General features: G+C 45.4%; 3 protein-coding genes, 1 long non-coding RNA gene and 1 pseudogene across 12 annotated transcripts in view; 3 read left to right on the forward strand and 2 right to left on the reverse strand.

Annotated features, from left to right (window-relative positions):
• Window positions 1–28,984: 28,984 nt before the first annotated feature.
• On the reverse strand, window positions 28,985–31,686 carry LOC106824506 (large ribosomal subunit protein eL42-like; annotated as a pseudogene).
• A 40,193-nt stretch (window positions 31,687–71,879) lies between these two features.
• On the forward strand, window positions 71,880–110,387 carry MOCS1 (molybdenum cofactor synthesis 1). 3 transcript variants are annotated; one of them, XM_044776628.2, is made up of 11 exons: window positions 71,880–72,121; window positions 86,031–86,157; window positions 87,579–87,746; window positions 99,607–99,771; window positions 101,897–101,958; window positions 102,307–102,418; window positions 102,837–102,949; window positions 103,443–103,553; window positions 106,169–106,289; window positions 106,807–106,869; window positions 108,828–110,387. In XM_044776628.2, exons 1-10 carry the CDS (start codon window positions 71,990–71,992, stop codon window positions 106,860–106,862), a joined length of 1,167 nt encoding a protein of 388 aa, XP_044632563.2. In that variant the 5' UTR covers window positions 71,880–71,989; the 3' UTR covers window positions 106,863–106,869; window positions 108,828–110,387. The 3 variants fall into 3 exon arrangements, with proteins under 3 accessions (XP_044632563.2, XP_014686404.3, XP_044632562.2); XM_014830918.3 differs by having other exon boundaries at window positions 71,900–72,121; window positions 106,807–106,854; XM_044776627.2 differs by lacking the exon at window positions 106,807–106,869 and having other exon boundaries at window positions 71,900–72,121.
• Window positions 110,388–110,972: 585 nt separating this feature from the next.
• Window positions 110,973–215,802, reverse strand: DAAM2 (dishevelled associated activator of morphogenesis 2). Of its 6 annotated transcripts, XM_070514979.1 has the most exons (27): window positions 215,664–215,756; window positions 195,973–196,044; window positions 154,554–154,779; window positions 149,208–149,297; window positions 146,166–146,240; window positions 145,631–145,725; window positions 142,621–142,954; window positions 141,512–141,622; window positions 140,066–140,169; window positions 139,522–139,588; window positions 138,272–138,389; window positions 137,161–137,299; window positions 134,437–134,495; window positions 134,110–134,294; window positions 133,251–133,550; window positions 128,930–129,037; window positions 126,619–126,645; window positions 125,460–125,566; window positions 124,129–124,213; window positions 122,452–122,558; window positions 122,242–122,330; window positions 118,418–118,586; window positions 118,122–118,229; window positions 117,134–117,194; window positions 115,809–115,940; window positions 114,340–114,510; window positions 110,973–114,009 (listed from the first exon to the last, which is right to left on the reverse strand). In XM_070514979.1, the coding sequence occupies exons 3-27, from the start codon at window positions 154,719–154,721 to the stop codon at window positions 113,788–113,790; spliced, it is 3,231 nt and encodes a 1,076-aa protein (XP_070371080.1). In that variant the 5' UTR covers window positions 154,722–154,779; window positions 195,973–196,044; window positions 215,664–215,756; the 3' UTR covers window positions 110,973–113,787. The 6 variants fall into 6 exon arrangements, with proteins under 6 accessions (XP_070371080.1, XP_070371078.1, XP_044632559.2 ...); XM_070514977.1 differs by lacking the exon at window positions 195,973–196,044 and having other exon boundaries at window positions 215,664–215,802; XM_044776624.2 differs by lacking the exons at window positions 195,973–196,044; window positions 215,664–215,756 and adding an exon at window positions 214,967–215,132.
• Window positions 215,803–216,228: 426 nt separating this feature from the next.
• Window positions 216,229–217,734, forward strand: LOC139045840 (uncharacterized). The gene is made up of 2 exons (XR_011504988.1): window positions 216,229–216,581; window positions 217,580–217,734. It is a non-coding gene; the product is annotated as an uncharacterized lncRNA (long non-coding RNA).
• Window positions 217,735–276,417: 58,683 nt separating this feature from the next.
• KIF6 (kinesin family member 6) overlaps window positions 276,418–288,358 on the forward strand; it is a 377,323-nt gene continuing 365,382 nt past the window's right edge. Inside the window, exons 1-3 of one of the 2 annotated variants that reach the window (XM_070514982.1) lie at window positions 276,418–276,606; window positions 280,655–280,764; window positions 285,428–285,502. In XM_070514982.1, coding sequence (XP_070371083.1) covers window positions 276,541–276,606; window positions 280,655–280,764; window positions 285,428–285,502 — 251 coding nt within the window. In that variant the 5' untranslated portion in view covers window positions 276,418–276,540. The remainder of the gene's footprint in view (window positions 276,607–280,654; window positions 280,765–285,427; window positions 285,503–288,358) is intronic. The other variant, XM_070514983.1, reaches the window with a different exon arrangement.

A 288,358-nucleotide genomic window follows, 5' to 3' on the forward strand; every position in this document is an offset into this window, starting at 1 on the left:
AACTTAAAATATATATATATATATACAACTATGTACTTGGGGGGATTTGGGGAGAAAAAGCAGGAAAAATGTCAACAATTGTTAGCTCAGGTGCCAATCTTTAAAAAAAATTAAAAAGAGGAGGAATGTTCAAAAGTAATGAGTTAAGAAGTTAGAAAATTAACAAGAGAATAAACCCAAAAGACCATGACTTAAATAAGAACAGAAATCAATAACAGAAAACAAATCTTCAATAAGAGAAGCCAACAAAAGTGAGATTATTGAAATGAGTAACACTAGACACCTCTGATATGACTGAGAGGAAGCAAGATACACATAATATACATAAAATAGGGACATAGCTGAAGATGAAGTAGAGATTGAAGAGATAATAAGAAAATACCGTCAACTATATGCTAACAATTTTGAAAACTTAGACAAAATGAGTAAATTCCTAGAAACAGATAACTGACCCAAGAAGAAATAAAAGGCTCCAATAGTCCTCAAATGGCTGAAAATCTTTTTACAAAGAAAAGACCAGGCCTAGATGGTTTGTAGATGAATTCTATCAAATTTTCAAGGATCAGTTCATTCTATTTCACATTAAAGGCAATAGAGAAAGAGGTAGCAGTCCCCAAATCGTTTTAAGAGGCCAACCTTTACACCAAACCTAGTGAAAACATGAAAAAAGAATATCATAAGCACATTATCCTTATAAACATAGATGCAAACATATTAAATAAAATATTGGTATATTGAATCCAACAGAGTATAAAAAAGATACTGTAGTCAACCTGGGTATATACAAAGATGGTTCAATATTAGAAAACTCAGAAATATAATCTGCCACATCAACAGATTAACAGAAAAAACAAATATTGTTGAAACAATTCTCCACAGATCTCTTATGTTTCTCTACAGCTCATGAGCAGAAGCTCTCATAACCTTTGTTCCAGACTATCTTTTTCAAAGATCATTGTATAGAAAATAGGCTTGAAAGATATACTATCTCCTTCTAAAGCAGATGGCAGGGTTTTTTGACTGGATAGTATAATAAAGATAATGTCCCTTTTCAGAGCAATTGTTGGACAGATTTACTTGTAGCCCATTTTCAAAGGTTCAGGTTTTCTCAGCAGTGATGCAAATCTACTGCATGTTCAGCATCCACTTGGGCTGCCCTGTGTTTCTCCCATGGGGCTTGAGGAGCAAGGGAAACGGACGTGAACATGATGATGTGGCTGCCTCCTGCACTGTGAGTAATAGTCCTTTATCTCTTACTCAGGAGTCTGTCTTCTGCCAGAATCTATGAGACTATGTTAAGCTAACCTACTAGCATGCAAGGAGGGTAAAATCTCAGACCCTTCACCATTCATGGGAATTATCATCTGAAAATGTCATAAAAAAAGCATGTGATAATATTTTATGACCACTTATAATAAAAATTCTTAAGGAAACATTAAAAGCATTCATTTTAAAATTAGAAATAAGAAATTTCACTATAACTAATTTATTCAATGTTGTATTTATGGTCCTCGCCAGTGTAATAAGACAAGAAAAATACAGGCATAAGGATAGGAAAGGAAGAAATAAAACCTGCCATTGTCTGTAGAAGATGACTTGTCTGTAGATTCCTTTAAGTTTATTAGAAATCATGGGTGTTAAGAAGTCTAAGAATAATATATTCAAATTTGATTGCATTCCTGTATAATGGCAGTAAACAATTGGAAACTGCAGTTGAAGAGAAGACATATTTACAACACTGTCAGAGAATCTTTTTGTTTTAAGAATAAACCCAACAAAAAATATGTAAGACCTCTATACGGAAAACAAATCTTAAGACATTTTTAAGATCTAAACAAATGGGGAATTATAGCATATTTATTGACAGTTTAATGCTGAGGTTTTTATAGAAGTCAATAAGATGATTGTAAATTTTGTATGCACTAGTAAATCGCCAAAAATATTCTCCAAAGAAAAAGAGAGAGAGGGAGTCTTTTTATATCAGATGTAATTACTAAATGTGATTCTATATAAATTTACACTGGATGGTATTGACAGAATAGACACTGACAAATGCAACAGAATAGGGACCCCCAGAAACAGACTGTGACAGTGGGACATCATGTCATGGGGTGAAGGAAGGATTTTTCAACAAATATAGATAGAAAATTTTAACCATATGGAGTAAAATTAAATTGGATCCTACGTCTCACAGCTCACACATACATGTACACACCCCCAATAACTACATATGAGTTAAATAATTCACTCATATTTTCTACTAAGTATTTTAAAGTTTTATTTCTTGAAACTTGGAGTTGGGAAAAATTTCTTAAGACACAAAAAGGCTTAACCATGAAAGAAAATTGATGAACTTGACTATGTCAAAATAAAGAACTCTTCTCCTCCATAAAGAAAGTGAAAAGACAAGTTACAATTAGTTTCTGCAATGCATACAAAATACAATACATAATTATGAAAGATTAGTATTCAGAACATAGAAGTCCTATAAGTAAATAAAATAAGCAGCAAAAGGGCAAAAGACATAAATGGGCATTTCACAGAAGTTGAAACACATAACCAATAAAATATGAAGAGATGTTATCATTAGTGATCATAAAAGTACAAATCTAGAACACAATGATATACCATTTAACATTCATTTGATTGGCAACAATTCTTAAAGTCTGCAACTGAATATTCAAACTCTTTTTCAAACGTACCTGGTTCTTCTCTCTTCTATAAAAATGTACGTACTGGCCTCTGGTTGGGTGAAGCCATAGGTCTAGCTTTGGCCAATGACTTGTGAGTGCAAGTGATGTTACCTTCATGCCAGAGCACTGAAATGCTGATGCCATATCCTTCAGGGCTCCCTCCCTCCCCTCTGACACAGCTATTGTCAACATTCAAGGTGGTGACTATTTTGTCAGCCTAAGTCCTTGAGTGACTGTAGTAAGCAGAGCCTTCCCTGTTGACTGCAAAGGACATGTAGTATGAGTGAGAAATCAACCTTTGTAGTTTCAAGCTGTTGAGATTTTGAGGGATATTTATCACTGCAGCATGTTATAGCCTGTTCTGACTGACACATATGCAATAGGAGGCATGTAAAAGACTGTTTCATAGCACGCTATTCACAACGGCTTTATAAAGCAACCAAATGCCTGTCCCCTAAAGGAGAATGAATAAATTGTGGGATATTTACTAAGTGGGAGGTTATTCAGTAGCAAGAGTAAAATAACTACAGTGATATATAACAATACATATGAGCTTTAGCAATGTAAATAAAGTGAAAATAAATACAAGAGGTTATTTATATATAATCATATCAAGACGCATTTTAATAAAATAACACTAAAATGCAAACGATCTCTTTAAAAATACATATTGGTGTAATAGGGGCCGGCGTGGTGGTGAAGTTCACGTGCTCTGCTTTGGTGGCCCAGAGTTCAGAGGTTTGGATCATGGACCCAGACCTACACATCACTCATCGAGCCATGCTGTGGCAGCATCCCACATACAAAATAGAGGAAGATTGGCACAGATGTTATCTTAGGGACAAGATTCCTCACCAAAAAAAAGAGACATATATCTAAAAAGGAAAGCAGAAAAGTGACAAGCACAGGATTCAGGATGGTGGTTACCTGAGGCAGGAAGAGCAGGGCAATGGGATGGATGAAACTGCATTATTAGGTGTAGGTCATTGTCAAGATCTTAATGGGGTTGGGGTGTGTGGAGAATATAAGTATTCTATTATTAAAAATAGCTAAATGGCAGGTTATTCATGGATTGATAAAGTATGCTTTATAAACCAAGATTATCACTAATCCATAATCCAATTCTACACACATGAGATTTTACACAGTGATGATGGAAATGGTCCTATTGTCATTAGGAATGGAAATGTCATTGTCATTTGTGAAAAAGGGCTATATATGTGGAAAGATTCTCACTCATCCAGGGACTGAGTTAAAATATGGATGTGCGCCATCCACCAGCATTAAGCCCTGAAAGTAGGGTGACCTAGGGCCCAAGGATACTTTTTTTTTCTTTTTGGTAAGATGTTAATCAGCCTGAGACATTCTGCCTGAATCAAGAGCAATGAAGAAATGTAGTGGTTATTGGCCTGGTGATCATCCTTTGCTCCTGTTTCTTTGTCGTGCCTTGTTCCTGGGGCTGAGGACAAGATGATACGTGAGAGCTCTGGAAGGCAGAGAAATCGTAGTTCACTGGGACATGTAGGCAAATAAATTGGAGCTTATGAAAGTTAAAGTCTCTAATCCAGACTGTTGATAGGAGAAGAGGCGACATCCAAGCCAAGACTTAAGGTACCAGTAGGGTCTATCCAGATAAAGGGTTGGGATTGTGGGCACTGGGGGTGGAAGATAAAGGAGGAAGAAAGTGTATCAGGCAGAAAGTGGTGAGTGTAAACGTTCAAGTGAGGGAGGTTTTGAGCAACTGTAAAGTTCTCTCTGGCTGCACTTAAAGGAGCAACAGGGAGGATAAGAAGAGGAAATGCGAGAATAAACAAATCATGCAGGGCCTTGTAGGGGTTTGGACTTCAGCCTGAGGGCAATTAGTCACACTGGAGTGTGTGAATGAGGGGAGTGAGAGCAGGTTGCATTTTGGAGCAGTGGCTCTGTGTGGCTGTGTGCAGAATGCATTACAGGGCTCACTGCAGCGAGACCATTTAGAGGGTGTCCCAGGGTTCCCACAGGAAACATGGCACACTCATAGGGTTTGATTGGAGAAAGCTTAATGAAGGGCTATTTTCAGGTGAGCAGGCAGGTTAAGGCAACCCAGAAACGAGGGTGCAGCACTCGGGGACTAGCAACAGTGAGAGCCTTTCCCACAAGCCCACAGAGTCCAGGGGAGGGAGCTGGAACCAAGAGGGCAGGGCCACCTAACAGAAGCTATGGCTGTAGAGAAATGAAATCACTGCCAAAACCATGCCCAGCAGGCAAGGAGAGGAGACCCCAACCCCTACGCCCTCAGCCCATGTTCCGCCTTAGCCTAACCTAAGCAGAAGACATGGGAACGTGGGTGATGCAGTCTGTGGAGGTCAGCCTCCTGGGGCACAGAGGAGGATCTACAGGGGCAAGTGAAGAAGAGTTTACAGCGAGGCACCAGTGGTGATCCCAGCACTATAGTATGGCCCAGGAAATAGAAATGGGAAGACTTAAAAGAGATTTAATAAGTCCGTCCAACTAGTAGACTTGTGATCAATGGAGGAATGGGCATAGAGGCACTACAGGCATGGACCATAGAAGAAGGGACCTCTTTTCCCACTCCACATGGGAGCATGAGGACACAAGAATGTCTACTGCCCTTTAGTTATGCCCCTGCTCCCCCCCAAGGAGGAGAATGGCTAATGCAATAGATCAGAACCTGGCACTCCCAGGGCCACGCTTCACTAGTGGGCAGGGTCTCTGTGTCAATGCTCTTACGTGGCCTAGTTATCCCTCACTCTTTTTCACATCCAGCAGCTTCCTAAGACAGGCTGGCTGGCCTCATCCATGGGTGGAATTTGTCAGCTGAGCCAGCGTCCCTCCTATGACAAGGTCATATATTCTACCTAGTGACTCTGGGCATGTGTGTCTGCTCTATAGGCCCAATTTATCCTCGGGGAATAAGGTGTGGACTTTCAGGGTTGGAGGGAGGGGTGGTCTTAGGAAATCTGATTGGCGTTTATTTCCAAGGTGCATTCTCCAATCCCCCACTACCCACAATAAAGTTTATAGGTTCATCTCTACTGAGCTGTCCCTGGTGTTTACCTTCCAGTTGGTTCTGAGAATTTAGAAAATGAATGGCACTCAAAGCCCACAGAGTTTGCTGTGGGTTGTCCACACGAGCTGTTGTGACACCAGTCACATGGGCGTCTGACTGAACCTGCCAGAAGTTCACCATTCAACCAGCAAATATCCACTTCTGTCCTGCCCAGCAGAGAGGATGTTTAGATAGTAGTCAGTCAGAAAGTTGTCTTTTTGCCCAAAAGGAGAGCCACAGTACAGATACATCATCACTGGTGGCTCTTACTCATTTCACAAAGTATATTGAAGGGAAGTAAATTGTGTTCCACATCACAGGGGTTTGTGGTAGCAAATTATGGATAAGTAGAACTATGAAAACATAGCTGATGAAACTGAGCCATTCTATACTTTATACGTGTGTAAATAATCACTTATATGTGCAAAGTTCACCTTGTGCCTGTCCTGCACTGCAACAGAGAGGATGTAACACAGACCTGTATGGAGTTATGGCACAGCATGGGCCCAGAGGAGGATCAGCAAATAACACAGAGCAGGGTAGGAAGGACAGGACCCGGACGGGGTTCATCAATTTCCTAGTACGAACGATCGGCCATTCTAGGTTAATACCATCCATCTGTAGCTTGAAATGTTTGTAAACTAAGCTTAATATAATAGCCTACCAGCCACTTTAGGTTTATTCACGCCTACGTGTTCCAAAAATGACTGAGTGACTATGCATATCATAAAATATTTGCAATTTGTAAAACCATCCTCTTGTCTTTATAGAATGTCTAAAGCTCAAGGACCCCTTTGAGTATTATAGACAATTAAAAGTGTTTGGTTCAGATATCTGAGCACCAAAACCGTCTCTAACTAAAGATAATGCTTATTTCTAGCCAAGAACATCACATTTAAATTTGCAGAAGTGGCTGAGCTATAAATATGGGGGATTAGTTACAAGAAGCAGGCAATCCCAATGTCTTTGTCTCAGCATCTATTTGTGGAGAAACCCAAATGAAGATTCAAGGGCAAGTAGTCTATTTTGTATGTGATCCCGGGAAACGCTGGTTGGGGAGTGGGGAAGTGAGACAAGTAAAGCCTATAAAGGTTATGTTAGTTGCCATCAAGGGCCCTGAAGCTTAATCCCATTGAGGAATTCTAGAACCCTTTAGGAAACATGCCTCAGAGTTATCCCACCCAAGAGACAAGGGCACTAACACCAACTCCCATGAGTCATTAGTTGAGGGCTATGTGTGTGTAGTACTGTGTTTGAGGATAGAACAAGAGGAAGTCCTCAGGCAGAGAGGTGGGTACTGGGAGATGGAAGTCGGGCCAACATGCACTGAAATAGAAGGGGCTTGAAAGAGTCTGGGCAGAGCACCAACAGCATCTGCTACATGCAATTAGATGCCTTTGTCTTCTACCATTATTTAGAGGGCCCAGCTGGAATAAGTGTCCTGGATGACAAAGGAGCGCGCTTGTGATTATATTGGACCAGTAAGAAGTACAGCCTGCTGAGTATGTTGAGATGACGAATCCACCAAGAACATCAGTCCACCCAAGGACTATGACACTGAACCTTGGAGATTACTGCAGGATGTTACGAGCACTTTGCTTATGTCCAAAATTGTGAGAACCATGAAGAATCTTCATGAAGAAGAAACAGGTGGCTTGAGCCCCAGACACTCTGGCCTGTGGTGCAGTCTCCTGTGGCCATGTCTCAACAGTTCAGATCTGGGTCTCTTTTCACAGGGGATTTCATGTGGTTGGAGGGATTTTTCCACTCTCAGCCTATTGCCTTAACAGCATCTCTAACTTTTCTCAAGTAAATCTCAATCTATCATAATTGCAAAGAACGACCTCTTCACCCTCTCCCAAATTCCCAAACCCAGTTTAGAGGAGCTGTTCCTTAAGGCTGGTCCCACTTGCCTAAACCATATGTGAGCACGCAAGAATTATCATCTAAAGCATTGCTTTTCAAAGTGTGCCTCTGTGGACCCCTGCACCAAGCACTGGAGGAATTTGTCAAAAAGGTAGCTTTCTGGACTCCATCCTATACCCACTGAATCTGAGTCTCTGAGCCTGAAGGCAGGATATCTGCACCTTTAAGAAGCAACCTAGGTGATTCTAACACTTGACCTATACCTGTGGTTCTTAACTTTTGCTGTTAACATCACCTGGGGAGCATCTAACCATCGTCTCCCACTCCCCACCCACTTCCCGAACTCTCAAGGCTCAGGCCACACCCAAGACCAATTAAATCGGAGTCTAGGAGTGAGATCTGGGCATCAAGATGATTTAAAACTCCCCAGGTGATTCCAGTGTGCAGCCAACTTTGAAAACCAGAGGCCTGACCTATAGCTAATTTAGATGAAACTGTTAACAGGCTGCCTGAGAAGTTGGAGGCTCTCATCTTTAGTCTTAACAGACCCTCTTGGTCTTAGAAGTCTTATCTAAGACTCTCAATTTACAGATGAGGAAACTAAGTCCTAAAAGGTAGAAATTCAGCAGGCAAGCAGCTGATTGAATTTAGATTTCCTTCTCTTCATTCAATATGATAAAAATTCTTGACTATTTCAGTATCAATACCAGTCAGTGTTTCATTAAATCATTGTCTGACAAGGAATCAGACTTGTGTGACCCAAATGTACTAGGCATCGCTGTTGCCTGGCTTAAAGAGTTTTTTGTATAATATTATTCTGTATGTCTTTTTTCTTTAATTTCAAAGAACATTTCAATGTTTCAATGTCCTGACCAGCCTCCTTAAAAAGAATAAAATCAAGATTTGGGGGGGGCAAAAATGTAAATCTATATAATCCCCAAATGGGAAATAAGTACTCCAAACCACATATTGAAAACCACAGGCTTTTAGGGGCCAGCCTGGTGGTGTCGTGATTAAGTTCGCATGCTCTTCAGCACCCAGGTTTCGCTGGTTCAGATCCCAGGCACAGACCTACACACTGCTCATCAAGCCATACTGTGGCAGTGTCCCACATACAAAATAGAGGAAGACTGGCACAGAGTTAGCTCAGCAGCAATCTTCCTCAAGCAAAAAGAGGAAGATTGGGGGCAGATGTTAGCTCAGGGCCAATCTTCCTCAACAACAACAACAAAAAAACCCACAGGCTTTTAATAATGAGTAAAAGACTCACAAACAAAATTTTGCATATACACACATAGTACAGGACTAATGTACTTCTGACTTTTATCTTAACATTTGCAAGTATATGAAAATGTTACCAACTGTAATACACACATTTTGAAACTTGTGAGTATATATATTACCATAGCTTTGTACGTTTCCCTCAAACGGAAATGAATCAATAAACTGGAGTTACTTTTTTATTTTATTTTTTGAGAAGTTTGTGTGCAGTGGAATGCTATAGAGCAAGTCTCAACTGTTGCTTCCAGAATATTTTGCTTTATGGAAAACTGCTAAAGTGAAATAAGTTCAGTTAGTTCCCTTCAGTGCACCCACCTTATCTTCAAATGAACAGTCCCACTCCCAGGGAAAGATGAGACCAACTCCTCCCTACAGCCATCACAGACTGGGTTCTCTAGGTGCGCAATATGGCCGCGTGAGAAACCCAACACGATCAGTTTCATCTAACCAAATGTACCAAGGAACCATAAATGGGTTTTGTTATTGGTAATAGGGCTTTCAATTTCAGATTTAAAAAAATTAATATGAAGGGAAAAAAATAAAACCACCTTTTAAAAGGAAATTTATAGGTTTCCTATAGGGGTGTTTGCTAAATTATAAAAATGATTCAATGGCACTGAAATCAGAGTATGCTTAGTCTGATTTTTCCTGGAGCCAAGAATCATTTGCTTCATGTGTTGCACCTTCTCATTTTTTCTTTATGCTTCAAAACTCCCAGTGAAAAAATATTAAATATTCAAGGAAATAGTCTGTGTTCCTTCCATACCTTACGTTTGGCCCAGCGCAAAGGAAACTGTCACTTGGGACGTTGCTGGAAGTAATCCCGAAGCAGGCAGTGCAAGGCACTTTTGAAAGGGTTCAGTTCTGCCTGAAGTGACTCCTTTCTGCAAACGTCTCCTGTTTCTGGCTCCCTCACTCTTCCATGTGGTGAGAGAACTGATCTGTCAGACAGAGGCCGACAACCTGGAGCAGCCCATTTCGGAGACTCTGGGTAGGGGGCTGGAGTCCAGCACTAAGGCCTCTATGTACTCCTGGTGAGATTCAAAAGTTGCTCCAATTCTTTGCCACTTGATTCTAGAGTCTCACATTGTGGTATAATAAATACATATTTGATCTTTGTCTCAGGTTCCTGGCACAGAACTCCTAAAACCTTTGCAATGTACTGTCTTTTGTATGCTGACGAGATGACTCATGAGTTAGAGGGAAGTGTCACTAGATGGCTTCGGGATGGGGCTGGTTGTCATAAAAACCAACCATATTATTAGAAGCTTAAAAATTTCAGCCCCACCCCTCAACCTCCGATGAGGAGAGAGGGACTGGAGATTGAGCTCAATCACCAATGGCCAACAATTTAGTCAATCATGCCTGAGAATGAGCCCTTCATTAAAACCTCTAAATGATGAGGTTCAAGGAACTCTCCGGATGGTGACCACGTTGAGGTGCTGGAAGGGTGGCACACCTAGAGAAAGCATGGAAGCTCTGGGCTGCCCCTGCCCCCATATCTTGCTGTATGTCTCTCTTCCACTTGGTTGTTAATGTCAGAACTAAATTGAATTGAATTGTTGGACACCCAGCTGGGGTCAGAGAATTGGTGTGAAAAATGAAACACCTATGTTTATTCTCCTCATCTTCCTCCTCTTTTGATCTCCTAGGTGATGGGGGCTATGTTAATAAAGATCCAGTTGGGTAAATAGAAACCAGTCCGGGTATTTCCAAAGGACGGATTTAACTCAAGGTCGGTCTCATCTGCTCTACTTCTGGTGATTTAATCCAGTCTGACCCCATCTCTGTCTGTGAGGGATGGGAACAACACCTCCTGGGGCATGCATATGGGACATGAATCCTGGGTTTTCCATCCTAGAGATGCCTGAGTTCCTGGGTTACAGCAGGAAGAGAGAGAAAACCTTCCTCCCCAACTCCAGAGTGGTTCTCCTTGGCCCAGAGCCTCACTCTGTATCACAGTCGCTCCTGAAGAGCAGATCTGGCCTCTCTCGCTCTGTTGGCTTGCCAGGATTCAGACCCCTCACTATGTTTGTTTACACTCGCTTCCTAGACTTTCCTCCCCAACCAAAACTGCCCCCTCAAATTATAAAGCAAAAACCTCTTATCCTGTGCCTATTCACATAGACAGGTACATTTGGGAAAGAGAGAATGGAGGCATTGCTTGTACAATGAGCAAGGCCCAGCTATACCAACAACAAAAAATTACTTGGATAATTGAGAAAAGTATCAGTATAGGTATGTGTAAAAGTGAAAATAAATCTCAAAGCCCCTTTCTCCATCACAGATTTGTGTGTATATTCCTTCGCTTCTTATTCGCTTGCCCCTCTGTTCCCAAAACAGTAGAGTTGATAGGCGGCCATGTTTACTGATGCCCGAGACCAAGCCCCTCAACCCCAGAACGTGTAATGAAGAGGTTGAGTGTTGCTTCAAGTTCCGGTACAATGCAGGCCACCAGGAGTTTAGGAAGGTCCCATGATTTAGAGAACTCTTGGCCTGTTGGTTATCAACTGTTTTGTAAAAAAAATACTCTAAAATTGAGCAGATTAAAAGAATAGACATGATCTCACATAGTTTATAAGAGATTGGAATTCGGGAGTGGCTTAGTTTGGTTGCTCTGGCTCTGGAGGTTGCAGCCAAGATGTTGACTGACTGGAGCACCAGGCTTCCGGGGCTAGAAGATCGGCTCCCAGCCTCACTCACACGTGTTTTGGCAGGCCTTGGCTCCTCCCGGGCTGTTGGAACATGGACTTCTTCACAGGGCTCCCTGAGCATTCAAAATGACATGATAACTGGCTTCTTCAGAGCCAAGAGGGAGATCCAAGGGACCCAAGAGGGAGAGAGAACCCAAAAGAGAAACTGCAGTGTCTTTTATAATCAAATTTTAGAAGTGGCATGCTATCACTTTTGCTGCCTGCTACTAGTCACACAGACCAATCCTGATACCAAGTGCGAGGGGACTACACAAAAGTGTGGATACCACGAGATGGGGTCATTGCAGGTCCTACTGGAAGCTGGCTACCATGTCCTCTCAGACCTCCTACCTAGCTTTTTCAAAGAGTCAGTAGGGGAAAGAGGAGGGCCCTATTCCAGCCAGCAATCAAGCAGTGATTGCTTTTCAATTCAGTTCCTGTTCCTTGTGCTTCTCTAAGGAACATTGTGAACTGGAGGGATGACTGACGCTCTGGATTCTCGTGAAAATATCATCTAATGCTATTAAACTCCTCCCCCTCTATTTCTAATACTGGGTAATCATGGCAGAGCAAGTGAGTACAGTCAACAGAATTTGGGAGCCAAGCACTGTATTAGAGGGTTGAGGTCTCTGGTTTATAGCTGGTTCAGGATCTTAAAATGAATGATTTTGGATCTCTTCTTGGCCAGCATTAGAAATGTCTTTCCTAGACTCAGCAGAGACCCACTCTGGGACGTTAGAATGTGAAAGTGGCTGTACGTATGAGTCTCTGCTGGCTAACCTCACTCCAAAGGGAGAGGGCAGGGCTCTCACCTGGGCCAGAGCAAATGCAGTTCCCAACAAGGCCTTTAATCTTTGGGTAGAATGGCTTTTGCTATCACAGCTCCTCCTCCTTCATCTCAAGACTCATTCTCAAAGGCTGTTCAGGAAGTTGTTTTCTTCTCTAGGGGAACCGATGCTGCAGGAAAATTAGTAGAGGAAAAGGATTTGGGTGCTGCCTTTGGGGTAGTAAGATCAGCCAAGGCCTGGCGGGTCCAAAGGCTAAAGTAAGACAAGACTTTAGAAAGTGTGGGACAGAGGTCCTGACATATTTCATTGGTTTTTGAGGTATGAGCTTGGGACAGGTTCTGTAGTTGTTCAAGCTGGGCTTCTGCAAGGCTTAGGAAAGAAGCAAGGGGTAAAGGGCATTGAGTTCATTGGGCTTCTACTATGTTAAAAAACAGTTGTATCAGGGTAAGCAAGATTGTACTGTAGTAACACACAATCTCCAAATTTTGGTGACACCAAGATTTATTTTTCTCCCATACTTCATGCCCGTAATGGATTGGCTTGGATGCTCTGCTCATTCTAGTCACTCAGGGACTCAGGGTGGTGAAGCATCCACCATTTTGAACTTGGCAGGTCACAATGCCAGAAGGAAAGAAGATTCTGAAGAGTCTCACACAGGTATTAAGGGCTCAGGCACAAACAGACAGACATCATTTCCAGTCATTTCTACTCATGATTCATCAGCTGAATTAGTCATAAGACCCCACCCTATCACAAGGGACCAGGAAACATAGTCCTTTTCTGTGCCTGGAGTAGGGAAGATGGGTACGTATTTGTGAACAGCATTACTGACAACCACATTGGCATCCCAGTGAAGCTGAAATCTAGGTTTTTCTCTCCTCTTTTGCTCTCTTGTCTACCTTAATTCCCCCAGGTAGCACTTCATCTGTGTTAGTGTCCACAGCTGGCAACAGCAATGTGGGTTTAGAGACTATAATAAGCACTGTGTTCTGGAAACATCTTGTTTAGGAAATGCTGCTGTTTTAACTAAATGGTGTGAATCTAGGATTGGTGCTATGACATTCATATGTCCTCTTACCCTTTGGAACTCTGGAAAAGTAGAACAGATGAGATGAAATTGGAATTATTTCAACAATCCATTCTTGTGGAAGACATCCTAGAATGCTGCTGTTATAGAAGGGCCCACTCTACCCTGGCTGCCTGGCGCTGGGTATTTAAGTGTGAAGTCAAGGCCACAGCAGGAAACAGGATGCAACTCCCATAGTCCAAAGGAAGAGGCCTTCATTAAAGGACCGTCAGAGGTATGGACAGAATTAAGGGAATCAACAGGGTTGCTGAGGTACTCAAGTTTCGCAATGGCAGAACCTGGTAATACTCTTAAATAATAAGAAAAGAAAGGAAAAATTGTTATCTTAGCCCCGTGAGAGCTAGAACTATTCCAATCTCTCTCTTCCCATCTGCCAGTCTCTTATCAATGGCTCTCATTGGCTGAACCTGATGAGAAGCCAACTCTAATGATGCAGTTCCCAGGGACCAGCCTCCCAGAGCAAAGAGAAGGGCAGGAAATGACCTGAGAAAGGTGAGGTGTCAGAGGAGGGAGCATGCAGAGAAGTAAACAGAATCAACACAGTGAGGCTGCCTCTAGCTGGGATTGGGCAAAAGGAGGAAATTACAATGAGACTTCTGGCCTCTAATTTCTCTGGGATTTTAATTTCTCCAAGGGAAGAGAGCTTTAGTTTTCTCTATGGCAACAAAGAAAGAGTTTGTTACTGGAACCTAAATATCTCTAAGAGAATTTCATAAAGGGAGAGGGTTCATCTGGTTTCAATCTGGGCATTTTTTATATCGTGGGCATTGTATGTGTGCTGCTCAAGTGTTGACTGCTTCACTGAACCAGACTTTCCTGTAAGATGAGAAATTATTTGGGTTGAGAAATAAAAGAGGGAGTCAGTGTTTGAGTCTATGGCCTTGGGCCAAATGTCTTATTCTGTTTCAGAATTTTCTAGAGTTAACATCAGAACTGCCCATTTCTCTGGTCCCAGGAATTTATAAAGATTAGTGGTAAATGTTAGGGGGCAGCCTCAAGGGTTTCTCATGATGACCCCACTGAAGGGGTTGTCTCATTCCTGGTTGACCATAGATTTGAGCAAGAACCATAACCTTGAGCTCATTGGGCCAACAGAACACAAAGTAGATAAATGTAGAGAAGGAAACTCTTCCACCAACCAACACCCTGACCCCCTTCCTGACTCCTCCTCACCACCCAGGGAGGACCTGCTATCTAGCCAGATTGCTGACATGTTGATTGGGTCTCATTTACTAGTTGGGGCAGAGCTGGGCCACCTAGAGTGTTCCTGACTCAGTGCACTGATTGTGTTGGAATGAGAGCACTCTGGGAAGCTTCATGGTCTTTACCGTGTGGGTGACTTCACCAAATTCCTTCCTCGTTGCAGTTTGAAGCTCTGCTCTCTTTTCCTAAGCATGTTGGTTACCGATCTATGGCTTTTGAGTTTAGGGGATAGGGGGCAAGCCCTGCTTAAGCCTCAGATCCAAGGCTTAAACCCAAGGCTTAAACCCAAGGCTTGTGCATAATTCAGAGCTCTGCGTAGCGGGCTACACGCCATTGACCTAGCTAGTAATAAAGACACATTGAGTTTAATTCTGCTGTCATTTTTGGAAATGTGTCCTTTGGGTTCTTGGGGGGCTGGGAGTGGGCATTCATTGTTGCTTGACCCAACACCCTTTCTCCCTCCCAAATATCATTTTCCTTTGGTAAGAACACTTTTGAAAAACTCTCCTCCCCTACTCCAATCATGCAGTTTGGGTGAGAGGTTGTCAATCATAGGCTATGGGTGGGCACACGACCCAAGACAGATGGATCAGGGCATCTGATCCCTTGACCACAGTAATGACTGACCCTGCTTTGATCGTATGTCCATCTTTTGCAAGTGTCATTCCTTCTTGTTGTTGAACTGCATCTTGGTTAAGAAGAACTTTTTCCTGTCTAGTAGTGAAGTTGGCAAGAGGTGAGCATAAAGCAGTTAGGGTCCATGTCCTCCACCAGCCCAGCAGGAGAAAGTCAATCTTCCATAGGAGAGACTGAATTTGACACTTGAAGCAAGAGAGAAAATCAGCAAGAATGTTCCAAAGAAGCATGTAATCCCTGCTTCCAATCCTCCCCAGCTGCACCTGCACCCTTCCTGCAGTCAATAACATTTCCTTTAGGTCTAGGGTAGACTTAATTGGATTTCTGTCACAACAAGAGTCTTGATTGATTTAGTAGAGGATTGGTAGGGGAGAATGTGTGGGCATTTCTGTAGAGACTGGAGGAAAAGTAAGAAGATTGTGCAGCACGAGAATGTCTTACAAGCCATGCTATAGCATTGGAACTTTATCCCTCAGGCCATGGGGAGCTACAGAGTAGCTGCCATCCGAGACCCCGACCTTGCTATTCGAACCAAAGCAACTGATCTGCCTCAAGTGGGCACTTCTTGTTGTAGGTGGTGGATAAAGAGGGGAGATTAAATGTTAAAAAAGATCTTCGAGAGTTCTGGAAGCAGAACCTGAGATAATTGTTCCTAGATGTCTGAGGCAAGGAGAATGGGACAGTGCTAGTCATTGGTGGTGTTGAACCAAGTTGTCCTTCCTCCCTGGTCCTCCATCTCCCCATCTGTGAAATGACATTTCCCATTCAGCCCATGCTCTGGTCTCTGAGAACCGTTTGCAGATTCATGTGCTGAGTGACACCGCCATCTAGTGGGAACCCTTGGAAATCATCTTGTAGAATCACCCCCTGCTGCCTCTGAGCCCCATCAACCTAGGAGGCAGGGACACTCCATCCTCTCTGCCTGGTCCCTCAGTGATTGTCTCTTCTAAATTCGGTCTCGTTGCCCCTTCTCTTCTCATCGCCATGCATATGAACACGATTCCTTTCATGGGAGTAGGGCTCTGCAACCTGCAAGCTATGCTCACTTACCAGCCTCTGTGGCCCTCATTGGAAACAGCAGCCATAAACTTAGGATGGTAACACTATCAGAATATGGCATCTCCCTGGATCCCCTCATCATCTATTTTGAATGCCCTTCAGCCCCCTCACATTTCTACTTAATGATTTTGAGAATTGTCAATGCCAATTGACAACTCCAGTCATCTTGATGACTGTAATATCTGCCATGTTTGTTTAAAAAAAAAGCTATGCTAGTTCACTGGGCTGTTTTGTCGTTTTGCAGTTCATTCCTGAATTTCACAGCCCCACCCCGCCCCCACCCCGCCCCATGCTTGATGAGATACCAAAGCTCATGTGAGACATTAGGGGCACCGGTATCTATGCTGACTGGACCACCATCACCAGATGCCCTCTAATGTCTGAGCTACTGTTGCCATTGTCACGGATACTGGCTATGCCAGAGCTGCTATTCTCTTCACCACCAGCAGTTGTAATCAAGTTGTGATGAAGACATCAGAAGACAAGGATTCTGCTCGACCATCCAAATTTCAGCAGAATATTCCTAATGGAGGAAATTACCCCTACTTCCAATTCTACTTGTTTATCTCTATACCCCAACTTCTACTCACTTCTTTTCAACCCTGGGGCTAGAATAGCAATACCTCTAGAAGCAACCCTGAGCCCAGTTCCACCAAAGCAAGCTGTGATTCTTCCGTTTCCCAAAGCATAAATCCAGAGCCTGGCCAGGTTGGAGGCTGGGGAGGAGAAGAGCACTGGAAGCCGTGCCTCAGCGGTCTGGTCCTCACTGGTCTGGACTCCTGGCATCACTCTTGATGGATTTCTAGAACCAGGAAATTCCTTGAACATCATCCACTTCAGCCTGGACCCCAAGTGAAGGAGGAGGGGAGAGAACAGTTGGCAGAAGGGAGAAAGAGATAAGGACAAAAAGGGTACAGACAAAATTCTGTGAAAAAAAAAAGTCCGCATTTTCAGGTCATTTGGTGGTCTCTTCTTTCACATCAGGTGGAATGGAAATCATTGAAATTGACTGACTTGGTGTCTTCAATTCTGCCCATGGTGAAACTGAGAGAAGGAATGTTTCTGTTTTGCTTTGTTTTGTGTATACTTTTGATCCTGCATTTTGCAAGGTTGCTGTTGTCAGCATAAATCCCAAGGATTATGTTTACTCTCTCCTGCCAGCTCAAGACTCCACCCTGCTCTTCTGAGAAGCTGGGCTCCCACCCACCACCTGGGAAAGAACACGGAGTGGGGAGGGTGGAAAGCCTTTCCAGAGATAGAACTTGAACTGGCCTGAAAGACAGCCAACCGCCCAGGTACACGAAGCAGAAGGCCTGGCTTTTAGCTTTTCTCTTGCATCACTGTGCCTGTGTTGAACACTATTCAATTCCATTCAGCGAGCTCTTGTTGCTTGGCTACTGTGTGCCAGGGCCTGTGTTGGGTGCAAGAAATCTACAACTTAGCAGAGTGTGTCATGGTTATGGGAAAATAACTAGAAGATTAATCTAGATGCCATATGCAAGGCCGTAGGGGCAATGAAGGAGGAAGCTTTTCAGTAGTTGAGGGGAGAGGCAGACTGGGACAGCAGAAATTGGGAGGACAAATTCAAACAGAGGAAGTCCTGCAGAGGCATTTAGAACTACTGTGAGTCTGAAATTTTACGGTGTCAGAAATTGAGAATTGGGGGAACATCTAGTGGAATCCAGTCATTGTGCCAATGAGGTGGTTGAGTTTTGATTCCGCCACCAATTTCTGGGCAACATCAGGCAAGTTTTTCTACCTCCAACTCCAGTGGCCAATTTCCATTTCCTCGAGTTCCCATAAGAAGAAGCAATGAATGGAAGGAATCATTGCTTATAAGAAATGAATTCAGCATAAGAATAATATATTCTTATTGTAGCATTTGGAAAATATAAGGAGCCAGAATAAAAGTGTGCACCTGAGGAGCCTGGAACTTGGGTCTCCTCATTCACCATTGGTTTGAATGGCTGCTATTTGCTAAACTCTATACTGAGCCCAGAAGATAAAGGTGGGTAAAATGGAGGACCTGTTCTAAGAAAATTCATAATTACGCAGTGTACACACAGTTCCTTTTCTGCTGAGTATCCAACTCCAGCATTCCTTTTGTGAGTAGAGCTCCTTTTGTGAGTAGAGCACTCTTCCTACTGCACCCACTTGCTGATCCCTCGACCATGCCCACCACCCATCTCACAGTTGATCCAGCCTCCTGACTTCTCTCCTCCATATCTTCCTTGGAATCCATTCTCACCAACTCCCTCAAATCCCCAATGCCCTTAACCTTTGATCTCTCTGCCCTGCCAGTTTCTAGTTTTGACCCAAACCATGCTTTCTTCCATTCTTTGAATAAATATTCATTAAGTACCTATCTTGGACCAGACACTTTCCTAGATGCTGAGGATACATCAGTGAGGAACAGAATTCCTCCGTTCCTACTGGAGCTTATGTTCTAGTGGTAGTAGACAATTTTCATATAAGGAATCAATGTATAGTAAAAAATAAACCTGTAATATGTCATGTAGTGACAAGGTAATAATAGGGTAATAAGTGCTCAGGGAAAGGCTCTTCGATCTGAATGAAGAATGAGTGAGCCAGGAGAGCATTCCAGGAAGAAGCCCTGAGGTGGGAAATGCAGTTGGTTGTTCTAGGAGCAGCAGGACCAGTGTGGCTGGGTGAGCTAGTTGAGAGGAACAGAGATAAGGAATGGAAGCCATGGGCCAGCTCAGATAGGTCCTTCAAGGTGAGAAAAGTTGTCAATTTATGAGATGGGGAATTATGGGGGAAGGAGTAGGTTGGCAGAGGGTGAAGAGGGATCCAAAGTTGTTCCTCTTACGTGTTTGAGATGTCTGTTAGCTATCCACGTAGAGCTACTAAGTAGGCAGTTTGACAGACAACAAAAATATGAGATCATCAGATTACCAATGATGTTTAAAGCCAAGATGCTGGGTGAGATCATCTCCGGAGTGGGAGTAAATGAAGAAGAGGTCCAAGCACTGAGCCCTGGGGATACCCTGACATTTGGAGGACTAGAAGATGGAAGAACCAACTAAGGAGCTTGAGACCAGCGGGGCAGTCAGAGGGGTAGAAGGAAAACCAGATGAACATAATATCCTAGAAGCGAAAGAGACATACGTCAGAAAGGAGGCCTGTGATTTTCTCCACACCCCCTGACAACAACTAAGATCGCAGGCCACCCACGGAGCCGGGGAGCTAGCTCATCCCAGATGTTCGTGTTTTCCTGCCCCAAGTGGGCTGTAAGCCTCCTGGGTTCTCCTCTCAGTCTTCACTGGGTAGTTTTCTTGTCCAGGTCCCATAGTATTTCTTCCATGTTCTCCATCCTTGATCCCTTTACACCCCACAAACAGCCTCCTTTTCATTAGAAAAGAGGAAGATAACCTACTTTCTTCCACTTCTTTCTCTCTCTGTCAGAGGAGCAGAGTGGTGGTTTCCTTCTCTGGGCCTCCCACATTTGCCACCTTGATTCTCAGTATCTCAGTCCTCCAGTTACTAAAATCCTGGACAGATCACCAACTGTTCACCCTGCCCTCAACCAGCTGCCCAGTCCCAGCCTTGGAAACAGAAATGCTGGCTTACCCCCAAGGTGGACAGGCTCCCATCTCCCTCATTCTAAATTTACCTTCCACCAGCAGCATCCTTATTAAACTCAGATCTGGCAGTCGTAGTGTTCCTCTGGTCAAAAACTTTCAGAGGTGCCTTTGGAAGAAAGTCCACATTTAACACATGGCATTCAAGTAAGGTCCCACTGCAATCTGACTCCCCAGTCCTCTCTCCCAGCCTCATCCCCTGCCGTACACGCATGCCCCATTACATAAGAACATAACCCTCCCCAAACTACCATGTACTTTCTTGACCACACGCCAAGTTAATCCTTATGCCTATATTTTACCATGAAGGTTTCAAGATGCCAGCTCACTTATCATCACCTTTGATGTTTTCTAGGCCACCTCCTCCCCCAAAAGCTCAGACTCACTAGGTCCTGCAAAGGGGTGGGTGTGGTAGCTTTCAAATACAGTGAATTTTCCCCATTACACAATTATATATTCTCATCTCTGAGAATTTAGAAAAGAAAGACAATTGGTACTGAAACAAATTACTCATAGCCACAAAGGATTTTAGCGTGCTTTTCAGCTCACAGCCTTACCTGGTGAGAATCCAAAGCCACCCACACCTGGCCTGGTGTCTGCTTTCCTGCGGTTCTCTCAGGGCTTCTCCCCCAGGCAAATCCCATTCTGGTTCTACAACCTGCCCTGGACTTCTCATATTCCCACAACCAACCACCACAAAACTAAAACCCAGCTCTTTCCTCAAAACACACAGTTCTCAGGAGTTTAAAACTGAAGTAGGGGTTTTAATAGAAGTCTCAGAAGAAGGGAACGGAAAAACTAAGGGTGGGATAAAAGGGAAGGAAATAATTACGAAAACAATAGCTAAGAATATGTCTTTAAATTGAAAGAGCCCATCAAGTAGTAAGCAGAAAAAATCCTAAAAATACACACACCTAGGAATATACTAGTGATGTTTCTGTATCTCAAGGATAAAGACGAAATTTCAAAAGTTTTCAGGAATGAAATATATATATATATGTATATATATTTTTACAAAGGAACAGGAATAAAAAGACATGAGACCTCGTCAGCAATTCTGGATGCTAAAGGACAATGGAGCAATGCCCTGAAAAATGGGAGAGAAAATGGCTGAGTATAGAATTCTAGGGGAAAAATACCAAAATGAATGTGAGGAAAAATAAAGATGTTGTGCAAGTCTAGGTCCCATGAGAAACATGCCAAGATGGGATTATGTGTGCCAGAAATGTATTAGGGCAAACATCTGTAAGAGACAAGGGAGCCCCAGGGGTTGGGTGAGCTGTCAGACCGCGATGCTTATCGGATTCTGGGCAAAGAAGAGAGGGAAGAAAGAAGGGGTGGGTGGAGTGTCTTAGACTGCAGTGCAATTTTAGGAGAGTTTTAAGAGGCTTTCAGGAAGTCCTCAAGCGGAAGCAGAGTCCTGGTCTCCCTGCTCATCACCGGCTGGAGGAACCCTATGAAAAGACTCAGCATGAAATCGCCAATGCATCTCAGAGGCAGCAGCACAGGCTGTGGGTCAATTACACTCTGCAGTGGGAGATCGGAGGGGTGCATGCTCATGGCAGCCTCAGATGTGTTCTGATGTGCAAGGATTCAGAAAGTTTGCCACCCACTAATTCTGTGTTAAAAGTGAAGGATCTACTTTACAAAAAGGAGTCCAAAGAGAAGATGAAGGGAAACAAGAGAAATGGCAGGAGCTGAGTACATCCCAGAACCAGCAAAGAAAACGGAATAATCATGAAAAGAAAGCCCATGTAACCTCAGCACCTGGCACAGATGATAAAGCATTGCGCTCCCTTCTACTAAGGGTTCAATCATACTGCCTGGGATTCTGCCACAAATGAAAGCTAAAGAATTGTTATCTTATAAATAAATTGATTGGCTTTCAGTTTTCAGAATCAATCTGTACAAAGACCACAGAAGAAGTAATTTTAGTTAAAGGACAGAACAAAAATGTTGTAAACCTTGACAAAGTGAAAAGGATAATACAGTAAGTCAGAAGCGGGAAGGGAGGTGGGAAGAAAAGTGAGCTCCTTGATTTTTCCACCTTTCATAACATAGGTATGTCTAAGTGTGAGCAGTCAAGCACACTTTGTTCTTTAAAACGATGTGTAGATAACTACCAGAAGTAATGTCAGAAATGCAAGGTATTCTCCTTGGGAAATAAAGCTGGAGAGGGAGATTTTAATTTGTTTTAGGCTATTCTACCTTGCTTGGGCTATATAGATGGGTTAATTTTTATTATTTTAATATTTTAAGTATTTATAAGGCCCTATAGAGATTTTAAAAAACTATCTTGTTTTAGAAAGTGTAAAACTAGAATCCAGTTACTCAAACATGAAATAAGGACCCATCTATCATTCTTAGAAAAAAAATTTGAAGTCATTCAACCTGAGTACAGACATTTTAGGCTGAGTCAGACAGAGATGGTAAGCAGTCTTTTCGGTATTGCTAGTTGGGTTTAACTTTAACTAGTCTATGTCCTTAGTGCAATTTAAATAGATGCTTATGAATAAGTGTATCTGCCTCTGAATTGTTTGCTCTTGAAAGGCTTGCTTATGATATCCTGTGGGTAATTCCTGGAATATGCACACAGAAGACAGCACAAAGGATCAGAAGGCATATCTTTATCTATCGCAGGTAGCAAATCCTAAAATAAATCACAAGTGAAAGCCAAAGATTATCCCCAGACTGAGGCTCCAAGTCCAATGTTACTCCAGGAAAAAAAAAAAAGTTAGAGGAAGTTTCCAATATTTTAATGGCTTTGTCTGTGGGATAGGGACATGACCAAACCATGGAGTGGATATTGCTATCAGTTATCTAAGGGCATAAAAGATGGAGAGGAATAGAGAAAGGAAAGGCCCTCTTTCTGTTTACTATTGACACCTTTACTTCCAGTCCATGAACATGGTATATCTCTCCAATTTTTTTAGACCATCTTTGATTTCTTTCATCAGTGTTTTGTAGTTTTCAGCATACAAATCCTGTACATGGTTTGTTAGAATAATAGCTAACTATTTCACTTTTGGGGCCAATTTTAAATGGCACTATAATTTTTGTGTTCACATGTTCATTGCTGTTACATAGTAATATGATGCAATTTTGTATGTTTATCTTATATCCTAAGACATTGCTAAACTCACTTATTCTAGTTTTGTTTTAGATTCCTTGGAATTTTCTACATAGACCATGTTGTCATCTGCAAATAGGGACAGTTTTATTTCTTCCTTTTCTGTATGCGTTCTGTTTCCTTTTCTTGCTTTCTTGCAATGACTAGCACTTTCAGCACTTTGTTGAATAGGAGTGGTGAGAGAGGACTTTCTTGCCTTGGTTTTGGTCTCAAGGAGCAAGCGCTCAATTTTTCACCACTAAATATAATCTTAGCTTTGGGTTTTTAGTAGATAATCTTTGTCAAGTTTGGGAAGTTCTTTCAATTCCTACTTTTCTGAGAGATTTTGTCATGTAGTATAAAAATTTTAGCTTCCTTTGTGAAGTCGGAGAAGTTCTTTCAATTCCTATTTTTCTGAGAGATTTTGTCATGTAGTATAAAAATTTTAGCTTCCTTTATATTCCTTCACCTTCCCCATTTATAATAGTCTTAAATATTTCTTCTACATACATTTAGAGCCCAATCAGACATTATTTTACTTCAAATAACTTAGAAAACTCAAGAGAAATGTATTATATTTACCCATATTTTTATTCTTACCGTTGCTCTTTCTTCCTTCCTGATGTTTCAAGATTCCTTCTTTCGTCATTTCTTTTCTGTTTTTAGGACTTCCTTTAGCCATTCTTTTAGGGTAGATCTGTTGATGACAAATTCTTAGTTTTCCTTCATCTAAGAATGTCTTGATTTCTCCTACATTCCTGAAGAATATTTTTACTGAATGTAGAATTGCTTGACAGTTCCCTTCTTTCATATTTGAAAAATATTTTGCCACTTCCTGCTGGCCGCCATGATTTCTGATGAGAAATCACTATCATTCAAATTGTTCTTCCCCCCTAGGTAAGATATCATTTCTCTCTTGCTGCTTTCAAGGGTTTTTTCTTTGTCTTTGGTTTTCAAAAGCTTGACTATACATGGCTTGGTGTGGGTTTCTTTGGATTTATCCTCTTTATAGATTGCTTAGCTTCTTGAATCTTCAGTTTTATGTCTCGTGCCAAATTTGGGAAGTTTTTAGCCATTATTTTTTCAAATATATTTTCAGTCTCGCTCTCCTTCTCTTTAGGACATCAATGACATAAATGTTAGATCTTTTTTCATGGTCCCACAAGTCCCTGAGTCTCTGTTCCTTATTTTCAATATATTTTTGGCCTATTGTTCAGATTGCATAATTTCTAATATTCTATCTTAAAGTTCACTATTTTTTTCTTTGTCGCCTCTATTTTTCTATTGAGCCCATTCCTTTTTTTTATTCTAAAATTTTCATTTGAGTTTTCTTTGCATCTTCTATTTATTTGAGACTTTCTATTTGTTTCAGACATGTTCATAATTCTGCATCAGTTCTTTTTTTTTTTTTTTGGCTTTTTGTATTTTATTGTGGTAATACACATAAAAGATAACATTTACTATCTCAACCCTTTTTAAGTGTACAGTTCAGTAATATTAAGTACATTTATATTGTTGTGCAACCATCACTCCCATTCATCTTCACAATTCTTTTCATCTTACAAAATTGAAACTCCATACCCATTAAATAACAACTCCCCAGCCCTTGACAATCACCATTCTACTTTCTGTCTGTATGATTTTTGACAATTTTAGATATCACATATAAGTGGAATCATACAATATTTGTTTTGTTTTTATTTGTGACTGGCTTATTTCATATAGCATAATGTCCTTAAGGTTCATCCATGTTATAGCATGTCAGAATTGCTTTCCTTTTTAAGGCTGAATAATATTCCATTGTGTGTATATACCACATTTTGCTTACCCATTCATCTCTCAATAGACACTTGAGTTGCTTCCACTTCTTGGCTGTTGTGAATAACGCTGCTATGAACATTTGTATACAAATATCTCTTTGAGACCCTGCTTTCAATTCTTTGGGGTATATACCCAGAAGTGGAATTGCTGGATCATACAGTAATTCTTTATCTTTAATCTTTTGAAGAACCACCATAATGTTTTCCACAGTCACTGTACAACTTTATGTTCCCACCAGTAGCGCGCAAGGATTCTAACTGTTCCACACTCTCACCAACATTTATCATTTTCTGGGGTTTTTGATAGTAGCCATCCTACTGGATGTGATGTGGTATCTCATTGAAGTTTTGATTTGTATTTACTTAATGATTAGTGATGTTGAGAATCTTTTCATTTGCTTATTGGCCATTCATGTATCTTCTTTGGAGAAATGTCTATTCAAGTCCTTTGCCCATTTTTGAATTGGGTCATGGTTTTTTTTTTTATTCTGTTTTATGATACCTAATTTAAACTCACTGTCAAATAATTCTAACATCTCTGTCATATTGGTATCATATCTATTGATTGCCTTTTCATTCAGTTTGAGATTTTCATGTGATTTTGATTGAAACTTGGACATTTTGGGTATTATGTCATGATAATCTGGATCTTATTTAAACTTTCTATTCTAGCTGGCTTCCTCTGACACTGCTCTGGAAGGGGAATGGGGAAGCCACCTTCTTACTGCCAGGTGGGGATAAAAGTCCAAGTTTCTCATTGGTCCTCCATTAATGCCTGAGAAGGAGGGCTCCTTGTTACTGCTGGGCAGGGGTGGGAGTTCTGGCTCCCCTCTAGACCTCCCTGGTTGGGAGGGGGTAGGAGTGCCTCATGAGTGTTCCCCAAGTGTTGTCCACTGACACTGTGGTAGTCAAAGTACCAACTAGGCTTCCTCTAACACCAGCATGGGAGAAGGGGAATTTTGGTGCCTCCTTATAGCCTGGAAATGCTGTCCACACAGCTTCTGCTGGCATGGGTGGAGTGGGGCTACAATTTTTTTCTGTGGTACTTGGCTGAGATATAGTAGTTATTGTCTAAAACTTTTCCTTCTTGCTAGGCTGCCCCTTTTCTGGTCCTGTGGCTAGAGAAGTCATGGTACTGTGGGACTTTTTTTTTGTCTGTACCCATTGGCTGTTTGGTTTTTAGGATCTTAAGCTTCAAATCTGAGATCTATGAGGCAAAAAGAAAACCCAGGAAACACTACCTTGTCCTTCCTTGGGTCCTGTCGTCCCTAGCTGGTCTATCTTCTCTCCGCCTTTCATAGTCTTCTTATGTTTGTTTTCTATTTAATATTCAGGGTTTTCAGTTATACTTTGAGTAAGGAATAGGGAAAAGTATATTTACTCCCTCATCTACTCCATCTATTCCATCAAAAGTCTAAATTACTGATTCATTTGAAAAACAGTTATAAGCATATTCAGATTTTCTGTTTTTTCTTTCCATAAAATTGATTTCAATAAATTGTTTTTCTAGGACATTGTCTACTTTAAGTCATCAAATTTCTTGGCATAAAGTTGTTCACAACATTCTTTCATTTTAAAGTTCTCTGATATATTTATAGTTGAATTTCCTTCTCTATTCATCATTTTGGTCATTTGTTTCTCCCGTTCTTCTTCCCTCCCTTTCCCTCCCTCCCTCTTCCTCCCTCCCTCACTCTCCCCTCCCCTCCCTCTCCCCTCCCCTCCTTCACTCTCCCCTTACCTTCCACTCTCCCTCCCTCACCTCTTCCCCCACTCCCTCCTTCACCTCTTCCTCCCTCCCTCTCCTCCCAACCCTCCAATATGCTTGGCAAAGGTTTGTGATAGCTATCTTTTCAGAAAATCAGATATTAGGTTTGGTGATGCTCTCCTATATTTTTTCTGTTGCATGAATGTATTGGCTATTGCCATGATAGCAGTGCATAACAAACCAAAATTCAGCATTTAGACAAGCATTTATTTCTTACTAAAGTTGTGTGAGTCAACTGCACTTACCTGGGCTAGGCTGAAATCCAGGCTCCAGACTCCAATTTGCAGATTGTGTTCAGGTTTTATCCTCCTTGGACCAGCAGCTGTCTGAGGCATGTTCTCTCATGGTGAATGGCAGGCATGCAAGAAACCAAACTAAATTACACACCAAACGTATTTAAACCCTCTGCTTATATCAAATTTACTAACATTCTATTGGCTATATCAAGTTGATGGTGAAGCCCCTTTTCAATGGGTCAAGGAAGTATATTCTGCCTGATAACCTTGCGGTATCCTCCTGTTGTGTGTCAAGGGTGTGAATGTATAATCCTATTATAAGAGAGTGAAGAACTGAGGCCAATAATCTGATCTACCACAATCAGTTACTGATCTTATCTTTACTATCCTCCGTTTAGTTACTTTGGATTCTATTCTCTTTCTGATTTCTGGAGTTGGATGATTAACTCATAAATTTTCAGACTTCTTTGAGCATATGAGGCTGTAAATTTCTCTAAAGGTACTGTTTTAGCTGCACCCCATTAGTTTTGATATGTAGATTTTCATTATTGTTCAGTTGAAATATTTCCTAATGTCCCTTACAGTATCACCTTTAACCCAAAAACTACTCAAGTTTCCAAATATATTTTTGTATTATCTTTTTGTTAATGCTTTCTAACTTAATTGTACTGTAGTCAGACAATATATTCTATATATTCTGTTAATGTTTGTGGAGATTTGTTTTGTGGCCCAATATGTAGCTAATTTTCATAAATGTTTCATTTATGTTTGAGTAAAATTTGTTTCTTAATTTGGGGTATAGGGTTCAATATATGCTCATTACATCACAATTGTTATGTTATTAACATCTTCTAAACATTCGTGTTTCATTTGCTTGATCTGTCAGAACAAAGATTTGTTAAAAAATTCCCCTTCTATTGTAGACTTGACATTTTTCCTTGTAGTTCTTTCCATTTTTTGCATTGTATATTTTGAGGCTAAATTTTAGGTGTATAATGTCTAGAAACATCATATCTTCTCTGTGAACTGAAGTTTTATCATTATGTAATGACCCCTCCTTAAAGCAAAAGCATTTTTAGAGATAGTCTTTGTCTCTCATTTTGAGATAGCTGTATCAGCTTTGTTTTGGTTTGTATTTGCCTGGTGTTTCCTTTTTCCATTCTTTTATGTGTGACTTTCCTATTCTTTTATGTTTGAAGTATGTTTCTTATGAACAGGCTACAGCTAATTTTTAAAATATAATCTAATTAGACAACTGATCTTTTAAATGATTTTACCCCCCTTATATTAACTGTTATTGAATAGTTTACTTCTGTTCTTACTTTGTGTCACCAAATTTCATCAATTATAAGGCATACATTTTTTTCTGCCCATTTTAACATCTTTGAAATTAGAATACTTCTTATGATTGTTGTAATTAGCAGCTTTTCTCTTTCTTAGTAACATGTAAAATTTAGGAACGTCACCTTAGTTTCCATGAAATATAATATTTACTCTTCTTTCTTAAGTTTCTCTCCCCTCCCATCCCTTTATCTTTATTGACTTAAGGTGTTAATTTTTTTATTTTCTTTTTTTGCCTGTACTTGTTTAGAAGTCACACATTCTATCTGTATCATTTTAGTGATTACTCCTAAAATTGTAACAAGCATACTTGAATTAAATTCTAAAACTAATCAGTGTGTTAGGTTGGATTCGTCCAAAAGGTGCCCTTGAAACCAGAACTTGGGTACAGGCATTTGGGAAGTGACATCAGGAAGCAGAAACGAAGGAATAGGAAAGTGAGATAGGAGAAGAGAAAGGCCAGTATAGGGAACACTCAAGAGCAGATTACTGTTGTATAGGTAACAGGGGCTCAAGCCCTCTGAACAACCAAGTGGAACTTGTCTCAGAATTGTCCCACCAGGTGACGAGGAGTTTGGAGCATTTATCTACTGACCCCCACATTGGTCAAAAGTGACCCCTGGAATTGTTAACTCACTTGCACTTCCAGATTACATCTGCTTAAGTCAGAAAGTTCTGTGGTGCAGGAGAAAGACAGGAGGTGCAGAAGAGAGACATATGTGCTTGAGCAGCAGCTGGCAGTCTGTTGGAAACCGTCTACCACAGCTGTAAGAGAACTTCAGTGGGCAGAGAGGATGTGGGTGGCATATCAGCACTGTCTACTATGATCCCCTGCCCCTTTTTCTTCTTAAATCCTCCCAGTTCAAAATGTTTGCATCTCTTCATAGCCTGAAGTCTCTTAGCTCTGCAGTTGGGCTCAATTCATTCAAACCTCAGTACAACCTTCTTTGTAGTTTTAGCTTTTCTCTGGAAATCAGCTTAGTCTGTCCACTGTAGCCAGCCTGCTTCCAGTCATAGCACCGCTTTCCCTGGGTGTACAGAGAATCCTTGCCCTTCTTGTACTGTGTCACTGTGTGGGTTGCTGTTTGCCACACTTCTGACAGAAAGTCTGGTGAGTTTTAGGAACATTCACCACGTTTGCAGGAGTGCTGTTGGCACAGAAAGCTCTGGTTGTTTTAAGATGTTCTCTTTGTCTTTGTTTTTCTGCACTTCAATGAGTCTAAATGTGTATCTATTTTTACTTATGCCATTCTGGACTGTTGTGATCACAGAGCCAGTCAAAGAAAGTAGGTAAGCAGAGTCTGCCTGGATTCTGCCAAAACCTTGTGGCCCAAAGTCATAGGAAAAAAGTGAAAATACAAAGTTCAGTCAGGCAGTAATGAGATTAGTGAACAAAATCGGCTAAGGTCTTGGAGGTTGTAGAATCCAGATGATAAAATCAGGTAAAAGAAAAAAGAAAGAAGTTACAAAAAGCACTGTAGCGTGGTACAAGTGAAACAGGAGATATTAACCCCACCTGAAGGGTGTGGACTTGGGGTCTCCTCTAATTCTGAGACTCCTAAAACTGGACTCAGTATGTCAATCTGTGATGCAGGAAGAATTACACTGGACATGGGCAGCTCCAGGTCTGGCATCCTTGTACCAAATGTGTTTGTGCAATAAGCGACTCCAACTTGCCTCAGGTGACAATCATATTGTCATTATGAATTATTGGCTCAGTAATCTAAAGTCACAGTAATTCTAAGTGAGTTGTGTCTCTTTGCCCCAGAAACATAAAAATTATGAAATGTATCAAGCCTATGGCATTAATCATTTTGTTACATTCAAAATAATTTCTGCATGTTTGGCATTTAAAATAGTTCACTATGTCAAATTCAATTATAAATTACAAGTATATGACAAATTAGCCTTTGATTCCAAATTAAATGCTTGATTTGAGGAGAATGGTATAAGAGGAAGTGACTTAGTTTATAAACAGTGTCAGAGTGGTTAAGAGAAACTGTGTTAAAGAGTTGCTTAATGTGGAAAGGATTAGCTTATTGGGCCATAAGTTTGTTGAGTTTAGACATTTTAAATTCTTAAAGTAAATTGAATACATTCAATTTATAAACATTTAAAGTATTTAAAGGTAATTAGTCTGTTCAACTCAAGTTTACTTAACATTAATCAAAATCCAATTCCCTTATGTAAACAGTTCAATTTATATTAAAGATTCCCCAAAAATTATTTCTACTTTATATAGTATTCACTGGATTTAAAATAGTATAGTAAAATTTATAAAATTATTTTAGGGGTTTAAGAAAAACTAGGCTTTTAAGTTTATAATTTCAATAAGTAAAATTTTAAAAATCAAACCCAAATAAATGAAAATAAAAATAATCTGTGTGCACAAAAGCTGCCCTTGGACATCAAAAATCTCATGCAGATTCACAACTCAATCTAAGAATTCATGTCCTTTATCAAGGTAATCTCTTGCTCATTCTCTCTCATCTCACCTTCTGAAATTTCTATTGGGTGTCAATTGGACCTTGTCACTCTCATGACACTCATATATTTTTTTCCTTCAAGTTATCTCCTCCAATCCACAATTTTGTCTTCATCTGGATCTAACATGCTGTTGACTCTATCCACTGGAAGGCGTTTCCTCATTTCAATGACTCTATTTCTCATTTCACATCAGACACAAACCTGCTCGCTTCCTCAGAGTCAAACTGCCTCCCTCGTTCTCAAAATTCTTCCAGCTCCCAGTGACTCACTGAAGAGTGTGGCGCTCTGCTGCCTTTACTGAGCACCTGGGCTGGCTGGAGGTCTGGGATTGCCTGGCTTCACATCCCACATGCCAGAGCTGTCTGCACCATGTTGCTCCTCTACTTCTGGACACAGGATCTTGTTTCCTGAGTGGCATCAGAGGATGAATAAACCAGCACTTATGGGTTAGCTCTCCATGGAGTGGAATTTGAGCAATAAGAAACAGGAGGGAGGTGAGCTGATAAATTCTCCTTCTCTTCTCCCTTTCAATCGGGGGTCATGTTTCTTTTTGAAATCTTTCCTATATGCTAAGCAAAATGCCTGCTAAGTGACCAGTTATCTCTTCATGGCTTCTCAAGAAAGAATGACCAGAGCTGTAATGCATCACATCGCATTGCTTTACATCTCTCCTTGCCCTACTTCCCCTTTTCTCCCTTGCCTTCATCTCAATGGGCTTCATTTCCTGAATAAAGGATCAGTATCCTAATCCTTGCCTCAGGCTCTGCCTTCTAGAGAACCTCAGCTAAGAGACTCTTTAAAATTTTTGTTTGGTTCTTTTTGAGAATCTCAATCTTTCCTCCTGTTTGTAAAAATTCTATTCTTTGATGATATTAATGTATCTACCAGCCAGAGACTATAAAATATGTTTAAAATAGTACCTTCATTGTTGGAAATTTAATACTGCCCTTCATATTGTAACTCTCACTCATGGTGGATTATTTCCTTGTTCTGTGATTTTGGATTGTGAGTTCACCTTCAGCAGGTTATATTGAAGTGAACCCTGAGAATCCTTAGCTGAGAGTTTGTCCTTCTAGAGAGGACTTGTATTGACTCTGTCACAGATATTATCAGTTTGGGAATTCTCGACCACAAGAGTGGTATAAATGCCAAACTCTGCCTTCATGGAGGACAAGTGTCTTGGGAGATCTTTTCCCTTTATCTAGATATAAGTGAAGATGGACAAGCTCCCTTGATATCCCTCTTTGCTGATGTTTGATTTTGCTTTTAGTTCTCGTCCTTTTCCTAAAGGTATAGGAGGGCCGGCCCCGTGGCCAAGTGGTTAAGTTCGCGCGCTCCACTGTGGCGGCCCAGGGTTCAGATCCTGGGCGCGGACATGGCACTGCTCTTCAGGCCACGTTGAGGCAGCGTCCCATATGCCATAGCTGGAAGGACCTGCAACTAAGATATACAACCATGTACCAGGGGGGATTTGGGGAGATAAAGCAGAAAAAAAAAATAGATTGGCCACAGTTGTTAGCTCAGGTGCCAATCTTTAAAAAGAAAAAAGAAAAAAAGAAAGGTAAAGGAGCCTTTTGACAGTTCTTTGCTTTACGTGCAAAAGCTCCTTCAAGTTCCCTAGGAACAGCTGCAGTGTGAACTCAAGACTACTGCTCTGGTTTGTAGGTCCCTCTCCATTTTTGCCCCTAGGGTTTGTATTATTTTCTTATAAGCTCAGCTATGCATTTCAAAGACAATTTTTTTTATATTTCATGATTCTTTTATGGTATTTTACAATGGAAGTTTTTTTGGATTATTTAATCTGCTATAGTGCTAGAAATGTAACATGTAGCCTGTCTTTAATAACTAAAATGGATCGAATCATTACTAAGCACCATTGTAAGCACATTAAATGAATTAACTCCTTTATCCTCTCAACAACTCTGTCAGTTAGGCACTATTATTACCCCCACTGTGTTAGTCTGGGTCCGCTGAGAAGCAGATTCCAAGAATAGAATAAATATGAAGGATTTTATGAAGGAAAATGCCTGTGAAAAAGGAAATGGCCGGTGGGGGAGTTGGTAAAGGCTGGGTGAATCATTAGACGATAACTCAGATGTAACCTTGAGTAAAGAAAAAAGGAAGGAAGATCGGGTTAAAGTATCTTACACTGCAGAGCCATCTCACTAAAGTTCAGTAAAGCTGTTGGGGGGTCTTTGAACAAAAGCTGGCTGACGGGAGTCCCATATCTCCCAGGAATGGGCCTGTCTTAGTCTCCCTGCCACATTCAGTCATCGGTGGGAGAAACCCATGAGCGATGGGGCCCTGTCACAAACGCCGTGTTGGATTTGAAAGTGCAGCAGCTGGGGCCTCAGCCAGTGGTGCTCCTGGACTAGAAGGTCTGCCAAGTGCGTCCTCACGGCCAACACATCCATTTTATGGAGGAGGAAACAGACACAAAGAGGCGAGCTAACTTGCTCAAGGACACGCAGCTGGTGCATAGCGGAACCAGGATTCAAACGTAGGGAGTTAAGCTCCAGTACACAACTTCTTAACGACTCTATGCTGCTTTTTTTTTAAATTAAGATTTTATTGGATCTTTGTGTAGAAAGAATATAAAGTTAAACAACTGTGATATAATTCATGTGTATTTTTCAGGTTGAAAGTTCTATTTTTACTCAGATTCTACAAGAGGCTCTCTAAGAAGGACAAACACACGCATACACACACTTAAAAAGACCTTCATGGCTGGCCCCGTGGCCGAGTGGTTCAGTTTGCACGCTCCGCTCCACGGTTTCGCTGGTTCGGATCCTGGGCGCAGACATGGCACTGCTCATCAGGCCATGCTGGGGCGGCGTCCCACATGCCACAACTGGAAGGACCCACAACTAAAAATATACAACTATGTACCAGGGGGATTTGGGGAGAAAAAGGAAAAATAAAATATTTTTTAAAAAAAAGACCTTCAAAGTTGAGGACCTTTAAGGGCAGGGGCCTATGAAATTGACAGCAACCTTCAAAATGTGACTGTGTTACTGGAAATTCAGTGACTGTTGATGCATTGTGTCTCTCTCCTTAATCTGGTCAGTCACAAATTAATATTGCTTCTCATGGGACGTTTATTCTTCCTTCTATTCCTTCCTGTGATAGAGACACCTAGGTGCCTGCTTAGTAACCAATCTTCCTTCATTACTAATTACTAATCCCGAAAAAACCAACAACGATAAGCCATCTGTATATCTCTACCTCCCTTTGTCAGGAAGCCCATCTCATTTCTAACTATAAGTAAAAATTGTTGGGTGAGCCTTTCGGGAAATCTTCATAAAAGAGGCTGACTTGGCTGGCCTGTAACTTCTATCATTCAGGGTCCCAGCAAGAAAACAGACGGCACACTGAAGTTAGAATAACTTGGGTAGGCTTTATACATAAAGGGCCTATAGATAAAGGTGTGGGCCAAATGTGTGGTAATCATGAAGAATAGCATAGGAGTGCAAGATTAGAATCAGCTGAGCTGTTACCGTCCCTATATCTGAACTGGAAAGAAAAGAGTCAGGTAGAGTGGACTGCCTGGAGGACAGTGACCTTCAAGGGGAGAGATGCAGCCAGCCAGATGTGACTTTGCAGGAAGGGAGTCAGGGGAAAAAAGATCCTGAGCTCATTCTCTTCTCACACTCTAATCTCTTGTCATGGATCCGTTTGGCTGAACCCATCAGAAAGCCCAGGGCAAGAAGGCCACTGATGTAGCCCACCCAGGCCAGCCTACCGAGACGAAGGAGAAGGAGAAGGGCAGAGAGTTGATATCAGGATATACTATACAGGATATAGTAAGTACATGCACTTTTGCCTTCCCTTCTGTCTTTTCCCTTCTCCTTTGGTACATGGATGTGATGGCTGGAGCAGCACTGACCATTTTGCAACTTTGAGGCAACCTTGAAGATGAAAGCAAATTTCCAAGGATGATAGACTAAGAAGAGGAACAAGCATTACTGACATACTAGAACAACTACATCAGCCCTGAAATGCCCACCACAGACTTCTTTTAAATGAGAATAATGTGAATCTTTGCCTTAAGTCGTTGTTTTCCAGATTGCTTATATTTGGAGCTAAATGCAATTCTCAATGATATATATCCCCAATCTCTGAATTTGTCTTCATTCTTCCTCCCCTGGACTATTGTCATTTCTTCTTAGCTGACAAATGACACTTTGTTCCTCCTGCTTCTTCAGTCTCTGCCTTGTTACCAGAATCTTCTTTCTCACGTAGTTCTGACATAAGGGGCCCCCAACAGTGGTTCTCTCTCCAAGCAGGAACTTGGTGTCTGAGGGGCAGGGGTGGTAGTGAGATTTGCTTTTCACTGTATTCTGTTTCACATTTTAGATTTTGTACCATGTATACATATTACCTAAAATAACTGAAAATGTAGTTCTCTGAAAAAATTAAAAATATTCCATGTCACTTTCTTCCATAGGATTTTCAAAAGGGCATTTGGAGTCCAGCGTCTCCATGTGGACTTCACCCAGTAACAAAATATCTTATCAATTTGAAGATGAACGTTTTTCACGTTTTAACACCTCTGAAGTTGACAGAATCTTACGGTTGCTGTTCTCCAGGTGGCAGCCAGGACGTAGCTGCTGTTGCCTGCCCTTGCACAAACCTAGATGTTAGTCCTCATTCAGGTTGTCTTTAAATGATTCGTTGACTGTGTGTGTAGAAGAGTTACAGTTGTCCAATATGCCTTTGGTGGACCTTTTGTGGACATCCTTCAGTAAGAACAATAAAGTGCCAGCATCAAAACTTATAGAATGAGCATCAGCACCTTGGAAGCAAATCCCAGAGACAATATTGCAGCAGTCTTAAGAATATTACCAAAGCTCCTGATAGCCCAGCTGACAAAGCGTGAAAAAAACTCTGATCTCAACTCTCCGTTGAAAGTGATTCAGAGGACCTGGGAATGTTTCTATGGGAAACATTTTAATGATACCTCAACCAATTTTTAAAAATTTAAGTCAGATTTATTGAGGTATAATTTACATACAGTAAAACTAACCCTTTTTAGATATACAGTTCTGTGAATTGGTAAAAATATATATAATGTTGTGTATCCACCACCAAAATCAAGAGAGTACATTTTGAGTTTCCTCATGCCTCTTTGTAGTTGATCCCCAACCCATACTCCCGGCCCTCAGGAACCACTGCTCTTTCTTTCTCTGCTGTTTCGGCTTTCCTGTAATGTTGTGTAGCATTTTGATTCTGGTTTATTTCACTTAGCATAATGTTCTTGCATTTATCAGTAGTTCCTTCCTTTTTACTGTTGAGTAGTATTCCATGGTGTGATTATACCATAATGTTTATGCATTCACAATAGAACATCTGGATTGCTTCTAGTTTATGGCAATTACGGATAAAGCTATAAAAGTGCAGGGTTTTGTATGGATATACAGTTCCACTTCTCATGGGGAAACACTCAGGCGTAGGATTGCTGGGTCATATGGTAATTGTATATTTAACTTTATAACACACTGCTGAACTGCTTTTCACAGTGTCTGCAGGGTTTGACATTCCCACGCACCATGAAAACTTGGAGCTACTCTGCAACCTCACCAGCGCTTGGCATGATCAGCTTTTTAAAATTATAGTCATTGTATCCATTATTAGTCATAGCTCACCGTGGTGTCAATGTGCATTTCCTTAATGATGCGCATCTTCTCATGGGCTTATTTCCTATCTATATATCTCCTTTGATGAAATGTCTGTTCAAATCATTTGTAATTTGATTATGTTCTTCTTACGGAGCTATGAATCCTTTATGCATTCTAGGTGTCCTTTATCAGATATGTGTTTTGTAAATATTATCTCAGTCTATGGACTGTCTTTTCATTTTCTTGACAGTGTGTTTCAAAGAGCAGATATTTAATTTTAAGAAGTCCAATTTGTCAATTTTTTTTTCCTTTATGGCTCATGCTTTCTGTGTTCTAGCTAAGAAATCTTTGCCACATCCAAGTTCACAAAGATTTTCTCCTTTTTTCCTGTAGAAGTTTTATGGTTTTAGTTTGTTTTTTTTTGATTCATAGATTGTTATAGTTTTATTCCATAAAAATGGTCATGCGTTCATTTCACCAAAATTACTAATTTGTATTCTAGTAACAGGAGTGAGTAATCTAAAAAGACTCAAGAAATAAAATATGGTTTTCATCAAAAAGATAAACTATAGTAAATGTAAGCTTTTAAAAGTATTTTTCAGGGGCCCGCCCAGTGGTGTAGTGGTTGAGTTCATGCTTTCCGCTTCAGCAGCCTGGGGTTCACAGATTGGGATCCTGGGCACAGACCTAGCCCCGCTTGTTAAGCCATGCTGTGGCAGCGTCCCACATAAAATAGAGGAAGATTGGCAACAGATGTTAGCTCAGGACCAATCATCCTCACAAAGGAAAAAAAAATTTCAAAAAAGTATATTTCTAAAATGTTCAAATTATTCTTTGAAATTAAAAAGCAAAATACAAATTATGACTAATAGAACATTTTAAATCAAATTTGAATTTATTAATTTTTTGAAATTTTTATTAAATGTTATTAAACATTTTTGAAAGAATAACACGATTAGCGATTCTAGTGTTCAATGCCCATCTAGCTGTAATGAGAAGGATCCATGTGTGTTATATCTAAACTTATATATACAAATTTAAGAGTAATATGAGTTGCTCAAACAGTGCAAGATAAACGTTCCTCAGCCGCCGTGGGCATCACGTTGCAGATATTCCATTAATTCATGAGAACCACTAAAACCAAGAGTTAGTAAGTGGGAAAAAAAAAGTCCCAGAAAATGGACCCTTGACCCCTTGTCTGAGGGTGGGACTGAGATAAATTGCAGACCTTCCCTGGGGCACCCATTCTCATGACTGTTTCCACGTGGCTGGTGCCCTCTTTGCACAGCTTTTTTTTTGTTTTTTCACTTTTGTAGTTCAGTTTTATTTTAGTTGTAGCTTTTTACAGCTTAAGTTTTGACTTTCTTGTAATTACCTTTTTTTAGTTTTTTTTTAATTTGAGTTCATAATAGTTTACATCATTGTGGAATTTCAGTTGTACATTATTTCTTTTCTGTCACCACATAAGTGCTCCCTTCCACCCCCTGTGCCCCACCCCCCACACCCCTTCCCCTGGTAACCGCTGAACTGTTTTCTTTGTCCACGTGCTTGTTTATATTCCACAAATGAGTGACACCATCTTGTGTTTGTCTTTCTCAGTCTGGCTTATTTCACTAAGCATGAGTCCTTCCAGGTCTTTCTATGTTGTTGCAAATAGGATGAATTTGTCTTATTTTCTGGCTGAGTAGTATTCCATTGTATATATATATATATATATATATATATATATACCACATCTTCTTTATCCAATCATCAGTCGATGGGCACTTGGATTGCCTCCACGTCTTGGCTATTGTGAATAGTGCTGCAATGAACATATGGGTGCATATGTTACTTTGGATTGTTGATTTCAAGTTTTTTGGGTAGATATCCAGCAGTGGGATAGCTGGGTCATATGGTATTTCTATTTTTAGTTTTTTGAGGAATTTCCATACCGTTTTCCATAGTGGCTGCACCAGTTTGCATTCCCACCAGCAGTGTGTGAGGGTTCCCTTTTCTCCACACCCTCTCCAACATTTGTTATTTTTAGTCTTAGTGATTATAGCCATTTTAACAGGCATAAGGTAGTATCTTAGTGTAGTTTTGATTTGCATTTCCCTGATGATTAGTGATGTTGAACATCTTTTCACACGTTCATTGGCCATCTTGTATATCTTCTTTGGAAAAATATCTGTTCATATCTTCTGCCCATTTTTAAATTGGGCTGTTTTTTTGTTGGTCATTTGTGTGAGTTCTGTATATATTATGGAGATTAACTCCTTGTCAGATATATGATTTGCAAAAAATTTCTCCCAACTGGTGGCTTGTCTTTTGGTTTTGATCCTAGTTTCCTTTGCCTTGTAGAAGCTCTTTAGTCTGATGAACTCCCACTTGTTTGGTTTTTTTTGTTTCCCTTGTCTGAGAAGACACGGTATTTGAAAAGAACCTTTTAGGTTCACTGTCAAAGGGTGTACTACCTATATTATCTTCCAGAAGTGTTATCATCTCAGGAGTTATCTTCAAGTCTTTGATTCATTTTGAATTTATTTTTGTGTATGGTGTGAGATAATGGTCGACTTTCATTCTTTAGCACGTGGCTGTCCAGTTTTCCCAACACTATTTATTGAAGAGACTGTCTTTTCTCCATTGTATGTTGTTGGCACCTTTGTCAAAGATTAGCTGTCCATAGATGTGCAGTTTTATTTCTGGGTTTTCACTTCCGTTCCATTGATCTGTGTATCTGTTTGTGTACCAGTACCATGCTGTTTTGATCACTATGGCTTTGTAGTACATTCTGAAGTCAGGGATTGTGATGCCTTCAGCTTTGTTCTTTTTTTCTCAGGATTGCTTTAGCAATTCGGGGTCTTTGGTTGCCCCATATGAATTTTAGGGTTCTTTACTCTATTTCCATGAAGAATGTCATTGGAATTCTGATTGGGATTGCACTGAGTCTGTAGACTGCTTTGGGTAGCATGGGCATTTTAACTATGTTTAATTCTTCTAATCCCTGTGCATGGAAACTCTTTCCATCTCTTTATGTCATTATCTATTTCTTTCAATAATGTCTTATAGTTTTCTTTGTATAAGTCCTTTGCCTCCTTAGTTAAAATTATTCCTGGGTATTTTATTCTTTTTTTTTGCAATTGTAAATGGAATTGTATTCTTGAGTTCTCTTTCTGTAAGTTCATTATTAGAGTACAGAAATGCAACTGATTTTTGTAAGTTGCTTTTGTACCCTGCAACTTTACTGTAGCTGTTAATTATTTCTAATAGTTTTCTTATGGATTCTTTAGAGTTTTCTATATTTAAGATCATGTTGTCTGCAAACAGTGAGAGTTTCACTTCTTCACTCCCTATTTGGATTCCTTTTATTTCTTTCTCTTGTCTAATTGCTCTGGCCAAAACCTCCAGGACTATGTTGAATAAGAGTGGTGATAGTGGGCATCCTTGTCTTATGCCTGTTCTCAGAAGGATGGCATTCAGTTTTTCCCCACTGAGTATGATGTCAGCTGTGGGTTTGTCATATATGGCCTTTATTAATGTTGAAGTAGTTTCCTTCTATCCTCATTTTATTAAGAGTTTTTGTCATAAATGGCTGTTGGATCTTGTCAAATGCTTTTTCTGCATCTATTGAGATGATCATTTTGTTAATGTGATGTATCATTTGCGGATGTTGAACCATCCTTGTGTCCCTGGTATGAATGCCACTTGATCATGATGTATGATCTTTTTGATGTATTGCTGTATTTGGGTTGCCAATGTTTTGTTGAGGATTTTTGCATCTATGTTCATCAACAGTATTGGCCTGTAGTTTTCCTGTTTTGTATTGTCCTTATCAGGCTTTGATATCAGAGTGATGTTGGCCTCATAGAATGCATTAGGAAGTGTTCTATCTTCCCTGGTTTTTTTGGAATAGCTTGAGAAGGATAGGTATTAGATCCTTTCTGAAAGTTTGGTAGAATTCCCCAGGGAAGCCATCTGGTCCTGGGGTTTTATTCTTTGGGATGATTTTGATTACTCTTTCAATCTCTTTACTTGTGATTGGTCTGTTCAGATTCTCTATTTCTTTTTGATTCAGCTTAAGAGTCTAATAATTTATCCGTTTCCTCTAGATTGTCCATTTTGTTGGCATATTGTTTTTCATAGTATTCTCTTATAATCCGTTGTATTCCTGTGATATCCATTATTATTTCTCCTCTTTCATTTCTAATTTTATTTATCTGAGCCTTCTCTCTTTTTTTCTTTGTAAGTCTGACCAGGGGTTTGTCAATTTTATCTTCTCAAAGAACCAGTTCTTTGATCCTTTCCACTGCCTTTTTTGTTTCAATACCATTAATTTCTGCTCTGATTTTTATTATTTTTGTCCTTCTGCTGACTTTGGGCTTTGCTTATTCTTCTTTTTCTAATTCAATTAGGTGTAGTTTGAGGTTGTTTATTTGGGTTTTTTCTTGTTTGTTAAGGTGAACGTGTATTGCAACAAATTTCCCTCTTAATACAGCTTTTGCTGCATCCCATATGAGTTGATATGGCATGTTTTCATTTTCATTTGTCTCCAGATCTTTTTTTGACTCCTGTTTTAATTTCTTCAGTGATCCATTGGTAATTCAATAGCATGTTGTTTAGTCTCCACATCTTTGTCCTTTTCTCAGTTTTTTTATTGTAATTAATTTCTAGCTTTATAGCATTGTGATCGGAAAAGATGTTTGTTATTATTTCAATCTTCTTAAATTTGTTGAGGCTTGTGTTGTTTCCCATCATATGGTCTATTCTTAAGAATGTTCTGTGTGCACTTGAGAAGAATGTGTATTCTGTTTTTGGATGGAGTGTTCTGTATATGTCTATTAAGTTTGTCTGGTGTAGCTTTTCATTTAATTCCACTGTTTCCTTGTTGATATTCTGTCTGGATGATGTGTCCATTGATGTGAATGGAATGTTGAGGTCCCCTACTATTATTGTGTTATCATTAATGTCATCTTTCAGGTTTGTTAATAGTTGCTTTATGTACTTTGGTGCTCCTGTGTTGGGTACATAGATATTTATTTCTTCTTGATGGGATGTCCCTTTGATCATTATATACTGCCCCTCTTTGTCTTTCTTTATCTGTCTTATCAAGAAGTCTACTTTGTCTGATATAAGTATCGCAACACTTGCTTTCTTTTGTTTACCATTAGCTTGGAGTATTGTCTTCCATCCCTTCACTCTGACCCTGTGTTTGTCATTGGAGCTGAGATGTGTTTCCTGGAGGCAGCATATTGTTGGGTCTTGTTCTTTAATCCATCTCACCACTCTGTGTCTTTTTATTGGAGAATTCAATCCATTTATGTTTAGGGTGATTATTAGTATATGAACGATTAATGCTGCCATTTTATTACTTGTTTCCCAGTTCACCTTCATTTCTTTAGTTTCTCATCCTATGTATTTTGGTCTACCAATCGAGTTGTATAGATTTTTATGTTATGTTTCTCTGTTTTCTCCTTATTTATTATTTGTGTCTCTGTTCTGCTTTTTTGTTTAGTGGTTACCCTGAGGTATATATTCAAGATCTCATGGATAAGATAGTCCCTTTTCTGATGGCCTCTAATTTCCTTAGACTAAACCAATTCAGTCCCTTTTCTCTTCCTCCTAACTTGTTTTTCTCACATCTTATTCCATCTTGTCTTATGAGTTTGTGGTTAAAATGACAAGATTATCTTTGTTTTTGGTGTTTTCCTTCCCTTTGCCTTTAATGCTATACTTGAGTATTTGCTATCCTGCTCTGATTCTGTCTACCTGTTTAACTCCTTACCCTACGCTTTGTAACCCCTTTCTTCCCCCCTTTTTCAGGTATGAGGGCTTTCTTGAGGACTTCTTGTAAGGGGGGTATTGTGGCTACAAACTCCCTTAGCTTGTGTTTGTCTGGGAAACTTTTTATTTCTCCCTCATATCTGAAGGATATTTTCACTGGATAGAGTATTCTTAGCTGAAAGTTTTTGTCCTTCAATGATTTGAATATGTCATTCCAGTCTCTCCTAGCCTGTAAGGTTTCTGCAGAGAAATCTGCTGAAAGTCTGAGGGGGTTCCTTTGTAGGTTATTTTCTTCTGCCTTGCTGCCCTGAGTATTCTTTCTTTGTCATTCAGTTTTGCCAGTTTCACTACTATATGCCTTGCTGTAGGTCTTTTTATGTTGACATGTTTAGAGGATCTGGTAGCCTCTTCTACATGGATTTCCATCTCCTTCTCTAGGTTTGGAAAGTTCTCTGCTATTATTTCTTTGAACACACTTTCTGCTCCATTCTTCTCTTCTCCTTCTTGAATACCTACAATTCTTATGTTGCATTTCCTAGTTGAGTTGGATATTTCTCAGAGACTTTCTTCATTTCTTTGTAGCCTTAGTTCTCTCTCCTCCTCTGTCTGGAGCATTTCAACATGTCTATCTTCAATTATGCTGATACACTCCCCTATGGTGTCTGCTCGAGCATTCAGGGAACTCATAGTTTGTTTTATTTCTTCCATCCTGTCTTTCATCTCTAATATTTCTGATTGATTCTTCTTTATAGTTTCAATCTCTTTTGTGAAGTAGCTCCTGAACTTGTTGAATTGTTTCTCTACATTCTCTTTTACCTCGTTGAGCTTTTTGCTGATAGCTGTTTTGAAGTCTTTGTCATTTAGACTACATACTTCTGTGTCCTCAGGACTGATTTCTGGGTACTTGTCTTTTCTCTCTGGTCTGAAGATCTAATATAGTGTTTGCTATTACTATAGGTGGTGGCTTGGTTCTTATGCATCCTGATTTACTTGGTTGCAGTTACTGCCTATTGCCATTGGGTAAGGGTCAAGAGCCACATATTTCTGAGCCCTCTGTCTTCAGCCAAAACCTCAGGAGCTGGAACCAGGATTGGGCAGGTGGGAGGAGGGGCGCTTTCTCCTCCATGCTCTCAGGGCTTTCTTGATCTGTTCTCCTGGCATGTTAGCTTGATAAGGTCACCACCCCCCGTAAAAGCTTTCACCCCAGTAGAGGGCTTCCCTCTAGGCTGCAAGGGACCTTGGGAGTCCTTGAAGTTCCCACAAATGAACGTCACCTCCCCCATTCCTTCCCTCTAGGAGACCTCTCACAGTCCCAATCTCAATCTTTAGGGTAGGGAGCAAAGGGTTCTCTTACCCTTTCCACCTCCCCTGAGGGGGTCTCCAGCCTCTCTGCCCTCTGTCAGATGGCGGTGTTGGTCTCTTTGATGTTTTTTGTGTTGTGTTTGGATGTCGTCTGTCATAGTATGGATTTTTTTTCATTGTATGTTGGAGGGGAAAGATTTCTGAGAGACCTCACTCCTCCATCATGCTGACGTCACTCCTCAGTTTTGTGTTTTTACAATTAGTTCTATAATCCATTTCAAGTTAACTTTTGTGTATGGTGCAAGGTATGGGTTAACATTCAATAGTTTCGTCGCCATTTGTTGAAAAACTCTCCTTTCTCCATTTAATTGCCTTTCAACCTTTATTGAAAATCTATTGAACATATAAGTGTGAGTCTCTTTTCTGTCCTGTTCTACTGATCTCTTTGTCTATGCTTTTGCTAATTCCACACTATCTTGCTTGCTGTAGCTTTATAGTAGATCTTAAAATCAAGTGCTGTTAAGTCCTCAAACTCTGTTCTTATTTTCAAAATTGTTTTGGTTATTCTTTAGTCACTTTGCTTTTCCTTATAAACTTTAGAACCAGCTTTTCCATTTCTATTAAAAATAAAACCCTAGAATTCTGGGATTTGAGGATTGTGTTGAACTTATAGGTCAATTTAGGGAGAAATGATAATTTAACAATATTGAGTCTTCCAATCCACGGATACTGTATCTCTCTCCATTTATTTAGGTCTTATCTTATTTCTCTCAGCAATGTTTTGTAGTTTTCAGCATAAACCTTGCATATGTTTGATTTATCTAAATATGTCATGGTCTATTTTGGTGCTATTGTGAATGGCATTTCTTTTTAAATTTATAATTGTTCATTGGTAATATAAAGAAATAAAATTGATTTTTGTATATTCACTTTGTATCCCCCAACCAGGATAAACTCAGTAATAGATTTTATTTTAGAATTCTTGGGATTTTCTATGTAGACAATCATTGTCTACAAATAGAGACCATTTTTATTTCTTTCTTTCCAATTTGTTTGACTTTTCTTTTTTCTTATTGCACTGCTAGACCCTCCAGTAGAAGGTTGAATAAGAATAGTTATTTTCCTCCTTGTGTATACACAAGGTTGATACACGATAAATCTGTCCCAATAAGTATAAAAGAGCTCTTTCAAGAAATATACAGTAAAAAATCAAGATAATAGAGTATTTTTAATGGTCATAGTTTAACTGGCAGCTTTTTTTTTTCTTTAGCAGTGGCACCAGAAATAATGGTGTTTTACCCCAGATAGTGTTAGCTACAATGAAACATTGCAATAGTTAGAGTAGCCACCTTGCACATTCACAGATGGTGATGTAAATAGTGACCTCTACAATGTGGGGGTCCTGATATTAAGTTGCATGTGCCCAGGGCTTCAGGGTTTGTGCTGTTATCACTGATATTATTTCACTTAAGTGAAGCATGGGGGTTCAGCTTAAGTCTGAGCCAAGTCTGCTACTTGGGGTCTCATAAGGCTAGAGAGCGTTGAGGAGTCAGAGGCACCTACTAGATATTGATCATGATAAATTTGATCAGGTAACTCTCAATCTGAACAGTCTGAGATTTTACCTTATTTGAAAGCTAACAAGTTAGGCTGGTGCAAATTTTTGATGCTTTCAGAAGATATGGAATGCTGGGTAGAGACAAAGGACTTTATTACTCAAAGCACAGCAGGCAGCATGCACCTCAGGTTTGCGTCAGTTCTCCTTGCCCACCAAGTGCCACGGGGCAATGCAGGGCTGGGCCCTGGTGGATGCTGAGCCCATAACAGATTTGTATCACATCTGAGAAACCCCAAACTTAGGAAACCTCAATCTTTAAGGGGTTGCAAGCAAATCTGTCTACCTTTGCTCCACAGGGAGGCATTATTATCCTGGACATCAAATAAATGTGCCCTCTGCTCTAGAGAAAGACACTATTTCCATCTTCCAAGGATGTTTGTAGGACATCCATGAAAAGATATCCCAGAGTGCTGTCAGTGCGTCTGCCCAGAACATGAGACCCATAGAGAATTGTATCCCAATAGAAAAAGTCTCAACTGTCAACTGGGAAAACAAATTGAGTAGAGAGTAATGTCTGTCACTCAGTTTGTCCCCAGCTATCATAGTCTGCCTATTTGCACAATAAACGTTTCTTCTTTGTCTAGACCCATAGTTTGACTACACTTCCCAACCTCTTTTGCAGTTAAGTATGGCCATATGAAAGAGTTGGCCACTGAAACTAGATGGAAGTGATGTTGCCATCTCCAGGCATGGTCCATAAAATCTCCCCCCACAATTCTCTATGCTCCCTCTTTTCCCACCCTATTTTAACTCTGGGTGAATGCAGAGGAAGGCAAATTCCTAGAAGATGGTGAAGTTACGTATTGGAAGGTGACTGGATCCTTCAATGATTGCATGGAGCAGAAATTCTCTCCTTCCTGCCTCAGTCTGTGTCAAACTGTTATGCAAATTAAAAAATCCAATTTTTAGTGGCTTGATAATGTTTGTGTATTGCTAGTTACTATCATTGATACTCAATTACATCAGCCTTCCCCTTATGCCACCCCCAACTTAAACCTCTCTCCACATTACATCAGGCCTACATGGACACAAGTTTGTTTTTTAATAGCCCTCTATGAGATGTTAAAACATAAGAAAATAGAGAAGTTTTCAACTCTATTTGCTACAAACACAGTGTAATTTTTATAATTTTGGGCAGCGCATGGTGCCACCATCCAGTGGTGCAGGGTTGTACTGGCTGGATGGGGGTGGGGAGCTGGGGGAAGACCATCTAAACTAGCTTTACAGGGCAAAAAGCAGAGCTGAGGGTCTTTCACGTGGCAGAGCAGGCTTTGGTTACTAACATCAAGTGAAGATGGGAGCTGGGGAGATGAACAGGGGAAAAATTGTCTTTTTCATTAGCATCTTTGAGACATCCACTGGGCCTCCCAGAAATATCTGAGAGGTTGGTTTAGCACACAAGGTGATAAGTCCCCATTAGTGGCCAAAGCTGGGTCAAAGGCACTCAAGGAACACAGGTAACACGCTCCTCCCCACCCTTTTAATGCCTCAGGGGTCAAATTTTGCCTGCTTCCTCTTTTGTTTTATTAAGACTTTATTTTTTAGAATAGTTTTAGATTCACAGAAAAATTAAGGGGAAGGTAAAGAGATTTTCCATATACCCCCTGCTCCCACATATACACAGCCTCCCCTATTATCAACATCCCTCACCAGAGTGTACATTTCTTACAAGTGATGAACCTACCTTGACACATCATAGTCACCCAAACTCCATAGTTTACATTATGGTTAACTCTTGGTGTTGTACATTCTATGAATTTGGACAAATGTATAATGACATGTATCCATCTTTATGGTATCATACAAGGAATTTTCACTGCTCTAAAGGTCTTCCATGCTCTGCCTATTCCTCCCTCCCCGCACCCCCAACCCTCTGGCAACCACTGACTTTGTTTTTACTATCTCCATAATTTCTCCTTTTCCAGAATGTCATATAGTTGGAATCATACAGTATGTAGCTTCTTCAGATTGGCTTCATTCACTTAGTAATATGCATTTAAGTTTTCCCCATGTCTATTCATGGCCTGATAGCTCATTTCTTTTTAGTGCTGAATAATATTCCACCATATGAATATACTATAGTTTATTCATTCATTTACCTACTAAAAGACATTGATTGTTTCCAAGTTTTGGCAATTATGAATAAAACTGCTATAAACATTCATGTGCAGTTTTTGTGTGGACCTAAGTTTTCAACTCCTTTGGGTAAATATCAAGGAAAGTGATTGCTGGATCCTACAATAAGAGTATTTTTAGTTTTGTAAGAAACGGCCAAACTGTCTTCCAAACTGGCTGTACCATTTTGCATTCCCACCAGCAATGAATCAGACTTCCTGTTGCTCCACATCCTCGCCAGCTTCTGGTGTCGTCACTGTTTTGGATTTTAGCCACTCTGGTAGATGTGTAGTGGTATCTTACTATTTTTAATTCGCATTTCTCGGATGACATGTGACTTAGAGCTTCTTTCATATGCTCATTTGCCATCTGTGTATCTTCTTTGTGAAGTGTCTAAGGTCTTTTGCTCATTTTTTACTCAGGTTATTTGATTGCTTATTTTGGGGGTTTTAAGGGTTCTTTGTATATTTTGGATAACAGTCCTTTATTAGATGTCTTTTGCAAATATTTTCTCCCAGTCCGTGGCTTGTCTTCTCACTCTCTTGACATTGTTTTTAACAGAGAAGTTTTTAATTTTAATGAAGTCCAGCTTATCAATTCCTTCTTTCACAGATCGTGCCTTTGGTGTTGTGTCTAAGAAGTCATTGCCATACCCAAAATTGAGGTTTTCTCCTATGCTATCTGCTAGAGTTTTATAGTTTTGCATCTTACATTTAGGTCTGTGACTATCTTTTCTCGCCAATAACGATGTATTGGAACGCAGTCACACTCATTCTTTGGCATATGGTCTATGGCCTTCCTGCCACAGCAGCAGAGTTAGTAGTTGCAACAGAGATTGAGCCACCAAACCTAAAATATTTCCTCTCCGGCCCTTTACAGAAAAAGTTGGCTGATCCTTGGTATAAGGCCCATAATTACTCATTGTATACATGTAGAAACTGAGGATTTGTATTTAAATCACTGGATTTATTTCAAAGAGCATGTCAGTGGTCAAGTCAGTCAACTACGACTTTAGATTCCGTTTGTCTCCTTCTGCTTGCTCACGTTATAGAAATTCCATTGTGCACATCTCCTTAGCCCAGAGTGAGTTTGATCTTTTAAAAAAATTAGAACAGTGTATCCTATTCCTAGCATCCTTCCTTTCCATTCTTTTCTGTCCCAAGAACCAAGGTGGCCTGACCCATCCTTTGAAGAAAAAGACAAAATAACAATTTTCATTTCTCCTGGCTGAAGGAAAACTGTGAGGTGGTCTCAGAGTTATAGACTCACTTTTGAAGGCAAAGGGATGGCCAGAGGTCCCCAGTGGCCCTTCTGCCCGAAGAGCCCAGCTGGACTGACATTTGGGGGATATGACACCCAGGCAGATGAAACTCTGGGGACATGTCTCAGATTTCTGAAGCTGGTTTGGGCTTTTAGTTGTTTATTGTGTTGCTGTCAGGTCCACTATAACTTGTCACACATGTATCATGTCTTCATTTAGAAAATAGAACCCAGGAAGCCCCTCGCCCTCACTGTCTCCCTCTGAATGTTAAATACCAATATCTTACCCTCATCCTTTCTTGTTAGCTTTCTCTCTCTAGCTCACTAAACTCACTTGTTGTCTCCTGTGTGCACTCACACTGCCCTGCTCCCTCCAAGCCAACCTTCTCTGAGTTCAACTGAACATTCAGTCCCTGAACCGCTCCATTTTATCCCAATCTATCAGCTGCCTTCCAAATTCCCTTCTTCCTCCATCCATCACTTCAAGCACCCTATTACCCTCAACTGGAACCTTGCCTGGTTGTCCTTATATGTACCTGGCAAACTTCCAGCTTTGGATCAATCCCGTCATTCACTCTCTCCCCTCCACCACCAGCCTACTCTGGACTGCTGTGACAATCATAAAACCATGAGGCATGAAGCTGCTACACATTTCTCTGCTCCACACCCATGAGAACCCCGCCTCAGCACAAGCATACCTTAATCAATCTGTCAACAGTTGCTTCTCATGTATGGCTCAGAAACAAACTGTGGCGGACATTGTTGGTTGATGTCCCAGCATCCACGCCCCCTTTTCCTCCCAAAGGCACTCAGATTTCCCTTTGAGGAAGTGCCGCACCCACATGCTCATTGATGCTGTTTGGGTGAGTTTGACCTCATTCTCATCCCCAGGGGTGGGCCCGGATGGGCTTAAGGTAGGCAGCTCTTGGGGTTCTCTGGCCACGGTGACTGGTTCCTCACAGATAAGCCAGTGGTAGGGGCTTCTGGGAAATAAGCTTCCTCTCCCTTCTCCCTCTGGGTGTTGCAGTGTGGATGTGGTGTCTGTAACTGCTGAAACACAAGGGGCAGGACAGGGATGAGAGAATTGCAGGAGCCAGATGGAATCCTAACCTTCTGGGTCACACTATGCCTGCATCCAGGTCCACCTTTAGACCATCAAGATACATCAGTCACTGAATCTCCTAGTTTTTCAAAACCCAGTTGGTGTTGAGCCTTCCACTGCTTGCATTCTAACTCATGCCCTATTCCCAAACTTTACGCCTGCCCTCCAATCCCCCATTTTACTCCACCTCCAGCAAATGATCTTGCCTCCTGGTTCAAGGAGGAAACAGAGGCCAGCCAGCAGGAACACCATCAACTTGTTTTCCTGGCAACCACGAGTTTTTATGACTCTGAACCTATCTTCCTCCTTCCTTCTAGTCTTTTCCCTCCATCTTCACAGAAACTCAACTTCTCATGTCTCTTTGCCTTCTTTCCATCCTCTAGTTTTTTCCATTCACAGTCCATTCTGGTTGGAGTGCTTCCCAATGTAAAACCACTCATAACCTTTCTCCACTTCACCTCCTCATGTTCCTGTCTCTCTCTTATCTTCCTCTATCAAATTTTTTTGGGGAAAAAAGGTCCTGCCACAAATATGTCGGTTGGGGGCATGCTTAGATGAGGATTAATGGAACATTCAAGGGTTTCCACCCAGTATGCATGTTTGCATAAGAGAGGGATGCAGCACAGAGGCCTAGGTGGGAGACATTGCTTGGGACATCACTGGCATTTGTTATGATGGAAGCCACAGAGGCTGGTGGGACCTCCCAGTGAGTGAGTGTGAGCAGTGAGAATAGAAGAGGGCTAACGTGGAGCTTTGGGGGATGTAGATGCTTAAGAGAGAATTGCAAAAAAAAAGGGCCACTTTGAATGAGTCCGTGACAGAAAGCTCAATGATAAGAGGAAAAGAGAAGAGAGAAGGCTGTTCCACAAGCCAAGAGAGGAGTGTGCTCCAAGGAGGAAAACATCAGTCAACTGCTCCCAAGAGGTCAAGTACGAGAGGACAGAATCACTGGATTTGGCAGTATCTGAAGTTTCAGAGTGGCAGGGACAGAAACCAGTTTTCAGTGGGGTGGGAGAATAACTGAGAGGTAAGAGGAGGAAAGAGCAACTAGAGATGATTTTTGTTCCCTTCCAGCTGTCTTAGTTTAGATTTCTACAAGAGCATACCCTGAACGAGTACTGGGTCCAGGCAGTCTATTTGGGGGGTGAACCCTGGAAGCACACGTGAAGGAGGGTGAGGGAGGCTGGGAAGGGAGCAAGGGCAGTGCAGGGAGCGCTAAGGGCAAGACTGCCATGCACACTGGGGCACTGTGAGAACCAGGCCTCAGAATGGCCCCCCTGGACATGTACCCACTGACTTCCATGCCCTGTTGGTTGAGGGTTGCCTCTGGAGGCATCCTGCCCACCAACACTCACCCCCTTGCACTTGCCAAGCAAGTTCCTGTGGCATCTGAGAAAACCCTCAGGCTCCATGTGGGAAGAACTCACTGTGCTGGAGCTGAAAACCACAGCTCCGTGAATACTGGAGGGCCCAGGGAGTGTGGGGTGGGGCATCAGCCCGGCGTCTGCCATACCAACCGCACCCACAGCCCCTTCACTCCTTCACAAAGTCACATGGCTAAGGGAATCAAAGGAGGCCTTTTGAGATGTAACTCAAGGCAGACATGAGACAGAGACTTCTAGCATAATAGAGTAAATGAGAAATGCAGTGTGCCAGCAGGAGATTCATTCTTGCAGAGGTTGGAGAGGTCAGGTTGAATTGTAGATAAAATCTTTACTCATCCCCGCATTCTCTTCTTGAAATGGGGGCCAGAATTAAGGGCAGGAGTAGGGAGCAGTGCAGATGTTATCACAGGAGTCCATCCTTTGACCCTTTGCTGCAGAAGCTAGGGAGATGCATGGCCAACTCCTTGGTAGGTCATCTTACTACACTTTTCCTCTCTCTGACTGAACTCTATATACTCTATATTAAAATAGAGAGCACAAGGACTTGACCTTTCTTCTCTTGCATGCACCCGTAACACCATTGTTTTTCAACATTGATTGATCGTGCCCCATGTGCTAGGAGCTGGAGAAAAAGTTTGCCCTAAATGTGAGCAATGACCCTTAGACCCAGACAAGATGTGGCTGGCTATGAAACTGTGACAGCACTGTGCTGAAGTGAGCGTGGAAGGAAGATGGACCAGCAGCAATAACCACTCTTCCCTCCCTCCCCTCTCACCCCTTTCCCCAAAGGTCAATAGTGGAAGAAAAACAAGGTGTGACTAGGGAAAGAAGAAAACAGAGGGCTGGAAGAGGCTGGCAGTGCTTAAAGCTGAGCTAAAGCTTGGTAGAGTTGTGAGTCCCATGCACAATCTCCAGTTGCACAGAGATAAGTCTTGCTTCTATTGTATTGGAGAGGCCGCATTGTGAGGGCTCACCATGCCTTCTGAATACACACTCTGGGGGAAGGGGAAACAACCAAAGAATGGCAGAGCCAGGCCACCTAGGGGTAGAGTCTTGGGAAGAGTGATCCCTGTGGTGGTCACAGGAAGGGAGCTGAACAATTGGACGCCCATGATTTTGGGTCTGCCCTGGATGACCTCACCTTTGATGTCTTGATCACCAGCCCCCTCACACATTTCTGGGAGTGAGCCCTTCCTGTGTCTGAAAAGAAGCTCGCATGGATAACAACACACAGGGAAGAAGCATGCATATTTGCAAAGTTTCAAATGCTGGAACATGGGAAAGGGGAGACATCCTTGTGGACTTGTTTTAGAAGTGGAGGGGAAGATTATGCCAGGCCCAAGGTCTGTGGTTACAATTGGAGATGAATATTTTTTTCTTTTTTTAAAAATTATTTTATTTCGGTCACATTGGCTTATAACATTGTGTAAATTTCAGGTGTACATTATTATATTTCAGCTTCTGTATAGACTGAGTGTTCACCACCCAAAGTCTAGTTTCCATCTGTCACCACACATATGTGCCCTTAACCCCTTTCACCCTTCCCTTACCCCCTTCGCCTCTGGTAACCACCAATCTGTTCTCCTTATCTATGTGTTTGTTTATCTTCAACATATAAGTGAAATCACGTGGTATTTGTCTTTCTCTGTCTGACTTATTTTGCTTAGCTTAATATCCTCAAGGTCTATCCATGCTGTCGCAAATGGCATGATTTTGTCTTTTTTTCTGGCCGAGTAGTATTCCACTGTGTATATAAACCACATCTTCTTTATCCATTCATCCATTGATGGGCACTTGGGTTGCCTCCAAGTCTCCCATTCTTATTGTCATGCTCTCACCCCACGACTAAGATGGTAGTGCTCACTGCTCAAGGGCACAAGCCTCTCCTTCCTCACCCCTCCAGTGGAAGCCCCCTTCCTTTCTCCAAGGAGCAGCTCTGCCCCGTTTGCTCAGGTGTTGCCTTTGTAGCTCCTTCTAGGCTCACTCTCTGCTTACACTGTCTGCTCCTTCTAACTTTCCAAGCTCTGTGCTTGCCTTCGTGAAGAAACTCAAACCACAGCTCTATGAAGTTTGCCTTGATTAGCTAGCAAAATGAGACAGGGATGAGGAAAATGTGTGTTTGAAAAAGAGCAAACTGACTGTCACTTCTCCCCACTCATCGACCCCTCAGACTTACAGAACAGCGTTTACCCTCCCTATGGGTTCAATTGAGGCCTCTGTATTATTTTTTTATATTCTCTCTGGTTTGTGCATCTCACATTTTTATAACTACAAGAGTGAAATTGCTGGGCTCTCCCCCTAGAAGCTGACTAGCCCTGCCCAGTTTCCAGCTGCATGTTGTGCAGATGTCATGGGGGCTCTGGTGGTTCGTGACAGGGATATGATGAAGCTCCAAAAGACAGACAGCAGATAGACAGATGGATGTCAGAGGCAGGTTGGAGTGGCTGAAAGGCCACACCTGGAGACACTTAGAGAATATAGATGTCAGCAACTGAGACACACCACAGAGTGGTCAGCAACCAACGCCATAAAGGTAGGTAACAGTCCTGTGTAGTCCAAAGTGCTAGGCACAGCTCTAAGTCCAAGCACTCTAGACTGACTCGTCTGACCTTCACACTCCCCTAAGAAGTCCATACTATTGTCCCCTTCTAATCATGAAGAAACGGAGGCATAGAGAGACTACTAACTTGCTCAAGGTCACACAGCTGGTCCATGATGGGAACAGGATCTGACCCTGGGCATCCCGGCTTCAGAGCCCATGCTCATAACCACTGTACTATTCTGCCTTTCCACCTTGGAAGGGTGTAAGCTTCCTGGCCTGCAAAGCCTTGCCAGGAGTAAGGGCCCCTCAGATCTTCTGGAAGAATAACTTGTTCCCTTCCAAGGCCCAGCCTTATACACACCAGGCCAGCTTAGCCCTTACACACGTGTAACCTGTACATGTGCTGGAGACCTTCTCCACTGGGCCAAGTGTACCTTATCTTTTTGGGGTGATAAAGTGTACAATGTGATTGTTGAGGATGATGCACAGATGGGGCGCCATCCTCAGGCTCTGTGGGTTAGTACAGTCCTGTCCATGTACGACTTTCCTGCACCCAGAACTGTTGAAGCAGGACAAGGGTCAGTTTCCCGGATGCCTCCTGGGCCATCCCAACAAGCCCTTAGACCACCACAGGGCCTATCGCCCACCATGCCTGAGTCCTACCTTGTTCCGGAAAGGATTTGAAACAGACCACGCACAGAGTCAGTTTATTCTCACTGAGAAAGTTGTTTATAATGAATTTTCTATAAAATTATTATTCTTTAATAAATGTTTTTAAAATGGTACTAGTTCTATAATAGCTGTCTATTAAATTACCATTTGAAAGCAATATTTGAATAAATTTAACTCAGGTACAGATTGGTTGAATCATTTTCACTTTTTAATTGATCTTGGCCTTTGTACCAGTCAATGTTCTGTCAAGACCCAGAGGATACACTCAAATTGGGAGGGTTTAATAAAGTGATGTGTATAAAGGTGTGGACTGGGTGTAGGGAAACCCCAAGGGAAATCCTGGAGCTAGTAACTGTGTGTGGGGTGGGGGAGTGCGTGGTAACCACTCCTAGGCCTGATTGAGCAGGAGCGGGGAACAGATAACAGACCTCAGGAAAGAGGGAGAGCCGCATGGGGAAGGACCATCTTGACAGAAGCTGTGACTGCAATTGAAGGACATGGCCATCCCAGGATGGCCCCTCAGGGAAGGAGCCGAGGGACTAGCACCCAGACATGGCTCTTCTGCCCCCTCTGATCTCCTACCAGGTCGCCCCACTGGACAAGCCCAGGAGGAGCCAGAGCACAAGGGTACCCCCTACAGATCAGCCCTCTGAGGCCCAGAGCAAGGTGGAGAAGTTGGAAAGGAAGTCTGGAGGTGCGAACAGAAGATATCCCCACCCCGAAGAGCAAAAACTCTGATTCCTTTCTTAGGGTCAGTGTTTCACAGCATCAGGACTGCCCCAGTCCACCAAACTTCAAGGCAAAAATAAGAATCTCCATGATCTTGACCTGGGGAGGGAACAGAGCTGAAGAACTCCATCCTCCTTTTTGAGGAGGTAGCTAGAACTAGGAGGAGGAAGTGTGTACTCCTCTCTCTGCTGAAAGTTGATTAAGTTTCTCTTGATGACCCTTGGCCCAATTCTATATTACCTTATGTCCATGATCTTTTATTTCTAATTCCCAAAACCAAACTACTTCTGAAAACTGAAAGTTTTCCATACTTCATTTGTCAGCAAAACATGACTGACTGACATGAATTATTTATAACCATTATCTACCCCACTTAGTATGAATATGTCTGTTTTCTTGCAAAAAAAAAATTGATTTCTGAAGGCTTCCTTGGCCCCTGTGTTACGTAATATATTCATACACTTTTATATCTACATACACGGTGTATAAGATACAGTACATGACTTTCCAAAACTCCAAAACATTTCCAAATTCCAAAATATATCTGGTCCCTAGGCTTTCAGATCAGAGATTTTGGACTTGTGTTCTCATTCACTTTAGCTCCATAATATTCTTTAGGAAAGAGAAAGGGAATGTTATGTTTTTCATTTATAATTGATAGATGTTTTTTTACATAGAATTTGACTTTGATATAAAATGTAAAGTTCTTTTAATTCAAACTTAGTTTTTTAAGTAGTTCTCTGCCTCTTTTGACTGTTATGTAAAATTATGAAAGGCAACAGACTCTCATACAGAATTACAGCAGGACAGAGAAGAGAGGTCTAGAGAGAGATTCAAAGAGAATTTACTGAAGGGACTATCTGAGGGGTGGGCTCAGAGTCAAGGGCCCCAACAAAGGACAGCGCTTAAGGGCTCGGATTCTAGACCCGGGGCTTCCTGGGCTCCAATCCCAGCTACCCCACTTACTAGTTATGTGTTCTTGGGATAGTTACTTAACCTCTTTGTGCCTCATATTTGAAAAATATAGCAAAATCCTATTTAAATTTTTCACAACCACCATCCTGTGAAGTAGATGAGACGGGCAAGTTTCCCTCTGACATATGAGGAAACCGGAGAAGTTGAGTAATTTGCCCAAGGTTAGGCAGTGTGCTTGCGAGGACTGGCAGCCAGGTCTCCCCGCTGCCAAGCCGGGCCTCTTTCCAGTTCCTCACCCGCCTTATTGACAGAGGCTTGCCCCTTCTCGACTGCTCTAGGAGGGGAATGTCACATGATGTTCTTGGCCAAGACAAGCTGGGCCCTCTCCTAATCAAACAAGTGAGAAGAGCTTCTGAGGTGTTTCCAGAAATGTCAGCCTTCAATAGTCCTTGTTTCATATCTCCACCCCGATAATTATTCCAACTTGCTTTAAGAAACAGCAATCACTTAATCCACGCAGTGCAACTTGATTATACTTGCAAAAGAATCAGGCCTGAGTAAGTGGATTTGATCGTCTAAGGAAGATTGGAGGCTATTTTCAAGTTCAGAGGAAGAACAAGATGAGTTGCTTCTCTTCTAAACGCATGGGCCTTAACGTGGTGAGCTCCAGCTCTGCAGGTGAGTAAAATAAGGTCACATGTAATAGCATCTCTTGCCTCCCTAGGCCTGGTGAGAAGGAAAGCAGAGTCACAGGGTAGATGTCCAGACTTCTCTCTTGTCCTGCCTTCTGCTCCCCTGTCGGTGCTTTCCATGGATGGAAACCAAAATGAAGCCTGAGGGCAAGGGAGTCTGTGGAATTGACCTCCAAGAGCAGGGCAAAGAGAGGTGTCAAATGGATTGCAGGTAAGGGTGGGGCAAGTGGAGAACAACAACCCAGAATTCCACCAATACAGACATCAAAGGGCATTCCTTTCCTGTAATGCGGACAGACAATCTCTCTAAAGAAATAGTAACTCACAGGACGAACTCACACACTGGATTAATTATTCATTGCTATGTAACAAGTTACCCCAAATGTAGTGGCTTAAAACAACAAACATTATCTTATGCAGTTTCTGAATGTCAGGAATCTGGCAGTGGTCAGCTGGTATTTCTGGCTTGTGTATCCTGTGATATTGCAGTCAAGATATCCACAGGGGCTGCAGTCATTTGAAGTTTTGACTGGGATTGGAAGATGTGGATCCAAGATGACTCACTCCCGTGGCTGCCGGCTGGAGGCCTCAGTTCCTCACTGGCTGTCAGCAGGAGGTTTCAGTTCCTGGATTGTGGGCCTCCGAAGAGCTGCTCACAGCATGGCAACTGGCTTCTGCCAGAGTGAGTGATTCGAGAGAGAGAGCAGGGAGAAAACCATCGTGTGTTTCATTAACTACCCTCGGAAACCTAATACCATCACTTATGCCCTATTCTATTTGTTAGAGTTCCTTAGATCAGCCCACATTCAAGGGGAGGGGAACTAGGCTCTGCCTTTTGAAGCCAGGAGAATTTAAGAATTTATGGGCCTACTTAAAACCACCATATACTCAGAAGGAGATTAGGAGGAGAAATAGTTCAGGGTGATTTCATAATAGGGACAAAGAGCCAGTCTGCAAGAGGTCTAGCAAGGCCTCAGAAAAGGTTCTTAATGACTCCCCACGCCCTCCTCTTATCTCATGCACCAAGGGTCTCAGGACTCCCTCGTGTTTGGGGCCCATCCTTCTTGGCAATCTCTGTTTCTTCTCAGTCTTCCCAACTCATTATTATACCTACCCCATTTCCCTTTATTGCTCTTGGCTACCTATTCTTGGAAAACAGTTAAACTAATTTGAACTAAGGTATTCAAGGGTTATGACGGACCCACAAATCCCTAATGGGGGTAGCCTAATTCTAATAAAGGCTCTCCTGGAGGCTTAATAGACCCAAAGGAATCCATCTGTATCATCTCTTTCATGTGGGAAAAGGATGGTTTCAGTGACACTAGTAAGGTGCTCCTTGCTCTGAAACAATATCATAAAAAAGAAACAGTACTTGCTTATGCATTATGTGTTTTAATTATCCCCAAAAAACTGAAGACAAGTTTATAATTTCTAAGTGATGAGGCATCTAAACCAGTAGAAAGAAAATGACTAAGTGATAGAGTTAGACATGAAGCACAGGCTTGATTCCCAGTGTGGGGCTCCTGCCTTGAACTAGGTCTGCTAGAGAGGACCCCTGAAGCCAGCAGCCCACCACAAGCCCCTTAGCAAAACAGGCAGCGCACTCCAGGAGTCCAGGGAAAGAAGGGAGTTGGCACGAGTTTATTTAATTTTCAATGGTTTGGGGAGGACGTTGTGCACACAGAGCACTTATGAAGCACTGTAAGGATGCCTCTGGGTCTGCAGAAGATGAGGGAGTATATATTAAGGCAGCAAGTCACACTTTTTGTCAGGAACCCTTTCTAGTCTTAAAAAGCATCAAAGACTCCAAACAATGTTTGCTTATCTGTGTTATATCTAATTAATATCTATTTACTATATCAATTTATTTATATATGTCATATTAGACATTAAAACAGACGTTTTAAAAAATACTTAACTCATTTAAAAATTACAACGTCAGAATATTGTTGATAGAGACAGTGTCAAGGCGGTGAGTAGGCAGACTCTGAACTTGCCTCCTCCTATGGACACAACAAATTTACAACCACTCTTGGAACAACTAACCCTGAGAGATAACTGAAAACTGGATAAAAAGAACCCCTGCAACAAGGGACAGTGCTGACTAAGGTGGAAGAGGCACAAATTCTGGACAGAAAAGTACCACCTTCTAGCCGTTGCACTTCACAGTTGGCTGGGACCAATGCTAAGGTGTGAAGGTATGCAGCCTTCCCTGGAGGAGCAGGAGATCTGAGCAGGAGAGCATTACTACAACAAGCAGCTTTTGGACTCAGCACCACTGAGACAAGTGTCATAATATCTACCTTTGCTGGCTATTAACAAAATTTGGGAATACCCCTAGAAAAGCTATCAGACATAAGGGGAAAAAAAGTCTGTTCTTAAAGGGCCCATGCAAAAATTCATCCATTTTGTAAAGCAACCTAAAATCGCCAGAAAGAAAAGTACGCAGTCCTTTGGTGAAAAGAGACTCACTTGATAGTCCCTGGGGTGGTCTCGCCTCTCACTGAGATGAACGCAGAGCCTGAGACATGGGTGGCAGCCATTATTTTGACCTAGTACAGGCATGCTCACACAGGCACTGGAAGACATCATGGCCTGTTAGACCAGAGGTCTGCCCCACCAACTAGAGCACCGAATTAATCCAGCTCAGCCAGGGCAGGCAGCACACCCTAGGGACTGGCCCCACCCAACAGCAAGCCCTTGGGCAATTTGTGGGCCCAGGTAGGACAGGTGTGTGGGGCCTGTGCAGGGAGGCAAGTGTGTCTACTACCTCTTTGGGGCAGAGCATGCACGAGGAGTCAGGGGAGTATGTGGGGCATTGGTGGAGTGTGTGGGGCCTCTGCAGTGGGGTGACTGGGTTTGCTTCAGTGGGTTGTGTTGTATACATGGGGCAGGACTGTGTTGACGGGGTGTGTGGCCCTGTGGGCGGTGGGGCTTGTCAGCTACAGCAGACTCATGCTTCTCAAACAGCTACATAGGGAATCAGCTCCACCTTCCAAAGCCTGAAAAAATTGGGTGCTCCCATGTCTGGGGCTGGCCCCACTCAGCTACCATCCTGAGAGCTGAAAACAGCCTTGCAGGCCAGAGGCCTACAGCAATTGTAAGCCCTTTAGCCTAGCAACCAGCCACCATGGGAGCCTTCTTGCTTAACAGAAAAGCTACAACAGGAGTGTGCTATTAGACCATGCAGCCAACTGTCCTGAGGATCCCCATGCCCAGTAAAGTAACTGAAGCCACATGCAGCTCAGCATTACAACCAGCTGGCCAGGGGGACAGCTTAGCTTCCCTGAGCACCTACAGCAGAAGCAACCCTGCCCCAAGAGAAGGACACACGTACCCCACACAGGGATCACTCCCAGAACATTTGGAACTGGTGGTGAGAGGGAAGCATACTACTGGGCCTCATAAGGGGTCTCTTACACAAAGCCACCTCTCCAAGATCTGGAGACATGGCTGACCTACTGGATACATGGATATGAGCACAGAGAAAGAGGCAAAATGAGGAGACAAATGAATATGTTCCAAGTAAGGGAACAGGACAAAATCCCAGAAAAAGAACTAAACGAAACAGAGATAAACAACCTACCTGACAAAGAGTTCAAACTAAGAGTCATAAGTATGCTCACTGATCTTAGGAGAAGAATGGACGAACTCAGTGAGAACTTCAACAAAGAATTGTAAAATATAAAACACCAATCAGAAATGAAGAATACAATCCTGGAAAGGAAAAAATTCACTAGAGGAACTCAATAGCAGAGAAGATGATACAGTAGAATGGATCAGCGAGCTGGATGAAAAACTAGAGGAAATAACACAAGCTAAACAGATTTTAAAAAGAAGAACTAAAAACAATGAGGACTGTCTAAGGGACTACCGAGACAACATCAAGCACACCAACATCTGTATCATAAGTGTCCCAGAAGGAGAATAGAAAGAAAAAGGGGCAGAGAATCTATTTGAAGAAATAATAGCTGAAAACTTTCATAACCTAAGGAAAGAAACAGACATCCAGGTACAGGAAACACATAGAGCATCAAACAAGATAAACTCAAAGAGGCCCAAACCAAGACACATTATAATTAAAATGTCAAGAATTAAAGATAAAGAGAGAATCCTGGGGGCCGGCCCAGTGGTGTAGTGGTTAAGTTCATGCGTTCCGCTTCCATGGCTGGGGGGCGGTTCACAGGTTCAGATCCTGGGCACAGTCATATACACCGCTCATCAAGCCATGCTATGGTGCCATCCCACATATAAAACAGAGGAAGATTGGCAACGGATGTTAGCTCAGGGTCAATCTTCCTTCCAAAAAAAAAAAAAAGAATCCTGAAAACTTCAAGAAAGGCAACAAGTTTCACACAAAAGAAACTCCATAAGGCTATCAGCTGACTTCTCAGCAGAAAATTTACAGGCTAGAAGAGAGTGGCATGATATACTAAAAGTGCTGAAAGGAAAAAACCTACAGCCAAGAACACTTTACCTGGCAAGGTTATCAGTCAGAATGGATGGAGAGACAGTTTCCCAGAAAAAAATAAAGGAGTTTATGGGGCTGGCCCCGTGGCCGCGTGGTTAAGTTTGCGCGTTCCGCTGCAGGCAGCCCAGTGTTTCGTTGGTTCGAATCCTGGGCGTGGACATGGCACTGCTCATCAAACCACGCTGAGGGAGCATCCCACATGCCACAACTAGAAGGACCCACAACAAAGAATATACAACTATGTACTGGGGGGCTTTGGGGAGAAAAAGGAAAAATAAAATCTTTAAAAAAAAAAACTAAAGGAGTTTATCACCAAGAATCCAGCCTTACAAGAAATCCTAAAGGGACTTACTTAAGAGGAAAAGAGAAGACCACAAATAGGAATAAGAAAGTTATTTTTTAAAAAAGCAATAAAATCACTAGTAAAGGCAAATGTACAGTAAAGGTAGCAGATCAACCACCTATGAAGCTAAGATGAAGCTCACAAGATAAAAGTACTAAAATTATCCATTTCCATGATAAGATGGTAACAGATACCCATGCACAAAAAAAAGTTAGATATGATATCAAAAATATAAAATGTGGAGAGAAATAAGAACTTTTAGCAAGAAATCCAACTAAAGAGACCATCAACTTAATATAGATTGCTATATGTGTAGGTTATTATACATGAACTTCATGGTAATCACAAAACAGAAACCTGCAATACACAAAAAATTAAAAGAAAGGAACCCAAACATAATACTAAGAAAAGCCATCAAAACACAAGGGAAGAGAGCAAGAGAAGACAAAAGGAACAGAGAAGAACTACTAAAACACCCAGAAAAAAAGAGTAACAAAATGGCAATAAGTACACACCTACTAATAGCTACTTTAAATGTCAATGGACTAAATGCTCCAATCAAAAGGCACAGGGTAGATAAGTGCATAAAAAAACAAATCCATATATATGCTGCATACAAGAGATGCACTTCAGACCTAAAGACATTCACAAACTGAAAAGTGAAGGGATGGAAAAAGATACTCCATGCAAAGGGGAATGAAAAGAAAGCTGGGGTAGCAATACATATCTTAGACAAAATAGACTTTAAAACCAAAACTGTAACAAGAGACAAAGAAAGACACTACATAGTGATAATGGGAACAACCAGTAAGAGAACATAACACTTGTAAATATCTATGCACCTAACATAGGAGCACCTAAATATATAAAACAATTGTTAACAGACATAAAAAAGGAGACATGAGAAAGGAGAAATAGACAGTAACACAATAACAGGAGGGGACTTGAACACTCCACTTACACCAATGGATAGATCATCCAAACAGAAGACCAACAAGGAAACATTGGCCTAAAATGACACATTAGACCAGATGGACTTAGTAGATATATACACAACATTCCATCCAAACAAAAAAGAATACACATTCTTTTCAAATGCACGTGGAACAGTCTCCAGGATAGATCACATATTAGGCCACAAAACAAGTCTCATTAAATTTAAAAAGATTGAAATAATACCAAGCATCTTTTCTGATCACAACAGTATGGAACTAGAAATTAACTACAGGAAGAAAACCAGAAAAGCCACAAATATGTGGAGATTAAACAAAACGCTACTGAACAACAATTGGGTCAATGAAGAAATCAAAGGAGAAATCAAAAAATACCTGGAGACAAATGAAAATGAAAATACGACACACTGAAATTTATGGGATAAGGTAAAAGGGGCTCTAAGAGGGAAGTGTATAGCAATATAGGCCTACCTCAACAAACAAAAATCTCCAACAATCTTAACAGTGCACTTAAGGGAACTGGAAGAAGAACAAACAAAGCCCAAAATCACTAAAGGAAGGAAATAACAAAAACCAGAGCATAAATAAATGAAATAGAACCTAAAAGAATATCAATGAAACTAAGAGCTGGTTCTTTGAAAAGATGATTAAAATTGACAAACCTTTAGCTAGACTCACCAAGAAAAAAAGAGAGAAGGCTTAAATAAATAAAATCAGAAATGAAAGAGGAGAAATTACAGGTGACACCTCAGAAATACAAAAGATGGGCTGGCCTAGTGGTGTCGCGGTTAAGTTCATGTGATTCACTTTGGCAGCCTGGGGTTCGCTGGTTTGGATGCCAGGAGTGGACCATCAGGGCATGCTGTGGCAGGCATCCCACATACGAATTAGAGGAAGATGGGCATAGATATTAGCTCAGGGCCAATCTTCCTCAACAAAAAGAGGAGGATTGGCAACAGATGTTAGCTGAGCGCTAATCTTCCTTACAAAAGAAAAAAAGAAGAGGAAAAAGCAAGAAATAGAAAAGATTATAAAAGAATACTGCAAAAAAACATACGTTAAGAATTGGATAATCTAGAAGAAATGGATAAATTCTTAGAATCCTACAACCTTCCAAAACTGAATCAAGAAGAAATACAGAATTTGAATAGACCAAACACCAGTAAGGAGATCAAAACAGTAATCAAAAACTTCCCCCAAATTAAGAGTCCAGGACCAGACAGCTTCCCTGGAGAATTCTACCAAACATTCAAAGAAGACTTAATACTTATCCTTCTCAAATTCCCAAAAACTTGAAGAGAAGGGGAAGCTTCCTAACTCATTCTACGAAGCCAACATTATGCTGATACCAAAACCAGACAAGGACAACACAGAAAAGAAAATCACAGGCCAAACTGCTGATGAACATCGATGCAAAAATCCTCAACAAAATGCTAGCAAATCAACACAACAATACGTTAAAAAGATCATATGACATAATCAAGTGGGATTTATTCCGGGGATGTAGGGATGGTTCAACATCTGCAAATCAATCAATGTGATACACCACATTAGCAAAATGAAGAATAAAAATCACATGATCATCTCAATAGATGCAGAGAAAGCATTTGACAAGATACAGCATCCATTTATGATAAAAACTCTGAATAAAATGGGTATAGAAGGAATGCACCTCAATATAATAAAGGCTGTAAATGACAAACCCACAGGTAATATCATTCTCAATGGAGAAAAACTGAAAGCTATCCCTCTAAAAACAGGAACCAGACAAGGATGCCCAGTTTCACTACACTTATTTAACATAGTATTGGAAGTCCCAGCCAGAGCAATCAGGCAAGAAAAAGAAATAAAAGGGATCCAAATTGGAAAGGAAGATGTGAAACTCTTACTATTTGCAGATGACATGATTTTATATATAGAAAACCCTAAAGAAATCACCAAAAAACTTCTAGAAATAATAAATGAATCTGGTAAAGTTGCAGGATACAAAATCAACATATAAAAATAAGTTGCATTTCTATACACTAAAAACAAAGCAGCAGGAAGAGAAATTAAGAACACAATCCCATTTACAATTTCAACAAAAAGAATAAAATACCTAGGAATAAACTTAACCAAAGAGGTGAAAGATCTGTACACTGAAAACTATAAAACATTGTTGAAAGAAATTGAAGAAGACACAAAAAAATGAAAAGATATTCTGCACTCCTGGATTGGAAGAATTAACATAGTTAAAATGTCTGTACTTCCTAAAGCAATCTATAGATTCAATGCAATCTGTATCAAAGTTCCAACAACATTTTTCACAGAACAAAGAATCCTAAAATTTTTATGGAACAACAAAAGACCCTGAATAGCCAAAGCAATTCTGAGAAAAAAGAACCAAGCTGGAGATATCACACTCCCTGATTCTAAAATATACCTACAAAGCTATGGTAACCAAAGCAGTATAGTATTGGCACAAAAACAGACACACAGATCAATGGAACAGAATCGAGAGCCCAGAAATAAACCCATACATCTATGGACATCTAGTTTTTGACAAGGGAGCCAAGAGCACACAATGGAGAAGAAAAATCTCTTCAATAAACAGTGTTGGGAAAACTGGGTAGCCACATGCAAAAGAACAGAATTAGACCATTATCTCACACCACACACAAAAATTAATTCAAAATGGATTAAAGAGTTGAACAGAAGACCTGAAACCATGAAACTCTAGAAGAAAAGATAGGCAGTACGCTCTTCAACATTGGTCTTAGCAGCGTATTTTCAAGTACCATGTATGACCAGGCAAGGGAAACAATAGGAAAAATAAAGAAATGGGACTACGTCAAATGAAAAAGCTTCTGTACAGCAAAGGAAACCATCAACAAAATGAAAAGATAACAATTGGGAGAAGCTATTTACAAACCATATACCTCATCAGGGATTAATACCAAAAATATGTAAAGAACTTATACATCTCAACAACAAAAAAACTAACAACCCAATTAAAAAATGGGCAAAAGATCTGAACAGACATTTCTCCAAAGATGATACACAGATGTCCAACAGCCACATGAAATGATGTTCAATATCATTAACTATCAGGGAAATGCAAATCAAAAGTACAATGAGATATCACCTCACTCCCATGAGAATGATTATAATTAACAAGACAGGAAGTAACAAGTGTTGGAGAGGATGTGGAGAAAAGGGAACTGTCATACACTGCTGGTGGGAGTGCAAACTGGTGCAGCCACTAAGGAAAACAGTACGGAGATCCCTCAAAAAATTAAGAATAGAACTACCATATGATCCAGCTATCCCACTGCTGGGTATTTATCCAAAGAACATGAAAACACGAATGTATAAAGACATGTACCCTTATGTTCACTTTTTTTTTTTGCAGCATTATTCACTACAGTCAAGGCTTGGAAGCATTGTAGGTGCCCATCAAAGGACAAATGGATAAAGAATATGTGGTATATACTCAAGGGAATACTGCTCAGCCATAAAAAAGGATGAAATCTGGCCATTTGTGACAACGTGGACCTTGGATGGACCTTGAGGATATTATGCTAAGTGAAATAAGTCAGAGGGAGAAAGTCAAATACCATATGACCTCATGGATAAATAGAAGATAATAACAAAAACAAACAAACACATAGAGACAGAGATTGGATTGATGATTACCAGAGTGAAGGGGGGAGGGAGCAGGGTGAAAGGGGTGATTAGGCACTTGTGTGTGGTGATGGATTATAATTAGTCTTTGGGAGGTGAACATGATATAATCTACACAGAAATCGAAATATGATGATGTACACCGGAAATTTATATAATGTTATAAACCAATGTTACCACAATAAAAACAAATAATAGCAAAGTCAATAATAGCTATTACATATTAACATTTGTATTAAAATAACTATAATTTCAAAAACAATTAGGGAGAAAATTGTATTGTGTTGCATTTTTGCCACTCTCTTTAATGTTGGGCTTAGTAGAAGACAGCTGGATTCTCATTTTTACGTTTGCATTCAATCTGTTGTGAAGTCACAACCAGATAGCCAGTGGAAGATTCCTCTGTACAGTCACAGAGCATGCGAGTGGAAAAGACAGATAATCTCTTAGCAGTAGTATGACGACAGTTGACTGTGGAAACCCACACTCTGAGAACCACCGAATTAAAGAGGTATTACAAACTCTCTTCCTCTTCGTTTTGCTGATGACAGAGTCTAAACAAGAGAGTGCTGGAGTCAGTACTTCCTGGCTCTGGAACTATGGCTGACAGGTGCAGACACATAAGGCCACCATGGCTGTTTCAGTATGCAATGAAAGTGACAGGGACGAATAAAGGGAAGAGCTGTCCAAAGGAGTGGAAAAACCTGGTGATACATTAGAGTACAAGGGGAATTTTGTTCCTATGCTAAGACTTATTGTTTACCAATATCTGCTTCCCGTCTGAGGCAGGGCTAAGTTTCTCTTCCCTTTGAAATGAGATATGGCCACATGACTTGCTTGGAGCAGAGTGATGTGTGCATTTCCAGGAAGAAGCTCTAAGAGTCAGTTTGTTCTTCACACTCTCTCTGGGTAATCACCACTGTTCTATGTGAATATTAGCTACCCCATCAGCATAGGGCCAAGAGTGAGGACAAAATTGATGGGAAACAATCCCCAGCTAACTCTTGCTGGACATGTGGCACAAATGACAAAGAAACATTTGTGGTTTTCAGCCATTGAGATGTTGGGGTTGTTTGTTATGACAGAATGATCTAGCGCATCCTGATACGGTCACCTCACTGGAAAGGCAAGTTAGAGATACGGAATGCACCATTTAATGCACATTTATTGGGAGCTTACTGTACATTAAACGTCATGCTAGATGCCATGATTACAGATAATTTAGATTTGGCCCTAGCCCTCAAAGGGCTTATAGTGCAGAAGGCATGTAAATAAATAAACTATGTCACTCTGTTGTAATTGCCACTATTAACAAAGGTGCATCTGGGGCACTATTGGAGGGAGAAATCCTTGAATTCCGCATCTGTCACGGGACCAGCAAGAGACAGACAGCATACTTAGCTGGGACTTTTGAAGGAATGTTTTACTGAAGGGATCATTTTTGAGGTGCGGGCAGGGTTAAAGTAACCAACAGGGATGTTGAAGCATCTGTGACCATCAACGGAGAAACGCCAACCCCGCCCCAGCCTGAAGGGATAAGTGTTAGAAATGGTTTACTGGACCTGGTGAGAGCTGGACTCACGGCAGAAGGGCCACATAACATGAGCTATAGTTGTAGAAGGACAGTCATTGCCAGAATCACAGCGAAACAGGGAGCAGGAAGAATAAATACTCTGACTTCTCTCTCTTCCTGCTATCTGATCGCCTGCCCATGCCTCCTACTGGCCAGATACATCTGGAAACCAGAGACAAGAGTACCTGGGTGATGCCATCAAAGTGGTTGGTAGAGGTCAACCTCCTAGTCCTCAGAACAGGGTGAGGAGAGTCAGGGACGGGGTCTGGAGAAGCAAACGGAGAACATTCTGAACAAGGTCCCAAAACAGAGAAATTATAGGAATTGAAACATTTTCTAAAACTTTTTATTTCATTGCTTGATTAAAATGCCTGAATTTTCAAAGAGAGTCCAGAACTACCAATGGAATAGGGGAGGGGTCCGAATGAGCATAGAAAGCTGGATATTTGAGGTTCCTATTGCGAGAGAGAGAGGGGAAATGGGCGTGTGGCTGGAAATCCCATCTGGGATTTCTTTTTCTTTTTAATTAAGACTTTACTTTTTTAGAGCAGTTTTAGGTTCACAGAAAAATTAAGGGGAAAGTACAGAGATTTCCCATGCACTCTGCCTCCACTCATGCACAGCTGTCTTCACTATCAACATCCTCCACCAGAGTGATACATGTTTTACAACCGAACCTACATTGACACATCAATATCACCCACAGTCCATAGTTTACAATAGGGTTCATTCTGGGTGTTGTACATTCCATAGATTCGGATAAATATATAATAACATGTACCCATCACAATGGTATCATACAGAAAATTTCACTGCCCTAAAAAGCTCTATGCCCCACCTATTCTTCCCTCCCTCCTAAGCCCTGGCAATCACTGATCTTTGTACTGTCTCCATAGTCTTGCCTTTTCCAGAATGTCATGTAGTTGGAATCAACTATAGTACGTTGCCTTTTCAGGTTGGCTTCTTTCACTTAGTAATACGCATTTGAGATTCTGCCATGTCTTTTCATGGCTCAGTTAGCTCATTTCTTTTAAGCACTGAAATAATATTCCATTGTCTAGATGTACCACAGTTTATTAATCCATTTTCCTACTGAAGGACATCTTGGTTGCTTCCAAATTTTGTCTTGGATCTTTTTTGGGGGTTGGGGAATGGAAGACAGGTGGGGAGAGAAGGGGAGGGGGATAAGGATGGAAGTATCTTCCAGCCAGCCAGAGACCAGATCATGAGAGGTAAATTGTAAGGTTGGAAATTGCATCATATTCTTATCTAGCCTCAGACGTCATGCAGCATCTCTTCTGCCATAGTCTATTAGTTACAAGCCAGTTATGAACCCACCTAGATGCAAGCAGAGGAGAATTAATTCCACTTCCTGATGGGGAAAACACGGTTCTAGAACAATGCTGAGCAATACCGTAGCCACTAGCCACACGTGGTTGTTTACTCTTAAGTTAATTCAAATTTCATAAAATTAGAAATTCAGTTGCTCAGTCACACTAGCCACATTTCAAGTGCTCAATAGTCACATGAGGACTTAGAATATTTCCATCATTGCAGAAGGTTCTATTGGACAGCACTGCTCTAGAAGAACATGAGACAGGAGATATTGTTTCAGCCGTCTTTTAAAAATACAATCTTATTTGTGGGACTTATTGGGACTTAGACAAACCAAAGTGTATTTGGGAAGATAGACTAAAATGGCACAGTGACTCACGTGACATTGTATACGAGGGTTGACAATGATTGCTGCTGTTTACCTTGAAGAGGTAAGAACTTGTGTTAAGGCTCTCGAATGAATGGGAGGGCAGATGCAATAGCCCAGGGGCTGAAAATAGGCTCAGTAGGAGGATATCACAGAAGAGTGATTTCTAAGACCAGTATTCTCTTCCTTGGTCATGGCCTCTTTAAGCATGTGATAAAAGCCACCTCTCCCCCACAAAAATGCACATATTATACATCCACTTTCAGGGTCTATGGGTCCCCCCAAATCCATCCATGGACTCTCCAGATCAGAGCCCTACTCTAGGCTGTGAGCTTCTGAAGGTATTTCCTTATTCACAGCCATTAGGAGAGTGTGAGGCCTGGATGACACTTAATCACCACATGTTGAAAGAAAGAGCCACATTTCTGCTCAATACAAGTAAGAATTTTAATAGGCAAAGAGGCATTTATGTGGAACAGTCAATGTCAGGAAATCAAAGTTGCCCGGCACTAGATGTGCCCATGTAGATGCACAATCACATAGGGATTTCAGCTTCCAAGCTAAACTGAATAAGCCGTAAGGTCTTGCTCAGCCCTGGAGTTCCAAGGTTCTATAAAAAGTGACAATGAGGCCCAAGCGCAGGAACGATCACATACAATTTTGATGAAAAGGGTGAAATCTAGAAAGGCTTCATGCGTCTGGGGGCATTTTAGATGGGCTCAAAGAATGGGGCTACGAAGTGAGGATCCAAGATCGTCTTGAGGGGCTCATTGAAAAGATTTAATACCCTACAAGTTAATTCCCTCTAGTGATCCGGTTTCTGGCCAACTGGTAGATACTTCTCTCCCTATCCTACCACCCTCCTCTCTCCATCTGTCTTCTGTCCCTCACTCCACAAGAAGGATCCACATTGAAACACTCATCTGGATCATCCAAATGGTCCCTAAATGCAATGACAAGTTTTGTTAGAAGGAGGCAGAGGGAGATTTAAGACAGAAGAGAAGCAGGCCATGGGATGGAAGGAGAGTCACAGAAGATGCTACACTGATGGCAAGGAATGCAGCTGTGGATGCTGGAAAATGCAAAGGAAACAGATTCTCTGCTAGAGCCTCTGGAGAGAACATGCCTGTCAACATCTTGATTTTAGCTCCTTACAACTCATTTCAGACTTGGGCCTCTAGAACTGTAGGAGAACGAATTTTGTTTTAAGCCACCAAGTTTGTAGCAATTTGTTACAGCAGTCATAAGAAACTAATATAGCTGGGGACGGAGATGCCTAAGAACCAACACACAGACTCAGAATCTCTGCTTCCTCCACATTCTAAGGACTTGCTACTGGATCAAGCTCTTTACGTCCAATGACTGCTTCCTTGAGTTTGAGTCCTCTCCTAGAAGCTCTTCAGGCCTCATGCCTGCAAAAAAAAAATGCTTTTTGTTCTCTTCATCCCCATACCCTGTTCCCCTGACAAATCTAGACAACAAATTTAGCAGTGGACAAAGCTTGAACAGTCCTCAGAAGGTCCTCAGGCCCTTTGCAAATAGATGTCCATCAGGCCTGTCTCACCAGTTTCAGGCATACCCAGACACACCCTCACCCCCTGCAGTGTATTGTCTGAACTTTGAATAACATGATAGGAAACTCACCTTGCGTCTAAGGCTGAAATCATCCCAGCTTTTCTGACAGTCTTGCTGCATTTGTACAAATCAGCTATGTCAGTGATCATTTCCTCTCCTTTAGTCTGTCAATTCTTCAAGACGAGGACCTGTATCCCTGTTTCCTAACAGACGCTTGGCAGCTAGTATTTTCCGGTCAATGTTTCATTCTTGCAATCCCATGGCAATAGTTTTGGATACAACAGATAGGCCGGTTTGAGCATAATGATTCTTAGTACATAGGTTCATTACTGGGTGTGCATTAGCATCTACAATCTTTGAAGGCTAGAGCTTTTTGTTTTTGAGAGAGGAACAGACCCCACTCCCCCATTCCTGATATGTACTTAACCTTGACTTTAGGAATCAGATTGTCCTGAGTTTAAACCCCAGTTTTGCCACCTATCAACTGTGTGTCTTTGGGAAAATTACCTAACCTTTCTAAGCTTCAGTTTCCTCAGTTGCAAAACTAACATTTTATTAATTTCAACATTATCGTATTAAATGACACCTAGCATGGTACTTGGTGTGTAGGAAGCATTCCAGAAATGATATCCACTCATTCTATGACTTCTTCTCATATACTCCTTTTTTAAACAGAGAGGCCAAGATTGTTAATGTCCTTTTGGGGCACAGTTGGAGAATGGTATCTTGAAAGAGGGAGCTGACCATCCTACAAGCAGGGCCTAGACTACCATGAACGACATGAAATGAGTCCTAAACACGCAGAGTCGGATCTTGTTTTTATGTAAAATGTTGACATTTTGTTCATCATGGGATATTTTTTGCATTGATTCTTTTAAAAATACTGCTTTAAAATATTATTTATCTGGATAACCTACTTTTTTGGCACCCCCTTAAATTTTGCACCCAAGGCAATGTGCCATTCACCTGCCTACAGTACTTGGTGCCAGTCACACCACGACCTGAGTCTGGCATCAGAGCAGCCAGACAAGTCTGGAAGAAAAGACCTGGGCTCTCCTGGCGAGTTTTGGTTTCTGCTTTCCAAGCCCTACGGTTACCGGTCCAGGAAAGGAGCGGAGAGCGTGGACTACAGCCCCCAGAAGGCCGCGCGGCGCCCTCGCCGATTGGCTGCGTGGGTCCCGCCCCGGCCCCGCCCCTGCCGCGGTGACCCAGCGCAGCGAGTCCCGGCTAGCGCGTTTCAAGCCGGCTACCCCGTGGAGTCTCGCCGGGCAGGCAGGCTTCATGGCGGCGGTGGCGGCCCGGCCCGTGTCCCGGATGCTGCGGAGAGTCCTGAGGTCCAGTGTCCGGAGCTGCAGCTCGGGGGCTCCGGTGACACTGCCTCGCCCCGGAGAGCCCTCCCAGCCAGCCACAGAGGTGAGCCTGCCCGCGTCCCCACCTTCCCCAGGAGGGGGTGGCCTTGTAAACTGCCCCTTATTCCGGAAGCGCCCGGGCCCATCCGGTGCCTCTGGGACGGAGCTCTGGGTGCTTAATTGGGGGTGGCTAGAGGAGTGGAATGATGTGCTCTAGACAGACTGCCCTGTCTCACCAGATACCCCAACGCGGGGGTGGGGGGGAGCGCTCCTTGGGGTCTCACTTAAAAACCTTCCTGCCCGCCCAGCCGTGACACCCCTTTCCAAGTCTGAGTGACCACCAGAGATGGGGGAGCAGGTGGGTAGGACTTTGGGGTCCAATAAAATACTAGTACCCCTCCCAGCCCTGCCTCCCACCCAGCCTCTTCCTTAAACATTTTGCTCCCCCATCCCCCGAGGGGAGGTTGTCTGTGTGTGATCAGGTGTTCTTGTGACGCCCTGCTTCATACAGTGACACCCGCCTAAAAATGTCACCTTAGTGCCACCAATAGTTGTCACTTCTGTAGTCACAGGGCTCTGTGACTTGTCCGTTGATTTTGTGTTTCCTCTTTATTTCCCTTAGGAGCGTTTAGCCTCATTTTAGAGCAGAACAGAGCAGGACCTGGACTTTTCCAGGTTAGGGATTCCACTATCTCTTTAGGGTTGGGGTAGCCCCTCAGTCCTTGACAACACCCCTCAGAGTGATTCCTATCATAACAAGTTTTAAGTTCTTTTGCCCATGTAGTCAGGGAATAATTTTGGGAGAAGCATCTCTCTTAATTTGGCGAAACCTCTTTTTTTTCTTTTTCTTTCTTTTTTTTTTGTGAGGAAGATTGGCCCTGAGATAACATCTGTTGCCAATCTTCCTCTTTTTGCTTGAGGAAGATTGTTGCTGAGCTAACATCTGTGCCCATCTTCCTCTGTTTTATGTGGGATACTACCACAGCATGGCTTGACAAGTGGTTCTAGGTCTGCGCCCGGGATCCAAACCTGCAAACCCCCGTCCACCAAAGCTGAGTGCACTAGGCCACCACTGGGCAAGCCTCCAAAACCTCTTTTCTAGACCAATCTGCTCATTCTTTTCCCATCTCTTACCACAGGCTTCATGTCCTGGGATTCATCAGATCATGCTCCCTCCCCCACGTACCTCACCGTTGCTCAACGAGGGGGTGGGCCTCAGCCTAACTTGCTTGTCCCAAATCTGACCCCCTCTGGGATCCTCAGCTAAGCAGACCCCACTGCTAGAAAGTGGAGTAGTTTTCCAGTATCCTTGAACTCTGAACTTCGTAGAGGGAAGAATAGGAAAGCAAAGACTGCTGAGATCTTGAAAGCCTTCAGGAAGAGGGAAGTTTCTTCTCCCTCCCGCCCTAGTTTATTTTGTACCTTTCAAGTGTGGACCTGTGCTAAGTGCTTTAGTCCTGACAGGAAACCGTGTGCAGTCAGAGGAGTCTGTATTTCAGGGCGGGCGAGGGGTGGGGGGGGGTGGGGGTGGGGGGCGGCTCGTCGTAGTTAACCTCCCTGGAGTCCCAGAGCTGTAAAGAAAGGGAGCAGAAACTCTAGCACCTTCCCTCCTGCTGCTTCCCTGTGGGGAGATCAAGGGGAGGGGCCACCGCTCTCTCTCCTTTCTGCGGTGCGGGGAGGGACAATTAGCAGCTGAGAACATGGACTCTGCAGCAGAAGGCCTGAATTTGAATGCACCCTGCCACTTCTTCGCTGTGTGAACTTCAAGTCCCTTCACCTCTCCGTGCCGCAGTCTTCTCATCTGTGAAATGGGAATAATAGTGTCTACTTCATAGGGGGGTTACAGGGATCAAGAGTTAACGTATGTTAATGTGTGTGCTTAGAACAAAGCCTGGCACACGTAAGTGCTGTGTTGTGTATACGTTTGTTGTAATTTGCATTATCCTTGCCACCATTGGCACATGCTGTGTCCCATTAGTCCCTTCTCACCTGGACGCTCAGGTTAGTCATTCTGTCATCTCTCTGGTCACAGACCTCCCATCCTGGATGTTCCCCACTAGGGTTATCCTCAGCAGACAGGTTGCTCCTTGAGTGTTGGGTGCTCCCCACCTTCTAGGTATTTCTCCCACGGTCCTTAACATGGTGCTCTGCAGGCAATGGAGTCAGCAGATATTTTTGACTGTTGAACCCCAGCTAGTGAGGGGGCATGTGGAATGGTAGAGCGCTGGCCTGGGAGCCCCAAGTTTCCACCCTTGCTCTGCCTCCGGTTTCACCTGGCTCCTGGGGCTGTTGCTTCCCCTCTCTTCATGTCATCGAAACCAGAGGGTGGACCAGCCCTTCTTTACGCTGTGGAGGAGGGCACAGCATGTCTTTAAGAGAATCTCAGAGGTGAAACAAGTGTGGACATATGTACGTTCAGCCTTCCACGGAGCTTGCAGTTGGCAGGAGCAGGGGTGGGGGCATGTGGAACCTCTGTCCCCCCTTCCCTTCCTGCAGGGTACCTATCCCCACACACCCCACAGGGCCCTGGGCGTCTGTTTTGGGATGGGAGGTGCTTGGAGAGACAGGGAAAAGCCACTGGGTGTTATCTGTGTATTAGGGTGTGGGTGTGAGAGAGACGTGAAGTGTGGAATGGGAGCTGGCTGTGAGGACCGCGGAAAAGGAGGCCTTGGGCTTCCCTGAAGGACAGGTCGAGCAGCTTCTAGAGGTGGAAAGGGGAGGCAGTGGTGTGTGGCTAAGTGGGGAGGTGGATAGGGGAGACCCAGCCACCTGCCTTGGGGCTGGGGGCGGCCTGGGCAGTCTTCTCTGCAGGGCTTACTCCAGTCCAGAAGCACAGCCTTCCTTCTTCCTCTCGGGCTCCATGCTTTGTCCGGGCAACAGGGGGGTTGGCCTCAGGTCCTGGGCGTGCTGCCTTGGGGAGAGGCAGGGGACAGGGTGACTCTGTAAGGCAAAGGCACCCAGCTGTTCAGGGGGCCTAGAAAGAACAAATGTTGGAGGGAGGGTCATGCAGGAAGGAACCTGGGGGTAGGAGGTGGTGGGAGGGGACAGCAGGGCCCAGCCTGGGGCAGTGACACACGGAGGGAATGAAGACCTTTCAGGAGGTTAGCTTGACTCCAGTCCTGCCAGCGCCTCAAAATCTGCTTCAGTGACGTGGCTGTCTGGGCCAGGAGCCAGAGGTGTGGAGACCTCACCCTTAAGGTGGGCGTGGAGGGAGAGGGGACAACTAGACCTGGGCTGGAGCTTCGCTAGGTCCTCTCACTTGATAGAGATTAATTTTGAGGCACCCTGGTGTACAGCTTCCCAAATAGCAGGTAAACCAGGACCACTGATACTTGACTTTGAAATGTGCTCTTTTTCTCCTAAATAATCCTGCCACTCTGTCTACACTCTAGAGTTATTTGGGGGCTGGCCCTTAGCATTCAAATCAAATGCCCAGGCTTAGAGACTAACTCAAGAAGGTTCTTTGAGGGCAGCATCCTTCCCTTAACTATCTCCTTTGTACCACCCCCCTCCACCCCAATGTGCGTGGGGTAGGTAGATAAGATGTAACCAGTTGGATATGGTAGGTTGCCTCGTGCCTGGTTACTAGCATTAGTATCTGTGGTCCTGGGGGAGCCCAGACCCCATTTGTCCTGCTTTGGATAATGTGACAGCAGGTCTGAAACCCCAGCCTTGGGCCATCTGCCATTACGTAGGGTTGGAAGGCCTTGCAGAAGTGGGGAAGCTGACAAGAGTGGGAAAACTAGTCCCAGCACACACAGCTGGTGCTCCTCCATGAAGATTTGTGTAATGAATGGATAGATGGAAGTAGGAAATATATTCAAACGGCAGCGGTCACTATTGAATATCTCCTAGGCACCAGGAACTCCTCCAGTTGATTTAGGTGGGATTATTATCCACATTTTATGGATGAGGAAACTAAGGTTTAAAGAATTTAAGCAACTAACCCTACAGCTAGTTAGTAACACAGCCAGGCTTGTAATTCAAGTTTACCTACTCCCAAAGCCGGTGCTCAGAACCTCAACAAGTCTCCCTGGATTAACATAGCTCCTGATCCTGGTATGGCTGGGTCAGTGGTTCTCAGCCTGGGCTGCGAGTAAAGAGCTGAGGCACTTAGAAAAAGCCAAAAACAAGGGCAGGGCCCCATCCCAGAGCAGTTGAGTCAGAATCTTCAGGGTGGGGCTCTGGCATCAGTGCCTCTTAGAAGCTCTCCGGATGATTGAAATGTGCAGCCGGAGTTGAGAACCCATGTAGCAGGCTAAGCCATTTTGACAGTAGAGACCAGCCTGGAGATGAACGATGACCCCAGAATAACTGGGCTTGGCACACACTGCTTTTCCCTTTGGACTAGGGACCAACCTATTTGTTTACTGACATGGTGGTTCTACACTTGCTAGGACATCCTGTGCAGACTCGGGTACTGAGTCAGGCAGGAGGGCTTCCCACAGAGGGGGAACAGCCTGGCCCAGGCCCGGGCCCTGGGAATGTGAGCAGCTAAGGTGTCCTACCATTTCTGACATGTCCCATCCCGGGATGAAGGGCATCGCTGTCTACCCTGCCTGGTAATTCCCTCTGGGTGCCGGGCTCCTTTGGCATGTGCTGTATTTGTTTCCTTCAAGGGGTTTAAAGGGAAGAGGAAAAAATTGATGAAAGAAAGCAGGACATGCAGTGTCAGAGGAGAGAAGAGGTAGGGCTGAGGCTTGTTAATATCAAGTTGAGGAGTCTGCAGGCCTGCCAGGGTGAGAGAGTGGGAGTGTGTGTGGGTGCAGGAGGCTGCGTCAGGTGCTGGTGGGCAGTACAGAGTCTAGATGAAGCTGGATAAGATCACGCCGTGTTTTAAAAGTATAATCTGGCCCGCCTCTCCCCGCCCCCTGCCTCATTCCACTCTGGATTGCCCCATTCCACTGCCTGCTCTCCGGTTTCTGCTGAGTCATACTCCTTGCTCCTCTCAGTTGCTCCCAATTCCTAGATTTATTTTGGCTCCTTTCTCTCCCATCTCCCCAAGTATGTTATGATTAGGGTGAGGGGGGCATCTTGGCAAGTGGGGAGGTGGGATCTAGGGTGACTAACAAATTACCGAATTGTGAATAGCTGTTGATGGAGAAGAGCAACTCTGCTGTAAATCCGGATTCCCGGGTATCGGATCTCCTGGACTCTGGTGGTCGATGGGCCTCTTGACTCTGGAGTGTCCCCTGCCCCACCCCCAAAGTACCAGTGGAAAGGCAGTAGGCGAGCAGGGAGGGAGGAAGTGACTGTTATGATTATAGTCTGCCATAATCAGTCTAGAGAAGTGACTGCTGCTTACTTCTCCTGGGACTGTGAGCAGGGTTTCTCGGAGGACGTGGGAAACTGATCTTGAGGTCGGCAGTGAGGTCACTTTTATGGATCCAGGAGAATCATAGAAGCAGCCTGCATGTGCAGTCATATCCCTTCTGTCTCCTGAGTCCTTCAGTGGCCCTTGATGCTGGCTGTACATTAGAATCACCTGGAGAGATTAAAAATGTGCCCAGACAACTGAATTTGGTTGGTCTCCAATGGAATTTTTGTCTTAAGCTTCTCAAATGGCTCTAAGGCACTGCTAGGGCTGAGGAGCTCACTGAAGCAAATGTTTCTTCCTCCTGGGTGCAGGTGGACAGTTACCCTGGACCTCAGGAGGGCTTGAGGCCTTCTGCTTTTTTAGGTTACAAGATGATGATAATCCTGGATGTTTACCTACCAGCTTCTTGACTGCCCCCATCCCTTACCCACAGCACAAGAACCTTGTCCATAACTGTGCTGGAGGAGTTAGGCAACTTTCCCAGTATGTCAGGTCACACCTGGGCCAGAAACCTGGAGTTCTTTCCTCAAATCCAGAGCCCTGTCTGTAGACATGATTTTTTTTCTCTTTTTTTTTTTGTGAGGAAGATCGGTCCTGAGCTAACATCTCTTGCCAATCTTCCTCTTTTTGCTTGAGGAAGATTGTTGCTAAGCTAACATCTGTGCCAATCTTCCTCTATTTTGTATGTGGGATGCCTGCCACAGCATGGCCTGATGAGCAGTGTGTAGGACTGAACCCGTGAATCCCAGGCCTCTGAAGCTGAGCATGCGAACTTAACCACTATGCCACCGGGCCAGCCCCCATGATCGTGATTTCTTTGTTCTAAAGATTCTAGAGAAATGACTTCTCCTCACCCTCTGTGCTATCCTGTGTACCTTGTTGGGCTCACCCTGTGCAAATAGAGGAAAGAATTTAGAATTTAGAATCAGAAGACCTGAATTTGAATCCTGGTTCTGCCAAGGGTGTTCTTGGATCCCATCCGAGCCTTAGTTATAATAAGCCCTTACGGGTTAGGTGTGGGAATTAAACAGAGAACATTCTTTGGAAACTTTAAGATGCTTTGCAAGTGTTACTTCTATGGAGCAATCATCCCGTCAGCATCTGTCATGATCCAGGGTTGTGCTTTCAAGGGGGAGAGAGGTCAGACTTGGAAAGGGTGGGGCTGGCTGCCTCCTGTCTCTCCCCAGGATGAGTGGGGGCCTTGCAGGGAGCCTCCAGCAATCTCCTCTGCCTTTGGCCCCAGACAGTGGGTGCATAATGCTTCCTTCTGGCAATGGGTAGGGTGAAGGATGAAGACTGGAGTAATCTCTGCATGGGATTAGTGGGGTGGTCCTCCTGGCCCCTCCATTCTGCCTTCCTGGGGCTGGTGGTCTCATTCCTTCTGCAGGTCTCCCTAGTTGTGCTGTCCTTGCCCACAGGCCTTCTGCATGAGGTGGGACCTCCCCATGGATATACCTCCCCAGCCAGTTGTAGCCCTCAGCTGTTCCTGATGGCTTGGCCTGTTGGACCCTCCCAGGCAGTGGGGAGGCTCCAAGGAGCCCAGCCAACAGAGAAGTAGTTATGCGGGAGGCAGCTTGTTGACACCAAGGCCCCACAGTTAGTAATTTTGCTTTGAGCTTGTTCTATCTCCCATTGCAAAGGTAAGGAATGGGAGGCCTGGGTTGGAGAAGTGACTCACCATGCCCCAGCCAGTGCAGCTGCGGTGGCCCAGGCCCCCATCCGTCTCAGTTACCTGCTGCCTCTGATATCCAACCTGAAGTGAGTTCGCTCACCTGTTGTGCAGCAAGCCAATCTCTGACACTGGACGTAGTGGAAGAAAGTAGCACTTAATTATTGTTGCACAGCACTGAGCAAGCAGAAAGGGCAGCTAATGCTGAAATCCCAAACTCCCTGAAAGGCTAAAAGTAAGTGTTTTTACTTGGGGTTTTAGGTAGCGGAGGGGGAGCATATGGCCTTGCTGGTCAGAGCTTTTCTACCAGCTTGTGTTTGTCCTTGAGACTTCTTGCAGAGAGGAGGAGGCGGAGATAACAAATGCAGATGGATGTCCTTGGCCATTTGTCTCCATGGAGGATAGTGGATTCTGGAGCCAGGAAGCCAGGGAGTAAGCAGGGAAAGAGTGCTTTGGTTTTAACCCAACATATGCTGGGTTTAATGTAGGGAAACTGATATCAGGGATAGTATCAATTCCCTCCTATCCTATGTTCATCCCTCAAGCTTGAGGGATTTGGGGTGGTGACTGATCTAGCTACTTCCTGCTGAATTGGGGCGTAGGTTGTTTCATCTCATTGAATTGGTTTTTTAATAAGGGAGTGATGCATGAAGCTCCCAAAGTTAGGCCTGTATTGTGAGTAACCAGGTATTTAATAAGAAGCTTTTCTAGAGAAACGAAGAGAAAAACAAGGTTAACATTTGGAGCAAATTATAAACCAGTTCCTAAGCCCAGGGAGCAGCCAATCAAGATTCCTAGAAGTCAAGGTAGAAGCATCTTTTGTAGTTTGAAATGTCTCTGATGGTGCCATTGGGCACTCAGGTAGCTTCTTGAGAGGCTTACACAGCAGCAGACATGAACCTTTCTTAAGTTTATATTAAGTCCTCCAGCTTCACTTTGCAAGGATTCAGGGAAAAAAAAGGCAGATTTAGTTTTCAATGATTGTGAATGTAAATGATGGAAAAGAACTGCAAATGTTAGTTTGGAGGTTTCTAGCCAGAAAACTTTCAGGAGAGTAGAAGAATTCAGGATCCAGTCCAGTTAACAGATATAAAACAAAACTTCAGACAATTAACAGAACTAGAATCCAATGTCCATGAATGTGTACTATAGTTTTTATTGAAACATATTTTTTCTTTCTCTAAATTACCTTCAATTTTATTAAACGTAGCCAAATTAAGACTAACTAGTTTACAAAATAAGTCATTTTAATAAATTTGGCATAATTATTTACGTAAGTACAGCAAGAGTAGTAATCGATTATATAGGCTCTTTTAAATCTTCTTTGCTGGAACTCTCTATGGGGAATCTCAGGTTGAACTTCAGAGGCCTCTCAAGGTCAAGAAAGCCAAGCTAAGGACTTGTCATCAGATTCTGCCTACAGTACCTGCAGATTTGAGTGACTTCCTCTCTTTGTGAGCTTCCCCAAAATATTGAGCTTCCTTACACCTGCCAAAGGGAGTGACATTCTTTACTCAACCTTACCAGGTTACTGGGAACCATAAGGAAGGTACCAGGCCCATATTTTCAAGTCGCTTTATTCCAGGAAGTCAACCTTCGTTCCTCAAAAGCTGTCTGATCATATCTGAGCCTGTATGTTTTTCTCAAATATGATGTTCCAGTCAAAGCCTTGGTGTTATAACCAGTGTTGCCCATTGTGTCCTGTTATAAGAAGAAAAGATTCTTATGGGACTTATGCAAATAACCACATTACCATGAGAATAAGAATACTCATCAGGAGTTTTTAGATTTTGGAGGGCTTAGATAGGCAGGAAAAAAAATGCTTCAATTTTGTTTACAAATTGCTGTAAATCATAGTTCCTTGAGAGAATAAAGAAAAAGGTTTTCTTAAATCTGGAAAGAAACAAAACATCAAAAGTCAGCAATATCTTAAGTAAAAATCCATAAAAAATTATAATTAGGGGCCAGCCCCATGGCCCAGTGGTTAAGTTTGTGTGCTCTGCTTTGGCGGCCCAGGGTTTCGCCGGTTCGAATCCTGGGCATGGACGTGGCACCGCTCATCAAGCCACGCTGAGGCAGCATTCCCCATGCCACAACTAGAAGGATCCATGTCAAAAATGCACAACTGTGTACCCCGGGGCTTTGGGGAGAAAAAGGAAAAATAAAATCTTAAAAAAAAGAATACAGCCTTCATTGAGAGCTGCCTTTTAAAAATTATAATCATCCTTATCAGTTTATTCAGTCCTGTGTAATTAGTTCTTGATCTTAATTTTCTGTCAGCAGTTTTATGAAGTCATTAGTTTTTCTGTTAGAGTTCTAAAATTTTTTATCCAGCTCAGTTTTATAATCTGAAAGTTTATCAGAAACCTGTACTCTAGAGTAGGGAACAGAGTCCTTTCCATGAATTTCTCTGAAGCTGAAACATATTTGCAAAAACATCAGAGTAAAACAACTATTTGTAAATAACAAAACATTCAAAAATGGTAATTGACAAACACACTTGACTGTTCTTGTGACATATAATACTTTGAGATAATAACCAGACTCATGGCTGACAATCAGAACAGATTAGAATTTTAGATAATTTTTTAAATACTTATATCAATAACACTCATTAACATAATACCATTTAAGAAAGTTTGATGGTCTTTTTTTTGAGCAAGATTAGCCCTGAGCTAACATATGCTGCCAATCCTCCTCTTTTTGCTGAGGAAGACTGGCCCTGAGCTAACATCCGTGCCTATCTTCCTCCACTTTATATGTGGGATGCCTGCCACAGCATGGCGTCCCAAACAGTGCCTTGTCCGCACCCGGGATCCGAACAGGCAAACCCTGGGCCACTGAAGTGGAACGTGTGCACTTAACGGCTGCACCACCGGGCCAGCCCTGAGAAAGTTGATTATTACTTATTTGACAATGCTTCTCATATTTAGCATACCAAATAAGCCTAATTAGTTTAATATTTTTTTCTTAGAAGAAGAGAGCAAATCTCTCTGAGAAGTCTCAGTGGCCCTCTGAAAATCCCCAGGGAAACTTCCAGGTCAAAATAAAGCTTTTATTCAGGACTTGAATATTTGTGTGTCGGGGAGCTCGTGAAAAATATTTAAAGGCAAAGAAAATAATTTTTTAACCTCTTTATTAAGAACAGACTAAAAGTTTAAGAAGAGTATCTTTTTAAGAGAGAGGCGGCTAGATTTTACTTTTGCATCAGTTTACTCTTGATATTGAAACTTATTTACTTAATAAATTTATTTCAGTCTCAGCCAATTTGACCAGACATAAAACTCTTCAGGGCTTTTCTTTCAGAAACCTTTGGTTACCTATCTTTTACACTCAAAATTTGTCCCAGTACTTTAGGACAAATTATCTTTCTTAACTCAAGAAACAAAAATATTTCCATTCTTTATACCTTTTTTTACTGAAAACATACATTTTACTTTTTTTGTACACAGACCTTTTAGAAATGTGTGTTTTCTCATAGAAAGTTCCTCAGAATACATAAAACATGTTTATCAATAAACCTAAGCACTTTTCAGTTTCTTTGACATAAGAAACCAAAGGCAGACAAATCTATGCTTAGTAGTTAACCTTTAATATTTTATCTTATGTGGAAGTGACCTAGATACCCAATAAACTGTTATTATTTAACTTAGTAAAGCTATAAAGTTTGTTTCCAAAAAGATTTTGGAAGCTGTTTTTTTAAGTATGCAGACTATAAAACATAATTATTGTACTTAAAAACTCTTACCCAGTTTTAACAATTATGTTTAAATTATTCTTAAAGACTTCATTGACATTAAAGCAGTTAACTGTCATTTTAAATTGTTTTAAATACATACACCATAATACATAGAATTATTTTTAAAAAGTTTTTCCAAAAACTTTTATCCTTTTACATTTATTTAGTTTACCTGTCTTTAGCAATTATATTTAGATCATCTACAAAAATCTCATGAAACATCAAACAAAATTAGCTATTATACTGAGTTATTAGTTTTGCTGATAAATTTTGTAACAGAGATAGCATGAGCTCCTTTGACCAGTAAACCCAGGCTGTATGTCTCCATCATATCCAGTGCTGATAACTCTGAGGACATGTCTATTTTAAAACCAGCAAACTTAAACAGGATCTCATGTACCAAAGATCAATTTATATCATGTTAAATAACTGTCTTTGAGAAGTTTTGACATATTAATCAAAGACTGCATTTTATTATGAGAGATTTTGAATCCTCTCTTTTCTGAAACAGAGGTTTCCCAGAACGGCCATTGCAATTTTAAGGTATCTCAAAAGTTTACTTATTTTTATTTGCTTAATTTTAGATCAGGAATTTTGGAGGAGGTGAAGTGAAGCTCAGCAAGAGAGGAGAGAGAAGCAGCAGATTTGGCTTCAGCTGCTGGCATGTTTAATTATTATTACTATTTTTTTAAGAGGCAGTAAAGTATTCCTGATTTTATTTAGAAGGCTCAAAAGATTAAAGTAGGCTTCCCGTTGTTGTAGCTGGCTTTTTCCAATTGTATGTGTAAATACACCAGTTTAGGTAAACTGAAACTGCCCCATTTAAGTATATCAATTTTTACAAAACTTTTATCTTAATTTTTCTACTCTTATACCCCTAATTATAACTTATATTAGAATTCTATTAACAAGTGTTGGTGTTACAATACTGTGTAGGGGAAGCATTCCCAGTTAGACATAACGTCTATTCCAAAAAAATCATCCAGGGAAAGTTGACATAACCTCTTCATATAATATTAGCTTAAACACTTTAATTTTTATAGTCTTGTTAACCTGAGCAGCCTAACTGTTGCCCCAAACAATTGTTGGTCAGGTTTTTTTTTTTTGTGATTTCTGCTTTCTGACCTTTTAAAATTTTTCAAACTGGGGTGAATAGAACAGGTTTGTCTGATGTCCTTTAATGTTGGGGGGCTAATAAGGGGGTCCCTTTAGCCCATCCAACCTTAGGCAGTGTTTTATTAAAACCTTTGTTTTATTTTCTTTATATTTGTTCTATTTATCCCATTTTTCTTTCTAATAACTAGCTAAAGATTTTCATCCTGTTGAGATGAGTCCCGTGACTATTCCTTTTCTAATTTCTCTTTGTTAACTTAATGTTTTCATTAGCATCTGTAAGACCATGAGAAGAAGCTGAGACCCCCAAGTTTAAGTTCTTAAGACTAGTTATTGTATTTTCCTTTTAATTTAGTTTTTTTATAGATACCAATAAAACAGCTGTTTATCATGAGAGCTCTCTAAAAAGTTTCCCAACTTAAGGATCTGTTGTTTGGCCCTTTTTTCCTCCCGAGACTAAAGAATATTGTGGCCACGTGGTGTTACAAAAGAAAATCATCCCCATTTAGACATTGGCTTATAACTGTAGGTCAACCAGTCAGTCAAAGTTTGTTCCAAGGGACTCTCAGGTGGAATAGATGTGGCACCTCCCATGTTAATACTTTTAAAAGGAAAGACAGACAAACAGCAACAAATACCAAACAAGTACACTTTCCCCAAAACCCTCAGGCACAAATGGAAGCCAAAACGAAGACCAAAACCAAAACCAAAACCCAAAGTGCTTCCAGTCCCAGCTTAGTCCGTGTCCTACCCTCAGGAGGCGCCCAACAAATGAACATCCGCTATGCAGATCTTCCCAAATGGGCGAGGACAAGGGACCTTGGGGTGCACACTGGGGGACTTACCAAAATCTGGCCAGGGCGTTGTGACTTCAAAACACGTGGAGCCCAGAGGACTGCTACGTACCCATTATTTTCAGCTGGTCCTGTTGGAAAAGGTTAACACAAAGACAAAACCAAAAACTGCCAGCTACTTACAAGAGACATCTTCCTAAGTCCTGAGCCTAGTTTCCTCCACCACCAAAGCAAAAGTGCTGTGGGCCAATGACGTCTGGTTAGCAGCCAGTCACTTGGGGCTGTCCCTGAGACAAGGGGCTCGGGGCTGCAGGACAGCTTCCAAGAGAGGCCTTTAGCCAGAGGCCAGTATGCCACAGGCGAGACGTCCACTTGGGACATTGTCCCATCTGGATGGCCAAATTGATATGGAAACTGAAGTGAGTTCACTCACTCGTTGTGCAGCAAGCCAATCTCTGACACTGGGTGTAGTGGAAGAAAGTAGGAATTTTATTTTTGCACAGCGCTGAGCAAGGAGAAAGGGCAGCTAACGCTGAAATCCCAAACTCCCTGAAAAGCTTAAAGGAAGGGTTTTTATTTGGGGTTTTAGGTAGGGGAGAGGGAGCATATGGCCTTGCTGGTCAGAGCTTTTCCACCAGCCTGTTTGGCCTTGAGACTACTTGCAGAGAGGAGGAGGAGGAGACAACGAATCCAGGTGGTTATCCTTGGCCATTTGTCTCCATGGTGGATAGTGGATTCTGGAGCCAGGGAGTAAGCAGGGAAAGAGTGCTTTGGTTTTAACCCCACATACGCTGGGTTTAATGTGGGGGAACCGATATCAGGGCCGGTATCACTTCCCTCCTCCTTTCTGGACATGATTGCCAATTGGCATGGTTGCCAGATGCAGAGTGGCATGTTCACTCACAGTGGCCTGTATAAGAGATATTGGAGATGTTTGTCCCTGGACAGGCTCCCTTGGGGGGAGGGAGAACAGTAGGATGGTGACAGGGGAAGAGGTGGGGCTGGAGCGGGGTGTTACTGCCCTTTCCTCTGCCTTGCTGCCTAGCAGGCAGCTATGTCCCTACAGAGGTCCTGAGCCCTGGGGCTGAGTGTTGGGGGTTTTGAGGGCAGGTCCTTCCCTCCAGGCCTGTTTCCCAGTCTGTAAATGAGAGGGAGAATCCCAGCTCCCCCTGGACGTGGAGCCTACATGGATGGAAAGGTTGGAAGTGCTGTACTGATGTCAGAGATGGGGGAGGGGCATTTGACAGGAGGAGGACTGTGTCCCCAGGTGGACTCTCCTTGCTCCTCTCCCTCAGCCTGGGAGCAGAGGCCCACGTTTCCTCCCTGTCCCTGGCCCTGCAGGAGCTGTCCAGGCGGAGGCAGTTCCTGAGGGAGCATGTGGCCCCCTTCTCCGCCTTCCTCACCGACAGCTTCGGCCGGCGACACAGCTACCTGCGGATCTCCCTCACCGAGAAGTGCAACCTGCGATGTGAGTTGGCTTCCTGGGCCCTGTCTGGGCTCCTGTCCCTGTCCCTCTGCTGAAGCGGCATCTGAAATCTCCCCACACCCAGGCATTCTTCGTAACCCTCCCAATTCCTCTTTCTCGAAAGTCTCCACCCGCCCTTCTTCCTTGCTTGCCAGACGGGGTTCAGGGGCAAGACAGGGTAAAGGTTGAGCTTTCTGATCCTGAAAGCTGGGTTCCACTTGGAATTGGATTTAAAAACAGAACTGCTGTTGGATTTGGGATTAAGATTAGCCCTGGATTCCTCACTCTTCAGGGCTCTCTTTCCCTCCTGTTTCCCTGCAGTTCCCACAGTTCAGGACGTGGCCCGGGTGGGCGTGGGGTGCTGGACACTCTCAACATGTGAGGTACACAGCAGTGCCGTGGCCAGCACCCCAGACTCATGACAGAAGTTGTCTGGGGCCAGGCTGACAGAATGCTCGTTTCGTAATCCCATGTGGAGGGCTGTGGGGCGTATCCACTGCTGGGGGACTTCCAAAATTTATTTGCTCCTACCCCCTCCTTCCTTCCTCCCTTCCTTCCTTCTGCTGTAGCTCACAATAAGAAATATATTTACTTTGAGGCCCACTAAATACATGTGTTTGTGTATAGTAAATGTTTAACAAACAATACTTACTACCTGCAGTACTATGATGTTCTGATATTTTGACCTACTCTGGTCTGTCTTAAAAGACCAATTCTGGACCATTCACTAATTTGACTAAGTGGCCCTCTAACAGATCTTGGCCTACTCCTTTGTGACATTGTACCACAGGAAGTGATGGTAGGGGCTGGTGCCCCCTCCGCTGCCAGGGCTCGTCTCATTTACCCCGTTCTGCCACCTCACCCAGAGCAAGTAGTCCCTCAGTTTTTGCTAACCTGAAATAGACAGGCTGGATATGAGAACACTTGTAGCTACAGAGGAGGGCAGCTTTACCAGGCCAAAGAGTACTTCCCAGCCTCGTTCGCCTCATGACACACACGCAGAGGGGTAATTGTTGGCCAAAACCAGGTGAAATAAAGGAGGATCAGCGATGCCAGAAGGAATGGGCCCGTTTAGCCAGCCCTCGCTCTGAGGGAGTCAGCGACCTAGCATGCCCCTACCTCAAGCCGGGCTCTGCTTTCAGCCTAGTTCGTCATCTTTAACCCATGCCCTCAGCTTCCCCACAGAGGCATATTAAGGCCAGATGGGGAGAGGCTGTTAACATTTTGTAGATGAGAAAGGTGAGGCCCAGGGAGAATCTGGCTCAGGGTTTGTTCCCCCTCAGATTTGGTGAGGTCTCTCTCCACTGTCCAAATGGGGTTCAGGAGAAACTTCTAGCCTGGGGGGGAGTGTTGGGGACTGGAAACATCACAGGCCTGACTGCTGTAGTCATTTCCTGCCTTCACATCCTCTCCCTTCCGGTCAGGTCAGTACTGCATGCCCGAGGAAGGTGTCCCACTGACCCCCAAGGCTAAGCTGCTGACCACAGAGGAGATTCTGACCCTTGCACGGCTCTTTGTGAAGGAAGGCGTAGACAAGATCCGGCTCACGGGTGGAGAGCCACTCATCCGGCCGGACGTGGTGGACATTGTGGGTGAGTTTGACGGAAGTTGTCACCACTTCTCCCAGCTCCTGCCTCATCCCGCTGGACTCCAGTATTAACATCACAGCTAACATTCATCTAGAGCCTTATGCTCACTCAGTCCTACCACCTCCTGAGACAGGTGCCATTATTATTCCTGTTTTGTTAAGAAATGAGGCACAGAGAAGTTCAATAACTTGCCCAAGGTCACAAAGCCAGTAAGTGCCAGAGCCCAGTGGCTTGGCATCACATTTAGACCAAAGTCCTCACCAGGGCCTGGAGGTCCACGTGGTCTGGCTCCTCCTGACCTCCTCAACCTCCCGCCTGTCCCCCTACCTCCCATCCTCCCTCTCTCCCTCCCCACTCTCCAATCACACTGCCTACCGGGCCCTTCACTGGGAGCACGGGGCCCACTGCCTGCCTCGTTCAGGTCTCTGCTCCATGTCTTCTCCTTGGGGAGGCCTCCTTGACCACTCCATTTAAGGTACGTCCCCACATACACACTCCAGCCACTCTCTGTCCCAGGATTTGGCAGCCTACAGCCCACAGGCCTAGTCTGGGCCATCACCTGTTTTTGTGTGGCCTGCAAGCTAAGCATAGGTTTATATTTCTAAACAGTTGGAAAAAAATGGGAAGAATAACATTTTGTGACACATGAAAATTAAATGAAATCCTAAATTCGCTGTCCATTAATAAAGTTTTATTGGCACATAGCCACACCCACTCATTTACATATTGCCCTTGGCTGCTTTTGCGGGGTTGAATAGTTGCAACAAAGACCATATGGTCACCAGCAAAACCAAAAATATTTACCGTCTGGGCTTTTGCAGAAAAAGTATGGCGACTCCTACTCTATTCCCTTTTCCTACCATGTTTTTCTTCATAGCCTGTGTCTCATCCTGACGTCATGTTGTTTGGTCGTGTTGATTTTTGCTTTGTATTGTCTGTCTCCTCCATTAACTAGTGTGAAAGCTCACAGGGAGCCGGCCAGGTTTTGTTCACAGCTGTGTTCCCAGCACCTGAGAACATGCCTAACACATAGTTGTTGCTCACTGATATTTGTGGGATGAATGAAGAGTGGTCCAAAGTACCATCTCTGAAGTACGACACCTGCCTGTAAGTCTCAGCTGGGCCACTTACTAGTAGCATACTTTTGGGCAACTTTTAAATCCATCCCAAGCCTCCAGGCAAACAGAGTACTTACTTTATAGGGTTGACCTGGCGAGGTGATGAGAAGGGAATACCCAGCACGTGGCAAGTACTCCATGAGAGGCGGTCCCTCAAGCCTCTTGCCGTGTACTGATTCTAAGCCCCAAGGTCAGGCAGAGAGAGACCTTTGCTTGTGTAATTATAAATGATGAAATCAGAGGAAAATAAGACTCCATGTTCTGGATTGCTTAGCCCCAGCCCCATCCCTGCTGCTCTGGGTGGGATCTCCCAACCCTTAGCTCTTGGCCTCATTTGCTGGTTCAGTGAACGTTCTCTGGAGTGCCACGTTATGTGCCTGCATTGTGCTGGGGACATGAAGGTGACTGAGCTGCAAGCCCTGCGGTCAAGCACCCACAGCCTATTGGCAGAAGCAGCCACTGGAGCTAGCCATCTAAGGAGCCAGGTGCTGTGGGAGCTGTAAGGAGGGGCTCAGGGACCCCTGACAGGCCTCTCCTCCCTCCTTCCCCGTGGCCAGCTCTCTCTAGCCCCGACTAGTCACTTCACCTGGGATCCTGCCATCATTCCTGGGCTGGACAGGCTGGCCCAGGGGAGCTGACAGGCAGGCTAGATTCCAGGAAGGGGCTGAACCTGCTGAACTCAGCTGGCTGCCAGGCCCAGCCCCCTTGTTCAGGCCACTTCCTCTGCCCCCTGGCACGTGTTCCACCTTAAGTCTCTATGCTCCTTGCCAGAGCCTGTGGGAAAGCAGAAGGGGTGGGGATCACTGCCGGTCAGAGAGGGATGACTGGGCACAGACCTGAGGACACAGAGCTCTCCACTGAAGCCGCCAACATGCGTAACGGGAAGAATGTGAGCCAGGAGTGTTGGCAGCCCTGTTCCTGCTCTGCCACTGCCTGGCCTTGTGAACTTGTGCAGGTGCCTTCCCCACCCTGGGCCTCAGTTTCCTCATCTGTACGTCAGCCACTTCAGGGGCCTTTCGTGCTGTGATGGTCCATGTTGATTGGTCCTGGCTGATAGCATGGGGTGGGCAAAGGTTGGTCAGTACACAGATGCTAGCTAAGACAAGGCCCTGGCTGCAGTAACCTGCTTCAGAGGATTTACCTCCTGCCTCCAAGGATGTGGGTAAAAGACTGCCCTCTCCCTCTCCCCCCGTCCCAAGTGCTCCCAAACAAATGGCGTCTGCACTGCCTTGCATTCCTGTGGTGCTGTGCTTGCTAATGCTGATGTCTCAGGCTAGCTCCGTTGATTTCCCCGGAGGTACTTCTTAGAGCAAAACCACCCTGAAGGGCAGGGCAGGGGGTGCTAGTGGGGAAGAGCGGAAGGAACAGCAGTCAGAGCTGGGATGCTCACAAACACTTGTCCCCACCCTCCCAGGGAGAGTTTCGAGAGACCCCACCCACGGGCAGAGTGAAAGGGTTGCAGGTTTCTCTGAGCCTGCTGTCCTGATCTCTTTGGCCCCTGCCTGAAGCCTGTCAGCCTTGGGCCTGGTGCTGCAGACCCCCGTGGGAGGGATTCAGCCATCAGCTCTCTGTCTGCACTCACCTGTGATCCCCTCTGCCAACCCCTGGGCTCTCCAGCACTCCTCCAACCCAGCCTGTGTGCACAAGTTCCTCTGCCCCTCCTTTTCAGCTGAGATGAGGTTAGGGCAGCGCTGTCGGAGAGAACTTCCCCAGATGGTGGAAGTGTTCTCTATCTGTGTTGTCTGATACAGTAGCCATGTGTAGCCTTGAGCATTTCTTGACATGCGGCTAGTGTGACCCAGGAACTGAATTTGTAACTTTATTACATTTTAATTAATTTAAATAGCCACACACGGCTAGCAGCTGCCATGTTAGGTAGTGAAAGTTTGAGATTTTTCCATAAGAAATATGAATAAAAGGGAACTAAACTCACAAGCCATAGGATAGCGTCGGAGGAGTTTGCAGAGCGCTTGTTTTGGATCCTGACTTCAAGAGTGACCTGCCGCCGTCAGGCAGGCTCCCTGAGCGTCAGAATCACGCAGTCCTGTGGCCTTTTCCTTTGTTGTTGTCCCCGTTCCTCTCTTCCTTCCCTTATGTTGAAGAAATAGGGAGCATCTAGATCTCACAGCTTAAAGCCCACGAGAGGCTTGATGCAATGGGGAGCCATTGAGTATTTTTGAAAAGGGCTGAAGTTTTCTGTTTTATTTTTGGTGGACTCTAGTTACCTAGAATTAGATTAAGTCGTAATCCTCGGTTCATGAGATTGTCTCATCATTGGTCTATGCATGGCCTGTTTTACTTTATTCATACCAATTTATTTATATGTTTTAATAATATGATTTCCTAAGGCAACCCTCTACCTCATCGATTTTGTTTTTGGAAGAATAAAAACACGGGCAATAACTTTTAACCACCTCTGTGGACTTCCCTCCCTGTGTGGACTTCCCTCTCTGTGTACCTCCACCTCTGAGGGAAACCCTCCTAAATTTTGCATTTATCACTCCCTTGCTTTTTAAAGCTGAGAGAGCATGTTTGTGCACTTTATAAGAGTCGTGCTGTGTGTATTCGTTCAGGGCTCACTCATTTGATGCAAGTGAAATTCATACATGTCATCTTGAGTCATAATTCATTCCTTTTCTCTGCAATCTACTGTGCCATTATATGAATATACCACACTTTCTTCTATTAGTGAGCATTTGGGATGTTTTTAGTGTTGTGATAATCAGAAAGAGTGCTGCTTTAAACATGTGTATCCTCGTTCACGTATCCTGGAGTACGGTTTCTCTGGGAGTGGAATTGCTGAGTTGTAGGACAAGTGAATGTTTAACTTGGGAAAACAATTTAGCGTTATCTTTCTGTGGTTGTGCCGATTTACACCCTCACCGGCTGCACATAAGAGAGCCTTTGAACCACATCCTCCCCAACGCTCGGCAATCTCATTCTGGATTTCTGCCAGTGGGACGGGTGTAAAACGGTGTTTTATTGTGGCCTTGATTTGAGATCAGGCATCTTGTCACAGGTTTATTAACCATATATATTTCTTTTTCTGTGTAGTACTGGATCGTGTCGTTTGCCCGTTTTTCTATTTGGTTATTTGTCCTTTCATATTGGTTTGGTAAAAGTTCTTTATGCATGTTGCAAATGTCTTCTGCCAGTTTGAAAACACAAGCCACACTTTGCATAACAATTCTTTTGACCGGTAGTAGTTCTTAAATTTGTCAATTTTGTCTTTTTATGGTTAGTGCTTTTTATAGCTTGTTAATGAAACGTCTCACCCAAGGGCAGAACAACTACCTATGTTTCTACTAAAAAAAATTAAAGTTTTGCTTTTTGCATTTAAATCCTAGTTAATCTGTGGGTGATTTTTGGGAATCCCATTTCATTTTTTCTATATGGAAAGTCATTTTTTTCTAGTTCATTTTATTGTATAGTCCCGACTTGCTCCACAAGCCTAGCACGTGTGCGTTAGTCTGTTTTGGGTTCCGTTCTGTTTTGCTGGTCAGTTTGTTGATCTTTATGCCAATATCATACAGTCTTACTCACTGTCTCTTCATAGTAAGTCCCTTATCTGGTAGGGCAAGTCCTTTTTTCCTGTGTCTTTGGTGTCATATCCAAGAAATCACTGCTAAATGCAATGTTGTGAAGTTTTTGTCCTATAATTTCTTCCAAGGCTTTAATTGTTTTAGGACTTACGTTTAGGTCCTTGATCCATTTTGCGTTAATTTTTGTGTATGATGTTATGTAAGGGTCCAACCTCATTCTTTCGCATGTGGATATCCAGTTTCCCCAGCACCATTTGTTGAAAAGACCATCCTTTCCCGCATCGAATGGTCTTGGCACCCTTGTCAAAAGGCATTTGACCAAATACATGAAGGTTTGTTTCTGGGTTCTCTATTCTGTTCCATCGGTCTATATGTCTGTCTTTATGCCAGTACTTCTGGGTTATTGTGAATAGTCTTCTCCTCTCTGTTTCTTGTAAGTACACTCTCTGTCTTTTCAGATAATAACAAACTTTACCAAGGTATTCAATCACCCATAATTCCCATAATTCTTATAGCATCTCCTGAAATTATTTCTTATTTGAGTATTTCCTCTAAAAGTTTTTCCAATGTGGGTCTAATAGTTAGTCTGATTTCAATGTTGAATCTAATTAAATCTGGCATGCCAGGTAGTTTTTATAATGTTTTAAAGTAGTGGTTTTATAATGTTACTTGAATGCGTACAAAACTGGAGGTTCCAGGTTCGTTCCTTCCTTGAGATGAGACGATCACTGTGTGGTCTTCTTGGAGCCAGTATGGCTGCCGGGAGAGTCTAACGTTAGTCTGGGTCTTGCTGTCAGTAGTTCCTTTTCTCTGGAAGTTATTACAATGTTTTCTTTGTATCTAATTTTCTTAAATTTTACTATAATATGTCTAGAATAGGCTTTTCCTCATCTGTCCTGTTGAGATTCAGTAAAGTTTTCCTTTCAGTACTAAGCCATTTGTTTTAAATTTGGGGAAAATTTTCTCCATTATTTCTTCAGATATTTCCTTCTCTCCATTTCACTTTTTTCCTGGGACTCTATTCTCTGAATGTTGGCCCTTCTACTTATAGCCTCCACGGGTCTTAAATTATATTTTGATTTCTTACTGTCCTCCTCTTTTTCCTGGGGGAGCCCTTTAATCTTTCCTCCTAACCCACCAATTTCTCCTTCTGTGTCCATATTACTGTTTATCTTATTTCTTGTGTTCTTTATTTTGCAATTGTTTTTATCTACTATTTCTCCTTGTTCTTTTTTATGTGAAAATTTTTGTTTTATATTGTTAATATCCTTCTTTATTTCTTTTACTGTATTTATCATATTTATCTTACATTCTTGATCTGTCTGTTTTAATTTTTCTTCTGTTGGTATATATTTCACAGGTTTTTTTTTTTGAGAGGGGTGATGGACGTTAGTTGTACTTCTCAAGTGTCTCCTTAGTTTTTAGCTGGTAAGTTTGTTCCTCTGAGGATGTTAGCTTTTTCTGTTTGGCATTGTTTAATGGCAAAAGGTTGAAGGCCAGATCTTAGTCTTTGATAGGCCAAAGGAGCTTGAGATTCCAGAATATGAGTTATTCACTCATGTTTGTAATCTCCCCATGAAATGACCAGCCTTGCTGTGTAAGACTGTACAGGTTGTGCACTGCACAACTCCAGGAGACACTCTTCATTGAGATTGTGAGGAGAACGGTACCTCTTGGAGTTATATACTGTGACTGCTGCAGGTTCCCACCTTCAAACCCTCAGGGAGAAGGCAGTCACCCTTGATTTTAACCCACAGTCCTGGGGCTTTGGAGGGGGAGAGACAAGGGAGGAGTGCCTGGGGCTGGTCAGTGTCCCCCCCCCACCGTTCTCCTCAACTCCTCTTCTGGCAGGGCTTTCACAGCTTCCCTGAGTTTTCCTCCAGTGGATTCCTGAGCTAGTTCTCTGGGGCTGATGCCACCGATTTCTTCAGTGAGGGGACAAGTAATGACTGTTCTGAGGGTGGCAGTGGGTGACAGCAAGAATAGAGCTTGAACTGCCTTGCCTTCCTTGAACTGCTCCATCCTCTGCCAGTTGCCTTCACCCCCAGGCTGCAAACCCCTCCCCCAAGCGATTTCAGAGTCCATCTGCCCATGAGTTTCTCAAGATTTTCTTTTTTTAAGGTTCCTGGATTCTGTGTTTCTCCAGGGTTGGTTTGGCACAGGGAGCCAACAACTACTGGTAATTTTCCATGTTAAGAAATCCCCAGAGTAAAGCTCTTGTCTTTCCTTTTAAAACAACAACTTTTGCTTATAAACTTTCATCTACTTATTACAAAAGTAATACATGTTTATTTCAGATAAGCAGAAAGAATATCACTACTGCCCAATAGTAACCGCTGTCAACATTTTGGCTTGGTGACCCACTGTCTTTTTTTCTTTGCATCTAGTTTTTAACTACTGTTTTTAACTGCCCTTCCAACTTAATATAGCATGTGCATTTCCCAACATCCTACCACATTTACAGAGTCACTTTCTGTTGTGTAATATTCTATCATCCAGAGAAAGCATAATTTAGCCAGATTTTAATTGTTGGCTATCTGGATGATTTCCCTCTTCCTTTTTTTATGTGTTGCTCTCTAACAAACATCTTGTCGATAAATATTGTTCACATCCATGATTATTTCCTTAGGTTAAATTATTAGAAGTCAAATTTCAGGTCAAAGGCTTTATAAAGTTCCACATACAGTCAGCCCTCCATTTCCACAGATTCCACATGAATGAATTCCACCAGCCACAGATTGAAAAGCCTATGATGCTTGCATCTGTACTCAACCTGTACAGACTTTTTTCTCTTGTCATTATTTCCTAAAAAATACAGTATAACAACTGTTTACTGTTTATATTTACCTTGTATTAGGTATTATAAGTAATCTAGAGATGATTTAAAGTATGTGGGAGGATGTGCATAGGTTATGTGCAAATACTACGCCTTTTTTATAAGGGACTTGAGCATCCACAAATTTTAGCATCCACAGGGGATCCTAGAGCCAGTCCCCCATGGTGATTGAGGGATGACCGTATAACCCTCTCAAGGTCCAGAACTTAGCTCCGGAAACGTTATATGATGTTAGTTTACACCACGAGCATGTGCATTTGCGCACACCCCTACCTAAACTGGGTGTTAATTTTGTGATCTTCGGCCTTTCTCTCAGTCCAGCTTCGCTGAGGCACTTGACTGATTTCTGCTCTCATGCGGAGCTGAGCTGATTCTTGGCCAAGATTCAGGCATTCAAGTAGTTTGAAATAAATTTTATCTCTGGATAAGTAAATATAAAAATCACCTATAATTCTACTGATCAAAGTAACCACTGTGGACATTCTGCCACAATATCTTTTCTCTAGATTTTATTGGATTTAAATGTGACTTGGTGGGTTTCTTTCAGTCTCATTCCTTTGTTCTTTTGTATGCAGTTCTGCGAGAATGCCTGTGCTCAGTATTCAGCTTGCTTGTTTACTCTTGATATGTGTCCCTTCTGCTTTTCCATCGAGTTTTTTCTTTCTACAACTATATATATATTTTATTTTCGTGAGTTGTAGTTAGTTCATTTTCTCATTTTCAGGATGTCATGTTTATCCCCCTGAGGATAACTCTGACTTTTTTTATTGAGATATAGTTGACATATAACATTAGTTTCAGGTGTACAACATAATGATTCGAATGATCGCCACAATAGGTCTAGTTAACATACATCCTCACACATAGTTATAATAGTTTTTCTTGTGATGAGAACTTTTAAAGTCTACTCTTTTAGAAACTTGCAACTATACAATACAGCATCATTAACTGTAGTCACCATGCCGTCCATACTTCCCCATGACTTACTTATCTTATAACTGGACATTTGTACCTTTTGATCCCCTTCAAACACATTTGGCCCACCCCATACACTCCACCTCTGGCAACCACCAATCTGTTCTTTGTATCTATGAGTTCAGTTTTGTTTTGTTTTTCTGGATTTTTTTTTTTTTAGATTCCACATATAAGTGAGATCATATATTTCTCTGTCTGACTCACTTTACTTAGTATAATGCCCTCAAAGTCCATTCATACTGTCTCAAATGGCAAGATTTCATTCTTCTTTATGGCTGAATAATATTCCATTGTGTATGCATATCGCGTTTTCTTTATCCATTCGTCCATAGATGGACATTTAGATCACTCCAGGTCTTGGCCACTGTAAATAGTGCTGCAGTGAACATGGAGGTGCACAGGGCTTTTTTGAGTTAGTGTTTTGGTTTTCTTCTAATAAATACTTAGAAGTGGAAATGCTGGATCTCATGATAGTTCTATTTTTAATTTTTTGAGGAACCTTCAGACTGTTTTCCATAGTGGCTACACCAATTTGCATTCCCACTATCAGTGTACAAGAGTTCCCTTTTCTCCACATCCTCACCAACAGTTGTTATATCTTCTCTTTTTGATGATAACCATTCTAACAGACGTGAGGTGATACCTCACTGTGATTTTGATTTGCATTTCCCTGATGATTAGTGATGTTGAGCATCATTTTATGTACCTGTGGGCTATCTGTGTGTCTTCTTTAGAAAAATGTCTATTCAGATCCTCCACCGATTTTTTAATTGGATTGTTAACTTTTTTGCGATTGTATGAGTTCTTTATATATTTTGGGTATTAACCCCTTATGAGATACATGATTTGCAAATATTTTATCCCATTTGCTAGGTTGTCTTTTTCTTGATGATTTCCTTTGATGTGCAGAAGTTTTATGGTTTGATGTAGTCGCATTTGTCTATTTTTGCTTTTGGTGCCTTTGCCTTTCATGTCAAATCCAAAAAATCATCGCCAAGACAAATGTCATGGAGCTACCATCTAGGTTTTCTTCTAGGAGTTTTATGGTTTCGGATCAAGTCTGTAATCCATTTTGAGTTAATTTTTGTTTATGGTTAATAGAGCAGTCCAGTTTCATTCTTTTGCATGTGGCTGTCCAGTTTTCCTAACACCATTTATTGAAAAGACTTTCCTTTCCCCATTGTATATTATTGGCTCCTTTGTTGTAAATTAATTGACCATATAGACATGGGTTTATTTCTGGGCTTTCTATTCTGTTCTGTTGATCTATGTGCCTGTTTTTATTACAGTACCATACTGTTTTGATTACTATAGTTTTATAATATAATTTGAAATCTGGGAGCATACCTTCAGCTTTGTTCCTCTTTCACGAGATTGTCCTGGCTATTTGGGATCTTTTGTGGTCCCATACGAATTTTAGGATTATTCTATTTTCGTGAAAAATGCCGCTGGAATTTTGATAGAGATTGCACTGATTCTGTGGCTTCTTCAATTTCTTTCATCAATGTCTTATAGTTTACAGTGTACAAGTCTTTCACCTGCCTGGCTAAATTGATTCCTGGTATTTTATTCTTTTTGACATAATTGTAAATGGGATTGTTTTCTTAATTTCTCTTTCTGACAGTTTGTTATTAGTGTATGTAAATGCAACAGATTTTTTTATATTGATTTTGTATCCTACAACTTTACTGAATTTGTTTATCAGTTCTAACAGTTTTTTGGAGTCTTTAGGATTTTCTATATATAATATGTCATCTGCAAATAGTGACAGTTTTACTTCTTCCTTTCTGATTTGGATGACTTTTATTTCTTTTTCTTGTGTAATTGCTCTGGCAAAAATTTCCAATACTATGTTGAATAAAAGTGGGGAGAGTGGGCAATCTTGTCTTGTTCCTGATCTTACAGGAAAAAGTCAGCTTTTCACCACTGGGTATGATGTTAGCTGTGGGCTTGTCATATATGGCGTTTATTATGTCGAGGAGCATTCCTTCTATGCCCACTTCGTTGAGAGTTTTTATCATGAATTGATGTTGAATTTTGTCAAACCTTTTCCTACCTCTATTGAGATGATTGTATGACTTAAAAGCCTTTATTTTGTTAATGTGGTGTCACATTGATCTTGTAGATGGTGAACCATCCTTGCATCCCTGGAATAAATCTCACTTGATCAGAGTGTATGATCTCCTTTTAATGAGTTGGTGAATTGGCCTTGCTAATATTTTGTTGAGGATTTTTTCATCTAACTCTGATTTTTAAAAGAATTGTCTTCTCTTATCTCTGTCACTTCTCCTTCCTCTTTCATTTTTCTACTTGTGGAATGTATCTTTCTTTCTCAGCCTTCTCCTTAAATGTTTGCTGATGCTTGGCTATATACTTATCTGAGTACCCAAGGCTTCTGTTGGCCTGTTTGTCAACGCTGTTTCTCTTTATGCTGTTGTCCCTGAGGTCGTGGAGAAGGCATATGAGGTCCTGCTGGGCTTCAGGGCTCCCATATCTCCTGAGTGTCAGCAGGTGCTCTGGGCTGCCCCATCACCTTCAGCGAGCTTAAGCGCCCTGGCCTTGGGGTAAAAGCTGCTGCCTTCTCCCTGCTCATAGGGATGGGAGGGAAACCGACTTACCCAGCACGTCCAAATACAGTTCCTCAGACAGGCAACCTCCTTGACGTAACCAAGGACCCTCCTACTCCTTGGCTATGTGACTGCTAAGCTTGGTGCGTTTGCTTACCCTCCCACTTTGTACAGAACCTCCTCCTGCGTGTGCTTTGGGCTGTGGTCTCCTCAGGCTATCTGATCCTCATCTGCTTTCTCTCTTTCAGTATTTCTCCACCTTTCTGGGCCGTTGAAGACGTTCTTTCTTGTCTTCTAATGCTATTAAGGATTCTTTTTTAATCCTTCTGTTATTTCTGGGGATTTTTGGTGGAATAGAGAAGTCTGTTTAGCATGTCATTCAAACACTTTTTGTTTCTATTATTCAGACTATCAGGACCCGTGAGTTGTTATTAAGAGCACAGTCCTGGAGTGAGGTACACATGGATTTGAATCTCAGCTGTTCTTCTTACTAGCCCTGTGACTTTAAGTGCTTTTCTTAATCTCTCTGCGCCTCCCTTTCCTTGTCTGTTAAATGAGGATGGTCACTGTTGAGGCCTCAGTGGCTCAGGCACACAGAGCCCTCAGCAGGGCCTCTAGCAGAGTGACCACGCAGGGTTTAATCTTTTGGTTATTTTTATCGTTGTTTTTATTCTTAGGTTTCTTGTTAAGCTAAGCCTGATTAATAGAGGTCCGCAGAGAGCCCCTTTTGTGTCCATCTCTTTGGGACTCAGAATCTCCTTCCAGCTCTTCTCCCAGCGTCACCAAGAACAAGCAGCCTGACGCCCCCTCCTGTTCTTTCTCCAGCCCAGCTCCACCGGCTGGAAGGGCTGAGGACCATCGGTGTCACCACCAACGGCATCAACCTAGCCCGGCTGCTGCCTTCGCTTCAGAAAGCTGGTCTCAGTGCCATCAACATCAGCCTGGACACGCTGGTGCCGGCCAAGTTTGAGTTCATCGTCCGCAGGAAAGGTGATCAGATGTGGCACACAGTGGAGGGCGTCCCTCCCAGGGCCCATGTAGCTGGGGGGTGTGTGACTGGTGACTGTGCTAGGCTAGGGGCCTGGTCCCTCCCTCTGTGTGTCTGGGCTATAAATAAACCTAGGCCTTTATTTCTCACGCTTCACCCTCACCAAATGGCCCTCGTCACTGTAGCCATACCCTTGGGGACATTTTGGAATCAGATGTTAAGAACTAGAGTGCCCAACCTCTCTCTACCTGCGCCCAGTTTGCCCAGGGCTGAGAGGATTTCCAGAACACAGGCCTTTCAGTTTTAAAACCAAGATGGTCCCTGGCAAACTGGGATGCGTTGGTCACCCCATAATGAGCTCTGAGGAAATGTGGGGAGCCCAGGGTGGAAGCAACTGCCCTGAGATGCCAGAGTCAGGGCGAGCACTGGCAGGTGGGGCCCCCGTGCCCCCAGTGATGCTCCATGTCCATCCTGGATATAAGCTTCTTCTTTCACCCGCTGCAGCAAGCACACCTGCTGAGCTTCAGCACGGAGGCTGGAGGTGGGGAGAGAGAGCAGCCCCGAGCCCCAGGTCTCGTTAGACCAACCCTCCCCCAGTGTCTCTTGGGCCGTGGGCCTCATGTTGGGGCAGAGATTCTCGCACCAGGGTGTGACTCCCTGTTTACACCCATCTGTGTGCTGAGGAAGCACCCATGGAGTCCTTGCCTGTAAAGGGCTGCTCCAGGTGCTGTGGCGAGGACAGAGAGACACAGGACATTGCCCTGCCTTACAGACTTCTAAGGGTCAAAAGGTGTGATGTCGCTGGCCAGCTTTGCTTGTGGTGTCAATGAAAGTGCTGCAGAGAGGGAGAGAGAACTCCTAGCAGGGGAGGACTAGGAGGGCTTCAAGGAGGAGGCGTGGACACTGGCCCTTGAGGAACTGGGTTGAGGAGGGGATTTGGATCAAGGAAACTCACTCTGAGAGGGAACGTCAGTCAAGGCCCGGTGAGGGCTCTGAGGTGGGAAAGTGGAGGGTGTGTTTGCGGGCATCACACACACACACACTCCGTACCTCCTTGTCTCCCTTCCTGGATTGAGGATTGGAGACAGTTTATCCTAACGTCAGATCTGCCTTTCCACTCATACTCCTGTGTCCACCACCTCCTTTTGGAGGAAGAGTGCTTTACAGAAGAGAAACTTCTAGATCATTTGATGGAAAAGCTGCACTTCCCTCGCTTTGCCCTCCCTCGCTCGGCCATCCAAAAATGCCACCAGGAAACCACAGAGGCCATCACTGGGCCACCCTCTCTCAGGTGCCGTCCCAGCTGTGAACCACACATGATCACCAGGCTGTGCAGTCTTGGGGGAGATGGGTGGGGCCGGCATGCAGTAGGCGCTGAAATGTTTGGATGCATGAGTGAGCTGGGGGTGAGGAGAAGCCAGCGTGGGATCACGTTTGCTGTGGGTTAACCACAGAGATAGGTGAGAACCACACCCTTAGTAATCGCTCGCCAGCCCTGGCCCAGCAGCTGCGCCGAGTAGGTGCCTGGTGAGCATATGTAGAGTGAATGAACGGACGGACTGTCAAGGAGCAAGCCCTGACAGGGTCAGGAAACCTGCCTTCTGAAACACAGGGTGTGAGGGTTCTAGCAGGGTACTGCCTCTCTCTGGGCCTCAGTTTCCCCTCTAGACTCTGAGAGGGTTCACAGGGTTGGCACATTACAGCCCACCAGCCAAATCCAGCCCGGTGCCTTGTTTTTCCCACAGCCTGCAAGCCAAGAATGGATTTTGCAGAGAACATTTGCAATCAGTTCAATGATAGGGAACATTAATTATGTTAATGTGTTAACAAATTAAGCAAAGTGTTATCCCTGCAAAAAGAATTCCATTCTTCCATTCTCCTTGTAGAGCTATGTCACAAAAAATTATGCTCAGTTATTATCATATTCCAAACTTAGTCCATGAAATCTTTATGACACGTACCTCCATAATATCCTCAATTAGGCCTGCAAAGCCTAAAATGTTTACTACCTGGTCCTGGACCCCGTGGTCTCCCAGGCTCCTCCTAGCTCTGGTGCTCCCCTGTGGGTGTGAGGGGGCAGGGGGAGGGGGTACGCGCCTGGACCCTTCCTTCTCTCCCTCCCCACAGGTTTCCACAAGGTCATGGAGGGCATCCACAAGGCCATTGAGCTGGGCTACAACCCTGTGAAGGTGAGGGCATGCCGCTCGGCTGACCCCCGACTTCCTGCCCCCTCCACCCTGGCTGGGCCTTCTACTGCCAGCTCCTGGTGCCATGACAGCTCCCAGCCCTGGCCACTGCAGCTACAGTGTGCCCCTCACCCCTTCCTTGCCTGCTGCATCCAACCCTGCCCCCACCCCCACAAGAGAGGGGAGAAAACCAGTGACTGCATGGAATGCCCCAACCAAAGGAGAATTAGGGGGAGAGGCAAGGAATGGGACCTCCAGTGGAGAGTCTGTGCAGGTGTCAGCCCCCCAAAGGTCATCCCTACAAAAGAACGGGAGGGGGACAGCCCTTATGGCCCTTTGTTCCCCGGCCAGGTGAACTGTGTGGTGATGCGAGGCCTGAACGAGGACGAGCTCCTGAACTTTGTGGCCTTAACCAAGGGACTCCCCCTGGACGTGCGCTTCATAGAGTACATGCCTTTTGATGGTCAGTGATGGGGTCAGGGGACGGAAGGGGAGGGAGGGGCCTGTCGACAGAGCCAGGCCAGGGCCACGCTGAGAGCATGGCCGGGGGCTGCTGAGGACCCTGGGAAGGGTTGAATGGGGCGGGCAAGGTCTGGCTCACCCTGTGGGTGCTGCTGACCCTGGAGCTCTGCCATGTGTGTAGGAATTTCTCCAGGGATGGTGGGGAGGGGCCTGGGCAGGCACCAGGCTAGGCCTGTGATGTAGCCTCGGAGGCTTCTCAGGATCCAGCATGGGTGTGATGTGATCCCCCGTTTAGGCAGGGCATCCTGACCTCTCGTCCAAGAGGCAGGAGAACTGATTCCTGGGCCATGTGGGAGAATGGACTTGAAGACCCTGGGCCCCTGCAGCTCTGTGACTCAGTAGCTCCCAACCCAACACAGGCAACAAGTGGAACTTCAGGAAGATGGTCAGCTACAAGGAGATGCTGGACACTCTCCGGCAGCAGTGGCCGGAGCTGGAGAAGCTGCCCGAGGAGGAATCCAGCACAGCCAAGGTTGGGGACAGGAGGGTGGGGCTGGGAGGCAGGTGGTGTCTCCACCCTAGGACTGGAGAGCTGGCAGTGGTTGCACTGAGATGAGAATGCAGCGATGCAGGGCCATACCATTTAGCGGGAAGCATTACGGCACCATCACAACAGCCTCCCTGCCTTGTGGAGGAAGAAGCAGGTTCAGTGTGGGGCGGGGGTTAAGAAATTAACTTGTTGTAGGACACACTCCAGTAAGTGCCGGAGGGGCACTTGTCCTGCTCTCCCATGTGGCCTTTTCTGGACGTGGTGCCCTCAGGTTCCTGTATTCTTAGCAGGTGTCCTTTCGGGTAGGCCAGGTGCAGGCAGAAAGCTCAGGTCATCCCTCCTACTGGAGTCTTCTGTTGTCTGAGGGCCTTGGGTACTGCCTTCCACAGGGATCCTCGGGAAGAGGGCTGTGGGGTGAGAGCTGGGGCTCAGCCACCCATCCCATCCCCTCCACTGTCCTTCCCCTAACCCTCAGGCCTTTAAAATCCCTGGCTTCCGAGGCCAGGTCAGCTTCATCACGTCCATGTCAGAGCATTTCTGTGGGACCTGCAACCGGCTACGAATCACAGCTGATGGCAACCTCAAGGTGAGTGGCCCTGTCCCCCTGAGGCCCCCTTGCCACCTCTGTGTTCTGAATCTCTCTTTCCACCTGCACCCCTTGATTGGAGGGGAGACCAGCAGGGCACCCAGGGTGGTATGTGAAATAGTGTCAGGTTTAGGGGATCATGGGAGCAGTAGGTAAAGGTGAATTCTTGGTCCCTGTGGAAATGTCACTGATTCCTTCCTTCCTTGGGTCCCTGAAGAAGCGTCCAGTTGATTGGGAGCCTGGGAGCTACTTTCCGGCCCTCGGTGCTACCAGAGGGGAGGGGGCTGGGGGAAAAGGGAGGATCACTGTGCACTTTCCCTACCCCCACCCTGGTTGGCCCCATCCACCAGGCCAGGGTCTCCGCTCTGAAACCAGCATCGGTTACTCATATCTAATCAGCACGCACTGTGTGTTCAGTGCTGTGGGGGATGTGAAGGAGGCCCAGAGGTGCTGTTTCCTGTGGGGGCCTGAAGGCTCATGGTAAGGCCAAACAAAGAGCTGATGCTTGGCAGCCCCTGATTCTTTGTCAGATGAGTGGCTGGATGGGCCGTAGAGTGGCGGGCCTTGAGGGAGTGCATTGCGGACCTTGGTAAGCCTTGAGAATGGGTGGAGGAGGAGAAGTGGGGGAGGGCTGCTTATCTGGGGTTCGTGCTATTTGGCCAAGGCAGATTAAAGTCAGATATGGGAGACCCCGTTGTAGAGGGCTTGAGTGCCCTGATAAAGGGTACAGGGTGTGTTCTGTGCACAGTGGGGCACTGTGCAGTTTCCGGACAAGGGGGAGACAGGATCCCCGATTCATGTTTTAGGAGAATAACCCACAGGCTGAATTTGGAAACAGGAGGACCTATTAGATGGCCATTTAGAGATGTTCTAAATATGTGAGAGTGTCAGGTAAGCGTAGGAAGGAGGGATGAAAGCACGTGGTAATGCAGGTGTGGGGAGAGAAAGCATCCAGGTGGCCAGTCACTTTGGGGCTGTTTAGGACTGGGGAGTGGGGAGGGTGGGGATGGTGCATTGTGTTTAGATACATCAAGTCTGACATCCAAAAGGGACCATTCAGTAGTTTTAAAAGCTGGGGTGGGGCCCGCTCCGTGCCTGAATGGTTAAGTTCTGGCGCTGCACTTTGGCGGCCCAGGGTTTAACTGGTTCGGATCCTGGGTGCAGACATGGCACCGCTCATCAAGCCATACTGAGGTGGCGTCCCACATGCCACAACTAGAGGGACCTGAAACTAGAATATACAACTATGTACTGGGGGGCTTTGAAGAGAAGAAGGAAAAAAAAAAGCTAGGGGATTTTTCTTGTTTTCTTGGCTGGTTGTAGAATTGACCTAGACTGTGGCTGGTATCTGCATCAGTCAGGGCCCCTGTGGGAAACGGCAGGTGGGATTCTAAAGAGAATGTAATGACAAGGCTATGTATAGTGCACAGTTAACGGGACCTATAAGGGGTGTTGAAGCACTTGATGAGCAGCAGCCAACAGCTGTCCCCACCCCTGGGGAGGAGGGGTGTCACTGGGCCCCATGAGAGCTGGAGCCTGGCGGAGTGGTCACCTGGTTGGTGCTGGAGTTGAGGGAAGCAGCCACTGTGGGAGACATCAGAGCAGGGAGGAAGCAGGGGGAAACGCCCGACCTTCCTTTCCTCTCATTCTCTGATCTGCTGTCAGCCAAACCCAGGCAGAAGCCAGCTGGAGGGGAGCCCAGAAGGTGGCATCCATAGGGGGCCCTCCTGGGGCAGAGAGTGGACCTGGGGCCTCGTGGGGGAACAAGGAATGGGCACTAACCAGCACCATGAAATAGGTCGACCTTCTGCTTAGGTTTCTTCTCTGGTAGTCTCTGCCATCAGTGGCTTCTTGAATGTTCTTCTGTCTCTGTGTCCATGGCGCCTTGTACACAGCTGGCACATAGTAGGTACTTTATAAGGTTTTGTGGGAGGATGGTAGGTACCTGCTTTCTGGGACTGCCTCACCCATCCCTGAGCCCGCCCAGAGCACCCAGCCTCTCACAGAAGCTAGGGAGCGTTGAGTCAAGTTTGAGTGACCTCAGGATGCCATGCCCACCAGCCCTCTGCTGTTCCACCACCTGTCAGGGCTCACAAACCGGAGTAGGTGCAGGGACAGGCAGGTGATGTCCATGAGTGAAGGGACCAGGAGGGGACTGAGGTGAAATGGGATGTGCATGCCATGTCTGGAGGGGACTGCCAGGGCTAGTTCCAACTGATTGGGGTCCATTCTCAAGGCGACAGAGGCCGTTCCATGGAATGTCTCAGGAGAAGGTGTGGATCTGGATTTTTGTGTGCTGTTTCTATTGGTAACTATTAAACTTTTAAAGCACACTCTACGAGCTGAAGGAAACGTGACCATGAGTCACAGAGAGGCCTCAGGATGTCTGATTTTGCTTCCTGCCCTTCCAGCCTGTCTGACTCCTCCATCCGGCGCCTTCTGCCTCTCATTGCTGGAAGCCCTGCCTTCAGTGTGACCCACCCGTGGGAGGCCTGGGCACTGGCGCTCAGCCCATGGAGGACTGTAGGGATGGGGCTGGCTGCTCAGAGTTGGGGGGCCAAGGCCCAGGGACCCAGGAGGCATGTTGTCCTTACCCCCACGGTGACCCCCTGCAGGTCTGCCTCTTTGGGAACTCAGAAGTCTCTCTACGGGATCACCTGCGGGCTGGGGCCTCCGAGGAGGAGCTGCTGAGAATCATCGGGGCTGCCGTGGGCAGGAAGAAGCAGCAGCATGCAGGTAAGGGGCAGGGGTGGAGCAGGCCAGGCTGGATAGTGGGGTGGGCCATTGTCAGGAGGGAGGGCCGTAGTTATGAGGCGAGAGGACAAAGGAAGGCCTGGCCTGGAGCCAGTGGGACTCAGTGTTGTCCTCACTCCCAGTCCCTCCGGTTGGACCTCTAGACCGGGATGCAGTGATGGTTCGCCTTCCCAGGGGAAGTTGGCATAGCACAGACTGCACAGGAGAGGGGACCCCGAATTCTCTTGGGCTGTTCTATTGGGTGGGGGGAAGGGGGTGCCATTGCCTCTCTCTCATCCCGCACATTGTCTTCTATCAGGGAGGGTGGGGTCCTGGGTGTCCACAGACTGTTCTGTCATGGGCCCAGGACCTTGCGGGTACAGGGGGCTCTGTGTGGGTGCACGGAGGTGAGTGCATGTCCCTGGGTTGTCATACCACCTTGTCCATTGCTGGTTTCAGTGAACTCCCCTTTCCCTGCCCTCTTTCTCTCCTCTCCCTCCCTGTCTTTCCCTTACCCCAGGCATGTTCAATATTTCCCAGATGAAGAACCGGCCCATGATCCTCATCGGTGGGTGATCCATCAGTACGTAACCACTCACCCTTGTCGTTGGAGGTTCCCATGGGGTGGGGCCCTTGCCATACGGCACCCCCAGATCAGCATTTCATCCTGATGTTCTCATCCTTATTTTTCTTATAAACCTCCTTCATCTTTTCTAACCCTTTCAAGCCTTGACTGCTACTTCTCTTCCCCATCCACGGCTCCCCCACTGTCCATGCCACAGAAATCATCATTCTGTCTCACCAGAAATCGGGGCAGGAAGTCCTCCAGATTTATGATCACTAAGTTAGTTGTTCCCAGAGAATGGAGCTCCTGGTTAAGACTGAGAGCTTGTCCTCAGCTCTAGAACCTCCCAGGTTAGAAACGATCACAGGCGTCCCTTTCCCTCTGTCGTGTGGGCTAGTCCATGCATGTCTCTGGACCATTAGCACCTGTAAGGTGTTGTTCTGCTTCTGTGCCAGGCAGAGCCAGAGGCAGCAAGCTAAGAATCTTACTCATTTTTCCAGGGAGGAAGCAGCCAGGGTCTCAGCTTGCTAATTCTTTAACTCCTGGGAGCTTATATGCACAGGGCATCTTTCATGTGCATTGGATGTTTCAAACAAAACACGTTTTTAATAAAGCCATATGTGGGCTTGACCCTGGAGAACTGAGCTAGTCCACGAGCTTTAGGGATGCCGTTACCCCTCTGGCACGATACGCAGACTAGAGCAGGTGACGCCTCACTCGCCCTGGCCACAGCTAGATCTGGGCCTCTGAACTGTACCACTGGACGAGAGAAAGCAGTGAGAAAAACTAAGGGAAGGAATTCTTTCCTCCAGAGGTTGGAGCTGAGTGAGTGCAGTGGCCCAGAGGGAAGCAGGCTGGAGTGGGCCAGAGACAGCCCGAGGACCACCCTTGCACCCCAGCCACCCACAGATGGAAAGGCTGCTCCCCAAAGCACTCCATTGGGAAGAAAACCATCATCTCTCTTCTCCTCCCACCTCCAGCATCATAGTCCTCTTGTTGGACCTTGATCCACACTGACACACTTTGATGGCAGGGAGTGAGGATGCCTTGATGGTCCCCCTAGAAGGGAGGTTGTACCTCTGACATTAATGAAGTAGGGGGCCCAGAGCATGATGGAAAGCTGCAAGTTGGGAGACTTCTTTGCTTCGTAAGGAATATTATTACTTTCGAAGATACAGAGTAACTAAACTAGTCTGGTTTCTATGAAACCAAGAGTTGCCTGCGATAGGGCTCTCAGACTTCCATGTACCTATGAATCACATGGGGGTCTTATTATTTCAGATTCAGATTTGGGGTGGATTCTGCATCTCCAACAGTTCTCAGACGTACTAGTGCTGCTGGTCCCTGGACCACTGTTTGAGTAACAAGAGCCCGCAAGGTTCTCAAGGCCCTTGGGACCATTTGCATCCACTTGTCACTTTGTGTGCATTCTCCTGTGCTTGAGGGGACTTAAAAGACCATGTTTCAATAGATTAAATAGCCCCCTTAGTATATTGTGTATAAACTATATCCTTAACTGTAAACTCTTCATAGAGAACGTGAAGATGAAAGTAACTGATTGATAACTCAGGCTGAACCTCACTGTAGTTTTAGGAAATGAAGGGCCGTGGAGAGGTCATCATATCCAGGCTTCAGTCTTTAGAGCTTAGGTTTTCTTAAGAGAATTTTGGCAACAAGAGAGTTTTTGTGAGGAGGGGAGCCCAGGAGTACCCCCACACCACCACTGCAGGACAGTTGGAAACTGGTGGGGCCATTGCCCTGTGTCACACCTGGTCAGAAGGGCTGCAAACCTGTATTCTGGGGACTTTCTATCTGTATAGCTTCTATTTCCTCTCTTCTCGCTATGCTTTTTGCTCTTCATTCCTCTTTCCCCAGTCTGAGAGAGAGAGCTCGAGGTGGGGTAGGGAAAAGGTTGGGGGAAGAGGTGGGAGAAAGACTTACCGTTTGGACTTAGTCTTTTTTCTCTGTCCTTCCAGAGTTATTTTTGATGCTCCAAGATTCCCCACCAGCCATTCTGAGCCTTTCCTCCTGGGACCCCTTCCGTGTTCAGGATCTGAGACACAGAATGAGTTTCTCCAACCAGGTGGCAACATTGTGGAAAGGATGCCGGGTCCCCCAGATCCCTCCCCTCGCCCAGTGGTGGCTGGGGTCTGGCTCCCTTCAGAGACACTACAGTTCCCACCGAGACTCAGCTACCAATCCAAAGTGCCTTAGCCCAGTGTCCCCCGCTCCTGCCACACACTCAGGACCCCTGCCAACCTCGGACCAGCTAACCCATGTGAACACCGAAGGACGGGCAGCTATGGTAGATGTGGGCCAGAAGCCAGACACAGAGCGGGTGGCTGTGGCCTCAGCCATGGTCCTCCTGGGGCCTGTGGCCTTCAAGCTCGTCCAAGAGAACCAGCTAAAGAAGGGAGACGCCTTGGTGGTAGCCCAGCTGGCTGGCATCCAGGCAGCCAAGCTGACCAGTCAGCTGATTCCTCTGTGCCACCATGTGGCCCTGAGCCACGTCCAGGTGCAGCTGGACCTGGACAGCACACGCCATGCCGTGGTGATCCAGGCATCTTGCCGGGCTCGGGGCCCCACTGGGGTGGAGATGGAGGCCCTGACCTCAGCTGCTGTGGCCGCCCTCACCCTGTATGATATGTGCAAGGCTGTCAGCAGGGACATCATGTTGGGGGAGATCAAGCTCATCAGCAAGACTGGGGGTCAGCGGGGGGACTTCCATCGGGCTTAGAGCTCCTGCCCCCTCACCCATGGCGCAGCCAGATCATGCGATGGGATGCAATTTGGGTCAAGAGACAGATGTCAAGTTCCTTTCGGCCTGTTACTGTTTGCCTTCACAGTAGGAACCGAAGGTCAGCCAGTTCCTCCTGCTGGATGATTTACAGTGCCCTGTGGGGTTCTCTTTATTCAGAGAGGAAACCAGCAGGCCCTCAGCCTTCCTGGACACTCAGGTCATGGGAGGGCATTGCAGCAAGCAATGCTAGATAACCAAAAAGACACATTGGGTTATCCGTGCACTATTTCAGACAACCAGTTGCAGATGTGCAGCCTATAACTTCCACTTCTCATTGTGAGTTTTCTCTTCTCCTACTTCCCTGGGGAAGAGAATAAGGGCTCATTAAGCAGAGGAACCCACTTTGAGGAGGGAAAAAAGCTTGCATTAGAATGTGTCACAACTTCTCAGCAGCTTCCCTTCCCGAGTCTGTGGAGCCACAGCCTGCCCATCCCATCCCTCCTGTCCCTCCTTTGAAAGAGCCAGTTAGTCCCTCCTTTGCCTGAGCCTGTCCCCCACCAAACTTGCAGGCTTTCACTTAACAATTGCACCATCCTGCTGGCTCCCTCCTGCTAAACAGGACATACACGTGGGCCGCAGCCCTGAGGACTCCTGACCAACCACACATCCCACCTGCACACTGCCGTCCCACCCACTACCCACACCCCTTTATTCCGGAACATATCAGGGAAAAAAAAAGTCGAAGATTGCCTTCACCCTCACAGCACACAAATAAAGCCACGATGCCAACTTTGGAGATGCAAGAGTGAGGACTGTCTGTGCAGAGGGCACCGAGCTGCTCCAATTTCATGCCCACCCCTCAACCCCATCCCAAAGCCCACTGCCCTGGGGGAGGAGGAGAGGAGAGACACATATTCTCCGTCCTCCCTGTGGGAGAAGGTAGTGTGGGGTGGGGGGGCACCATCTACAGTAAAACTGTCCAGTGGGGGTGTCCGAAGCTCACTGCCTGTATCAGATTGGGACGGTGCAATCAGAGGCTCCCATATGCACACCCTCAAACACTGGACTCGTTTGCTGGGTTCTCTAATATGGCTAGGCTTCTTTAGGGCCATCCTCAGTGGCACCCCTGCTTGCCTCCCCTCTGCCCTACACCCAGGTTTGCTGGCAAATGGCTTTGTCTTCTCCCCAGAGCAGGTGGTTAAACAAACTCTGGCCGATTTCAAGCTACCATACGACATGAACTGGCTTGCAAAATTCCTGAAAATCTAACAGTTGGCACGCTCAGAGCTGGTACAAGCTGGCTGCAACACACCAGATGTGCCTGCTCCCCAGCACACCTCAAGTCCCCTCAAGGGAAGAAGGCACACGTTTCAAGGCAGGCTGGATGGGGATGGTATGGATTTAATATTTTTTAGTATTACAATATATTCTTATAAAAAAGGTGCAGGTAAAAAGGACGCTGCAGATTTTGTACATTAGCCTCATCTGTGGTCTGAGACAGCTGGTGAGAGCAGCCTTGGTATGAAGATGGCCCTGGGTGGAGGTGAGGGGAGATGGTCACTGCTCCCCACTTGGTGGAAATGGGGTGGGGATGGGGAGAGCCTGGACCAGACCCTTCCCCATCTACCTGGAGAATTTTCTCCCGCTGCCTTAAACATGCCTTCCTTCCATCACGGGGGAGGAGGAGTGGGCGCTGCAGCTGAGAAGGGGACAGGTTACAATAGTTAACTGAATTCTACATTGGACACAAAGTTAGACAGCTGGAGGAATTCACCTGAAGGTGGCAGGAGGGGTGAGAAGGGTACTGGGGAAAGACCAAGGAACAGATACAACAGGCGTAAACAGGTAGCACGTCAAGGACCAACTCAGCCATTGCGGAGTCAGCCTTGATGGTCCATGGTGCAAGGCACTGTTGGAGATCTGGCTACAAGGCGTCTGGTGCCAGAGCCACCAGCCAGATCTAGAAAATAATAAATAGAAAAGGAAAACTCTTTGAGGGTGAGAAGCCTGAGCCCAGGAACAATATATGTGTCCTCTGTAAACAGTTAAACCAAACTGCTTTTCTGCGGATCCAATGCATCTTGAACAGCTTCCGTATTCTGTCTTTCCTGGTGCGCATCCAGTCATGCATGGTGGGTGGGAATGCCAGGATTTGGACGTGCCTGTTGGGTAGAAGTGGAGCCCTCCCCTGTGGATTAAGGTTGACCTCAGTCCGGCCAGCCTTCAGAGACCCCACCCACAACCTTTCCATCATCCCAATGCCAGCGTCCTGTGGCGAGGGCTCTTGGGTGTTCAGATGGGTGTAACACAGCTCTCTGCAGTTGCTCTTCCTGGAAGCCTTCATCTTGCCCTCACCTGGACTCCAGGATGGCCTCTTCACACCTGTCTTGGCCAGGCTTGCATTTGCTCAGATCCCTCCCCCTCAAACCAACACACGTGCTGGGCTCACAAACCCTGTGTTTCTTCCCCTGCAGCTACTATGGTCCCACCCCTAGGAATCTGATGCAGGAAAAAGATAGGCAGCTGAAGAGTTGGCCCAGCCCACCAGTCTCTCCACTGGCAAAAACCCTGAGCTGGAGAAGTAGCTTGGAAGGTGAGAAGCATAAAGGAAAGGGTAGGAGGATGGAAGGGCAAGGAGCAAGGTTGAGGCTGGTCTCACAGACACAGAGGATGGAAGGTCAATTCTAGTGGGAGGAAATGTTTTGAAAATAAGACTTGATGGAGTTGACCTCACCTCCCTTCTTTTAGAAGACAGAAAACTTTTAGACACAGCCATTACCGGCCCCATTGCTCTCCCTACCCCCACCCCCCCAGGACAGCTCAAGACGGACAGAATGGAAGGTGGGAATGGACAGGAGGACCAGAATGGGCCCCTTGGAAGTCAGGCTGAAGAACGAAATTGGGTACCAGAGATGGGGGGCTGAAGCCCCCTTTCAACCTTCCCCCCTTGGCTCCTTCAGGAGTGCATTCCCAGCCTCCCCTGCCTGCACTGGCCCTAGTCTGAATGCCTCAGAGGAGGAGACACCCTCAGAGATGGCATTTAAATGCAGAGGGCAGCTCTGTCCCTTAGGACCCTCTCAGGACCTGATGCCCCAGGGCCAGCCTCAGCCAGATACACATAGTTTGATGTGGTCTCCTGCAGCCTGGACAGAACGGGAGGTCACTGTGGCTTCTACTCTTGAGGCAGATATCAGAGAAAGAGTTTGGGGTCTGAGTAACATTAAGTGTTGGACCAGGAAGCCCTAGTGTGCACCTGGGCGTTCCAGTGCTGCCCTCTGGTGAGGGGCTGTGGGGAACCCCTAGCCAACATGTGAGGTCACTGTCTCACTTCAAGACAGTGGTCTGGCTGTACTGGGGAGGTGAGAGAGTTTTGTTCCAGGGTCCCTATGCCCAAGGCGTGAGGTGTGTTGAGTGGGGTCTTTTTTGAACCCCTTCCCTTACCAGATTCATCAAGTACCTGATAGTAAGCCATGCTCATGTGAACCCAAAGGTGAGTTTTCTGGGCTTCTGGATTAGTAGATGGATGGAGGTGGCACAGGAAAGGGAGGGAGGGAGGCTTAGGACATGCAAGAGGTGGGGCCAACGGACTTGTGATGAAGGAAACGGGCACTGCCACTCTGTCCTGATGACTTGGTCCCTGCATCATCCTCCCAGTGTGTTTTAGTTTTTCTGGGACATTCCTAGCTAGAATACATAATGCCTCTTCCTTTTCCATCCAAGAGGAAAGTTTGCCCCCAGATCAATGTTCCATTAAGCCACCTCTTGAGGGATGGGAGCCTGGATTCTCAACCTGGCTCTCAGGGGGCTCACCCCACTGTTACTCCCACTGCACATGAAATCCGGACAAGGTCCGTGGACCACTCTAGTCTAGCTCTGGAACAGTTCTGTGCCAGCATGGGTGCCCATGCTTGGGGACGGGGAGCAGGGCCCCTTCAGGCAGGCTGGCCAGGGATGTCCAAGGCAGCCTCAGAGTGACCCCTGAAGGCCCCGATGCAGAAAGAACAATGGGAAGAAGAGAGGAGGGGAGCCCTTTCAGGTAAGTGTGGGGAGACCTGGTCCTGCCACACAGCCCGCCCCTGGGACCCAGCCCAGGGCCAGGAACCGAGCACCAAGTTGTTTAGCATCATGGCCTCCTCCCCTCAGCCCCTCTCGGTCCATCCCTGTCTCCCCGCCTCCCACAGTGGCCAGGCCCCAGGTCAATGATTCAGCCTGTTGATTGCCCTCTCCCGGGTGACCTCCAATGCCTGGCTCCCCGATCGCTTGCGGCTGCGCTTCAGCTTGCATAAGTCCTTGTCAAAAACCTCCCCTGAGCGCAGGGCCGACACCAGGTCGTCGAACTCGCCTCCCTCCTCCAGCGTGCTGCCGGCGTGGACCTTCCGCTGCCGCTGCCACCGTTCCCGCTCCCTCTGCTCCTTCAGCTGGAGGGTGAAGAGGGAGGGAGAGAGGCTGGCACCCAGGGATGGGCTGAGGCCAGAGCAGCCACTCACTGTCCAATTTACAAACACACGCCCTCCCCAGCAGGGGCTGACTGCTCCACTGTGCACCTCGATGCTCAAGACTCTTGTTTACTAACTGGCCTTGCCTTCGTTCTTCCCCGGGAGCCCGTGCCTCCCCATCACACTGCTCTCTCCCTGTGGGGCTGAGGTCAGCCCCTACAGCCCCTCGCACACTCCAACCCTTCCCCGCCACCCCTGCCGCTAGTAGCATCCCACTTGCACCGGGCTCTCCCTCACGCCCTGCCCCCTCACCATGGCTTCCATGCGCGCCCGCCGCTCCTCCTCTTCCTTTTTCCTCCGCATGGCCTCCAGGTCCTGCCGGGCCTCCGAGAAGGCCTGCAGGAAGGTGTCAAAGATGCCAAAGAACTCATCTGGCTGCATCTTGCTGTCGTGCTCCCCAAAGTGCATCAGGGCCTTGGAGAACTGTTCGGGGGAGAAGGGGTGGAGGAGAGTCACCGCCAAGCATGGTGGGCTCTGCCCATGGGATTGGCTGGGTTCCAGCCAGAGCAGAGCCCAGTCTAAGGCTGGAACCTTTGGTATGAGGGGCAGGGCTAGAGGGGGAGACCCCACTGTCAGCAGCATAGGGAGGCTGAAGGAAAGGCTTGAGGCTGACACCCTGCGGAGGGGAGGGTTCCAAGCCAGCTGACAGAGGCTGCCCAGAGTCACCTCAGTCTGTTAGGGTATGGGGATGGGATCAGGAGCTACAGCCCTTGAGAAGCACTTCTTAAGGTCAGGAACTGCCCGGTGAGAACTCAAAAGGACCTCAGAAGTCATATAGTTATTGGGCTAGTTATTTAACCCCTCTGTGCCTCAGTTTCCTCATCTGTAAAATGGGGATAATATAGAACTTCTGACTTTTATTGAGAGCTGCCAGCCCTAATTCAACACACTCAGAATCCTCTAAAACAGACCTCACTACTCAAACTGTGCTCCATGGACCAGGAGCATGGCATCTCCTGGGAACTTGTGAGAAATACTGACTCTCAGGCCCCAGCCCAAACCTCCTGAATGACAACCTACTTTTTTTTTCTTGGTGGGGAAGATTGGCCCTGAGCTAACGTCCATTGCCAATCTTCCTCTTTTTGCATGAGGAAGATTTTCCCTGAGGTAACATCTGTGCCAATCTTCCTCTATTTTGTATGTGGGACCCTGCCACAGCATGGCTTGATGAGCAGTGTGTAGGTCTGCACCTAGGATCCAAATCCACAAACCCTGGGTTGCCTAAGTGGAGTATGTGAACTTAACCACTATGCCACCAGGCTGGCCACAATGACCCACTTCTTAATAAGACCCCCACAGATGGAGTCCATGTGCGTGTTAGTGTGAGAAACAGGAAGAAGCGTAGCAACTGAGACCAAAGCTGAGCTCCAGAGTCAGGATACTAACCCAGCTCTATCTATCACAGCTGGGCAACCTCAGGCAAGTTACTTAACCTCTCTGGATCCCAGTGCACATAGCTGTCGAATGGGCTAATAACCTTCCCACAAACCCATAAGGTAGGTAATGAGATAAATCCTGTAAAACATGTAATGTGGTGCCTGGTACCTGAGGAATGGATAAGATCTTTGCAACAGAGTGGCTATTGCTTTTCTTTTAGGAGGGAGGAAGTGGCTTTTCCTCAAAGATCTGCGACTCTGGGTTTGTCCCTTCTGGGCCATATGTGGTAGGGATGGGTGAAGGGGCTGAGTTAGAGAGGAGTGGGGGCAGGGTTGACACCCTACCTTGTCCCTGGCCTCACTGAGCTGGTCCTCCAGCTCTGAGAAGCTAAAGCTGGAGACTGTGATGAAGTCACTCATGACGGGGACAAACTTGTCATTCGGATCCCGCATCTGGCGTTTCTGATATTCCAGCTCCTGAGGAGGGAGAGTGAAGTGCTGGTGAGACGGGTGCCAGGATAAAAGTCAGGAATCCTGCGGGTCACCCCGTCTCCCACCCTTCTTGCCAGTCCCACAAGATCGAGCCTTCCTTCAGCAGAGGGAACGCCCCAAGTCTCAAAATTCTAAGGGTGGCAAAGATGTGAGAGTTGTCAGCCAGTCCACCCTGCCTCTATGCTTCCCTCACCCCCACAGCCATCTTTCTTTCCCTGGATCCTTGCTACCAAAAATGTGGTCTGGGACGAGCAGCATCCTCATCATCTGGGAAATCTGAAGACACAGACTCTCAGGCCCCACTCCAGACCTGCAGAATCAGGATCTGCATTTTAACAAGACCCTCGGGGGAGTTGTGTGCAGATTCAAGTGTGAGATGCATTTCTAAATCTCCTAGCTGATGTAGATGCTGCTGGTCCATGGACCATGTTTTTGGTGGCACTTCAAAGGGCTATAAATTGAAACCACCCCCGCTGCCCCTAACAGTGGCAATGAAACATTCTCTCTCATCCTTCATTCTCTAAGCCCGTTCTCCCCTTACCCACCTAACCCCCGACCCCCTTGAAGATGGGAAGGGTCTTTAGTTCCTGGGTGTGGGGGACAAATGGTCGGGGAGATCCCCATACTGGGCCAGCCTAGCCCAGGGCCAGAGATGGCTTCTGAGATGATACTATCAGAACAGGACTGGTGCTGGCCAGAGACCTGGGTCCAACAAAGAATGCAGCCCCTGGGTCCTCTACTGACCCAGGGAGGAGGTGAAGAGTCTCCAGTGTCACACTATGTGCTGTCTGTCCCTAGCCAGCTTCTGGTGGATTCTCTTTCCCGTCCACTTGGATCAAACTTAAGCATGCAGCTGACTTATGGTCCATTCCACTCCAGTTCCCAACAGACATGTCAGACGGTGACCTGGCTAGTCTCAGATGTGCCCTCTTCGAGAGTCTAAAGTTAAGCCCTAGATGACGGAGTCACCCTTTCCTGAGGGCTGACTCTGTGCCAGAGGCTGTACCCACCGTGCCAGTTGTTCTCCCACCCCAGCCGGGAGCTTCGGCTCACAGGAATGCCTCAGACAGGGTCTGCGTCTGGGGGTCCACCACTGGGCCCAGTGACAGGCAGCAGCAAACACAGGCCGCGTGGACAGCATCCCCTCAAACCCAGGCAGGTGTTGAGGATGTACTCACCACCTCAACTGCTCTGAGGCCCCTCCTGAGGTTGCCCACCTCCTTCTCCAGCTCCGCCAGGCTGTGGGGGGACATGGAGGGAGAGAGAGGAGCTGAGGGTGGTTTCGGGGAGAGGGCAGTGCAAAGCACAAGGGCCTGGGAGTCACCGGACCTGTGCTCCAGCCCTGCTTTGCCCACTGACACGTGGCCCTGGCAAATCACCTCCCGTCGGTGCCCTGTCTGTGTTTCTATAAAATAACAGGGGCGAAACTTACATTCTATAGATCTCCGGAGATTGGAAATGTCACCCTGTGTCTAAGAAGGCTTCCAACATATGGCCTCTGGCTTGGGTTTATCTATTTTTATTACTACCAGGTAATGTTTATAAGCTCTTAACATGGCACCCTGCATGCAGTAAGCATTTGACTCATATTGGCCGTTCACCACCCCATTTCTACTTCTATTGGAGATGCTTCTATCAGCCTATATCTGTTCAGGTCTGACTTCCTGCCTGTAGCAGATACTGTTGGTGCCCCACACATAGCTCCTAGGACAGTACGTTGTAGTGCACAGCCCTGACTTCCAGCTGTGTGAGCACTTTTTCTGGGGGTCAAAGCCTGTACCCATGGCCAGAGAGTTATGGCCCCTCACTACCCCTCAGCCAGTGACTGACAGGAGACGGTGTACAATGTCCCAGCCTCCTTGCCCACTGGGTGGGATAAGCAGAGGGAATGTCCTACACTATCTCCCAGACTCCCTGGGAGGGATTCAGTTCCAATTGCCCACAGTGGTCACTGGCTTAATAATATTCTGTTATTGGCATTCTTTCCTGGGAGCATCTCTGAAATAAGGATTTGAAAGCAAATATGTCTCTGTCTGCTCCTCGCAGAGCTGACACTGAGACACTCACTGCCCATTCCTAGTTGGCCCAGGGTAGTCTCAAAGGAGGAAAGTTAGACAAGAGTATGCATAATCATAGGGAGAAGGAAGCCTCAGAGGGACCCCTCACTTGACTTTGGCGGCTTCTGGAAGGTGCTGCAGCTCGGAGGGCATGTTCAGGATGTCAGGGAAATGCTTCTCCAGGATCATGATCAGATAATGGAGCAGAGAGATGTTTCTGTTGATGAAATTTCAGGGGTAAGAGATCAAGGTATTTGGCGACAAGGGTCAAGAGGAAACTAGGGTGAGGTATTAGGAGAAAGAGGAGATGAATTTGGGTTGGAAATGGAAGAAGGGTCCAACAGGGAGGAGGGGAGAGGCCAGAATGGGGTGAGATGGAGGCTAAGGAAGCAGGCGGGGTCCCACCTGTCAATGCTGGACTTGGTATCGGCGATCTTGTTGAGGCTGGCCACCCGGAACCCGTAGGCGCCCCCACGCTGCCCTTTGTTCATGAAGTTGCCAATGGCCAGGACAACCTCTAGCATCTGCGTTAGACGCTTGCTGCGGACCAGCTCCCGGGAGGCCAGCAGGATGGCTGGGAAAGGAGGGACAGGTCAGAGCCCTACATGGACTGGGCCAGGGCAGCTGGTCCCCCTGCACTCCAGAATGATGCCACCACAAGGTCCAGAACAGGGTCTGTGAAGTGCCTTCAGCTCTCAGGGGCAGAGACAGTACTCGCAACTCCACGTCTGCTCCACACCCGCCATCCTCCAAGGGAAGCAGAAAAACTCACCAAAAACCAATTTGCCAAATAACCCATTCTCAGAATTGCCAACTCTTCCTAAGAATATCTTTTCTCACATATATTTAAAGATTTTAGTGAATATATACAAGAATATAATACTTTTACTTTTCTAAACCTAGTGATCAAAAATTTAAATTTTAGCATTTTACAGATTATGGGACTGTTTCTGACTCTTTTGAAATGCTGAATTATATCGATTTTTTGGAAAGAAAAAAGTCCATCAATAAAATCATAACATGTCATCAATTGGAATATTCCTATATTTTTGTTCTATAAGATAACGACGTGCTTGACAGTTGATGATGTCTTGGATTTGACTAAATAGGTTACTTGACATACAATTTTTAAATCATTTAAAAATTTTCCTAAGCTTTAGGCATTTTAACCATTTCCCCCTAATGCCTTAACTGTTACCTTTGTTAGCTTTAGTTTGTATTTCTAACAGGAACCAAAACTTCAGAATCTCATTCTGACGTGGATGCCCCAGCCCTTCCTCAGCTATTACGTATTTATGGTGATGTGCAGAATTGGAATACAAATCCTACACTGAAATGTTGTCTATTTTGTCTAGTTATAGAATATAATTTTTGATGATTAAATGTGGTGATAAGAAGACCAAACCATTCTATCATCTTCAGCTGATGCCAAACTGAACATTCCTTAAGATGCTGCTATGAAGACACAATGACAACCATTTACTAAAAGTTTGCAAAAATCCCCCAAAGTAATTAAAAAGGCTGTAAAAAATGAGTAGTAAGTAAGGTTTGTCAGTAGCTTCTCAAGTTGAACACGCACACAGTCTATGACCTCACAGCAGCGTCACTCTTGACAGGTATATGAGGGGTTTCCAGTTTGCTTTCTCTTAAAAATTACAAATAGATTGGTTAAATAAGTTACAGCATATTCATATGATGGAATAAAATACAGCACTGAAAATGAAGAACCACTGCTCTGTGTAACAATAGGGATAACTCACAACCACAATGCTGAGCCAGAGAATCCAGGGTACAATTATTTGTACTATGCTATCCTTTTATATAAAGTTCAAGAGACAACCTTGAAGGAAGGGGTAATGGTTGGAGGGGGACATGGCAAAGGGCTCTGGGGGCTGGGGACACTCCATGGCTTGACCTGGGCATAGATTACACAGGTGAATTCACATTAGGATGGTTCATCAGTAGGACTCCTGTGATGTGTGAGCTTTTCTACATGTGTATTTCAATAGGAAGTTTACTTTTAAAAAACTACTTATAAAAGTTTCCGGCAATGTATGTTGGTTGGGATAATTTTTCTCAGGTTGATAAGCTGCTTGAAAAATTTGTAAAGGAGTCCTCCAAAAAATGCTAAAATGTTGGCAAAACAGAAAATGACAAGAGCTCAAAGGAAATCATTGTAAATTGGAAAACTTCCATATGCAAGGCAGACATTTTAGATATATTCATAAGAATAATATATTCATGAATGTATTCATAAGAATATGTTTATTTACATTTGAAACCATATTCATCTTGACTACTTCAATGAATGCATTCATAATGAGAATTGGTAATTTTGGTATATTCATAAGAAGAATGTGTTCAAAAAGAATGTGTTCATGAATATATTCAGAGAAGAATTGGTAAATTTGTCAAATTTGATGAATTGGCTTTTGGCAAATTGACCCAGAGGCCCTGCTAGGGGGTGGATGCCAACAGCTCACCAACCAGCTGGGATGGGCCAAACCAGCTCTTGCAGGAAGATTTCCTGGAGAACTGGAAGGAGGACCATGCACCCCAACTCCTGCACAATCCTTCTGTCTCCACACCCAGTCAAGCCCACGGACCTGATTCTGTGAGGTACAATTTCAGCCACCTCTTCCCAACTCTTAGAGGTAAGAGACCTCCAGACCATTCTAGAACAGGAAACATGAACTTGCTGAGCTTGATATTAAAGGGAGACTCTCTCCTGAGCATCCACTGACTAATTCTCAGGGACAGTTTGGGAGTGGTCTCCTGGGAGCAGGAAATTATCTGAGATTAAACCTACCCGGTGGCTAAACTACTCTGGTTCCATAGCTCCAACTGGCAATTGCTCACATTTGCTCCACTGACCCAAGACCCATATAGTTGAGCACATGTCTTGGGCTGAACCCCTTATCTGTGCCTCATGCCCCAAAGGCAGTCAGCAGCAGGACGAAGAAAGTTGTGTGAAGGTGAGGACTCACCCATCGCCAGGGCAGGAGGTGCCGCCAGACCTTAGACTTGCAGAGTCACTGCTGATCTCTTTCCTTCTCTCTCAGACCAGCTATCTATGACCACAGCCAGCTTGCAGTCTGCAGTTCCCTTGCTATATGTGTCAGGATCCAGATTACAGAAAACATCTGCCTCTAGTTCTGTCACACCCCTCCCTATCCTCAGAATGCTCCCCAAAGCAGCCTGTCAAACTCCAGGAAGGGCTTCTCTGGAGTGGGCATTCCAGGGAGTGCTGGCCAGCCCAAGTGTCCAGCAGAGGGGGCCCATGCTCTGCTCTGCCCCCAGCCTGCCTCCCCCACAGCACCCATCCCCTGCCCAGCATCCTGGACACAGGCTGTTTTGTTCCAATCTGCTGATCCTTCCCTCACTGCAACTGAACCTCACAGCCTCTCCTCCTTCTCCCCTCCTGGGTCTGCATGCCTGCTCACCATCCTGACCACCTGCCTTTTCCCCCAGCTCCCTGCCCCTCCATCCTCTGCCATCCCCACAGGCAGATCCAGGGAGATGCTCTCTAGGAAGTGCTACAGGACAAGAGAGAAGGGATGGATTCTGAAGAATGACATCTGCATTCCAATCCTGGCTCCACCACCCACCAGTAACAATGGCCTCAACATCCCCATTGAAAGATGAGAGAATGGCACACCCATAGGGTTGTGAGGACCAAATAAGACCAACCCTGTGGAGCGCTCCACACAGTTCTTGGCAAATGGTTCTCATTTAATTACAAAGTTCTCATCTGGAAAAGCCCTGTATAGGAGGGGTTCCCCTACCCAGAAAATCAGATGCTGAATTTCCTACTTTCTGAATAGCTCACACTTATTGTCCAGAGGTCCTCTATGAGTTTAGTATCTGTCGAGCAAGTTAAAGATGGATGAGCTCAATGTGTGTCAGGCACTGTTCTGGGTATTTGCTATTGTCATCATTTTTTTTAGCATTTCTGTCCCATGCTGGGGCAGATGTCAACAGAGCTCCTGCCTTGGGGAGTTGGCGTGCTGAGGCATAGGGAAGGAGTTGCAAGGCTGGCACATGTGCTGACATAAACAAGTGCATATATCTACAAAAATCATAGTTTTAAACTTTGTCCTTGACTTTGGGTTTTTTGGGGGATCAAGAATAAGGAAGGAGTTTTCCTCTGGCCCTGTTCATTGACTCCCACCCCGGGGCCTCCCCAGATGTCTCTCCACTCCAGGCCTCCTCCACACCCTCAGCCATACCTTCCACTTTGGGCTTGGCCTCAGCCAGCCGCTCCTGGAACTTCTTCTTGAAGAAGAGGGCCTGCAGTCGCTGCTGGTAGTGGTCGATCCTGTGGACAGGGAGAGTTACCTCATAAGATGGCTCCCCCAGCCCCAGCGGCCAGCTCCAGCCCCCTCCTTAGCCTGCCTCCCCTGCCAGCCAGCCCCTCCTGCCATGCCTGCTGCCCCGACCTGCTCATGTCATAGAGGAAGCGGTCAGCGCGGGCCATCCGCTCAATCTCATGCTTGTGCTCCTCGAGGAGGTCAATGTCACTCTTTTCCGGGATGAACTTGAGGAGCTGCAAAGAACGGGTGAAGATCGGAAGGGAAACTGGTGAGAAGCTGATATGGCGGGGCGGTGCATGGAAGCCCGTACACTGACCAGGTTCAAGATGGGGAGGGGGCCCCTTAGAAGAGAGGCATCCTCATGTGGATAGTTTACACGTCATCCACCCCAAGGAGGTGGCAGGACACCCAGCTCTTTAGACTTCTTCTTTTCAAAAAAAAAAAAAATCGAGATATAACTTACATACAATAAAGCACACTATTCTTAAGTGTACAGGTCAACACTTTTTTAAACCAACTTTATTGAGGTACAATCTACATAAGTGTGCAGTTCAATGAGTTTTGACAAAACTATGCACCCATTGAAGCACCATCCAGATTAAGATCCAGAAGATTTCCATCCCCTCAGAAAGTTCTCTTGCACCACTTCAATAAGCCAACCCACCCCTTCCCCCATATACAGCCTCTCAACTGAATTCTACCACCTTAGATTTGCCTATTCTTGAACCTCATGTCAATGAACTCATGCTGTGTGTTCTCTTGGTGCCTGGTTCTTTCACTCAATGTCACATCTGAGATTCATTCCTCTTGTAAGTACTGGTAGTTTGCTTTTATTCATTGCTGAGTAGTAGCTTACTGTAGGCACAAACCAGTCTGTTCACTTTCCTATTGATGGGCAGTTGGGTGGTTCACAGTTTGGGGGTTTTATAAATACAATCGTTATAAATACTTTCATGCATGTCTTTTAGTCAACATGTGTACTCATTTCTCCTGAGTGAATACCTAGCACTGGGATTGCTGGCCAATAGGAAAGTCTTTTTAGCCTTGGTGTGCACTGCCTGCCAAGTCATTTTCCAAAACGATTGTACCAAATGAGAATTCCAATTGCTTCACATCCTCGCCAGCACTTGGCGTTGTTAGTCTTCTTAATTTTGGCCATTCCGGTAGGTGGGTGGTGCTACCTCACTGTAATTTACTGTATTTCTCTGAGGACTAATAACATGGAGTCATTTGGAAATTCTCTTTCATGAACCATTTGTTCAACTCTTTTGCTCATTTCTAAGTTGAGCTGTTTGTCATTTCCTCACTGATTTGTAGAGTTCTTTACTCTGAATATGAGATCTTTGCTAGATACACATAAGGCAAAGAGCTTCTAAGGCTTGTCTTGTCTTTTCGGTCTAGGAATAGTGCCTTTTGATGAACAGAGTTCTTAATTTTAATGAAGTCCAATTGATGGTGGCTTTGTTTGGTGTTATCTAGTTTCCTCTTGAAGGACACAACAAATGTGGTGGAAGAGATTTGGGGAAGAAAAGACTATAGGTCACTCTGACTTTGCCTCAAGACCTGTGGGGTATCATACCTCATCTCTCCTTTTGGGGGGCCTCAATCCCCCGGGAAAGATGCCTTTTCTGGCCTCCCGTCAGAAAGGCTGGCCCAGGAGAGTTTCTATAACCCTTCCCCTTCACTCCTCCACCCTATAGCCTGATTTCTCCTTGACCTAAGAGTCTCTGCCTCTCTGGGGACTGTCAGAAAGGAATATGGCTGCCCCCTAGTTTCAGCTCCCCTCCCTGCTAGGGGCCTCACCTGCTCCAGCATGTCCTTGGCGAGGTCCTCCTGCTCATCCATCTTCAAGATGGCCTGCCGGATCTCCTCGTTAGAAAGCTTCAACCTACGGCAAACCCCACCCCCTGAGCAGCCTGGCCTGGCCCCTCTGCTCAGGACAGACCCCAGATCCTCTCCTCCAGAATCCAGAGCCCCGGCCTCCTCTCTCCCTTACGCGAACGTGGGAGTATATTTGATAGCACTGCCTCCTCAGCTCCTCTGCAGAGTCTCCTCAGACCACACTGACGTGGCGTGCTCCATAAACCCCGTAACGAGCTATTTTAGTGTCTAAATAGAGAGCTGAGTCTGGAGTCCCTGGTCTCTTGCTTGAGTCTCCGTCACAGCTGATAGGGACAGTTAGGAGTAAAACGGCTATCTTCAGTGTAGACTGAGAGAGAGGGTGACAGGTTTCTGATCCTCCTCCTTCTCCTCATGCCTGACATTATCTACGGCATCTCCATGGGAGCATGGGAATATGGGCAGGCCACTCGGGGGCAGCTTCCTGCTTCCTTCATTCTTAGAAGACAGAATGGCTCTCAGTCATCTGACAGCGCCTCAGCTCCCACACAGCTGTTCCAATCCGTCCTGCTCTCTGGGAGAGGGAGAAGCCACCCCCCCCCCACACACACACACATGCGCACATGCACGTGTGTGCACACACACAGCCCTTCCACATCCCCTCCAGATGCACACCCATTGGGAGCCCTGGGGATGCAGAACTCTCCCCCACCATCAAGGGGGAGAAACTGAGGCCTGGGGCCCTGTGGGAGGAAAGGGGGGTAAGATGTCCCAGAGGTGGCCAGGGCAGCACTAAGAATAGCAGGGGAGGCGGTGCCCTCTGACCTGGCTCACGCAGGAGGAACCACACAGAAGCTGTGCTGTTAGCACAGATACTGCGCTGTTTGTTCTGCAGCCGCGGGAAATGCTTGGGGGCTGAGATCATGCTGCTCTGTGGCCTGAGCCAAGCGGGCCCTCCATGGGCTTAGAGCAATGCCACTGCTAGACGCTGACCAGGCTGGTCGGGGCCTGGGGTCAGGGCATTTCCTGTCTGCAGAGCCCTGCACTGATGCCCAGCATGGGCTCTCAGGAGAGGGTCCTAGATCAGTCTCCCCCCATTTCCAGGGGAGAGCAGAGAGGGGGACACCAGAGACTGCTATGCCCCCATTCCTCTGCCACCTCTCTCTCCCAAGCATTCAGGTAAACCACTGTCTTTGCTCTCGCTCCAGCTCGGGTCCCTGCTCCCTGGGGGGCCCATCACTCCCGCCAGGACCCTTTCCCAGAGCAGGGGCCGAGGAGGCAGGGCGAGCACGTACTTGGAGAGAAGGATGATACAGTTCTGGGCCCTCCGGCCGTCAATGACCGACAGCTCTTTGACTTTGCGGGAGGCCAGGTAGATGTCCTCGGTGGAGCCCAATTCCTTCTGAAACCGACAGGCCAAGTGGAAGGGGTGAGGTGTGTGTTGTCCCCAGTCTTCTTCTTGCCCACCCACCCAGGAGCCACCCCCCTACCAACCAGGGAATGCTCCTGGTGTGAGAGGAAGAAAGGAAGGAAAAGAAAAAGGAGAGAGAGAGGAGGGCAGTTAATAACCAACTCTAATGGCAGGCATCTGGGACCTTACCATGGGCTAGAAGGGGTTAGGGGGGCAATAAGGAGCCCCCAGTTTTTTGTTTTAGAGATTGCTCTCTCTTGGCAAACTAGAGAAGGAGCTATTCCGATGGAGGGAGTGGCCGATCCCTGTGGCTTCGGGGAATGTGATATGATCTCCCACATCCCCAGAGAATCAACCTCCACTCCCACAACTCCCCCCAGACAGCCTCCCCAAGCTTATAATGGGAAGCTGGTTCTAAGTCCCCGCAAGGCCACAGTTCCTGGACTCCTGGACCTTCAGACATAGCCCACTGGGCCCAGGGTACAGGGCATCCTCAAGGTCAGAGGTGGGGAAACTGAGGCAGAATTCCATGTAGAATTCTCTCCTCTGGGGTTCCAGCAGGCAGCTTCCCAAGAAATGATGGCTTCCCCTTGCTTCTCTTGGGCCCCTGGTGAGGTAGACAGGCGGCTAGTTCTCACTCTGGGAGGTCCCACCAAACACATGTTCCATGTTACACCACTCCAGAGGCTGTCACTCACATTGTTATCTTTGTGAATTGTGCCCTGGAATTGTGCAGTGTCCAGCCTGTGCAGTCTTACAGGACGGGCTTGCCTTGGGCTCAGTGGGTAAGACAATAGATCTAGACTAGCTCTTCCTCCTCACTCCAGTATTCACCCCCATTGCTGGCAGGGCTCTGCTTACATTATCTCCCTTTCCTACATTTCTTCTTTCTCTGTGGGGTCCCAGCCCTGTGCCTCCCTGTATGGATGGGTAATAAGGTAGAAGGAAGAATGGACAAGCCCTCTTTTTTGGGCCCAGGACAGGGCAGCAGCCCAGGACAGTAGTTAAATATTAGAGTGTCCAGAGTCCCAGGAGTGACTCACCTGCTGAGAAGGATTAGTTATCAGCTCCTAGGCAGGTAGCAGCCACAGCCAACAGAGAATTAAACATGCACAACGTTAGCCAAGAGTTTTGGGGACCCAGGAACAGTAGGCAAGACATGGGGACCCTCAGCTCTGTCCGCCCCATCCCAATGAGACCCCCATCGCTGGAGATGGACACCTGCAGGTAGCCCTGGCCAGGAGCTGCTTCTCGCAGACATGCACTCACAGAGAAGCCAAGCAAAGCGGAGAACAGGCAGGTCTCCCGCCTGTCCTGGGCCCAGCGGCACCACTGCTCCCCAGCTAGGGCTGACCAGGCCCCTGAGCACCCCACCCCAGGCCTTGGCTGTGTTCTTCCCTCTCCTCTGCTGAGAATCTGCCCCAGGATGAGTTCGTCTCTCTAACAGGGGAGCAGACACAAATGAACGTAAGCTAGAAGCATGTCAAAGTCACATTCACTGTGGCCAACGAGGGCAAGTGTCCCTGAATTTTGCCCCTCACCCCTTGTCTGTCCTTTGATCTCTAAGGGAGCCGAGGGGGAAGAGCCCACATCTAGTTCTCTCTTCCTGACCCTGACGGAGTTGAAGTCACTAACTCAGGACCTGCATGGGGCACAGACGGAAGATCACAGTTCACAGGACTTCCCCTGCCCCATGCACCCAGGGCCCCAAGACAGGGAGAGGAGGGGACCAAGGCGACATGGCCTCTAGGATGTCTCCATCTCTGCTGTGAATTTAGCCCAGAGTCTGGATGACAGCTGAGTCACAGCAGTGAGCCCCATCTGCAAACAGGGGGCTGGACTGAGTGGGCTCAGAGAGGTAAGAGAAGACAGAACAGTTTCTGTCTTAACTCCTCTCTACTTATCAGGTCCAGCTTGTCCCAAACTCCATAGGCCCTCTTTCCCCAGTGACTCCATCCCAGCCCTACCTCAGGGCCCTGGAGACTGAGTGGGCTGGGCTGGAACCCTGGCCAGAGGAAGACTCTCAAACCAGGGGGAGACATGTGATGGGCCGCGCGTGATCCACCCCTTGCACGCACTCCCTGCATCCCCAGCACCCAGCGCCCAGCACTGACACTCAGGAGCCCCAAGAGCTCAGGACTTCCAGCTGCAGCCAGGCCACAGCTGCTCCCGTGGCCATGCCAGCCTGATATGCGCCTGGGGCTAAAAGCATTTCCTAGAATTAGGGGTAGAGATTCAGATGCCTTGAGAAACTCCATTTAAATAAACAACCATCTGGTTTTTTTAGAACTCCAAAACAGGGTGAGAGCCACCCCACCTTTGGTTAGCCCCCTAGGAGCAGTCACATGGCCCTCAGTCCTGTATGCCGTCGGGAAGGGCCATCCGCAAGCCCGGACTTGGCAGAAAGCAGCAAGGAGCCTGGCCATAACATCCAGCCATTGCCCAGAGCCCGGGAGGGCACAGACCCTGTTCACTGGCTCCTGGGAAAGTTCTCCGGGCTAGGACCCTGGGCTCAGCAGAGAACACAGAAGAAAATGGCACAACCCAGAGAGGAGACAACCCCTCGGAGGCAGGCCAGAGAGAAAGCAAATGCTCTAAGGCCTCTATGCTGGTAACGCCCAAATTGGACTTGGGGGGAAGGCCCCCAGATGTGTGAGCTACATGCAGATTCCCTGGGCCCAACTCATCTCCTGACTCACATTCATTTGAGGACAAGGTCTGAGAATCAGTGTTTTCGGCAATCCCCATGGTACTGCCTTGGGAATGCCCTGTGTTCTTCCATCAACCCCACTCCCTCTCCTGCCCCTGGAAGATCATTACTGGTCAGCCATCTGTACAAAGTGTCTGTGGAGCAAAGTCCAGGGCCTCTCCCAACCTGCCCAGGCTGAGCCCCAGCCTCAACCCCCTAACGTGATGCGGGGAAGCTCCATCTTCCTTGAAACATTAACATCCTCTGTTCAACTGACTTGTGGGGGTGTTGGGAGATGAAAGTTGGGAGAGAGTCGTTTAGTCCCTAAATCCCGGGGCAAAAGAAAGATCAGAGTCAACAGGGGCCAGGCCCTGCAATTCCACATCCAGTGCTCCAGGACAAAAGAGAGAAATGGACAAAATAATATTTCTTTGCTTGATGTGTGAATACAAACTGTAATCTAGTGGGATGTTTCCCCCAGTGCACCACACACTTCTAATTCCTATCTGTGTCTCCAGCAAGCACGTGGTACCTGATAAGGAATGAAACCAATCAGTATACATCTGAGGGAGCAAGGGCGGTGCTGAGGGTTTCGTTCAAGGGATTATATGTGAAGTCAAGACTAGAAGTCAAGACCCAAGACGCTAGAGGGGGCAGGGTCTTACCTGGTGCCTCTGATAGGCTGAGAACATTTTTTCAAAGTCCTCTAGGTCCAGAATCCGAAATACCTGCATGTCATCAATCTCATTCCAGACGGTGCCAGGGACACGTTCCTAAGTCGAGGGCAGGGAGAAGACCCCACGGTTGACTCAACTCCATTATGGAGACGTCTGGTGCCTCCCTAACCCCGCCTGTCCCTCAACTGCACACATAACGACAGCCAGGCTTTCAGGCCTTCAGAAGGGGCTCAATTCCTCCCCTCAACTCCCACCCCTCTCCAACACTCTGCTCCAGGGTGGAGGCCAGAGACGACCCTCTTCTCCTCCCTTTCATGTGGGGCCATATGGAAGTATGTTCCAGAAATCACCAGGAGGGCAGGAGTGATGGGTGGGCAAGTATGAAAGGGGGTGCAGTGTACTCCTTCCAGAGAAACAAAAACAAAACCAACACTCTCAGGGCACTCGCCCGAAAGTCAGGCTTGGCTGGAATCATTAGAAGGAAAAGTGTCCACACATACTTGGGATCCTCAAAGCCTCAGGGCTGACTCCATTTCCCGTATCTGACAGGGTCATTTTCTCTCCCAGGGGTCTTCCTCCCACTTTCCCAGATTCCCAGAAAGTGGACAGATGCCAAAGTCTGGAACATCCTGCCCCCTATAGTGACTGCTGAGGCCAGCAAGATTCTGCCACAATTTCCTGTTGGTCAGACCCAGAGAAGGTGTCCCAACCCTTATGATTTGGTTGGGCCCAGGATTTATATTCCAAGGTCCATCAACTTAGGCATTGCCCCACCTCTGGGTAGGACCCTTGCATTGAACCCCTACCCCAGAGATTGGGGAGGAGCTGTTAGCCAAGCCCAGAACCCTCCAGTTGTCTTGTAACATCCTGATAATGGCTTAGAGGACAGAGAGCAGGGCTCCCCTCCCAGACGCTCCACCCCTCTCCTCTTAGGACTCCTCACCTCATCCAGAGCTTTTCTGTCCCCTAAAACAGAATCTCCCCACCTTCCTCTGCCTGGAGGGCAGCCAGGGAGCCTTCCTAAGGCTGCCTCCTCCTCCCTTCATCTCCCCCTCAGCCAGGCTTGCAGAGAGAAACATACCTTTCACTCACTTTTATTTTCTTAAACTCTGGAAAGGGGAGGCTAGGCCAGAGCAGGGGGTGGGGACATTCCTGTGGCCTTCCTAAGGCCAGGGACCCTCTTGTGGAATGCCGGACTGGGAAGCTCGGAGCAGCAAGGGATACAGGCAATTGGCCAAACCTAACACAGACGCATTCTTTTCATGGCAGAAATAACCACTGTGTGTGTGTGTGTGTGTGTGTGTACACAGGAGCACGTGTGAGACAGGCGAAGGAGAGGGGAGAGGAGCTAAGCTCCTGGATGGGGTACATGGGAAGCAGAGAGAAGATGGGAAGGGGAATTGAATTGAAAAGGGGAAAAGGGAGGTGAAATTTCTTATTCACTCCCCATCTACAGTTAGGCCTGGCGTGGAGGTGGGTGCAGTGGGAAGGCCCATGGAGGTAGAACGTTGCACTGCTCTTCATTCCTGGGCAGGCCAGATGAGAAGGAAAGGGCTGGAGTGAGAGAGCTGGATATCAACCCCAGGAAGAATTTCCCACAAGACGAGAGATGAGCATCCGGGCTCTCCCCCACTTCTTCCCACTCTCCCTTCCCCGTATTTGCCAGAAGGACTTGGGGCTCTTAGTGGAGGTGTAGCTGAGGTCTGCAGCCAGAGAGAGGTACATCATTCCTAGTACTCTCCACATCCTAAATGTCACCAAGTCACCCTGATGTGCCCGCCTTGTATAATCATTCTCAACTTTGTTATACCTCTCTGGCCAAGATCTCATCTCCTCCAGTCTAGATTCCTGGGGCTTCCTGCTTCGAGAGACAACCCTTACACGCCAGGGAAATCTCTCTCAGAAACACAGTTCATTATGTTTCCTTCAGAGGGCATTTGGGATCAGACAGACCTAGCCAGCTGCTTTCCCAGCTTCATCACGATTGGGACTGTTGGCCAAGGGAGGGGCGCTGCTCTTTTCCCACGTCGCATAAAAGGAAACTGAGTCTCAGTGATGCTCATCTGAGCTGAGGTGGGGATTAGGTGAGATGACATACTTAAAGCACACATGACAGTGCCACCAATAATTAATCTAAGATTATTAAGCCTTTCTATGTGTCAGTCACTGTTCCAAGTACTTTATATGTATTGTCAATTAATCCTTTCAACAATCCCTTGATACAGATATCATAACTACCCCCATTTTACAGATCAGGAACCTAAGGCCCAAATGATGAAATAACCAGCCCCTAGCCACAAAGTAAAAGCTTGGGTCCGGGTAACAGGTTCTCAAATACTCCTTGATGCCCATCCACTCCACCCTGCTGAGAAACATCTGCAACTCCTACGAATGCGCCCCACTGCATATCCACCAAATCTATATTTTCCCGTCTAGGAATGAAACTCTGCCCTGCTCGGGGTCCCAGAGGAATTTGTACAGACTTTATTCTTATTGGACCCTAGAGAAAATGCTAAGCACAAAGCTCTGTATGATGAAAATGTTGCAAAGATATTAGTTGCCATTCTGTCTTCCTTAATTGTCGAGGTGCCTAATTAACTTTTCATTACATTTTTAAAACCTTAAAGGTAAGTTATAAGTACAGGAGGCAAAAAAGATTTCTTTTTAATTAAGATAAAAACTACGATTTCTGATGATGAACAATGAATGTTTCCACACAGCTGGTGGCCTTCGGCTCTGCAGAGCTGTTTCCCTGCTCGTGTGCAGTTGGCCTTTCTGGCTCACCTCGTGACCTGGAGAAGCATCCACAAGGCACACCTGTGCAGTTGTCACAAACTGTAACAATGTTGCTTCAAAATGCTATTAACAGGTGGCTCTAAAATTTTAATAACTCAAATTAGAGATGTTATCAGAGGCCCAGGAGACTATGAATGGGCTGTATTCAAGCTTCGTCTTCCTACCTACATCATGAAACCAGAGGTAGAAGGAATCTTAGAGATCATCTCACAGATGAGCAAACTGAGACAAAATGAGCGATTTCCACAGGTCACACAGTTAGTTTGGTCACACGGTTCGAGCCAAATCTCCTTTAATCCATCCCCAGGATCTCTAGATGTTTCCTTGAACACACTTCCTGATTTGCCATCTCCAAAGCTCTTACAGGGTAATGTTATATCTCACTTTTTATTATCATCGGTCACAGCCCCAGCAAAAAGCTTTACACAAGCGTACCTCAGACTGAGGGGCTAGCTGGTTGACCATGAGGGGAAGGCACCTGACAAACAGCTGACCACCTCCTTAGCAATCCTGCGTATCTCCCTACTTAAGCCTCTACGAGCGAATTCAAGCTCATAGAATAGTACAGTTACAAATTCCCCAAGAGTGAGTCTGCAGGCCCAGTCGACAAGGTCAGAGGGGTCCCTTAGTCTCAGCTCCAAACTGTTGTTGAAATGTGAGTATGGGCCAGGCTAACTGAACTCAGTGAACCTGCATGTGTTTACCTTAAGAGCAAAGCCACTGGTCCTCTTAATAGGACACAGTGCAGAACCAGAGGCAGGGCCTGACCCAGGCTGGGCCTGACCTTCAGTTACTAGGGGTCCAATGTGACCCAGAGCATCTCTACTCTATGCTCATGAGCGTTCAACAGAGGGATCAACTCCTACACGTGGGCCAGGATTGGTGATTATCAGCGGATAACATTATGAGGGCCTTTCACTGCTGAGCAGTCTAGAAAAGTAGTCAATGTGTGCACCTTCCCCTGGGAGGATGCCAAAAGGGCTACATCTAGACCTCAAACTCTTCATTGTAAGGGCACCTCCACACCCTCCCCTTGTTAACCCTGTTGTGGCCTCTTCATTTCAGTCCTTTGTACACATTGCCCCGATCTTTACTGTCTCTAGACCTTAGCCCAGGCTCTTTACCTACATCTTCCACCTTTGTCCTCAAATTGACACTATCCTTAAAATTCTAGCCAAGCCCTTGTCTTATCTAGAAAGCACTCCTGCTGGGCCCATGCCCTGATATCTAGATTACTCCATTAACCCTCAGCCCACACATATCCATTTGTAGGTGGCTTTGCCAACATGAGCATTACCACATGCCAAGCCATCTCCTCTCAATATAGATGCTCTTCCCAGTGGACAGTGAGCTGCCTGGTGTCAGCAACCCCATCTTCTGCATCTACTCTGTCTACCCTACCCCTAACAAGAAGGAAACCCAGGTGGACATCTGCAGACAATGAGCAGGCAATCCATGGGGCTGGCTGCCACTGGCTGTAGGAGATCCACTGACCTCCCTCCTTGTTACTCACCTCATTCAGCTTGACCCAGTTGAAGGACTTCAGTGGGTGGGAAGGCTGGGGGACACACTTCTTCCTGAGTGGGGTTTCACTGCTGGGGAAGGGGTCTGGAGGGAGAGGGAGGCCCATGCTGAAGCAAGGTGGGGCACCAGGGGGAGTGGGAGGCCCCCCGGGTGGAAGGGGTGGTGGTGGCGGTGGGGGGCAGCAGACAAATGGTAGAGGGGGCGGGGGTGGAGGCAGGTCGTTGGTTGTCATCGAGGAAGACAAGGTAAGTGGGCCCCCAGGAGGAGGTGGGGAAGATACAGGTCCTGTCTGTGGGGAGATGGAAAAATAAAAAACAGAGCCATCAGCAATGATGCTTTTCAGGTCTCCCCTCTGCGCCTCACTCTCAGTCTCCACTACATTAGACCCAAAATCCTGCTCTCACCTCCCATACACTGTTAGCCTCTCATTTTCTCTGTGTTATAGACATCCAACACACATACAGACACAACCACAGACAGACACACACACATAAGTCAAACACCCATATGTAGACACTGGACAAAGTCATCGTCATCACAGGGCCAAGAGCAGGATTGATACACACAGTTGTGTAGGCTGCTACTTGCACAAGGGCATCCAGCTGAGAGGGGCAAGGGAGCCAAAATCCCACCTGCGCTCTGCTTCCAAGGTGTGCTTCCCAGGATGGTGTCACCCAGAGGCGGGAGCATTACTGTTTCTAACATAAACAGCCTCAGGGGTCCCCCTTATTCTGGCTTGAGATCCCCTCTCTCTCCTCCCTCATGTGGGGGCCTTGGCCCCTCTCTTTCCATCCTATCTTGAAGGTCTCAGATCAACTACGTGAAAGGAGAGGAGGATGCCCACGTACCGAGATTTCACTGAGTTGGGCTACCAGCTCTGCTACTTGTCCCCGAGCCTGGCGCAGCTCCTGGGACTCTCGGGCCAACTTGTCCTTCATCTTATTCAGCGTCCGCATCATCTCTTCCTTCTCCAACGTCTTGGTCTCACATTCTCGCTCTTTCCTCTCCAGCCTGCTCACCAGCTCTGTGTGTTCTGGAATGGGGGTGGGACAGGTGAGGGAATGAGAAAAGAGAATGTGAATGTGTGTGTCCCCCTCCAAAGGAAGGGATGGACCCTGGCTGGGCAGGGTAGGGGGTGTGTGGAGCGTGCAGCAGGTTCAGGCAGAGCCCCTCACCTTTCCGGAACTTCTCTGCCTGGTCTCGCCACTGTTTCACTTCATTCTCATTGATGAGCCTGGTGGGGAGCAGAGGGAAGGGGCAATATGACTGTTGACCACTGGCTCACAGCCTCCCAGAAGACATGTCATCTTCCTACTCCCCACATTGGTGCTCATATCTCCAATCCATCCAGCCACATCAAGGAGGCTGGGATTTTGACTCTCCAGATGTCTCTCCAGGTCCCCATCCCTGCCCAGTTCTCGTTATGCATCCCTCATGGACTGTGAGAGGTGAAAGGACCCTTGGGCACCTTATAGTCCAACTCCTTGTGATACAGTTGAAGCTCCTGAGACCAGAGATGGTGAAGACAGCTAACTACTGGTAGAACTAGGACTAAATCTCAGGCTTCCCTTAATTGTATAATGACTTATAACCCATTGTGAAAAAAGATCTTTGCTTCCGAGAGAGATCAAAATATTGGCCCTGCCATGGTCCAGTCTTCCAAAGACCAATGTCTAAGAGCAAGAGAAATCGCCCACGCCAACAACAGAATAAGTGTGTTGAGGGTGAAGAGGGGTATGTATGAACTATAGGAAGCCCTCATTCATGTCAAACAAAATTAAGCTTTTACCTGGACATCAAGGTACAAGAGAGATGAAATCCCAAAGTAAAATCCCAATAATCATTTCTTTTGCAAATCTGAAAATGTGCAAGGCTTAGATCCAAGACTGCTGGTCTCTTCAACCAGATCAAGGATACAAAGAGGACAGAGTATGGAGGGGAAATATTTTGTGAAGAGATTTCTTTGCAGAGAGCCACTGCTGTCCTCTCCAAGTGTGCTACCCTCTCCACCATCCAGTGAAGTGGCTTCTTTGGGCCCACTCACAGAGCTTTGACCGATGTTCTCTGTCACTGGGAGGGAGGCAGGATGAACTGGGGCCAGGCAGGTCCAGACAGTGAAGAAGCCTTAACGAAGACAGCAGTGCTGTGCTGGACCTGCTGGCACTCCTAGGGTTTGTTGGTACAGAGATTGCATGAGGGTTTCTCATGGGCCAGATGTAAGCATCTTGGAGGAACTGGGCTGAAGCCATGTTAAGTCCTGTCCAAGAAGTCCACATGGGAGAAAACCGGACACTTCAACAGTGTTTAATTCTGTGTGTGGATTGCCAGTTCATCAGGAGCTCATGGAAAATATGGTACCAGCCAGCCCCATAAAAAAAAAAAAAAACCTTACATGGCCAGGGACCATGTAAAACAGGGTTTTACACCGAGAGGCACTCAGCAAGGAAGGTCTGGAGATCCTAGGAAGACATTTCATGACTTGTATGCCAAGCCTAGAAAGCAGGGGCCTGTTTACTAAGTTATCTATCAAGTAAGACCTTTTCCCTTTCTCCTTCCTGCCCCCACATTGTCTCTGGTGGGGTCAGAAACTGGTTACTACTGTAAAGGTGGGTAGAAAGAGTTAGAAGAGAAACAGAGCTGAGAAAAGATGCCAACCATCTCACACACACACACACATACACACCCTTCCCACTGCAGCTTCCCAGCCCCAGCCTGGGATGGAGCAAGATCTAGGTTAAATCAAATCTAGACTGATCATTCACACCTGGGACTAGAGCATCTAGCAGCAGATCTGAGACTGCGCTGGCGGCTGAAAGCGATCTTAGGGCTTCCATTGCCCAAGAAGCAGCAAACTTCATTGCCCCTGAGGAGTTTCCATCCTCTGGCAAAGGAAAAGCTTCCCCACTAAACAGTGTAAATAATTAGCAGAAAATAAAATTAAAAATAAAAATACAGCTGCTTTTTGATTACTTTACTAGTTGCACATGTCCAACATACCAGTTAGGACTTTAACTACATCAATACCCAACTACTTGAGCGAATGAAAACAGTAGCATGAATAGTTCAAAAAACATTTTCTGCTTGGCTTTGGGATGCAAAACAATGAATCACTGAGAGCCAATGTACCTCTTTAAGGGCAGCTGGCTCAGACTCATTCTGAAAGTGAAGTAGAAGTTTAAATTTAAAAATCAGCATGTTAATGTAAGGTCTGATGACTAATTGACTTGAAATTTGGTTCTCTGTGTTTCTCTCTACCCAGGGTCAGTCAAAGACGACAAGCCAGAAAACCTTAGGCTCTGACATTCTGTCCAAAAGCCTCATGGTTAAATGGCCATGCTCTGTATTATGGTCGGCAAACTTTCTGTAAAGGGACACAGTAAACATTTTAGGTTTTATATACTATGCACAGTCTCTGTCACATATTCTTGTGTTTGTTTATTTTTAACAAATTTTGTAAAATGCGAAAACTGTTCTTATGTCATGGTCTTTACAAAAATGAGCAGGAGGACTGGAGTTAGCCCACAGGCCACAGCTCGCTGACCCCTCCTCTACGGGGTTTTATGTGTTTAAATTCCTTCTCTATCCACTTTGTGCAGTGAATCCTTGAGAATTTCGTACATATGTCATGTGGCTAGTTGAATTTAATTAAACTGAAATAAAATTTAAAATTCAGTTCCTCAGTCACACTAGCCAACATCCAGTACTCGGTAGCCACATTTGGACAGTGCAGTTACGGAACATTTCCAGGATCTCGGAGAGTTCTATTGGACATTGCTGCTCAAGACCCATATGGAGCTATCTGGTTTGAGAGAGGGAGCTGAGATTTCACCAGTAAGACTGCAAGTAGGAGAGAGATGGAGCAGGAGGAAGAAGACAGGTGAGGGCTGGCCACTGCTCACATGTTGACAATGTTCTTGACATTGAAGTTCTCCAAGGGAGCAAGGTCAGGGTCCACGCCCCTCTCATCCTGGAGGACAATCTGCTGGAGGATGCGGTCCAGGAGCTGCCACTGCTGGAAGTAGCCACCATTCCGCTTGTCTGAGGGACAACAGGTATCACATTGTTACTGGGCCCTGGAGTCCCTGGGGCCCTGTCCTAGAGCCACTGTCTGGACTCAGGCTGGTGAGGCATGCCCTTCCTCCCCCTGGCAAGCTCCCAGTCTGCTGGGAGAAGCAATGCAGTTGCTGATGACAGAGAATCACAAATCCAGTCATTTCTTGATTATCTGCAACTGACCCTCTATGAATGTGTCAACCCTCTCAATGTACTTCTCCACTCTCTGAAATGCTTCCTGGCTGCCTTCTTCCCTGTCGGTACCCTGAGCATCCTATGCCTTGGGAATGCACATAGCTTTTCACATTGTCTAAAAAAAGCACCTTTAAGAAAGTAAATCTGCTCTAAAATATTACACGCTGAATAATGAAATCTTCAGGGGAAATTTTAAAAAAAAGAAAAGGTTTAGGATTATCTATGCTATTGTTCTACAGGGAAAGATGAATGGAAACTAATTACAGGTATGCCCTGAGAGGGAATTGAATGGGCTGGGGAAGTGTAATGGAATCCAGGCAGGTTTCTTAGTGAAGGTGACCCTGAACTATGAAGGCAAAGGCATTGTTGTGTTGTGCCTGGTCTCACAGGGCCCCTCTCTCATGCCCTTTAACCATAGTCTGGCTGAACATGGACTTTCCTTTCCTGTAATAACCACAAGCTCTTCTTCCTTAGTTCTTAATCCCAAGCACTTCTCTCTACTGACCACCAAGAGAGGTCAACTAGTAGGATCGATCCTGACCTCAAAGTCAAACCATCATGCCTCCAAGGTGGAAGGTCGTATCTGCAAAATCCATCTGCAAACAGCAGGGGCCCAAGTGTGTGGCCTGGCCCCCAGGGGGCGTGTACAGGGGAAGACTTGGTCAGACTCACCAACCCAGGGAGGTCCTGACGCCTTGTCTCAACCTGCCCCGGACCAGGGCTCAGACTGGCTGAGGGAAGCGGCAAGTGTGGGCTACTCACAGGGCATCTGCAGGCAGTGGTGCAGGACAGACAGCAGGCAGGGGTAGGCCTCTGTGTGCTTCAGCTTCTTGTGGATCAGCTCGAACATCTGGGAAGCACTCTTGGTGTCGATGTGGACCTGGGGGAGCGGAGGGTGCAGTGAATGGGGAGGGAGAAGGCAGTGGAGGAAGAGAACAGGTGAGAGAAGACCACTTCCATCCACTGAGCCCTGTCCCATAGGAGGGCGTTCCTCCCCCTGCCTCTGGCCCAGGCTTAAAAAGACAGAGACAGAGAAAAGGAGGAGAGAGATGTGCTAATTATCTGAGAGTTTCCTATATTTGGCACTACTGGCATCTCGGACTGGGTAATTCTTTGTTGTGGGGGACTGTTGTGTTCACTAGAGGGTGTTTAAGCAGCATCCCTGGCTGGCCTTTATCTATCAGATGCCAGTGGCATCCTCCTTACTCCTGTTGTGACAACTGAAAATGTCTCCAGACATTGCAAATGTCCCCGGGGGTGGAGGGGTGTGTACAAAATCACTCCTGGTTGAGAAGTACTGATCCGAACCAAGGGAAGGAAGTAGGGGAATAGATGATTCAAGGAGCATGTGGCAGAGGCCCACAACCTGGGTTCAAATCCCAGATCCACAACTAGTTGTGTGACAACAGGCAACTCCTTATCCTTGCTAGCCTCAGCTTCCTTATGGATAAACCCAGGGCTTTTGTGAGAATGTAACGGGATGGGGCTTGGTGACTGAAGCACTGCCCCAAAGTAGGTTTCGATTTGTTGTAGGGATTCTCTAATGCAATATTTAAGCAACAGAGTTGTGTATTTTCAGGGTTACTAAGGCTAAAATAAAACTATGATTTTTTTTTGCTAAGCATGATCTAGTTAGTGATGGAGAGAGGTAACTCAGGAATTTGCTAGAAGGCAGGGGGAAAGTAGCACAGGAGAGGCAGTTGAGACTAATGATATATAAGAACTGGGGGTTCTCTTTTATTTGGGGGTTTCAGCCTCCTAGTGGGTAGATGCCCTACCAGGTGAGGCCCGCCAGGTGAGGTCCACCAGGTAAGGTCTGCCAGGTGAGGCCCACCAAGCAAGGCCCATCAGAACCAACATACTACCAGGGCTCCAAAGCAGGACCTGGCCAAGGGGGCACCCACCAGGGAACCCAGCCAACACTGGACCTACCACAGCACAGGATTGGCAGAAGTGACTGTGGGACCACCTGGGACCCCAATGCAGTCAGGCCAACCCTGCAGGCTCCTCACCATGTCAAATCTCCTGGCTAGCTCCAGGTCATCCTCATTCCGGACCATCTCGAAGAAGTCTAAATGCCTAGATAGGATGGGGGTATAGAGACGGTAGACATTATAGCCAGGACATCCCTGGTTGAGGGTTACAGCCCCTTCGAGCCCCCCCACCGACTAAATCTGAAAGCTGCCTTCAGCATTCCTGGCTCCCAACAATTAATACCAGTAGTGGCCCCCATCAGCCAGTGTGAAAACCAAAGAATACTCCACATGCTTCCAAATGCCCCCTAGGGGGCAGTACTGCCATGGTTGAGGACTACTAGGCCCACCTGTCTATAACATCAGAGATGAGATGGCAGGTCAGCAAAGAGGACAAGCAGGGGTATAGGTAAGACGTGGGACAAGTGGGTGAGAGAGCTGTCCACCGCCCCCCACAGCTGATCCTGAATCGATGCTAGGTATGGCAGGTGGTCTCCAGTGGAAAGCACAGCCTCCATGAAGATCCTGACAATCCTCAACCGAGGCAGAGGTTTGCAGTGGGGACAGGTGGCTTGGGCCTTACTTGTCCAGGATGGCATTCTCGTGCTGCCGCAGTTTGTCAATCACAGGCTGTATCCCCAGCATCAAGAACTCGTACCGTAGATGTAGGCGGAACTCCAGATTATCCTGGGGGTCACCAAGGGAGGACCAGACTCATTGGCTGGTCTCAATTTCCACAAGAGTCCCCAGTGGACCCCTCATTGCCACTCCAGTCATTGTCTCACCACATCTCCTGCAGCAAACTCATCTGGAGCTGCTTCAAGTCCCACAGTGCCAAGAAAGGGAGAGATGAAACATCCTTTGACCTTGTTATTTACTACTTTGGGTCTCCTGCCTCACTTCCTTTAAGTCCCTTACTGATTTTCTCTTAGCTTTTGGCATCAAAGAGTTTGGCATCCAAACAAGCTTTGGAATCAGACAGATCTTGGCTCAAATCCCTGCTCTGCCACTTATTAGTTTTGTGACTTTGGGAAAGCCTTAGTTTTCTCATCTGTAAAATGGGCATGATCTGACTTACCTACAGGAGTGATATTCATAAAAATTACCTAATGAGGTGTGGCTACCAACCAATCGGAACGGAGATCAGCCATAAATAGCTAGTACTGACAAAGGTGTTGTCAGCATCATAGGGACAGATTATTCCCACAATGCACCTCACCTAACTCAAGGTCATCAGGACCAGGTACAAAAGAAAAAGGATGCTGGCAGAAAAGAGGGAAAAGTAGAGATCATCAGATTGCCCCTTTTGTCCTTCAACCAGCTGACCATGACCGGGCCATCTGATTACCTTAGAATTTGGGGAATTTACCAGCTCTTGGAGTTCTTCTTCAATCATTGCTATTTTTATGACCTGGGAATCTCACTTTCACCCCAAAGGAATGGAAATCAGAAGGCACACCTCCTAACAGAAGGAGCTAGAAGAGCATGACAAGCCAACCCAGAAACCAGTCCAGAAGCAGGTCTTTAGAAAGCTCTAGAAAGAAGGGCTAACACTTGACCTCTTCCCACATATGACCCTGCTCTACCCTGAGCCATCTAGCCAGCAAGCTTGGGGTTTGTCCATGACACACATAATGCATGATACTACTTACGTAGGAAACTCCCTAGGAGATCTTCCAGATTTAGATAAAATCCAGAAGAATTTTGTGTAGAAGCAAAGCCAGCATTAGTCCTCACCACAAATTGTTAGAGTCACAGATAAGACAGATGTGGGTTACATGCAACACTGCTCTGGCTGATGTCGTCTAGCCCTCATGACAGTGAAGTTCATGACGAGTTAGTCTTTCTTGGCCCCAAGTAAAGGAGGCAAGAGGTGATAAGGATTATCTGAAGACAATGATGATGGTGGCAGCCACACCAACCAGATGCCCTGGCCCCTTCCCTCTGCTGCTTCCCCAGGATGCACTCATACACTCTACCCCAGGTCCAGAAAGTCAGTGCATAGCAAGGGCAAGTGCTGGCACCTCACCTCTCCAGCTCCAGCATTGAGGACAGCATTGATAAAGGACATGATGGCTGTTTTCAGATTCACTTCATCCCGGTATCGGCCCAGACTTCGGTCTAGCTCATTCAGCAGTGTCTGGAAGGAAAGGCGGGACAGATAAAGAGAGGAGGGCTCAGGGTGCTACAAGTCCAGCCTCTGTCCCTCTGTTCCTGCCATTCCAACCACTCAGAATGCCCCATCCATTCTCTCTACCCAATCTATCCAGCTGATCGTGGACCTCCCCTAGAGCTCACTGTTTCCAGTCTCAGTCCTGCCTATTTCCTCCCCACTCAGGCTTCGGGGCTTGGTATACATTGTTGGGCAGTGCTGAAGTGCTGGTCAGCCTTTCACGGCTGTTTAAGGCTCATCCATCACCCATATCCCTGCCCAGCTCCTTGACAGCACAGACACTGCCTTATATCCCTTTGCATCTTCTGCAAAGGGTCAGGGGCCACTTTCTGCAGAGTAGATGCTTAAAAGTGTTTGATGACAGAATAAACAGCCTATACTGGTGGATCAACCCCAAAGTTGGCAATGACAGTCCACATCTATTGAGACTTATTCTGTACCAAAACACTTCATACTTATTGTCTATCTCATTACTTTTCTGGGGCAGGTCAGGGAGAAGAAAAGAGAGTAGCATGGCCTGAGCTCCCAGGACTTGTTCCAGTGTCCACACAGTAGGCACTGAACCAGGCATAGAGTCTAAAACTTTGGCCCCAGCAACTGCATTTAATTCAAGGATTCTCGACTGAGCCCCTATAATGAGCCAGGCACTGGGCTCAGAGATGCAGAGCCACGAAAATGAAGCAGACTGATATTCCAGCCTCAAGGAATCCATGGTGTAGTGAGGAATCCATTTTCCAAGCTATACTTATATATCTTGAGGCATCCCCTCCACCATGTCCTTTTATATAAACCCTCTGGGTCCCAGTATTCTCTGCCTATTATCTTCCATGAGAGGGCATGCGATCTGAATTACTTCCTCCTTCTCCCCAGTTTCTGCTACAAAGAATCTTCAGTCCCTCACCCCCAGTATGTGAGGCTCCTGCCCCATCCCTGGCTGGCGCCCCACCCTCTGCCAGACCCCTCACCTGGAAGCGCGTCCTCTCAGCTGCATACACCTGGTAGTGTAGCATGGCCTGTAGCACCTTCTTGTGGCCACCGGGCACAAGGCACACAGCACCCAGGATCTCCAGCACAGCTACCTTGGTCTTGCTGTTTTCGGTTCTCAGGCTCTGCGCAATGGTGCTGATGGCCTCAGGCTGTGCCAGCACATGCGCCCGCCCTTGGGAGTTGTTCATCAGAGCCTTGATGCAGCCGATGAGGGAAGTGTGGATGCGGCTCTCACAGGTGGCATGGTCCATGCTCCGGAGGAAATTGAGCAGACAGGTCAAGCCCTCCAGCTCGATGAAGCGAGTCACAAACCTACCCAGACCAGAGCCATTAGCAAAACAGGTATCCTGCATTTGTGTGTTACACATTTTGCAAAGAGTTACCCATTATCTGTGTAGAACCTTGTCGCATCTACAGTAGCCCCTAAGTTCATTTATAAAGTTTACCTAAAGCACTGAAACCCTATAACCTCACAGAAGACTTATATCTTATTTGCATCTTATTTATTTATTTATTATTATTTTTTGTTTGAGGAAGATTAGCCCTGAGCTAATATCTGTATCAATCTTCCTCCACTTTATATGTGGGTCACCGCCACAGCAAGGCCAACAAATAGTGTAGGTTGGTGCCCAGGATCTGAACCTGGGAATTTGGGCCACCAAAGCAGAGTGCAGGGAACTTAACCACTACACCACAGGCAGGCCCTTTATTTGCATTTTAAATACAATCATTTGCATGTTATTGATTGTCATTTGCATAGCTACAATGGTACCTCTGTGAAGGGGATGATCATCATAATGATTAGGGCTGTTAAACCTGAAGATTCATCCCCAGTGAGGATAAAATTAAGAGAATCACAGTCAGAAGACAAGGAGGACTTCTAGACAGGTGGGCCGTCAGATCACTTAGCCAAGGGACCAGGGCTGGGAATGGTACTCTTTAAGAGATCCTTAAGAAGACAATGGAGTTATCTTGAACGTTAACAGAAAACATTAAAAGCCATTTAATTCATGGGTTCTTAAGCTGGAGTCTGTGTTCCCCTAAAGATCTATGGCTAACATTTACAGATCCATGAAAAGAAAATGACACTTGTATTTTTGGTAATCTCTAACTGAAATTTAGCATTTCCTTTGATGATGAATGTAGGTAATAAGTGACAGTGATAAGAGCAGAATCTGTGACTTTGTCACCCAAAGAAATCCCAGCTATTTTCACATGAAATCAGTTATTGCAGGTATCTCAAAATATCATTTACACTTATCAGCACATCAAAATGATGGCAGTTGCTAGTTCTTGATGTTTAAGGCATAAATAAGCACATTTATTGCTACCTCACAAATTTTTAATATTTGTTGATTGCATTTCCATTTAATTGGCTTATTTTTAATCTTACCTATTTTTATCTATTTTATTTTATTATTTAAAAACATCATTCTGATAAGCAGTCAATAGGTTTGTTCTGGGAGCCAAAGTCATCCGTGGCACCCGTGCACACGCGCAGTCTTAGAATCACCCACGATCTGAGGAAATGGCATAAATGGAACTTAAAGAATCACTACATATAATTACTACATTTGATTCAAGTGTATTTGTGTGTATTTCTATAGCATTATACAAATATGACTAGAAAAATAGAATATACTCTCAGATTGCTAAAAGTAGGTATTATTTACTTTTTTCTATTATCTGCTTTTCTGTATTCTACAAAATTTCCACCATGACCATTTTGTCATGTGTAACTTTTGTAATCAGAATTTTATTAAGGGAATGAGAAATAAATTGAGGTGAGAGACAAACTTCCCCTCAGCCACTCTGCTTCCCCATCCTTCCTGCACCCCCTTCCTATACCAGACCTCCACCCCCACCCTGAGCGACAGGGTGCTCTCATTCTCCTTGATGCTCTGTTTTCAGGCTCCTGGTGCAGAGAGCTCAGTCCAGACAACACACACACACACACACATGCACGCAGGCAGACCACTGTGTGCTGGTAAATGTTTAACAACTGGCTCTCTGGAGAAAGAAAAAACAGCCTGATTGTATTGTTTGCCAATTTCCATGGTATAAATACTCCAGCACAGCACATTTCAAGCTATCAATGTGACATCATTGAACGCAGAGTTGGGAAGAGATGTGCTATTTATAGCATTTCCACCATGCGTTACACAACAGGTGTAAACTCAAGAGCACACATAACAGTAAGATGCAGTAAAATCATTAGGTAATTAGGGAGTGATAAGTTTCAAGTATTCATTACCTTTGTTTTTGATATCATTTATTTAATCATAAGTTTATATAATTTACATTTTAATCATAGCTATGTTTAACAACCAACTAGCAAAACTGCTAAAAATATAACAGTGGCTCTTACAAGCTGGTTCCCAGACACAAGAAGAGACTGTGGCTCTTGCCTCCTCTTTGGACCCTTGCACAGTTTGGCCTGGTAAGGGGCAGGGGTTCTTCTCCGGCCTTTGAGACATCCTCCCCTTCTCCCTGGCTGCATTGATCCCACTGTAGATGGGGAAATCTCATCCACAGACACCACATCTCCCCATAGTGGCTGGAGTATTTCTCACCCACACTCCCCTCCTCCAGGCTGGGGCACCCACCTGCCCCTCATTCTTAGAAAGGTCTTCTTATACACCTTGTCTGTTTGGCCACCCTCCCTCCTGTTCTATTCTCCCATGAAAAACAAGTACCTGCCCTCAATTTCTCTTCAGATAGCTCTTCAGGACCTGTGGTTTATTCCATTTTCCTACATTCCTCTCTCCTGCTCCCCTACATGCCCACCCCTGACAGCCTCCCAGCTCCTCAGAGAGAGGGGGAGCGGGAGCCGGGAAGTGAAGTGAACTCCAGGGAAGGCTGGGCAGTGGAGCTGGCCAAGGGGACAGGATGGGAGCAGAGCACTGTGTGAAGCTTCAGGAAGTCAAGGGGAACCACCTGAGTGAAGGGACATAGAAGGAAGTGAGGGAAAGGGTAGCAGTGAGTCACCTCATGGGCTGCGTCCGAAGAGCTGTCTTCAGGTCTTCTACGATTTGGTTCCTCATCTCTGTCTCCTCCTCGTCAAATGCGTACAGACTCTGCATCTGAGGTAGGTAGAGGGGGTGAAGGTCATGCTGGATGGCCCAGCCCCCTGCGCCTCCAGCCCAGGTATGACCCAGGGGCCACCCTTGCCATAGGAGGGACGAGCCCTCGGGGGATGATTTACGGAGACAGAGTGTCAGACTCTGAGAAGACCCAGGTTCTGGTCCTGGACTGCACTTTCCTCATCTGTAAAATGGGAGAATTATTGACCTAGCCTATTTCCCAAGCCTGTGGGACATACAAATGGTTAATAAATATTTATACAATGGGGGGATTCTAAAGCCGCACAGAGGAGGGAGGGATTATGATAAACTCTCAGGAGTAAGTGGAAAGCTGCTGAGCCCCAGTGAGTGGGATGTGCTGTGCAGGGGAAGATGAGGGGCGACCACTCTCCCCATAGCCCTTGCAGGTGGGGGCAGGGCAGGAGCGGAGCGCCACTCACCGCAGCCATGGAGTTGATGCGGTCAATGTAATAGTCAGGCCAGCTCGTCGCCAGCTTGTTGGGGTCCTCCTGCTCCTGGAACAAGAAGAAAGACTGTATGGACCCACTGACAAGGCAGGCCATGGCCTGAGATCCTGAGCTTCCTTCCTTGGCAGCAGAGAGATTCACTTCCCAGCTCCACCTGGAGGGGTGACTTCGAGGAAGTCACAAACTCTCCCCAGGCTTCCATTTCTTCCTTGGTAAAATGCGGACAACGAACATTGACTCCCATGACCAGCCAATCACGTGGGCAGAAACCACACAGGTATGTGCACTTTCAATGAGCAATATGCATGATTAAAAAAGATATTTTTCCCTGTTATATTTGTTCTGGCTTTATTTAATAAAGTTAAGTTTTATGTCTGTTGAATCTAATAAAAATTTTTGCTTATACTTTTGCACATCTGTTTTTTCAAATTTTCTGATAATATCATTCTCATTGTATTTTACAAAAATATTGGCCTGTGATGGTTTGGAAATTTAAAAACTTGGTCTTTCTCTCAGAGTTTGAGAAGCAGTGATGTAAATCATTTGATGCAGTGCCTGGCACACAGTAGGTGCTCAATAAATAGTAACTTTACAAAAAGAGGGAAATTGAAACTCCCAAGACCCTGGGTTTTGGAAAGACTCAGGGGTCCCTCATAAGGGTCTATCATAGCTCGGTGGCCCGGCCCTCAGGTCCCAAGAGAAAGCCTCAATTCCTCCCCAAGTGTGGACAAGAATGATGGGAAATGGATAAATATTAATGCTGATGGTAAACCCAGCCCTCTCCTCCAGCCAATGGATCTGCCTGGTCCTGTCCCCACTCATCGGCATGTTCCCCTTCATCCGCTTTCTGCCAAGCTTCCAGCTTCCAAATCAGCGTGAAAACTTACCTCCTCCAGAATCTCCCTAACAAACTGCCTGTCTGCTGGCCGGCCTGGATTCTGCCCTGCCTCCCTCAGCTCTGTCCACTGGGGTTCACAAATGTGTTTCGTAAAATTTAAATTTGAGACCAGTGGGAAGGCTGCCTTGATTTGGTCTTCATGACTGCACGTGGCTGCATGTGTTACATCTCCACGACTGAAGCCCCCAAATTCTACCTTCTACCTTGGGTGGGGAGGGCTGATCACAGAACCAAAGACAAATGCATCAGCCAACACATCCTTTCCCGCCTTCACTGGCCCGTCACTTATCCAGGCCACATGCATTTAATGAGCACCTACTTAATGCCAGTCACTGTACTGAGCCCTAAAAATACGGGGAGCACAGAGTCAGCCTCTGCCTCCCATAAACAGCCCAGTGCCAGAGGCAGGGCGATAAATGCTCTGTGGCAGAACTAGTCATAGTGGACCACGGAAACCCGGAAGGTGGGGATCTAACACAGAAAGCTTGTGAGGAGAGTGGGGTGGGCATCAGAAAGGACTGGGCTGAGTTATTAAAGATTAGTAAAGCCAAGACAGGTGGGAGGGTGTCACAGACAGAGAAGTACCATGTGGGAAGAGGGGGCGTGAAAGTGTATGGGAAACTTACACATCATTTGTTTTGGAAATTAGATAGAGACATCCTTGCATTCTAACAACTTTTATTTTAGCTGTATAAGAGATCGACTTAAGGGAACACCATAGTAAATCAATTTGGAAAGTGGAGAATCATGAGAAATGATTAATTACTCCTGAAATTTATTTTCTCCTCCCTCCCCTCCTCTCTCCCAAGACTTGAACTTTTTTTAAGACCTGCTTTTCTCACAGTGAGATTCCTGGACACCGAGCAGAGTATTCTGTGGGTGCTTAATAAAGGTACATTGAGTATACTGGACAATAGCTTGTAGTGTGTGCAGCCCAGGCATCTCGTCACAGGTTCTCGGACTCCAGCAGCCCCGGGTTCTAGCGACGGTGCAGCCACTCGCCATAACTGGCGGTGACTTTGGGTGAGTCCATTGCCTCTCTAGGCTTTCCTTGCCTCGTATGTAGAATAAAGGACTACATTGGATTGTTTCTCGGCTCCTTCCAAATCTAGAGTATGTAGGATTCGAATCCTCTAATTTTATAAGGTCAGTCTGGCTCAGTACGGAGCCCTGGATGGGAAAAATATCCTGAGAGAGAAGAGTAAGGAAAGAGCCATGACTGGGCTTCAGGGAGCATGAAGGAGAACCAGCTCAGAACCGCCCCAGACCTGCCTGTCTTCTCCCAGGAGGGAGACGGTCTGACCCAGGCGCAGGAATAACCAGGTCCCACCTCCCAAACACCTGTCTCTGAGGTCCACGGAACCTCAGGGTGCAAGTCTGAAAAAATGCAAGGGGGGAGGGGAGAGGAGGAAGGTGGGCTGAGAAAAGAAAAACAGAATGAAAGAAACAGGCTTAAATAGAAAGAGGGCAAGAGAGACACAGAAAGCGAGGAGCAAAAGAGACACAGAGACAGAGAAAGACGGAGGAAGAGAGAAGAAAGCACAGCCGCAGGGAAAGCAGAGGGGAGGAGAGAAAATCCAATTAAGCCCTGAGTGGAGCCCGGTACACCCCTCTCTAGGGAGGACCACAGTCTTTAATGAGGGAGAGGAGAGGGAGGAAAGCGGGGGGGAGAATGGGGACTGATGTGTGACCCTGATGTGCATGCTGCCCTGTGAGGCTGAGCCTGGCACATGCTGGAGGCTAAAGAATCAGAAGAGACCCCCCCCCTCAAACTGAGTCCTTACAACAAAGCTGCCCCAGGAATGGCCCAGGGCAGCACGCCCTCCAGGCACGGGCACAGGCACCAGAAGAGAGTCTAGACTCGTCATCTGCGTATCTCTCTGACCCAGCACCACTCCTGGAATCTAGCAGGTACCTGCCTAAAGGCTTTTTGCAAAACACAATCCTATTTCCCTGAGTGTAAGCTCCATGAGAGCAGGCATTTTTCCCCCTGTTGCTCCTCCAAACCTAGGACAGTGCATAATAAATATCTGTTGAATGAATGAGCGAGCTTGGAGGCATGAGCTGCCCCATGCCGTGGACCCTGAGGTGGCAGTGCAAGGGGTCAGAGAGCGCACCTTCTTCTTGCTGCAGTAGATCTGCCATTTCTTCTCGGGGGGCAGCGCAAACACAGCCTCCCGGTTTTTGTCGGTGAGATCCAACTCATCCTGCAAAGATAAGAAATGTGTCTGAAACCCAGGATGGTTGACTTTAGGATATTCAGCCCTACAGGAAATTATACTTTTCCCAAAACTATCTCTCAGCCTATCTTCCTCCAAACAGCACCAAAGATATCACAGGGCAATTCTTTTTCTGCTGGAAATACACCCTCAGCCCCTGCTTCAACCCAAGCCTGTGCTGCTTCTATGCTGCTGTCCTTGCTTCCTGTCCACCCCACCTTGTCCCTACAAGTTCCCCCGCCTCTTCCAGGCCCCCGTTCCCTGCCCATCTCCTGCATTGCTCTGCTAGCCCCTAATCCTCTTGCCCGGGATTTCTCGTCTTCCTTCCCTTGTCCTTCTCAAGCTTGTCGACACCATAAGTCAAGGCCTGACAAAGAAAGGAGTCAGTCTACAGATCTAGCCCTTGCCTCCATCCTTCAAGTCTCCTTGCCCTTTGAGTCTTTCCCCTAGAAATTCTCTAGCTCCCCCAACCTTAGCATGGGGCCCGGCACAAGCTGAGGGGAGCTGGTGAGGATGAGGAGCAGAGCAACTCTCCAGGCAAGAAGGGTATGCCATACCAAAAGAGGTACTGATCTCCTTCCCATGGAGGTGTGCCTGCATGCACAAGGCTCAGGGCTCTACCAGGCTAGCCCACACTTCCCAAGGAGTAGAACTGGGAAGTTTCTAAAGTCATCAAATTCAGGGTATCTCTACAGGTAGTTTGGGGTGACTTCATAGCTTTAGCTGTGCTGGATGGCCCCTAAAAAGCTCTCTTCTTGAAGGTTCTTCTCCTATGATTCATGAATGATGCTCAGACTCAAGAAGGAAATAGTTAATGAGCCATGGGGAACATCATGTGCTTTCAACTCAATTATTCTGAGGGTTTCTTTTAATCAAAAGCAGAACTCACATTAAGACAATAAAGCATATTACTTACTTTTTACTTTTAAAAATGATAAACAGTGAAAGTAATATCTAAGAAAGAATAAGCGTCTTAGATATCCATATTTATACTCTTGTCTCTATACTTTTATTCAAGGGAAAATGTTTAAGACTTTCGTTCACCTAGATCAGAACTGTCCAATAGAAATATAATGTGAGCCACATGTGTTTTAAGAATTTTCCAGTCATATTAAAAAATTAAGAAATAGGTGAAGTTAATTTTAACACTATATTTTATATAACCCGAAAAATCGAAAATATGATCATTTCAACATGCAATCCATGTAAAAAATTATGAGATATTTTCACCAAATCTGGTGTGCATTTTACCCTTACATCGCCTCCACTCAGACCAGCCACACTTCAAGCGTCTAGCATCCCCAAGTGACTAATGGCTACCATCTTGGACCGCACACACAAAGATGATTAGAAACAATGTCCATCAGATCATCTGCTTTCGGAAATAAAGACTTCTGCAGATCTAATGCTAATGAAAGGTTCTTACCCAGAACCACTCTCTACATGGCCCAGGAATGTCCTTAGTCAAAATTCCCAGAGCCCTGCTCGAGGTTCCTGCAGTATTTCCTTTTCTATGCTCAGATTCAGAAATAAAAGAAAAAGTAGAGTTACGTGCATCTTACATTTGCCAGCAGAAACTCTGCATCTCTTCTGCTTTGCTTACAGTCAGTTCCACCTGGACTGCCCTCCCACCTGGCCTGTGGACCCTGGTCTAATTCCCACGCTCAAAGCTGGCCTCTTCCAGCAAGCCTTCCATAGACTTTCCATGTAGGAACACCTCTCTCTTCCCAAAGTCCAGAGCAGTTACTTTCAACCTTGTGTTCTGCTTATTTATGCACTGTCTTTTATTACCAGTGGCCTCTGTCACTAAATCAATGGACATTTCTTCTTGATTTTACTCAGCCCAGTTTGCCTACGACTCTGCCGGCCATTCACTCCTTACTGAACCTCTGTTCCCTGGTTTGACAACCACACTCTTGGGCAGTCCCTCCTGCTCACTCTATGCTCTTCCTGAACTCCGCTGATGACTTCTCTTCTCTCCCACCGTCAAATGTTGAAGTCCCTCAGGGCACCATCCTGGGTCCTTTTCTCTCTTCCCTATGCTTTCCACAATGAAGCCTTCTCAGTCATTCCCAAGGACTCAGTTAATATCTCAAACTCTCGCAAACCTGTACCCCCAGGCCACCAGTTTTCTGAGCTCCAGACCCCGGGACCCAACTCCTCCTGTACCTGCCTACTTTGATGTCCCTCTGGTACCTCATACACTTATGTGGTGTTACTATGTGCCAGGCACTGTTCTAAGTGCTTAACGTTTACTCACTTATTTAAAACTTGCAACAACCCATTTTACAGATGAGGAAACTGATGCACAGAGAGAATGTGCAAATTGAGTTCATTATCCAAGCCCCCTTAACCTGAGTCTCCTCTGGCCTGTACAGGGGCCCAACATCCACCCAATTCCTCATGTCAGAAACCTGTGTGTTCCTTGATTCCTACGCATCAACCCCACCAAGGCCTATTATTTTTCCTCCTCAGTAGCTCTTGAATCTGTCCACTCTCTCCATCCTCACTGCTAACACTGCAGTCCAACCCACCACTCTCCCTAGCTTGCATTGCACCAACAGCCTCCTAATGGTCTACCCAGAATCCTTCTTCAACAGAGTACCCTGAATGGTCTTTCAGAAAAGCAGACTGGATCACCCCAAACCCCTGCATAAAGCTTTCAGTGGCTTTCTATCTCCCTGAGGATTGACTCAAAAATCCTTAGATATTCTTGTCTTCCTGGTGTCCTCCAAAATGAGCTGGCTCTTTTCTGACTTGAAACTCTCACATATGCGTCTGCATGGGACCCTCTGTCATTGTTCTGCACCCCCATTCACTTACCTAACCATCACTCTACTTTCAGATCTCTGTGGCAATGTCACCGGTTCAGGGAGGCCATCATGACCCCCAGTCTAGAATAAAGCTCCCTGCTAGACACCGCCACAGTGCCCTGAACGCTCCCTTTCCCAACACTCCCCATGCTTGTCATTACTGTTCAAGATCAGTCTCCCTATTAGACTTCACATTCTTGGAGGCAAGGACCATGCCTGGTGGCTCCTCACTCAATGCCTGGGACCCCCGTAGGACCCAGCACATAGCAACCTCCCAAGAAATATTTTTCACTTGTTTGATCAATACCTGATGTTAGTCTCCTTGCAGACAAGACTTGTCTGACTCATTCTTGCTTTTGCCAAAGTACCTTGCAAGGATCCCTGCCTACTAAAGATGCTGGATAAATACTTATTGAATAAAAGGGCCAAAGAAAGAACACCTCTCGCCATCTCCTTCTCTCAAAACTCATGCACTCTGTTCAAGAAAATATCCCTGACTGTGATAATGTCAGAAACATACTTTCGATCTTTCAGTTCCTATCATGGATCTTTCAGCTCCCAGTTCCTGGCATAGAGCTCCTAAATCCCTTGGAATTTCCTGGGTGATAGAAGCCTCTTTATTCTTGTGAGGCAACTCTTGGTGGGACCCTCGGTGGCTTCCAGATGCATTCTAGTCACCAGAAAGATCAAGCCCTGATTAGAAGCCTAGAACTTTTAGCCCCACTTCCCAAACTCCAGGGAGAGAAGAGGAGCTGGAGATTGAGTTAAAAATCTATGCTGCCTACATGATGGAACCTCCGTAATTGCCCCTAAATGGCAAGGCTCAGAGAGCTTCTGGGTTGGTGAGCGCATTGATGTACTGAGAGGGTGGTGCACCCCAAACTCCTCAGGGACAGAAGCTCCTGCACTCAGACCCTCCGGGCCTGACCCTATGTATCCCCTCATCTGGCTGTTCATTTGTGTTCTTTATAATAACCTTTATAATAAACTGGTAATAGTAAGTAGAGTGTTTCCCTAAGTTCTAGCAAATTATTGAACCTGAAGAGAGGATCGTGAGAACCCCTGATTTGTAACCAAGTTGGACAGGAATGTGGGTAACCCAGGGACCCACTACTTGTGACTGGTTTTTGAAGTGGGGGGCAGTCTTGTGGGTCTGAGCCTTAACCCGTATGGTCTGCACTAACTCTGGGTAGTTAGTGTCAGAATTGAGTTAAATTTTAGGACATCCAGTTGGTGCCCTCAGAGAACTGGAGAATTGCTTGGGGTAAAAACCCACACATTTGGTGTCAGCAGTATTCTGAGTATAAAATGGATCTCAGTAGTACTAACACCAATCAGGCTCCAAACGTTATTCTACACCAGTAAATGCTTTGTTCTCTCCCACCCATGCCCCATCCTGAGGAAAGGTATCCAGCAGAACAACAGTGAGTTTTCCTGAACCTAATGTGATGAGGAAGGTGGACAACTTTTTCCCATAACCTGCATGGTCTCATCTTCAAGTGCTCTTGTTATTTGAAGGGCTACATTGCCTTCATCAGGTACATCCACTACTGACTTCAAGCATGACACCCCATTTCAAATCACATAGCATTGTTTCTCACTGGCTTGACTACTGGCCAAGTACAAGAATGAGTGACCAAGAGCTAACGGTAGATGGACTTGTGTTCATTGCTCCAGGCCATGGGTCCTGCATCCCTGATCTGAACTTTTCTTGCTCTGTCTCACCATCAGATCTCCAAAGAGAGGAATCCTGCTTCTTTCCTGTCCTGTCTCTTTGTGGTACAGGAGTTCACCAAAGACATGGTGCTGCTCTGGTCTGGATGGGCATTGCAAAGAGTCAGGAAGAGCTGCTACCAGTGTGAACAACCGAGCTTCCACCTGCCCCAGGCTAGACATGGGATATAGTTATCCCGGACCTGAGCCAGGTTCCAGGTGTGATACAGGCATCTCTACCTCCATATTTCTAGCCAATCATCCCCTGTTCTGGGACCTGGTGTCTGCCTAAAGAACTCCATTCTGTCCCTTCTTCCTGTGTCTGAGATAAAGGGATCCCAGAGAAATTCCAGTGAGCAGAAGAGAGAAAGGTATCAAGTGTTCTGATGCTCTTTGAGGCTCTTCATTGCCTTATTTCACAAAAGTCGGGTCCCATTCCTTTCTTGGTGACCTAACTGCTGCCCGATGAGGTCTAGAATCCAATGGAGATACGAGGTAGGCCCGTTCTTCTGGGGACAGATGTCATGGTGTCCACTCCAGTGAGTGACCCTTTCTCCTACACAGCCGATGCATCCCAGGGGGCCCACCTCAGCCCCAAGCAGAGTGTCAAGAGGTAGAAATTCTAGCACCCGGGCCCCTGTCCTCTGTCCTGCTCTGCCTGCTCCAGCCATGCACCTCACAATTGTCAACCCCTTTCCTTCCCTGCCCCCTCACTCACCACCAGCTCTGCGAAGCGGACGTTGAGCTCCTCCGGGTTCGGGATAGGACTGGAGAACTCCATGTACTGCAGAGGGTGGTTGTCCCGCAGGTTGATCTCAGGGAGGTCGCTGCCCCCGAAGCAGCACAGGAAGCCCAGGCCATGGCGGCTCCTCTTGCGGGGGGCCATGGTCACTGCAGGCCAGGGGGACAGTCAGCGGGCAGATGCCCTAGGTCCTCATCATGAACTGGGCAAGAAAACAGAGAGCACAGAGTGGTCAGGAATGGTAGCCAAGTAGGTAGGGGCAGTGGTCACTCTGCCACCATAACTTCTTTGCCCAACTGCCAGGAGCCCTCAACACAATAACCAAGGCCCCCTCCATTCACCCATGACTTCTCTCTGTTCCCTCCAGCACTTTCCACCTAGAGGCATTTACCCATCCTCCACACCATGCTCTCCCAGTGTTTCCTGCCACAAACACTTTCAGATTCTCCCTCCATGCCCTGAGAAGAGAGGAAGTCTGCAGTCACAGAATATGACTTCCAGGAGGTCAGAGCTGGCACTCCTCTTCCCCTCTCCATGACTGTGCAGGTGGGAATCCTATTCCCTGTCCTCTGGCAGACCCATTTCCAGCAGCACTCAGTCACTCACTTGATTCTTTTTGGGGTATGGGGTTACCTAGCTTAAAGGTTTCATCCAAAGAGGAGGGAAGGGTTGAAATAGGCCAGTAGGAGAGACACTGAGATAATTACAAGGCATGGCTCCTGAAGCAAGGGCCTCCAGGGGAGTAGAGGATGGAAGGCTTGCACAGCTTTCTGCCCAGTCTGTTGTGCCCAGGCATGTTTGGATAGATGGGAGATATCAACAGGGCACAGGTTTACCCATCCATCTTGAAGGAGGGACGACCTGGAGAAGTCATTAGAGTGAACCCTGGGTAAGGAAATGAGGCTGATCATTGGAACGGTGTTCAGCCAATATTGAAGGAAATCTGGCCAACTCTCCTTTCCATACCAACCAACAACTGAGGATATCACTCTGGCCAGAGACAAGAAATAATGGACACCCAATACTTGGGTGCTCGGTGGAGCAGAAAGGGTTAAGTCTTTGGCTTACCACTGGGAGAGCTTCGTTCAATGGTGCTCAGCTTGAGAAGGAACACTGGCCCTAGTTATTGATGCCACATAGCTTCTAGATAGACTAAGCCCAACTCTCTGCACATAGGCTTCCTGAAAAGGTAAAACCATCCTTGACCACTGGTTCCTAAACAGGCTTTCAGATACTCTGGATGGGTTCAATAGAGAGACCATAGCTTACTCACCATACTGCTGCCCAGCCATATTCCCCTCACACTTATATATCTTAAACTTTTAGACATAAATAAGATTCTGCCTTTATCTCTATTGAATATTATATCACAGGTCTGGGGTCAAGATTTTTTTTTTAAAGATTGACCCTGAGCTAATATCGGTTGCCAATCTTCCTTTTTCATTCCCCTTCTCCCCAAAGCCCCCAGTACACAGTTGTATAGTCTAGTTGTGGGTCCTTCTAGTTCTGCTATGTGGGATGCTGCCTCACCATGGCTTGATGAGTCATGCTAGGTCTGAGCCCAGGATCTGAACCGGCAAAACCCTGGGCCACTGAAGTAGAGCGTGCGAACCTAACCACTCGGCCATGGGGCCGGCCCCAAGATTTTTTTAAATTGTGGTAAAATATACGTGACATAAAATTTATCACTTTTAGCCATTTTTACGTGTACAGTTCAGTGCATTAAATACATTCACATTGTTTTGCAACCATCACTACCATCCATCTCCAGAACTTTATTCATCTTGCAAAACAGAAACTCTGTACTCATTAGACAATAATTCCCCACATCCTCCTCCCCCCAGCCCCTGGCAACCACCATTCTACTCTCTCTCTGTGAATTTACTATTCTAACTATTTCATAAGAATGGAATCATACAGTATTTCTCCTTTTGTGACTGGCTTATTTTACTTGGCATAATGTACTTAAGATTCAAACATGACATAGCATGTGTCAGAATTTCCTTTCTTTTTAAGGCTGAAAAATATTCCATTGCATGTATATACCACATTTGGTTTATCCATTCATCTGTTGATGAACACTTGGGTTGCGTCCTCCTTTTGGCTATTATGAATAATGGTATTACAAACGTAGGTATACAAATATCTGTTTATAACCCTGCTTTCAATTTTCTTGTGTAGATACCCACAGGAGGTCAAGATATTTTTGAGTCTTGATTCTTGCTGTTTCTCCTAGATTTGAGTCATTAACAGAATGATCAGAATGTCTCCATGGTCTTTACCGACACCATTGCTAAAAATGTTGACCACAACAAAGATGTAGACAGACCAGATGACACAGCTACCTCTTCTGGGAATGCCAAAGAACTAGTTATCAACCCTCTCAGGCGACACTCCTTCAACCAGCTCTGACTCCACAAACCCACGCTCTTATCTTGCCCTCTTTTCTCTAAAGACACCACAGGAGACTTTCCCTAAAGCCTTATGGAACTCAAGATATGCCAAATCTACGGCATTTCCTTGAACCAAGCTCTAGCACTTTATCAAAAAAGATAACTGTTGCATAACCTATTCCTAGTGAACCCAGTGTAACTTCTGGAGAACACTGCTTTATTTCCTAAGCCCTAATAATCTAGCTAATAGTCTAATCTGATCTGGCCTCTCATATAAGTCATGATACATTTTAATTGTCATTCTAGGGCTTTTACTGGCTCCATTTTATCTTTCTTCATAAACTTTGTGACAGATTTTCTAATAGACCCAGGAGAGCCTCAAATAACACACTATCCGAGGTTGCCTCATGTTATGGGTTATCTTTTCTGTGTTTACATCTTAGCTCTCCACAGCAATACTGAAGGCTCCTTGAAGGCAGGGACATGTCTCCTGTTCCTTTGACGCCCTCTTCCCCATTTCTACAGCTAATAAAATGCCTTGTGCTTAGTGGGTGCTCAATAAATATTTCTTCGTCAATTGGGAAATGACCTGTGTTCACAGAAAAGGAGGAAAGAAATAATGATTGAAATCTCTGACTCCTAGCAGTTGGCAAGCAATCAGAAACCTTTGTAGGGAACAACAAGGGGACAGTCCTGAGGCTGGGGGCAGGAGAAGTGGCCAGTGGGCTAATGCATGGTGGTGAAGACCTGAAATAGGCTGGTGGCTGAGGAAAACGAGAGGAAGAGAGGCTTTGGGTCTTCCACGGGACTCGACAACCAGTGGCCAACAGCATGAGGCCTGATCATGAGGCTTAGTAAGGCACTAATTCTGCAGGCAGATAGGGGTGGACTCCCCTGGGGGTCCCCTACCCATTTTCAAGTTTGGGATGATGATGTAAAATACAGACCAAGTCCCCTTTGTTTCATCAGCCTCTGAAATGCAGCTACAGCTGGTGGGCAAGACCGCCTTGTTCAGGGCATAAAGCATGGCAAGAAGACTTCCAGAGGCCATGGTGAGGCTGGTTGACTGCATGATGGGGTTCGAGGGAGGGATGGTCAACGTCTGAGGAACTGTGAACTCTCTTCCTGCCTTAATCTACCCAACTTCTTCTTGCTCCCCAGTCTCCCTCCTTGTCATCTTTGCCCTGCAGCTCCTGAGCCAGCCTTTGCCAGGGGGAAGCAGGTGTAAGGACAGGGCTGACCTACAGCTGGCACCCCCTGTTAGTCTTACACCAGCTGTGTGACCCCCTGACTGCTCTGATGGGTCGGTGCCATGCCATACGTGTCATTAAATATTTTTAATGTCTCTCCCCTGAGTATGAGGAGTGAGATGCAGAGGCCTCAGCAAGAGGGAAGAAGGAGACACAGGCCTTCCAAACAGGAAGTACCGTCCCCACAGAGAAGGGCCTGGGCCCCGGGGGAATGCTGCATATTTGCCCTTTTAAGGGGAGGTCTGTTTGACAGCTCCTCAGTGTGTTTACGTTTCTGAGGACACCCTCCTCCCCATGATCCCCTGTTAGGGCCCCATCTGAACATCCAAGACTAAAACCACAGGCTCTCAGCTAGGAATCTTCTAGCTTCACGGTAGAGACCAGAAAACTGAGGTGCAAAGCGGAAAGGTCTTATCTGAGACCACACAGCTAGGGATAGAGCTGGGATTAAAAGCCAGGACTGCAGCGTCACTACCCCACCGAGCTGGTCTTCCCACTTCAATGGCCCTTTCACCCCTCTTGCTCCAGCCCCGCCAAGAGCCTCCCTCCATTAGAGAAGGCCAATCTCTACAGCTTAGTTTAGAAACAGCTCCAGTCTCAGAGGTCCCCTCTAGACCAGGAGAGGGTTACAGAGATCCCAAAGGCCCCCTCCTTCTCCTCCATCAGAGAGATGCTTCCACCTCCCACCATCCCAATTTCTCACCCACCCCTGTTCTAACCCCCTTCACCCCAGCAGAATCTTCCAAGTCAGACGGACTGGGATTTGACTCCAGCTTTGCCTTCCCAGCTGGGTGATCCTGAACGTGTTGTACGAGGTCTTAACCTCTCAGAGCCCCAGGTTCCTCATCTGTGACACCAAGATAATGACAGCATCTTCTTCAGCGGTTTTTGGTGAAGAGGGAATGAAATAATATAAGATGCCTGGAGCACACTGGGCACTCACTAACGGCAGCCAGCACTGCTGCTGGGCCTTCATCGTCATTATCACCAGCAAGGTGAGACCTGCCTGTCCAGAACCTGCAACCACGAGCCCTGCTCCAGGCACGGATGGGGCCACAAAACTTGGCATGGTAGAGATTTGCCCAGCCAGACTGAAGAAGCTGCCCAGCTTTGCCTTCAGTCATTGGGAAGTCTGGATCAGAGGAGCTGGGCTTTTCCTTGGACTCCGAACCATCTCTAGTTGGGAGGGTGAACCCTCATCTCTGACCCTGGGCCGGGAGTGGGAAAGATGGAGGTGGCGAGAGCAATTCATTTCTGCAAAATGCCTTTGGAAAGAAGAGCAATGGAGGTTCCCACCTCAGAGTAGAATTGAGAAGCAACACAGAAAAATGGGAAGGATTGGCAGAGCCAAACCCAGCGGACTTGAACTTAGGTCAGAGGAATGTAACCTGCCCCCCACACACACACCTTTCTATGGAAACTTCCCAACACCAACAGCTCCATGCCTTCCACATCCTGTCTCCTTGCCCCCGCCCCTTCTCCCTGTGGGGACAAGGGCCAAGGACTGTCAGTCCCTAAACACAGAGTGACTGGCCCAGGACACCAAACCATCAGGTCACCACCAATTAGCCCTCTTGTGCCAATAAAGCTCCCCAAAGGGGTCTCCTCCAGTCCTCCACCTCCTGCCAGACCTCACCTTCTTAATGTCACATCCTTTCACATGTCAAGAAAACAGATTTCCTTAGCTCAGGAGACCAAGGCCAGTCCCAGCTCCATCACTAGCCAGCTGTGGGCCAGGTGGCCACAGTGTAGCCTCTCTGGGCCTTATTACCTCTCTGCGCAATGGCAGAAGACCTCCTAGGTCTGAAGCCCTCCAAGGGCCCCAGCAGTCCTGACCTTCCATGCTGTCTGCTCAATCCCATGCCCAAAGATTTCCCGGGGGGCTGTCCTCTGCCTGCACTGAGCACTACTCCCACATTCCCTTCCAAGCCAAGAAGCGCTTCCTAGTACTTGAGTTCAATATCCCATTTGGTCTATAAACATGAAAATCCTAACACTTACCCCCAAACCCTGGCCCCTAGCCCCTCTACACATCAGTTTTTGCATTAATTAGGACTTCAAAAGCCCCATATCATTAGTGCTTATTCCTAAGTCTTAAGTAAAGGCAGAATATTATTAATACTTGAAACTCTATGTGCCAGACACTGGGCTATATCTACATTTCATCTCCATAACAACTCTCTGAGACAGGTTGCATCCTTTTAAAGAAGTTATTAAAAAAAAATAAACTGTGATTCAGAGAGGTTAAACAACTTCCTAAGGACACACAACTAGTTAGTGGCATAGCTAGGATTCAAACCCATGCCTGTCTGGCTCTAAAGCTGTAAACCACTAAGCCAGAGGGCTCATGTCCAAGGAGTACCCTAAGCTATGCCCTGCTCAGAGCTTTCTCAAGTGTTCTATAGATTCAGACTCAATAATTCATGACTGAGCATTTCCTGTGAGCTGGGCCAAGTGTTTTCACAGCTCTGCAGTCTCATTTCAGCTTCACAACGACCTTGTGAGGTGATTACTACTATCAACCCCCCCCTTACAGATTTTGATGTTGAGGCTTCAGTGGCTGTCCCATGGCTTGTGAGTGACACCCCACTGCTAGGAGACAGAGCTGGAACTCACAGCCAGATGTTCTGACCCCAGGTCTAGTGCTCTTGTCACAGAAACAAAGCTCATTGATAAACACGTCCTTTAGCTCTTGGGGCCAGTGCTGTGGCTTTGGGGTATTCAGATTGCCTGGTCCCATCTTCCAGCCCCACCTCCAGACATGAGGTCACAGGGCAAGGATGTGCTATTATGTCTCTCCTTGGCCGCTCCCATAGTGCATCCTGGGAGCCAGGCCGTGTGCTGACAGCCTTCTGTTTACTTCGTTTACTGCCCCCCACCGTCCAATAGCATCACTATCCCAACTTGTTGATGATGACCTTAAGACTCTCGAGGGTCAGGCAACTAGCTCAAGGACCACATCCTATAGGCGACAGGGCTGGATTTTGAAGACAAGTCATGTTGCACTCAAACATGCATGCTTTTAACCAGCTTCTAGCCCATGGGCCAGACACTGGCCTAGGTGATGAGGACACAGGAGCAAACAAGGCATGGTCCCTTTCCTTGCGGAGGTCCCCTTCTAGCCAGGGAGCCAGGGGAGTCGAGACAGTGGCAACACAGAAGGGTTAGAGAGACAGGTACTTTGGCAGCCCTGAGAAGGGGGACCTGGTCAAGCCTGGTGAGGGTAGAGAAAGTCAGGGAAGGCTTCCAGGAGAAGGTGACATTGAGCCAGTCTTGAAAGAGAGGGAATTAAGGAAGGGCGCAAGAGGTAGGAAAAGGCTTTCCAAGCAAAGGGGAACAGCATCAGCAAAGGCGTGGAGAGAGAAACAGCATGGTGTGCGTGAGGCCAGAGGCCCCACCAGTGACCTATTAATTTGTGGCTAAATTAACAGGCAAAGGGAACGGACAGGGTATACAAGTACCTTGGTTTGACGGCAGAGCTCAGGCATCCTGGGGAGCCTGCTCCTTTGCTCTCCTCTCCCCCCAGGTCCCCTGAGGCCTGGGTCTGGGAATGAGGCCTGGAACAGAAGGAATGTAAACAATTTCCTGCTCCACAGGCTGGAGATTTCTCCCTATACACTGACCCTTCATGCGCCACTGGGGGTCACCTAGGAAGTGGCCCCAGGCCCAGCTTCCCCACGGAGGAGGAATCTATGCTTTTCCATCCCAGGCTGACCTACCCAGGAATCTGCTCACCCACCTCCCCTCTGCCCATCGACACCATGCCTGCTCCCACTTCGAGCCTCTGAAGACCATCCCCTCATGCTCTGTGGGCAGCAGACAGGCCTGGGGTCCCTCATAATCCTATCTACACCCGCTTCTACCCTGAAGCTGCCTGAATTACCAACCCTACCCCACAAACTCAGTTGGGTTCTGTTCAACTGCCATCAACTCTATGTGACTACAGACAAGTGACTTAGCCTGAGTCTCGGTTTCCTCATCTGTAAAATGAGGAAATAATAGTACATACTTCATACGATTGTCACAAGGATTGAATTAGTTAATATTGGTAAAGCACTCAGAACAGTGCCTAGTAAGAGCAAACACCATGCAGAGCCATATAGATAAGCTACTGTTATAATGATGAAGATACACGAATGTTGACTGTATGTATTACAGAAAGTTCTCTCTACACATGAATGAATCTGACATATTATTACAGCGGTTGGCAAATATCACAGGGGCCAAATCCAGCCCACAGCCTGTTTCTGTAAATGCAGTCTTATTGGAACACAGCAGTACCCGCTTCTTCGAGTATTGTCTATGGCTGCTTTCATATAACAGAGTCCGCACGGCCCACAAAGCCAGAAATATTTGCTACCTGGCCCTTTCCAGAAAGCTTGCCTATCACTGTGTTACTAGGTTGAATCATATGTAAATGACAGTATTCAATTATGTTTAATCCACAAAATCATCAATTTCATATGGTTCAACTTAGTAGAGCATACCGGCTCATCGCGTGTCCTGTCTTACTCATTAAAATGGGAGGGCTGTGCTCCAAATTCAGCTTTTCTAATCACAATAAAGTTATAATTATCATTTTTTGAGCACCTATCATGTTCAAGGTTTATCTCAAATCTCCCCACACCCCTCCTAGGCAAATACGATTCCCACCGCCCCCTTGCACAGACGAGGAAATCTGAGGCTCAGAAGGATGCGACGTGTGAGCCTAGGATTCAAATCAGGTCTCCAGACCCCACATCTGCCATGCTGTCCCCACTCACTGCTGGTCTACGAGGTTGCTGGGCGTGAGCTCCATCTCTGATCAGGACGAGACATGGAGAGCACGGAGACCTCCCACCTCCCCACTTCTCTGCGGGTTTATCTCCCAGAGAGCACCCAGGCCACGTGGTTGACGGGATCCAGCGCTGTGACTTCCCTGTCAGCCTCAGGACAGGGCTCCGAACAATCTGTCATGTAGTGTGAGCCTCAGGCGGGCCGGGGAGGGGGCGGGAGCACGTTCAGAAATAAGCAAGTTCTCTTTCCAGGACTGGGGAAGCTATTTTTAGCAGCCGCCTAAATTATGGTTTCCCCCTCTGCTCTGGGAAAGATGGAGAAAGCAAAAGTAAATGTTCTCAGTCCCAGAGTCCCCTCAGTGCAGGCTGGGGGGTGGGAGACGCAGAGAGGGCAGAAGGGGAAGGAAAGAAAGGGGCGTCTTGCTGGGAAAGTGAAACTGAAAGTTCCCCAAAGTGACATTTCTCTGACTTGGGGGTGAATGTGGAAGTTGTGGATTTTCCAATTGGTTTTCTCATTTTGGGAAATGATAAAAAGAATATAGGCTTCTTTGTCTCACTAGGGCAGAAAACAAGCAGATAATAGCTCTCCAAGGCCAGGGTCAAGCATTCATTCATTCGTTCATCCATCTGTCCATCCCCTGAGTAGCTGCCATGTACAAAGCAATTTTCTGGGTGTTTGAGATGAACCGAACATCAAATCCTGTCCTCCCCAGGTTTACAGACTTCCTGGGGAGGCATGTGCCTCAACACACACAGCCAACCAGGGGACAGGGAGGGGAGGAGGTGTGGCTCCAGGCCCTGGGACTGCAGGAAGGGAAGAGCACCTTCTGGCTGGGGTGATCTGGAACGTTTACCAGAGGAAGCAACCTTGAAGCTGTGTCTCAGAGGAAGCAAGGATGTTGGCACATGCCAGCGTCGGTCCAAGAAAGCACTGACAACCAAGATGTGCCAGACTGAAGACCTGGTGTCAAGAAAAGCCCGACGTGAGTGAGAGGCAAAGGGAAGTAGTTTTACCAGGCTGGAGTGTAAGGCTCAAAGAGGTACAATGGGAAACAAGATTGGGGTCAGATAAAGGAAGGCCTTGAATCCCAGGCAAGGAGGAGGAAGCCACTGAAGGATGGACGGTTGGTTGGCTTTTGGCTAATTAGCTGGTTGGAGAGTTTGTGAGATCTGATCAGAGCTGGAATTTGGAGGGACAATTCTGGTGGCACCGTATGGGGTGGATTACAGGAGAGAGAGAGAAGAGGGAAGAGTGAGGAGGCAGCTCTGTCTGTCTGAGCAAGAGTTAATGAGGCCCTGAATTGCCAAGGATGCAGAGAGAGAAAGGGATGGATGCCAGAGATGTCCCAGAGGGGTGTGCGTGCCAGCACATGCGTGAGCGGATGAGGAAGCTTTGGCAAGACGTGTCCCGGGCACAGAAAACAAGGACTCGGGCTGAGAATGAGAGGGAGTGGTGGGGAGTTCTTTGGGCAACAGCTGTGAAGTAAAAGAGGAGAAGGAGTTTCAACACCCAAGTCTCTGCTCCCCATCAGAGCCAGAGCTCTGGGGCTCCTGGCCAAGGGGAAATCACCCTCCTGTGACAGTGGGGTGCCTCACCCCCTCCTGCTGCCGGGAAGCCAAGCCCTTCCCCCAGTTCACACAGATGGGGCTGGGGATGGGGGGGTGCAGCCTACAGCTTCCTCCTGTGCACTCCTGCCGGGTCTCCCACCAGAGCACCCCAGCATACTGAGAACTCAACCATTCTAGGCACCCCTAGGCTGGGAGCAGCTCCCTACTGACCACTCCTCCTGGTCCTCTTCTCCTGGGGTCCCAGGACAACAGCATTCTGTCACTTATGAGGGCAGGACCCCAAGGTCCTGTTAGGGCAAGCTGGCCCTGGAACCTCAGCTGGGCCTACGCACATGGTCATTCTCTGGACCCTGAGCAGAGTCTTCCCCAGACATGGGCCCTCCCTACAGTCCTGCTAGGTCCTCTCAGTGTCCTGCATTCACACCAGAAAAGGCCCTGCATGTGCCTCAGGGCCTGGCTGGACATAAATCCTGGACAGCAGGCACATTCCATCTCTCCAGGGCGGAGAATGGGGGGGGCAGAGGCTGGGGGCGGAGGGAAGGGAGCTGAGCTGACTCCTGGGAGGCAAATGTGATTGAAAACGCAGACCCAGGGTGACCTCTCACTCTTGTTCATATAATTCCACCCATTCGCTCATTTATTCTAACAAATATTTGTTGAGCACCTAAGTACTGTGCTGAGAGCTGGAAAAATGCAGTGGTAAACAAGAGTTCAGTTCGGTAGGGAAGGAGGACAATTAAGCAAATAAACATAAGAAAGTGTAGATATGGTCATGATTGGGGAAGTATGATATTTGAGTCCGAGGAATATTTGTGGAACTCCCTACCAATGGGGGTTCCATTCTACCCTGAATACTCTGCTCATACACAAGGTTTAGACGGGGCATGCCATAGTGGGATGAACGCTGGGAGATAATCAGAGATGCTATCAAAGATTCAGGGCCAGATGTCTATCCCAGTAAATGCTGTAAATATAAAATGCTGAAAACACCCAAAATACTAAAACATATGGATTGCTTAATAGGGATTAGACAGACAGACAGACATATTTGCTCACACACACATACAACAGCCTGAAGTAATTATCTGCGGGTTGCTGGAGTTTAGGGGTTTTTTTCTGGATTTTTCCAAATTTCCTACTATAAGCATTTATTATTTCATCAGAAAAGATAATGTTATTTTTAAAAGAAGAAGATAAACCCTAGCCTAAAAATGGGGAGACGTAGGATAGAGCCCCATCTCTGCCCTAGCAGGCTACCTGGACGAGAGAGGAATGACTTTGGACAAGAGAGCTTAATTTCTTCTAGCCTTGTCTGTAAATGAGCAGGTCAAACCACACGCTCACCAGAGTTTCTTCCACCCCTGACACTAGGCTCTGTGCCACAGAATACACGAGGTGCTGAATGATGCCGGTTGAATGGAATCATATCCCCTGAGCTCCCATTAGTTCCTCATCCATTCATTTGCTCATTCATTCAGCCAGCGTGGTTCTAGCACTCTCTCCATGCCTGGCGCTGCTCCTGGTGCTGCCATACAGGGGCAAACTAAACAGACATATCTCCTGCCCTCAGAGAGCAACAGTCTCCCAACTCGGGGGTCCCCGTCCCCTGCTCCTTTGCTTTGATCCCCAAGGGCCCATCCTGTTAATGATTTTTGCCACCTTTTTTCCAAAATGCCTTGGGTACATTTGTCTCATTTCCAAAGCTCCAGACCTGGGCCAGCCCCAGAGGATCTCGTGCTGAGACCAGTACTGACCTCTCATTTCTCCCCTTCTCCAGCATCCTGCAAGCAGCTCTTAGAATAATGTTTCTAGGAGCACTGGACTCTGCATGCCTCAGTTCAGCATCCCTCAGGGTTTCTGGTCCAAACTGAAAGCCTCTTGCTTCACTTTTTAGGTTTGGCCACTTGGTGAGGCTCACAAACTCCATACAAAGCAAGCCTTGACGTCAGATCTACATGCTACGGGCCGCTGAGGACGTGGAAGAACTGGAGCTCTCCTCACTGCTGGCGGGAGTGTGAAATGGCGCAGCCATTACGGAAAACAGTGTGGCTATTTCTTAAAAAGTTAAACACGGGGCCCGCCCGGTGGCATAGCAGTTAAGTTCACACCTTCTGCTTCGGCAGCCCGGGGTTCCCCAGTTCAGATGCTGGGCATGGACATAGGCACCACTTGTCAAGCGACACTATGGCAGGCATCCCACATATAAAGTGGAGGAAGATGGGCACAGATGTTAGCTCAGGGCCAGGCTTCTTTAGCAAAAAGGGGAGGATGGGCAATGGATGTTAGCTCAGGGCTAATCTTCCTCAAAAAAAAAAAGGTTAAACATACACCTCTGTATGATCCAGTGGTTCCACTCCTAGGTATTTACCCAAGAGAAGTGAAAGCATATGTCCAAACAAAGTCTTATCCACGAATGTCCATAGCAACTTTATTTGTAAGAGCTCCAAACTGGAAGCAACCCAATGCCCATCAACAGGTGAATCAATAAACAACTTGTAGAGTGTATCCACACGATAGAATACTACTCAGTGATAAAAAGGAAAGAACTATTGATACATGCCACACGTGGCTGGAGCTCAAAATAATTATGCAAAGTGAAAGAAACCAGAGGGAAGAAGGGTACATACATATTGTATGATTCCACTGATCTAAAATTTGAGAAAATGCAAACTAATCAATAGTGACTGAAACCAGGTGGGCAGTTGCCTAGGGAGGGGTGCAGGGTGGGCAGGGAGGGGGTGGATTATGAAAGGCACAAGGGGACTTTGGGGGATGACGGGCATATTCATGATCTTGATTGTGGTGATGGTTTCAGAGGTGCATACAGATGTTAAACTGTATCAAATTATGTACTTTAATTATGTAAAGTTTACTGTATGTCAATTATACCTCAATAAAGGTGTTAAAAACAAACAAAACAGGTCTCTTCATAGCCTCACAAGATGAAACCACCAAGGGCTCTGGCCACCCTCTAGAACATTACTAATAGTATAAACCACGTGACGGATTCTAGGGAAGACCCTAAAGTCCAGAGGTGGGGGGATGGGGAACAGGCAGGCCCCAGGCCCAAGCCTCAGTTGGTCTGGTCTCATCTTCCAGGAAGTGGAATGGGACACTGTAGAGAGCATACGCTTTCATATTAAACCTGTGGCTAAGTGACTTAGTACCTGGGAGCCTTATTTTCCTCATGGGCACAGGCATGACAAAGCCCACCTCCCAGGCCTACTGTGAACACCCAATGAAGAGCAGTCCTAAGCAGCCAGCACAGTACCAGGCACATCACAGGCCCTCAGGCTGAGTTTCCTCCCCTCTCCCAGCCCCAGGCTCCTCAGAGTGGTGGCTAAGGTTCGGGGCTCAGCCCACAAAAGCATGAGAGAAGCTGAGGGTCCCCAGGAGCCAAGTGAGGAGCGGGTGAGAACCAGTGAAGCAAAAACCTGGTCCCATGCGGGTCTCTGGGAGTAGGACTGAATTGACAGCAGCCCAGGGCCTCTGGGTGGGTAAAAATAGGGCTCTCACAGCATGGGTTACAGTCCTGGAATTTGTTAGAGGCAGACGAGATGGCAAAGGGGATTGAGAATGGTGGCCATGACGTGGAGTTTTCAGGACAAGGCATCAAGAGGGATGTGATTGAGTGGCGTGGGGTGGGGGAGGCACCTGACACTTGTACACTGGACAAGCAAGTGTAGGAGATGCTCAGAAACGACCAAAGAAGACAGAGGGGGAGGGAAGGAATTAACATATGTTAGCCTGTGAGAGGGTTTGGTGCAGGGGAGTATGTGTGGGGTGGTGTGTATGTGTTTGTTTATAGCATGTTGTGTGCAGTGTGTGTTTTTATGTGTGTATGTGGCATCGTATGTATGTGCAGGTGGTGTGTATACAGATGGTGTGTGTATGTGTGTGTTCATCTCCAGGAAATAAATACACAGGATTCTACTGACTTTCAAGTCTCAGTAAAAAGAAGACCCAGCTAGCTACCCAAAGTATATGAGCAGAAGAAACAGTAATATCACTGAAAACCAGCCCCTATGCCAATTTCAAATGAGCCCACCCTTAGTTTATAAGGAGCTGCCCAAGCCCAATATTTAGGAAAGGTTACTGTGGGGAATGTAATGTCTTGTCTTCAGTTGTCCATGAACCACACTGTGGCCTGGGAGCAGAGACCTTTTCCAAAGATGCTTGCACCTGCCATGGACCAGAGACTGAGTACTCACATCATCATCTCAATGAATCTCAGAATGACCTAGTGAGGTCAGGATTTTCGACTGATGAGGACGTTGAGGTTCAAAACCAAGAAATGATACCACCTAGGGCTCTTTCCTGTAACACACCACCTCATTCCAACCCAATTTTGATTCAGCTCTGGGGTGCGTGTGTTCATGGGCATGTGTGCCTGTGCGTGTGTGTCCAGCAGGTGTAACTGGGCTTCCCTCAGGTGTATATTATAATGGGCACACACTCCTGCTGCCTCTGCTATTTGAAATTGTGGTGGTGTATTTTAGCTGCTTCCCCAACAAGCCTGAGATGGAGAAAAACAAAATGCTGACAATAACATATCCCCAAACTATTCCATGCTCCACACTTTACAAGAAAGATATTCAATATGTTTCTAGAAAGAAGAATATTAACATTTACTAAGAGCTAGGCTGGGCTCAAATCTTCACATTTGTAATTTCACTTATCCCAACATCCTCAGAAGATGGTATTATGACCTGCATTTTTACATGTAGGGAAATTAAGACTTAGAGAAGGAGAGTAACTTGCCCAAGGTGGTCAAGTTAACAAAACATATGAACTTCAGTCTGACTGATTCCAAAGCTCAGACCTAAACTTCCCACTGCATAGAGATGGCAGCATCATAGCAAACAGTCAGCACCCCGCAGCCATGGCAGCCTCCTGTGGTGCCCCATCCCTTCCCCATCACCCCATCCCAACTCTCAGGGAAGAACTCAGCACTAGTACGGAGAAAGCCTGTCCCCCAGCCAGAGACGACAACTCAGTCCCATCATCTTACCGCACACAATGAGTCACAGAAAGGTCCAGGCTGTCCCATTTTCTGAGCCAGCCCCTTGGGCATGCGAGCTAGGCACGCTCAGAAGAGACCCCTGCTTGGTTTAAGGCTCTGCTGTCGCCATTCTGAAAGCTTTATGACTTTTGAACAAGGAGCCCTGCATTTCCATTTTGCACTGGGCCCCACACACCATGCAGCTGGTCCTGCCCATCTTCTACGGCAGCCAGCACAGGCCGTCTTTCCCAGGAAGAACGGCCCAGCCAGCCTCTCCCTGGGTGTTTCCAAAAATGTTACCCACAGTCCCTGAATGGGCAGGATGGAACAGAGACAAGTTACTTCAATCTGGGGTGGCTTCCTGCCTGAATGGCCTTGATAGGCAACTCAGTAACTGCTGGGCTGCCCCCCATCCTGGTCTCTCCTCCTTACCTCACCTCACCCCTCCACTCCAGGCTCCCTGGTTTCCCACCACGTGGTCCTACTCTCACCTCCCTAAACGCGCCATTGCTCAAGGGACTGAAATTCCTCGAGGGCATGGACACTTCGGATTTTATCTCCAAGGCCCCACAGGGCTCTTTCTGCACACGCAGCAGGAACTCGGTAAGAGCGGATGGATTAAATAAATTGCAGTATTTCCTGAATTCTTGACCCTCTCAGCTACAAGACATATCATCACTGTGATGATATTACATTACTCATACACAAAGACTGTACGTCCTTCTGCAATTGGATAAATATTAAAGGCAGGAGAACGTGTCAGCTTTGCAATACAGTAAAGAATGCTCAGAATGCTTTGCTCATTCCACATTTGGGTTCACCAACGGTATCCCGCACTCTATCCCCATGCCCGCCGCTGCGTCCTCCTCCTCTCCACCCTCTGTGCAGATCAGACCTTTTCCAAGCTGCCTTCCTGACCACGCCCACCTGCCTGAATTCTTCCAGATAAACCCAGAGCACTTTTGTCTGCTCTGTTTATGGACACTTCATTATATATTACTTCGTGGCACTTCGTGTTATTTGATTTCTTGTTTAATTTATATTTTGTATACCAGTGAGCTCTTCCACCATCTAGACTCTGAGCCCCATGGGAACAGCTCCAACACCCTGCCCTGTAGGCGGCAGTCCTCCGCTGAATGAAGAGCTCTGAGGGTGATGGGTGCAGGTAGAAAGAGAGGGGAGAGTCATTAACTCCTCAGAGATAAATCTTCATGCAAACCCAGGGAACTCAGGTCCTTCAACCTTTTCTCTTCTTCAGAGTCCACTAGAGGTCAAGGCATCCAGACCTTGGCCAGACACCCTTAAGGGAGGGTCTCAAGTGACCCTAGCAAGAGGCGAAGGCATGGTCCTTTTTAAACCTGCTCTCTTAAACCAGATCTTGGCGTTCCCAGATAAAAGGCAGGGCCTTTTCATTTCTGTTTGTTTCTACTCTTGCCCCTCGTCCCCACAAACAAAAGGCATCTTCCAAGCAAAAAGCCTAAGAGACATTTTTCCTCTCTGTGCTTTGAGGGTTGGGACATTTCCTCTGAAGGAAATGAGACCCTGCTTCCAGAACTTCAGGCTGCAGGAACTGGGTCTCCTCTCAGAACCCGCGTGGTCCCTCCCGACAGTTCCAAGCCCTGGGAGCAGCCCTTGCAGGGACTTCCCTCATTCTAAATCACCTTTCTTTGACCTTCGCATCCTGCAAGTCCACCTGAGTCTCTCCACTGAAGGGGTTTCATCTACCCAGCGGGGCAATTCATTTTCTCCCCCTCATCTGTCTCCTTGGTGCCGAGACATTGAGGCCCAAGACCCACCTCAGTCCGGAAACTGCACTGCTAGGCATCACCCCTTTCCATCCTGTCACCCCTCAGAGGCCCGTTGCTCACGCTCCTCAGGTGAAATTTGACAGCCTGTCCCAGGGCTCCAGCACACGCACGCACGCTATCCTCTCCTGTGTAAGTTATCCCAGCAGTCTCCACGCCCAGTCGACTCTGCTCAGAAATGCTTCCAGTACGAGCCCTTTGCTCTCCTATCTGGATGCTCAGGCCCCCCTCAGACACGCAGGGCATGACTGTGTGTGCACAGAGTCAGGGGGCTGGACGTGAGTCGTGCAGGTCAGGCTGGCAGCGTTGACCTCACCTCACGCTCACTCACTGAGCTGGTACCTGCTCTAAGCTTGGAACTGTTTCTTCAAGGCACCATCCTTTCTCACCGATTTGGCTGACCCTTGTCTTCTGGGCTCCATCTGCCCCTCTCTCATTTCTCCTCTTGGCCTCAGGCCAAAACCCCTCAGCGAGCTACCTGCCCGGACCATATCCTGGGTTCCCAGCCCTCTTCCCTCAGTTTGGCTCTTGGTTTTCCCACTTTGAGCAGTTCACCAATGACAGTGCACCCTAAGGGGCTCATCGACAGCACAGATGCCAGGGCCCTGCTCTCAGAGTTTCTGGGTTAGCAGATCTCGGGTAAGGACCCAGGAGTCTACCTTTTAACCAGTTCCCCAAGCGACTGGGATGCAGGTAGTTTAATTCACCCTCGGGTCTCTTCCCTCCTCTTTCACCAGCATCTGTGCCAATCTTTGTCACAATGCGCCCCTTCTTTCCCGAGTTGTGATCAAATCCCCCAGGTTCTAACGCATGGCTGCAGAGTAAAATCACGTGGCATTTTTCAAAATAGCGATGACTGGACCCCAACCAGAGCTAATTAAAAGAGAATCTCTGGGTGGGTGTGGGGGAGCTGCTAGGGTGCGCATCTCATCCTGGTTTGCTCAGGATTGACCTAGTTTGAGTACTGAAAGTCCCACATCCCAGGGAACCTCTCAGTCCCGGGAAAACAGGAACAGTTCACCCTACTGCACTCTGGCGTCTATAAATCGCTCCAGGTGATTCTAATTTGCAGCCAAGCTTGCAAAACACTGGTCAAGAAATGCCTCTTGCTATCAGCCACTCCCCCAGCATGCCCTAAGGCCAGAGCTCACCTGACTTTTGTTTTCATTTAGCTCAAAGGATCTCAAAATTTGTTCCTCCACCAGCATCAGCATCACCTGAGAACGGGTTAAAAAAAGGTGGAGCCAATTCTAAAACTTTCCTCTTCTCTCAGCTACAGACAGATCCTTTAAAAATCCCAAGAACCACAGATATTTACTGACTTGAGTGAAGTGGGGATTAAGGTGTTAACTGTCAGGCAGGAGCTTGGTGGTGGAGGTGGTTTGAGGCTGGAAGGTCAGTCCCCAGGGAGGTGTGGAGGTGATCAGAGGGGGCTTGGTTTTGATTCGGATGCAACAAATGTTTACTGATCATTAACTAACTAGCTGGCTTATTTATGCTGTCTCATTAAATCCAACGCTAACTCGTCAAGTGCTGGGGTTTTGTGGCATCCAGACATGAAACTTCTCTCTTCTTGCTCGAGTTCAGGACCAGTTGAGAAACAGATACAAGAAACAGACAGATGGAGGTCACAGTATCAGCCATGTTCCGGATAAAGCTGTGGGAGTATGTGGCTTTATATCTCTGGTCAAATGGACATCCCGATATTGTACTTATGAGTGAGGCCAGCTCACATGTCCAGTTGTTGACATAGGAGGGTGACCGTGGACCTCCCCATAGGAGCAGGCTCCTGATCTTACTACCCAGAGCTGGCCAGATGCATCTACCCTGTAGGTGGCAGATCCCAGAGAGGGGAGGGAGTGTAGGCAGACCCAGCTCACAACTTCTCCCAGAGTCATTGGTTAGAGATGCCTCGCCTCTTCCCTTGAGGAAATAATGGGGAGGAAGAGTCATGAGAGTAGGCAGCCAGGGTTCTCCACCCCGGTGCATATTAGAGCCTGTCGTGCCCTGGTCCCACCCCTTCAGAGACGCTGACCTGGTCTGGGGAGGGAGCTGGGTATTGATTCTGTACAAAAGTTCCCCAAGTGATGCCAAAATGCCATCAGCATTGAGTAACCACTCTTGGGAGATCCTCTTCTGGAAGTGAGAAGCCAGGACGTTCCTCACTAAGGGTTGTAGTTGTGCCTATTTCACAACCAGGGAAAGGAGAGCTCAGCAACCTTGAGCATCCTGCCCTGTGCCCAAAGCTAGGAAACAGAATGGCAAGGATGAGGAATGGCAGTGAATGGATCAGCTTACTACAAATCTCGGTGGGGGCGTGGAGGTTTTTTTCAGTTGGGTTGGAGTCAAATCAGCTAAATCAGCAGTTCTAGAATCTCCTGGAAGGCTTGTTAAAATGCAGCTCCCTGGGTCCACCTCCAGAGTTTCTGATTCAGAGACAGGGCTGTGTGGCTGTGAGAAGAGCACGGGCTTTTGACTTAGGCACGTCTGGGTTCCAGTCATGGCTCTGCCACTGCCTGGTTTACTCACCCTCTCTAAGGCTCAGTTTCTCCATTTGTCAAATAGAGATCTCAGGAATAATGATTTCATGTGTGAGTTGAATGAGGTCACGTGAAACGCCCTGTATGTGCCTGGCCCATAGTAGGAATGGGGAAAAATGTGATTACTATGTGTAGGTGTTATTGTTATTTAGGGATGACATCTCTGAAAAGAGCGAGAGAAGGTTTGGATGCAGGCAAGACCATGGAGAAAATGAGCCAAGACTTAAAGGATGCAGGGAGGGGAGACAGAAACGGGGCAGAAGCCAGGGCACAGAAGTGGGGACAAGCGATTCGTGTGCAGAGGGCAGGGATCTGCCGAGATCTGGATGGGAGAGGGGCTGGGATTCAGTCACCCAAAATAGAACTTCCTTCTCTCCAAGCTCACAATTTACTCCCCGCCTCCCGTCTCTCTGGGCCACACTCCACATGCCTCTGTCCAGACTCATATGTTAGAACGCCCCCCCCCATTGCACCCCCACCCCTGCCCTAGGGACTCAAGGAATCTCAGCAATGCGTCCAATTCTAAGCACCAGAGGAAAAGAAGCAAAATAAAAGGGGGAATACGCTCTCTAGGCCTGGGTCTGATATGACTTCCCAAAGCCCCCAGCCTTCCTCTCCCCAAGAAATGGCCATTCTGAGTCAGCATCTGGTTAGACATACCCACATCAACAGGTTAGGGCACCAACAACCTGCCTCCCTCACCCAGCCACGAAGTGTTCTCTGCCATCTCTGCAGCCCACGCCCCTTCCTTCCTCATAGGCAGACTCAACGCTCATCTCCCTGAGGTCCTCCCCGATGAACTTCACTTGATTGCAGAGTCTCTTCCTCCCTATGTGCCTTTATCCATCCACCCATTCATTCCACAAACGTCCACTGAGCATCTACTCTGTGACCAGGCAGCAGCAATTCCAGTACGACAAAGACACAGTCCCCACACCCCTGCAGGCTAAGGAAGGGAACACTAGATTTGGAGCTCACGCAGTCCAAAGGAGAAAATGGGGCTGCCCTGTCATGCTCTTCAAGTTCATGCTCATGTGCTTCAAACCTCTTTTCTAACATGAGAAGAGACCTCCCAGCCACCGGTTGGTTGTGCCTAACCCTCCTCCTGTCTCTCCTGCACACAAAAAACACACCAAAGAAAACACACCCATATCAGACACGGATAACACACTTCATGGTTCCACGTTGCTTTCCATCCTGTAGACTTTAGAAATTTGTCTAAGCATATCATCTTCTGCCTTGACCTCTATATCTGGCATCTTAATGACCATCTCAACCAAGATTTATTGACATGTTTGGAAGTACCAGACACTGGAGATACAGAGATGATTGAGATATATTCCTGAGCACCTAGAGGTCACAGTCTAGTGGGAGAGCCATGTACATAAACAGACAGTCGTAATACAATATGAGGCATTGTGATGTGAGGGGAGAAAGGCATCTAATACAGCCTGGTTCTTGACCGGGGGACACCCAGAGAGGCTTCCTGGAGGAGGCAATGAAGCGAAGCAGTAAGTCTGAAATTGAGCCTGCATATCAACTTGGCTCCTGCCATTTCAGGTCATCTTCACCACTTCTCACTGACTTCACTCCCTTCCCCTCCTTGCCCCTCCATCTCAGAAGGCCCAGGGCTCTGGGGCTTTTGGAAAAATGAATCCATGTGCACATGGTGTGATGGTGGGTGGATTTTTTCCCCTCCTTTTATTTAGAGTTAATGTTAGAACACCAATAACTAATTATGTAACATAAGCTAAATACATAAAGCAAGAGGTTCTTTCCCTGGCTATTTTTAGGTGGGGCCCAGATATCCACCCGTGCCTTTCAACTCCAGGGCAACCAAAGGCCAGAGTTGAGTTTTCAAATGTCGCACCCCAGACCTTCCTAGCTGGAAGACAGCTACTGGCAGACAGAATAGGGCAGGACTTTGGCCAACTCAAGGGCTGAGAGGCAGGGCTGTACCAGGCTCTGCGAAGGAGGAGCCCCAGCTGCGAGTCAAAGGCCTCTTTAACGAGGGAAGCAGCGTGGGGAGGAGGGTGTCACAGCACTCTTTTGTCAAGCACCGTCATCCAAACAGGTAGTGAAAATCATTGTTCGTGTCAAGACTGAAGGAGAACAGAAAGATGGAAGTTTTCACACACATACGAATGGGAGAGAACGTGAAAATCCACGCCTTCACTAACATGGAAAGAGATTTCCTGTGACAGGAGCGGAACGCCTGGACTTTACCCCCGGGGGAAGACAATCCCCCTTTCTCTGGGGATTTTGTACATTATTCTAGGGGCTACATTTTACGTCACTGAGTGCCAGCTAAAGAACCTTGGCTCCAAGACTCCTTTCTGCCAAGCAGCAAAGGCCTGGGGAATAGGATGGAGCCGAGAATCTAGAATTTTAGCTTCTAAACTTGGCTCTGCCACTAACGAGCTGTCAGACTTTGGGAAAGCTGACTTCTTGAAGTCTTCCCTTCTTCATCCGTCAAAAGAGAACATGACAGGACACACCTCATAATGTAGCCATGAGGAGTGAGTGACAATTCAGGAATAATATGACATATGATACAGAGTATTTTACAAGAAAAATATTTAAAATATTTCTGAATATATTTTGCTGCTGGGAAATCCAGGTATTTAACTTTTTCTCCTTTTCTTTCCCTTGTACCCTTCTAATATCAGAGCTAAGCTATGACCTTATTTCCCCCAGGGCAAAGAAGACCTATAGGCTCCAGAACAGAAAAGGTCCATAGAGTGGGGGACGGTTGCTAAGAGGTAATGTTGTTTTCTCCAGACAGGAAGAGGGAATAAAACAGCTTTCTAGGACTAGGAGGGAAAGGAAATAAATGGCCAGCGTTTCACACCCTTCTCCACTTGGGGTCGGGGAGAGACATCATTAGAATGACCCAATGACTTGGAAAGTCCCAGAACAGGGATGTGCACCTGGGGAAATGCCAAGCCCGTTGGAGAAGCTCTGCCTTCAGAGCTTCAGTGCGCAAGGACTGGGGGCTGCCCTGGGGCCCTCCCATCTAGAGCCCTTTCACCCAGGCAACAGCTGGACCCTCAGGCCGTGCAGGTGCACGTAGGTCTTGGGAGAGCCACGGGGCCTGAGGAAGCCACAAGCTTCAGCAGCATGTGCCAGGTCCCCCTTCAAAAGCTTCAGGGACAGGACCAGACCTGGCCCCTTCTGTGGATTTCAGCACAGGGACCCAAGAAGCAGAGAGAACACAGAACAAGTCAGGGGAGATCAGCAGGAACCCTGTGGCCCCAAGGCCCTCCCAGCAGCCTTGAGAATACAGGAGCTTCCTTGCCACCAGACCATCTGGGGAAGAGGCCCAGAGGAGACACCCCCCACCCCCAGGGAGTGTGAATTCTGACTTCACTGGACCGTGATCCACTGTGAGCCGGGTCTCACATCAGAAGAGACTAAAGAACCCTCGTCTATCCAGCTAAGGTTTTTATTGCAAGTCATCAATTTTAGGAAATAATTACTTTTTCCTGCACTTGTGAGTTGTAATGTATACATTTTCACTACCCATTTCAGTTAAGTCTTCAATAAATATTAGCAGCTATCATCATCATCATCATCATCGCTAAACAGGTTATTCTCAGATTGACATGAAGGGAGGGATGAGGACAAGAGCAAGAGAGAGTGCTCCTTGCTTCAGATCTGAGTCGTGGGGGGCTGAGGGAGGCTGGGGGGTCATGGGAGACGCAGCCTTTGGGAGTCACCCCCTCACTGGAGTCTCTACCCTCTCCTGTTCTTATTCTCCGCAAACCTAGTCAAGCCGTCCCTTCCATCCAGGTTTCACTCGAACTAGTCTGTGGATTCCTCTGCCCTTTCCTCACCGAGGGGGCTGCAGAGAGGGAGCGCCAGGCCACCTGCCCCTCAGCACCTGCCTGGCCTGCTCCGTAGGGTCCCGAGGGCTCCTCACCACCCCTGCACACACACACTGCTGTCTTTGTGGCTTGGCAGCGTGGCACAGTGGTTAAGGGCCAGAACTCCAGAGTCAGACGCCTGAGCGCAGAGGCCAGAACCACTTTTTTCATCTGCTGTGTCATCTCTGGCAAGTTACTCTCCCTCCCTGTGCCTCAGTTTCCTTATTTGAAAATGAGAATAACAGTAGTCTGCCCCATAAGGTAATGTGGGCAATAAATGAGTGGGCTCCTATACAGTGATGCGTGTCGTGCCTGGCCCCTAATAGCACTGTGCATCAATAACTGCACACTTCTCAAAGAGGTTTCCACTACTATTTAAACTAGCCCGTCTCCCAGCACTGGCCGCCTCCCTTCTCCCTCCCCATTTTCCACATAGACTTCTCACCATTTGAGATGCTCTATACTTTACTTATTTATTATCTCTCTCCCTGAGACAGTTTGTCGATCATTCATTGCTATATCCACAGTGCCTAGAATTACTGTCTAGTACATAGCAGGCCCTTGTAATAAAGAACAACTGTAGGAAACTTTACTTACTAACTGTACAACCTTAGGCAGATGATGTAACTCCACATGCCTCAGTTTACTCATCTGGAAAATGGGGTTGTGCCTATAGCCTCAAATTAATGTGAGGATTAAGTGAGATAACATTGGTGAATGTGCCCACTCCAGCCCTTCATACACGGTGAATGGATGCTGGCTGATCTGGGAGGACCAGTCTCGGCCTGACTCAGCAGGCCCTGCAATGGTTAATCCCGGAATCTCCTCCCCCAGGCACAGTAAGGCTGGACTTCAGGGCCACTGGCAGCTGTCCAGGTGAAGGAAAAATGTCAGAGGTGGGTGCCTGCAGAGGTGCCCTGGTCCTGATGCAGAGCCTTGACCCTGGCAGCTGGAGTCTCTCCCCACCCCCGCCTGCTGAGAGACGCTGCTGCCTGGGCCTAAAGCATTTGGGAGCGAGTGCAGAAGCTGAGCGGTGGGAACCTCCACCCGCCTGGGTCCCACGCCACATCCTGGCCTTGGGGGAGGTGGGCCCAAGGCCTGGACTTGCTTCCCAGCCATTCCCAGGCGGCCTGCTCTCCTGGTGGCCAGCTGAGCTGACTGAGCCTGAGGGCTGTGGGGGCAGGTCTGTCCCTCAGCATCGTCCTGTCCCCACCCAAGAGGAGGAGGACACAGGCCTCAGCACCAGGAGGGTCTGGATTCAGAGCTCAGCCTCAACAGCCCTGAGGCCCGCCCGCCTCCCCAGCCTGGGGGAGGGAGTGTGTTCAAAGGCAAATGAGCTGCATGTGGCCAAGTCAGAGAGAACACACTGAAGAGCTGACTCCAGCCAAGTTCTTCTCCCATTTCTCCCAATTCTCCAGCTTTCCAGCAATTTACCCAAGGGTCCATCCCTCTCCATGACTGGTGACCCAGAAGGAGATGAAAACAGATAGACACACAAGCTTAGCGTGGATGGTGAAGCTCAGTAAATGAAACCCAGCATTTATCCCATGGCTTCATTCATTCCACAGTCATATATGGAACCCCCACTCTGTGCCGGGCACTGCACATGGTAGGGATGTGGCAGGGAATCAGACAGACCTGGTCATCAAAAACACTCTCTGACAGGCAACAGATACTACTGGCGACCAGGTCGGGGAGGGGCAGCCATGCAGGGTAGAGCTGCACAGGGTAAGATGGGAGCATAAGTGAAGGGTCTCTAACAGCCCGGGGAAAGAGGGGGAGCCAGGAATCCAGGAAGGCTGAGACAGGATGCTTCTGCAGGCACGGCCTGGGGGAGAACACGAGAGCTCGCGAACGGGGGAATGACACCCCTTACCAAGAGGCAGGCGCAGGATCGCTCTAGGGGGATGCTGGCCCAGCTCCCATCCTCTCAGTCTTCAGGGACTCTCACTGGTAAGTAAGCCCTCTGACGGCAGGGATATGGTCAGTCTGCATCCTCAGTGCCTAGACCAGTGACAGTCACACACAGAGGAGGCACTCAGCCAAAGGTGCCTGAATACACAGGTGAATAAATAAACTCCCTCTAAAGGTGAGATCATTACTGACCCTGGGGAGCCCTTGCTCCCCTCTTACCCCACTGGCATTCATGAACATTTCTATTGCCCTATTTCCTCTTGGTTAAGCGCAGAAAGTGTTACATGCTGAAAGTCTCTAACTGGTGCCAAATAAGGTATCTCCTCAGCCTCCAACAGGAGCATCCTTCACAGACACAAACAGTGGGGTTCTGTCCATCTCTCAAAGTGCCACCAGCATCCCCACACAGTCACACTCCTGCTGTAAGCCCTGGGTACAGCTGCGAGAATCACATACCACTGTGGACAAAGGCCAGAGAGAGTAGGCAGTTGGTGCCAAAGTCCGTACCTCGGTCTCTACAGAACACAGCACAGTGCTGACGTCAACAACCAGTCTGGGGTCACTGGGGTCTGTCCGCACACCACTCCCTGGGCTCTGCCATGGAAGGTATACACGGAGGATGCGCCGATCAGAGCTCTCTGTTTGGACGCCACCATGAAGCTGGCCCCAAACACCAGCCACTCTTGCTTCCTTCCCAGGGGAAAACTGCAAAGAGCACGGGTTTGCCTCACGGTGTATTCAGCCAATATTTAATAAGGACCTACCATATGCTAAACCTGGCACTGGGACTAGGAATGCACAAGGGAGCCTCAGAAGTCTTGTGTTCTGGAAGCTCACAGTCTAGTGAGAGCCAGGCAGAATAGCGGTTTTCACACACTGTGCTAAGGGCAACATCAAGGGTAGGTTTCGGGGACAGAGATGAGGGAGAAGCTCACCTCCCTGAAACTGGGGGATGGAGGAGTTGGAGAAACCTTCCAGGAGTGGTGGTGTTTGAACTGAGTCTCGAAAGATGGCTGGGTATTCACCAGGTACCACTCTTCAGGCAGAGGGAAGGGCAAGGGTTAAGACAGACTGTGAGAGGCTGGGCTTGGCCAGTGCAGGAGGTCAGACCCGAGAAGCAGTCTAGGGCTTGATCATGAAGGGAAGCACCCTCCTTGGATCCCGAAACTGGGTTTGGGATTTTCCAAATTCCCCTTTGGTCCATTCAAAGAATCCATCCTCAGACCAAGGATGTCAAGGGGAAGCACACTTCAAACAGAGACAGAGGCCCTAAACAGCAGGCCAGGCCCAACGCCCACATCCCACCCTGCACAGGGACGCCTCAAAGGACCCCCCCACACAGCGAGCCAGGGCACAACAACGCTTTCTCTGGAGCAACTGAGCACTACCACACAAGCTCAGACGCAAACCGCTGCCTCTGCTCCCGGATGGCTCCTCTCTCGGAATGTCACTCCCCCTGCCTGCGCGTGAATGAACTCAACCCCTCTCCCAGACTGCCCTGCAAGGCGGCTCGGCCACAGCTGTTTGGAAGCACAGGCTGTTGAGAACAGAGGTGACTGTCGTTATCAAGATCATTTTACAGGGGAGAAAACTGAGGACCAAGAAGCAAGGCCACTTGCCCCAGGACCCACGGCAAACTCATGACAGACCATGTCTAGTACCACATCCTCAAATTCTCAGTGCACAACTCTTCTTTCCCCCTAGAACAGTGGCATACAAACCCTGGTTTGGCTCTTGGTTTCTAAATGGTTTCTACTAAAGATAGTGTATATAGAAAAAACAAAACCTACAAAAATGTAACACACATACACACACACACACACACACAAACCTCCAAAAGTCTTAGCCAAGATTCATTAGTGAATATTTCCCTAAAGATTATGGGTCCTGCCAGGGCCCAGGGCTCTCTCTTTGGATGATGTTCCCTACAAGTCCAGGAACAAATTCACCATTTCTCCTGGTTTTTATCTCAAATTTTCTCTTTGAATACTGGAGAATGCTTAGAAATCCTTTTTTTAAAATGGGAAAGTGCTCCCAAGAGTCAGTCCAAAAGGTTCTGATGTGCCAAGTAGAAGTTATAGAAACCCGTGACTGTGCATACGGTTATCATTCCTTGTCTACCACTAGTATGCTTTTTCATACTCCACACCTGATTTTTATGTATATTTTCCTTAATTTTGGGGTGCAAATGGTCCTAAGATGAAGTGAGAGAAACCAGCAGCAGAAGCAGAAAGCAAAAAATTCAGCCTGGTGTCCAGGGATCTGGACATTTTAGAAGGATCAGGTGGCCTTGTGGACGTGTTTTCCAGGAAATAAGAGCTATTGGTCATTCCAGCTACACAACTTGAGGATTCTGTCAGAAATGCAAAAGAAAAAGAAAGATTTGAGACTCCCAAAAAATCCCAAATGGCTTCTCTCCAGCTGTAGAGCCTCAGAGAGATGCCCACCTTTTGAGAGACTTGCTTTCCCAAAGTGGCCCCAAATGCTTGCTGAATGTGGCCTCGTCCTGTGAGTGATAAAGCAATGACTTACAGAATGCAGGGAGCCCTGAGATTCCCAGGGGGACAAGACAAAGCCTCTCAAAAGTCAAAAATATCTGCCAGTAACTGTCAGTTATTTGGACTAGTTACACCGGATGCTGAGAGCTGGCCCTACAACCACTTCCGGCCCAGGCCTCTCCTCCTTCAGCTGAGCAGACACTAATCACTTTTCTGTTATTTCTCCCCAATATCTTTTAAGGCAGCCAGATATCAAGCCAGCAGGCAGAAGCTGGATCAAGATAGATGTCCAATGGGGAAGGAAACCAGGTTCATTGAGCCAGGCGTGGTATACACCTTATCCAATATTTACCAACACGCCTGCCCCTTTAGGTAACACACAAAAAGTGAGGTTCATCCCCGTTTCCCATGAGAAACTGGAGACGCACAAAGGCCAAATTAGCCCTGGGCCATTGAATAGTGTTAGAGCCGGACTGGGTCTCTCTCCTACCACATTCTGCCCAAGAGGCTCCAGGACCACTGCAAGAGAATCCCACTTGCAGGGGGACGCGTGAACCCACCCTGGCGGCAGGGCACGCAGACCTGGGAGAGAACTCACAGGCCAGACACTCAACACCGACACCTGTGTGCAGCAGGGTTGGTCCCACTTGTGCTTCTACACCTCCCAGAGGCCCCATGCCAAACGACATTCATGTCAGGGAGTCATGCTAGCGGAGGCCCAGCATCTTCTCCCGGGCAGCACAGAGAGTGTGTGGGAGGGGAGAGGATGGGCTGGGCTGCTTCTATAGCAATATCGTTATCTATTTTTCCCTTAAGGAATAACATCATTTTAAAATTCCCACCAAGGTTGTGCATGGGTGAGCAGTGTCCCTGACCAGGGCTCCCCCTTGGCAGATCAGCCCCGCATCCCCACCTGAAACCATCCCCAGGTCGCCTCCCACCTCTGTCCTCCAGTATCCAGGCAGTTGGAATGACCTGGTTCTGAAGCAGAAGACTGGCAAACCCCAGTCTCCTGTATCCTACTCTCACCCAGCTGGACTTGCTCCACGTTCCACCCATTCAGAAAACGCCCTGGAAGGAGAAGGAAGAGCAGAAATTCATACTCTGGGGCCTGCCTGGAGCTGGCTCCCCATGATCCAACATCCACAGTACCTTCTCTTGCTGATGGTGGGTCCTCTCTGGCTCACACCATCCCCTCTTCCAGCTCACCCTGCCTGCTCCTGCATGCTGACACGAATCCTCTGTCCTGAGCCTGCAGAACCATCTCTGTCAGGGATTTCGGGCTTGTTTTCTTAATTAACTGAAAATGCTAACATGGGAGCCCGAGAGCTGGCAGGGGCCTGGCCTTCCACGGCTGCTAGAGAAAATTCTTGCTTTGAAATCTGGATCTCTCATGCCCTCCTCATGCCCCGCACGGGATGTCAAAATAAACAGGGACACCTGATCAGGGGGCCCAGAGAACGGGCAGGCTCAGGTTACACGGCCAGCGATGGATTTAGCTACAGGACGCTTCAGTGCCCAACACACGATGAGATCTTGATTTCCCAAAATGGCTCAGCTAGACCCCAAAGAGCCATCTGCTGTGGCAGGGACTCTAGGGGGAAAAGGGAGAGATCATGGGTGTTTATGCCAGCACTATTTCTTGAGTGCCTACTGCCTGGCAGGCACAGAGTTGGGAATGGGGGAGGCGGGAGGGATAGCCGAGTCCTACTTATTCCTGTCCTTGAGGAGATAAAGTTAGGGAAAATTACTAAAGTGTAGCATATGAAGGGTCACATCCAAGACATGTACAAAGTGACGGGGTCACAGAGGAGAGGAAGAACTCACTGTGTTGGAGAGAGTTGAGGGGTGCAGGGCCACGGCAGGACACAAAGTGAAGCAACGGACAGGACCGGAACAAGAAGGCAAAGTCTTATGAATAGATAGGATACGTGGGGGGTGGGGAAGGGAGCATTCCAGGCGGAGGGGACCACATCTGCAAAGGCTAGGAGGCACGGAGAAGAGCACGTTCAAGGAAGGGCAGGCAGGGCAGTATGCCTGGAGAGGGACTTATGGGGCATGAGAAGGATTTAGTGCAGAAGATGCACCTTGAGATGCGGAAGGGGGTCAGGCTCATCATGTCAAGGAGTCGAGCCGGCCATGGGGAACTAGCAAATGCTCTTTAGCAGAGGTTAACTCCATCCATCTGGGTCAGGGACTGCCAAATATGGCCCACTGCCAGTTTTTGTAAATATGGCGTCATTGGAACAAGCCACGCCCGTTCATTTACATATTGTCTTGGGTTCCTTTGGTGCTTGAGTGGAGTGCAACAGAGACCCTGTGACCCACAAAGCCAAATATTTACTCTCAGGACCTTTACAGAAAACATTTGCTGACTCTTAATGCAGAAGATAGATAAGAGTAGAGAGGAGGGGCTGGCCCGGTGGTGCAGCAGTTAAGTGCGCACATTCTGCTTCTCATCGGCCTTGGGTTCACAGGTTCGGATCCGGGTGCGGACATGGCACCGCTTGGCATGCCATGCTGTGGTAGGCGTCCCACATATAAAGTAGAGGAAGATGGGCACAGATGTTAGCTCAGGGCCAGGCTTCCTCAGCAAAAAGAGGAGGACTGGCAGTAGTTAGCTCAGGGCTAATCTTCCTCAAAAAAAAAAAAAAAAAGAGTAGAGAGGAGTGTGAAGAAAGGAAGACCAGGCTGATTGCCCAGAATCCAGGGAAGGGATGGTAAGCAGAAAGTGAAGATACACTGGAGCATTACTTGAAAGCAGGTATGACCACAAGCTGCTTCCTGGGAAGACCCAAAATCCCAGCAGGAGGAGGAGGAGAAGGAAATGGAAGAGGAAGGAAAGGAGGTCTGGGTCCTAGGTCTCTGGTCTCCCACTGCCTGCACTGGGGGGATACCTGAGCCACGCACGGTGCTAGTCACCCAGCCGCGTCAAAGGACAGAGGCTCCAGGCCAGCATGATGTGCCTGCAAGCTCTCGGGGTGGCAAGGCCTGAGTCATTCCATAGTTTCCTACATCAGGGATCCCGAGACAGCCTTCTCACCGAATAGCTGGATCCCAGGAGAGATCAGAAGTTCTGGAATGACCAGAGAACACCCCTCTTTGAGAGGAAGTCACACAGTACTCCTGGGAGGCCCCTCACCCCTCTCCCCAGCCTCATTACAAGTCGTCCCATCTGCAAAGGCCCAGAGAGGAGCGTCCATTTGTTGGGGGTCAGAGATGCTGTGTAGGAAGTGGGGCTCCCAGGTCCTAATCTGGGGGCTTTCCCCTTTCCTGACTTGCACGTTCCTCTCTGAGTCTCTGGACTGGGTCCACCCTGATCCTGGAGACCCGGAGGCTGGAAGCTCAGAACCCCCACGCTGCTTTGCCCCAGCTGAGTCCAGGTCACCCTGCCCCGAGGAGAGGGGGATGTGGAACCATCTCCTCTTGCGACTCCCTTCCTGCAGTAGAATCCGTGTAGCCTTTCTTAATCTTTGGTACTTTGGGCCTTCCAAGCATACAATGTAGAACCCAGTTTAAGAAACAAAGCATTAAAAGTTAAACACTGTCATTTTAGGAAACCACTTGGTGCCAACTTGCACAGAAACATAAACTCGGGGACTGAAATCTCATGCCAGTAGTGAGTTATATAATGGCCTTACACATGATTCAGAATGAATGCATTCAATTTTCAGATTATTATTAAAATGAAAATGAAACGAAACATTTCTTCAGGCAAAGAACATTCTCCAGCAGAGTTCTCAACACACACAGACACGAGGGTCTCTGGGCCCGTCTGAAAGACTCTACACAGGGTTGAGGACCCAGGCTGCAGAGTTAGATTGGCTGAGGTCTTCTCTAGTCTTATGCCCAGCCCTGTCTTCAGTGCCCACTAGAATGGCTGGCATCTAGCAGGCCATTAGCCCAACTTTGTTAAATGCATGTATGAATGAATGATTGAATGAATGATGACGTTCCAGTCCTGGTTCCACAATTTACCAGCTCTGTGTCTTCAGGCAGGGCCCTTTACCTCTCTGAGCTTCAGTTTCTTCATCCATAAAATCTCCAAAATTATTCGTGACTCCAAGAGTGACTGCGAGAATTAAATGAGATGGTGCCCAGTTAGCCCTCGGCACAGTGATTGGCACATCCAAGGTACAGAATAAACGGTAACTATTCCTGCTGCTTTTCAAAGATGGCTTTAATCCCATATCCAAAACATCTCTCCAGATCTTCACACCCTCCCAATTCCACCATGGCATTTTTGTTTCCATAAACCAAGCCAGAGCCTGGCACAAGTGGGCACTCAGGAAAGAGCTGTCAGAGCAGAATTTAGTAGAGAGCTTCTCTGATCCAGAACTCACGGCCTTGGGTAAGAGCAGCAGCCGAGGCTGCCACTCTACCCCGCCTCCTTCCACGCGAGGCTACTCCTTGGGCACTGACCCCAGCCCTGCAAACCGCACCTGGGCATTCAAGGCCAGGGAGCTCACCTGTGCCCATGCCACTGGAAAGAGAGGGGAGTGGCAGTTCAGCCCCCTTCTGCCTGCTGCACAGACCTCTCCCCTATCCCTTCTCGCACTGAGCTCCAGCAGCGTGGGCCTCCCCCAAGGCGGCATTCCCAGGCTTCAGAACAACAGGCCCTCCATTCTTCCCTGCCCTTGGCAGCACTGCTTCCTCCCACTACAGCGCGGCCCGCTGCTGCTCAGGGGCAGCTGCCCCAGTCCAAGGGGCCAACGCAGACCTCTCTGGGGCCTGAAGGACAAACCCAGGGCCTGGTCTGTCCCCTCACCCAGGAGGAAGAGCAATTGGCCCCAGTCACCCACTGAGACAGAATCAGAGGGCCACTCACTTCACCCTCAGGCTGCAAATGTCATTTGGCCTCGAGCATCTTCATAAACAGACCTCACTGGCCACACTTAGCTTTCCCTGAATGAGAGAGAAATCTGACACCTGCCCCTCCTTCCTCTTTGCCCCTTGGGCCAGGCTCCAGATATTTCCAGATGTCAACCCTCAGCTCCCTGCCTCAAGGATGACAACCACTGGGAGGAGGGGGCGGGGGGCCATCCCCAAGTCCAAGACTTGCTACCCACTGGGAATCCCAGCCCCACCTCTGTCTCCTCCTTCCCAAGTCTGCCCATCAGATTCCATCAGGCAAGAATCACCAAACTCAACCCCAAATCTGCAATCCACGATCCAAGGAGGAGGACGTAACGTGGGTTTCTTTCACTTACCAAGTTTATCCAGCTATTTTCCAGCTTTCTTTTTAGGGATCCTGAGCTCAGTCCTGAAGAATGATCCTAGTATGTCACAGAGCCAGGGCTGGGGGGCTGGGAGCCCGGGGCTGCCGTGGGGGCCTGCTGACAGAGAGTCCTGTCTGGGGCCTGGATTCCTGGAGGATGTGCACTTGATTCAAAGCAGACTCCCTCCTCGGAGGGTGCAGCACTCAAATCCAGCCCAGGAGGGTCCCAGCTGCAGCCCAGCAGGGGAGGCAGGGCCCCCAGTGGAGTAGCACAATGTGCGGCTGCCTTTCTTAAAGGGACAGCCTGCTGGGAGAGCCCGTGGGGAAAAGCTGGACAGGAAGGAGCTAGCGAAGATGAGGCAGCTTTCTTCAGGGAAAAGTTGTGAACCAGCCCCAGGACTCTGGCAGGGGACTTGCCTAATCCTGAGGACTGGACAGGCCGGTCCCCTCTCCTCATGTGTGGGACAGTGAGGCAGAAAGACCTTCTCCAGAGGCAGTTTCTCCACCTGCAGCCTCTCCCTCAGGGCTGGACTTACCCAGAGGGCGGTATGATAACCAACCACAAATATTAATCACTTACTACGTGCAAGGCCCTTTCTTAAGTCCTTTGTACAGAGGAACTTATTTGGTCCCCACGCTTTGGGATGCAGGTACTATTATTGTTCCCATTTTACAGATGAGGAAATTGAGGCCTAGAGAGAGAAAACTGCCGTCTCATAGGTAATGAATAGAAAGGTTAGGATTTGAACATAAGTGGTTCTACTGGAGCTCAACCACTAAGCTTTCTCTGGAAGGTTCTAGAGGAGCCTCACTATGTCAATCAACAATTGCAGGTGGAGCCCTTCCCAGGGTCAGGTTCCAGCGAGCAACACGCAGGACAAGGTGTCTGCCCTCAAAACGCTCGCTGGAAAGAATTGCCCAAATGTTAACACCAAACTCATCTGGAGGGTGGAATTGCTTGCGCTTTTTTTTCATTTTTACAGTTTTCTTTATTTCCCACACTTTCTACAATAAGCAGTTATTCCTTTTATAAGAGAAAAAATTTAACATTCCACCTCCTATCTCCCACTCAAATATTTCACACGGCCAAGACTAGAGCAGGAAGACGTATGTATTCCACATGGAACTTTCTAAGAGGAAGGAGAGAAGCAAAACTCATAGGACAGTGCAGCAATACTGTGGTTAAAGCTATGTGAGTCAGGGTTTGCCCATTAAAAATCTATAGGCAGGTTTTCAACAAAATTAAAGCAATAGCTTCTTCTTTCGGCCAAAACTGAAATAAAAAAATTTTCTAACCTGTTAATTTAAAAAACTCAGCTAAGACCCACCTCATCAAATGTTACTCCAGACCCTCCATAATTTGATCACCACCCCGCTCTGCTGCTTCCCCTCACTTTGTCCCACCCCACCCCGCAGCCAGGTCAAACTTCCAGAGGTTTCCCTAAGCCTACCCAGCCCTCCAGCCTTTGCTCATCCTTCTGCCTAGGATGCCCTTTTCTTCTTCCTGTAAAGTCCTTGACATCCTTCAAGACCAGCTTAATTGTCACTGCGCTCGTGGAGCCTTCCACCCCCACAGGCAGCACTGATTGCTCCCATCTCTGAGCTCCCACAGGCTTTACCCTCCAGAACATGCCATACAGCTAGCATCACTGTGCTCTAATTAGGTCAGTGTCTTTGCTTACTTTTCTATCCCTAACACCTAGCACCAAACTATCTGTGGAATAAGGCAGCAGATAAGAATAATTACTATTGTTTGAAGAGCATGACCAGTTTTCCAGCTACTTCCTCCATCATTATCTCATTTGAGCTTCAAAACAGCTGGTTGGGGCGGGTATTAGAAGTGTCAAAGGTGGATACTGGAGAAAGCAATAGTACTTGAGGTCATTGAAACTCTGCCCTTTGGAGGTTAGGTTTTCCCCCGACGGCCTTGAAGGGCTGGCCTGGCTCCCCGACCCGACTTTCAGCTAGGCTAGACTGTCCCCATCTCCTGCCCCTGCCCTCTACATGCTTCCCAGCTCTCTGTCCCAACACATCCTTGCCCTAGGCTTCCCCGCCAGGCTGGGGGACATCAGAGGGCCAGGGGGCACAAAGATGACGCTTTCCAGCTGGTGTATAGCACACACTCCCTCTGGGATAGCGAACACAGCAGGCCAGGGCACTAATGAGGCCATAGCATCAAGTGAGAACCCAGAATGACCCTGCCAGTTTCATGGAGAAAAACTCTGTCACGCAGCCCCGGCTGTAGCCAAGCCTGGCAGCCAGTCCCCGAGTGCAGGCATCGGGGGCCACTAGGAGAGGGCGTGGACCGAAGGTGGACAGAGTGTTACAGCCAGAAGGAAACTTGGAGATCCCATCGCTTAACCCTACTCCAGACAGCCAGGAAAATCGGGCCCAGACTGGGGACAGACGTGTCAGAAGCACAGATGAGATGGTGGCAAAGTGAGGCGACACCTGAACTCCTTCTGATCCAAGCAAGAAAAACGCAACTTGAGGGGTTTTTACCAACAGGAAGGCACAAAGTCCGAATTATTTCAGGGCATTCCTCAAGTACACAACATACAAATGATTCTTGAATGCAACACCACCACACAGAAAACACTCAATAAACAGTAAAGAAAAAACAGAGAAAGGTGTTCAGCAACAGTCTTAAAATTTAGTACCCCTGTAGGCCAAGCCATGTCATAACCCACCCCCCACTGTCCCCCCCAACCCACCCCCCAACCCAGATCCTCTCCTATGAGCAAAGGGGGCCCGTGGGTCTAAGTCTGAAACTATTTCTGCATTGACTTAGCAGAACGCATTGAAATGGGGCTACAACAGACTGATACTTTCTTTCATCCTTTTGTAACATTATTGACAGTTGTGACAGTTATTGGTGCTTAGTCAAATATCACTGGTCCCCACCTCTCACTCTAGACACACAGCAGATTGTACTTCCTTGCCACTTGTGTTGGAGTGGAGCCATGTGACTAATTCTGGCCCATGAAGAAGCTGCATGTTGCGATGGTTAATTTTGTATGTCAACTTGGTTAAGCCACACTTGGTCAAACTCGATGTTACTGTGAAGGTATTTTTTAGATGAGATAAACATTTAAATCAGTAGACTTCAAGCAAAGCAGATTATCCTCCCTAACGTGGGTGGGCCTCATCTCATCACTTGAAGGTCTTAAAGAAAAGATCGATGTCCCCTGAGGAAAAAGGACTTCTGCCTCCACACTGCCTTTGGACTTGAGATGCAACATCAACTCTTCCCTAGGTCTCCGGCCCACAGGGCTGCCCTGAAGATTTTGGATTTGCCAGCCTCCACAATCAAGTGAGCCAGTTCATTAAAATAAATCCAGATAGAGATAGATACATACATAGACAGATAGAAAGAAATAGATAGAGATACACCCTATTGGTTCTGTTTCTCTGGAGAACCCTGACTAATACAAGTGTAATTAGTGGTCTAGAGCATTTAATTGGCAGGACCAGACCCTCTTTCCTTGGCACAGCAATTTATCTTCACATAACAAGGTGCCTGTTCTGCCAGCCTAGGTTCCTGAGTGACCGTAATGAGCAGAGGTCCTGGCTGACCACCACGAACAGGCAGCATGAGTAAGAAATAAACCTCTGTTGTTATAAGTCATTGAAATTTGGGGATTGTGTGTTACCACAGCATAATCTAGCTTATACTGACTGAAGCACTGGCTGCTCCCCTTCGATTTGAGACGCTAAAGAGTGAGGAAAGAAATCCATAAAGTCATGGAACCATAAAAGAATTTTGATCCTGGCTGACCACTGAGTCCCAGACACACAGCTCTTCCTCCAGCCGCACAGCCTCCCTTCTTGTCCATCTTGGGATCCTGGGACATCTTCACACAGGATTTGACCACAGGCGTGTAAATGCATCAAAGGTACAAACTGACTGGCGAAAGAAACATCCCTAGATGATGCTCAGAGTTCCACTGAGGAATCTGACCCTGGGCTGGAATGGGGAACTCTCCAGAGAACAAAATTTTCCACTACGGCAACAAGAATGTTAAACACGATAAAAAAAAAAGTTTTCTCAGGAAGAAAAATGAGACCGTGAGTATTCATAAGCCAAAACCCAAAGGCCATTCTCTGGGTCCTGCAAGGTTTCCTGCTGTAAGGGAGAATCAAGCAGACTAGAGAGGGTACTGGAAAGGGAGCAGGATGTCCTTGGCTCAAACGCAGATGGGTTCAGCGTGGAGCCTTTGAGGAAATGCCATTACAAAGTGTTGATGCTTCTCCTTAGGAATCAACAGTGACCCAGAGGATGCTGGGACTCCGCATCTTTCTTCTCAATGGATAAATCCAATCCCTTGACCTTAAATACACTGCATAAATAAACTCCGGGACAGACTAAAATGTAATGGATTGAAACTATTATCACAGGAAGAATTTAGCTTAGAATGCTCCCAGGACATTTGGCCATGTCTGGAGACATTTTTGGTTGTCACAACTAGGAGATGGTACTGGCATCTAACAGGTAGAGGCCAGGGAGGCTGCTAAACATCCTATAATACACAGGACAGCACCCTCACTCCCCAACAAAGAATTATCCAGGCTAATACTAAGGTTGAGAAACCCCAGTTGAGACTAAATCCTTAGTTACGAGGCTGTGAAGATTTAGAACAAAGAGCAGGAAGAACATTTATGGAGCAACATGCTCCAATGGGAAAAAGATGCAGATGTGCAGATCCAGATAAATATCCACATATGCATACAGATAAACCCAAACTGACTGTACCACTAAAGCACTCTGGGAGGGAACACAGTTCACATCAGTAAGGAAACAAGTTTCATTGCTCTTCTCTCCTCCCCGATGAGGGAGCAAGCCAGCATGAGAATCTGAGAAGTAGGTCCATTGTTTAGAAGTTGTCTTTAGATTTGCAACGTGAGGCAAGAAGCAAAGTTTAGGAGCAGGGCTGGAGAATTAGGACAGCTGAAGTGCTCAGCATAATAAAGACGGGAATTGCTTATTGGAGGTGCTGGTAAGCACTAAGGAGGAAGAGAGAGGAAGGCCAAACATGTCTCTGAGCCAGGCAATCACTCTCTTTTAGGACAAGGTTGTCCAACTCTCAATTTCAAATCGTCTACATTGTTGAGATGTAAACACCATTGGTCTCCCTGAATCTCCTAAAAGTTTACCACGTTAACAAAGCCCTTGTGTCGATGTTGCGCGCGCATGTGTGTGTGTGTGTGTGTGTGTGTGTGTGTGTGTGTAAATCAGGGTTTGGGGACTAAATTCCACATCTGGGTCAACAAAGTGCAAAAGAGAGTCTGCTTGCCTGAACCCAGTAACAACAGTTAACATCTACTGCAGGCCTACTATGTGCCAGGCACTGTTCAAGTACTTGACATGCAGTCTCACTGAATGCTCACAGCTGCCCTATGGGGGATGCCATTGTCATCCCATATTAGGGATAAGAGGTTTGAGGAAGAGGAAGTTTAAGCCACTCACTCAGGGACACACAGTGAGTGAATGGGAGAGGCAGAATTCACATCCAAGTCGTCTAGCTCCAGAGTCCACGCTCTTAACTTCTGAGCCACTCTGATTGTGACCAGCAGTAATTAACAATCTTGACTAATTGGATGGAAACAGGAACTCAGAGCTGGAGGTGACGGGAAAACCAGAAGCCAAGACCTCTTCAGAATCTCTAGACGAGTGGTTCTCAGCCTTTAGTGTGACCAGGATCACCTGGCGGGCTTGACAAAACACAAACGGCTGGGCTGTACACAGCCCCCGCCCCCAAGTTTGATTTATTGAGTCTGGGGCAGGGCCCAAGGATTTGCATTTTTAACAAGTTCCAGGTGATGCTGATTCTGCTGGTCTGAAGACCACTCCTGGAGAACCGCTGCTCCTTTGGAGGGATGTGGGGCTTCCTCTGTTTGTAGGGGCTGAATTCAGCTACTTTGTTCTGAATCTCAAAGACAGGGCTCCTCGGGTGACATCTGGGCAAAAGAACAGCTACTGTGTAACTGGGACTTGGAGAAGGCTAATATTGAAGAGAATGGAGCAGGGGAGGGAATAGCGTCAAGTGGAATTCAACCTGGAAGACTTCCTGGAGGAAGAGCCAAGTGGCGAGAAGAAGCGCCGCTGGGACTGCGGATTTGATGCACACTCCAGGTAGCTGGCCTCAGGCATTAGAGTTCCTTCCCTAGGGGAAGCGCAATTAATTCAGATTACCGGTCCTCCGTGGAATCGCTGGGAGGGTGCCCCCTGTTCTTTGAAAAGCCTATCCAGAAAGTCTGAGCAAGAAGTGTGTACCCAGGAGACACCCGCTTTCACGGAACGGGAAGCTATGCAGGACAGCGGTTAGAGGAAAGATGGACGAACTGAAATCACAGCTCTACTGCTGTGGAGTGTGGACCTTGCTCAAGGCTCTTAACTACTCTATGCCTTAGTTTCCAAATCTGTAAAATGGAGTTACTAACAATGTAAATCTCAGAGCTGTAAAAACCAATGGTACGTGACGTGCTCGTGACATTGTCCACCGTATACCAAGCCTCCATCATGGCACTGGAGAGAGAGCTGCCACCAGGGAAAGTCAAGGACTCACTTTGTTGCTGCTCACAGCCCATGCAGGAACTTCAGAGCAACCTCCCCCTCCATCATTTAAAAGATCTTCCCTCCCAGTGGCACCCTCCTGTGCTTTAGAGCCCTCCCCTAGTCTGAGCTTGCTCTCCAACAAACCACGCCCTATGACCCCTTTCCACACCTCACTCGAAACTTCTCTCATTTACAAAGTTGACAATACTAAAGGGAGGGAGGAGAACATCAGAATACAAAACTGTCTAACATCTGCACGTGCAATGTCCTCGAACTTGCTTTAAAAATGTACGCAGACAGAAAAGACTGGAATGGGAATTACCAAATGTTAACTGAACTGGGAAGTCAGGTTCCCCACGTGTGGTTTGTGGCCAGGTGGGAAGCTGGGGGCAGGGGTGGAGGGCCAGAAAGACCTAAGGCCCTTTCAGTCCCCCAGTGATGGGCTTATAGGCGAAGAGTATGTTTGTCTTTCTGCTTCTGTGTATTTTCTACATTTTCTATAATAAACCTGCAGTTCTTTTGTAATCAAGGAAGGAAAGTTGGTTTGTTTGTTTTTACACCTTCATATCCTTCCAAAGCTTTTCTTGATTATAGCCCACTCCACACCGACTCTTCCCACACACTGCCTCTTGGATCTCATCTTCTATTTCTAGCCCGTGAATTTGCGTATGTGGCCATGACAGGCTGCTTTCTCAATATCCTTGAGCAGATGTCCTGTGCATGTCCCTGAGACCCTCTGGTGAGCGGAGCTGGCCCGAAGTGCAAGGAGTTGTTTATTCCCACAGAAGAGTGACCAGGCTCACTGCCTACCATTCCCTGTCCTGGGATCCACTCCACCCCCAAAAAACTCACTAGAAGGTTCTTCACAAAATGAGTGGTTCATGCCAAGAGGAACTGCACAGAAAGAGACCACAGGTGAAGAGAGTTGTACACACACACACACTCATGCACCCCCATCTGCCTCTTCATTCCGTCTGTATCAGAGGAAAATGTCATCCGGTTAGCGCCCTCAGATGAACTGGGGAGGCAAATTCCCCAGTTGTGGTTTGTGAGGGGGTGAGTAGCTGGAGAGTGGGGGGGCGGTGTCAGGGACAGCCAATCCACTTCCGTCTGGCTCTGAAATCCACACTTATTTTCCTGGCCGGGACCAGGATCCCATTTCCCAATGTGAGGCATCTCGCTCTCTCTTGGTGACACACACTCTCCCCAAGAATGCTTGACTTTTCAGGGAGGAATTCTTGTGTATTTGGGATTCTTGGAAACAGGACAAAGACTAACGAATTGCTGGCTCTACCCTGGGTTTCGAAACCCACTAGAACTCACAGGAGTGGGGGATAGGGGGAGCCGGAAAAGAGGGTGTGGGTGTGTTCGCGGCACAGAGGAGGGTGCGGGATCGAGATGCAGGATCATGGTGTTCAAGCTACAGGCACTCCAGAAGCTACCCACGGACCCCAAGATCAGAAGTCACCTTCCACTCTGTGACTAGAAAGCTGACACAGGCGGGGGGGGTGGGGCAGCGAGGGGATACTGATTACTGCTTGTTGAGACTAGAGAGTTATAACACAGCAGAAGTCAGGAAATGAGTTGGTGAGCTTATTGCAAAGGGAGACGGTTGTGACGTCTGAGGGTGCAGAACAGAGAGCATGGGTCTTGGAGTCAGGCACACCTCCTTGGAAAGCCCTCTGTGCCTCGGACTAGCTATGAGACTTCAGGCAAGGAACCTAAATACTCAGAACCTCAGTTTCCTCTTCTATAAGATGGGATAACACTCGCTTTGCAGGTCTATTGTGAAAATGAGATGGGCTGAACTGAGCAGGTGCTTGGCCCAGCTCTGGCACATAGTAGGTCTTCAAGAGATGGCAGGGATTATCTGGCAAGTTTGAAGAGTAAGAGTTTATAAAGCCTTTGTGTGGTGGGCCAGCGGGAGAAGGTCAGAGAGCCCTGGGGACAGCCAGGCAGTGAGGGGACATAGCTCCCTGGGGTGATGGCAGCTAAGCTTAAACTCTCACCTGTGTACGCTCCTCAGGGACCTGCGTGTGTCCTGGCAGGTATGTGCTATGTCACCTTGCCCTGTGGTCCAGCTGCATAAATCCAAAGTAAGAATGTGTGAGTTCCAGATGACCAGAATCAAATGGTAGAGAGTCTACCGGGGTCCTGGGTCCCTCCACCTCATCAGCCTAAAATGGTCAGGAAGCCTACTGGCCTCTCATAAAGGTCAGGCAAACCACCCAACCTTGCTGTCTAGAGAAGACCACGAGTTCCGAAGCCATCCTTGGAGAAAGCAGGGGCCTGAGTGTCTGGCCCCCCAACCCTGCCTCCCTCCCAGGCCCCGCCCAGAGCTGTGGTAACCTGGGCAAGCAGACCAGGCCCCCAGGGTGTTCTTAGTCTAACCAGGAAGGCAAAACACAAGCACAAAAGACTTAGGAATACAGAAAAACACTGGGGGAAGAAAATCATTTTCTTTCAAAGGAGCTCATATATGCAGAGGGATCACGAGGTGATCTGAGGAATCCACATTCCACAGGGTTAATCCGGGGAGACTTTCTAGAGAGTGGTGATGGGTGGGGTTGCCACTTCGTGTCACCCACAAGCTCTCCCCCAAAGTCCCCTCTTAGACCCTGTGGCCTGACTGAAGGAGAATAGGCACTTTTGCCTGAAATAGTAAATTTACATAACCTCGCAATCTTCGCGATGCCCCGCGCGGCTCTAGTTACAACAACAAGGGTTTTAGAACCGGAGAGTTTGCAATGGCAAAGGCAGAGGGAAAACCAAACAGAGCCCACATGAGGTTTTCATTTTCTTTAGCCACGTGAGAATGGCCCTGTAGATCCAGCTATAAATACCCAGCTGCCATTGCCACAAGCTGGAAAATCACACACACACACACACACACACACACACACACACACACACACACACACACACGGCAAGTCCCTTCAAACAGTTAGTGGGCTTAAGAATGCAAATCAAGTTTCTAAGAATATCTGTCTGCCCGGAGAAGATGCAGTGCTACTCTCCCCTCGCTAAGTGTCTTGTGCTGAGGCCACCTCCAACATTCTGATAGGTCTTGGAAAGATGTTGCCCCACAGCCATCACCAGGGTGCATGCAGAGCTGTCCCCACACACCCAGGCCAAGCTGAAGCCCACCAGGGGCTGCAAGCAGGACTGAGGGGAAGGGTTTTAGACCAACTCCCTTAGACAGAGGGAAAGAGCAGCCTGCTTGACCCGGGACACCTTAGACTGGGCTCCCTACAACAGAGCCTGAGACAGAGCTTGCGTATATGTCGTTTATTGAGGCTGTGCTCCCAGGAGAACCCAGAGAGGGCAGGGGAAGGACCTGGGAAGAATGTGGTTTGAGGGGAGGTCTAGCTTCAGCCTGATCCTGGGGCAGCTCTGGGGGAAGTGCACGCCACACTGGCCCTCCGTGGGGCAGGGGACAGCGGCTTCCATACCTTTTTCCCATTAGTCATTGGCTGCCCAACGCAAGGGAAGGGCAGGGCAAGATGACATAACTCCAGGTACCTCGGGGAAGGGGTTTCAATAACCAAGGGCAGTGCACACAGGGGCCAGCCTGCAGCTGGAGCCTCCCCAGCAGCCAGGACCTGCGCATGCTCCAACGGCCACTTCTACACTGGCCCCGCAGTCCCAGTGCCTTGTCTCTTAGAATTCATATTTTCTACTGATAGCAAACGTCAGTCTGTGGGTTTCTTTGCTTTGTTTATTTTCATTTTCTTTTGCATGGAACGTTTTTATAATTGACTTGCTGAAGAAAGAAGCAAAGGTTTGATCCATGGGGATCAGTGTGAATTACCCCCCGAATATCTCTCTCTCCTTCTTCCACACTAATAGGTCCCTGCTTTTGTTTGAGGCACCAACACGCCCATTTAAAAAGTTTTCAGCATCTCCCTAGACTCTGCTGCAGTTTGAGGTCTCTCTCTCCTTAACACAATGTTGGCCAGCTTCTGGAGAGGGCTTTCAGAAAAGCTCGTTAAGGTGACAGTTAGCTGGCATGCACTCTCTGTGCTCTGTCCTTCTCTTTCTTCCTGCCTGGATTGCAGATGTGAAGCTAGAGGTGACGCAGCCACCTTGTAACCAAGAGGCAATGAGCACAAAGACAAAAGTTTCATCAAAAGTGGGTCCCTGATGGCACTGTGGTGCCACTCTGCCAATTCAGGACTGCATCTGCTGCACGTGCTGTATAAGAAAAAGAAAGAACCCACTCTACAGAGCCACGCCAGGCGGGTTTCCAACTATGCCACTGAACACAAATTCTAACTGATACACTCTAGTTCCGTGGGGTGTCCCATGGAAAAAGTCCTCTTTAGATAAATAAATTGAGAGAATACTAGTTTAAACAATGGGAAACCAGTCTCGTCCTGCATGCTTCTCTGCGCATCGTGGCTCCGTGAGGGTGAGTACAGGGGAGGCGGAACTATTGCTTAAATTTCTTGAACCACAGAACTTTTCTTCCTAAGGTCAGTGTGAGAACCTGGTGTTTTCTCAAACGCAGTTTGGGAAACACTAGACCAGATGACCTCTTCTTGCACATTTCATGACTCCCCACCTAGAGGGGCCCAAGCAGGTGGCCAGATCCACCAGCAGCCTCGGCATTCACCCTTCATGGGATACGAGTCTGAGTCAAAGAATCGAGGCCTGTGAGGCTGGTTGGAAAAGGGCAATGAACTAGATAAATTAAAAGACTCAAAGGAGTGCCAAGTCTTCTGGAATTTTTGGGTGCTCAATCCTCTTTCCCAGCAGTGACTGGCTTTCACCCCAGGAATGATGATGGTGTTGACAACAGCCCACACTTATCAAGTATCTATGATGTGTGAGGCACTGTGCTTCACAGGGACGATCCCTTGCAATCCTTGCAACTGCCTAGGACAAAATACACCTTTAGTTTGCCCACTTTACAGATGAGGAACCTGAGGTCTATTGACAGACATCAAACATTTATCCAAGGTCACACGGCTACTTCGTGATAGAACATGGACTCTACCCACAAAGCCCACCAACTTGAATGGCTCCATTTCCCCACCTTCCTTCACCAAGTACACATTTTGTTTGTATATTGTGAACTTTCACTTGATATGTTATTTTCCAGGTGTCCTTATCTTTGGCATGTGCATCCCAATTTATATACTGCATTGGGAATTCTCAGGGGCAGGCCCTGTACCCCTATGAGTTCGGATACGTGATTTTCTCCTTTCTCTGTACCTTACCACAGTGTTTAGAGACCACGTCTCCACATCCTAGGGCCGCTCAGTCAAGGCTGCCTCTCTGACACATATCACAGCCTTCACAGGAGGGGAGGTGCGCTCAGGCAAGCCTTAGGGTGAGGGTAAGGAGTGATGCAGATGAAGGCAGAGTCATGAGGAAAACTCTGGAAAGATTAGCTCCCACTAAGGGCATCCTCAGCTTCACACGCTTATCCATCAGGGCGCTCAAGACCAATGTCACGTGCATCACTTGGATCGGGCTTGGACCAGGTCTCAAGTCCTCATCCTACAACTGAGAACTCCAAGCTCAATCACTTTAAGGTAGAAACATCCATTCTCTGGAGTGCAAAGTTTTTAGGGCATGACAAATAGCCAATCCCTAAGTCACACTCAAAACATCTTCCTTTTCAAAGCATAAAACAATGTACCTGGCCCATAACCATAACCGTCAGTCCCTTTCCCTCCCAGACCCTCTTCCTGGCTTACCCATCTAAGCCTTCTGGAGTCAACCAGTCCAAAAACACAGCCCAAATTGCCCAAAAGCTATTACAGGTTGAATTATCCGAGTCTCTTCACTATGCCAGGTCTTTCTAGTTCCACGATGAATGCGTGTAGAAACAGCCCAGGTGCTGACTATTCTCTGTTGCTGCTCTACATTCACGCCCTCCCCTCCCCTGCCACCCTCCTGCCTAGGGGGCTGGCCTCTCTGGAATGCATCACCCAGATTCTGGGGTTTCCAGTGCCCGGTGGGTGGGATTTGACCAGTGACTGGAGGATGGAAGGAGAGAGACCTCAGAGTGTTTACTCTCCCATTGTCTCTCTGCTAAGCCAAGGGTCTGGCAGTGACTGCTTCTCTAGGGCCACAGCTCCTGCTGGCAAAGGGCTGTGACCGCACCATTCTTCCCCCTCACCCTCCAGGTGTAGCAGTGCTAACAGCTTCCTGCTGTCGCTCGACCCTGGGTGCCTCAACATCTTCTCTAGTCCCTTATCTCTCCACAAACAGTCCTCCCATGACATTCTTATCAGTTAAACCCTTTTGGGAGTGTCAACAGTTTTCTGCCCAGAGCCTGACTGATACAGACTACAATGCAGACTTTCAGAGCAACCACACACCAGGATTTGCTCCCCAAAGTCCCAATTTCATGTGATTTTCTTCTTTTTAATGAAGGTGAATTATACGATGTATAAACGAGCGGGAGGCAAAGAGGAAAGCCAGTCCAGTGCTAGCGCCCGGTGCCAGCACCACACCAGCCAGAGGAGGAGCTCCCTGCCGCAGAACTCAGCACGGGGGTTCACCGGCTCAGTCAAGGACAGAGGCTGCATAATAGAGGACGGGGCACTCAAGGCCAACACAGTGTGTGTCACTCGGATTGGGCTCCAACCAGATTCCAAGGGAGAGGGGTCTGTAACAAACAGTAAGACACATAAAAGAGCTGAATCAACTGCATTTGAGTAAGACACCCCGGGAAGAAGTCAGTGTGGCTTCACCGTCAAGTACAAGAAAGTGAAGCAATTCCCAGTGGTGGGTACTTTCCCACTTCAGGGCAAGATGTTGCAAGAGGAACAGAGCAGTGGCTGTGTCAATGGAAGACAGAAGGGAGGGAGAACTTCACCGAAACCAGGCGGTCATGGTGGGAAGAGGGAGGTGCCTTCACCCTTGGGCAATGAGAAATACTTGAGACGTGGGTCCCCTGTCCTCGTCAAAGGATGATGGCTGTGGTCACTTGTCAGCACTAGCAAGAGATCCCAGTAACTCCCAAGGGATGAGCTGAGACAAGGTTCTAGCAAAATGCTGTACAGAGAATGAGCCAGAGAGTTGCTGTGTGGTTTCTATTACTTTGACTCTAGTTTGCATCTCCACCAATATATCAAATATGATCCCAACAAATCCACAAGTCAGAAACAAACATCAAGATTTTTAGTTCAAAAACAGTGATTGCCATGTGCACAAAGGGTCCAGTGTAGGTGTCTGGAGAACAGCCCACTTGAAGATGGTCACATCTACCTAAAATTTCCCATATGGACCTGGAGCAAATGGGGAGCAGCTTTGTACCCACTCTCTTCGGCATGTCTATTTGCCAACGGGCAGAGGAAATGAGTTAGGAGCTTGTGCCCATTTTTGAAGCCAACCTTTTTTTAAACTAAAAACTATTTTAGCTATCTATAAAAGGTAGATAATAGTAAAATAAACATATGTCTACCCATCACTCCATATAAGAAATAAAGCATCACAGATATAAATGGAGCCCCTTCGTACCCTCCCTGGTCTTCCTTTCTGCCTTCCTAGAGAGAACCACTTCTCTGAATTTAGCAGTTATCTCAAACTTGTTTTTATACTTTAATTATACACATATTTGTAAATAAAAGAGAGTGTTATTTTGTATGCTTTTAAACTTTATAGCAATAGCATCCTACCACAACTTGCTTTTTCCACTTAATATTGTTTCTGAGATTATACCTTGCAATTGCAGTCTACCTAGCGCCTTCATTTTCCCCCCACTGCGTTCCATAGTATTCCGTTGCATGTATATATCAAATTACGGAACCAATCTTCTGGTTGATGATAGACATTTGGGTTGCTTTCTAACTCTTAAAATCCATGCTACAGTGAATTTCCTGAACATACCTCCTTTTCACATGCATTAGAGTTTCTCCAGACTCACCTAGGACATAGGGTAAGTGCATCTTCAGCTTTACCAGACAGCACCAATTTGCTCTCCAGTGTTCATACCAAATTAATTCCCACCATTAGTGAATGAGATTTATCCTCGGCTCTACATCCAATCTGATGAGTATAAATTTTTTTTTGCCAATCTGACAAGTGTGAAATGATATTTCCTTGTGATTTCAATTTATGTATTTCCCTGATTCCAAGTAAGGGTGAACATCTTTTCATGTTTATTATTCTATAGCACCATTTTAGTATTAGAATTACATTTGCGTGCTTTGAAAAACCAGAAGAATTTTTCTTTTAATTTATAAAAATTTGAACAAGTTGAGCGTTTCATCAGGCCTTCACTGGAAAACTTGGAAAGGGAAGAAGAGCTGTGGATGGAGGCAAAAGGAAGATTTCCTTTTGCATACTGGCTTTGAGATAGGGATTTTTAAAACAAGCCACAGCATTAGAGATGAAGCATGTGAAGCAAAAATTCCAACAATCCTTGGGCAACGTGGGGAATACATTTTTTAAGACCTTGTCAACATTGTCTAGGAACAATCCAGAAAGTTTTCATTGTGCCTTTTGCCTGTAAGACACGCAACTATATGGACAGCACAAATGGGCTGAAGGAACCATAGGAACCAGTTGTCCATCTTCCTGCTGCAGGAAACACCATGTATTTACCATCCCAACAGATGAAATCACTCCTCTAATAACAGAAACCTGGAAGGAGATTCCATAACTTCCTTACATTCCCAAACAGTCTTACATGGAATCTAAATTTCTCAACTTTGAGCATCTCCTTCTCATAGCATTGATGACATGGAATAGTATCCTTGACTTGTAGGTCCTTCCCCAACGACACTGTGAGTTCTTAGAGGACTCATCTTAATACCCCCTCTCCCTGGCACAAGGAAGGATAAACTAGTTTGGAAATGCATGAGGGCAGGGACCACATCTCATTCAGCTTCAAACTTCCAGGAGGCATTCGACTTATGTTTCTTAAGGGAAGGAATTTCTTCCATACGAAACATTCAGAGCTTTAAGAACAGAGCAATCGTGGAAATAAGCAAATCCTCTTGCTGAGAGTATAAAAGAAGTCTTAAAAAATACCTCTGAATGCTTCTTTTCCACGAAGCCTTCCCCGACTCCCCTGTCTCAAAACGATCTTTCCTCCTCTAACTACACATGGCATCAGCACTACATAGGACCTAGTATTCCAATGGAAAGCAAATTATTTGGCAAATAAGAATAATAAAGACTTACAAGCACACGCCATGTTCCAGGCACTGTTCTAAGTACCGTACATGCATTAATTTTGTCTTCTTTTGGGGGTAGATACGATCGCTGTCACCACTTTACAGAAAAGGAAACTGAGTCTCAGGCAGATAAATACTTGCCCAAGGCAATTGTTGTAAGTGGTGGAATTTGAATTTGGACCCCAGCATCTGCACTAGAAGCCACTATGTTATATCAAAGCTACTGCTGGACATACATAAGCCCTTAAGTGTTTCCTGCTGTTATTTTAGTGAAAATGCAGCTGTGGGCTTAATGAGAAATTCATTATCCTCTGCATCCTTATCTTTGACACCCACATCCAATCCCTAAGGCCTTGGAAGAATTTGCTGATTCTTCCTTATTTATTAATAAAAGCTCCCAGTCACATGGGCTCGCCACACAGGCACTGTCGGCCTCAATTTAAGAGACTAGAGGCCCCCGAGGGGAGTGAATTTTGCTCACCAGGACTCATTCCACACGACCTGCCTCTGCACACAATGCCTTACTCACGGGGTTTCTCAAATAGTTGTCGGACCACCACAACCACCAACTCAGAAGGATACAGCACTTCACAGTGAACTGAGCACTTTTCACAGACCCTACCTAACAGCCCCCAAGCAGTCCTATGCCACAAGTATTACCATCATTTCCGTTATACACAGGACTAAAACTAAGGCTCAGAAATGCTGAATCGCTTATTGAAGGCAGTTCAACTAGTTGGTGGATGGCTGAAATTCAAACCTAAGTCCTGCCACCAAATCCCACGATACGTCTTCTGCTCTTCGTGAAGTTGATCCCTTTTATCCTTGTCCTTTGCGTGTACACACACATGCACACATACACAACTGACTTCTCTTTCTGGACCAGTGGAACAGGAGTCAGATCAAAAGAAGAGGAAAGAATCTACACGGAGCTCTTGTTCTATGAACTATGAATGAATAGTGAATGGGCACATGGATAAGGGATATGTATAGTCAACAAATATTCCCTGAGTGCTAACACTGTGCCTGTCACCAGGCTAGGGGCTGTAAATACCACAGTGACTAAGGCACGGCCCTAGCCTTCTAGGAACTTCTAGGCCATTGGCACATGCATCTCAATGGTAACTGGACCTGTCAATGGAAGCTCACCTTGTAAGAGCCCCACGTGGGTAGGGAATGGTGTGGAGAGGGGAAGAAGCAAGCCAGACCCTGTTTTAGCATAGACAGAGGAGACTAGATGTACATCGCATCGGGGCAAACTCCAGACAGCATTCTGAAAGAGTTAAAAGGAAGCTGGACAGCCCCACTGACCAGGAGAGTGAGGCCCCATTCAGACTCCCAGAGGGTGAGCACATGTCCAATTTCCCCAGGGACAGTCCCAATTGACGCCTGGTTCCCCACTGTCCCATCTGGTTAGTGCCCCTTTCACTCTTGAAAGAGTCTTGGTTTAGACAGTAAATTACATGCTCGCCCTTGCCTTCCAGGAAATTTATGACTTTCTCCAACTGCCCCTGGGCAGGAAAACAATCTGGCTTCCCAAGGTCGTTGAGATGCCTTATTTCTACTCCTTTTTACAGAGCTTCTCACAGCCACCACCCCACTGCTGGCACAGGTTCTAGGGGGGCAGCTCCCACGTCTGTGTCTGTTTCTCTCCTGTGTTAGCACTGAAGCCAAAACTATTCACCATCGGATCTCAAAGTGCACAGGCTCTGGATCCAGGCATACCTGTTTATATTCTGACTCTGACAGTTTCTGTCTTTATGACCTTAGGCAAGTCACCCAACCCCTCTGAGCCTCAGTTTCCTCACGTGTAAAAGGGGGTGAGAATGCCAATCTCACCTCATGGGATTGCTGTGAGGACTTGGTGGGGTCGTATAAGGGAAAACACCTGGCACAGGGCTTGGTATAGAGGACCCACCTCCCCCCCCCCACCCCCTACCCCCTCAGGCTTTCTAGAACATGTGAGCTCTCAGATAGATATAAAGCATGTAGAGGATACGAATGTCTCAGGAAACCCAGTATATTTTTAAGTTTCAAGCGCCTGCACTACCGAGTTGGAACTGCTTCCTCATCTTTACAGAAAATGGGAAACATGGAAAAACCACTTTGTAAGACTGGTTGCCAACATCTCCTAAGCTGGACACATGCATTCCCTATGACCCAGCAGTTCCGCTCCCAGGAACACACCAAAAGAAATGCAGTCATATGCTCACCCAAGGACAAGCGCACAAGTGTTCATAGCAAAACTACTCACAACAGCCTTGAACTTGGATCCTACCCAAATGCCCATCCACAGAAGAGTGGATAAATAACGTGTGTGCAGTTACATAACGGAATACTACACAACGATGAGAAAGACTGATTTACACAACATCACGCCGAGCAAAAGCAGCCAGACACAAATGAGTACACACTGTATGATCCCATTTATATGAAGTTCAAGAGCAGACAAAACTAATGCACAGTGTTAGAAGTCAGGACCATGGAAGGGTTGTAGCCAGAAAGGGGCATGAGGGGCTTCGGGGGTGGGGGCAGCGGGGAGCTTCGGAATGTTCTATTTCTTGATCTGGACACTAGTTACATAGATGTGTTCAGTTTGTGAAAATCCATTGAGCTATATACTCATAAACTGTGTGTTTTTCTGAATCATGTTGAACTTCAATAAAAAGTCAAAATAAAATTTTTAAATGTAAAACATTTCTATTTTTGGTAGAAAGTTGAACAGACGAAGTAGGCAGTAGACACTTTGCAAAAGGCAGTGGGATAGTTTATTTAATAAATGCTTGCTGAGCCCCAGTCCTGTGCCAGGCGCTGTGCAGGATGCTGGGCCAAAAGAGCGAACGAGATTTGGTCCCTGTTCTTCATCATCATCTCCATCATCATTATCATCGTTCCTAAGACTTCCTAGTGTTTACCATGTGCCAGCCATGCTTTCAAGTACTTATTTTTTCTTCTTACCAAATCATGCATTAACTTCATCTTCATAACAACCCATTTTATGGATGAGGAAACCAAGGCACAGAGAGATGAAGAACTTGTGCAAGGCCACAAAGCTAGTGAGAAGTGGAGCCAGAATCTGAACCCAGGGCCTGTCCTCTGAACCAAAGCTTTATACTCAGAAACCTAGCGTGTTTATCAGCTCTGGGAGCCCCAGCTTCCATATAGGAAGCCACAGACCTCAATAACCTTACCTCTGTTCAGGGCTGCCATGATGGTAAATTATCAACCATCTTGCAAAGGCAGAGGCAGTTCCTAACTCTACATCTGGGCAGCTGCCAGCCCAACGCCAAATGATAGGGAACAGACTGATAAATATATTGACAGAGATTAAAAAAGAAGAGTTAAAATGGCTTGGCCCTTCTACTGCCCAAAGTCCACAGGAACTCTGAACTGCCTTCAAACTAACTTCAAAGCTGCCTCTGGTCCTGTGGAAATACTGACTGACCTGGAACCACTCCCTCCCCTCGCTGCCCGGTCAGGGCATCTTGAGGCCGGGGGCTGAGAAGGCTGGGAGGCAGTGAGGGAAGGAGTGTTGACACTGACCCCCAGGAATGTGGTCAGATGTGGAGCTGTGCGTCTGGGTCCCCAAATCTGACACATCGAGCATCCATCACACAGGCAAACTTTGCTTTGGCACGAGGGTGGGTGACCAGTGTACATAACCTGAAAAGCGGAACGTTTAACACACGCTGCCAAAGATCGCCCAGGCTCGGGACAAAGCAGGAAGAAACAACACCCATCAGAACCACTCAGATCCGGCAGAGACCCATGCGGGCAGGAAGGCGGCTCCCAGCAGGCCAGCAGGGTCCTCTGAGATCGATCCCTTTATATTACAGAAGCACCCAGAAGATGAACAGGAATTCCCAAAGGACAACTTGTCCATCCCCCGTCTCTAGGCAGGACGGCAACAAAGCCACCTGGTCATGCTTTCACCCAGATACACCCACACCCCTCAGCCTAGCATTGGGGTTGGGGGCGGGGCAAATGCAAATTTGGCAATAAAATCAAAACATTTGCTCAGTCTTCCCAGTTATGACAAACTCTATTTGTAATCAGTTGGATCTCACCTAGAAAACACACAAAACAGAGCACAAGCAAAAAGTATACTTTGTCATACTCCAACATGGCCACCAACAATTACCTAGAAAATGATGGACGCCTCCCAAACAATTTCATCTAAAGTAGTCAAAATTTCTGGCGCAGGCAGAGGGTTATTCGGAAGGGCTCTTGGAATCAACCGCTCGTGGGAGGGAAGGACAGATAAGAGGTGGCACAGGAAGGGAGAAGTGGAACAGCCAGGCAGCCCCAGTGAAGGCCTCAGCCAACACCATGGGGAGCCCTGAAGCTGGGATGGGCTTTAGAATTTCCCCACACTGGTACAGAGAACCCAGGCCTTCACCACTCCCACCAGTCACTGGAGGCAGGCAACCCAGGAGGGGAGCGTGGGCAGAAGTGACTGTAGGGGGCCAGCCCGGTGGTGCAGATGTTAAGTTCGCATGTTCCGCTTCGATGACCAGAGTTCGCTGGTTCAGATCCTGGGTGCAGACATGGCACCCCTTGGCAAGCCATGCTGTGGCAGGCGTTCCACATATAAAGTAGAGGAAGATGGGCATGGATGTTAGCTCAGGGCCAGTCTTCCTCAGCAAAAAGAGGAAGACTGGCAGCAGATGATAGCTCAGGGCTAACCTTCCTCAAAAAAAAAAAAAAAAGAAGTGACTGGGCAGGGCAACTCTCTTCAGCTGAGGCAGTTCCAAGAAGGGCTGACTGCTGCCAGCACTGCCTGCCGCTGGGAGTCAGTCCAGAATGGGAATCTGGGCGGCACAGACCAGTGTCCACTCCATGGGGATTTGGACCCAGTCAGGAAAATTGAGTGTAGAGTCCACAGAGCTGACCATTATACTACACTGCCTGATTTGCTCCATCAGGACTGTCCTCCAACCTATCAGTCTTTGATATTTCCTGCTGCGTTTCTGGCATAAATTCCGTGAATGAGGAGACCCAAGGAGGGAAGGCTAAATTTGATGAAAAGGGGGTGGGGACAGCCACAGGGCCTGATGTTCCATAGTTTCCCCAGGCGCACACATAACATGTAGTCATACCCAGGATGGTCACCAGGCTAGTGCCAAAGCAAAGCTTTCCTGGGTGACGGATGGTTGGCGTGTCAGATCAGGGATGCAAATTGGTGAGCATCCAGAATGAAACCACATTTAATAACTGACTGAAGGAAAAATAAACATCCCTTCAAGGGTGGCATGATCTCAAATATACAGAGCTGTGTGTGTCTAGGCATAAAGAAATCAGAAAAAATAAAAAAGAGCTTGATCCATTGCAGGGATGACCTTGATACATGGACCAGGAGAAGAAAAGTATGCTTCAGAGTAATGTGCACAGATTCCATTTCAGGGAAAAAAAACACTCAGACAACAAGACCTCATTATACCTGTACACACACCTATAATATTTGTAGGAACAAAAGAAAAGATAAGGGAAGGGTATGATTCAAGGCTATTAATATTAATTGCCAGGGTGTGGAGGGAGGTAGAGATGCTCTTCATTTTCCATTTGTCTTTTCGTATTTCTGCATGATATTGATTCACTTGTTTAAGCAAAGAAGAATTATTTTCATAATTGGGAAAAATCAAATAAAGAAGACATTTTAAAAACTTATCAGTGTTGCACCATGGGCACCGTGAGGCCCGATATGGAAACACAACTTCATTCCCTCTCCCTCCTCCTCCTCTTAGGAGGCGGTTCCTAATTGTCCATTTGGGGGTGATCAAAAGGAATATTTAATTCAAGGCCAAGATTTTTCTGTGCCCTCCCCTTAACCATTAGAAGAGAACTTTATCTTAATATTATTCCACACACAATATATATCTGCCGCCAAAATAAACCTGCCACTAAAATCTATAAAAATTATGCAACACATTCTGTAGTCCAGTGGCAAATGCTGTGAATTACCTGCTGTTTGCCATTGTCCACGACCACGCTTCTTTCCAGTACCGTGCTAATGAAAGCTGACCACCCCGAGCCAACTCCCAATTATCTTGGCACGTTGACATGAAAAGCCCAGAGAAGCCAAAACCCAAGTTTTCACCACATCTGCTGACAAGGAGTCAAAGAGGTGGTTTTATGTTTCTTCCATCTTTCCCTGTCCCCGGGTACCCCTTAGGAGAGGTGTTCCAGAGGGCAGGAGCCACCACAGAGCAGAGGGAAGAGGACACAAAGGGTCCACACAGCCTATAAATGGGGTGGCTCTTCTCTGTCTGGTGAGCTACGGGGACCTGCTCACGCGATGCCATCAGCACCTGGGCGAGGCCGGCTCATTCCTCTGAGTTAACTCAGATATCCTCGAGTTCAATCAAGGCTCTAACTGACTGTTTGCCTACCAGGTGCGGATCCTACTTTTACGAGCTCCAAACATGTAGAAGGCATGGAGGGGACTCAGTCCTTCCTTGACTGAAGTGCAGTGTGTTAAAGGTTGTGACAGAGCCGTGTGCCAAGTTCACGGGCGTGCGGAGGAGGGCGTGATTAGGAAGAGCCTTGCAAAGGGAGTTTGAGAGAGAACGAGACACTCAGCCAGCCTGGCAGGACAAGTAGGAGATAAGGACTGGGGAAGCGGCTTTCAGGTAGAAAGAACTACAAACAAGGGTATAGAGGGGGGACATGCTTGAGGCCAGATTCGGTGCAAAACCTAAGTGAAGGCTTGAGGAATGCCGGGGACTGCTGGTCAACAGGGCAGCCAGCCACACAGGAGCACCTCACTCACACATCCCGGCCTGACCTGTGTTGTCTTAAAAGGATCCCCGGCCCCCCAAAACCACACATCAGTTTTTCTTCATCACACCAGCTTACCAACTGATTATTTTTTCCTCCCACATCTCTTATTCTGTCCATGATACTGGATTTAGATTTTGACTTTAGTTAGTTCTCCTCCTGTCTGGTTAATTGCCAGTAACTACAACCACGATCATAGCGATAGCTCACATTTGTTGAGTGCTTACTCTAGGCCAGGGGCTGACAGTCCTTGTAACCACACTTCAAGGGAGGTGTTATCATTCCCATTTTTCAGATGAGAAAACTGAGGCTCAGAGAGGTGAAATAATGTACAAGGTCTTACAACAGGGAAGTGGTGGGGGGAGGGGGCCAGAATTCAAACACAGGTTTGTCTGATTCTAGAATCTATATTCTTGGCCACAGGCTGTAATAATCCTCCCTAAGCTATGCTTGCTCTGATCTTGTCTGATATGCAGAGCCGGAGTCATCAAACTTTTTCTGTTAAAGGGCCAGATAATAAATATTTTCAGCTCTGTGAGCCACACAGCCTCTACTGAAAAACTCAACTCTGCCCCTTTAGTGTGAAGGCAGCCATAGACAAACAGGAAACAATGGCATGAGTGTGAATAAAACTTCACTTATAAAACAAGGTGACAAGCTGGATTTGGCTCTTGAAATTGCCAGCTCCTAATCTAGAGTAGCCTGTTCATTCATTCATTTAGCCAACGTTTATGGAGGGTCTACCTGGGGCCCCCGGCACTGTTCTAGGTGCTGAGGATACATGGAGAACCACACAAGTCCCTGTCCTCATGCAGCTTAAATCCTAGCAATGCCGCCTGTTTTACCCAGGCCTGATACCCTGGGCCCTAACCTTGGTACTCTTCACTCTGCCCTTCTACTCTCAACTTAGACTTCAGATCACCCTGGAGCTTGTAGAAGCGTCAATGCCTGGGCCCCACTACCCAGAGGCTCTAATTTGATTGGCTGGGGTGGGCCCAGTATTGATCATTTTGCAAGCTCCCCAGATGATCTGACTGTGCAGCCAGGGTTGCCACCCACGGCATGGATAGCTGTTCGCCTCTCGTTTCTTCCGCTTGCCCACTGTGTGAAATAGGGTAAGTCCCTTCCACCCTCAGAGTTCGAGCTTATACAAATGTAAGGTACCGTTGTCATTCTGCCATTATTATTAGATGTTAATGTTGGGTACTGCCTCATTGATTTCTCTCCCCAGTTTTGACTTTGATTCTTTGGATCAAGACAGTGTTTAACATTTCTAAAATAAGCTCTATGGAAAGTTCACTAATATCCCAGGTTCATGGCTGAGTGAGCTGGTGGCCTTTCCTTTATTGGAGGATGGGCTCCTATGGGGCTGCCATTTGTTTGGCACGGGGAGCGGTGATCTGTGCCTCCCTTTCATACGAAAGGTCTCCATCTCCAGGCCGACATAGCCGACCTCAGGGCACTAGTGTTAACCCTAGAATAAGTGGCTTATTTACTTTGACTCCTGGACAAATATTCAAACCCATGTACTTCCATGAGCTTAGACCTAGAGAGAGGAAAGGCATTCACATTTTGCTGAGCACGGAGCAGTTGGCTAGGTCCTTCCCATCTATTATTTCATCTTTAGAACCCTGGGAAGTGAGAATCTTATAGTTCTCATTTAACAGATGGAGAAGGCCCAGAGAGGGGGGACAGCTGGTGATGTGGTGGTGCTAGAACTCAAACCTGGATCTACTTGATTCTGAAGCTCTCTGCACAGAATTGTGGGGCACCCACAAATCATTCAGCTCCTCCTCAGCCAGGATTCAAAGAGATACCAAGCTGCCTAAAGTTTATTTTTCCCAGGTTTTGTTTTTTTCTTATATTTATTTTTTGGAGGGGCAGACCCAGAAAGAACCCCACAACACCTGCTAATGCCCCTAGTCTGATAAGCCTTGCACAGCACTAGCAGAATGATACACAGGTCCAAAGAAAAGGCATTTCCCCCTGCACAGCATCTTGGCCGCACAGTTTTATAACCTCATAAGGAAACAACAAAAAAAAAAACAAACAAACCAAAAAATGTGAGGAGAGCGTTGGAGAAATAGATACTGGCAGGAATGAGGAATTCACTGACCCCTAGTCTGGGCCATCTCAGAGAAGCTGGCCACTGGCTGAGCCTCTTAAAAGCTGAAAAGTCATCCCAGGCCACCGTTAGAGAGCTTGAACAAAACAGAAACAAATGTGATCTTCAAAGTCTTAAATGTCAACTTGAAGGATAACTTAGAAGCTCTGAGATGGGCCAAGGGAACCTGCAGCTGCTCTCTCCAGTGTCAGATGGAATAGCCACTCCCCCGGACAGCGCATTAATCAGGGGCCAGCCTCTCTGCCCCACCCCCGGCCCCACCCCCACCATACACAGACAACCTATCCCGCTGTCTTTCTCCCTTCTGAGAGCCCAAACACAGGCCACAGATGCAGGATGCCTGTGCCTCCTCCCACCCTTCAGGGTAATGGACCAGCCGCACTCATGGATGATCGCCACTGGCAACCTTTTCTAGAGGGAGGAAGTAAGGGTGACCTGAGTCCGGGAGACTCCACCCACTGGCCATCAATAGCGGAAAACACGTAGCCAAATTTGGGAAGAGGTCCCTTCCAAGTCATGGGCTCTTGATGGCTGAAAACTGAAGAATAAAATTATGATACTCCCTTTATTAAGGGTCTACAACACCCCCAGCTTTGTTTCAGTCCATCTGCATAAATATCATTTTCGTGATAAGCTCAGGAGGTGAGCATTATCCTCAATTTACAGGTGAGGAAGCTGAAGCTCAGAAGGAATCAGCAGTGTATCCCAGGTTAGGATTTCTCCCCCAGGGCAGTCTGCTCTGAAGTCTGCACTCTCCGTGGGGCCAGGCTGCCTCTGAGTCCAGAGCTGAAGGACACAGGATCCCCGAGCACAGAGCTGCTGGCTGTGGAGATGTACAGGGTCATCTGCTATCAAAGCCAAGGACACCCTCCTTGTTGTTCTTTCTGACAAGTGTATTTGCCCTTTCGACCCTGGGGAGAGCCTGAGAACGCCTCCTCTCTAAGTATTCTGATCTCAGAGACAACCGAAGGGCTGGCCAGAAGCCCGAGCTGATAGAAGGGGCCATGAGAAGGCTTCAGTATCACCCCAAGCGCCAGCGGCCTGGGAACTCGTCCCGGGTCTGAAGTTGGTGAAACATCTCCCAGCGCAAACCCAGAGGGGTCAGGACTGCTCCGACCCTCCGGAGAAACCCCATAGGCTGAAAGAGCTGAAAACCCGGTCCTTGTCCTCAGCTCTCCCTGAGGAGTCTTGTGCCGAGACAAGAGTATTTCTGGATTCTACCTCTGATGGGTTCCCTCGGTCCCCGGGTGTTTAGCCTTCTATTCATAAATTGTGGGAAAAAGCGAAAACATTTAAAATTGCTACTTCCCTTGGCTCCACTGGAATCAAAGAAGCAAGCCCTGGCCTCGGGGATCTCTACACCCTCCCGACCACCTGCACTTAGACTTCCCCTTTCTCTACCCCTGGAGCCAAGGCTCTTCAGTAAGGAGGAGAGTTTAACCTGTTTTGTGTCCAAAACTTTGGGGTCAAGGGTTGGGAAAGAAGACTGGAGAGAGAAGATGTCTTTCAGAGTCTTCCCCCCGACTCACCAAGAAAAAAACAGTCGCAGGCCTTCCTACTGGTCCTGCCCCCACAGCCTCCCCTTTCCCAAACTTCTGACTTTCTTCTAACACCCAGGAGAATTTTCTCTCCTCTTTTTGTCCTGATGGGGGCACGAGTATTCCCTAGGCATCCCAGCCTCTGGAGGGGAAGCTCTGAAAACCCGGCTAGGAGTTGCGAGCCACAGCCTGCAACTACCAGGCATCAAGACAATAACAGCACAGTTGTTTTTTTGAAAAGGAAGAAATGAGGGTCGGAGGCAGCTCCCAGTACAGATGAGAAATGGGCCATGGATGCTTCCATGCCTGAGGCCACCACCGTCACCACACGGTCACGAGGGCATAAACACGCGCCTGCACGCGCATCTCACGGTTTGCAGCCACCCCTGTTTACACGCACTTTTGTTTACACTGCCCTGAGGGTGATTTTTCCTTCATCTTTCTCATACTCAAGTTGAAGACAGAGATTCCTGAAGTGCAACAAGTCTGTTTCTGACATTGCCGTCTGCTCCATCTTTTACAGCGCTTCCCTAGGGGTCAATCTGTATAATTTCTAAAATCTTTCCCAAATCTCGAACTTCCTGTGGGTCCGTTTTTATATCCACATTTCCTCCCTGTCCCTTCGTTTGCTCATTTTTCTAGGACACAGGAAGAGTCCAGTAATCTTCCTCCCACCCAAACATTGTAGGTTGACTCTATTGCAAAATGCAGAACCAGAGACCCAGCGAGGGCAAGCCCAAAAGGACTCTCGCTGTGGTCACCCGTTTGTTGACCCCAGCTACTGACATCCAGCGCCAGGCATTGGGCAATCCAGGCTGATGGGAGAATGGAGCCCCGCACCCTCTTTCCTCCCACACTCCGTGAGCACAAATCCCCCCACGTCCTAGGGAAAATCCATTCCCTGCGTCAGCCAACTTTTCAGAGAAATCCAAGAAACTGACACCGAACTCAGAAGAGGCGACACACAAAACTTTAAACTATTTGAAGATGGGAAGTCGCTTTCATTTGCATGTAGAACTCATGTAGTCCCTCCAGGGACTTTTTCCTAGAGAGGTGTCATTTTCCTTCCCACCTTCCCAGGAACTTTGCAAATCCACCCCAGAACTGTGGAAAAGTGGCCAAGGCAGAGAGAGAAGAGTTAAATCAAGCCCAGACCTCAGCAATCTGTGTTCAATTTTGATAAAAATCTCTCTCCCTCTCCCCCACCGCCCCCCTGCCTTCCTCCACCCCACAGCTCAGACATGTCTCTTTATGTTAGGAGCTTGCATCTTGTTTGGGGCACCGTGGTGCGCCCAGAAAACCCAGCACGTCCCCCACCGTGGGCACATGTGACAGACATCCATCCAGCTCCCGGGACAAGGCTGGACACAGAGCTGCAGCACCCTGGCCACCACCGCCTCCTCCTCTTCATCCTCCTTACAATTACCTGCCTCCAGACCAGGTTCCTTCCTTCCTCGGTTAAGTCAAAGTCCCATCGCCTGGCGATGTCAGGGCCACTGCAGGAGCGTGGGCAGCACCCGCAGGTGCTGAGGTCCCCAGAGTCAGGACCCCTTTGCTGGGATGCTCCTTCTGTCGCCCAAGGTCCCAGTGCCGCTGAGAGCAAGAACGTCCCACTCCCTTCCCTGCCTGCTGGCCCGAGGCCAGGCTTGCGAGTGGGAGCTGGGGGCCTGTGAAGAGTTAAATCCGCGAAGAAAGACAAGCTGAACCGGGAAAAGCCACCACCACAAAGTTGTCCATTTGGGGGGTACCAGCTATGTTTGTCCACTTGTGACAACAAGGAATCAGATTTCAAAGCCACACAAAAACATTTTTTTAAAGTTTTCCAAAGACATTTCCTGTGTCCAGATGGGCCAAAACAGACACACACACACACACGCAAATCGCACCCATGCACACAGACACGCACACAGGCCCTGGGAGCCCGCTCAAGCATCCGCGACTCCTGCAAACACTTTGGAGAAACAAAACAGCCAGCCCGCGGAGCGGCTGCCTTTCCAATCGCCTTGAGCGTTGTAAAGAGAGCAGAGGGAGAGAAAAGTGTGGAAGCGCCGGCAGAGAGCGTCCCGCGGCCGGCGCCCACTCCGCGGCCCGAGGCAGAGAGGAGCCCGGGCCGCCGCACTTACTCCGAGGCCCCCATGGCGCGTCGCAGTCCCCGCAGCCCCGACCCCCGCTGCGCCGCGCCGGCCGCTCCCGCTCCGCGCTGCGTCCTCCGCCGGGCTCCCGAGGTCCCGCGCCTCCCCGCCCGGCCTGCGCCCGTCCGCCCTCCCCGCTCTGACGTCAGGCGCCTTGAAGCGGCATATTTATGGCAAGGATCCTCTGCGTTCTCCCTAGGTAGAGTTCTGATTGCAGCTCCTTGGGATTTGTAATTTTCACACTTTCAGACGAAAGGAGGGGAGGGAGGAAGGGAGCGCGCAGGCGGCAGGGCGAGGCAGACAATGAGGGTAGCTGTTTCCAGCTTTGGCAAGGAGCCTTCTCAGGGCTCCCTCTGTTTTGGAAACATGTCAGGGTCAAGGAGGCAAAAGCAGCGACCTGGGCAGTGGGTTTCTCCTCGCTCCTCCCCTGGGCAAGCAGCAAAAAGACCTGGTCTGAGGCAGCTGGGGGTCAGGTGCTGGGGATTGCCGCTCCTCCCCCAGAGAGTCCCTTCGTGAGACAATAAGCACCAGGAGGATGCTAGGGCGAGAAAGAGACAAATCAGGCAGACCAGAACAGCTCATTAGAAGCCCTGGTCCACACCCTGACAACTTTTCCATTTCTTCTTTGGGAGTGTGTATGCAAAAAAAAAAAAAAGTTTATTTTTATTAAATTATGTTCCACACTCCCTGCCTCTGTATAGCTTTTCCAACTCAGTGCCAGTCCATTCATCTTACTTCATTGCTTATACACAGAGTCTGAGCCGTTTGCAATAGCTCTTATTCATACTTTTAAAAACTGCTTTTAATTTTTTTTTTCTTAAATGTGACTGTGATCCATCTCCTGGACTGAACTGGAAACTGCCTTTGTCAAGAGCGACTGTCTCCTCCATAATTGGTGCCATCCTCACGGTGAGTATTTGATCTCTGCTTCCCAACCACCCACCCCACCCCACCCCCGCAGGAGCATGCAAGCAGACAGTGCCTGCACTGGGTGAGGATCCATGTAGAGTTTTCTAGGTGTTCAGGTCTGGATTCTCCTGGTGGTCTCTTTCTCCACCTAGCTGCAGGGGCTTCGGGAAAAGGCTTGGTTTAAGGGCCATCCTCCCAGAGTAGGAAAAAAGAGTGTAATTCTTCATGGTTCCCAGGGATTAGAGAACGAACTTAAAAATAATATACATGAGATGCAAATTGCGTGTACAGTTAGATAACATTCATGTGTAGGTATTCAACTCCCCGTCAATGACAAGGAGCACGGATAACCACAAATCATCACTAAAACAACACAACTCTAGTGAACTTTCCATGAGCCCAGATTGGGGCGGGGGGGGTGCCTTAACCACAGTTACAGTCAGCAGGGACTCAAGGACTTGGAATGTGTTTACCCCTTTGGCAGCAGCTGGTTAGGGCTGATTTCAGAGGAGCCAAGTCTTGGGGCTGGGCTCCTTGGCTGGGACCAGACAAGATGTTTAGGTCCAAGCCATACAGGGCCCAGAGCCCTGCTGTTTGCTCCCTGTTAGGTTTCCCTCCTGAGCGTCATATCCCACTGCCACATCCCTCCATCCCCTTCCTCACATCAAGGCTCCATTGGCAAGGTGAGCCCTGCTCTGTAGTAAACACTGAAAATTGGCTTCCAAAAGCCATTGACACACCCCTCCTCCCTTGCCTTCCTCAACTAAAGAAGCTGGAAGTCTACAACATTCACCATCCCAGACTCCCTTGTAACTAGGAGCAGCTATGAAAGCCAGTTCTGGCTGGTGAGGTTGGCATGCACGGATCAGCTTCCGCAAAAACTTTTTGAGAAAAGGTGGGATTCAGATGGCATGCCCCTTCAACCCTGTGACATTCTCTATTCCTTCTTTCCCCATTTCTTCTCTCTTGGAACATGGGTGTGATGCCTGGAGATACAGGAGCCCTCTTGCAACCTTGAGAAAAAAAACCAATCAGTTAAAGATGGTGGAGCAGTATGGTAGAGGAAGCGAAGGCCCTAGATGACATCTGTATGTGGCTGCACCTTCCTCTGACTTCTTATTAGGTGAGAGAAATAAATTCCTATGGATTTAAATTATTATAGTTGTCTTCTGTTGTATTTAGCCAAGTATAATCTTACCTGATACACTCTCATTGATCCGCCAAGAAATAATACTGGGACAATTCCTGAACATTAGCTTACAGGTATGACAACGGTTTTTAACATGATACCTTGCACTGGCATAATTCTTTATAGTTTTCAAAGCCTGTTCACATATATCTCCTCTGGACCTCATGATTTTGGGAGGCATCACCATAACCTCCATTTTTTTGTGTAACAAAAGAAGCCACATCTGATAAATGTCCTGCCCTAGATCACACAGTCAGCAAATAAGGGACCTTGGACTCTAACCTACTTCCTCTGATTCCAATTCTTTGGATTTTCTGCAGCATCTTTAATAACAAAACAAAAAAGTCCAATAAAGAATTCTTATTCCTACTAAGTCAGCGTGAATTCTATTTAATTCAACCAAGAGGAAGCAGTTTCCACGTCAACTGAGGAACTGGAAAGTGCCGCAGTCTGTTTGGGACTTAAGTTAGCCCACTGTCTCCCCAAACCTCCCTCGCCCTCCGGCCGCCCTGGGGCATCCTGCCCTGAATGCCTGCAGCTGCTCTTTCTAGGGTCCCATGGCTTTTGAGATGAATCCAGTCTTGTCACCCTTCATTCTCACGTCCTTTGAAATGCTTAGACCCTCCTTTCTTGAAACACTCCCCTCCCTCAGGGCTGCCTTACCATCGCTGTGACTTCCCTTGTTCAGTTAATCTTCCTGGGCGCTCCTCTTCCACCAGGATGTTGAGGATCCCCAGGATCTGTGAGCGGCCGTTCTTCTCCCGAACATCACAGACTTTCCTCCTGTGATTTCATCCTTTCTCGTGAATCCCACCACAGGCTCAGTAATTGTCTGGGAAAGTCAACCATTGTCTCTATGCCCAAATCTATATTCCAACCACCATTTTCTTCTCAATATTCATCCTGCTTTTCCAACGGTTTATTGTCTGTGTTGCCCAGCACATAGCAAGTAGTAAATAAATCATATCTATTTTTAATTATTATTGTAAAAAAAAAAAAAGGATACAGGAAAGTTCCTAAAGCAAGAGAGGATTTTATGACTAACGTTTCTAGTATCAGGAGCACTGGTGTGGCCATCCTCCCTTAGCATCATGCCACAGGCCAATCTAATGGTCCACACTCATAAGAAGAGGTAGCGGAATTAATAGAAATTAGCAACAACAGAGCAAATAGAAATGAAGTGGCAGACCTAACGAGAAACAGAATATCCTCATTAACTCTTCTTTACACGCAGTGTCTGTGAGAACCTGCCTACAAGCCTGAAACTGAGTGGCTTCATTCCAGGCAAAGTGAGAGAAAGGGAGGAATTAAAGATGTGGTGACATAGGGCCAGAGACTTAGAGCCCGTGGGCGGGGAGCTTGAGGAGGACAGGAACAGGGGCAGTGGGGCTGTGCACAGAATATTCCAGGTCTGGGAGAGGGGAGTCTCCATCCCTGGTCAGGTGAGATGACTCAGACGCTGTTGGGAAGAGGAGCAGGTGAAGCTCATAAAACATGTGGCTCTCAGTGCTAGGGCCATTTTTGATGCTGTTGAGCTCTGAAGAGTCCATGAAATGGGAGGGCCTTTTCCAAGGTCATCTGATGGAACCCCTACCCACCAACCGTATATCATACAGAGCCCTCATGTGGGAGCCGGGGTAATCTCCTATTCTCAAGACAGCCAGGAAGCGGGCTCCATCTTCCTTCACCTGTCAGTCCCCTGCACATTCCAGGAAGGTTCCACACTGCTCATCTGGAAAATTCTACCGGCTCGCTGAGGTGGTAGTAACTCACCAAGCTTGTCCCGGCTTCCAAAGCTGACTGTGTACTTCCAGGCCCAGCCTTTTCATGGGGAGAAGTGGGCTTCACAAGGTCCCTCCTTGTTCACTTCCCAGGGGCAGAACTCCTGGTCTATACTGCATGGACCTTGGGAGCACTTGGTAAAGACCTTTGGAAGAATGAATGAGAGTCCCATGAGTATGCCATCTACTCATTGTGAGGCACTCCATGAACAACATACCCCTTTCCTTGATTTACTGACGTGGGCTATAAAAGATTATGAAGAGAACTCAGTTGTTAGAATCAGAGACCTTGGTTGAATCCCCAGCCTTTCCTCTCACTGCTGTGTGACCTCAGCGTGGCAGGTAAGTTTCTGAAGCTTTGTGTTTTTGTGATGGTTACTTTTATGTGTCAACATGGCTGGGCCATGGTGCCCAGCTATTTGGTCAAATATTATTCTGGATGTTTCTATGAGGGTATTTTTTGGATAAGATTAATATTTAAATTGGTGAACCTCCATAACGTGGTTGGGCCTCATCCAATGAGTTGAAGGCCTTAATAGAACAAAGACTGACTTCCAGGATTCTGCCAGCAGATGGCCTTCAGACTCGAACTACAGCTCTTCCTTGGGTTTCCAGCCTGCCAGCCTACCCCATCAGATTTTGGAGTCACCAAACCTCCACAATTGCATGAGCCAATTCCTTAAAATAAATCTATCTGTCTACACACACACACACACACATCCTCTTGGTTTTATTTCTCTGGAGAATCCTGACTAATACAGTGTTCCTCATCAATAATGTGGGATGAAGATCATTCCATCCAACAGGATTGTTGAAAAGGTCACGTGAGGCAAAGCAGATTGAAAGTCCCTACCTCAGTGAGTTCTTCTGAGACTGGAGAGGGAGAGGAACGCTCAGAATCGTGAGGTCTCTGTCACCCCACCTCAGAAGCCGTCAGAATCAATTTGCTGGCCCCCAGGCTGTGCCTGGGGAAGTGCCGAGTTCTGTATCAAGGGTGCTGTTAATGACTAGAAGGCAGAAGCAGCTTGTTCTAAATCGGACGCAGTTCAGCACAGACACGTCACACATCAAGTGCTTGGATCATGGGCCCCATCCTGCTTCTCTCACTTAGAATAAAGGATGTCATCTCCATGTTTAGAGCAGGCCTCCTGGACTTCCCTTATGGGACAGTAAGTTCCAAGGATCTGACTCAAGAGCAAAGTCCAGAGCTATCACAGTTTCTTCCTGGAAAGGACATGTCACTAAGGCGTGAACTGATTGAAGATGTTTTATGCCCTTGTTGTGGTGTGATATAGTAGGAGGGCCTTGTGATATGGCATTGGAAAATCCTGGTTTCTGATCCCTACTCTGGCTCTTGCAGTTGAGTAAGAGCATCATTTAGCTTCCCTGAAAAATACAGATTAACAGGAGTATCAACCCCAGGGTGCAAGAGTGAGGCGTCAATTACGGAATGTTTGTACCTTCCAGATGGCCATGATTCTTATATGCCTTTTCCTCTCTTTGCCTTTTCCCATCTCCACCCCTCGCCCAAAACCCGGCTCCTCTAATACAGAGAATGCACTTAACATTAATGTACAATTCACCAGGCTCCTGGCATCCGGCTCCCTGCAAACATCTTTGCCCGGAGCTCAGAAACCTCCCCTGGCTCAGACATGACCACACCAAATAGGCAGCGATTGGAAAATTGCCCCCCTGAAGGCCGTCTCCTTCCGAGGCGCAGGGCTGCATTTTTGAGAAGCCTCTCAGGTTGTTTGCAGCGGTTTTAAGGGTCGGCTCTGCTGCCTTGTCTACGTCAAAACCCTAAGTGTTTAACCACAAGACACACAATCCTGGGACATCGTGGCGGCGGCCCTCCACCCACACAGCGAGGCAGGCCACGCGTGTGTCTAATCCGGTATGTGGCCCCCCGGCAGAGGCTAGGGAGGCACCGCACCTGGCCAGATGTGGGATGGAATATCACACAGTGCGCAGCGTGCTCGAGTGGGTGGGAAAGGGGATGGAATTCCTTCCTGAGCCCCCTAGAAAAATGCGTGATCAGAGCCCAGGGTCTCCAGGCTGGGGAAGGCTGTGCCTACTAGTAGCCACAGCTGCTCATGTTATTTCTGGAGCCAGCGTACTTACACAGTCCTGAGTACATACAAACTCCCATGACAGTCCCATTTTTGGTAGCTCAAAACCCTTCGAAAAGTATGCTCAGGGCCAAGTGCTCCAGTCAGCTTTGGGGTAAAATTATATTTTGAAATGAGAGAAAGAAGTCTTCCCACTGATCTCTATTGGGGGTGAGAATGGGTAAAATACACACACACACACACACACACACAAACACAAACACACTTTTCTCCTTTGAAAAATAATTCGAGACTGCTTACAATCTTCCGGTGTGTGACTTTGGGCTGGCGTATATGGTGTGTGTGCAACTGAGCTGGGACTTGGGTAAGGCGAAGGGACTTCAGGAGAAGCACGACATCTTTCATCATTTGGTGGTTTTGTCTTTTAAAGGAAAATATCTTAAAAATGGTAAAGTGATGATGTTAGGAATCTGTTCTTAATTACCACTCAGTAACTTGGCAATCTGGTTTATCCCATTCATTTCTTTTGGAAAGTTCTCAGTGACTCGTCTCTTCAGCTGTGTGTACACAATCACACACACAGATATAAAGAGAAAATCCACCCTGGTTGGCCTTGGAAAAGGCACAGGACATTTGCACAATTAAGGAATCTTCCTGTAGGTATTTGTAAGGAGAGATTTCACACACTGGGGAGTTTTGTAAACACCCAGTCGGCTTGTGGGGTTGCTGCGTATATGGGACTCTAACGTAGAGACTTTTTCTTACTTTATTAAAAAGGAGCAGCAAAGAAACCCTCCTCTAAAGCTATTTGTTCATTCATTCCTGCTTAGTCCTAGGCACTGTGGTAAGACCTGGAGATGCAAAGACGAATAAGAAGGGGTTCCTATCCATAAGGAATTCAGGCTAGTGGAAGCACCATGCAATCAAGCTCTACTGCATTCACATTAAAAAAATAAAAGCACGTGAAACTTTCACAATCGCCATGGTTCGGAGGAGCTGGAGGGCAATAACATATTGCCTGCCTTGGGGGAGCTCTCTGGATGAGGAAGAAAATACCTTCTCTTTCCACTGGTACCTTCCAAGTGACTATTTCCAAAATGTGTTCTATAGAATGCAGATCTCTTTAAATGACCTGTCAAAAAGGTAGGGGGTGGGTTACTCATGCTCAAATCAGTTTGATGAAAACTATATAGGTTATGCCCCTCCCCTTGGAATTTCACAGTGCAATATTAGCATATTGAAAGTTCTGAGTAGGATCTGCCTAACTTTGCTTAGCACAGTATTCCCCAAAGTTATTTCCTCACAGGACCCGTTTTTCACAGAGCATCTGTGAACATCCCATAGCTTTAAGAAACGTTGTTTAGTCTAAAGGGGACCAGAAGAAGTCTCCGAAAATAAACACAAGTGTAATGGGATGCTGAATTGGAATTTTTAATGCGGCAGTAAGATAAAATAGATAAGAAATTCTAAAATGTTTGAGAAGCAAATTTTCAAAAGGAAATATCTGGGAACTGGCTCCGTGCCTCTAAAAGTCCCTTCCTGTGAAAAGAACAGGAAGTGTGGAAGTTGAGGAAGAATGTTCTGAGGAGGGTTTCTTTGGGAGACCTGCACTAGAATTCCTTCTCTTCACCCCTACAGTAAGAGCAGCTCGAAGGCGATGAATCAAGGACCTCAGTAAGTGCTTCCTAAAGTTGGGAATTGTGGCCAGGTTGGACTCCAGCCTGGAAATCTAGAGGGCAAGAGACAGATGGTGGATTGATTTGGCAGTGGATCAAAGGAAGCAAATAAAGGAAAGGAGTTGCGTTATTGGGAAGGCTGGCACTCCCTGAGCTTGCTGGACAAGGATTAATACATGTTTCCTGAGGACCTTGTGTGGGCCACATGGGAGAGAAAGTGAGCCAGGAGCCATTTTTAGATCTTATTGAAGAGGACTATCTGGAAGAATTATGGGACCACAATCTTGAGAGGTGGTGTGGAGTGGGCCACTGGAAAACCAAATGAAGTGGGGGAGAGGCAGCTGAAGGAAGAGGATGAACGGCCCATGTCATAGGAGTTGCAGCTGGAGGGGCCCAAATGATTCTTCTCTGAAGAACCCACCAAAGGGTTCACAGGAGAAAGAGTCTGGTATATGCAAAGGCGTTTTACAGCTATACCAGTCAAGTACAAAGTTCTCTGTGTTAGGAGGGACTTCCAATTATGGCTGGGTAAGGAGATCAGTGAACCTTATCCTGCCAAAGCAACTATGAGTCTGGATTAAATTGGCAAAAACAAGCATTTTAGCACTCTGGAAATCGACCAAGGCATATGACAATTTGAGGAGTGTTTATACCTTAAAAACTGATGAACTTTGGATAAGAATAATGGGAATCTTTGGTGTTGTCACTTGAGGCCATATAAAATCATTGACTGACCACTATACTAGGAGGAATGCAAGGGTGACCTTTAGGAAGCCAAGCTTTAGATAAAAGTAAGAATATTCAAAACAAAACTGAGTTGAGACATCAGTAGCCATACAATGCAGGTTTCACAGATTTAGCCAAGGCAAGATACAGAACAAACAAGCAAATGAAACAGCAACCACAGGGGCCGGCCCAGTGGCCTAGTGGTCTTGTTCCGCATGCTCCGTTTCAGCAGTCGAGGTTCGCAGGTTCAGATCCCAGACACAGGCCTACACCACCCATCAGCCATGCTGTGGTGGCATCCCACATACAAAATAGAGGAAAATGGGCACAGATGTTAGTTCAGGGCCAATCTTCCTCAAGCAAAAGAAGAGAGAGATTGGCAACAGATATTAACTCAAGGCCGATCTTCCTCACCAAAAAAAAGAAAGAAAGAAAAAGAAACAACAACAACAACTTTCAGAGGAGGAAATCAGAATCCAAAGTTGCTGCAAAAGATTGTCTAAAATGTCCAGTTTTCAACAAAAAACTACAAGACACACAAAGAAGCAGCATAACTGTAACACATATGTAAGAAAAAAGCAGTCGATAGAAACTGTTTGAGTGTCCTCAAATGATGGATTTAGCAAACAAAGACTTAAAAACAGCTGCTGTAAATATGTGTAAAGAACTAAAGGAAGCAATGTTTAAAGGATTAAAGGAAAGAGTGACAGGCACGAATGAACAAATGGAGATTCTCAATTAGGACACAGATATGATATTTTGATAAAGAACAAAATGAAAATTCTGAAATTGAAAAATACAGTTCAAAAGAAAAATTCATTATAGCACTCAGTTGCAGCTTTAAGATGGCAGGAGAAGTTGAGAAGAGATCAACTGAAGTTACCAATCTGAAGAACAGTGAGAAAAAAATGAAAAAAATGAATGGAACCTTAGAGGCCCGTGGAACAACATTAACTGTGCCAATATTCATATAGTTGGAGTCCCAGGAGAGAAGAGACAGAAATGGACAGAAAATAACGTTTAAAGATATAGTGGCATAAAATGTCCAAAATTCGATAAAAATCCGCCAATCTACTGATCCAAAAAGCTCAAAAACTCTAAGTGAAATAAACACAGAGAAATTCATACCTAGACATGCTGTTGTCAAACTCTTAAAAACCAAGTCAAAGAGAAAATTTGAAAGAAGGAAAAAAAAAGACGTTATATACAGAGAGTGTCAATATGACAATAGCTGACTTCTCACCTGAAACAGTGGAGGCCAGAAGACAGTGGAATGACATATGCAAAGTGCTGGAAGAAAAGTGTTCTTAACCAATAAATTCTAAACCTAGCAAAACTATTCTTCAAAGATTCAAGCAAAATAACCCAAAAACCTAGTTAAAATAAGCAGAAATTAAATGGTACTCCTTAAACACCTACTTAACACACAAAAAAGAAGTCAAGGAGGAACAGGAAACAGAGGAAAAAGACAGCAAAATGGTAAATGTAAATTGAATCATAAAAATAAGTACATTAAATGTGAACAGACATATAAAATCAACTATATGCTGTCTGCAAGGAAAATATCTTGGATTCAAAGATACAAGCAGGTTGAAAGTAAGAGGTTGGAAAAACAATATACTGTGGAAACAGCATCCACAGAAGATCTGGAGTGGCTGCATTCATATCAGACAATGTAGACTTCAAAACCAGAAACAGTATTAGAGGCAAAGAAAGATGTTTCATAATGATAAAATGGTCAGTACATCAAGATGTAACAAATAACAACAGAACTTCCAAATTCACAAAGTAAAAAGTGACAGAATTGAAAGGAGAAATGGAAACTCCAATAATAATAGAGATTGCAATATTCCACTCTCAAGAACTGATCAAATCACTAGACAGTAAATCATCAAGGATATAGAAGACGTGCACAACTCCGTCAACCAGCATGACATAACTAACACTGCGTGTGTGTGTGTGTCTTACAGTTTATTTTGTCTGATACTATAATTTACTTTCTTTGTAGTCAAATACCATACTTCGTATGATTTCAGTTTTTAAATTTATTGAGACTTGTTTTATGGCCTAGTGTATGGTCTTTCCTAGAGAATGTTTCAAGTGTGCTACGTACTCTGCAGCCTTTGGGTGACCACTTTATCATTAGCAAATATCTTCTTTGCCTCTAATACTATTTCTAGTCTAGCATACCTGGAACATTCTCCAGAAAAGACCATGTACTGGGCAATAAAACAACTTTCAATAAATTTAAAAGGATTGAATTCATACAAAGTATGGCGGTCGACAAGGAAATTAAATTACAAAACAACAACAAAAAGAAATCTTGGAAATCTCCAGATATTTGGAAAGTAAACAACATACTTCTAAATGTTCATGGATTGGAAGACTCAATATTGTTAAGATGGTGTTTCTCCCCAAATTAATGTATAGATTCAATGCTCGCCTATCAAAATCTCAGCAGAGTTTGTTTGTTTGTATTTGGCAAAGCAAGAAATTGGCAAGCTTATCTTAAAATTTATATAGAAATGCAAAGGAACTAGAATAACCAAAACAAATTTGAAAATGAAGAACAAAGTCGGAGGATTTATACCACCCGATTTCAAAACTTACTATGAATCTACAATAATCAAGACAGTGTGGTGTTGACATGAGGATGGGCGCATAGACTCTAAATGTAATCTGTATGATAGATCAGTGGGAGAGAACTGAAAGTCCAGATATAAAATCTTACATTTATGTACAATTGATTTTCAACAATTCAGTTGGAAAGGATAATTTTTTCAACAAACAGTGCTGAACAGTTGGAAAGCCGCATGGAAAAAATTAACTTAAATCATAAATAGACTTAAATAAAACAACTAAAACTATAACACATCTTAGAATAAAAATAGGAGAAAACCTTTGTGACATTGTATTTAGCAAAAAGTCCCTAAATATGACACTAAAAGCATAATCCAGAAAAGAAAAAAGTGATAAACTAGACATCATCAAAATTTAAAAGTTTTGCATTTCAAAAAGCACTATGGAAATGAAAAGATAAGCCATATATGGAGAAAATACTTGCAAATCATATATCTGATAAAGAACTTATATCCAAACATAGAAAGAACTCTTACAACTCAATAAGAAGACAAACAATCCAATTTAAAAATGGGCAAAATATTTGAATAGAGATTGTCCTAGAAGAGATACACGGATGGCTAATAAGTACATGAAGAGATACTCAACGTCATTAGTAATTAGGGAAATGAGAATTAAAACCACAATGAGATACCTCTATACATCTACTAGAGGGGCTAGGATCAAAAAGACAGACAACAATAAGTGATGGAGAGGTTGTGCAGACACCGCAATCTTCATACGTTGCTGATGGGGACGTAAACTGGTACAGCCCCTTTGGAAAATAGTTTGGAAGTTTCTTAAAAACTTAAATATAAACTTACCATTAGACTCAGAACAAACCCAAGAGAGAGAAAAACATATATTCACACAAAGACGTGTATGTGAATGTTCATAACAGCATTGTTCATAATAGCCAAAACCTGGAAACAATCCAAATGTCCATTACCTGGTGAATGGATAAACAAGGCTTGATATATCCATACAGTAGAATGCTATTCAGCAATAAAAAGGGACAGGTTTCTGACACATGGCACAATATGGATGAACATCAAAAACTTTATGCTAAGTGAAAGAATCCAGTCACAAAATAGTACATAGTGTATGATTCCATTTATAGAAGATGTCCAGAAAAGGCCAATTTATAAAGACAGAAAGCAGACAGTGGTTGCCTTGGGCTGGGGTAAGGAATGGACGTTAACTGCAAATGGCCCAAGAGAACTTTTTGGGGTAATGGAAATGTAATAACAGAGTTAAAATTAAGATAGTTGCACAACCCTATAAATATACTAAAAATCATTGAATTATACACTCACAATGGATGAATTTTATGGTATATAAATTATGGTATGCAAACTGTTTGAAAGAACAAAATAACTCCTGCCTCTCCTCCTTCCTCCCAACTCCAGTCCTTGGGGGAGGCTGAGTGAAGGAAGAGGCAGGCCAGAAAGAGAGAAGGATGCTAACCACATCCTTTTTCCAAAGGTAGGCAGTTAGACTGCAGCCAATTTTAGCTGGGAGGAGGTGAGTGTAGGGGAGTCGGAGAAGAAGGGAGTCTTACTCAAAATATAAATTGAAGTGCTAATTAATATACGGGATTGGGTATTTTAAACCAAGTCTGTGTTTTATCCCCTAACATGTTTGTAGAACTTTCTATTGTCTACTAATGAGCAGAAAAGTCATTGGGCCTCAGATTTTACCTAGTAGCAGGAGAAAGACACCCCCCATGCTGCAGGTGTGGGAGGGTAGCAGGAGATAAAGGTAAAGTTGAGTTCATGATTACCCCCCATGAAAACTAATTTTTAGCCTCTGGTGACACAGGATCAGAAACAGAACAACAAAGACACAAATTCAGCCATATAACAAAGTGTAGATTTAAAGTGTTTAGGAAACAGGAATTTTGAACTCAGAATCTTTTATTTTTTTTATTATGTTTTTTAAATAGGAAAGCTTAACTTTTTTTGTTATTGTTGTTCCTTTTTCTCCCCAAAGCACCCCACTACATAGTTGTGTATTCTTAGTTGTGGGTCCTTCTAGTTGTGGCAAGTGGGATGCCACCTCAGCGTGGCCTGACAAGCGGTGCCATGTCTGCGCCCAGGATTTGAACCGGCGAAACCCTGGGCCGCTGCAGTGGAGCGCACGAACTTAACCACTCAGCCATGGGGCCGGCCTTGTGAACTCAGAATCTCTTAGACTTGGCTTTGAGTCCTGGCTGGGCTATTTAATAGCTATGTGACTTTGGGAATGTCACTTAACTTCTCTGATTTCAAATACCTTATCTTCAAAATGACAATAGTAATATCTACCTCAAGGGGTTACTATAAGGATTAAGTGGGATGATGACCATGAAGAGTTTTGAGAGAGGACTTATCAGTCTAGGTGTATGAGTCAGAGTTTGCTCAGGGAAGATGAACCACTATGAGTGATACAGAATAAGGGATTTATTATAGGGATGAGACCTAGCATGGGGGGTGGTAATGCAGTCTATTTAAGACTGTCATTTCTGTGTCTTGGTTGGGCCCAAAGTCAGCAGAGCTGGAGGCTGTGAAGGGCAGGTGGATGTGAAGTGGGAGACTAAGGTTCAGCTGGAACGTGGAAGGGTAGACTGGGACCATGTCTGTATTTCACCACCTCTGCTCTCGATGACCCAAATGGCCTGCAGGCTAAGCTGGCACCTTTACTGCACAGCTTCCCATGTACCTGGCCCAGGATTCAGAGAAGGAAGGAGGATATCAGGTGGGAGCCAATAGAGCTATGTGCCCATCTTCTATCCCTACCAACAAAGTGAACCAGCAGATCCTCAGTGTACATGAGGTGCAGCAGCACCTGCCCTGCAACGACCTTGAGAGCACAACAAAATGACTGTAGCTTTGCTCCTGCCTTTCAAAGCTTATGCAAATTTCTCTTGTTGCCCACCTTAACCTGGAACGATGCAGAGAAGAGAATTCTGGGAAACGTAGTCTCAGCTTAGCTAAGTTGACATAATATAATGCTACCACAGTCCACCCTATGACAATGGCATCCATACATATTTCTTTTAATCATATTAAGTGTCCAAATAAAGACAATAGCAAGATCACACCTTGCCTCACACAATGCAACTATCTCATAAACGACCAAAAACACAGTAACTTTCTCTGTAAAAGAGGATACAAAGTTCTTTATCCATCGTTGGGAGATGTTCATTCCTCTTCCAACTGAGTCATACTCATCTGGTGCTATTTTGTAACTTAAATACTAAGATATCTCGTTAACTGCCGTTAACTCATCTTATGTTAGATGGTAAAGAAATGAGAGAGGGGAAGAAAAGGAGAAAATAATAGTCATAGCAAAATAAGGAAGAAGTACTCGTTACTATAATCATCCTCATTTCTGCAACTAGTCATATGGTCGTAGCTGGTATTTATAACTACCTTCTTCTTCTACCCATTCAATATTCCCTTTGCCCACAATAAGCATTTTCAGGTGGTCAAGGTTCCTTGATGAGGGTGACCCAACCTTTATCCTTAAAGTGTCTGGACCAGCAGTCCAGCCTGGACTAGGTCGCTATAGTTTACCATTGATTTTTATCACAGGACACTGGAGAACCAAGAGATGCCCCAGGGGATCTCCTGCATTCCAGACATACTAGCATACTCCTCCTTACCCCCATTGTATAGTAGCAACCAGTTTCCCCTTGATGAGATCAATAACCTATGCTGCGATTGATCATAGTAGTCCTTCTTTGCCTGTTGATTACCTAGCCCAAACAGCCCAAACTGGTCAGGAGGCAGTCCCAACTTCCAGTTTAATGGAATCATTCCTGGGGTAGATGTATTTCTCTTTTGCAAACTAGACAAGAAGAGCCCAAAGATGCAGGCACAAAAAGTGAATGCTCCACTAGTGGTATCACTGATGGTTATAGTGAGAGAACCCACTCCCATTTCTACCCCTTGTTTCAAGAAGCCACAAATCCTGTCTACGGGAGAAGAGTACTATATAATTGTCACTGATTCAGAGCATATGCCTCATCCTGTAGGATACTGCCTGAGCTCTGCAAGGTATTGCTGCCCAGCAGGTGCCACAACTATGTCTCCAAAAGGCCATTCCACCATACTATCAGGTCGGCTGCTTCCGGGTTATGGAGAACATTCTAAGATCAGGGAATTCCATGAGCATGAACCCATCACTATACTTCATTGGCTGTAAGATTTTTGTTCCTTGGTCAGAAGCAAGTATTGAATACCATGACAGTGGATAAGGCATTCTGCAAGTCCACGTATAGCGGTTTTGGCAGAAGCATTGTGAGCAGAAAAAGCAAATCCATATCTAAAGAACATATCTACCTCTAGTAAGAACAGGGTGTTGCCCCTTCCATGATGGACACCAGTCCACCATAATTGACCTGCCTCCAGGAGGCTGGTTGATTTCCCCCCAAGAGATGGTATACTGTCAAGGGCTCATTATTGGTCCCTGTTATTGACATATTGGGCACTCAGTAGTGGCTATAGTCAGATCAGCCTTGGTGAGTGGAAGTCCATGTTGCTGAGCCCGTGCATAACCTCCAATCCTGTCATCATGGCCACTTTGTTCACAAGCCAATTGGTCAAGGAAAGGGAGGCGGGGAAAGAGGTTATCTGATCTCCAGAATCAGTCATGTTGTCTACCAGATTATTAAGGTCCTCCTCTGCTGGGGTCGTTCTTTGGTGAGTAAAGATACAAATATCTTATATTTTATACCCATTCAGAGAAGTCTATCCATATACCTCTTCCCCAAGCCTTCTTGTCACCAATTTTCCAAGTCTCTGACCATCCAGCCAGACCATTATGCACTATGCGTGGATCAGCGTAGAGCCAAACCTTTGGCTATCCCTTCTTCTAAGCAAGATGAACAACTCTGTCCACTGGAAGGATATTCATTCACTATTGTCCTTCAGGGACACCCTGGAGAGGGGCTATGTTTTGTAGCCATCCATCTTCAGGCAATGTCAGCATCTTGAAGAGAACCATGTATAAACCAAGCCCCAATTTTTTCTTCTTCAGTCAACTGGTCATAGAAAACTCCCTATGCAGCCATAGATGCAGGTTAAGAGGGAGGAGACAATATGGCAGGAAAAGGATTGGCTACATAATTAGTGGAACCCAGAGCAAAATGGAAATAAAAGGCTCCTGTTCAAAAATTATTAAAATTTCAAGACAGTGAGAGCAGGGCATTAAAACAGATATTGGGCCCTTCTAAATGTGGGCCCTGTGAGAATGCCCAGGTCATACTCCCATGAAGCTTACCCTCAGCAGGAGTATAGGCCATGGCATCTGTGCTCCTTGTTCATGCAACTTGCAACTTGCTTTTGCTTTGGGCCCTATTTGAGCCCGCTTTCATGTATACCACTTCCATATGATGATAGAGTGATGCATATATAACCAACTTTATGGTTTAATGTGTCAAACACCTCACATCCAGTTCATGAAGGACCGCTCAAGTCACATGGTAACTTGGTGGCCCATAGTCAAATGTGTTCAGCCTCTATAAGGGCTCATGAGCAAGGCAAAGCTGTTGCTCAAAGGAGAATAGTTATCCATATAGGGATGGCATATCTGCTCAAAATGCTGATGCACTTTGCTGTGATTTACCTATTAAGGCCCAACAAAGGCTTCACATAAACATTCCCGTCTTCTACAGACTCTTCAAGCACCATTGGATGTGTTGGGTCCTACAGCCCAAGTGGCATACCAACTTGCACGGCAGCCTGGATTTGTTGAGGTGCCCTCTCTCATTCTGAGTCCCATTCAAAACTATGCAAGCATGAGTTCAGAAATGACACAAGCTACATCCATTAAACATGGACCACAAAGCAGAACAGACCAGAAACTGTGAATGGATCCATATGGCTCCATCATCACCAAAGAAAAATCACTCCAGGGACAAAGTCTGTTGATGTTTAGTGAGTACTACTAGATTCCTTGAATAGAAAAGTTAAGACGTTAGAAGTGTAGAAGGCCATACAGTATAGTGGTTAAGACTGGGGTCTCTAGAGTCGGGCTGCAAGGAGACCTGGGCCCAAATCTAACCCCATCAATTTCAAGCTGTTTGAGTTTGGACAAGTCACTTACAACTGAACCTCTCCAAGCCTCAGAGGGGATAATAATAGTTATCTATTAGTTACAACTATTAATAGTTATCTAATAGTTATCACAACTTTATAAGTTTGTTATAAGGATCACATGAGCTACATGTGTGGAGCACAGGGCCAAGACACAGAGTGAGGACTCAAATGGTTCACTTTTCTTACAGAGGAACCGAATTTAGAAGTCCCTGGATTTGGGTAAGAAGAGATTGTGGGTGAGGCTCCTGGGAGGACTGCCAGTTACATATAGAGGTTGGACACCATATGCCTCTGACTTGAGGTTTAAAGGGAGGAAAATGAACGTAGGACATGTTCAACTTACCACTCTGCCATTCCAAGCTGTGAGACCTCGGGCAAGTCATTCTCCATCTCTGGGCCTCTATTATCTCAGGTGTAAAAAACAGTAGGGCTGACATCTCCACGACTTCCTGGTGTCTCCCACCTCTGCCAGTCTATGGCTGTGTGGTGACTCTTTACTGCTGTGACACGCGTGTCCCTCCATCCTTGCAGCCATGACAGCCCACCCACAATCCCAGCAGAGACAGCGTCAGCCAGGTCCCTGCAGCTTTTTGCCCTAGAAGCAGGTCCGGCAAAGACCAAAAAGAGATTTTCAACATTTATGAAAGCTCCGGCAATGTCTCCCACATATACAACCGAACTATTTTAAGCCCCAGCTATTTTCTTTTTCTTTTGAAGAGTGGGTGGATTTTAAGACAAACAGACTAATTAGGTATATGTTAGCATTGCCGCAAAAGCAAAACAGTCAGATTTCCCAGCACGACACAAAGTGAGGACTGGAATTTGCAGGATTTGAAGGGAAGCCCTGGAATTGTTCTGTTTCTCACACCCAGGGGTGTTGGCTCTCTGACCACTGTCCTCTCACTGGGCCTCTTAAGGGGAGCTTCCAGGAGGGTCTCCATCCTGGGGGTAAAAGGGCGGGGACAGAGAGATTCCCCCCTTCCTCTCTCCAGGCCCCCAAGTTAAAAGCAAAGACACCACAAACACTTAAGCAATTAGAGAATAATTTAAAACAAATGTGGACTGGAGTCCACACGGAGCAAAGGAGGCTTGGCTTCATGTGCAGTGCAGCAAGAGTTTTCTTAGTGCTTTATCTTTCGCTGAGGAAAAGAGACTCCTTCCTGCCCCAAACACACCCAGGATTCTGAGGAAAGCTTCCCTCCCACACACAAACACGCACAGGCCCCTCGCTACTTTCTTTGCTGTTCCAAAGCAGCCTGTAGCCCGGTGCAGCTGCCCTTGAACATAAATTCCTCAGCATAGCAGCTATGGAAGTCTCAGCTGCATATAGCTGAAAATCCAAAGTAACAGTAGCATACATGAAATAGAAGTTTATTTCTTATTCATGTAAAAGAAGTCCGGAGGTAGAGAGGCCCAGACTGTGTGTGGTACAGAGGATGTGAGGAAGTACCCAGGGGTAAGCAGGAGTGAAGCTGCCCTCTGGGACCTTCCAAGGACATGACTGTGACCTTGAGTGTTTTATCAGGCCAGCAAGGAGGAGGGCATCTGCTCCAACCTGCCTATGGTCTGCCTGTTGGATATGTACTATTTTTCATTCATTCCTCCTACGGAATATTTACTGAGCAGTCATGAGATGCCAGGTCCTAATGCTGGGTGCTGGGGCATAGAATGATGAAAGCAACTCTGTCCACGCTCTCATGGAGCTCACATCAAGGGAGGAAGATAGAGAAAAAGGAATGAGATAAAATGAAAACTGTGGCTAAGGGGTATGTAGCAAACAGCCAGGATAGTGCGATGGAGAATATCAGGGGAGACCTACTCAATACAGAGTGGGATGGGGCATGGCTAGAATTCTATAGAAGTGGTGGGGAGAGACATCCGTGGAGAGGTCTTCAGGCCAGCCAGGACTCTCAAGAAGCAGGTGGAAATGTTCGCAGATCTTGTGAACATGGCTGCTACCGAGCAAATAGCAACCGGCCACACTGCTCAGGGACAGAGATGGAGATAGTGGAACGCACACAGCGCTCTACAACAAGCCAGCCCTGCGCTATTCTGTTAAACCCGCGTGGCAGAGATGAGGCCCACTTAATGCAGCTGAGGCTCACTCAGGGCAGCTGTGACTGGCCCGACTTCAGATGAAACAGCGACAAAGAAGCAAAGCTGGAATTTGAACTCAGGTCCTCAAGTTCCAAGGCCAGGCCCTTTGCACACACCGCTACTCAACTCCTGAGAGGAAATGGATCTATTTCCGAGCATCCGTTTGAGTTAGAGAGAGCAGGATACTGGCCCCAAAAGCTCAGTGCTGGTGCCCACGGAGAACTGACAGACCGACAAGGGCCACAGAGGCCAACCAGCCTAAAGCATCACATTACACTCTCCAGACCTAATTGCTTTACAGACTGAACAGCACAATTTACAGTCAGCTCTGGGATAAGGATGTCTCCCCTTCCAGTGTCTGCTCTCTTCCAGGAGATTCCAGCATTTTCCTCAGAGACGTTAGACAGAGGCCCGCAAGGCTGAGGCTCTCTGGACTCAAAGGCAACCATTGTGAAAGCCCCGAGGAGGGGCCTGTCGGGAGGAAGAGGAACTAAGTGCTATTGCAGGCTCGAGCACAACCGAGGGGCCACCCCAGATAAATCTCGCCAGAACTCATCTGGAGACGACATGATGACACAGAGGTCAACCCGAAAGCCGACAAATTAACTGCCTTATGCTCATTCAAGTTTTTAAGTAATCAAATAACTCAAACCCAGGTAGACAGTCTTAATCCCCCAGAAATAGCTTGCTTTATAAATCACCCACAGAAAACTATTTCTCTCTATTTCCCCCAAATCCCCCTTTTTAGTAGAAAGTAGTTATTTTTAGATTAAAAATAAGCCTTTTCAAACGAGTCAGATTATCTTTCTGTGTCATCGCTTTAGAAAATAAAACCTGAACTTCATAAAGTGGTCTTCCCTTTTTCTTCAGAGTATCATCTTCATCCATTTCTAAGCCATGCCCTTTTATTTATAACCAGAAGGCCACATTTCATGAAAGCGGTGACCTTATGTGTAGGGATGTCACTGTGAGAATTCTTATCATTCTTATGTAAGTGTGCACTCAGAGTGTGTGAGAAAGCAAAGTCATTGTCTGCAAGCTTCCCAGATCTCTTTGTTCCTCCCATTTTTTTCCCAACTTCCCTTTGAAGCCAAGGAAAAATGCGTAGCTATCGGATAAAATTGGGGGAGAGTAAATAAGAATGTGGGTTGAAGCTAAGCTAGGACCATATTTATCTACTCTGGGAGTTTTCATCCGTCGGTCAGTGGTCTGTTCTTCTGTTAAGGTTGGGCACACGATTATCATCAGCCTTATAAGGAGGCCAGATCGTGGTCACTCAGAGGGCCAGAGCTCTGTCCACTTTATTGTTATTCTTAAGTGTCCCTTGGGCACCTTCCCACTTTGTTCCTGAAGTGATGAGTCCATGATTCTGCTGGTTTTGTTTTATCAAACTTCTCGACACTTCCACGTGTCTGCAACAAAAACCAACATCAGAAGGCAATGTTAATGAGCAGAAGGTGAACTCAGGAGGTTGCCAGGCCTGGGTTTGAATCCATTCACTGTGCCTTAGTAACTGTGTGGTTATGATCAAGTTAACTCGTCTCTCTGTGCTTTGATTTTCTCCTCTGCAAAATGGGAATGATAGATATAATGAAAACATGATACGTGTGAGGCACAGTGCATGGCACACACAACACTGACTACTGTTGTTATAGTAATAATCATTATCATTATCATTATTATTGTTATTACAACATGAACAGCCCAAGAATGGATAGCACTGATGTATGCTCTTTAAGGAAAATGAATGTCTTCACTTGACAAAGTCACACACAAATAAATCGTGGATATATTTATTTTCTACCTTTTCACCTCATAAATCTAGATAATAAATAAACTCATGTACATAGATGGAAAACCCTGTAAACAGGACAATGGAAAGGAACAGTGGCGTGAACAATGCTAACTGGCAGATAATCAGTACTCACTTGTTCTGCATGTGTGAGACCTGCTGTGTGGACAGACCTGGGCATTCCTTGCCGGTCTCTACAGTAGGATTAAGGGTTTGGATACAAATGGTGGGGCAATCAGGAATATGGGCTGGGCTCCACGCCAGTCTCTTGCCTTCTGCCTCAGGGAGAGTGCTCCTTCTAGGACAGACCATTGGCCTTCAGGCCCCTGACTGGGAGGGTGGAAGGATGGAATCTTCAAGTCAGAGTCTGAGTAGCTTGTTCCAAACCAGAGTCTCAGGACTGACCGGGGCAGAGAAGCCAGGTCAGAGAGAAGATTCCATGAAGGGAAGCTGGGTTGTGGCAGATAATGTCGATGCTTGCAGATGGTCCCCTGGGAGATCTTTCTCCTGTTTCTCTGCTCACCCTCTACTTTGTTTGGGTGTGATTTCAATCACTTGCACCTGCAATTCATCTTTGGCGGCCTGTCTTCTGGCTGCGGGAGTCTCTTTGCCCCTCACAAGAAAGCCGGGAGGGTTGCTTATGACCCTGTCCTTTAACCCATGTCTATAGGGTGGGGATCATAAGAGTCCAGGCCATTAGCCTCGGGTACTGGCCACTCCAAGGCATAACTTCCAGCCTAGAGGCTCCCTGCAGAGTCAGGCTGAACACTTCCCCCAGTAGACTTTGCCCGAGACAGTTCCTTGCTAGTCTTCCTCTCCTTCCCTGTCCAGCCTCCCTACTCCCTAGAGGCATTAATAAAATGCTCATATATGAGTCCCTGTCTCAGGTCCACTCCTGGGGTAGCCCACCTTAGCCATGCATCAAGGGAAGAGCCTAGAGCCTGGGAAGCCGATGTGTTCTCCCCTAAGATTTCCTTCCTGCCAGCCAGATACAGAACCTCCATTTCACTCTCTGCTTTGTCTTTTGGGATTTGATCCCCTTCAGCAGCATTCTAATCCTTGGCTCTGGTTCTTGACCATCTTCAAACCCCAACACATAACAGTAACACACGAAGTCTTAGAGCTGAGAGAGCCACCTCCCAAGGGGTCAGACAAACTTCCCAATTCCCAGACAGTGGGTGGAGCCTTTGCAGAATGAGACAGTGGTTTCCAACCTCACCAAGTCCCCTTTTAGCACTATTTCTGTGATGAGGAGTTCAACCTTGGCTGTCATTCTGCATCCATATGTTAGCCTGATCCAATCACGGATGAGATCCCTTTGGGCGCTGGGGTTCCTGATTGACCCCACAACTCAGTCCTTACTCTAAACGCCTCAGAAAGGAGATTCAGTCTGTATCCGGGACCCTCACTGAGGTCCCTGGAGGATAAAGCCCTGGTGAGTTCCCCACCAAACCCCCTTACTGATGAGACCTCTGGAGAAGACAAGTGAGACCAGGAACATTCTTATCCTGCGTTCTCTCTAGGTGATAAACTGGGAACCCAAGCTTGGAAAAGATAACACAATTCAGGAGCTCTGAATCCAGGAGCAAAGCAGGTATTGTACCTCTCGGAAACCTACACAAGCAGGGAGGAATTGGGTAGGATGCACAGAGGAAAGAAGAGGAAAACTTAGCATGTGGATCTGTCAACCAGATCTGATGCCCTAAAAAAGTCCCAGCGGGTCTTAGGTGCCACCAACATCCAATTAACACTTGTAAGCAGGATGTAATAGCATGGTGGCATTCTGAGTTAAGATAATTCTAGCCATAAGCAAAGAAACCTATTCTTTAGCCAACATATGCAGTCTTATTACCTAAGAAACAGGCTTTTTTTTTTAAGCTTCCTCGAAATACTGAAAACAACTCATCACTTTTGATGGACCCCCAGAGACTGGAAGCCCAAGAAAAGGAAGCACTGGGGCTCACCCTTTCAAGATTGTTGCCATCATTGGTAACGTCCTCAGTGGAGGGCTTAGGAGCAGGTCAAAATGGATAGAGGCGGTTGCACTGATTTCCCCTGAATCTCCCCTGCCAAAATACGGGCGACTGTGAGGGTGATGGGAATACTCACAGGTAGTCTCTGGGGATCAGGATCAGACAACCCTTTCAAGGTGGCTAAAGCCTCTCAGTGGTTTCCAGTGATTCAGAAGGGCAGAAGAGTGGATAGAAATAACTCACTCTCCCCTGTGACTCTGGTCTCACCCAGTGGGACCAATCCACTCCCCTACTGCCCAATTGCTTGTCTGCTTTGGCACTTTTCTCTGCAAAAAGGAGACAAATATAGGCAAACCTACCTTATAGGCAGGCTAAGAAGCTCACTCCAACAAAAGTCACAGGGAAGCAACAGGTCGGGGTCCTCTTCTCGTGTGTCCCAGCATCCATCCATGGCACTTGCGTAGACATCGAGTTTGCAGCATTCCAGGCATCTGGAATCCCCAGACAGCACACTCCGGCTGGGTAATTTGGGGCAAGGATATGCAGCTTCCCTCCACCATGCACTACTTGTTTCTTTTTATCTTGCCCCTAACTTTTTATGGGATTCTGCATGTAAGGCCAGAGTTCGAGTGCCAGCAAGCACACAATGTCTCCATGGGGAAATCATTATTCTTGTGTGTTTGAAGCGCTTGCTTGAACCGTCTCTAAATTATTTCTCTGGAAATCGGTCTGGCTTAAATGTGTTTATCCCTCTGCCTTTGTTAGTCCTCGTTTGCCTTCGCTGGGCATTAGTAACAGATGAGCACAGTCAGAGTAAAGTATTTAGCTCTTTGAGGGAATGTAGTTGCTTCCACATTTCTAGCCTGATAGAATCAACAAGAACTGGGGAAGGATGCTCTATGGTTCGGAGCCCAGGGAGAAGAAAGTAGAGTTTGACAGGGGATAAAGAACTCGCCGTGGAGAAGCTTAGGAGATGTCTTCATTTATGTAATTGAGTGTGTGTGTATACACACACACACATTTTTTTCCCTTTCTTTCTGAAATACAGCAGATCTTGCAGGAATTCCAAATCAGAAGTGCAATAACAAGAGGCTAATGAGTGGGAAATTTTGTCCAGAAATGGAAAACAAAAGCAGTGTGGAATTCTCTGTAGGGCCTTGCCCAGTCTCCTGTGTGATTCTGCATAAGTCACTTTCCTTCTCTGAACGGTGGAAAACATGGTCCAGAGCCGAGAGCCCTCCCAATTTTGATTTTCCAGGGTTCCAAAATACAGAAGGGTCAGTAGTGAAAAAGACCCCCAGGTAGACCAGGCAGAGGGGCTTTCCCGGACTCAGAAGGCATATTGTGGGGGAGTGATGCAGTGACAGGTAGCATGGCATCGAAGTTAATGGTGTCTTCTGGAGTTCCACAGCAGAGGATGAAATCCAGGCTCTGCTACTTCCTAGCTATGCAACCTTGAACCAGTTCTTAAATTCTCTGTGCCTCTCTTTCCTCATCTGTAAACTGGGGCTAATAATAATTGCTACCTCAGAGGGCTTGAGGGAGGAATAAATAATGTGCATCAGGTATTTAGAACTGTACCTACCCACGCACGAAGTGCTCAGCAGATACTTTTTGTAAAAGTCTATATCTATATGCACGTTTCTATGTGTATGTATGCACGCATACATATATCACTCCCGTGGGGTCGGAAGGTCTGTCAGCGAGTGTGGCAGAGACTGCCAGATGCCTCCCAATAGCCTTCCACCCTTAGGAAAAAATAAAAACAAAACCCTTTGCCAAGATGCCAGTATTCAAAGCTCAGCAAGCTTATTTCAGAGCCCAGACTTCAGGGACACAAGGAAGGTTGATGGAGTAGGAGGTTAGGAAGGTTAGCTGTAGGTTGAAGTGAGAAGGACCAACAAGTCTTACCTGTGTCTTTCAGACAGCAAGGAAGCCTCTAGATCTGTAGAGCAGGGGTGTAGCTGGATCTAGAGGGTGTAGAAAGGCACTCTGGGATAGGATGGAGGATGGATTTGATGGTGGGCAAAGTCTGTGTGGGGAAGCCGATGGCGAGATGTTATAATCCTCCACTGAGATGGGGGAGACCCGAGCTAAGACAGCAACAGAGAGGACGTGGATGAGGGCGGGGTCTAGAAATCCTCCATCAGAGGATTTTGGAATTCAGGATCAGAGGATCGTCATTCAGAGGATCCTGACTTCTGCTTGGGAGAATCAGTAGGAGTCATGCCAATGACAAACATGGGAAACAAAAAGGAGCATTTCTGAAGAGGGGAAAAAGGTAAGCTCAGTTTGGGATATTAGATTAATGGCGCCTGAGGGGCCCCCAGGGAGATCCATTCAGAGTTGTTAAAATAGGAGTCTGCGGCTTAGGAAAGCATTCCAGGCTGACCTAGAAATCAGGGCAGATGCAGGGCAATCTGATCAAGGTAGAGACTGAAGCCCTGGGAGGGGATGAAACAGCTCGAGGAGATCCCAGAGAGCAGAAGAGATCATGGTGAGAACCCAGCTTACATGGGGCTCTGCTCTTCTCCTAGCACAGCCAAAGCATCAGATGCCAATGCTGGGAAGCAAATCAGCTCCCAGATCTTCACTGTGTCCTGGTACCCTCTGTGGCATCCTCTGAACCAAGCCTGGGGCTGCCATCTAGTGCCTTGGTCCCCTTTCAAACCTTGCTAGTCGTGAACTTGGAATACTATTACCAGCCACTGACCACACTGCGCAGCCCTCCCTCTGGTCTCCATCCGTGGCCGGCAGCGTCCCTTGGCTGGGTTCTCATTCCCACATGAGCCTGAGGCTCCTTCAGAAGAGGATAGACTGTGAGGGGACACCTTTCTTTGATCTTCCAACCACACAAGGGACTTCATGGAGCGGCTCACATACTCAGCCAGGTGTGTCAAATGGCATCTGAAGTGCCAGGCAGGAGAGGCGGCCTCCTTAGCTCTCCCGGCCTTCTGTGTCCCTATCAGCTTGATCTCCACAAGGGCATTTTTCAGTAAAGAAGTTTAATACAACAATTGATGTTTATATCCAGCCCAATTCCCCTCATTTCCAATTTCTGTCTCTTTATCTTTTAACTCAAGAATGGTGGAGAATAAGCTGGAAGTGAGTGGGGGACAAGTAGAGTGTGGAGAGGATTGTTAAGAATACTGAAGATTTATTCCAAGTTGAACTGTAGTTGGGAGAGGCCAAGAAAGGTTAAAACCTATACCAAGTCCAACAGATGAGATTGATTTTCTCCTCAGTTGTCTGGTCTGAGAGGATGAGTTCCCCTCCACAAAGGAGAGGGGCCCGGGAGCAGCTGCTTCAGCATCCACAGTTCTGTGAGGTGGTTTTATGTTAAGCTGCCCTCCCTCTATAGTAAGGGCATAGCAAGAAAGAAGTCTTCAAGATACAGCATGGAATATTTGGGTCAGGCATAAGAAAGAACTTCTAGGCAGTGAGAACCCTTAGGAGAAAGTTCTAGAAATATTATTTATTTGGATGTAGTTTTATTGGAAAGCAAAAGAATGGATGAGGCAAAAGTTTCCTTCCAGCTCCAGTAATGCCTACCCGAGAAGAAAGTTAAATACCTCTAAATTCTGGGGAAAAATTAGTTGGCGTGGCCGTGTGGTGAAATGGCTGACGCCTGGGCTTTGGAGCCAGAAGGACGCAATGTTTCATCCCAATTTCAACACTTGTTAAGTAGGTGGCTTTGCCCAAGTGAAAATAACCACACTGAGCCTGTCTTCTCATCTATAAACTGGGCATAATAGGGATCCTAGTGAGCTAGCCAGGGTATTTTACCTACTGGAGAAAACATACGTAAGGCAATCCACACATAGTGGGTACTCAATTTTTTAGAAGTTAGACTAGGTCTTCCGTTTACTTCTGTTTTTCTGTTCACATAATGAAGCCTCAAAGCACTTAGCTCTGGTTTCTATTACAGTTGAAAATGCATTCAGATCTGACTGGGAGCCAGTGCAGATTCTCAGGGCAAAAAACAAACTCCATTGTCTGCTTGTTTATGATTAGTGACATATTACCCATTACGTCTAGGACTGGCTGTGACTGGCGAGAGAAACAAAGGCCCTGTGAAGCGTCTAGTTTGTGTTCTGGTTTAAACTGCAGAGTTTTTATGACACTGACATCCAAGGCTTATTGTAATGGAAGTGTGGTCCAGGTCCCGGGGAAAATGCCCAACACCCGAATGACCCCTGGGGAATGGAAATGAGGGGGAATTTCACTTCAAAGTAAACTTAAAGCCAATCCTTTGTCTTTTCCTCATGTCTCCAATGCTTACCATGTTGCTTTCCTAAAGCACAGCCTCAATTCCCTCTCTTGGACCAGAGGCAGATTGTTAAAACTCTCTCTGTTGAGAGCCTCTCAAAAGCCAAGGCACTGAATTTGTGACCTCAGAAGCAAGGAGAGCAGGACAGTGTCCCTTGATTAAGTGTATTTGGCAAATGAAAGAGACCCACCACCTGCAGGCCTTTCACAAGAAGCATGAATCCATCTACAGCATCTCCTCTGGACCGAGGATCCCTCTGGATCGAGGGAACTCTGTGTGTGAGATCACTAGCAGGGCTGGTGTCCTTCGTGCACATGAGCAAATAGGAATGAGCAGTCTGCACTGGGTCCAGGTCCTTCGGTCTTATCCTTGGCACAGCGACCTGCCTAGCTGACCTTGGTACGTAGGTCTCTGAGTAGCTGAGTTCTTGGGTACACTTTGAGGCACTAAATGTCATGTCTTTCTGGTTTTCGTTCTCATCCTATTTCAGAAGGACCTCAGGAATCCTGGAGATAAGGGTAGCAAAATTCTCTTGGATCACAGACGCTGCCCATAAAATCTCCAATTGGTGTTAAAATTCCCCCATCAGTTAATATGTGCTGGGCTATATGAGACACAGGACTTATATATGCTGATGAAACCTATTACATTTCGTATTTCAAGAACATGTCATGGACACTTAGCTAATAGCTGGATTAGTATCTTTAGGGCTTTTCAATAGAGCAGGGTATATGGGTCAGGGTCCCAGCAGGAAAGAAGCAGCTGTTCAAAGGAGAAATTGAAAAGAGCGTAATGAAGGGACCATTGACACGGTGTGGGTTGAGTTAGGGGATCAACAGGGGTGGTGCAGCACCCGGAGACAAGCAACAATGGAAAGCCATTACCACCTGTAGTCGTTTCCTGTTGCTGCTGTAACAAATTACCGCAAATTTAGCGGCGTAAAATGACACCTGTTTATTATCTCACAGTTGTGTAAGTCAGAAGTCTGGTTGCAGTGTGGTTCAGCTGGGTCCTCTGCTTGGTCTCACAGGGCTGAAATCAAGGTGTTGGCAGGCTGTGTTCCTTTCTGGCAGCTCTGAGGACGAATCTGCTTCCAAGTTCATGCAGGTTGTTGGCAGAATCCAGTTCCTGGCAGATGTAGGACTGAGACCTGTTTCCTTACTGACTGTCAGCTGGGGGCTGCCCTGAGCTCCTAGGGCCTCCTCTGTGGCCCCCACCTCTCAGAACCGGCACTGAATCCTTCTCACACTTGGAATCTCTCTGATTTATTCTACGGCATCTATCTTACTCCAGCCAGAGAAAGTCCTCTGCTCTTAAAGGCTCATGTGATCAGATTGGGCCCACCTGGATAATCCAGGATACTCTCCCTATTGTAAAAAGGCCATAACCTTAGTCACATCCTTTGCCATGTAATGTAACATACACACAGGTTCCAGGGGTTTGGGTGTGGTCGTCTTGGGGAGACCATTCTGCCTACCACACCGCTCCTACAACTAAAAAGACTAAGGGAGAGCCCTCTTACCAGAATACAGCAAAAGCCGTAGCCCTAGGACAGGGTGACTGGGAGGGTCTGTGGCCATATGTAAACAACTACTGCACCTTGGCAAGGAGGGGGAGGGGAGTAAACACTGAGATCTCTCTCTGCTCACCCTCTGACGTCCTGCCACTGCCTTCCATTGGCTGATCCCAACTGGCCTTGAGTGGGCAAGGAAGCCCAGGTGATGGAGTTCACAGAGTTCAGCCTTCCTGGGCACAGATTGGCACAGATAAGGGTAGAGAGTGAGTCTCTAGGGGAAAAAGTAGAATAGCCAGCCTATGAGGGTATCAAGTGACTCTAAGCTGTAATCCCCTTAGGATCTGACATTTTTAACCAGGCCTGGAAGAATAAACGACAGGGCAGCCCAATGGGGCACTGTTTACTTGAGTAACTTGACTCCTGCGAAAGATGCTTCCCAAGGGAAGGATACATGGAGGTGGGGAAGTTGCTTTAAGGACAAGGGGCTAGTAAACCGAAGGGAGGCCTGATTCTAAGATCAGTGCACTGTCACTCAGATTAACATTGACCCTTTCCACCGGCCTCATGCCCAAGTGTTGGCCAAGGGGGCCCTGATAAAGAGCAAGCAAAGACGAAGGAAAGGTCTCCAGGCAACACTGAGAGTGTGAGGAGCAGAGCATGGCAGCATGGCAGCCGGGATTGGTGATGGCAGCTGTGGTTTGGAAGCCACAGCATTAACTGTAGATGTGCTTTTGGTGTCCACACCAGGGATCTTGGCCCAGACACTGCAGCCGCTGAGCTAGGGAAGCCATCTGGGCAGAGCTGGCACCACTGCCTTTTGAGATGGCTGAGTTGTCAGCATTCTGAGCTGGAGCAGGAAGGGCTGTGCATCCAAAGGGTCGCATCAAGAAGACTTGTTACAGCACCAAGGAACTGAAACTTCTTCAGGAAGCATGGGGCAGGGGACCAGAGAAATACTCTTTTGTGTCTGTTATTATCCCATTCTCACCTGCGGGCTGGGAAACGTGGAGTTACATGTAAAGAGGAGTGGGGCTAAGTGTACGTGTTCATCAGGGTTCCAGCAGGAAACAGGCCATCACACTCAAACTGGGTTGTTTAAGGCCAGCTCAATGAAGGGGCTACTTCCAAAGGCGTGGGCAGGAGAGAGAATCCACAAACAGTAGTGCTAGAACCTGGGACCAGCCACAGCAGGGAGCTATTGCAATTCCTAGGCCTGAGGGATGAAGGGAGAGAGTGGTTAGCAGAACCCAGAGGCGGAGCGGGCTGCCCCACAGGAGCTGCAGGCTTCAGTAGAGGGGCTTGCCCACCAGATAGGTTAAGAACTGGGGATGGGAATGGGTGAATCTCCTATATCCCTTTTTATGAGTCTCCCAGCACTGGTGCTCCACTCCCACCCCGCATTGAGCAAATCCAAGGCAGTCCATAGAAGTCAGCTTCCCTGGGCACAGAGAAGGATGGAAAGGGCTGGGGACTGAATCCGGAGGGGCAAGTCGAAGATATCCAGAGCAGTCACTGCACACAAATATATTCTACCACCAGCTGCCTGCTGCTCTGTAGCCTGTCTATCTGAAGCATGAGATAAACTCATGCATGTTACACAGCTCACTCCAGTGGTCTTAGGAAATGGGTCAGAAATAAGCCCATCTGCTCTGATATAATTAGCATTACCACCATGGAGTTTTCTTGGGTTTTGGTGAACTTTTTAAAATGACCCAATTTAGATATCTGGTTACTAGAGTTCAAGCCAAGCGATAGTATTAAAAGGTGGTGTCAGGTCAATGCATTCAGCGTAAAGGGTCATGGTGGTTCCAGAGCTGCATTTGAATTTGCCACAGAAAGATCAGGTCTGATGTTCCATGTGCAGTAGGAGGTCCATGGGACCCGAATCAGTGCAATGAAGTAAAAAGCCACTAAACAGTTCCCTGGTGACCTGAGTTAATCAGATTTCACCAAATGCTTAACCACGATGTGGAAAAGAGTTTACATATGGGAGAAGCTGGCTTGTTCCATCTACATTTGATCTCTTTCTCCTTTGAAGCAAAATATTTCCCACAGGGTGACTTTTTAAAACTCTGACCATTTAATTTGGGGGAACAAAATTTTTTTTTATGTAGGAAAAACTCAACTTTGTGTGTTCTCCTTCAGATCCCGACTTTCTGAGATTATGTATTTTGCTGTTGGGGAGCTTTTTCCTCCTCAGTTATACAATAAACTCTTTGTTATTAAACATTCTATTAACCACAACCCTCTAGTAACCAGCACATCTGTAAATCTCCAGCACAATAATTGTTGTTCATAATCATGACCCCGGGGCTCTGCGTGGTCTCAAATGCCTTCCGAGCCATCAAAGAGAATGCACTAAAATGAGTTTGCATTCCCAGAGCACACATCAACCAACCACAGAGGGCAGGAGTCCAGATAAGTGCTAGGTAGAAGAAGAAATAACCTGGGGATTTCAAATTTGCCACAGGTAATTCACTGAGTGGATAATAAAAATCTACACTACATCTGTTAGAGCTTCTCCCGCCAGTGACTCTTCACGGTCAACGTGGACTCCACCAAAATATTTGTGTGTGACTTTCAAAAGTACACGGCTGTAAAAGCAGACGTCAGTGTGCCCAATGAAATCACCGCCGCTTGTACCTACTTTGTATTGTCCATTGGCAAAGTAGAAGTAGTTAAAAAGCTTTTAAAACCTGAAACTTTCTGAGCTTTGGACCGGGTGAGATGTACTCTCTCCCTTAGGCTGCTACTACGTTCTGATTCCCATCTGCTGACCACACAGTAGCAAACTCGTAGGCCATTTCCAGGCTTTGGGATGGACAAAACCAAGCTTCACATGGAATGCTCCTTTCCCTCTGAGAGAATCTCTGTATTAGTCACAGCCACATAAAAGAATAAAAGCATAAAAAGAAACAAAGAAGAAGGAGGAGGAGGAGGAGGAGAAAGAGATTGAAGTTGGGAGGGGCAATTTTAGGACTAGACTGATCAGGACTCCTAAGCTCCAGCTCGGTTCTTAAATGGAGCAACGCAGGAGAAAGGTTGAAGAGTATGTTTCTGCAACACAAGGCAATTTTCATTCTGGGGGAAAACCAACTCATTAGACCCCATGTAAGGTTTAGCTATAAGTCAGGTTCAATTATCATCAAGGACTGGATTTGACAGATAATGTATAACTTTTATGTTGATTGGCATATGGGGAAAAACCAGCTGGATTAGGGAAGAATGAAATATGATTCTGTACCTAGTTAGTAGCAACATCTCTTCATAGCAAAACTGAACATATTTGATTTTAAAGAAGAACAGCAAAAACAGGATGCCATGATTTCCACAGACGGAGATAAGCCAATCCCTAGAAGGAAGCTTTCAAAAAGTTATGGTACAGTTGCCCTCCCACTCACCAACCTCCTCTCCCCCCACTTCCAGTCCTATTTCTATAAAAAATTATAACCTTTGTTGATTCTCCATTTCACATTTCAGAAAGGCTGAGATAAATGATAAAATGCATATTTCCAGTGGTGGTCTTTTTTGGCGTGTCATCTAGAGTATATTTTCTATAGGCACCATACCACCTACAGTTTAACATCATACCCGACTCAGCTCTTACCAAAAGACAATAACCTATCATGCAATCTTATAGTCCTTATATCTTCCAAATTTCATGTTTTCCACCCAAATACCCTACATCATCCCCAATTGTCTACTTTAGTGTTTCTCAACTGGGCTACTGCTGGCACATGGGCTGGAAAAATTCTCCCCAAGTGTGTGGGGCATTTGAATATTGTGCATCTCTGGTCCCTATCCACTAAATGCCAGTAGTTCTGCCAACACCACCACCAAAAGTCTTTAGGATGACCACATTTACAAGCACTTTCTAGGAGGGCACTATCTTCCCCGTGAGAACCACTGGCTACTTCGTGTGAAGGCTCCAAAGCAGTGATGGAGAAGCCAGGTGCAACCAGGACAGGGCCGGCCAACTGACTGTGCTTTCCTAGCCCCATCTTTTCTGGGCCACTTGTCTCCTTGCTCTGTACCTAAAGCCACAAGCTTACAGGGTCATCAGTAATACAAATATGACGCAAAAAGGCCTTGGTTTTGTATAGACATTTAACTTTTTAAAAAAATCCATGGTATCATGGGAAGTCTGATTCATGTTAGTATAATTTTCCCAGCTCCCTTTTCTCCCATCCCCTGGGATTCCTCAGGATCAACTTCCTGTTGCACTATCTCTGAACTATCTGAAGTTCAGTGCCAAATTGCCTAAACTTTAACAAGCTTCACATAGCAGCTTTGCTTGCAGATAGGGCTCTCCCCTGCTTAGCCTGATTTCACTCTCTTTCCCAAAGCCATCCACTGGCAGCCCCACCTTCTCAGGCTGTGGTAGAAACTCTCCAAAGAGGGCTCCCATCAATTCTCTTCCTCTTTGTATGTACATGCTACTCCATCAAGATGAGGGATCTGTTTCTCTTTCCTCTGAATCTGGGCTGGCCTTATGTTTTGCTTTGACCAATAGAATGCAACCAAAGTGATGAGTGGTAACTTCAGAGCCCTGGCAAAACCAGCTGCCATGTAAGAAGCCAGACTGCCCTGCAACCACCATGCTGTAAGGAAGCCCAAGCTAACCACGTGGAGAGGCAACGTGAAGGATCATCAAGTTGACAGACCTGTAAGCATAGCCTTCCTGAACCTGCCAGCCAAGCCACCAGCTGAATGCTGTGGAGTGTCCCCAGCTGACACCACATGGAGGAGAAAACTGCTCAAATGAGGCCAAAATTATGAAAAATAATAAATTGTCGTTGTTTGAAGCCAGTAAGTTTTGGGATAATCTGTTATACAGCAATAAATGACTAAAACACAGGCCAAGGGCTATTGTTAAGAAATCTCTTTCTCCCAGGCTGCATTTGAGGCTGTGCTTTAAATCTCTTAATTTGGGCAGGACTCTCTTAAACATCCTGCCAACTCCCAGCAGGAAAGGAGGAGAGGCCTTGCCGGCTGCCACTCTAGCTGTGGCACTAGGCTTCGTCCACTGGCATTTCTGAAAGCTGTTTTTGGTAGGATTCCCCCTACTTGCTGCACTTTGTCAAAGAAAGGAGGTTCTTCCTGCCACCTCAGGTATAACCTCTTTTTTTCAGACAAAGGACACAGGAGCAGCAGTGGCTAAGCTTCCTAGGAATTGGCATTCCACTCTTGTGGGCGTTACTCCACCCTAGTTTTATCTAGTGGATGCAATTTTTCTTCAAGGGATGTCTTGGCAACCACATCCAGAATTCCATTCTATTCCTCCAGAAATTATTTTTCCCTGGAGTATAGACTCATGTTTAAATAAATCAATCACATAATTTGTATGATTTATTTCACCTTTGAACATGAGTTGCTTATCTAGCAAATTTTTGGAATATCCCAGCCTTTTCATTCTCAGTGCCAAAAGGTTTTGTTACATCTCTATTTCTATGTTGTATTAACTTGCAGGAGTGCACCATCACACTTGACAAATAGCAAGAAGGTTATGAACTGCCTGCTACTATCTTTGCATAATCCTGCCCTTCACCTCACAAAGCTTTCAAGTCCTTTCCAATCCATTTTCGGGGACTAACTTTCCCTTTAAGCTTAGAAATCTGTAAGAAGTAAATTTTGATTTGCAATCTCTGTTACATAACCTTACCCCAGAGCAAATCCCTTGCAAACTGGGATGAAGAGAACAATTCTAAATTAGGCACCATTTTGGCAACTGCTTTAAGAAATGTTCTAATTTTTTAAAAAATAAAATTTATACCAACTAGTTTTTACATTCCTCTGAAATTTGGACACATCAAAGTCCAAAACATTAGCCTGATTAAAAAGATTAGTTGACCAATGAATGCTCCTTTGGTAATATTACTTACTGTCCTGTTCCAAAGTTCACTTTGAAAACACTTTGAAGATGTGTTTATAGAGGCTGTATGGGCTCAGCGTTGAGGCAGAGGCAAGAATTTGAAATGAAGTTGGGGAAACCAAAGCCCAAGTTTGAGGAAAGACTTGGGTTTGTTGAGCTGAGATGTGTTTCTATCAGTAGTTTTAAATGACCAGGGAACTGTAATACCACTCCCAGCCTGTAGGAGCAAATGAAGAGGCATGCAAGAGGTAGGAGGGAAAAGTCCCAGGTGCCCCAGAGTCATCCAAAGTGAAGATGGGCTGTTTGACTTCTAGGTCTGGCAGTTTGGGGAGCATTTGGGGTCATGCAACTCTACCCTCACAGGGATCCAGCTAGGCTCATCCAGGCTCTGTGGATGGGTTAGTTTAGTGAGCTAAAACAGTACCAATGAAACAAGGTGGGACACCCATGTCTTCAGCCCCTACCACATTCCAGGGTGTATATATAGATAGATCATCTCAGTTAAGCCTCGCCATAGCCCAGAGAAGTTGAAAACATTCAGAAATTAAGGAAACAAAAGCTCAGAGAGCTTAAATCATTTGCACAAGGTTGTTCTCTGCTCTAACGAGATACTCTGGGTTTTGAACTCTGATCTGATGACTCAGAGACTCTTTCCTGTACACATCAGAGCCTCTCTGAAGCTAAGATCAAAGACTATTCACTCATCTCTACACCAACCACAGACTCCACTCCTAATCCTGGCAGATAGCTGCCAAATGTGTGCCCTGAGTGATGGAGATGAGATAGGACAATGCGGACGGGTAAGGAAAAACCTAACTATGAGCAGATGGTAGGTCTTGCTCACTTCTCTATCCTGATCCGCCCCATCACAAACGCACTCTCTCCACAGTGGACCCTGGCATCACACCTGGAACGTGCTCATGACCTTTGTTGAATTCAGTCTGTGACTAGAAAAAGTGATGGTAATCATGATGATGATAACAATAACAATGACAATCAAAAACAGTTAAAACAGGTTTTTTAAAAAGTTAAAATTTAATGAGCAATTTACTACATGATAGACACTGTTCTCCACACTCTATAACCATTAATTCTTTGGGTGCCCATAGCAACCTAGGGCGGAGTTACTATTCATCATAGCATTTTACAGATGAGAAAACCAAGGGACAGAAACATTAAGGAATTTGCCCAAGGTTACATAGCTAACTGGGTCAGAAGCAAAAATCAAACTGAATCAAGCTAGCTTTAGTATCCGTGTTCTTAACCACTCTACCAGCATTTCTCAAACACCCTAAGAATTAGTTGTGGCCTTTGTTAAAAATACTCTTCTTTCTCTGTAGAGTCTATTCTAGAAGGTTTGGTTTGGAACACAGAGCCCTCTAACTTTTTTTAAGAGCCCCATGAGATTCTTATGAAGATAAACACTTCACTTCCTTCTACATCTCTCACTATGAAGAAACCCCTCCAACAGCACATCTGAGCTCTGTCAGAAGCATCATTTTCGCAACAGAAGAGTGAATTTATTAATGAGTACAGGGGGAATAACTCCCCATGGATAAAAGGTCATTTTTTTGTTCTTTTTCCCTCCACACTCACAGCTCAAAAAAAGGTGTTAGGGGTGTAGATGGGAGTAATAGCTGAGTTTTCCTTGGAGTTGCTGTTCTTCCTACTGATACAAGGCCTTCTTAGCACATTGCTATAGCCTTTCTAATGCTGCAGATTGATTTTCCTTCTGCTCCTTCAGGAGCTTGAGCAAAAGGGAGGAGTCTTGGATGAGGCAGAGGAAGCCCTTATTCTCTCCGTAGATATAGAATTTGGAAAGGGAAGACACAGGCTCACTGGCAACTGAAGAGTCAGCAAGATTCTAGTGGGGGCTGGATCAAGAATGGTCTTATCTGTTGTGTCAGTTCAGGTCCTCTGAGAAGCAAATGCCAAAATAAGATTATATGTGCAAGAGATTTATTGAGTAACACCTGTAAGGATAAAGGGAGAGGACACAGCAGAGGGTTAGGAGAGCCTTCAGATTGTGATGTAGGTTTGACACCTGTGAAAGGAAAGAGAGAAGGAGGGACTGGATTGGAAAAGCTTCAGTCTGCAGCCAAGTTCTGAGAAAGCCTTGGCAAGTCTAATCAGGAGTTCCCAAGCAAAGGGTGCTTGTTAGGAGAGTCTTGCACTGTGCAGGATGGCTCAGCTCCAGTACCACCACCATGCCCACTCATTGCCTAGGTGCAGTCTGGAGCAAGAGTGGCCTTGAAGCGAGTGCTGTGGTGTCTCCACAGCTGTAGTAGCTGCAGGCTCTCCGTCATCTAAGCTCTCTGCAGCCATTTCTTCTGGGAGAGATCTGAGGGGCGCCCCGCCGTAGCTGTCAAATGCTTGGCTAAGAAATTTGTGTTTAATCCTGAAAGCAAAAGGCATTTTAAAAAAATGAATGTGGAGATAAAGAGACTAGTCAGTAGCCTACTGCAAAAGATTTGGCCAAGAAGGGAAAAGAACTGAACTTAAGGAAGCGAGAAGGGAGGCATGAGTCATATTTAAAAAAGCTAAGAAGTTAAAACTGTTGGCTCTTCAAAAGACACCATTAAGAAAATGAAAAGGCAAGTCACAGACTGTGAAAATATTGGCAAAACATATACCTGATAAAGGGCTGGTATCTGTAAAATATAAAGATCTTTTAGAACTCTGTAATGAGACAACAACTCAATAAAACAAAAAAGCAAAAGGTATTAATAGATATCTCCCCAAAGAAGATAAATGGATGGGACATTTCATGAAAAGATGCTCAACATCATTAGTCATTAGGAAAATACAAGTTAAATGATAATGAAATGCCCTGTAACTCCTGTTGGAATGGTTACTATTCAAAGATAGGCAATACCAAATGTTGATGAGGCTGTGGAAAAACTGGAACCTAAACACGCTGCTGGTGGGAATGTAAAATAGAACCTCCAGTTTGTAAAACAATTTGGCAGTTTCTTAACAAGTTAAACATATACTTACCACATAAACAAGCAATTCCAGTCCTAGGTATCTACCCAAGAGAAATGAAAAGCTGTATCTGCAATAAGACTTGTATGAGAATGTTCACAGCACTATTAGTCATAATAGCCAAAAACTGGAAAGGAAAATGTCCACAGATAAGCAAAATGTGGTATACCCATACAATGGAATACTATCAACTATAAAAAAGACCAAACTATTGATACATGCAACAACATGGATGAATATCAAAAACATCGTGGTAAGTGAAAGAAGCCAGGCACAAAAGACTACAGATTGTGTGATTCCATTTATATGAAATTTTTCTAGAAATAAGGAGTTGTTTGAGACAAAATGGGAGTGCAAAGAGGCACAGGGAATTTTTTGGTGTAATGGGAGTGTTTTAAAACTGGATTATGATGATGGTTCTGCAACTATATATGTACATAAAGGGAGTGAATTTTATGAAATGGAAATAAAAACTGTTAAAAATCAAAAAAGCAAAGAAAGCAAACAAGATGGGATATGGCAACTCATAGTATCTCTGGAGAGTGAAGTTGAAGGAAATGTCAAGAATGATGTCAAGATGTCTGGCTGGGGTCCAGGAGGGAGGATAATGTTATATAATAATATTTGGAATATGAGGAAGAGCAGATTTGGAGTTTAGCTTTAGACATATTAATTTTGAGCTGGCTATGGAACACTCAAGTGGAGGCACCCAATAAAGAGCTGGAATGAGTGGTCCAGAGGTCGTGAGAGGGAAAGGAGTTGGAAAGTGATTTGAGAATCATCCACTTTTAGGACATAGCTGAAGCTGTAAAAATGGCTGAGGTCATCCAGGGAGAATGTTCAGTGCGAGGGATCCTAGTTCAGCTGAAATACATTTTCAACTAATGATGAGTAGCCTGACGAAGATCAGTTTCCCCAGAGACTATTTCACTATTTGGGCGGAGATGGGTGGGAATTTGCCTGTATTTCATATATTTTTCCAGTAACTCAAAAGCTTAGAAATTCTGCTTCTGAACGTCAGCCCTATCATGTGGAGGTAATTTAATCCAGCCAGTATTGTCAAATATTTATCTTCTGTCACATAATTGGAAGCTGAACTATACCCAAACTAACAATATCTGAGGACCTACTATATGCATGACAATGTGCTAAACACTCTTAAGATTGCAAGGGGATATAAGTCTCAGACGCTGCTTTCAAGTTTACACTCTGGTCCTGTAGCTTCTATACTTGTCCAGCATATGGATTCTGGGGTGGGCAGGGAAAGGTGGAAAAGGGAATAGAGAATCCATTGCCCTACTAGGATAAGGAAAAGTCTACAAGGATCTGTTGGGTTGTGTGTGTCTCTATAATAAGCCTTGACTGGAAGTAAATTTGAGGAAGTTGCTCAGGCCAAATGGGCTTCTGTTTTGTTTCAAAAAAGTGAGTTCTTGTGGGTTTCTTTTTTAAGCTCACACTGGTCATTTTATTTGAAGTGAATTTTATCCTGATTTTCCAAAAGGCATGGTAAGCATTACTTTCAGAAGTCATTAATATGTTGTGTAATTCCTTGCAAAGAAGGGTGTGTTCCAGACAACAGAGAAATGAGGCAGACCCCTTGGCCCTTTCATAAACAACCTCCCTGCGTGGAAATAATAGATGCAGGAGCTTGAGCTGGGTCTGACAACTGAGTTGAGTTATGAAAGAGAGAGAAAGGCAGCTCTATAAAACTCTATGGCCGGAGAAAAAGAGCTTATTGGCTGAGATTGGCAAATGGATAATGAGGCCTTTGAAAGCTACTGAGGAGGAGAAAGAGAAGCAGCCATTAAGAAGTGGAAACATATTGAGACAACATGTTCTGATGATATTGAGCAGTGGGTGGCATCCCCCTGTAGTGTGTTAAAGAGCCGTGATCCAAATGACCCAATACGGCGAGGGGAGAGAGGGCTGGAGTGGGTCATTTGTTCCACTGTTAGACGAGGGAAAGAACCCACATGTGTTAGGTCTGTGTTGACTACAGCTATGCTTGAAATAAAAAGTCACTCTTCAAGTTTGCTCCCCAAAGAATGGCAAGCTCCTGCTGTCCTCCACTAGAGTGTCAGCCAAGAGCTCCAGAAGGACCTGGAGGAAGGAGGATGCCACCACATCAGCATCCAAAGCTTGCACTGCAGCAGGATCCAGACCCGATGCCCCACTAAGACAGATATGTCTCCAAAGACATGCTTTCCGAACTGTCTCTGAAAACGGAGTATCACTACAAAACAGCAAAATGTATAAGTATCATTTCGAAATTTCTTTTTCCTTTTGCGTGCAAAATGGGTTTTCCCAAAATCTAAGTTTTTCAGCTCAAGAGTATATTTTTAAATTATTTAACAATCACTCAGTTCAAGAGGAAGAATTTTGTGCAGTTACTTCCTGTAGTTTTTTTTATTCACATGTTAATTTGGGTTTACTTCTGATTTACACAAACTCTATTAAGTTGTATTTGTAGTATTTCTTTACTGCTTACAAATCTTCAATGGATTCCTGCCACCATAGAAGAAGACCTTCATGACTTCAAAAAATAGGCAGATAGGGACCAGCCCTGTGGCATAATGGTTAAGTTTGCCCATTCTGCTTTGGCAGCCTGGGGTTTGTGGATTTGGATCCCAGGTGCAGACCTACATGCCTCTCATCAAGCCATGCTGTGGTAGCATTCCACATGCAAAATAGAGGAGGATTGGCACAGATGTTAGCTCAGCGACAATCTTCCTCAAGCAAAAGGAGGAAGATGGTAACAGATGTTAGCTGAAGGTCAATCTTCCTCACCAAAAAAAAATGGGGTTTAACTTTGCCAAATGCCAATCATTAGGATAAATAATAGGCACGCAAAGAGATTCCCACGTAGTTATTATAACTGCCACATCTTGCTTCAGAATTGTCTTTTTTGTTGTTGTTCTTAAAGGTATTGCTACCAGGAGACAAGGAGCCAAAAAACTTGGCATGAGGTGAAGGACCTCACACATTCCCAAAGGCTTGAGAGGGCATGAGAAATGGTTCAGCAAGAGGTCCCAATTCTTCCTGGTCCTCCCTCCGAATGTTTGAGTCAAACCCACGCCATCTACTGATGCTCCCGTAAAGCATTTGGCCCAACCCACATATTCATCTGACCTAGATAGGACTGTGCGTTCTCGTGCCTATGTCTGTCTTTGATGTCTCTGAATTCTGTAGTTACAATCATTTTCTTTAAGAAAAATCTTGCTAGTTACTCAAAAGCGTTTTTGCACATGTTGAGGACTTGGGTTTAAAGGACAATTAAAATACATATTGATTTCCTTCCTGAATAGGATTTTATTGAGCCTGTTTGGTTTGAACTTTGTCCCACCTCATCTGATGAATACTGGGATAAGGATGATCTAAAATGGCGTCATCACCTTCTGAGACGCAGTGGAGAGTCACAGCTGGCTTCTTCTAACCATTCAGGCTTTACGTTTGACCTTAAAACTGGAGTCTTAGGAAAAGCCAGTGAACACAGAACATTCTTTGATATTTCAGCCTTTTTAGATGCCACATCAAAAAGGCATAGTATGTTATAATCTGTTGGTTAGTTATAGGTGTTAATTTCATCTCATAAATAAAATGCCCAATCTGATCTCATTGACTACTTTTGTTGAAAGGTCATATTCATTTCTCTTAAAATTTGTCTTTTGTTGTCATTCTTTTTCAGTGACACTAAAGACCTTTTTATGTTCTCTGAACATAAAATTTACACTTGTGTAAATTTGCAAGTGTTCATAATTATGAAATGTCATAATTTACACTTCAGAATCAAATTGCCACCCCAGATATGCCCTTGCTATTGAAGAATCTGTCTGCTTGATGGAAAGCATTGTCCCACTCTCAGTTTGGTCCTTGGATGTAAAGATCAGTCATTGTATGTAAAATCAGATTTTTTTATCCTTCAAATTGTGTGTCCTACTGTAAAATATTGGATGCAGTTTATAAATTATTCGTGGCAGATTTATAAATTGTAAGTTTAAAGTCATTTGCATTTATATAAATAATATATATGTTAGTTTTCTATTACTCTAGGTGAAGATGCATCTTTTTCTGTTAACTGTATTTTTAACTTAAAAAAGAATGTTGTTCACATTTTATAGAATGTCTAAATCAGCACTTTTTTCTCTATTGGTCTCACTGCAACACAAAAGTGAACTTTTGTATATTCCTTCTGAGGCATATTTTCCAATATATATCGTATGTCATATTGTTTACTATTCCTCTCTTGAGCCTGGGTAGAGGCTTATGACTGCTTCAACCAACAGAGTACAATGGAAAAGATGCTTTGTGACTTGCCAGTTAGGTCATAAGAGTTTCAGCCTTATTCTCTCACGCTCTTTTTTTCTTTCTCTCTCTAAAAGTGCTAACTCTAGAGGAAGCCATTCCTAGGCTATAAGGAGGCTCAAACTAGCCTATGAAGAAACTCACCGTGGCGAGTTGCTGAGACTCTCAGCTAATGGGCATCAGCAAGAGCCAGACATGTAAGTAAAGGAGGCTTCAGATGATTACATGATTCCTTTCCCCAGCTTCAAGTCTCCAAACATTGTGAAACAGAGACAAGACTTGCCTACTGGACCCTTTCTGAATTCCTGCCCACAGACTCCATGAGCAAAATAAATGGTTGTTGTATGTCACTAAGTCTTAGGGTAATTTGTTACACATCCATAGTACCTAGAACACCTTCCTTTTCTCCTCCCATCTTTCCTTTCCTAGTCGTCTAAGGTTAGTATAGAATGGTGCTGTGGATGTCAAAGAAAATGTGATGATAAGGCTGGTGGAGGGGTACTTATTGATACTCTTGTTTTGTTTTTTTGCCTTGCTTCCTTTTTTTCATAAAGCGATAGTTAAGAAAAATGGATTCTGGAGCCAGACTGCCTGTGTTAAGATCACGGCTTACCCTTACTAATTGTGTGGCTATAAGACAAATTATTTAACACTGTTGTGCCTCAACTTTCTCATTTGTAAAATAGGCATAATAATAGAATCTATCAAAGTTGGTTGTTGGGATGACTAAATGAGCTAATACATGTGAAAGGCTTAGAATATGGCCTGATTATGGTGCATAGTAGGTGCTCATTAGAATATTAGCCATTATCATTTTAGCTATAAGGAACTTCATTTTATTTTTTAAAATTTGTGTTTACTGTACAAACATATTTCAATATAAATAATAGAAACTTAAGCACACACAATCTCAATACCCTACCAAATTATTTCATTTTTCCATGTTTTCTTCAAGACCCCATCTACACACAAACATGACTTTTAAAGTCATAATCATTACAAAGATATAGAAGCACAGAAATAATTACTTAGGGTCCACTCTGTGAGAAGATTAATCATTATGAGTTATGTAGCTACCCCAAGAGGTAAGAATATCCTCATCTTATAGATGAGAAAAATATCATTACCTTCAACATGATATTATACAGATATCAAATAAGCAGATATAAATAAGCAGATTAAGTAACATTATGTATATAATATAATATGAAGTGAAAAGAGTAGGATGCAGGACTGAAGATATTAGAATTATTAGAGACAGACAACAAAAAAACTATATTTAATATATCTAATGAGCTAAAAAGACAATCTGAAAATCACAGCCTGGAACTGAAAACCATAAAAAGTGACTTGGCATCTTTGAAAAGAAGCAGAATAAAAATTTTAGAATTGAAAGATATAATAATCAAATTCAGAACACAATGGATAGGTTTAGCAGCATCTGAAGAGAGACTTAGAGAATTGGAAGATGGATCAAAAATATTAAAAATGAAGCATGGAGAAACAAACAAGCAAACAAATAAAAACTTTAGAAAATGCAGAAGTGAAGATAAGGGGCATAGAGTATATAATGAGGAATTCTAGGATGTTTAATTGGATTCAAGAAGAAAAAGTGAAAGAGAAAGAATAAGAAGCAATATTTGAAGGTTAATGGGTGAGAATTTTCCAGAACTGATGAAAACCATCAATCCAAGGTTCATGCTCCAATTCAAGGAGCGTAATGAACCAAAAACAAGATAAATAAAGGAAATTCACATCTGAATGCATTGGGGAAGCCAAATACAAAGAGAAAATCTTAAAACTAGCCAGAGAAAACAGAGACTACCTTCAAATGAGCCACAATTAGACTGACAGCTGACTTCTCAATGGCAGCAATGGAAGTCAGAAGCCAGTGGACTGATGTCTTTGGTGTGCTGGGAAAAAAATAAATAATAACTGCTAACCTAGAATTCTTCACCAGGAAAGACATTTACTTTCAAACACTGTGATAATTCCCTTCTAATTGACCATGGTGAAGGACTTTCTAAAGGCTATCTGTAGGTAGAAGAAAATAATCCCAAATCTCAAACTAAATCATCTGGATTGTCAAGTAAGTGTTAAATATATAATGTTTTAAATCTGGCCTTTGGTTTTTTTTAAGAAGGGAAGAAGGTAAAATTTTCACAATATACTATTTTGGGTCCTTCTGAATCGTATTCCTGATTTAATAAGCCTACATTACATGCTAGCTATTTCTCTTAGTATACTCTATGTGTTAATATAACTAGATTAAAAGAAGCTTAACCCAAAAGTTGTTGTGATCATAAAGTAGAAAACAGAGTCATAAGCTCCTTTCAGGACCACTATGGGGGGGGGGGGTAGTAAGTTAGCATTATCTCAGTCTTAAATATATACACACATTTATGTTTCTAGACAGTTGAGATCAGGCTATGGGTGTAATGAAAAACTAACCAGCACATTGCAAAGAAATGGAATGCCTTCTGTCTTATATATTATCTTTTAATTTAGATTCCACAGAAGCCAGGAATATTCAGATGGACATACTGAATTTAAGACTATAAATTCTGCTTGTTGTTTCCATTTAATCATAGAATCATAAAAATGTTGTGGCCCATGTTATCCCACACTGCACAAACACTCATACTGATAAGCTATAGAGAATCCAACAGAGCAAATCATAGTATTTTAGAGTCAGAAGGTACTCAGAGACATAGGAATCATGTCTCTATTATGCCAGAGAAACTTGAACACATCCACTGACAAGGAGCTCACTGCTTTCTCTTCTATTACTGGACATTACCAGTTGTTTGAAAGATTTTTAACTGAGCCCAAATTTCCTTCCTATGACTTGTTCTTGTCTAGCTCTGTTCTTTCCATGGTAACACAGGACAAGCATACTCCTTCTTCTACAAGACAGACCACCAAACACTAAAAGACAACTATAATGTCCCCCTCTACTGTCTGCTCTTGTGGGATAAACATCTTTCATGCAATTAGGAGTAGTCCTTTCTGCCTGTGTTTGGGTAGTTAGAGGAGAAACAATCTGATTCAAGGAAGAAGGCAATGGTGAAAAAGTAAAAAGAAAAAGTCAAGGCAGAGATGGGGAAGTGAACTTTGAGAAACTGAACTGAGACAACACATTTTATAAGGTTAAGTATGACTTTCAGGTACTTGGTGATTATTTTTAAAAATTCAGGACTCATATGATGCATGAAAAGTAGAAACCTATTTGACCATGTTGTAAAGACACAAATCTGGGGCTCAAAGTGGCCTAGGAACTTTCTGCTGGTGAGATGATGACTTCCTATTCTGAGATATGCTTGGTAAAGGGAATATCAATCTATATTCTTAGAGTTTGAAATAGTACACTGTAATAAAAGATTCCAATTAAAATTATCCAGCTAAAGATCTAAATGTAAGGAAATATACCTGTGAGATCTGGCCAACTCTAGTAATGCAACTGCAAAATGCACCTATATTCATGGAGCAAGGAATGCCAGAAAACGTGTTCACTTGGGCATATAGGTAAAACAAGGGACAACATGTCATTTCATGCTGATACTCAATAGGCATTGCAATGGATACTTTAACAACTGCTAATGATCAGAGTTCGTTAATGTTCTTGTGAAAAGGCAGAATTTTAATGGCTCTTCCTACTGCCAGGAAATTTGGCTCCTACAGCTTAGAACCTGTGCTATCAGTCTATATAAATCATAGCATAACTTGATAGAGGCTTCAGTTGTTGGGATCTCGCACCAGTGAGGACACTAAGAAATGATAACCTTTAAATTCTATAATTCTATACAGACTGATGCTACTAAACGGCTACACAGAAAATCTACAGAGAAGATTCTTGAAGAATGAGCCAGGCTGGAGAAAAGTCCATGAGAAGATGGTAACCTGTCTGATTCATGGCTGCAAATATTCACCTATTTGTTCATTCTAGCAAATAACAATTTGTGCTGGGTTTCATATTGACTTTATTGTCCATGGGAAACATGACTGGGAGTCGCATGAGTATATCAGTCAGCTATTTCTGTAATAATGCTATGTAGCAAACTTCAATGGCTTATAAACAACAAGCATTTTATTTTTCTTACTCACGGGTCTTTGGATTGGCCGGGGCAGCTCTGCTTAGGCTACAGATTGGCTAGTTTAGGTCCAGGTAGCAGATCAGATCTGGGTTAGCATCGTGAATTTTATTCTGGGAACAAACTGAAGGGATAGAAGCTAGCTAGGCCATGCTCTTCTTGTGGTGACCACAGGAGTGCAAAAGGGCAAGCCAAAACATGTCAGTGTACACTCAGCCTATGTCCTTGTCATTTCCACTACATTCCATTGGCCAAACCAATTGCTGATAAAGTGAAGTTTAGGGGCAAGTAAGCTCCTCCCACCATCCTGTCGGAGCACAGTGCCAAGCTGCAAGGGGAAGCGGGGTAGATGTATAATCTTACTGCAGGAGAGTGAAGCATTGAAATGAATAATTCAGTTTTCCAGAGTAAGTATTCTGTTGGGTTTTTTTGGTAAGGTCTAGCCCAGATAACTGCTTTTTTTTTTTTCACCTTTATTCAAAGATACTTTAGGCTAATACCCGACAGCCTTATATTAAAGTGAACTCATAAACACTAAAGAATTGACAACAGTGAGAAAGTCAATAATCGTAAATCCAAGAAATTTAAAATGCTCCCAGCTCAGTGTGAAGGTCTCGTGGTGTACAGTGGCAATGGGGATGCCTCAGGCTTCAAACTCAGTGGACTTGGCAGAGAAGCCACATTGCTGTTCTGGCTGATTCAGAGCAAGGCAAATGCACTCAAGCTTCTTGACATTGCCAGCAGCACCAAAAGGGATGTGCTGGTTGCCAGCAAATGTGCCATTAAAAAATGGAAATGAAATACAAAAAAAGTAAAGTTGGGATAAAATGTCTAAGAGTGTTTATGGAAAGACCTATCCATTGCTAAGTGACGTAATGGAAAATCCATCTTTGGTCTGCCCAAGTCAAGGACATTTTATAAACTGAATAATGTGACAGTTTGTGACAAACTGTAAAGCCACTAACCAAATTCTCTTGCCTCTGGGAAAGGGTAGCTGGAATTTCTGAATAAGTAAAATTATGGCTTAATGCTCTATGGAGAGGCTATAACTCAGAAATATTTGAGTCTATAGATGTGTGTGTGTGTATAAGTGAATGGATACATGCGTATAGATAAACACACATACTGTATGTTGATTTTGCCAACCAATACTTGTCAAAGCAAGGACTAGATAGCTCACTATCTGTGCTCTTTACTCTTTATTAACGTTCGTTATAGTCAGCTTGTCTAATTAAAAGTAAGCCTTTCTTCAGTTCAAATTTGGCCAGCCTCAGAAATTCTCACTAGAGTTATAACTTTGATGTAAGACAATGGAGCATCTTAAGGCTTGCAACAGTTGAATTGGAAGCAGGGTGCTCTAAGATAAAGGCAAAATATCTCCAGAGACATTCAATTCAATTCAATGTACCTCACATCTTATACAAAAATTAATTAAAAATGTACCAGAAGGCATCATAAGCCTAAATGTAAGACTACTGATGTAAAACTATAAAACTTTTGGAAAATAAATAGGAGAAAAATCTTCACGACCATGAATTAGACAGAGTTCTTAGATATAACACTAAAAGCATGAGCTATAAAAGAAAAAAATAAATTAGGCTTCATCAACATTTTAAAAACTTTTGCTGTATGAAAGACACTGTTCATAAAATAGAAAGATAAGCTACAGACTTGGAGACAATGTTTGTAAATCATATATCATATATATGTCTGTCTATCTGTCTGTGTTTATGGATGTGTAGACTCAATAAAAAGCAAATAAACAACCAATTAAAAAGTGGCCAAAAGATTTGTGTTTCACCAGAGAAGATATCCAGATGGCAACTAAGCCCATGAAGAGAGGCTCAACATCATTTGTCACTAGGAGAACGAAAATTATAATCACATAAAATATCAGTACTTAGTAAATGTCTAATTTTTTAAAAAGTGTTGATACCAAGTGTTGATGAGGTTTCAGAGCAGCTGAAATTCTCAAATATTGCTGGTTGGAATGCAAAATAGTATAGTTACTCTGGAAGACAGTTTTGGGGGAGATGTTGTAAATTTATTCTTACACTAACTGCATGACCCAGCAATTCTACTACTAACACTAACCCTAGAGAAATGAAGACTTAAGTCCACCAGTGGGTGAGTGAGTGAACAAACTGTGGGACATCCAATCCGTGGACTGCTACTCAGCAATATGAAAGAACAAACTTGATACACGCAACAAGATAGATGAATCTCAAATGCATTACACTGAGTGAAGGAAGTCAGAATCAAAGGCTACATACTGTATGATTCCATTCAGAACATTCTGGAAAAGGCAAAACTATAGGGATGGAAAATAGATCAGTGACTGTCAGGGCAAAGTGAGGAGAGGGTTTGAGGACAAATGGACAGCATGAGGGAATTTTTGGAAGGTGATAGAATTGTTCTACATCCCAACTGTGGTGACAGTTACATCATTTTAGGCATTTGTCAAAACTCACACTGTACATTTAAAAAAGCAAATTTGTATGTAAATTTAAAATAAATTTTAAAAATTCAATTCAACAAACATTTAGCGTTTGAGTATTATGTGCCAGGCACTCTGCTAAGGTAGTATAGGATGCAAAAACGAAAAAGTTAGAGTTCCTGTTCTCAGAAAACTTAAATATCTGATAGAAAGACTTTAGACTAGGGTGGAGAATAACACATTTCCACTGAATATTGTACTAGAGAGCAGTCTATATGAACAGCTTCAAGAGAAGTACACATAGGAGCCAGGGGTTTAAAGGCAGGGGAGTGGAGATATCACTTTATAAATGTGTTGAGAAATGAAAACTTAGGGATTTTAAGATGGACCTTAAAAGATAAGCACGATTTAGTAGTCAGGGATTGGAGATGAGAGAGAAGAGAGGTCAGGTCAGAAGAAGCTCAGAGAGCATGTGTGCAGGTGTGTAAGCAGGCTGGGTAGAGGGAGAGGCAAGAGACTCAGTTTGGAGAAAAAGTGGGAAGTGTTGGAGCTAATTTGTGGAGTGTCTTGAATGGCTTGGTAAGATGTTCTTAATTCAATAGACAGTGGGAAGCCTTCACAACCTTTGCAGTAGGGCTTGACTTTAGGACAGAATTTTCAAAACTCATTTAACTATGGGGCACTTAAAAAAGCATAATGTATAGATGAAATACCAACATGGTGCCTGGGAGAGTTAACTCCAGCTTTTTGTGTGAGGAAGATTGTTGCTGAGCTAACATCTGTGCCAGTCCTCCTCTATTTTGTATGTGGGATGCTACCACAGCATGGCTTGATGAGAAGTATGCAGATCCACGCCTGGGATCTGAACCCACAAACCCCAGACCACCAAAGGGCAGCCCGTGAACTTAACCACTACGCCCGCTGGGCTGGGCTGGCCTTCTAATTCTAGCTTTTTGTTAAAACATCCTTGATTTAGCAACAGATTCATAGAAAAAAAATGTATAGAGGTTTAGTATATAAAAACATTGAATATTGTTAAAACTACACATTGACATTATAAAACACAATGCGGACATAGACTAGGGATCAAGTAGATGAGTAATAGTGAGGGGATGGTTGGTTGGTAGAAGTGGCCTAAGCACCTGTTTGAAGATTGGATGTCATATGTTCCTATATCAGATGAATCTCATGTGGTTTCCTGCGACTGTAGGAGATACTATACTATTATTTAGAGATAGATCCTGTTACTTAGAGGTAGATAATTACGTAAGACTTAGAAATGTGTATTCGAAATTTGTATTAGAATATAAATATATTTGGTAATTTTCTAACACATTTTTTAAAATATGAAATTTAGGAGAAAAACATGAATAGTGCTTGATGTAGAAGACATCGCGGGTGACCCATCCACACCTCCCCAGTCCACTCCAGACGTCACTGCAACTCTGATGGGCAGACCTATGCATTGCTAACAGCATCCTGCCTCAGGCACCTGAGCCTCTCTCTCCCCAAGGCCTTTCTCTGAAGGTCAGGGCATTGGTGTACTAGCTACGCTGGAAGTGCTGGCGAGGGGGACATTTATGCCCCCAGAAGTAGCCCCCAGAAAATGAAGAGCAAGAGCTGTTGGATAAATACTCCCGCTTCCTTACTCTTCAAGGGAACAAGGCTGAGTTGTGTTATTCACAGTCTTTCAGAAGCTTCTCTGCAGGATTGCTTTAGTTTCCCACCATGATAATCCGTCCCCAGATGCACCCACCATTGATTTTCCTCTCTGCTTTGTCTTCTTGGGATCAGCTCCCAAATAAACTCCTTACACTCAAATCTTTGTCTCAGCATCTGTTTTGGGGGGAATGCAATCTAAGACAATGTCGATTCCTCTCCCCACAGGCATCTTTTCATCACTTCAACGAATATATCACTTTTCATTAATACATACTTATTAAGCACTTACTATGTACAGAGACTGAGAATCTGATGGTGAGCAAGTAGAGTCTGTTATAAGCAATAATGACAAAGTGGGGTAAGTACACAATCGGAGTGTGCAGGGTGCTAGGGCGCACGGAAGGAGAGCTCTCTATATATCTGAGAGGATCAGGCAAGGCTTCTCAGAGAAAGCGATATTTCACCTGGGGCCTGAACAATGAGCAAAGGCTGGGAAAAGAGGAAAGAGGGAAGTGCAACCAGCTGTGTAATTTAGGAAACATCCCTTTAGTGTTTGGGGGAATAAAAATCATGGAAGAGGAGGAAGAGCAGTTGATTAAGTGCCAAAGACTGCCTTTGTCAACTTCTAAACAGACTCTTTTTAACTTGAAACCAAAGAAGGTGAATAACCATTTAATTTGTAAACGGTGCATTCTTTTTAAATTAAAAACAAATTCATTCCTAGATTCATTAAATGCTTCCCAGACATCCTGGATAAAATCACTAATGTAACAATGCGCTACTTTGCTTCTATGCTTGTCAGTCTGTTTCTGTTATCTTCCATTGACACAAATGTTAATGCGTTCCTTTTATCACCCTGGGAAATTTGTAGCCATCTTCTGGTGCTTGAAGAAAAGGAGTTCAGAAATTGAAACGGTGCTGCAGTATTTGTTTCTAACTCTTTCTCTTGTTCAGTGTCTGCTAGGTCTGTAAGTTATCTTTGTTCTCTTGGGTGAGCGAGGAGGAGATAGTAATTTTCACCATGGAAATACAAACCTCAGATAAAAATTTTAAATTGTAGGCGTTTTATTTTATTGATTCCTTGCAAAGAGTTATGCATTCATCAGGCACATAGAAATTTCTGGTATATGCCCAAAATCTTGTTAGTCATTGGGAATACAGAGAGATAAACAGGAAATAGTTGAAGCCCTTAAATAATACCAGGCATGATGAGCGGACAGATAATACAGGCATTGACAGCACAATATGTGCTATTACAAAGGGATATATAAGATATAGCTGCACAGGGGAGGGTCACTAAGTTTGCCAAGAGGAGTTGGGGGTGATGGTCTTTACAGAGCAGGTGGCATTTGGGCTGGATCTTGAAAGGTGGGTTGGGTTTTCCTGATGAGCAAGGTGGGAAACAGAAGGAACAGCACAGACAAAGGCATGGAGACACAAAAAGTGGTGCATGTTTGGGAACTGCAGGAAATCCGTGGCTGGAGTACAGAGGCAGGGAAGTAGGGGTGGAGGACATGACACGGGCTAGGAAATTGATGTAAAGACAGGTTGGGACCAGGTCATGAAGGCCCTTTGGACTCCACTCTGTAACAGGGAAGGATTGGAAGTTTTCAAACAAGGAGTGGCATGAACTGATTTCCATTGTACAAAGATAATCTGGCAGCAAGTGTAGAAGAAGGAACAAAGCGGGGACAAGTTTAGAGGCAAGAAAAGCAGTTGAGAGCTCTTTGCTAGTTCTGGTAAAGAGACTAAGAGTCTTGCTAAGGCACTAAGTAGGGAGAATGGAGTTGATGGAATAGAAACTAAAGATATTTAGGAGGCAGGATCATCAGGACTTGGAGACTGTTTGGGTATAGCTATCCAAGGGCGAGGAAGCAGCATGGGATAACTCTGAGGTCAAGCCCGGGTAAGTGGGTCTATCATGATGTTATTCCAGGATACACAGACCAAAGGTATCACTCCAGAGGTGCAAAGTTTAAACAGGTTCCGTGCAGTGTGGGAGACAAAAGTCATAGTGCAGGGAGCTGAGAAGTGAATGGGAGATGAGGAAGTAGAGATCTGGATAGATTAGATTGCTAAATAGCTAGATTGGGGATGGCTAAAATGTGGCTGGATTTTGCGGCAATAAGAATGCATTAGATAAGGGCACTACTTTGTGAGCCATTTCTTTTATGTCTTAAATTATGCCGTTTGCTGGTAAGCATTTCTTGTAATTCTGAAATATGCAGGGAAACACATTAAAGTAAACACCCAGAGTCGATAGGACAATGTGGGTAATTTACTTAGAAGAAAGGCATTCTGGAGCTATTTTTAACTCAGCCCATCCCTTGCTTCATTGGGATGTTGGTGAAACATTCAGGTTGTTTATGAGGAGCCTGTGTATAAATACACAAACAGTCATATTTTCCATTCAAAACTGGAGGCTTTACCAGCCTTTCCTCTGTGCCATGGCACTGTCATTTGGTTCATATGCTACACTCTGTAATCCGGCGAGAGCCTGGGCTGTAATTCCATATGGCTGGCCACCAGCTTTCAGCCATAAATGACTTTGATGTTGCTGTTCAGGGGGAGCCCCAGGAGGGCTGCAGGAAGAGGATCAGACAGAGCAGGAGGAAAGGGGCCTCTGCCTCTCAGCCAGAAAGGGGACGTACCTTTAAGGAGAGAGCATCCCGTATGGTGTCAAAAATCTGCATCCACCCTCTAACAGGAAAAGGGAAGCAGTGCAAGTTTATCAAACCCAACAATTCCCACTGTGATCCCATAAACACAAGTGCTGGGAAAGTTTTATAAATTCCACTCTGTTGTATGTGCAAAGATGGTTATGTTAATGAAATTTGCTTTAAATTAGCCGAATTCTCAAAAGAAAATTCTTTGCTGAAATTATATATTGCAGATTTTGTGGTACCCTTTCTCTGCAATTTAGTAGCATGTTGTTATTATTTAGCGTTTAATGAGTACCAGAAAATGCTGTGTGTATTCTCCCCTCGATTCAGAAACAATGGAATGAGTGGCTTTTGTATCCTGTCAGGTATAAGGGGATCCTTCTGGTACTGACCACTTGCAAGATGGATGAACAGGAGCTCAGCTGAGAAGGGGATTTCTGAGGCAATTATCTTCAACAGAAAATCTGCTCTTTCTTCCTCAGCTTTCAATTCCTTTCCATGAAATCCTCAATCCAGGATGCTCAGGAATCACAAAGAAATCATGCCTAATGTCCTATCCATTATCCCCAAGTATTTTCTTGAGTTCTTACTATGGATGGGCGCAGCTTTGCTGAGAGTACAGGGATGGTTCACATCAGTTGACTTCTCTTCCATGAATAGTGCTATCTATAAGTTAATAGTAGAAGACCCCAATCAAATGCTTTCTGTACTGTTCGTGAAGGACCCACCACTTCTGTCTGAACAGGCTTGCTCCTCTGATAATAGGGGGGAGTGTCACCCTGTGGTGATGAAAGATTTTAGAACAAACAATCATAAATCCCCCAACGCCATGGATAAAAAGAAGGGGAAGTTTATTGCAATTAGGTAATTTTATGTACATCTTCTATAATATGAAACTTACCAGCCCATAAAATTTTAACTGGTCCCCCTTCAAACTTACAAAGAAAAGTGATGCATTTTATAGTTGCAGCACCAAGAGGTAAAGAGGTGGTTGAAAAACTGGTCCTGGAGCACAGCTTCAATTTCTCTTAAAAAACATACAAACAAAACCCACCTAGCTTGCCTGTAGACTAATTCGTTTCAGGCCCGGCTTAATTTCTTTCAGATTTGAGGCCTACAAGGCTTGGCTAATTTGCCTGGTGCAATTGCATGTTATTTTGGCAAATGCAGAGCTCAAGAATCTTCTAAACAATTTAAACGCATCTTAATCCCCACATTTAAGCAAGTAGATAAGGTGCAAATAATAATACTGAAGATAAATCCAGTTGTGGGAAAGATACTATATCTTGGAGATTTAATCTCAAAACTTGTTTAATACCCATTAGCACCATCTGTTTGAGATTTAGGTAAACCTGTCAGAGGCATTGGGCCTGAGGGTTACTGAAATCGGCTATACCAGGAACAGAAATAGAGGTTGTAAACTGGGGGCCCACAAATGTGCTTTATTTAGGCAGCCTTGTGCTTTGACCATTTTGAATGTGCATGTTTTTAGTTGGGGGCGCGTAGTCTCCAGTCCACCATGACCACTCCCTATTGCCATATACCTGTCTGCTTGACATATTTACACCATCGGTCTGGCCCCCAGGATATCTGAATTTGCGATCCCCAGTATGTCATATATATACATATATACACACACACACACACATATATATATGTATACGTACACACACACACACACACACACACACACACACATACCCTAGTTTCTGCTCTTTAGGAGGGGTTTATAATCAATTGGATCCAGTCCAGAGGTCAGAACCTTTGGGATACTGAGCATTTTCTATCCACTGACCACCACAGTAACATTTTTACATGCTTGTCCACATGTAATATCCATGACAATTCCATGAAGTAGCTGTTATCATCCATCATTATTTATTGGATGAGACAACTGAGACTTAAGAACATAAATTATTTGCCCAATGTTACATCCTTAGGCATGATAGAAGCAGGATTTGAAACCGCATTTCCTCCTCCTCAATGCATTTGATCTTATGACCTGGAGATCAAGACAGAAAGTGTAAAGTACCCACATCCTGGACCCATAGATTTCCCTCCTAACCTCACAGCACTCCTCCATATCAAAGGCCAGTAGCATCTTTAAGCACCTTGACCTCATTCAGCATTTAAAATGATGTTTTGAAAATACCCAGGGCTCCCTTGCCTCTTCCATTGCACCCTCTTGGTATAATGTCAATTATTCATCTGGGGCAAACATATATTATCTCCTTTCTTTCCTGTACCCTCTGCCTCCCCCTTTTTAATGGCTTTACTCCCTTAGATATGAACAGAAGACCCTTCCTTACCCCAGGTTCCTAAAGCTTTCACCGTGTGTTTTGTTTCTTCACAATCCTTCACGACCAAGCTTCTGGAAAAGCAGCCTCCCTTGGTTGCCTCCACTTCCTAACCTCCTGTTTACTCCTTGGCCTCCCGAAATCTGACTTCTGATCCCATCATTCCTCTGAAACCATGGTCTAGGTTACTAATGACTTTCAAGTCATTAAATTGGATGGACATCTTTCAGTGTATCCTCTTTCATCTCCAACGTGTTATACACTTTATTTTTCTCAAAATGTTCTCTTCCCTTAGCTTCCATGATACAACATCCCTTTTCTCCCTCAGACCTCTCCAGCTGCCATCTTCAGTCTCCTTGGCAGCCCCTCTTCCACGTCCAACCATCAGTGCTGGGATTGCAGCCTCAGTCCTCGTGATTGCTTTCTGGAAGAACTCTGTGATACCTCCCAAATCCATATTTTCAGCCATAGCTTTCTCCCAAGTGTTACCCAACTATCTATTGAAGTCCTGCAGCACTTGAAAGTTAACATGTCCCCAACTCCGTATTTTCCCCCTTTCCCTCTCTAATCAATTTGACCAGACATGGAAGCAACCTAAGTGTCCATCGATGGATGAATGGGTAAAGAAAGTGGTATATATATACAATGGAACATTATTCATCCATAAAAAAAGAAAGAAATCTTGACATTTGCAACACCATGGGTGGACCTTGAAGGCATCACGCCAAGTGAAATAAGTTAGACAGAGAAAGACAAATACTGTATGACCTCGCTTATACGTAGAATCTAAAAACAAACAAAAAAATGGAATTCATGGATACAGAGAACAGACTGATGGTTACCAGAGGTGGGGAGTAGGGAGGTGAGACAAATGGGTGAAGGTGATCAAAAGGTACAAACTTCTAGTTACAAAATAAATAATTCCTGGTGTGTAATATACAGCATGGTGATTATAGTTAACAATACTGTATTGTATATTTGAAAGTTGCTAACAGAGTAGATCTTAAAAATTCTCATCACAAGAAAACAAATTGTAACTATGTGCACTGATGGGTGTTAACTAGACTTATCGCGATCATTTCACAATATATACAAATATCAAATCATTATTGTACACCTGAAAGTAACATAACGTTATATGTCTATTAATCTCAATAAGTAAATAAAATGTTTACCTGTCCAAGTGGATACCTGTACCATACATCCAATTGCCCAGTCTTTTTTTTCAGCTTTATTTTATTGACGATTTATTTATTTGAAGTGTAATTGACAAATAAAATTGTATATATTTAAAGTGTATAATGTGATGATTTAATATAAATATACATTGTGAAATATTTTTCACAATCAAGTCAGTTAACACATCCTTCACCTCACATAGTTACCTTTTTCAGGGGAGTGGGTGAGAACACTTAAGATCTACTTTCTTAGCAATCTCAAGTATACAATACAGTATTATTAACTATAGTTATCATGCTGTACACTAAACCCCAAGATCTTATTCATCTTACAATTGAAAGTTTGTACCCTTTCACCAACATCTCCCCATTTTCCCCATCCCCAGTCCTTGGTAACCAACATTCTACTCTCTGTTTCTATGAGTTTGACTTCTTTTTGTTTCGACTTTACATATAATTGATACCATACAGTATTTGTCTTTTTATGTCTGGCTTATTTTACTTAGTATAATGCCCTTCAGGTTCATCTATCTTGTCCCAAACTGCAGGATTTCCTTTTTTGATGGCTTAATAATATTCCATTGTGTATGTGTGTGTGTGTGTGTGTGTGTGTGTGTGTATATATCAGTTTTTTATCCATTCATCCATAGATAATGGATACAACTTAGGTTGTCCCACTTATGAGTACATATCTGAAGGAAATGAGACCAGTGTCTTGAAGCCATATCTGCACTCCCATGTTCATTGCAGCATTATTCACAACAGCCAAGACATGGAAACACCTAATTGCCCAACCTTGAGTCATCTCTTCCTTACCACCCAGCACCAGGTGAAAAAGCCCTTAAAATCAATTTCATAAGTACCTAGTTCTTTCCTCTTTTCTATCCCTGCTACTGATGCACCTGTTCATACCCCATCTTCTATTTTTTCTTTGCTTTTCTTATAATAGTATAATGTATGTTTAGTATAATCCACTTTTTTTTTTAATGCTTTTTGGTGAGGAAGGTTGGCCCTGAGCTAACATCTGTTGCCAAGATGCCTCTTTTTTCTTTCTTTTTTTTTTTCTCTCCAAAGCCCCAGTACATAGTTGCATCTTCTAGTTGTAGGTCCTTCTTTTCTTCTATGTGGGATGCCCCCTCAGCATGGCTTGACAAGCAGTGCTAGGTCTGTGCCCAGGATCTGAATCAGTGAACTCCTGCCCACTGAAGCTGAGTATGGTAACTTAACCACTACACCACTTGGCTGGTCCCCAAACTCTTAAGTATATAGACAGTTCTATGAGTTTTGAGAAATGTACATAGTCATGTAACCACAACTACAACCGAGATATGAAACAGTTTCATCACCCCACAAAAAACTCTCTCAAGCCCATTTGTAGTCAGCCTCTTTTCCTAACCCCAGCCCCTGGCAACCATTGATCTGTTCTTTATCCTTGTAGTCTTGCCTTTTCTAGAATGTCATATAAGTGGAATTATAAAGTGTGTGACTTTGAGTCTAGCATCTTTCACTCAGCATAATAAATTTGAGATTCAACTATGTTGTTGCAGGCATCGGTAGTCCATTCCTTTTATTGTGTAGACGTACCTGTTTATCTATCCACCAGTTGAAGAACATTTACTTTGTTTCCAGTTTTTCGCAATTGTGAATAAAGCCACAATAATCATTCATGCGTATGTTTCTGCATGAACACCAGCTTTTATTTCATTTGGGTAAACACCTAGGAGTGGGAATGCTGGGTCCTATGGTAAGTATGTGTATAACTTTAGATATAAGAAACTAGGAAACTGTTTTTCAAAATGACCAGTCCATCTTGCATTCTTTCCAGATGTGTCTGAGAGTTCCAGATGCTTTACATCCATGCCAGCTTTTGGTAATGCCCATTTTATTTTCTTATTTTTAGCCATTCTAAGAGGTGTCTAGTGGTATCTCATTGTGGTTTGAATTTGTATTTTCATTAATGATTAATTATGTTGAACATCTTTTCATGTGCATACTTGCCATCCATATAGTGGGAAGTGTCCGATCAAATCTTTGACCTTCCTCTTTAAAAAAAAATAAGTTGGGTTGTTTGCTTTCCTGTTTATTATTGCGTTTTAACAGTTTTTAGATATTCTGGATGCAAATCCTCTATCAGATATGTGTTTCACAAAAATGTTCTCCCAGTTTGTGGCTTGTCTTTTTATTCTCTAACAATTTCTTTTCAAAATGTTTTATTTGGAGATAATTGTAGATTCACATGCAGTTTAAGAAATAACACAGAGAGATCTTGCTACCCTTCCCCCAGTGGCAACATCTTGCACAACTATAGTACAATATCACAACCAGGGAATGGACATTGATATGATCCACCCATCTTATTCAATATTATTCACCTTTCACTGGTTTTATGTGCACTCATTTATGTGTGTGTATGTGTGTGTGTTTTGTTCTGTGCAATTCCATTACATAGGTAGATTGCTGTGACTACCACCAGAGTCAAGATGCAGAACAGTCCATCACAAGGATCCCTTTACAGCCATAGTGAGCTCACCCTCTCCCTGCCTCCCTAACCCCTGGCAACCACTAATCTGCTCTCCATCTCTATAATTTTGTCATTTCAAGAATGTTATATAAACGGAATCATACAACATTTAACTTTTGAGTCTGACTTCTTTCATTCAGCCTAATTCCCTGGAAATTCATCCAAGTTGTTATACGTGTCAGTAGTTCCCTCACTTTTATTGCTGAATAGTATTCCACAGCTTGTTTAACCATTAATTGGTTAAAGGACATCTGGGTCTTTTTCCAGTTTGGAGCTATTACAAATAAAGCTTCTATGAACACTCGTGCAAAGGTTTTTGTGTGAACACGTTTTCATTTCTCTGAGATAAATGGCCATGAGCATAATTGCTGAATCTTATAGTAGTGGCATCTTTAGTTTTATAAGAAACTGCCAAATTGTTTTCTAGATTGGCTATATCATTATCCACGATACATTTTATATTATACATTCCCATCAGTAATGTAAAGTGATTCAGTTTCTCTGTATCTTTGTCAGCATCTGGTTTTGTCACTATTTTTTATTTTAGCCATTCTGATAGGTGTGTATTGATATCTCATTGTGATTTTTAATGGGTATTTCTCTGGTGGATAATGATGCTGAACATCTTTTTATGTGCTAGAGGTGTCTTTTGAGGAGTACATCCTTTATTTGTTTACTTAGCTTTCCAGCTGTATTGAGATATAATTGACATACTGTATAAGTTTAAGGTGGTACTTTGATACATGTATATATTGTAAAATGATTATCACAATAAGATTAGTTAACACCTCCATCACCTCGCATAAGTACTCTTTTTGTGTGTGATGAGAACATTTAAGACTTAATCTCTTAGCAACTTTCAAAGTATACAATATTGTTAACAATAGTCACCATGCTGTACATTAGACCCCAGAACTTATTCCTCTTATAACTGGAATTTTATACCCTTTGACCTCCCCATTTCCACCACTCCCCAGGCCCTGGCAACCACTATTCTACTGTGTTTCTATGAGTTTGACTTTTAAAAATTCTACATATAAGTGAGATCATGCAGTATTCGTCTTTCTCTGTCTAACCTCTTTCACTTAGCATAATGCCCTCCTGTTTCAGCTATGTTGCTGCAAATGGCAGGACTTCCTTCTTTTTATGGCAAGATAACATTCCACTTTATATTTATATACTTACAACTCCATTATAGATATAAAAGATATATACAGTATGTAAAAAATTATGTTCCATTATATATACTTATATCACATATTCTTTATCCATTCATCCATCAGTGGACACTTAGATTGGTTCCATATCTTGGCCAATGCTGCAGTGAATATGGGAGTGCAAATATCTCTTTGGCATCCTGATTTCAATTCTTTTGGATATAAACCCAGGAGTGGGATTGTTGGATCATATGGCAGCTCTATTTTTAATTTTTGAGGAACCTCCATACTGTTTTCCATAGTGGTTGCACCAACTTACACTCCCACCAACAGAGCAAGAGGGAGCCCATCCTTTCTTGACATGACCATTGCATGGGAAACAGTCCCCCTTACTCCATTGTTGGTCTCTTCCAAAACAGAGCTAGATGAGGTGCCCTTCCACAGAATCCCGTGCCTACCCGGTGGGGATTGCAATTTCCTATTGGAAATCTGTCTTCTTCATCAGACCCTGATCTCCAAGTGGGCAGAGGCAGTTCTGCTAACCCAGGATCCCCACCCAGCATATTGCTGTCACAGACTGTGCCATTTCTTCAATGAATGAGCAATAAAAAACACAATGACTTCAGTGCTAAAACGAGGTGTTGGCCCAGAGAAAGAATGGATTAAGGAACAGGGCAAGACACGGTGATTGTCACCCCATTGATCACTCTCCAGCCCAGCTCTGGAGCTAACTAAGCCCAGAGTCCGGACCTTAATCGAGCGCATGCGCAGCACTCTCCCCTCGGTCCCGTCCCCACCCCGCCCCCAGTCCTACCCCTAGGGCCGCCCCACCCATCAGCAACCAATTAGGGAGGAGAGGCGGTCCTGGTTGGCGCGGTGCTCCTTGGGTAGTGTCCGTAGTTACTGTTGCTAAGGCTGCGGCTCGCCGGAGGTGGTGGGTGTCAGAAGTTTTGGGAGACAGGGCCTGAGAGAGGTCAAGGGTCAGTGCAGAGTCAGGGAAGAGATGGTGAAGCAGACGATCCAGATTTTCGCCAGGGTGAAGCCCACTGTCCGGAAGCAGCCGCAAGGGGTACGGGTCTGAGCAGCGCGGGCGCAGGCGCGGCGGGGCCTCCCAGGCCGGGGAAGGGGCGGCACGCGAGGGGCCTGGGCCGGGCCAAGGGGTGAGGGGTGCCGCCGGTGTCCAGCACGCTGGGTCCAGCACGCTGGGTCCGAGGCGCCCCGACAGCCATGCAGACACCGGCACGCCGCTGTCAGGGACGCGGACAGACGGACACCCAGGCCACTCCCACCGAGCACAGCCCTGCGGGCACAGACGTAGCCTGCACAGAGCCACAGACATGCGCCCGGGCACACGTGTCTGTACACTCAACGTAGACTGCGCCTCAACTGCGCACATTTATTGCTCCTTTCTGAGAAACGGACACGCAGCTCGGATACATTCAAGCTTATGTTCGAACTCGGGCAAAACGTGCGAGCAAGAGATGCGTGTCCACACATGTCTAAGGTGATGCAGATAATAGATACAGATAAAGATACACAGAGCGTACACGCGGCTCTGCTCATAGGGCCCTTCGAATCTGTTGACTAACTATATTGTCATTGTGCAACAGAAGCATGAACGTTGACAGGTACTCATTGCAGATATAGATAGGTATGTATGCAGCCTCACACAAAGAATACACATATACTCTTTATTCAGAAAACATTAACTGAGCATTTACAAGGTGCTTCCTCTAGTAAGCGAAATTCAGCGGGACAAAGAAGGTTGAGACCGCCTTTGCTCTGAGCAGAGAGAGTTGGAATGCTTCATAAATGTTTCGAAATGTTGTTTCCTCTCCCTGGAAAGGAGCTAGTCATTCTTACCAAGTGGGTGCTTTGTCTACATTATCCGTGATTCTCATGGGAACCCTGCAAGGCTGATGTCATTTTCCTCATTTTATAGATAAGGAAACTGAGTGTCAACTAGATTAAATAATGTGGCCAAACCGCCCACCTAATGAGCGGCAGAACCCTGCTTTTGATTAAGGATTTTTTATTCCAAAGCTCGTGGCTCTTCAGACAAAACCATTTTGCTCCACAAAATGAGGACTTAGGCAAGGGCAATCTGGGTCATATTCATGGGTGCCTGGAATGGATGTGTTATTGATAATATTTTATCCCCTTCCCATATCTATACTGTGTATATGTATATGTGTGGCATCATAGCATGTCATAATTTAGCATTTGCCTCATGTAATTTATGTTATTTTAAAAAAGGAGAATGTAGTGTCTTTGTCATTATCGTGATCATCAATCTTTTTACTCATGGAGTACCTTTAGGAGAAGACTCCAAAGAAAATATTGTTTTGTTTGTTTTTTTAAGGAATAAAGCAATGTAGAAAGGAACTGTGAGTATCTTCCTATTTTCTGTCCTCTTACATTCACTTACAAGAAAGTTTTTAAAGGTACATCATATGTAAAAAATATACTATATGCAACATGTATCCCCCCCCAGACTCTAAGCCAAAATTGTTGAATTTATATACATAAACTCAGCAGTCAGATATGATAGTCAGAAGCAAGTCCTCGGATATGGTGATGTGAGACGATGAGTAGAATGGGCGTGGGGGCTGTTGGTTGTTGGAGAATCTTGGATTTTGTATTGAACTGTCTCTTTTCTTAAAATGCAATGTTTGGATATTTTAACGTGCATTTCTCTCCTTTTGCATTTCTTTGGTGAGGTTCTGTGAAGTGGATTATTTGATACTCTAGGAAGTATTTTTAGGTGTCATACTTTATTTAAAAATGTCATAGTCTGGGTTTTTTGTGGTTTTTTTTGGTGAGGAAGATTGGCCCCGAGCTAGTATCCCTTGCCAATCGTCTTCTTTTTGCTTGAGGAAGATTGTCGCTGAGCTAACATTTATGCCAGTCTTCCTCTATTTTATATGTGGCCTGGCAAGCCAGAGTATGGCTTGACAAGCAGTGTGTACGTCCGTGCCTGGGATCTACACCTGCGAACCCTGGCCACTGAAGCAGAGCTTGTGAGCTTAACCACTATGCCACTGAGCCGGCCCCCAAATGCCAGATTCTTATGGAGAGGCAACGTTATGCCACATACACAACAATAAGAGAACACAGATGAACAGTTTTTGAGTTAGTGTAGCCTTGCTCTCCCTTAGGAATCCCACTTTTAGCACCCTATCTTTTTGCCCCCCAAAGATTGTATGGTTGTTTCTCTGACTGAAAATGCTGCTTGTAGCATTAAACCAAGAGTGATTCAAAGGTATTTTTCTTTCTTTCCTCTTCATTTTGTGGTTCCATTGTTCCATTAGTCTTATTTCTTGAGGCACTATAAGTTATAATAATTTATAGATTAATAAATTAGAAGGTACATAGGATGAACCTCTGTGCCAATTTTAACAATGGCCATGCTTTTCATTTGTATGGTGCTTTGCATATTTCAGAACATTTTCATATTCCTCCTTGCATTTGATCTAATTGTCTTCTGAAAAAACCTACTCTATCTCAAATATTTTTAAGACTAAGGGTAGAATGCCAATCTATTAGACTAAAACAAGCTTTCTGATTATTAAGGGACTTTTTTTAATGCCTCAGAGAGTGGCTTAATGAGAGTGGTGGAGGGTCATTATTCCTACTCTAGTCGATGGTCCTTTTTGTCTTCTGAGCACTGAGTGTGGCAGATTTTTTTTTAACGTATGGCACCCTCATTCTTGCATGTTTCACATCTTACACACCCCTTTCACTCACCCGTCTAGCTGTTAACCTTTTTTTTTTTTTTTAATGTAGTGCCCTACAGGATATACTTTTTAAATGTCTGTTGAGCAAACCTAGCCAGAAAGCCTTGGTCCTGATACCATTACTTACACAAATAATTTTAGTTTACAGAATGACTTTTCTACAGGAATTCTTCACATTTTAAATGAGAGGGTTCAATAAAAATCTGCTTAGGAAAATTATTCAGACTTTCTGGAGATTTAGGTAGGCTTTTACTTTTTTAAGAATATGACTTTCCCCCCATAATCAAGCATCTAAATGGGTCTTAAACAGGAAGTGTTGCCTGTTAGAAAGAATTTTATTTCCTGGTGGAAGACAAGAAGTCTCTTTAAAAAAACTTCTAAATCTAGTGACTAACATTTTTTATGGTGCATTACAAAATGCTTCCATTTCCATGACATCATTTGATCCCCACAGCAATCTCATATGGGAGGCAATTCTGTTTTCTTCATTTTATGTAGAAGGAACCAAGATTCTGAAAGTGGTGGCTGGTCACACAGCTGGTAAATTGAGATCAGCATTTGCCCCAGGTCTTTGGACACCAAATCTTATGCTTTTCTTTATTCCTCATGACCTCTTTATATATAGGCTTGACTCTTGATTTTCCTGGCCAATAAATAAAGGAGTAGGTGACCAAGAAGAGAATCAGAGAATATCACAGTTGCAAGGGGTTGGTTAAGACCCTTCGTTTCCATTTCAGCTTACACAGGTTAAGTGATTTCTCCTAGGTCATTTGCTAATTAGTGGCTGAGCTTCCAGGAGAACCTTGAAAATGACATCAAAGGCGTGAATTACATGTGTCCTTTGAAGCCACATGTCTTTTATCAAATGCCTGAATATGTCTCATGGAAACTTGGGCTTCTTTGAACGTAACTTGAATTAGAGCATTCTTGTGGACTCTCTGAGAAGTCTCAGACCTAATCCTTTTATCTCTGTGTCTAGCATTTTGTAAATGCTCAGAAATCCTTGTTGGTTGTAGTAAAATGTTAATTTCTGGTACGTAATTCTAAAGCAACACTTAGATGATATGTGGCTTTTAGGCCTGTTAGTTTCTCAACAACAGAGACACTCAAATGCTCAAATTTGAGCATTAGATCATTTAAAGAGGATCTGAGCTTTGATAGAGCATTGATTTAGGTTTTATACCTCTTGTTTAGTTCCATATATTTGTTTGAGTCTGCACACAGTTCAAAGAGGAAAATTATCCAAAATATACTATATTATGACTTTTTGCCTTAAAAATACAATTTTTATACCATTACGATGCGTGTCATAATAACATGGTCATAGCTGAAGCTGCGATTTTACCATTGTATATTGATTTGTTGTCTTCATATTTGCAGATTTATTCCGTAGATGAAGATGAAAAATTAACACCTAGCTTGGAAATTATCTTACCTCGTGATTTGGCAGATGGGTTTGTGAATAATAAACGAGAAAACTACAGATTTAAGTAAGTTTTTCTTTCTCCTTCTTTGTTCCTGTTTTCCTTTTGAACCGCCTCTTGGACTGCGTTCATGTCCACTGTGAAGTTGTTGGCACCATTTCTTGGGGAGAATGTAAAGCAGTTCCCGATCTCACATAGTAGATGGAATTCATGTTGTCTTTTCTCTGCTGCTCCCAAAGTTGAAAAGATGGTGTGTTTCTGTCTCTGAAGTGATATGCCAAGATCGTTCCTGTAGGAAATTCAGTGCAGGACTAAACTTTATTAAAGATACAAACTGAAGGTACAATTTGTGTGCTGTACAGGTGATCATTCTTTATCACATAAATGACATACAGATCTCATAAGCACATAGGTACACAGTATATCTGTACTGTCCAATATAACAGCCACTAGCCACATGTAACTCTTAAGTGCTTGAAACGTAGCTGGTCCAAATTGAGATGTGCTGTAAGTATAAAATATATTGAGGATTTTTGAAGGCTTAGTATGAAAAAAATAGAATGTAAAGCGTGTGAAGAATTTTTTCATATTGATCACACATTAAAATGATAAAACTTTGGATATATTGGGTTAAAAATATGTTATCAAAATTAATTTCACCTGTGTCTTTTAGCTTTTTTAAAAAAAATGTGGCTACTACATATATACTTAGGTTTATGGATTGCATTGTATTTCTCTGGGACGGTGCTGGACTGCGTGGTTCAGGTGAAAAGTACCAAACAGCCACCCCTGGGTTGTCATCAGTGCCTTCGATCCAAATACTCTTCTAGTAGCCAGGCTTCAAAATTTGGAATTACAACTGTTTCATACTGTCTTTATTCTCCAATTTACAATTATTCCATTTCTTTTAATCCCCACTTTTGATTTTTGGAGAAGTTTGAGCCCAAGTTAAATCCATATTTGATTTCTGGCCTAAACTTAGGTGGTGGATTTCTGGGTCCTGCTGAAGAAGTCCTCATCACTTTCTTGCGTTTCTCTCTAGGCTGTTTACATAGGCCTTATTCTGAGACCATTCCTGCCCCTGCCCTTTGGATAAAACCATCCCAGATATTTTTTATGGTTTTCTCTGTCTCTCTATCTGTCTAATTGTTATTTTCTTATTTTTTGTCTCATAAAGATTCTCTTTGGTCTTCACAACTCTGCCCTTTGTCTCTCATGTATATATTTCTCCCTCCACCTCCACACCATTTCCTCTTTGTGTCTCCTTTTACTATAAGTACAAGCAGGATTGCTAGCACGTGATTGCATAGTGGGGTGATACTCACCTCATCTTTGTGACTCCTCATTGCCTTTCCTTCTATCCGTTAAGCAGTAGCCTTACTACATGACTTCCTTTTCTGAAGGGGGCATCCTCCCACTGAGGTAAGCATGCTACACACCTTAGTAGCTATGACATCGTGACACCTGGCCTCGGCCAGTCTCTGTAGAGCCACAATTTGCTAAAACATTTTATTCAGCATGATTCTGTTTGATTGTTAAAAAACAATAGACCATGTCTCTAGCTGCTGGTCCTCTCCAAAGTATTTATATTATGTAGATACAAATAGAGTGCATTTAAACATGTGCTTATTGAAAACGTGCTATTTGCTTGTCTTTAAATCTCTTAATCATTCTTTCTAAATCTCTGAATTAAAAATGTTCGTTTTAGTATTTTAAATAAAGAAATTAAATAGTTAACTTATACGTATCTTCAGAGATAAATATTTAAGCATTTTAAAGGTTGTTTTCCCCCAAGAAAATTCGTTCAATTGGTAAATATTTGTTGACCATCCAGTGTGTGCTGTTTGAATGGCTAGGATTATAGCAGGGAACCCAACAAAGCTCCTGCTCTTATGGTACTTACATTTTAGTGGGAGGAGACGGACAAGCAGATCAGTAAGTAAAATGTGTGTCCGAAAGTGTTAAGTGCCATGGAGAAACCAAGGTAGGGAGGGGGAACAGGAAGTGCTGAGATGAGGGGCAGCAAGGGGAGGGATGGTTGCGATATTTCATAGGACAGTCAGGGGAGGTATACAGGAAGGTGATATTTGAACAGAGACTTGAAGGAGGTAAGGAAGCCAGATGGTCCAATATCTGAGGGATGGGAATTCCAGGCTGAGGATATAGCAGGAGTGAAGTCCCTGAGATGGGAGAGTGCCTGGCATGTTTGAAGAAAAGTAAAGGGATCTGTGTAGCAGGAGAAGGGTAAGCCAGGGGGAGAGGGGAGGAAGAAGGTTACAGGGACAACAGAGTGGCCAGATCATATGGAGCTTTTCCCAATGTGCCATGGGAAGATCATGGAGGGTTTTGAGCAGAAGAATGAAATAATCTTACTTACGTTTTAGCAGAATCATTGTTGCTAACGTGTGGAAAATAGGCTGTAAGGGGGCAAGGGAGACCAATTAGGCTATTGCAAGGAAGACTGGGCAAGAAATTCTGGGAGCATGGGCCAGGTTAGTAGCAAGTAGAAATGTTGAGAAAAAGTTGGATACTGCATTTATTTTGAAGGTCAAAGTTGACAGAGTTTGCTGATGGATTGGATATAGAGTGTAATGGAAGAGAGGAGTCAAGGAAGCCCTAAGAGTTTTAGACTGAACTTTTAGAAGGATGGAGTTGTCCTTTACTGGGCTGAGGAAGACCAGGAAGAACAGGTTTGGGGTGTGAAGAGATCAGCATATGCCAGGTTCAAAATAGAGTGTAGGAAGAGCCTACACAACTTCCTAATAAATGAAAGGACCGCCTAGGAATCAGGAATCTCAAGGTGCTTTAATGGTTAGTTCCAGGGCCATGAGTAAATTGCTTTATCTCCTTGGGCCTCAACTTCTTCCTCCATGGAGGATTAGACTGAACTTGTTGAATCTATGATTCTATTTTGTTCTTCAGTGATTTTCAGAAGCTAGCTGATTATAATGTCTTTTCAGTTTACTATGCAACTACATTATGTAAAATAAAATATTTGGGGATGATGATATTTGATGTTTAATGAAGCTCATATGATTTATTGACACTCCTGCCGTCTCTTTGGTTTATATGGTGGTAGATGTATTTCCTGTTACTTAAGGGAGTAGAGTTGGGGATTGATAATTGATTCCCTCAGTCATCATTGACCCGGTAAAAGAAGCAAATCAGCCTTATCATCATCATCCTCAAAAGCCCCGCTGCGTCTGTGCTCAGACGTCACAGTAGGCAGTGCCGTGATGAGCACTTGAGCAGCCACGTCCCTGGTGTTATGTCTGAAGCTCTGATATACCTATAGGGTTTCGAGAAGTGTTCTGGGCACACTCAGCAAATATTGCTATCTAAGATATAATCTTCCCTGCTAAATGACGTCGTAGCCAGAGTGCCTGACAATGTCTCTTTGTATACATTTCATCACTTGCTTCTTCAAAAGGGAGGTTAATAAGCTATAGGGGTCTTTTGAAGTTAATGTTGATTAAAGACAATGAATTCCATTCCATTTTGTATTTCCAGCCCAGCTCCAGACATCCCTCCGAACTCCTCCATAGTGACAGCAGTCCTGCATTTCATGCCATCTCTGCTTTAATTGAACATGTGCCCAATTCACTTGCATAGGCAGACACATAGACCAAAGGTTCTTAAACTACTCTGAAAGCTTCTTCGGATGGCCTCAAAGTGTTTGTTTTAGAGTTTTTGCTTTAAAGTGCCCCCCTCCTTTATTTTAAAAAGTTTTGAATGTACAAAAAAGGTGGAAGAATAATGTAATCAACTCTCCCATCCCCTTTGTGGGAGATTCACAATTGTTAATATTTTGCCCTGTATGCTTATGCTCGCTCGCTCTCTCTTTTCCTCCCCCTTCTCCTCACCCTCTTCCTCTCTCCTCCTTTCCTTCTTCCCGTCCCTTTCTCTCTCTGTCTCTTTCTTCATGATGTTTTAATGGGGCCATAATCGCTGGTAGCAACTTACCACACTGTAGAGCGTAGGTTGTGTTGTGTGTCTCCTGTCCCAAGTATTCCATTGTGCTTGTGATCCTGTACGAAGTGAAGTCTGAGTGCCATTGCAAGAAGGGTGAAATTGACACCATTCCACCCCACCACGTTCCTAGCCCTGCCAATCTGATAAAGACTTCTCTTTGCAGAACAGGTCTATCTTAATTTACCTTTTGACTTTTGACTCATGATCAACAAAATGAAACAAAACCATCTTGAGAATTAAGTGGCTGATACAAGGATGCAGTCCCCTAATGAATGGAAAATAAACTTCTGTTCAAAATTTTAAACTGAAAATTTAAATGAAGTTCAATCATCATACATTTCACAGCTGTGTTCTTTTCTTATAGGTCAGACCTCAGAAGTTCTTTGGCTGTTTACATCCTGTTCTCGGGTTTCCATTTCATGCACTTATCTAGATTTGAATTTGATGCCAATTGCGGACACTGTTCCTCTTGAGAGCTGAAAAACACACAGTTTATTATTTGGTTCAAAGCTGCTGCAGCTCTTCAGAGGGATTATTGTACAGATCTTGTCAAAGCAATACTGTTTACCCACCATTTGTATACAGGGGTACAACAGCGCAGTGTGGTTGGGACTACAGGGCGGACATTGTGTTAGCTTAGGTAGGCCCAGTGATGTAAAGATGGGGTAATTTACAAAGCTTTCAGGAAAATAAAATGATTAATCCGATAGTGTTTGAAGGCTCAGCTTTTAAATAATTACTGTTTTCACATTTGCAGATTCCAAAGGATTTTTGATCAGGATGCAAACCAAGAGACCATTTTTGAAAGCATTGCCAAACCAGTTGCTGAGAGGTAGGATTTCCTATATTTTGTTCAGTGGGTTAGTGGTTTTTCGTCTTGTCTTCAATTCGCAGATAATTGTGGTAGTGTGCTTCAGTATATCAAGAATATACTCAGGCTACAGGGCATGTAGCGATGAGAACATTAATACCTTCTCTTCAGACAGCTGTTTGTTTTAGATTTAGATTCTGAGCCTCGAAACTAACCAATGAGATAGACGGAATAGCTGTTATTACTCCCATTTTAAAAGACATGTAAATCTCTGAGGGTGGGAGAGATTAAGTGACACTGCTCAGAGTTGTGTGGCTAGTAGAGTCCTGGATGATTGCTAAGTCCAGTACTCTTTCCTCAGTACAGTATGTCAAACATACGGTTAGATGGATGAAAGAGGAGGAATGAGTGATACCTGGGAGGCCTAATAATGGTTGGCCCCGCCCGACCTCAGGGTGATAACTACCTTTCAAAGCTTGGCCCTTCACTTCCAGGTCCCTTTTGTTTCGGTATATCCAGATAGTTCCAGGCTGCTGACGACTAGACCCAAACTCACATGAGAATATGAATAAATCAGAATAAATTATTAATATGTATTGGCAAAGTCTCCTCGGGACTAGACACTCAAGCTCTTTGATAAGCACCCTCTCCTCTTATAGGAAATCCATATGGGAAACTAATATTAATAAAGTTGCTTTCTGATCCTGAAGTCATTTGGAGGATTTTAATAACCTAATAGTCCCCAGATATATCTACCTTTATGATTAAAATGAGAAATCTATCTACTATCCAGCCCCATTTTTCAAGTCTAATCAATATACCATTTCCCACAGACATTGCTGGAAAGGCATTGCCACACTTTGTCTCTCAGACTCCTGTCTTATGAATCCTGCTCAAACCAGCCCTGCTCTTATAAGGCAGTCTTCCTTCACGGTGGGTGCAGTGGGGACAATACAGTCAATAGGTTTAAGCGATTTTAGTCATAGTCACAATCCAGTAACATCTCTTTAGATTGAATTCACGTCTCCTTGAATGGATTTCACACATTTCTGAAGTTCTCTTCCGTTTAGTAACCTTTTGGGTTATGTCGATTTTCAGATAGCTGATCTCATGTGTTTTATTTTGAAACTTTCTGAAATCCTTCAGGGAGGGGAGCTTAGTTTCTGTTTCGCAGATGTCTGGTTTTTCCTCCCTTCGCTGCCTCCCTCTCCCATCTTGAGCCCACTTCTCCCTCCAGCTCTTGCGCCTCTGCCTGGAATTCTCTTCCTTCAGAAATCTGCATCGTTGTTTCCTCAGTTCTTTGAATTCTTGGCTCCTATGTCACGCTCTCATAAGGCCTTCTTTTACTGCCTCATTTGAAATTGCGTTCCCTGTCACCCTTCTCTGTTTATCTATTATTTTTTAGCACTTAGCCCCGTCTGACATACTATCTAGTCTGATTATTTCTTAGTGTTTTTTTGTCTGTCTGCCTTCCACTAGAACAAGACTCCATGAAGGCTTGGGATTTGTTTTCTTCACTGACTTAACAAAGACACCCAGCCCAGTGATGACAAGATTTCACAAATGACGGGCACGAGCATTTTATCCAGGCTGCTCACACTGCTCCTAGTGGATCTTATCTCCATCAAACATTCCTCTTTGTCCTTTCCAATACTTTTCTCCTTAGATCTCATTTTTCCTGAAACTGTTTTTACTAATTTTATTTTTCTGTTAGCTGTATTGGGTTTATCTTTCTCAATCTCTTAATTCAACCGCCCTGTGTCAGTTTTTTTTTAAATATGTGTCTGATAAATAAAACATAGCTGCCTTTTGCCTTTTTGGCCAAACTCAGAGTCCTTGATCTTTAATTGGTTACTTTAACCTGTTTATATTTATTATGACTACTGTAATAGTGTTTGGAGCTATTCCTCCTATCTTACTTTTTCCATTTATAATACTTTGTGTTTTTTTCCTCTCTTGCTGTTTGTTGGTGTGACTGTGCTCTTCGTTGTTGTTGCTGCTGCTTTCCATTTTCTCTCTCAAGGTGTACATTGTACTTCAACACCTCTAGTGTAGTTTAAATTGAGGTATTATATGTATTTTTCTCAGTACCTAAACTTCTCTGTCTGTCTCTGTCTGTCTGTCTCTCCTCTCCCCCTTCTCCCCCAGCAGAGACCCTCGCATGCTCCGACTGTACCTTTCCCGCCCTTCTACCACTGCAAGTGTTGGGAGTAGCTGGTAATTTCATTCTGGATTGCTGTGAATCATTTTATTATCAGCATTTATTTAAATTTATCTCCAAGTCACGTTTGTTTCCTTGCTCATCACTGTTTGTTATACTCACTTCTGTTTTTCGGTTTCCTTTTTAGTTTTGCTGGTAATCATCTTCCTGTAATTTTCTGGAGAGAGTTCGAGATGGGAACTTTCTGAAGCCTGTCATTTACCTTCACACTTAAGTGGCAATCTGACTGGGTATAGAGTTCTAGGTTAAGAATTCTTTTCTCTCATAACTGTGGAGATATTGCTCTAGTCTTTTTGCATTCCCCACATAAATCCAGTCGCTCTGCGCCGGCCCCACAAAGCTGTTGCTGAATAGATGTCAGTGTCCATCTGGATCTTATTTCTTCCTAGGAAATACCTTTTTTTTCCTTTCTAAATGTTTTTAGGATTTTTTTCTTTTTCCTTTTTTTTTGTTTTGTTTTGTTTTGGTTTGGTTTGGTTTTCTGGTGAGGAAGATTAGCCCTGAGCTAACATTTACCATCAGTCCTCCTCTTTTTGCCAAGGAAGATTGGCCCTGAGCTAACATCTGTGGCAATCTTTCTCTCCTTTATGTGGGATGCTCGCCACAGCGTGGCTTGATGAGCAGTGCATAGGTCCACACCCGGGATGTGAACCTGG

Source organism: Equus asinus, chromosome 8 (assembly GCF_041296235.1).
Source record: "Equus asinus isolate D_3611 breed Donkey chromosome 8, EquAss-T2T_v2, whole genome shotgun sequence".
Taxonomy (NCBI): domain Eukaryota; kingdom Metazoa; phylum Chordata; class Mammalia; order Perissodactyla; family Equidae; genus Equus; species Equus asinus.

Bases quoted from the DNA above. Each gene is read 5' to 3' on its own strand.
- MOCS1 (XM_014830918.3), top strand. From the start codon at position 71,990: ATGGCGGCGGTGGCGGCCCGGCCCGTGTCCCGGATGCTGCGGAGAGTC. The intron at 101,959-102,306 runs GTGAGGGCATGC...TTCCCCGGCCAG, and splicing joins TGGGCTACAACCCTGTGAAG to GTGAACTGTGTGGTGATGCG. The intron at 102,950-103,442 runs GTTGGGGACAGG...CCTAACCCTCAG, and splicing joins AGGAATCCAGCACAGCCAAG to GCCTTTAAAATCCCTGGCTT.
- DAAM2 (XM_070514977.1), bottom strand. From the start codon at position 154,721: ATGGCCCCCCGCAAGAGGAGCCGCCATGGCCTGGGCTTCCTGTGCTGC. The intron at 137,300-138,271 runs GTGAGTAGCCCA...GTTGTCCCTCAG, and splicing joins CCACTGCCTGCAGATGCCCT to ACAAGCGGAATGGTGGCTAC. The intron at 133,551-134,109 runs GTACGTGGGCAT...ATCTCCCCACAG, and splicing joins CCCAACTCAGTGAAATCTCG to ACAGGACCTGTATCTTCCCC.